Below are 284423 nucleotides of genomic sequence, written 5' to 3'. Positions count from 1 at the left end.
CAGAGTTCTGTATGAGTGCCAATTTCTTTAGATGTTTTTGGGAAGACCAGTGAAAAGTGCATTGCAGTAGTCTAACCTGCTAGTGATAAAGGCGTGAATTAGCTTTTCTGCATCTTGTTGAGTTAAAAGGGCACGACTTTGGCAATGTTTCTCAAGTGGAAATAGGCTGTCTGAGTAACTTTACTGATATGGGGCTTAAAACTTAACTCTGCATCTAAGATGACACCGAGGCTTGTTACTTTTGGTTTGACCTGGTGTGCCAAGTTCCCCAGATTACTAAGAATAATATCTCGCTTTAGTTTTGGTCCAACCAGAAGTACCTCTGTTTTGTCATCATTTAGTTTCAAAAAGTTTTTGCTCATCCACTGATTAATGGAGGTTAGGCATGCAGTGAGGGAGCAAAGGCCATCTGGGTTAGTTGGCTCCACAGAAAGATACAATTGGGTATCATCTGCGTAGCTGTGGAAGTTTACATTATGCTGACTTATGACGTTTCCCAATGGGAGCATATATAGAGAAAATAGCAGGGGACCAAGGCAGCTCCCCTGGCCACACCAAAAGGCAAGTCATGTTTTTCAGATACATGATCTCCTAGACTGATATAAAAATCTCTGCCAGTAATGTAGGTTTGAAACCAGTTTAGAGCATTATCAGAGAGACCACCCACTTTGCAAGGCGCGGAATTAGGATGCTATGATCAATGGTGTCAAATGCCGCACTCAAATCCAGAAGAATAAGGATTGAGACTTTGTTTGAGTCGGTAGCTAGTCTGAGATCATTGACTATCTTTACTAGAGCCGTTTCTGTGCTGTGATTTGATCTAAAACCTGATTGGAATTTTTCAAGGATACTGTTTTTTCGTTGAGGAAGGTATTTAACTGATTGCAAACAACTTTTCAAGTACTTTGCTCAAAAAGCGATAGATTTGATATAGGCCTGTAGTTGCTCAGATTGGTATGGTCAAGTTTTGACTTTTTTAAGTAAAGGTTTCACAACAAGCGGTTTTAAAAGCAGTTGGAAATATACCTGTTTCTAATGAGGTATTTATTACCTTGAGAAAAAGGGAGCTAAGCCTTCATATACTTTTTTGAGGAATGTAGTAGGGATTGGATCTAAAACACATGTTGAAGAGCCGGTTTGAGTTATAATTTTACCAAGCTCAGATTGAGTAATAGTGCTAAAGGACCTTAATTTTGGGGGCTGTTTTGGGTGTACTATCAAACATATTACTTGTGTTACCAATAGCCTCCCTTATAGAAATGACTTTGTTTTTTTTGAAGAAGTCTGCAAATTCTTCTGATCTTAGAGAGGATGCCTGACTGAGTGTGTCAAAAGGTGTTTGATGCAATAGCCTATCAATGGTAGAGAACAACACCCTAGAGTTTCTACTGTTTTCAGCAATTACCTTAGAGAAGTGGTTCCTCCTCTCATTCGAATAGCTCTATTATAATTTGCAATTTTTTTTTTTTAGAATGGCACGTGAACCTGTAACTTAGTTTTTCTCCATGTTCTCTCAGCTTTCCTACATGATCTTTTAGATCATGGATATTTTCGCTCATCCAAGGTGTCAGTTTGCTACAGGGCCTTTTTTTAGTCTTTAAGGGTGCCACTCTGTCAAGCAGAGCCTAATTCACGATTAAGAGCCTCTACCATTTGATCAATGGGATGATGTAAAATATCTATTTTTATGGAGTCTATAAGAGCTATGAACTGCTGTTCTGCTCTAATGTCCAAGAGTCGATTTGATTGCAATTTCGGGATGAATTTTTTGGAGTATGTAGTACAATATTAAAAGATACACAATGATGATCAGACATATTTATATCATTTACTGATAAGTCTGTGACTTCTATCCCTCTGGAAATGACTAGATCGAGGGTGTTGCCAAGGTTGTGGGTGGGTCCTGTAACATGCTGCTTTAGCTCTAAACTGTCCAACACATTAAGGAACTTACTGGCTTTAGCATCAGTTGTCTTATTGACATGAATATTGAAGTCGCCATTTACAATTATCCCATCATAGCTAGTGATGATGAGCTTACATAAGTTCAGAAAACTGGTCGAGAAAGCCAGTCCATAGTTTAGGAGGGCGTATAAGGTTAATAGAAGTACAACTGGGTCAGCCTTCAGAGTGAGGGCAATATACTCAAAGGAAGCCCAATTACCAAAGTTGACTCGTGTGCAACTATATTTGTTTGAGAGAATGGAGGCAATTCCACCACCTCGTTTGCCTTGTCTAATTGAGTGGAAGAAATTATAATTTGGGGGACAAGTCTCAACAAGAACAGCTTCACTGTCTGAAGTCAGCCAGGTTTCAACAAGAAACAGAAAATCCAATTTTTTTCACTAATAAAATCATTGATTGCAAAGGTTTTGGTAGTAAGTGCACCTATATTTAGTAAACCCATGTTAGCTGAAAATGCCTCTGGCTTTTTGAGGAATATGCTGAGGTATGGAAAGAATATTTGTTAGGTTTCTAGTTTTAAATTTGTCTTTTCTTTTACTATACGTTGGGTAGAAATCAACGTTGAATAGAACTATAAGCATAAGTCATGCTATTGCATGACACAGCTTGATCTATGGTAGTAGTATTGTATGTTACCCTGCAGAAAACATTCTCAGACCCATCCACATGTATAATGCCATTCGAATCAATACCTGGGGGGCGTGAATCTGTAATATTTTCTACAGAATGTCAATGTCTCAGTGTGGACGCTATGTTGTCAGAGAGTAGCCTGGCTCCATGTTGGTTTGGGTGGAGACCATCACGCTTCAGCATACTGGGCCTCTCCCAGATACAGATTTTAGATACTTGGAATTGTCATTCAAGATATCTATAACGTAATTGTGACTAGTCGAAACGTCAGATAGAGATATCTGTAATTTAGTTTTGACTAAGCAAAACTGAATTACAGATATCTGTCATCACGTCATTGAAAACAACATTCAACTCGTCACACATCTTAAATGGCAATTGCAGATATCTTTAATTCAGTTTTGACTAGGCAGAATGAAAGGTGAAGATATCTCAAACGTCATTATGACTAGTGCACATTATTGTGCAAGACGTTGCTCTTTAGTTCCGTAGCAGAGCCCATCTACTTATTAGCCTAAACATTCTCTGTCCGTAGGCTAATTTCCCCTCCCCAACATAATCGAAGAAAAAGTGGGCTTATTTCCTTATTTCTATGAATGGAAGAAAAATAAGCAGCCATGGCTGTAATGTCTTGTTGACATCTAAAATAACTAAAACTCAGGGACAGCGTGTGGTTTATTAGACTCACGTTATCAACTGGCTTGATCTCTGTTTCGTAGCCTACATAAATTAGTAGGCCTAGGCTACTAAATGCACCAGCACCATCTACAGGAAACTCCATTCATAATGGTGTTGGCTGTAATCGAAAAAATCAAAGCAACATTGACTCATCAATTCTTGCTGCCAGCTCCTGTCTTGCATAGGCTGCAGCATTAAAAAGACGATTAAAAACTCCTTTGCCCTCTGGCTGCTCTGACATGGTGCTAATTACAAAGTGAACAGTTATAGTCCATGAGCCACAGGCCCAAAAAGGGGCGTGTCACTACCACTTGGGGGGGAGGGGGGGAATTCTCACTATATTTTTCTGAAAGCTACATATCTCTGGAGTATAAAATGGTATGATAGCAAGTTGGATCTTGTAGCTTTGTGGCTGTACAGGCCTTCAAAGTTGACCTCTGATTTGAAAAAAGTAAATTCCATGTGTGGAATGTTAAACCACTCATAAGAGCCCAGAAAATAATCCAAACCTCATTATTACTGATGTGGTGTTTGATGTTGGCATACAAATTTTGAATCATTATGTGATTTTGCCCTTCATTTTGGTTGATAAAATTCAAGATTTATGTATAATAATGATCAAATCTACGTTTTCAGAGACACAGCGTGTTGCAGCACTAATTGAAATGGCCACTACCTCACTAATCAATGTATTTATACCTTCCTACCTCCCAGCAGAGACTTGAAATACACTGATTACATAGGTCTGCATTGCTATGCTATTTACTATTTGTAAATGTACTATTCAGAAACACCCCAAAATTCAGTAAATTAGTATTTCATTGAAACTACCCATAAGAGATATTCCAAGAGATCAAAACATCATGATCACCAATCACATATTACCTTTACATTCAAGGAATACCATATGAAAATTGTTCACATCACCACATGTACCCAGCTTAACATAAATATTATAATTTTATAATGTCCAGAGCACATGAAATACATACAGTAATTTCCTGTGTATTAGCCGTATTGTGTATAAGCCACAGGACAGTGTTTTATGCAAGTTAAAAGAAACAAAACCATATACCATATTAATTGCCCTCGTGTATTAACCTCATAGCTGAAGAAATTTCGCAAAATCAATGTATAAGCTGCAGCTAATAGTTGGGAAATTATGGTAATTGCATCACAGGTGCTAAAATGATCTACATTATACATTTCAGTTGTACTTTTGATTAGTAAGAATGTGGGAATGAGATGTAGATGAACTGGTTGGTGAAAATATTCATACTTTACACATTATCATTATGTACAATTATTATTATTATTATTATCATACTTAAAACTGTCTTTCATCTGATGTTAAAATAATTTACATTGAAAAGAAATAATAACTATTTTCCAAGACTTGATCTACAAGTACATACATTTACAACAGTTTTAAAAATTCTACACAGTTAGATCTGATGAGACAGCAACTGAAATTGGATCAATCCATTTTCAGAGCAACATGAGTTAATTTGCATATCTACAGCAGGCAAAGCAACACAAGAGGTTAGGGATGATCTGATTCAGGCTCATACTACAGGCAAAGATCATGACATAGAGGCTGGAGTCAGATACACCTAAGCACAAATTCCATGATACATTGACAAAGCAAAAATTAAAGACATTTACAAGCATGAGTCAAAAAAGAAAACATAGGCACATGGCAAGACCATCATGTTAAAGACTGGACATGAGAGAAGTCTTTTGTCACTCTCTTGGACCTTAACCATGGTCATTGGCGGCACCTGAGGGGACCCCAAGGAAAACCTCTAAAGCAGCACTTGCAAAGCATTTGCAGAAACTTGCATAACTATCAGATAATCTTCCAGATGAATATAATACAGCAACAATCATTGATGGAATGTCTCTGGTCCAGAAGGTCAATAACAATGTCTCAACTTATGCAGCTGCTATTCATAGCATGATCCGTAAAGAGGCAAAGCAGAGGCAGATCATTTTTTAGATTAAATTAGATTAGATTTAACTTTATTGTCATTGTGCAGAGAACAAGTACAGAGACAACGAAATGCAGTTTGCGTCTAACCAGAAGTGCAAAAAAGCAGAAAAGTGCAATGTGATATACACAGTATAGGCAGGTGGTGCATAGACAGGACAAGAAATGTAGTGCAGTGTAGACAGTAATATACAGTTGTTTTGCAGAAGGTGGTTTAGAGTAGCATAAATTAAATATAAATATGTGCAGTGTATTAGCAGTTACCTTATAAGAGCAGAATATATATGGCTATGTACTGTAATATGAACAATGTATGAACAACATGTACAGGTATGTGCAATGTAGTGGCGGTACCATTATAGTAGTAGTAAGAACAATATAGATATATGCAGTGTATTAACAGAATATATTACAGAAAAACTGAATAAATATGGATATTTAGTATGAACCATATAGACAGATATGTACAGTATGTACAACTATGTGCAGTGTGGTAACCGTACCATTGTAGTGCAGAAACAGTAACATTACAGTGGTATTAATAATAAGTGTATGTGCAGGATGAAAAGCAGTAGAATATGGCTATGCACAGTGTAAGTGTAATTACAGTATGTACATTTGTAAATAAATAGATGGGTGGGATAGGGTAGTGCAGTTGTGGGGGCTAGGGGATGTCCGCCTCCTTGTTGTCCCTGTCAAGGTTGCCATGGTTGAGGACACCTCAACAGGCACAGGCAAGGAGGCATCAGGCGGGGGCAGGGCGGGGGGTGATGGGGGGGGCTTAGTTTGTTGGATGTCACCGGGATGCAGAGCTAGAGTTTAGTAGGGTGACAGCCGCAGGAAAGAAGCTTCCTCTGAACCTGCTGGTTTGGATGCGGAGAGACCTGTAACGCCTCCCGGAGGGGAGTGGGGTGAACAGTCTGTGGTTGGGGTGAGAACAGTCTTTGATGATGCGCGCCTTACGCAAGCATCGCTTGCCCTGGATGGCCTCGATGGAGGGGAGTGAGGAACTGGTGATGTGTTGGGCAGTTTTCACCACCCTCTGCAGTGCTATCCGGTCGTGCAGAGCAGGTGTTGGTGTTGAGAGCCAGGTTGTTATCAGTGCACCACAATGTTAGGTGCTGGACCTCCTCCCTGTAGGCCGTCTCATCGTTATTCCTGATGAGCCCAATCACCGTAGTGTCATCTGCAAACTTGACAATGGTGTTAGAGCCATGTACAGGTGTGCAGTCGTAGGTGAAGAGGGAGTAAAGGAGAGGGCTCAGCACACATCCCTGTGGTACACTGGTGTTGAGATGTTGTTACGGAGGTGTGATCGACCTGTCAGTTTTTTGACAGGTGGACCACACCTCCTGCATGCCAGAGTCATTAACCCGTTTAATCCCAAATTTTTCCCAGACTTGAATATATCAAAATCATGTGTCTTGAGTAACCCTTTGAAGTAATCAATTACTATGTTTTCAAATTTCCCTGAAAAAGTGGGTGAAAAGGAGTGTTTGTGCTTGGTCACAATTGTGACCGTTGGGAAACAACATAGTCCGATTTTAGGGATTTTCACACATTTCATTATGCAATCATCTAATTTTCAATAAATTCCAGTCAGAGATGATAAGGGGACATTGTCCCAGGTCTGTTCTTTACTTTTAATTTTGTATCACAATACAATACTCAACATTGCCTCTGCAATTCTCTATTATATTATAAGTGTGCCGATTTTTACATAGAAAAGGCATTATATCACACTATTATGACTATAGTGTAAACAACAGCAACCACAAATGTTTCAGAAAGTGATGTTGTTTGTCTGTTTGTTTGTTTGTTTATTATTGTATTATTTAATTGTATAATTAAATCATATTCTTAATATTCTTAATTTATAATTAAGAAACACAGGACACCTGTCCATGATCCCATCACATATAAACCTGAGCAGCATAGGAGCCTGCTCTGACCTCAGTTATTGGCCTAATCTAGTGTCAGAGGGGTGTGATATCCACTATATTGCTAAACTTGATTCATTTTACCACTGAAGGTTCCAAATGCATAATAGGAAACATTCTGTAATTTGGACATACAATAGTGTGAGAGCAGATTCTTGAGACACTTGATCTTTATTTTTGATCACATGAAGCTTTGCTCATGGTTCGTCTGACTGGTCCCTGTGGCAGAGGCCCTTTACTGTACATAAGTGGAGGGGTATTGTTGGGAAAAGGGGTGGGGAATACATTTTCTGGTAAGGCTGTTCATATCTACTGCAAGTCTTTGCATAAATTCAGTCAATATGCCTTCAACAGGCTGACTGGCAAGTTGATTATACCCCCCACCACCTTGTTTATATGTGACATTATGTAATATAATAGTCAATAAGTATAATGATTTACTGTTTTTGAGGTGTGATTGTAAAATCTGGGCAGTCAGTTAGATCTGATATGTGCAGGAAGTGACTGAAAGTGAAATTAAAATAAAGAACAGCATAGAAAATCAGCTATTACAATAACTATGTATAATGGTGTGGTATAATGGATTTTCTATGTAAAAATTGGCACACTTAGAATATAATAGAGAATTTCAGAGGCCATGTTGAGAAATGCCATGTGATACAAATTTAAAAGTAAAGAACAGACCTGGGACAATGTCCCCATATCATCTCTGAATTGAATTTAGTGGAAATTAGATGATTGTACAATGAAATGTGTGTATATCCCTAAAATCGGACTATGTTGTTTCCCAACGGTCACAATTGTGACCGTCATCATGTTCACTCATGCTATGAGAACACTGAACAAAGTTCATATATTTCAATTGCATCCCTTCAGTATAAGTTTAAGTATAAGTATATATACTCTTTTGATCCCGTGAGGGAAATTTGGTGTCTGCATTTATCCCAATCCGTGAATTAGTGAAACACACGGTTACTAGTCCGAAGCGCTAACCAGTAGGCCACGGCTGCCCCCCTTCATACTAGACACCTTAAAGATGATGTGTACCAAAAATCTTTGTCCTATGTTTACATAAACATACTTTTCTAAGCTTTAGTTTGGGAGCTTTTGGGTGGACATTTTCTGGTCAGGGTGCAACCAAAACATAAGCAGCTCTGGCCATGTGACAAATTACACTACACATTTGGCACTGTACATATTTAACTGAGACCCTTTCAGGTTTCTATTTTTGGGAGAAATGTATTGATAATTCATCCAGTAACAGTTTTAAAGGCACAAGAGCAAGATTTTTTTGTACGGTCACAATTGTGACCGTTGGGATTAAACGGGTTAAGCAGGAAAACAACCGATACCACCGCTGGATAAAGGAGGCGATTGAAATAAGAAAGTGGAGCCCAAAGACGATGAACAGAGATGAGGGAGCATATATGCTCTCCCATACCTGGAGTGCCGTCCTGGGGGGCGGCTGACTGACAGCAGGAGGTGTGGTCCACCTGTCAGTTTTTTTCATCACACCTCTGTAACAACATCAGCTGATAAAAACGTGTCACACTACTCCACCGTGTGACCTTCTGATGAAGATGGAAGTATACGTCGAAACATGTCAAGGTCAAGAAAAAACATCCACCAATATATGTGTATGTGATAAAAAAAAAAAAAACTTATTTATTTCAAGTGTAGACACAATGAATGCAATACAAGTAGTCCAGAATCCAGTTACAGAAGGAGGTATTGATGCCCAGTTCACTGAGTTTGGTGATCAGTTTGGAGGGGATGATGGTGTTGAACGCTGAGCTGAAGTCAATGAACAGCATTCTTACATTTGTGTTATTGCTATTGTCAAGGTGGGACAGGGCAGAGTGAAGTGCCATAGAGATGGCATCCTCTGTGCTCCTGCTGACGATGATGAATTCAATGAATACATTAAAGATCCTTTGTACTCGTTTCAGCTACAATTTAAAAAACATTTGTACTGCAGACCTATGTATGTCATCATTTAACATTAATTTCAACTCGCAATTGAAAGTAAGGAAGGTAGAATAGTAATGATCAATAAGGTCTGCATTCAGGCATTGCCATAACATGTTGCTGAAAACTCAAATTAGCTTTTTTTTGCACATAAATCTTTAATTTTATCAACCAAAATGAAGAGCAAAATCACGAGTCAAAATATGTATGCCAACATCAATCACCACATATGCATCAGTAATAATAAGATTTGGATTATTTTCTGGGCTCTTATGATTGGTTTAACCCCCCAAGTGGTAGTGACGACCCCCTGTGGCTCATGGACTATTACGTGCTATGTGATTTGATGATTTGAACAACAACACGCTCTGCTCCCGCCTAAAGTGGGATGCGGGCCTAATTTGCATAGCAATATCTCTAACGTCATTTCGCCTAGTCAAAACTCTAATTCAAGATATCTATAATTACATTTTGACTAGGCAGAATGAAAGTTGTAGATATCTCCAATTTCAGATATCTCTAATCAAAACTCATTCAAGATATCTATAACTTGATAATAGATATCTACAATCAAATTATGACTATCCCTAACTCCAGTTTGAGATATCTACAACGTCATTTTGACTAGTCAAAATTCTATTTACAGATATCTACTTCGCCTAGTCAAAACTTAATTCAAGATATCTGAAAAGGAACATGTAGATATCTTGAATTGAGGTGAATTAAAGATATCTTCAACTGGAGTTATGACTAGTCAGAATCCAATTGTAGATATCTCTAACTGGAATTACAGATATCTTCAATTCAGGATATCTGCAATTGAATTATATCCATAATGATAAACCCCATAGAAATGAATGGCAAATGTGGCGTCATTTGTCCTAGGAAGAATGTCTTTGTGGATGTCTGAAATGACAATTATGGATAGGAAGAATTCAATTGCGGATATCTAAAATGTTCGTTTTGACTAGGCAAAACTGAATTACAGATATCTGCAATACATATCCAGTCTAGCAGGTAAATGTTAAAATCGCTTGCCATATACTAGCTTCTTGAAATAGGCCCGTTGAACTGGCCTAAAGCCATACGTATATCATCCAATTGCTATACACAGCGGCAGTGACGTAGTCAGCCAAACGAGGAAGTAAACAATCATGGCTACTTTTGAATACTCGGAGAAGTCGACAGTAAAACTCATAATATCAGTTTCTTGTGTGTATGTGTTAGCTATTTTCTTGGGTACAGTCGATGCCTTTCCATCGAGTTACCACAGTCTTCAGGATACTTCAAATAGTCGACACCAAAGAGACATTAGCCCGACTGCAACAACTCAACAGGTTGGTACGGTCACATGATATCAAACATGAAAGTGAACTGTACTAACTAGTAACTTTCCTTTCCGCCCAGTTAACGTTACCGTTAAGTCAGTAGTTTTAGGAGCGTGAAAATGGAAGTGATTTGTTCGTTGTGGTCAGTTAGTATAAGGTTTTGTATAACGTCGTGGGTTACAACCATAGACAGTAAAAGGTCAGGCTACAACAACATGAATTTTTGCAAATGTTTACTATGATTCAATGCAGTTGCCGCCGGGTACTGTGGAAAAATAACTAATTTTTACCAACCAGGTCAGGCTTCATCCGGGGGTTGTCGCAGCTGTGGTTATCGTTTCATTGGCTGCATTGGTGGCTGCAATATATATCATTCGGAAATACTGCTTCCCTCAAAAGTAAGACATGCCAGTCATCAAACTTGTGTGTACCACGTCTCTGAACTAATCCGTGACATTATGACTACCCAATTGTTGAGAGGTATGAAAAGTTATGGTTGGTTTTCAGTGATGCCGTATACAGGTATTCAGTCCTGAGACAGATGGAGGAACAACGCACAAGTGCTACCGAGGAGAGCCGACTATCAGAGGAGTCTGACGAGGTAAACTTGTTTTTGGATATTATGGATTCTGAATCTTGATGAACTTGGAGATTAACTTGCAGATGAGTTTACACAGGCTTTCTTATGTCTTGTCTCTCAGGACCTCTTGGAGTAGCCACCACCTATGCCTTCACTCCAAATGGTCTCCACTCCACTACTATTGGCCTTGTTGAATGTGTTCCATTTGATCTGTTCCATTTGACATGATGTAGGCCTACGGTTGACAGGAAACACATGCTCTTGTTACCCCTTATTTTTAGCAGCTGGCATTTTGAAAGAATCACACAGCACTGGTGCTAAATAATGCAAGGCCCACACTTAGACGTAGCCTACACTGAATTGAGGATAACTTTCTGAACGTTTCTGATAACTTCAGGCGCAAAACTTTTCCTCACTTCAATGGAAAAGGTCGCTTTAATAGAAGAAATGAGTATAAGAACAAACCGAGCAGCTCCTGACTATACAAATAGATGATTATTACGTGTGATGGTGTGAGGATTTGTAGAGTCTTATATAGTGGAGATACAAACTCAGGTGGAATGTACAGTGTCGACGAGTATTAACTGCTGTAGGTGTGTGTGTGTGTGTGTGTGTGTGTGTGTGTGTGTGTGTGTGTGTGTACATGACTCAGAATTAAGGTATGTCACCAAGTAAGATATCTCAGGTGTAGGTCACTTGTGCTATATGGTACCCTGTTCACACTTAAAAGTGTGTGACAACCATTTTAAGAGCTTATTGTTGATGCTGGATGATGATTACTTTGGTTTTTGCTACCCACACTCCTGCTTTGCATGAAAGGAATATTACCATTGTCAGTGTGACAAAATCAGTCAATATAAATGGGATGGTGAGGGGCACTTGTTTGTGTTTTGTTTTGTTTGGATTTCATCTAAAAGGACTTGGCTGCACTTTTGTTCGGTTTTGTGGTTTATATCTGTGACTCTTAAGAAAAGAAGTCCAATGTGTTTTTTTTTTTTCCGCTGATGGAAAACAGTAATCAGATCATTGAAAGCATAAGCTTTGGCTTATGGTTTTAGTCAGTGTCATAATTATTACATATTAAATTATACATAATATGTTACATATTAAATGAGAACATTAGTTTTCATACCAAACACAGTTTTGTAAGGGGGCAAAACTTTGTTTTTATTGTATACCTCAGTCCACACACACCATTAAACCGCTCAGGGTAATTGTTAGGTTATCAAGTAAACCAAACTAAATATTTTACCTTGTGATACATTCAAATTAAATATGGATTGACTACTAGATGAAAATTACCTTGTTAAAGAATATAAACCATTAAAGGGAAACTGTACATCAATAGGCCTTTGTAAAAATACTGAATTTTCCTCAACAGTTTATAACGAAAAGAATGTGAAATTTTACCTGCTGTGCAATACTTTTGTAATTTCTCATTATAACACTGCATTGTTGTGACATGGATATACATGATCAATAATGACTATTCACTTCACTGCATTTGCGGTTGATTTTGTTGTTGTTGATTGTTTCTAATATGTGCCTTTGTTGATATTGTCTGATGGGTGCCTAATTGTTACTTATTTTCTCATTTTAACTTTTTAATGTCTCCAATATGTCAATACAAATGCTCCCACTTAATGAATGTTCTTTTTAACCCAAGAACCTTGTTGTCAGATTACTGCCTATGGGGGAGATAGATCAAGGCTAGTAATTGGATCTGTCTGTGTGTGCTCACATAACACTAATTAGGTCTAATTTGGTAATGGTAGAGAGTCACCATATATTGGTCCTCTGGACCATCAGGATCCAAATACTGGATTTTTTATTTTTTTTATTTTTTTCAGTTCACATTGTTCTCATTTTCACTGTCTTTAACGTTATGAGATTGAAGCCTTCAAAACATTAGTTGCACATCTCAGCCACCAGGAGGCGTAGCATCACTAGGAAATCACAGGTTCACCGCTCTTTCTCGTTTTTTTTTTTTTCTTTAGAGAAATTCGATTGGGGAAGGCATTTAACACACATGTGACTGGTTTGTTTTATGGGAGGTGACTGTTTTGTATCCTTATTGAGCACTATACCCTGGCTTTGAGATCTTTGGAACACCTAACCAACCCATGGCAATTAGTTGCCTAATAAGTTACTTAAGCTAATTTAAGTAAAACAATGAAATATATATATAAGAGTATGAAAGGTAAGAGCACATTTTAAACATTATCCTCTGTTTATAATTTTTATATTTGTGTGTTTAATCATGCAGGAACCTTGTCAATGACAGTTCATATGTCTTTACATGTGTCATTCTCAGGGTTGTACTTAATCACTGGAATATGTTTGGTCCTTTTCATTGCCTGTTGCATGATTTATGTGCAGAAACCTGACTTACAGCCCGCACACCTGCAAGGTATCTGTCTCCATTTGATTACTGCACACTAAAGAAAGATATGACTGTTTTAAATGGCATAGAATAATTGTTTTAGTTTTGTGAACTACTGAAATATTTTAAAGTTATTGTACTTGAATTTCAGTGTTATTAGTCCAGGCAAACTAACTAATTTTGGAGCCAAAAATAGAAGTAATTGTAAAAGATTTTTTTTCAGCATAGATCATTTCTATGAGGTGTCCAGAACAACATACTAAAAGTCCTAAGAAATCCTAGTTGAGGAAATATGTTTAATTCTCATTAATCCCCCAATGGGGCTATTTTATTCCCTTTACTCCTATCAAAATAAAACTTTATATAATGAACATATCCATGAAAAGTATTTTTTTTGTATTACAAGTTTCTTGTACATTAATCCAATATAGGCTACCCAAAATATACCCGCATAGGCTTAATTTTTTCCTTTACTCCTACCAAAATAAAACTTTACACAATGAAAGTCTACATGAAAAGTAAAACATTTTGTATTAGAAGTTTCTTTGAAAATGAATTTGAATATGTAAATGAGCAATATACTAATGGAATATGCCCAAAATACACCCTAATGGGCTTATTGTTTTCTTTACTCCTATCACAATCAATCCTCACACAGTGAAAGTATACATGAAAAGTAACATTTTTGTTGTACAAGTTTGTTGGAAAAATCCATTTTAAATATGCAAATGAGCTTAACACTAGGCTTAATTGACTTATGGCAAGTAGAAAAAAAGTTACAAAGATGAAAAATATATAGCAGCTGTCCTATAGAAGACCTACATTACAAAGTTGGAATAAAGTTTCTACGTGAAACGGTTCAAGCTGAATAGCAAAAACTAAGTCATCAGCAAAAGAAGAAGAAGCCTAGGAAGAACAGAACAGTGCATTTTAATGCACTGTAAAAACAGGGACCAAATAACTAACACATTCATGTCCATTCAAAGTTAATCTATGTATAAACACAATAAATCTGAAGTCTCTTGCCACACTTACCTGGGTCAGGTTGAAGGCCTTGCCACAAAAAGACTTATAGTGACCTTAAGAATTGATTGCACAATCTTACCTCCAGTTGCTTTCTAATTTTTTTTTTTTATTTGTCTTACCTAATGACATTCCCCCACAGATAACATCAGAAGAAAGTCAGAATAACCATCCCATCTTAAGTCATTAGTAACATGGTGAGATTACATTTTGGGCTGGTAGATTTACAAATGATTGGCACCACTTCTGGGCTGGATTCTCATACAATTCTATATATTATTTTTACATAGAGAAGGTTGGCCTCAGGCACTGGAAACAGATACAGTGTGTGTGTGTGTGTGAATGAGTGTATGTGTGTGTGTGTGTGTGTGTGTGTGAAACAAGTAATACTAGATGAAGTCCGCTGTAGTTGCAAGAAAGGGCCCTTTGTGCTGTAGTCTATCATGAGATGTACGGTATTTTGTTAGCCTAGAAATCTAGACGCGGCAAATTAATTTGCTCAGCCTGTACGTCTAGGATCAAACCATAGGGATTTCTATTGGCTGACACCGTGGACTTCATCTAATCACAGCACTCTATTTTGTTAGAGAGTCTTAAGGCGGGCTCAACAGGATAACGACAGTCCTGCGACGGTGAACAACAAGGAAGGTGGCTATGGCGAACGAAGAGCGGTTGTTTGAATCGGCGTCAACTTTGGAGGAGTTGGACTTTTCTTTGAAAGTTGAGCAACACAATGCACTTAAGTCATTCCTTTCGAAGAAGGATGTATTTGCCGTTTGCCGACCCGGATAATGGATATGGTCGTGGCGCTGGCCTATTGCATGCCTAGGCAGTTTGAAAGACAATTCTCTGCCCGCCCCTTGGATTAAGCGAGGTGAATGGTTCGATTCCAGACTATACATTTCAATGATATAGGATGGCCCGCCAGGCTAGTATTTTGTAATATCTTTATTCTAAAAATAGGGAGCCACAGAGAAGGGGTCGAGGATCCATGCTGGATTAAAAAAAAAAAAAAAAACATAAAAAAATGTTACAAATAAAAAATAAATAAAAAACACAAAAAAAACCTCCCCTATTGTTGCTACCTTGTCGTGGTGGGGAGGCGTGTATGCCTCTGTGACCCTGAAGACTATACCGGCGGGGGTTATATCCCTGGCAGGTACTACCAAGCCAGGCAGTTTTCAGTTTAGAGGCCAGTCTAGGCCAATGTGTTTGTCATACATATGAATGGTGTTTCTGCCTATGCAAATTGTTACATATTCAATAAGTGTGGAGCTCGTAATGTCTCGTTTTAAATGTCAGGGCCCTCGGAAGTCTACCAATGAAGTGTGGAGATACATTGAGCCTCGTAAATGGGTGTAAAACAGTGATTTATTTGCATGGCTAGCCCGATGCGAGAACCACTATTGATTGAAAAGCTGTTGGTAGCATCGGCTAACTAGCGCCAGATTTTGGAGTGCAGGGGACAAGCTGAGATGGGCTATGAGACATATGTTCACACTCGGTATCATGTTTCAATACACTTTAGGTCAATATCACACCGGAATTCTCCTTTAAGTTTCATGTATACTTTTACTATGTAAAGTTTTATTGTGGTAAGAGCAAAGGAAAAATTAAGTCTATTTGGGTGTATTTTGCATATTCGATTAGTGTATAGCTCATTTGCATATTACAATTTTTTTTTATTTTCATGGATATGTTCATTGTGTAAAGTTGCATTTTGATAGGAGTAAAGGAAAAAATAGCCCCATTGGTTAGCATTGTTGCCTGATCTTAATTGTCACACATCTCGGATTGATGAGAATTTAACATAATTTCCTCAACTAGGATATTTTAGGACTTTTAGTATTTTGTTATGGACACCTCATATGAGTCTGTCGTAAAACACTGCTTTACCTGGACTATATGGTTAGGTTAGTAGTGTAGTCTTAAATGCTAAATCAAATGCAAAACCCATGTTTATCCTGCCCATGCTGGATACATAGTAGCCATTAAGCTAAACATGTCCATTTATTCATTTGGCAGAGGAGTTTATCGATATACTTACAGCAATAGAATAATATTGAAACATTTTAACATTTCATCTACACAAATACAGCAATAGAATAACATTTAACAGAGCAGAGGAGACTGGCTGGGAATTACCACTGCATCTGTCAATACTAGTACTAGGATTAGAGTGCGGTTCGGTCCGACAGAGTTGCGTCCGAACCCGACCCGAGCCCGACGCAGATGAGGCCTCAGTTATTCCCATGCTAGTGATTAAACGTTCACGTTTGTGGATAGCCTGTCTTTTAGCCCATTAAACGGAACAAATTGTCTACAGAATCAGATAAGCGTGCACGCACGCAGGTCACACACAACGCACTAACACAAGAGGCCCAAGCAAGCATAGCCTATTGAAATAGAATTCTAGTCTTACCATTGACGAAAAGTCTTGAAATGAACTCCGACAGTGAAACTACAGTGCCTCTGTCACTGATCCATATGCAGCATCAACGTTAATTGGGGCAACTCGAGAAAATCCTCATCCAGTTGAACGAGACGACCTTATAGCCTACCGGTATGTCTACCACAGTATGCAACGCAAATAATCTTAAAATCTCCTGATAGGCTAACAACTTTTTTTTAACGTCACCCAAGACATGCCGCCTGAAATGCACATGCGTTGTTGTCACGGCTAGCCTACATAAACAAATCTTGCACACAAGAAGGAAGATGTTAGGTCTTTTTTACATTTTACTTTATTCTCAAAAAACAAACGTTTGGATCATGTAAAGCAGACCTGTTGGTTAGGCCTACCCAACATAATAAGAAATTTTAAATGTAAAGCTTCCAATGCATATCGCCCCCATGTGTCCGAACCGAACCCGACTATAATTTCTAAATATTTGTCCGAACTCGGACACGTCGGGCTCGGGTCGGGTAGCCACACTCTAGGATAGGACAGCCGAGGAGGGAAGTAGAGAAGAGGGAGGTGGGAACAGCGCCCCTGCTCCGATGGGACTTGGCAGAGAGCAGAGCCATAGAGTGGCTCTGGCAGAGAGCTAAACTCTCAAGGTGGAATTTGCATACGCAGGATGACTATGGCTGCTGTCGGGGGGGAAACCTTGTAACACCATATTTATTTATTTATTTTTTGTTTGAAATATTTTCACAATACAAGACCCCCATGTTTTATCAATGTATTTGGAGCTACACTCAACACAAAATGTTGGGTTAAAAATAACCCAAATATAACCCAGCCGCTGGTTAACTATTGGACCAACACCACATTGAGTTATCCTAACCCAATGGTCTGGGTACATTATTAAACCCAGCAGATTGGGTATGATTCTAACCCAAAACACTGGGTTATATCAACACAACGTTAGTTAAATTGGCACAATAGACTGGGTAAAGGTAACCAATGTGCTGGGTTATAACTATATAAATGTTGAGTAAAATTCACACAGTATATTGGGTATAGATTCAACCCAAACCACTGGGTTATATCAACAGAACTGCTTGTTAAAATAACCAGTTGTCGGGTTTTCTAAACCCAGTATTTGGGTTGCATTGAGAGAAAATGGGCAACAAATAGCCATGCAATGAAATAAAACAGTTCGACATAATTATTTATTTGACAGTTTACTTTATTTTTGAATGGATAGCCTACTCTAAAAGCAGCATCAGCATGTGATAAGTTACTTCCATGAAGACAGCTAGATTCCACGGTCCATTTGGGGGTCAGCCCTGTCAATCAAAGAAAGAAAGAGTAAATTAATCACTGCTATTGACAGAACTTTAGATCAAGACTTTCACGAACCATGATCAGTGAATGATGTTGACAAACATTAAAAATTGAGACAAAATATTAGCGCCAACACACTTTCGAAACCATGACCACCTCATGGAGTTGTTTAACAGCAGACTGACAAACATAATGCTCAGTAATATTAACATTAGTGGCAGTGATAGTTCTACCGTTAGCTAGCTCATGTTAACACATTCAGTTAGTTAAATTCAAGTTGTCTGTAACGTTAATGTCACCACCAAAAACCACCCAGTAAGTTACATGGCTATAATATGAAGCTACCCTGAATGAATTAATATGTTGTTTGGCATGATGATTACCGTACGTAAAGAGACTACTTCGACTGTATACATTAGCTGACACACATGCTGCACTAACACGAAGCATTTGTTAGAGCTAGAAGCTAGCATACCAACCGTCTGCTAACGTTAACCTAGCCAGCTGTTGGTATGCTAATTTTAGTTCTTTGTAAAAGTTTGTTTTGTTTCTGTTCAGCAGTTCATACCCAGTCAACATAGAACTATGTTTTTAAGAGCCTGTCTTTGTGTAGATTTAACATTAACATGAGCAGTAATTGTAAGACTGTAAATTAATGTTAGCTAACGTTAGCTGGCTTGAATGTCACAATTCTTAACCTGCTTAGGCTGAACGAAATTGGCAGGCAGAATATCCATTCATATCACGAAGGTATCTCTGGGTGTAGGCTACTTTTAAAATACGTCTGAATAATAATAATAAAAAAGTTAAAAGCAGATACATACCTTCCAAAATCGCCTGATTTCCACTGCATGTTGAAAGCTGCTGGACTGCATGGATGGTTGAAAGAATAACGATTTCCCCCGAACTCTCAAATAACTATGCAGCTGTGTTAAAGTTACCCTGGTGCTGAGTAGTGTGCTCACGTCAGGTGGGGGAGAGGAGGGGCGCTGTCCTAAACTATCAACCCAACAAGCTGGGTTACAGAAAATAACCCAACATGAGTAAAAACAACCCCACACAATGACCCAACAGTTTTAACTCCGCGTTTGGGTTGAGAAAATAACCCAGCATTTTTTAGAGTGTAAGAGCTTTCCACCCGACACCAGCGCTATACCGAAAAGAGCCCCTTGATTAATGCAAAAGTAAGGGAAGTTCTATTATTATTATACTATTAGCCTACTGGGTCTGTTTTTATTCCATCATGACACTTAAAATCAAAAGCCGTCTCTGCCAATAGCCTACAATTAAAGTGGATCATGATCGGATCATCTGTTAGGCTAAGTCAAAACAGATGTCCAGATCAACACAAATGGTTTAAAGAACACAAAGTCAAGCCTTCACTAAGTATAAATACTCTTTTGATCCCGTGAGGGAAATTTGGTCTCTGCATTTATCCCAATTCATGAAACACACTCAGCACACAGTGGATACACAGTAAGTGAAGACTAATCCCGGCGCAGTGAGCTGTCTGCAACAACAGTGGCGCTCGGGGAGCAGTGAGTTAGGTGCCTTGCTCAAGGCCGTTCTTACAGGTCGGGGTTCGAACCGGCAACCCTCCGGTTACAAGTCCGAAGCGCTAACCAGTAGGCCACGGCTGCCCTACCACTACTGCCATCTCAGTCCCCTAATCTGAACTCTCAGAAAACTTGTGGGGTGATCTGAAGTGAAGAATGCAGTAGCAAGGAATCTGGACTGGAGAATGCTTAATGTAGCCTATAGGGATCCCTTGCGGTAGGCTATGGCCTATATGTCACAGGTGAAAACTACAGGATCTGTTTATTGGCCTCTTGATGGCCACTTAATTTCACTGCTGGTTACAATGTTTTACAAATGGGGAACAAATAATTTAGTAATAGTTTACGAATGCTTACGAAATGCTTAATAGTGTGTAGTTATAATAACATGTTACCAAAGTATTATAGGCTAGTATGTTAGGACATAGAAGTAGCCTAGCCGAGTTTCCAGAGCGCTAGATCTGTTATTTGGTCTGCAGCAGTCAATTCTTACAATGTTTCAAACTTTGGTCCAGTTCGTTTTCACACACACATTATTTCTAGGCGGACGTGGGAATTGAGCAGACAGCTCCCTCAGGTCTTTCTTCCCACTATTTCGTTGTAGGCTACCCCTCAAAAAATACTTGTAGCCTAGGCTACTTCTGAATAGGCCTAGCCTACTTCTGTATTTTTAAAAGCAAGTACTTCAGTACTTCAACTTAAGTAAAAATCTGACTCAGCGACTTTCATTTGTATTGGAGTAATATTTGACATGGTGTATATATAGCCTACTTCCAATAAGTAAAGGTGTAGTAGGCTACTTCGTCCACCTCTGCACATGATAGGAATGTGGTAGGGTTATGTCCTCCACTCCACTCTGAGTTCATTAGAACTGCTGTCATGGTAACAGGTGTATAGGTTGGGAAACACATAGTTGGAAGTTATATGTATGTAATATGATGCTGTTGTTTCGTCCTGATTTTCATTTTTGTATTTTCATTTGACTTGTTCTTCCAGGCAATGTAAATCCAATCTTGAAATGCCCCTCACATAAAGGCTGCACCTTCGACCAGTTTGCATTTTACATCAGGAGTGGGGTGGCTAATGTGGTGCCACCAAAGATCTGCTTTCAAGGCAAAGTGTAGGCTAACATATTGCACTACTACTAGTGACATTTCTATTATCATATGGGTTCCTAGGGTGACTTTTTGTAAAGACATTAACACAACTTTTTGTTTCTCTTAGCATCATAAGTGCAGCAAATATGAACACAGGCCCAGGTTTAAACATTGCGCTGTTGGATAGTGAGTGCCTTAGATTCCCTTCTCTATAAATTATGTGAATTCTATTTGCCGTGCATTCAATTGTCCGAAGATGTGTTTCCACTGTAATGGTCATCACCCGTTACTGTGTGTTGTTAATTAAATATAATCTAGTAAATAAAATAGTAATCCAGATTTCAGTTGATAATCACAATATATATATTATCTGCCCTTCATCTCTGTTTTTATGATTATCCTAGTTGAGGCACACAAAACTTCTGCAACTTGCTGTAATTCAGTAGTTTCTGTTTTCCTTAGATAAAACTGGCAACGTTGTGAGCAGTGAGTTCCACTTCCAAGGTACTAATGCTTTCTCTATCTGCTTTCTTTATCATCAATATACGTAAAGGGAATGCAATTGTCCCATACAAATTGATGAACAGATGTTCATGTTTTCTTTTTTGAAATAGTGCTTAATAGTCTTACATAGCCCTGTTATTCCCCTTTTTGTATTATTCTATCTAATTTAACGTAGTCATGTAAACACAGTGCATTTCCCACCCGCGTTAAACTCAAAATATAACAACAAAAAACAACCATGAGCATTTATCTGTATCTCATCTAGTTATCTACTTACTATTGACTTCTAACATGGTTTCAAGCCCCTTACCTGTAAACATATATGAAAATGGCAACAGGTGAATAAATCGTGCTCACTCCAATCTCCATCGGCTATGCATCTGAATAGCGCAGGAATGAAGCACAGTTGACGTTCCCATAGAGGTCATAGGCCAGAAAGTACTTTTCAAAAATAAATAGTTTACCCTTGTTCTATTATTTATACAGGTTAGCAATCTGTCTTTTCCTAATCCATTCTACTATTTGTAATTTTACCATTTCTACTGTCATGAACAAACAATCAACATGTTTAACAAAAACAATATTTGCGGTTGCTACATGTGACCTACAAACTGTACAAAAATGTTAAATATTTATTTCTATGAGATTTTCCTTTTTCTCAAAATAAATGTACTTCCCTTCAATGTTGGATTTTTCCTCATTTGTTTCATTATAAATCACCAACAGATTATTTTTCATACCAGTTTTTAGTCAACTTTAGCAGAGGTGCCAATAATTCTGGAGGGTACTGTACATGAAGCAACTTCTTGGAGCAACCACATAACTGGTTCCACTAAAGTTCAATGGGAAATTGCCAAAACGGCAATACTCAAAACAGCAGTATTGCCCAGCATTGTTCAAAAAAGTAGCTTGTGTATCATTAGCTTTAGAATTAACATTTAGCAATATCAATTAGTATTGGTAATCACATTTGTTCCTAAAGGATCAGATTTGCTGGACTTTCTGAGAGGAATTATGCCGGGACATATCATACTCATCGCTTCATATGACAATCCAGCATCCATGCAAGTTCTATACTCTTATTTCTTTTTTCTAATTCTCTCTAACTTACAACCATGCAATTATTCTGTGTTAAAATAATCAATTTCTTGTCGTTTCTAAGGCTGACAGGTGAAATCCGTGAGATCTTTATGGGACTTGGAAGCTCCATTATTCAAAGAGTAGGAACTCGTGATAGTTGGGTCTTTGCGGTTCAGAAGGGTTCGAAAGAAAGACCATTTGAAAAGGTACATTTCTCATTTTTCAATTATTTCATATCAAGCCTTCTAAAGCCGTTGTATTCATTGATCTCTGTAATCACATCAGTTTTTTTCTGAGATGTTTTTGTTGCCCGTTTAATAGGCTGCCAGTTAGTTCATTATTTCATTATCATGATCATCTTCACTGCATTGCAGTACATTCCTAATGATGAGAAGACCAACACATACAAGGAGTGGACCTACTATATAGAACTGTCAGGATGCCTTTCCAAGAGGATCTGAGAGAACTTCCCTTTGGTGACACCAACATCTATTATAGCTTCCAGGCATCCACCAAAATAAACTGAAATGGACATTGTTTACAAACTTGCAAAATGATGAGTGCAAAAGAAATGTGCTTAAATGTGAATGTTTCATGTAGGGCTGTCAAAATAACTGATTAATTTCGATTAATTAATTTGAGAACTTGAGCAAGGCACCTAACCCCTCACTGCTCCCCGAGCATCGCTGTTGTTGCAGGCAGCTCACTGCGCCGGGATTAGTGTGTGTGCGCTTCACCTCACTGTGTGTTCACTAATTCACGGATGAATGAATAATGAATGGAATAAGTTTCATTCAGTATATTCAGATAGTGATCTTACCTATTTGCTTAGTTAAATCCAGGTAGTGACCTTTTTTTTGGCCAGTGTATGACAATTATGTTACAAGGGTTTCAGTCCAATTAAGTAATATAAATTATTTTAGTAATCCTTTTTTCATCCTTTTGTCAGTGGAATACTAACTCTTGTTGTTCTGCACATGAAGGATGTGAAACCATTTTAGACCCAAACATGATTTGATTTCTTCATGAGCCATGACCAGTACAGAGTGAGTGTCAAGTTGTGCCTAGTGTTCTGTGCAAAATCCTCAACTTGATAAATGGAAGGACATCTATGGAGATTAAGAATGCTGGATTCCACTCAATGACTTGAGAAATAAACTGTGCTTTGTTTCCTCTTTTTGTTTCTTTTATTTTCTTTGAATTTAGAGGCAGGCATATGCAGTTACTTCACATTCAGCAGTTATGAACAGTCATTTTTCACCAGGTGAAAAACCTTTAAAAAGAGACAAAAAATTAGAGAACAGACAGCATGTAAGATGAGGCTATACACCCAACAGTAGACATTTAAATAAGTGCAATATCCCACTAGACATGCAGAAAAGTTACATCTCTTTCAGCAGCATTTGATGTCTAAATATAATGAATACTACTTCATATTTCCCACGTGTAACATACGGAAATCACTCAATGGAGAAAATAGATTCAAATGGCAGTTTAAACATGACAGTAAGGAGCATGGGTAACCAGACATTTAGACAGGCGAAGAATGTTTAAATATAAAACTAATTTAATAGAAAAATATCTCTGAGTAGACAAAATATATCTAAGTAGAAAAATAAACATTACGAGTAAAAACACATGTAGCCCATATTAAATTACGTAGAACCCAACAGACATCCCACAACTGTAGCTTAAAATTTCACAGGCCCATTTGCGCACACTATACAATACAGTACAATCAATCCAGTTTTAGCAACGTTGCTTAAATCGCTAGGCATATGCAATAACATTTCAGGCATTTACACGGGCAAAAGCACGGGCAGCAGGTGGAACCGCAACTCCACGGACGTTCGTGTTCCAAGCCAGTTAAGGCATGCATTTGGTTCGAGCACCAACATTGTTAAAAAGTGGTATAAATCCCTTACCGTCAGTCTCTCCAGCTTTTAAACGTCCCAGATAGCACAGAACTTTGTGAACATACGCAGGTAACTCTTCAGCATTTGTTAGCGTCTGCTCTAGCGTTTACTGTCGTGCCTCCATTACTCACTCCCGCTTTGCACTTAATTAGCCACCTGTCTTGGAGATGCGTCGCCCGCGTGACGTTGCAGTGTGAAGGCGATGGAAAGAGGCTTGATTGACTTCAGCTGATTCCTCTGCTAACCCGTCAGAAAGTGAAATCGCCACCACTGTTTGTTTTTTGTCAGCTTTCTCCCATTAATCTCAAACTGTGTCCTAAAATCCAGTTTGACGTAACAGTGAGACATTTGGATTATTATTTAGTCTATTTTGAGAACTACCTCTATATATCACTGCCACTGACCCACTGAATTGAGCTCTATTCCTCTGTCATCTTTGTAATATCCTGATCATCACTGTTAATCATCAGGTTTGCATGCCCGCATTGGGCAGCCGTGGCCTACTGGTTAGCGCTTCGGACTTGTAACCGGAGGGTTGCCGGTTCGAACCCTGACCAGTAGGCCATGGCTGAAGTGCCCTTGAGCAAGGCACCTAACCCCTCACTGCTCCCCGAGCACCGCTGTTGGTGCAGGCAGCTCACTGCGCCGGGATTAGTGTGTGCTTCACCTCACTCTGTGTACACTGTGTGCAGTGTTTCACTAATTCACGGATTGGGATAAATGCAGAGACCAAATTTCCCTCACGGGATCAAAAGAGTATAGACCCTTTCAACAAGGTAAACAAAAACAATGCTTGAACGTTCTATTTGGGCCCCAATCTACTTCCTCTGCATTAAGATAACATATGAAATGTTAAAACGGAAGTCTTGTGGGGCCAACTATGATGCTGATAATGGAACTCTCTTGAAAGGGTCCATATATACTTATACTTATACTTACTGTACTATGTGTTGCATAATGTCCTTTGTCCCTCGGAATATTGAAGGAAGCATACAGCCACTTTTAAGTGTTCGGTTGTCAAAAATGTCTGGGGTCTCTCAGGCTACCTCTCTCCCCTCTTCTCTCACCCCCTCCTCCCTCACTCTTTCTCCCCTTCTGTGTTTCTCTCTTTACCCTTCTCTTGCCCTTCCCTCCTCTCCCCCCTTCTCTGTCAGTCTGTGTCTATGTCTCTCCCCTTCTCCCTCTTTCTCTCTTCCCCTTTACTGTCCCTCTCTGCTTCTCTCTCTTTTTCTCTCTCCCCCGTCTCTCTCTTTCTCTCTCTGTCTCTCTCTTCTCTATCTCTCTCCCCTTTTCTCTCTCTCCCTTCCCCCTGTCTCTCTCTCTCTTTCTCCCCCTTCTCTACCCCCCATTTTCTCTCTGTGTCCCTGAGGGGCAGAGGGGTTGCCTTTCATCTCTGGGGCTCTCATCAGATCCCACCCTGGCAGCAGCCAGTCTAGAGTGGCCTGGGGAGATATGGGAGTCACCCATGGGAAAAAAGTAAGAGCCTTTCCTTACTTGTGTGACGGTTCTGTGTGTTGTGGTAGTGGCCACCGTAGCTGAGCCCCTGGAGGGTCCCACTAGGGAGATGTATGCAGGGCAGAGAGGGGGTCAAACGGGTGTCTGTGAGGTACGCTGAGTTGCTGTACATCAAAGTGTTTGTGGTCTGGTTAGCCAGCTGGTCAACCCAAAGTGTGGCATGTGCATTTTTGATTTTGGATTTCATTTTTCATAATGATGTATCCAGAGATTAGTATAGCATTCACTTGTCATGAAAACAAAAGAAAATATGAATGCTCATAAATCACTAAGTTGTGTTTAAGTTGTACATTTTAGTTGTGTCAACACCGGCTAATGAAACCGAATAAAATGATGGGACAGCACAGTCAAATTCCGATTGCTCCTACTGCTGCACAACGGAGGAGATGAGATTGAAGTTCAGAGGCTGGTTAGCTTCAGTTTGTTTGAAAACTATGTAAGGTACTTTCATTTAGCAATTAAATTGAAGTGTTGAATATGTATTGTTATACGTATGGAAGGTTTTGCAATGTTTTGTTGTTTATGTAGATTTTGCTATATATTACATTAAATTGTTTTATTAAACCCAGACACTATGTTGCATATTTGTTTCTCCTTTAAGCTAAACTTTAAACATTGCTAGAGTCTATTTTGGCTTTACCTTAGTCATTTGCATGTTTGTGTTTCTTGATATGATGCTATATTTCCAGTGCCGTGTCACGTTGTATTAACTCATCTGCCTTGCATATGACCCCCTAGAAAGCTTAAACCAGTCAAACAGCATCCTATCAGCAATTATCTCATAGAGAACTATCTACATGTGAGCAGAAAAAAAGGGGGGGGTGGGGGGCAGAATCACAGGCGTATAAAAGTGCAAAAAAAATATCTTCTAGTAATGATGTGGCAAAACTCCAGTTGGTCCTAGAAGCTTTTTCATCCGGCTTTGTTTGACCCAACATATCGCTCAGGAACACAATGGCTCCCTTGTGTTGCCATAGCATTGCCTCCCACACACTGGCCCATTGTCCACTTAATCACTGGCCCGGAGAATTATAATACTCGTTGAGAGGCCAGTAGAGTGATAAGGGAAATATTTGGTGAGGTGAGGCTGTACACACTGTTTATTCCTCTCATCATTCTGCATGAAAACAACTTGCAAAAGCGTAGTACTTTTGTCACACAAAACCATTTTGAACAAAAGTAAAATTCAGGAATGCTGTCAAGAATGTTGCGACATTGTTACACAGGTCAGCTGAAGCTGTTGAAATGTTCAGTTCATAGATGGACGAAGGCTGTTTTGATATTGGTGATTTTTTTTTAAACGTTTTGTCTTTTTACACTCTCATGTTGGATTTCTCTCCAAAACACTGAACCCTGATGCTCCTCAAGTTTAAGAATCAGTAAGACTTTTAATAGAGCCAAAGATAGTATTTTTTCTTCCCTCATAGGTATTATTTGCGAGTAAACATGTAATGTGTTATAGACTTGTTTTTCCTTGTGTGTAACTGTGCAAATCTTTTGGGCTTTGGCATAACTTTGTCCATATCTTCTAGACAGATCATGACCTTCCATATTCATGCTCAAGTTATGGAAAGCCTCTGAGCAGGCCTGGTAGGTACAGCTCAAAGCAATATAATTCTACTACTCCCTAAAGGGCAGTGCTGCATGTTGATTTAGTAATTCAACCCCTGTAAGCTAACAATGTCAGTATCAGTTAGTCATTCTGTCTGTCACAGCTTGCCCATTTGTTTATTCCAATGTAAATATGCTGAGAATAGATGACCTATTATTACTACTCCCCATGTTTACCATATGAAATGTAAATATTGAAACATTGCACATTCAACAATACTGTTTTCATTACACCATGCCTTAAGGATATTTTTTGTCCCTTTAGCTGCAGGCCACTAATGTAAATTCACGTCCGTGTCCATGTAAATTCTTTAATGGGTCACAGTGCCAAGGCCTGGGCCAGACTCGGGGCGCGAGTCGTCGCGGATCCAGAGGGACAGGGCACTTGAGCTGCCCGGCAGGGCCTCCCCATCCCTCTTAACCCACTCGCACTCCTCGGAGCCGGGTCAGGAGGCGCTGATCCAGCCCAAGAAGCTGGTCAATCCTGTCAAGGTATCCAGGAGCCACCAGGCCCTGCACAGGGAGCTGCTGCTGAGCCACAGGTGAGTAGGCTATATGTTTGGGGCAGTCTAGAGCAGATTTAGTGAGGGATGAGAAGAGTGAGTTGCAGTAGTTTATGAGGAGTTTCTACTCTCTTCTGGTCTTCATTGGCTTACGTTTCTTAGATGGAAAAAGCATGATTTGGTTAGCTGCCAGGCAGCTAGTCACTGGTCAAATACTGTATAACCTCTAAATTACATAGGTTTGGATGGGCAAAAGAGGATAGAAGAGTTTTATTGTGATCTTGCAGCATTTAACTGTAAAAAAGGTTATCCATCGCCCAGTACCTGATGGCAGAGACATTTTAGGAGGATAGCTTTCATAAAACACAGAGTTGGATATCATCAGTAACCAAATGATCAGCAAGCAATGTTAAAATGATAATCTGTAATCTGTGTAATCCCCCTGGCATTGTGCTGTGTGTGTCTGTGTGTGTGTGTGTGTGTCTGTGTGTGTGTCTGTGTGTTTGTGTGTGTGTGTGTGTGTGTGTGTGTGTGTGTGTGTGTGTCTGTGTGTGTGTGTGTGTGGCAGGCGGCCAGTGGCAGAGGAGAAGCCAGAGCTGCAGCGGGTCCTGGAGCACCGGCGGCGGCAGCTACAGATCAGGCAGCGCAGGGAGGAGGAGCAGAAGAGGAGGACCTCACCACTGGAGCAGGAGCTGCACAAGAGGCAACAGAAGCTGGACATGGTACACACACACACGCACACGCACACGCACACACTACACATACACTACACACCACACACACATACACACACACACACACACACACACACACACACACATACACTACACACCACACACACACACACACCGCCGTATGCCTACTGGTTGGTGCAGCCGTGGCCTACTGGTTAGCGCTTCGGACTTGTAACTGGAGGGCTGCCAGTTCGAACTCAGACCAGTAGGAAGCGGCTGAAGTGCCCTTGAGCAAGGCACCTAACCCCTCACTGCTCCCCAAACGCCACTGTTGTAGCAGGCAGCTCACTGTGTCGGGATTAGTGTGTGCTTCACTTCACTGTGTGTTCACTGTGTGTTGAGTGTGTTTCACTAATTCACGGATTGGGATAAATGCAGAGACCAAATTTCCCTCACAGGATCAAGAGTATATATACTTATACTATGCAGTCGTATTTTCGTCATAAAGTAACCTATTATCTAACCTCAGTTTGATAGTTTGTTGTTATTTCCAGTGAGAGATGTACAAGGCCATAGAGTACATATTGAGATGCCACTTAAGCCTTCATCATCTACTGAATATTAACCTCCTGATTTCTTCATTACTTGCATGCTACCTACTGTAACTCAGTGTGTTTCCCTGCTGTTTCAGTTGGAGAGAGAGCTGGACCAGCAGGTTCTGGCTGCGAGCGAGCCCGAGTTCATCAGAGTCAAGGACAGCCTGCGGAGGAGCACCAGCCTGGTATAGAGACACAAAAAGGGAGACGTGGAGAACCGACTGCACGGATGGACGCTGTGTATTGGGTGGGCCAAGAGCTCTGTGAACTGTGATACTGTAGGAGATTTAAGGGTTACACTTTCCTTTACAGTGTCGACATAAGAGTGACATGACACTGTCATGAACGTGTCAAACAAGTCATAAACGTTTATGACATAACACTTCTGTTATTAAGTGACATTCGGTTTTGTCATAACAAGTTAGGGTTAGGTTTAGGGTTGGTGTTAGGATTAGGGTTAGGGTTAGGTTTCATGTGTCATGACAGTGTCATGTGTTCATGACAATGTCATGTCACTCTTATGTTAATACTGTCAAGTAAAGTGTTACCGATATAAGTTGTGCTGGGAAAGCTGGCCTATGGCGTGACACTTGAGAGAAGAGTAGCGAATCAAGAAGCTGTGCGAGAGAGAGCAGTAGTTTGGTCTTTCAGAACATGTGTTCATCCCCTTTGGCTTGAGCCAGTAGTACTGACACACGCACATGTAAGTTGTGTTAACATAGCATCTGTCCACAGGGTCTGTGTATGTGTAGCCAAGCAGTTTTGTTTGTAGAGTGTGGAGTGCTTTTTCTATTCAGTCTTGACATGTAACTACACAGAACACGTACGTAGACAACAAACCAAGGTTGGCATGTGATATATGTGGAATAATTGGATCAGTGCATATAATAAACACGGAACTGAAAATTGAATGGGTGGGAATGAGCGGGTATTGTTTGGTGTTGTTGTATGATGTTTGTTAAAGGGAGGGGAATTCATCTCTTTAAATCACCGTCATCTCTCAACTAACTTCCTGTATTTGACGTGATGCATCCTCTTCTTGGAATACTCAAGCAAATACTGCAATGTTTTGAAATAGATTTTGTATTATGAAAGAGGGAATAGGTGTTGTAGAAAGTGAACAACAATAGAATGTAATATCTACATATGCAATACTGTATCTGTAGATGATGCTTAGCTCATTCACATATTAAGTATTCAGTCATCAACAGTGCCTGTAACAGCACACTGTGCATGTTTTTCTCAGAATCACTGAGATTAAATCGATACACAAATTATGATAAATCATCTATTTTAGAGGACATGTTGGTTATTTCCATGCAATACTGTTCATGTAGGCTACAAAAATAAAGGAACCTTGAACTACAGCTGTGCATCGAGGCTTACAAAAACTTTTTTGGTCAATCTAGTACATATTTCATTGTCAAAGGAGTTGAAAGGAGGCTACCGCTCTGCAATGGCAAAATATTCAGGCAGCCAAAAACACAGGGTTTTTTTTGTTTTGTTTTTTGCCTCGGCTGCAAGTCACTCAGGCTAGGAAACTCAAAATAGCCACAATGTTGTGTGTGTGTGTGTGTGTGTGTGCGTGTGCGTGTGTGTGTGTGTGTGTGTGTGTGTGTACAACACCATCTGTTCATTAAATAAGCCTGTTTACAGATGCAACAGAACACGCAATGCATAGACAAGGGATTTTTATTTCAGATCCTGCTACTATATCTCTAAGCTTACAAGTCAGTGGCCTCTTGAGTGTTGATGCGTAACCCATGATGCATTGCATCCATACATTAGTAGCTCAAAACAGCTTTTACAAAAAAGGATATACAATATATATATATATATATATATATATATATATATATATATATATATATATATATATATATATAAAAAAATACACACTTGTGTATTGGAATAACCAGTGCTTCTGTGCTGACTCATCACAGTCAATTGAATAATTTACTCAGCAAAACAAACAAACAAACAAACCAAACATGTATAAAAAGATAGACACTGTACTTCACCCAATGAAACATAACAGCCTGGTTTAGCTGAAATGGACACCTAAGATAGGGACTAAGATAGATGGAGCCCTTCACACATCATTTGCATAACCGGCCAGCTCAAAACATTCATGAACAAAAATAATAAATGTTACTTAAAAATGTTGAACGCCCCATGACCTTACTACATTGCCATGTAGCAATTCTACTTGCTGCAATATCTGAAGCTTCATTGATAAAACCATTTAACACATTTCTTCATGCCAGGGCTCAGTAATGAATGACTTTTTGGTGGACGCATCACTGAAGATATTCCACATCCTTGTTTTGCCATTATTACTGTGCTGACTGGTCCTGAATCTATTATGATACCAGTTTTTTATCTATTTTGAGGGACATAAACTCTTTCCTGCAGTGTCCTCAGCGGTTAAGCCATTATGACTTGGGAAGTCAGACCCAGCAAGGATAGTCTGGTTGTGCAAGACCCCAGTGCTCCAGTGTGCCCCCACTGGCCTGAATGACCAAGCAGCCTTCCCCCTGCCCCCCTCACCTCCCACTGAGCCGTGAAGGGAAACCAAGCCTATCGATACAAATCAGTAATTAGGCCAATCGGCTGTTGAATGACCGCCGAAAGAGGCCGAGGGCACCAAGACCGTATTCCAGAACCAAAAATTTGCCACTGCAACTAAACAAGGCAGGACCAAGCAAAAAAACTAGGCGAGAATTAAGACAGCAAATGACGGCCCCAGCCAGACGGGCACCTGCACCGTACACCGGCGACCCGGGTTCGATTCCCGCCCCATGGTCCTTTCCAGATCCCACCCCGACTCTCTCTCCCAATCACTTCCTGCATAAAAGGCCAAAAAAATATACTTAAAAAAAAAAAAGACAGCAAATGACTCATCACTGTTTAGAGGCTTTTCCACCTTAGCCTGAAGGATTTGCACACTGTTCAGCTCGTTTCTCCTGGAAGTGGAATTGTGTCAGTGTAGGACTGTTTGTGACTTCTGACTTCTGTGACTGACTGAACGATATCCTTCTCTTGCTAACTGAATTCGGTGTCAATCTGGTGGGGAGGCATGCAGATGTCATGCCTGGTGGTGCTGGATTAGCGTGGAGGTGGGTACCGACTTAGACATCCGTAATTCCAATTGGCTAGCCTGCCGAGTTCCACAGAATGTGCCTGTTGTTCTTTTTCTAACAGGGTATGTAACTGGAGCATTCTGCTGCAACAATTAGCTTCGACTATAATCAATGGAACTGGCTACACCAGGCTTGATAGCAGTCCGTACATTCAAACAAATTAGTCTTCTAAAACTATTTTTACGCTCTGCAAATGGAGCACTTCATTTGCAGACCCAGTGTAGCCCTGACCTACGATTTTAGACTTGCAGGGACCTGGGCTGGGACCCTCCAGTGAAGAACTTGCCGTCTCCAGTGAACTGAGTGAACAGAGCTCCTCAGCTCCTTAGCATCACGGCACTAGGGAAGAGGCAGCACAGCTGAGTTAGAGGTCACGTTAACTACTATGCGTAGGTCACCTTTGGCAGTGAAAAAAAAAAAAAAAAACCTTGTGTTGCCCACTTTATACTTGGTTTTAACAGCAAAAGTGTGTACTGTCTTGGGGGAATAATAATAATAATGATAATAATAGTAGTAATATAATGTAATAATGACATATTTATATGTACACATGTGTATATTTAAATGTTTTATAAGTTGTTCATCGCTCATCGCTTACATGTAAACATATTAACCAGATCATGCAAACATTGGACTTCCTCTACGGAGGTGCACAGTACAGTAGACAGAGAGCACAAACGTGAGATCCCTTCCCTCTGTCTAGAGAGCGAGCGAGCGAGCCAGTGAGCCAATGAGAGAGAGGGGTAAACAGGACAACAACGATTCCACTTGCTCATCCTGTGCCAAAGCAAAACTGTGGAAATTCAGAAGGGAGAGTGCCTGACAGAAGTGTTTTCCTAACCTACCATTGCTGTAGACACGTTCTCTCTGGGCATGCTTTTGCCTTCCTGCTTGCCACTTGCGCTTACTCCTCACGTCAGAGGAGTAAGGGACCACGTCAGGGATGCTGGAGCTCCTTCGGTAGGATGGAAGGGTCTATGCATCACATATGTATGAGCTGTTGTCACGTCATGTGGCTGCTGTGTCATTTGGGCCTCTGCGAGTGCGATGTGTGAGAGACAGTGAGGGAACCACAGACGACAGTTCTTTCTCTCGCACTCAGGGCCGTGGGGCCCCAAGGCTGGTGCTCATGGGATCTCAGTTTGTGCCTCAGAGAACAGAACAGCCATTAGGCCCCCATCTCCACTTCCATAACATTTTCTATTATAATCCCACTGATGCATGCAAACCCTCCTCACCAGTACTGTTACACAAATCCAGTCTGACATGGAATACAGAGTTCAAGTGTTGCAATTATCCCTAGTCCCAGGCAGGGGCCAACCCAGAGTGCATTGTTCCAAGGGTGGAGATCCAAACAGATGGGGAAGAAATAATGTCTTAAAAATGAAAACAAAAAATGCCAAGTCATTAGCATAGTGTTTTAGGATTACTTGGGAGTGCACAATTTTGTACAGTTTGCTGCGTAAAATCTAACGTATGTATGTGAGTGCAAATGGAATTTAATGATTTCAGAGCTGAATCTAAATTGGAATCTTGAAGTTAGAAGGTTCATACACACTACTTTCCTTCCCTTTTCTAATGCTATGAAAGCCAATGAGTTGGATGAAGACTTTGAGCCACTGGTGATCATAAACTATCTAAGGATGTGGCACTGAGGGCCATCCACCCTGATGTTACAGCTGACCTCCTGTGAGTAAACGTCTGGCACATATACAGTACGTCAACTTCATACTTTCAATCGAGAAAATAAATACAACAGCTGTCTTTGGTTGGGACATTAAAAAAAATCAAGTCAAGACAAATGAAAAATGAACACAAAATGACCAATTCACAAATTTGTTGCTGTACGTTTTCCTACAATATGCCTGAATCCCTTCCTGTGCTATATTGGTCCTCCCGCACTTCTTTCTCTGGTCTCTTGGGGCCAGACTTGATTGTGGCGATTACATTACACATCAGATGGCAGCTTTACATTTAGCCTGTGAAATGTGTCTCTGTGAACAACTGACTAGCTGGCTTCTAAAGCCTGCTTCAGCTCCAATCTCCGCTGGACTTTTCTGTGGCTGTTTCTGTCCCAGCTCTATAACTTCTTCACTGGCTCCGTTCCAACCCACATTCAGGGCCCATAGCTGTGTCTAGGCATGTTTAATAAAGCTACATGTGGCCCCAGGAGACCACTTTCTCCCACTCTCACTTATGTCGACAAAGGTCCTTCTAGTGGACGCTGGTGGGATAACTCTGTATTCCAAGCCAAACTGGTGGTGGTTTTAAAGGGGGGGAGGGGGTGCTTGGGTGATGGGTCAGATTCTGTGTTGTAGGTTCTAGGTTGTTGTACTCAGACCCGACTGGACGGTCGACAGCAGTAGGTGCAGCTCCTCAAGCTGTCACGGTCTGCGCTGCCCCTGCGTTCCTCTCCACACTGAGAACCTGTCCAGAGAGAGAGAGACAACCACAGTTATATCCACAGTTTATCTTTAGGCCGAGACGGAAAGCTCCAGCTTCTTAAAGTAAAAGTCCTACCACATAATGTGTTCCAATCATTCACATAATCATCTAATTCTAATTAGCGCAACAAAAACGCCTTAAAATAAGTCAAATAATTTTATGAGAAAGTGCTCGGTCTCTTTATACTAAAAACAATACCAACTAGATTTTTTGATAATAATAATAACAGAAGCGTTATGTCATAAACATTTATGACTTGTTTATGACATGTTCATGACAGTGTCATGTCACTCTTATGTCGGCACTGTCAAGTAAAGTGTAACCGAGATTTTTTAGTTGAAAACATTCAAAGCCCTAGAAATAGCAATAGCAAACGGAACAGAAATAGTAGCAGAAGAAACAACCGCTTTGGTTTAATGTCAAAAACAATGCTCTGGGGCAGCTGTGGTGCAAGTGGCAGCACCATTCCACATTTGAGTTCTCAGTGCCCATGGGGCCCCAGGTTCGATCCCGACCTGTGGTCATGTCCCAGTCCCAATCCCAATCCATCTTTATCCCACTCGCTTCCTGTCTCTCTCCACTGTCCTATCAATATAAGGGCAAAACATATGAAATATTATGTAATATAATATATATTAAAAAAACAGAATCCACTGAAGTTAGCATGCAACCGGCTAACACAGGACCAGCTCTCCTGTGACGGCACTTTGTGTACCAGCTAGTAGCCTAATCACGCACCACATTTTGCATTTAATAGTCCAACGTTGTTGACTGAGCAGCGACTTCATCATATTGGACAGTTACTGAGTGAGAAGACTGAGTAAATGCTGAATGTTCAGATTAGCATGTAATGGGAGGACACACAAGTACACAAATGATTGTGCACATACATCTTCGCTCAACTTGGGGGTTATCTGCCAATGGATTAAGAAAATGTACCTTAATTTGAGATTACAAGAAAGCTCAAAGTAAGTATCTTTATACTAAAAACAATACTAACTAGATTTTTTATCTTAATATAAGATTATAACACTTAGTAAGATATCACTTTTTGTAGTATGGGGGCTCACGGACATGCCCCGGCCCAGAGTGTAGTGCTGTAGCTGCCTGGTTGCTTTAGTTGCTGGAGCTAGCAACTCGAGCTAGGTAAGACCTGATTGTTTTTGTTTGTTTTTTCGTACCGACAGTATTCGTGACCTTGAGAAACGGAGATCTATGTGAAAAATCACCGGATTTCTCCTTTAAGACTGTTTGAAACTATTTTGGAAGGCAAAGGATAAACAAACCAAAATGAACGATAGAAAACACAATTTGATGTTTTTAAACTTGATAAGTTGTAAGTGTAACTGTTGTTTAAAAGCAATATGGTACCCGTGATCGTGGCGTTTGTAAAATATATACTAGTGTCCACACGGCACTATGTCATATACTGTGTACACTGCACTATCTGTCTACACTGTTCACATTGCACTTTTCTCCTTTTTTAGACTTCTGGTTAGACACTAACTGCACTTCGTTGTCTCAGTACTTGTACTCTGCACAATGACAATAAAGTTAAATCTAATCTAATCTAATATACCCACAGCTGTGACTTACTTATTCAATGTCTTTCTAGATGACCAAGCTGGTTATACTGTTCATACACACAATGATGCTGGTCATCCCAGTTTAAATTCTAGAAGAAAACAAGATCTCCGGAAGGAGGCCACCTCCACATCACCATTCCCTCACCAAAAGCACCAAAACCCTAACCTGACCCTAGCCAGATGAATGTCGTTCCGCTTAGCTCCGCCTAGCTTCACTCACATCCATCTGGGACCTCTTCCATTGAGAGTGATTTCTCCAACCAACTTTATGGTTTAGCCAATCAGGACGCAGGGCGGGAGTTTCATAGATGTGACATAAGCGTGAAGCGACTGTGAGTCTGTTATTAGCGTCACAGGTTGGCTTCGATGTGAGTGGTTGAAGTAGCACGTCAATAGATGACGGACAAGTGGCTTATTCAATCATATGCAAGCATTTTTTGATTAGGCCCAGCCTTCTGAAGCAACACTTCAATGGATCGGTTCCAGATGGATGAGTGGAGCTAGGCGGAGCGAAATTCATCTGGCTATTGCCAGGTTACCAAAACCCACCATCTTCATCGTCTTCTTCCTCCTCCTCTGCCTCCTCGCCGACATCCTCGGTGGGCAGGAGTAGGTGTCCGTGGCAGGGGCTGGTGGGGGTGATGTGACTGGTGCCCTCCAGGCTGGTGCCGAGCTGCAGCCGCCTCATGTGCCGCACCACAGCTGTGGCATTGAACGCTTGCTGTGAGAGAGGACAAAGAGGAAAGGTGGGCACAAGATGATGGGGAGGTCTAAATGTTGCACACTAATGCACTGAGAGTGTCAAGCAGGATGGGCATTTGAGCATGCAAAACATCCATACCTGTATTATGACTGATATAAAAAAAGTATTAATGCTTATCTCTGTTTTTCTTTATGATATCAGCATATGTAATTTTGGTGTACAAAAAGTAATGAATATACTGTATCTGTGCTATGATACTATATCTATGCTATGATACTGTATTTATGTTATGATACTGTATTTATATGGAGACCATACTGTACCACTCACCTTCCATTTGCTTTTTGCAAAGTTCTTCTTGATCTGAGCACTGACAGATTCGTGGATGTTCTTATCGAGAGCGGTATCGCCAGAAATCCTTCGGGAAAAAAAATAAATAAAAAATAAAAGGTAGAATCAGAACAGGGATTACAGTGGCAATTTGTTTGAAATGACTGAAGGATTTGTACATGGAGAGGAACGTGTTGAGGAACAAGAGCAGTGATTTTGAAGGTCGTACCAGGGGTGCTGTAAAGCCTGCTCACATGTGAACCTCTCCACAGAGTCCTTCTCCATAAGGTGGCAGATGAAATCTTTGGCTGCAGAAGATTACAGTCAAGGATTATTGAGAGAGGCTAGATGAACACATTTATTCTCAGCAGAGAGAGAGAGAGAGAGTTGTGCGTGTGTGTGAGAGACTGCAAGGGGGTGAATGAGTGTGAGTGAATCTCTGTGAGAGAGGAAAGGGAAAATGAGGCAGAAACATTGAGATTGAGAGACAAGAAGAGAGCCAGTGAAATTGGAGTAAGAGCAGGAAAAACAAGGTACCTGAGTCTGATATATCATCCCAGTATGGAGAATCAAACTCATACTCTGCCTTGAGGATCTGCTCAAACAGCTTAGAGTCATTTTCATCATAAAATGGTGGATATCCGCATAAACTGAAAGACAAAAAATGCCATTGCACATGACATTTACAACACACAACTGGCCTTCACTAAATACAGCTTGCTGTCCAAGACAATATCCATGGCCTGCAGTTGTTTCACAGGAGCTGTTAAGCTCTAAACAAATTAACATCATTGCCTGCAAAAGGTATTAGGGTGCCAGTTCTAGTAGTCCATGGGCCAGAGCAGAAGTTGGTATCACCAAAGGTGGCAAAATCTAGCAATGATTTTCGTAATCCTCTATGCCTGAGAGATATGTTTTGGTATGATAACCTTTTCTAAGTGGTAGCTTAGTTGTATTTTTACTGGATTTTATACCCATACCCAGTACAATTCACAATACATGCCTATGTGTAGGTATAGGTGTATGCAAGTGTGTGGGATGATGCAATATGTCTTAATCTATGTTATATCATATGTAGGTGGCATAGGCTTTTAGAAAATATAATGTTTAGATGGATAATTTAGCTTTCTGTGGATTACATAGGCTAAAATGTATCCGTCATACACTTTTTCACCTATATAATATAGGATTAGATAGAGGCAAAAGACTAAAAGTGGGTGGGTCAAATTCAAACTCTTGCTATATCACATCTAGAGAGTATGGGCTTTTAGAAAATATGTGGGTTAGATAGATGAATACACTTTACACAGCTATTTTAGACCCATAACTAATAGCTGTCTATTGAAAATCAATGCATTTTAATGTAATGCAAAATACATTACAGAACTAAGGTATAGTGGTATGGAGGAAGTTGGGAGATGCCTCAATGCACATTATATCACATCTAGAATATATAGACTTCTCAGAAAAATATATTTTAGGGTAATTAATCTGTTTTCCTTAATGATACCAGAACTATAATGATCGGACATGCCATGATAATTCAATTCTAAAGAGAATGCATGTAGATCCTGCATAACTATTAGGCCTAAATTCAGTTTTTTCAATTTGTCTGGAACTAGATTTCTTTTCTGAACATTCTACAGTACAAATATAAACTGCCAACTTTAGAGTGTGTTGGTCAGTGTTGCCAGATTGGGCAATTGGGCTTCTTTTGACTTCGTCGGGCGGGGGGAATAAGCTTTAGGCGGGCAAATAAATTTTTGAGTTGAATGGTTCTCAATGACAAAATCGTTGTTGGGGCGTTTTTTTTTAGCGTGAATGGGCGGAAATCACTCAACCCAATCTGGCAACCCTGGTGTTGGTGTTTGCTGGGCCACAGGGCCAGTATGTTGATGGAAGCAGTTTAGTTAGGCTACAGAACAACAATGGCTGTTGTAGTGTCAAAAACAGATTACAAGGTGAGTCCTGTTTATCTTTATTTGTGTTATGATTCAGATGTGTGAGAATGAGTAAGGATATGACCAATGACTAGGCTACTTGTGAAAGACTAGATATAATAACCCAACCGGCCCAAGTAAGGTACTAACATCATTATCAAGCAATGATGTCTGCTGTAAACTGTAGAGTCCTGCAGTCCTGTAGTCTGCAGGACTCTACAGTTTGACCAATGACTAGGCTACTTGTGAAAGACTAGATATAATAACCCAACCGGCCCAAGTAAGGTACTAACATCATTATCAAGCAATGATGTCTGCTGTAGTCCTGTAGAGTCCTGCAACGGGTCGGGTATCCGCGGGTACCCGATGGGTACCCGCAGAAAAGTTGCTAAAACGGGTAAATTATGACGTCCCTAAAATGTAGGCTACGGGCGGGTATGCGGGCGGGAAAAGAACTCCTTGGATACGATGAGAACCAAAACAGTATAGAAATAAAACATCATTGAAAAATATGTGAAATATTTGTATATCTAAATTACCATTACCACATCGCAAATATGTGTTTTAGTCAATGATACGACACTTGACCTATCACATCAGTACTGCGACTTTTGAATTATTTGTTTGATGCATCTAGGCTATGTGTGAAAACATTAAACAATATAACCGTCTCGTAGTTGGAGCGCAAGAGAGTAGGCTAATGGATGAAGTCAAGGTAAAGTTGGTTAGTGGCAGGCTCAGGTTGTTTTTTTCTTGTTCTCTTTGTTTCATTAACAGGTCCATTTTATGTAGAATAATGTTCTGATGCAGCAAGGTTTGGGCTATGTGTCGTTGTTGTAAGGTTTATTCCTGACGCAAAATGTAAAAAAAAAAAGGTCGCCCTTTAGGCCTACGTGCTTCAATTGTGCGAGAAAAGAAATAAAGCACATTCATTTGAATGATTTTAGCTTGTGTGTGATTGATCGCGGGCACGGGTCGGGTAACGGGCAAAATATTAATGGGTCCGGGCGGGTGCGGATTTAATTTTAATATCACCACAGATGACGGGTCGGATCTGGTGCTGAACTTCTCGGGTGCGGGCGGGGCGGGTCTAAAAAAATGGACCCGTGCAGGACTCTGCTGTAGACTTCCCCAATTTGTGTGTGAACAAAAGAAAGGACAAAAATTAGGGGCAGCCGTGGCCTACTGGTTAGGTTATAGTGCGGCAGGTTAAGTCCATATTCCAGGACAATCGTTCACTTTGTGATACAAGCACCAAAATTGGCATGAATAATCACTAGAACCTACTTTTTGAGGAAAGCACATTAGCCACCTGAAAATCCAACATGCCACATCAAATGTAAGAAAAACGTTTTTTGCTGTAGAACTTTAATGGCTGGGCGTATTTACATGATCTAGGCATCAATTTGTATGTTTTTTAACATGGCAAAATAAATGGTGCAAAGAAAGAAATCTATTTCAAGGCTAGTTTCCAAGATGGCGGCCAGAAATAGTTGGACTGCACTCGAAAATCGTTTATTGAAGCTCACTCTCGAATATCGTTGATCCTCTTTCTCACTCGAATATCATTTATTCTCTCTCTCGAATATCGATCAAGGCCATACTTCTTGTTGGGATCATACTTAAGTTGGGAAGACTGGTGTGAGAAAAGGCAGATGAAGAGTCCACAGTTTCAATTCTGGGAGCTTGTGATGTCAATGCAATTGGTGATGTTCTCTTTGATCAGGTCTTTCAGAGAAGCAAACTTCACTTTGTATTGTCAATCATTGTCTGCACTCATCCCCTTCTTCTTTGCAAACAATAATGTCAACTATGCTAGATGGCTTTCCATACACCTTAGAGACCTGGGGGGTATTCCAAGTACATGGTTTAGTGAAAAACCTGGGTAAGTGGAGTAGAAACCTCAGAGTAAGTGGTAAACCTCCTACAACAGAGCCCTATGGCATTGTTTAGTCAGGAGAATGAAGCCATACAGCTCTTCTATTAGGAGGTTTACCACTTACTCTGAGTTAACTTACTCAGGTTTGTCACTAAACCAAGGTCTCTTAACAAACGCATCCTCAGTTGGCCACTGAATTTCAGCAAGGGAACTTTGTGGTCCACAAGACCCACAGAGTTTTCCGGATTGGCTTTTGATCAAGCCCATGAACAGGCCAATGCAATTGTCAAAGGTGATGGTGGTGCCATTGGAATAACTGAGAACCCATCAGCCCTAATGTGTGTCTGACAAAACCAAAGTACCACCTAACTGGAAAAGCTTCCTGCGAGACAATGACAACAAGACTGAACGTTTTGGGTTTCTAGCTTACCTAATTGTGACTTGGTGTCCAGAGAATGTGTTGATTGTGACCAAAGAAGAAAATGTTCTTTGCATAAACCTGACAGCCTGGAAGGCCTAAGTCCTTGCAACCATGAAGAGGCTGACACTAGAATCTTTCTGCATGCCCTTCATGCAGTTGCGTGTAACCTGCATTGTGTTGAACCTGTGCAATTCAGACCTGCACACGCCCGGACTCGAACCCGCAAACAGCAGCACCTTGGATTGGGAGTTGAGCGTGCTGACAATCGAGCTAAAAGCCCAGGCTACTAGCTTGCATGCCAGCAGCACTCTTGAGGCGTCGGGGAGTGAGGTTTACCAACATTCCACACACAGAGCTAAGCTACATGCGCAACAGAAGAAATCTGTGTTGATTAAGGCCTGTGACACGGATATTCTTGCTATTGCACTCTGTGTTTTTGGGACTCTATGGGATGCAGGCTTAGAGGAGCTGTGGATTGAATTTGGTCATGGTAAGTCTGTCAGATGGCATGCTTTTTGTCCATGCTCTCACTGGTTGTGATGTTTTAGCCTTTCGTGGTAGAGGGAAGTGGACTGCCTGGCAATCCTGAGAAGTGTGTCCTGAAGTGTCTAATGTCTTTGAGAAGCTCAGTCAATACCCACCAGTAATGGATGATGTGGATCTTAGCACACTTGAAGTTTGTCATGGCAATGTACAACAAGAACAGCACTGCTGATGGAGTTGATGAAACAAGACTTGACCTGTTTGCACGGAAGCAGAGGTCCTATGATGCCATTCCACCAACAAGGGCATCTCTTGCTAAGCATGTGAAGTGTGCAACCTATCAAGCTGTCTGTATCTGGGGCCAGGCAAGTATATATCAAATGAATATGTCCTGAGTTGGAGGAAAGAAGGTGACATTTGGCAAGTAGTGTGGATGACACTCCCACCAATTGCTGAGAGCTGTCAACAATTGACTTAATGTGTCAAGACTGAATGTCTGGGAAGATGTAAATGCTGCAGCATTAGTCTTGAGTGTACTCCTTTGTGTGCCTGCAAATGCAATGATTCCATTCATTTGTAATGCAGACATTCTGATATGGCTAGCTAGAGCAGAGGTGTCACTAGATGTTACTGGGGCCCTGTCTCTTTCCCACACTTTTCCTGTTAGTCTTTGTTGTTCTATTGAGGTAATACATGGTACACACACACACATATATATATATATATGTGTCATATATTTGTTTGTTTGTAAATACTGTGTGTGTGTGTGTGTGTGTGTGTGTGTGTGTGTGTGTGTGTGTGTGTGTGTGTGTGTGTGTATGTATGTATGTATGTATGTATGTATGTATGTATGTATATATATATATATATATATATATATATATATATATGTATATATATATATATATATATATATATACACAGTATATACAAACAAACAAACACATGCATTTATGCATTTACTTAGTCCCCCTGCCCCCTCTGAAGTTCAGTTTAAACTAGTGATCATTTCCCGATCAAGCCCTGTCTCTCTTTCCTGCTAATTTCTTGTCAATCTGCACTATTATATTGAAATTATATATATTAAACTGAAAAAAGAACATGCACATGCCCCTGCTGAAGTAACCGAACCAACATATGTTTTATTAACAAAAAACAATTTTAATTATGCTAAAATTAGTACTAAAATGTGCTATTTTCCCCATTAATTGCACCTATCTTCATAATTTAATACATTCTTTGACATTTTATCGTAGAATTGGAAAGTCTAGACCCTTTTACCTATATTTAAATATCAAGATCATCAAAATGTGATTATCCAATCCCAATCCAAGTCAAAAACCAAGTATAATGGCTTTCAATGGTGGCCATCTTGGAAAATGGCGGGCATATTAGATTTTTTGCGTGGCTAATGTGCTTTTTGGATAAAGTGGGTCCCAAAGAATATTTGTGCCAAGTTTGATGCTTGTATCACAAAGTGAACGATGGTTTCACTAATCTGCCGCACTATTAGTGCTTCGGACTTGTAACCGGAGGGTTGCCGGTTCGAACCCCGACCAGTAGGCACGGCTGAAGTGCCCTTGAGCAAGGCACCTAACCCCTCACTGCTCCCCTAGCGCCGCTGTTGTTGCAGGCAGCTCACTGCGCTGGGATTAGTGTGTGCTTCAATTCACTGTGGAGAGTATATATACTTATATTTACTTAAACTAGATGTACCGCATAGCGGTACAAAATATGACCGCCGCTCAGTCCTGTACATCCGTTCCGCGAAAATAAATCACACTTCAATTTGTCTCCATATTTTACTCCATCCCCCACTCTTGAAACTTTTGTGTATGCTTGTTTGGCATGCCTGAGTGTGTGTGTGCGGCTGCACAGAAAGTAGCCTACTGGTGCTGAAAAGGTGAATAGATTGTAGAATAGCCAAAGAAGATGTAGCATTGTTATAAAACCTTTAAAATCTCTAAACAATCACAAGTAGGGCAGTTCATCACAGTTCATCCATTGCAACTGGATTGATGAAAGGTCACTTACATCTGTAGGCTACATTGTATTTGGGAAAAGCAAAAGGTATCAGCATAATGTTATTTATTTATTTATTTATTTATTTTTTATGTATTTTTAAACAAAAACATCTCTGTCAGTTCCATGCCGTTTTCAACAACTATCAAAAACAAAGGTCATTTTTGGATGGATGGATTTTTTGTGAATGTTTCTTCTTCTACATAAGATTTTAGTCACCTTTAGTTCATGTAATACTTTATTGTCAATGCACAAATTAAGTAACAGTAGTCTGAAACGTTATTGTTAATGCACAAATTAAGTAACAGTAGCCTAGTCTGAAACAAAATGCTGTTTTACATCTAACCAGTGTTGCAAATAACTGACATGTCCAAATGGGCCTTGATGAAATGCGTCGCTAGACTGTTCATACACATTTTAACGGGCCAAAGTTGAAGAGCTTTTGTCCGTTATTGTTAGTGCAAATATAGGCTGATTCATGTTCCCTTGCATTGTTTAACTGAGGTCCATGGCTAGTCTGGCTTTCATCAGACCAAGCTCAATCTTTTAAGAAATCAAAAAATAAATAGCGGGCAGATCAGGCTGGGTTCACCCAGCCTAGTCCATAAGCACCCGATATTGTTTAATTTTCTGATTGAGATATACACGCTCTGGCTATTCTAAATGCAAAAATGCATCAGGGAGTTATGACAAAACGGTAACTAACAAACTAGATCCTAATAGAAAGCTGTTAGCTTCCCTAAGCTACAGGTAGGAATATAAGGTAGGCCTATTTACAACATAAATTGTCAATAGGCTATGCTGGCTTACACACAAATAAAATCTCCTTTGAAAACCAATGGCTTACGCCTTACAGTATCAAGCGGACTTAAACTGTCATATTGTGGCGAAAAGTTGTAATAACATTCACGCAGCTCCATGAGTCAAGGACATGACCCCTGGAGGCAAACATATGGAAAAAATTGGTCATCCTAGGCCCTACAGTTCTCAAGATATTCACAGAGAACTGTGTCGCCCTACCCTCCTTTCGGGGTCCAGTCCAGCTGGGGGCTATAGATCAAAACGAAGAATGACGGTTCCATGCTATCCATGTGGGGGTACATGCCCACCAAGTTTTGTGTACCCCGGTCTTTCAGTGTTCCGGGAATCCTTGTTGGTGTACGTCAGTAAATGTACACATAAATTATTTTATTGTAAGGCCCCCCATGAACGAAAGTACACAAAACTTGGCATGCATTCGGAGGGTGTCATAATGATCCTACACTTTAATTTCGTGCAGTTCTGACCTTGTCAGCCAGAGATATTGTGATGAAAACACCTAATTTTTTGCTTTTTAATTTTTAACTAGGTGGCGCTATACATGAAATAAGTGGTAATGGGATGGGTTGACATGCCCCCTTAAGACCAACATACATAAAAAAGGTGGACCTCCTAGGCCCTACGGTTCTCGAGATATTCACAGAAAACTGTCTCCGGCCACCTACAGGCCAGTTGGTGTATAGTAACATAAATTAATTTATTGTGTGGCCCCCCATGAACGGAATTCCACAAAACTTGGCGTGCATACAGAGGGTGTCATAATGATCCTACACTTCCAATTTCGTGCAGTTTTGACTATGTTTGGTCACAGATGCCTTCAATTACAACACCTCATTTTTACTTTTTTGTGTTTAACTAGGTGGCGCTATACATGAAATGAGTGGTTATGGAATGGGTTGACATGGCCCCTTGAGATCAACATACAAAAAAAAATGGTCCTCCTAAACCCTACGGTTTTCGAGATATTCACAGAAAACTGTGTCTGCCCTACCCCTCCTTTCAGGGGGTCCAGTCCAGCTGGGGGCTACAGATCAAAACGAAAAACGATGGTTCCATGCTATCCATGTGGGGTTACATGCCCACCAAGTTTCGTGTACCCCGGTCTTTCAGTGTCCCGGGAATCATTGACGGAAATTTGGGCATGCGAAAAAAAATAATATACAGAGATGTAGCCTATGTGTGAGAGAGCAGTTTCAGTTGGTAGGCTAGAATACTGATGAGAGTGGCAGAATACTGATGATGCACAGTCAAGCCACAGCTCAAGCCACTGCACTCTCTTTCTCTTCCTCACATACACACACACATACTTCACATACACAAACATGTTCTCTCCCTCACATACACACACACTCTCTCACACACACGCACACAAAACACACTTCATATATTCCCTCTGTCTCTCTCTCTCACACACACACACACAGTCACACAGAGTAGGAAAAGGCCTCATTTTAGCACATCATTCCTGATATATCTCTGTTGCTTTCAAATTGTTGTACATCCCAGAATAGAGAAGCATGGCATAAGGAAGTAGTGGTAGTCAGGGGGAGTGTTTAATACATTGTTCAGATGATAAACCTTGTGGCACCTACTGTATGAATATAAAGTCATGGAACACACTACTGAGAGCAGCTGAAATAAGAGCCTATCACCCCATTCTTGATCTTGCTAAAGGTCTCCCTGAGGGTAGAATACCATCCATATTGTATCACAGAAAATGCCGTAGCATCTTTACTAGGAAGAAACTGCTTGACAAGATCCTTGCAAAAGACATATCTGCAGAACCATGTCACAGAGGACCTAAGAAAATCCGCAAGGGAAGGTCCAACGACTAAGAGTTTATGAGGCCAAATGTATACAGGTGCTGGTCATATAATTAGAATATCATCAAAAAGTTCAATCATGTCAGTATTCCATTCAAAAGTGAAACTTGTATGTTATGTTCATTCATTATACACAGACTGATATTTCAAATGTTTAATTCTTTTCATTTTGATAATTATAACTGACAACTAATGAAAATCCCAAATTCAGTATCTCAGAAAATTAGATTAGATTACTTAAGATCAATACAAAAAAAGTTTTTTTAGAAATGTTGGCCAACTGAAAAAATGAACATAAAAAGTAGGAGCATACAGCACTCAATACTTAGTTGGGGCTCATTTTGCCTGAATTACAATGCGGCATGGCATGGAGTCGATCAGTCTGTGGCACTTCCCAGGTGTTATGAGAGCCCAGGTTGCTCTGATAGTGGCCTTCAGCTCTTCTGCATTGTTGGGTCTGGCGTATCGCATCTTCCTCTTCACAATACCCCATAGATTTTCTTTGGGGTTAAGATCAGATGAGTTTGCTGGCCAATTAAGAACAGGGATACCATGGTCCTTAAACCAGGTACTGGTAGCTTTGGCACTGTGTGCATGTGCCAAGTCCTGTTGGAAAATGAAATCTGCATCTCCAAAAAGTTGATCAGCAGCAGGAAGCATGAAGTGCTCTAAAACTCCTGGTAGACGGCTGCGTTGACCTTGGACCTCAGAAAACACAATGGACCAACACCACCAGATAACATGGCACCCCAAACCATCACTGACTGTGGAAACTTTACACTGGACTTCAAGCAACGTGGATTCTGTGCCTCTCCTCTCTTCCTCCAGACTCTGGGACCTTGATTTCCAAAAGGAAATGCAAAATTTACTTTCATCAGAGAACATAACTTTAGACCACTCAGCAGCAGTCCAGTCCTTTTTGTCTTTAGCCCAGGCGAGACGCTTCTGATGCCGTCTCTTGTTCAAGAGTGGCTTGACACAAGGAATGCGACAGCTGAAACCCATGTCTTGCATACGTCTGTGCGTGGTGATTCTTAAAGCACTGACTCCAGCTGCAGTCCACTCTTTGAATCTCCCCCACATTTTTGAATGGGTGTCTATTAATGTGCTTGGAGCTCTGTGAACAGCCATCCTCTTTAGCAATGACATTTTGTGTCTTGCCCTCCTTGTGCAAGGTGTCAATGGCCGTCTTTTGGACAGCTGTCAAGTCAGCAGTCTTCCCCATGATTGTGTAGCCTACAGAACTAGACTGAGAGAACATTTAAATGCTTTTGCAGGTGTTTTGAGTTAATTAGCTGATTAGAGTGTGGCACCAGGTGTCTTCAATATTGAACCTTTTCACAATATTCTAATTTTCTGAGATACTGAATTTGGGGTTTTCATTAGTTGTCAGTTATAATCATCAAAATTAAAAGAAATAAAAGAAAAAATATCAGTATGTGTGGAAAAAATGTATACATTATACAAGTTTCACTTTTTGAATGGAATTACTGAAACAAATCAACTTTTTCATGATATTCTAATTATATGACCAGCACCTGTATTTTGTGACAAATGTAGCAAGTATTTGAAAGGTCAAAGGACAAAAGAGAGTCTAACAAAATGCTCAGAGTTAAGACATGATGACAAAATCAGAAGAGCAGCCGTCAGGAAAGGTGACAAAAGAGTACTATCCATAGCCAGTCGTGACTTAGTAGCAGCAGAAGTCCATTACCATAGATCCTGCTACAGGGCGTACACAAAGGAAGATTCAGACATAGACAAAGATGAAACTAACTTGGCCTGCAAATGTGTACGGACCTGCAAACTTCCTGACTGCTCCTGCCTTTCAAACAAATTAAGTGCACAGAATTGTGTAGGTTACAAACTTGTAGCAATCAGATGGAGGAAGAGGAGGATGAGGAGAACATAAATGCCAGTCTGGATGAATATGATGATAGTGATGAAGATTAAAAATATATTTTTGAGTGCTCATTAATCTTGTCTTCAAACGTTTGAGCACATCCACCTATAAATTCCACTGTAGCCTAAAGTTGAGCCATTTTTGCAGCCAAGACATTATAGTCTCTATCAAAGCCAAACATGCCTATTCAGCCATTTAATCCATATATTTTCTAAAAGCCCATACTCTCTAGATGTCACAAAACATGAGTTTGGACTTGATCCACTCTTTTCCATCCTTTTGCATGTATATATTAATGTATTATATAGGCGAAAATGTGTACATTTTATTTAATTTAGCCTGCATCATTAATGAAAAACTAAATCATCCATCTAAATTTTATATTTTCTACAAGCCTATGTCATCTAGATGTGATATAACATGGATTAAGACATGTCCCACCTTCTTCCAGACTTTGAGGCACCCATATCTGTACATAGGCTTGTATTGTATAATTCACTGTGTGCAGGTATAAAAGCTATGAAAAATACAACTAAGCTACCACTTAGAGAGGGTTATCATACCAAATAATGTCCCTCAGGCATGGAGGATTACAAAAATCATTGGTAGATTTTGCCACCTCAGGTGATACCGATATGTGATTTTTTAGGTCCTGGCCCATGGACTATAGTAGGCAGAGGGGAGATTTGCCAGGAAATTTGGACCCTTTCAACTATAGACTGTTCTATATATACAGTCTATGCTTTCAACTGCATAAACAAACATGTGTGTTCGTAAGTCATTCCCAGTGGCACAGAAAACAATACTGAGCTAATGGTAACTTGGGACAAACAAACAAACATTTGCATTGGCATAATGTATAAGGCTTGTCACATAATGACAAGCCTTATACAAACATTCACACACACAGACACACACACACACACACACACACACACACTCACATGACTTACAGAATGTAAGAGATGACGCCAATAGACCAACAGTCAACTGCTTTGCTGTAGGGCTTCTGCGCCAACACTTCAGGGGCTGTCAGGCACATAGCAGACAAGCCACGGTTTATGGCAGAGAAACAGATAAAGGGTGTGTGTGTGTGTGTGTTGTGTGTGTGTGTGTGTGTGTGTGTGTGTGTGTGTGTGTGTGTGTGTGTGTGTGTGTGTGGGAGAGAGAGAGGTGGAATACCTCTCTGGTCTCTATTTAAGCTCTCATTTAATTCTCTTTGATTAATTTATTGGCTTTGCGGGGCCTTGGGTAATGTCACAGAGAGAGGGAAAGAGAGAGCACTTCTGAAGTGCTAACTGTTGACACACGGAGCACTTGAACAGATAGGCCAGCTCTCCAAGCACCTGAGGGACCAGTATGCACTGGACTGAATATAAACAACAAGATTAATTACCAGTAGCAGAGAGAGAGAGAGAGAGAGAGGACAAAAGAGTGTATGGAAATTCCCTTACAGAATAAAAAAACAGATTGAAATTGAAACTGAGAGAAAGAATGCATGAAAGAAAGGATGGCAAAAAAGTACATGCTAAACGGGGTGCCATTGCACCGCGGTGGTGTCAACGTCTCATACCATGAACAGACCCCCATGCCTACAGGACCCATATCGGACCCTGATCTGAGGTCATTTCCCGAAGCCATCCCACCCATCTCTTGTCGTCTCTTCACTGCCTGGTAGTCTGGAAAATCCAGACCCTGATAATCTAGAAAGATTAAGGGTCTGGCAAAGAACAATGTAATGGCCCAACTCGAGGGGCGGCAACAAGCATGCATTTAAAAATCTCACTGCACGCAATTGGATAACACTAGACCATGTTTACTCTGAATGATTTCGGACTTCGACACAATCGGATAACACTACGACCAATGTGTACTGTCCTCCAAGGTTGCAGTGCTGTCTTCATCAGTTTAGCTGATTCCCCGGAATGTTGGGGTAAAAGTAACGTGCATCATTGCTCTTTGCCAGAGTATCTCGCAGAGACAATTCCATTGTGCTCTCGCGAGAACTCTGGATTTCCAGGGTAACTGCCTGGGCTAATACAGACTCAAAGTCCCCAAATACAACTTTTAAATGTATATGATCTCTATGTGATTACCATGTCATATGACCTATGACTAACTGCTACTAGATTACTTACATTAAATTGATAGATACAAGATGCTAAAAGAAAGAAAGAAAGAAAGAAAGAAAGAAACACAGAAAGACAGAGAGTAGTTCTTGTTCATGTGTAAAACACTGTACTGACCCACATATCCAGGGGTACCGCAGGCTGTAGACATCACACTCCCAGAGTCTTCAATCTTGGACAAGCCAAAGTCACTGATCATGATTTTGGAGTCCTCCTCCATGCTGTAGTATAGCAGGTTCTCTGGCTGGAGATGAAGAATGGATGAGTGAGCACATCCCATAGAGATTACTGTGAACAGTTCAAACAGGAGCCTAACTCTTCGCAAATGATTACAAGGTTTAGAATGAAATTAGGTCCTGAAAAGTGAGACTACTAAACAACTGAAGCACAACTAATATTGAAACATGCCAGCCCTGGATATTTTTTATGATTCTACAGTATGCATTACTGTGACAGCAACACAAACACTTTCACTTGAGCAGTTAATAACTGAACTGTAAGAAATATATGAGTCATGACAGTCACATGACTCATACACTATTTATGTATCTCAGAAAAGAAAAAAAAAAACACTAGGCAAAGACGAGACAAATGCAGACACAACTTCCAGTACCTTCAAGTCCCTGTGCACAATGCCCATATCGTGGAGATACTTGACCGCATCCAGGATCTGACAGATGAGTTTACTGGCATCTCTTTCTGTGTAGAAGCCCTTTTCCACTATCCTGTCGAAGAGCTCCCCCCCTGACACCCTAAGAGGCAAGCACAGAAGTCATCTAACACTCAGTCATCATGGCTTTGAAATAAACACACACGTAGACACAGACACAGACACACACACACACACACACACACACACACACACACACACACACACACACACACACACATATATAGAGAGAGAGACCAAGGTATTTGAAGAGAACTTACAGTTCCATCACCAGGTACAGGTGGGATTGACTCTCAAAGATATCTTCCAGGGTCACAATGTTAGTGTGCTTTATTCTGCAAAAAAAGTCCAACATTATACATGTATCTATGATATGCAGCACAAGACTTGCTTAGCTGTGAGGCTTCCACAGTTGACTTTATGATTAAAATGTTGGTTCTCTCTTAATTGTGTGCCAAATCTCTGTCATTTTACAGTGATGGAGCAATTTTAGATTTCACTGATATGTCTCACAAATGCCATATGGACTTTATTGGGTGTGAAGGCCAACTGTAAATGTACATATTAAATTGTGTCATTAGATGGCGATGATGATGCAGAGATCCAACAAGGGTAACGAATTCAAGTCCCAGAGAGAGAGAGAGAGAGAGAGAGAGAGAGAGAGATGTATCTTACATTATTTTACAGTTTCTCGATTATGCTGGGTGGTATAAACAACCTTGACAAACTGCATCATAAAAACTTCATCATTATTAGCATGGCTGACTATGCGGTGAACCTAGTGGAAAAAACCACATAACCACAGTGGATGAAACCGCATCTCTATCTTTATTTTATTACCATGTCATATGACCTGACCACGAGTACATTAATTAAATTACAATAGACACCGGACTGCACAAAGTCTCAAAGTAGCCTACGCCATGCTTTTCCTTTATGCTGCATCAACAGTAAAATGTAATTTATGGCGTTAGCAGTTGAGATTTGATTCGGTTATCTCTACCACTGATGGATGCAGCCCGCACAGAAAAGGAATTCTACACAGTAATCCATTTAACATCCATCGACTCCATCGAGTGACAGCACAGCTCTATGACTGACAGAAGTGTGCTTAAACTGAGACGTGCATGGTGAATAACAATAAAAAATGACATTCTCCTGTGCACTATAGAGCGGGAACCCTGGGCGCGTGCCGTGGCGCGTGTCATGGCGCATGCAGGAAGGCACCTGCCTGACTGACTGATGGTTAGGGGTTGTTCGGGATCATTTGTATTCATTACTGGTCCAGATCTCTCCAGGCACGGACAAGACTGAGAGACCGAACCTGCACAATTAGCATGTCATGGAAATTAATATCTGTCAGGTTGGAGGGGTTGCTGTGGTGGTCTCCATAGAGAGGCATCTGGTTGAATGTGCACACAGTTGCATGTGCATCCTCCCTCTCTCTCTCTCTCTCTCTCCAATCCTTTCCCACTACCAGCCCTTGTAATAATAGGAGTATTACAGTAGACTTAAGTGATCTTCTCAGCTCCCCTCTGTCTCTTTACATCTCTCAGTCATCAGTGCCTCTCTGTCTCTCTCTCTCTGTCTCTGTCTCTGTCTCTGTCTCTGTCTCTGTCTCTCTCTCTCTCTCTCCAATCCTTTCCCACTACCAGCCCTTGTAATAATAGGAGTATTACAGTAGACTTAAGTGATCTTCTCAGCTCCCCTCTGTCTCTTTACATCTCTCAGTCATCAGTGCCTCGCTTCCCCTTCATTCTCTCTCTGTCTCTGTCTCTGTCTCTGTCTCTGTCTCTGTCTCTGTCTCTGTCTCTGTCTCTCTCTCTGTCTCTCTCTCTCTCTCTCTGTCTCTCTCTCTCTCTCTCTCTCTCTCTCTCTCTCTCTCTCTCCCCCCTCCCTCCATCTCTTTAGCTCTCCCTTCTTACACCCTCTCTTCCCTGTCTCTTCCTTTCCTTCACAACACTGCTGTAGGGAACCTCCATAACATCTCCACCTCTGTGTGTGCTGTTGCCCTGGCAACAGGGACACTAAAAATAGGTCTATCTTCTGTAGTCCTGACATTTCCGGCGCACAATTTCTAGCATTTTAGCACACTGATGCCATGCTTTTATCAGCCTAATTGCACACATTCGTTGCATTTCCGCAACCCCACACAGTGAAAAGGGAGGAAATGTTCTCCTGACTTCCTGATCGGCGTCCCGTGGAGGGGGGGAGGCATTGCATTGTGCGGCAGCAACATGCACCATTGACAGCACTGCATGAGCGTGTATGCAGAACGCATCTACCATTCATAAAAGATGGAGAGTGCTCCTGACTTGCTTTCATAGCTGCGGGTGAATTGGGCATACTTCTATTTCATGAATTCATGAGCTGGATTGTTCGCTAAATAATTCACACACCAAGGCACCATAACGTACCCCCAGCATACACTGAAATGATAAAACATGAGATGCCCCCCCATCTTCATCCCCATACTTTTTTATTTTTTTTGTCTGTAGATTCAGAGAGAACCTCGCTTTTCACAGCCAAACAGGGCATTGCAGGGCCACAGTCTTTCCTCGGAAAAGGAGGAGAAAAGGCTGGTTCATGTCACCTGTGCAGGACTGCAATCTCATTTTCAATGCTGTTCTCCTTGCCCTCCAGGGCCTTCTTTGGGATGCACTTGATGGCCACCAGCCTCTGGGTCCTCTTCTCCTCTGCCAGGACTACCTCTGAGAACGCCCCCCTGAAAAGACACAGACACAGCCATGAGAACAGCACCTCGCAGAACCAGGCAGGGGCCCCATTCACAAGCAAACATAGCGCAAATGTGTTCTGAATTTGTCACAAAATTTGAAAAAGGTGTCATTAACCACCCGGACATTTCTGAATGAATAAAAATATTGCCAAGTATAATAAATCAAGTTTGAAAATCAAACATGAAAAAATGGACGATATACTCTGGCCGCAAATGCTATGGGCACTGGGCAGGTCTGTGCTAAAGTTACGCCCTGAAGCCTGAATTGCGAAACATTACCTTGTTAGTAGATATAGGTCTTTGGAGATAGTTTTGCCTGTTGTTAAACCTCCACAACAAAAGCATTTTCATTGTGTACAGGGGGGATAAGTCACGAGAAGTTTGCTATTTACAACAGCAAAGTAAAATATAAATATATCACGACTCTAGAGGGAGCTCTACAAAATCGGCAAAAATACCTAAACCTGCATATTATACCTTTAATATACTGTATACTCCTTCACTGGTCATTGGTACATAGCCATCTTCTAGAGACTACACCTGGGGCCGAATTCACAAAACCATCCAAAGAAAAAAAATACTTTCTAAGTGCTGCTTTCATCTTTCATCTAGTCTTACTGTATGTACAGTACACACCGCCCCCGACTTGATCTTCCAAAGAAGCTCTGGTCGCCCTGTCAAGGACCCTTGTCAAAAAAGTAAAAAAAGCTCTGACGTGACAGCATTTTACGTTCGATCATTTTCTATCTTAATACTTTATTCTTTTCGATTGGTTGCTGGTCGTTGGTCGCTGAACCGCGTCATAGCTCATTACCATAAAGTTGACTGACTTTCAACGTTCTGCTTGACGCTCAAGTCACTCAAGACGCCCAAAACGCGACGCCGATAGATTTGCCGCGTCTGGCAGCTGAGAGAAGCCGGCTTCCATTGAAAATGAATGACTTCCTGAATCTTTGGAAGTCGGCGGCGGTGTGTACGTACAGTTAGGGTGGGATCACAGGAGAGTTGTGAGTACAGGCAAATGTGGTCTTAGAGGAAGGCATGTTCTTGTGATCAATGCTCTTCTAGTCCACAATGTTAAAACACACACACACACACACACACACACACACACACACACACACACACACACACACACACACACACACACACACACACGCATATAAGAAATGACCTGCATAAACCCATTTCTGACTAGATATTCTGCAGTCTTACTCAAGTCCAGTGCTGTATTCATGATGATGAATGTTTATTGTAGCATTTGTTTTATTCCTATCAAGAGTGCATCAGCATTGTATTACTTCCTGTGAGACCATTCGGAGGAACAAAATTGGAATTTAATTAAGCAAACGGATGCTTGAGTGAGTATCACTTTACTTTAATTACCTCGTAGACGTTTAATTTTAGAGCTCTCCATCTACTTCATCTAGTTTGGTTTTCACTAATCAGTCTAGGTCACATAATCACATAGCTCTAAATCATGATGCAAACTTGACATTTGCCTCAGGAAGAGTTTTACAGAAAAAATGCCTTTCATGACATGCAAGGTCGCTTTACAAATATAGACAAACAAATATGATTTATAAAACATTAAAATGACAGTAATATCACAACAAATGCAGTAACAATTTATACAACATTAGAATGACAGTAATGTAATATTTACAACTAATGTAGAATGAATATGTTAGTCTAAAGAGATACGGTTTTAGATGGCTTAAAAATAAAAGGCCTAAAAGGTTGGTCTTTCTGAAATGAACACCAAGGTTTGTGCATTACCAGCTGCCTGGGGCTAAAATGGGCCTGTTATTGCGTTGGGCTAACAATAGGGCTAAGGGTCATCCTAATAGAATTGGAACAGTAACAGTAGAGACAGGTGGTGTAAATTACATGCAGCAGACAACGACAAAAAGTTCAACTACACACACAAAAGCTACATTGAGGATCAGTCATTTTGCTTTTCAATGAGCTCGAGTAGCGAGAAGAGGAGCAATCTGTCACAGTGGAGAGAGTGTGAGGAGGCGGAGGTAATCGCCAGTGGGTGGCGGGAATCTCGGGTATCGGGGAAGATTTAAGACTCCAAGGGTGACTTCAGACGCAAACCAGTCTCACGGCATAATCAAATGCAATTAAAACCAAGACCTCAAAGAACCCCCAAAAAAAAAAAAAAAAAAAAAAACACCTCAGGCCACAGTAGACAAGCACAGGAAAGTGGAGATGTGCATCATAGTAAAGAAGAATCAAGAGAGAAGTGGAATTAAATTGGAGGTTGGTTTAGCCAAATACTGTATGTATATTACCAAATCTCCTTCTAAATCTGCAAGGAGAAGGATAGAGAAACAAAAAGCTGTAAAGAGATCTACATCTACAAAGAGATTGGGAGAAAGGAAGAGAGACATATGAGGAGGAAGAGAAGCAGTAGAGAAGAAGAGTCAAAGAGTCTCTCCTTCTCTCTCTCGTAGGAAGGAGGAGGTGGAAAGGAACCTCTCCTGTTGCCGGGAGACATGCGGTAATTAAGGAATCCTCCCGTAGCTCAGCTTCCCAGAGCGACACGGTGGAGGGGTGAGAGACGAGATGGGCCTCTGCGCTATGCTGCGCTGCACTGCGCTCTGTTTGGTTAAGGGAACCGAGGATAACATCTGTGTTGATAGAAGCTAAAGTGTGTATTTGTGCATGTGTGAACAGATTGACTCCCAAGCTGAGAGTGTATCCAGTCGCACCCGGTCGTTCGCACATGCGTGACCAGACGACCAAAACGGTTGGCCTTGTTTTCTCACTCTGTCTAATGCATCATTCTAATTAACCCAAACATCCCGTTCACAAGTGAATGCATATCTCTTTCGCTTGCTTGGATATGTATTTGAATATGTATGTCTTACTGTTTTGCAAAAATGAAACAGCTGATGAAAAAAACTCCCATGTGTAACAGGGGTGACATTGCAGAAGTAGCTGAATACAGCTGTTGAAATTAATCAATCTGCTGCTTTTCACATATTGAGCATTACTCAGTAAGATACTAGACATATGACGTTACTCATACAATACTAAATATGAAGCATTACTTTAAGGACTAGAAGCATTATGACTTCACATTATTAATACACACTTTTACACACACATTAATTTTACATTATTACACATTAATACCACACATAATAAACACTCATTAATAATACACACATCACATATTACACATTACACACATTATTAATTTTCACATTAAGATACTAGAAGCACTATGAAGCATTACTCATTAAGATACTAGAAGCACTATGAAGCATTACTCATTAAGATACTAGAAGCACTATGAAGCATTACTCATTAAGATACTAGAAGCACTATGAAGCATTACTCATTAAGATACTAGAAGCACTATGAAGCATTACTCATTAAGATACTAGAAGCACTATGAAGCATTACTCATTAAGATACTAGAAGCACTATGAAGCATTACTCATTAAGATACTAGAAGCACTATGAAGCATTACTCATTAAGATACTAGAAGCACTATGAAGCATTACTCATTAAGATACTAGAAGCACTATGAAGCATTACTCATTAAGATACTAGAAGCACTATGAAGCATTACTCATTAAGATACTAGAAGCACTATGAAGCATTACTCATTAAGATACTAGAAGCACTATGAAGCATTACTCATTAAGATACTAGAAGCACTATGAAGCATTACTCATTAAGATACTAGAAGCACTATGAAGCATTACTCATTAAGATACTAGAAGCACTATGAAGCATTACTCATTAAGATACTAGAAGCACTATGAAGCATTACTCATTAAGATACTAGAAGCACTATGAAGCATTACTCATTAAGATACTAGAAGCACTATGAAGCATTACTCATTAAGATACTAGAAGCACTATGAAGCATTACTCATTAAGATACTAGAAGCACTATGAAGCATTACTCATTAAGATACTAGAAGCACTATGAAGCATTACTCATTAAGATACTAGAAGCACTATGAAGCATTACTCATTAAGATACTAGAAGCACTATGAAGCATTACTCATTAAGATACTAGAAGCACTATGAAGCATTACTCATTAAGATACTAGAAGCACTATGAAGCATTACTCATTAAGATACTAGAAGCACTATGAAGCATTACTCATTAAGATACTAGAAGCACTATGAAGCATTACTCATTAAGATACTAGAAGCACTATGAAGCATTACTCATTAAGATACTAGAAGCACTATGAAGCATTACTCATTAAGATACTAGAAGCACTATGAGCGTTACTCAGTAAGATACTAGAAGCACTATGAAGCATTACTCATTAAGATACTAGAAGCACTATGAAGCATTACTCATTAAGATACTAGAAGCACTATGAAGCATTACTCATTAAGATACTAGAAGCACTATGAAGCATTACTCATTAAGATACTAGAAGCACTATGAAGCATTACTCATTAAGATACTAGACACACACACAAACACCACCACACACCACACACACACACAGACACCAAATACACACACACACAAACACCACACACCACTACCCTACCAGCACACACACACACACACACACACACACACACTCACGCACACACACACACACACACACACACAAACACCACACACACACACACCGCACACAAACACACACACACACACACACACACACACACCACACACATACACACACATACACACACACCTCACACACACAAGCCATCCATCAGTCACTTTCAAAGGGACAAGTACTGGGATGCAGTGCAGCAAGCGGAGCGGCAGCACGCCATCACTCTCCCCCTGATTAAAACAGTAATTCTAATCCGGAAAACTCCTTCTCGCCACGGAGTGCCGTCTGTGGTGGAGAGATCGAGGCCACTTTGATGTATATGTTGTAGGGGCGGCCAGTGATGAAGGTGGCCAATTTAGCATTTGCCCCTTTGCTATACAGTGATGATGTCCAGTGTCCTTGGGATTCCGTCTGGCCTTAAGAGACTTATATGGAGAAGGGCTTAACTGAAACTGCAGCTGGGTTTATCCCAGTTTTGATTCAACACATATAATTACATTCTCTATTTCTGGACTTGCTAGAGGGCTAAATCAAATGTGCACCTGTCATTGATGTTTAAATTAAAATGCACACATACAGCCTGAGAAGTATAAGCACACACTGTCTCCCCCTCTCTCTCGCTCAGTCAGCTGTTGAATGTTAATCAATCTGCTGCTTTTCACACTAGAAGCGTTATGAAGCGTTACTCAGTAAGATACTAGAAGCACTATGAAGCATTGCCACCACCTGCACCACCTGCCATGCAGTGAGAGGCAGTGCTAGTGGGGGAATAAAAGAGCACCCCCTGCAGCACTGCTGCATCATTTCTGCTGCCTAGCTGGTGAGGCGAGGCCCTCGCAAATGCAAAGGTCAATGACTTGATTCAGTGGAAATCCAGGCCTTGATTAATCTGTCCAGTTACTATGCAGTCTCATATTTCACATCTGTTAAAAGCTCCTTCTGTAAATGCATACTTAACCTGCACATAAGCCTCACACAAATTACACGGTACATGTATTTACACATATTTGCATTTATGTTAATGAATTGGTCTGCAACTTAATTCTGGGCTTAAGAAATTTCAGCAGCCTTTGAAATAATATCTCTGAATATTCATGAAGAAAAGAAAGGAATGCGCTGCAATCATTATTACAGTAATTCCCCCTGTATTTGCAACATTGTGTATAAACCACAAGACAGTGTTTTAAGCAAATAAAAAAATAAAACCATGTATTAACCGCAACAGTGTCCAATGACCCAATGAATCAGAATCAGATTGTGATTTAATCATAAAGAAGAATGAAGAAACTAAATATATTCCCATGTATAGATGTATATTAACTTCAAAGCTAGAAAAAAATGCGCAAATCAATGTATAAACCTTGGTTAATAGTCAATAAATTACAGTATCTTCTTCCAATCGTCATTATCTTCTTCTGTTTTTGGCCAAGTGCACCAGTAAATGCCTTGCATGTTTAGTCTGAGGGGTTTGACACACTGTTCAGTAAAAGGCCCTAAATAAAGGGGTTTTATTTAGGCTAAGTGGTTGACACTGCAGGGCTTTGTTACTCTATTAGGTCATAGTAAACACAGATGCATTGTGTTTGTAAAACACCAAATGACTCACTTTGAGTAAGCACAACAACAGTAAATAAACCATCAGACTAAATGTTTGTCTGTAAATTAATTGAGGAGTTTATAAGGCTCTGAACCAATATCAATTATGATTCTTCAAACAGTGCCTGCATAGCGTGCCTGTTCAGTAAAACAGGATTCAGTCACAGAGGAAGAGGAAGAATTCTGGAGTGCAATGACTCTCTGTCTCTCTCTCTCTCTCTCTCTCTCTCTTTCTCTCTCTCTCTCTCTCTCTCTCTCTCTCTCTCTCTCTCTCTCTCTCTTCACTCTCCGTCCCTCTATATCTAAATCCATGAGGATAACAATTAGACACACATCTCCCAAATCTCCTGACAGACTCTGTTGGGAAAGTAAAACAGAAGGGAGGCCAAGGCATCACATCCAGCAGGGAGGCCCCTAAAATATAACCTTTCATAGTCGCCATAGTGACAGTGCCACACATTTTCCATCTCTGTGCATGTAGCTGTGGTAACCAGCAGCCTTTCATCACCCTATCTGAAGCAATATCTTAAAAAGTGAAAACACCGCCTTTACAGTTATGTGTCCAATCACTCTCTGATGGCTACTCTGATCTACTCTTCTGCACTTAAGCTCCGTGGCTGAAAAATATCCCAGATAAAAGGTCTTCTAGGTCTCCTAAATGTTTACAATAAAACCACATGTCAAGAGACATGCTTCCAGTTATGTTCCACAAACATACTGTCCTTGTACTTGCACTACCTCTGATAATAAAATATGGTAATAATAATAATAATAATAATAATAATAATAATATTATTATTATTATTATTATTATTATAATAATAATAATAATAATAAACAGCATTACAAAAATGATGGAATACATGCATTCACACTCACAAGTGACATTCATATCCTAGCGCAATAGCTTACATTTTATAACATCTGCAGTGGAGCTGAACAAATATCATGTGCCAAGCTGTGCCTACTGGAGGTGTTAGCCCATTACAGTAGCATACCATATATACACAGGAGAGATGTTAAATTCCTAGTGCTATAGGTAGGGGATTTCACACAGTGGCCAATCAACAACCAAGCCTATTATATATGTAACTGTCATAAACAAAATCACTAACAAAGCAACCTTTATGGACAAAAAACTTCAGCAACAGAAAAGCCTTGGGGAGCATTTCACTGGAGTTATCAATGGCTTTCATTTCCATACCCCACAAGGCTCTATTTTTAGATTTACTCATAAACGTTCCATTAACATCAATGATAGGCATGGACCAAAAACAATTCCAAGTCATTCCAAATGCCACATTAATTGTATTAGTCCACAGTGGTCTGTTATGTTTGTATGACCAGACTCATTCATACGCTCGTGATCTCACTGTGCTGCCAAGCAAACTGCATATCTAGACTGCTGCTGCATTGCTAATAACAAAAGTGTGCAAAGAAGCATAGTAAGCTGACCAGCCATCTCTGAAAAAAAAAAAAAAAAACACTCCACTCTTTACTTCAAATCTAAAACTAAACTATCTATATGGCTTTTCCTTCTCACCAGTTACAGTCTCAATAGCAGGTACCAGGACGGAGGACTCCAAACATAATCCCAACACACACACACACACCTCTGTTCACCTGAGCTCCAGGCTTTAGGCCTGAACCTCCTTCCCCTGAGGGCACCTCCACTGTCCTGTACAGACGTCTCTCTAAACAGATGAAGTAATTGTGTGAGATTAGCTGGGTTGGGGGGGGGGGGAAATGCAATCTTTTGAAAAAGAATAAATCAATTGACTCAACTCACTGAATTCACGGCTAAACCAATTCCGTAATCTCCTTTGGGAAAGTAAGGAGCTTTTCGTCAACACATGCAGCCGGATTAAGCCTTCAGGATGCCTGGGCTTGGGATGCTGCGAGGCCAGCATGATGCGCGTGATTAAAGAGAAAATGTGCAGGTATCCCTCGGCACTTTATGTAATGTTAGATATCTGATGTAGAAATAAAAATACTTATGGTTCATTTTTACCCACAAAGTACAATTTCTGTTGAAATTAGTTGGCATAAGATTACAATATGATGCTAATGAGCCTGAGCAATGTGGTAGATTACATGATTGCCTTTAAACATGAAAACCAACAACTACCTTGTCCATGGCTGCACACAGACTAACAGAAGAATGCAGAATAAAACAATGCCACATGCCTACGTTTGTCCCTCCTGCCCCATTCAAGGTTGAGTGTGATTTATTTCTGTAGTGGACTTCATCCCCTTCCAAGTCCAAGGCCAAGTCCAAGTCTCTCTCTCTCTCCCGGAGCTTTTGCTGAGGGAGCAGATGCTGAAGCATAAACAGTGTGTGTGTGTGTGTGTGTGTGTGTGTGTGTTGTACTAAAATTGACAGTTGCTGTGGGGCAGACCTGCTGTGGCGTGATCTTGACATTTTGTCTGGTTGGTACAACACTGTAACACTGTAAACTCGGGAGAGTGTGAATGAACTGAGTCGGAAATAAATCCTGGGCCGTGGTGGACGGATGGTGATAGGTTGCAGCTGGGCACAACACACACACACACACACACACACACACACACGTGCACTTGCACACACACACACACACACACACACACACACACACACACTCTGTGTGTTTTTCTCTCTTTTTTCAACTGGAAATATTTTTTCTGTAAACAAACAAGAAGCACCTGCATAAACAAACATGACGTTTTACTAATGTGGCAATAGATAACTTCCAGACGTATCAAAATTGTAACACGTGTAACACATACGGCACATGTCCAATCACTCTCTGATGACTGGGGTGGATTAAACACCAAAGTCTACTAGTCTGAAGCTTGATGGCTGAAAAGTATCCCACACAAAAGTTTTTTTCCCCTCTCAGGACTCTCTCAGATGTGTTTTGGAGTGATAAGCCACACGTGAAGATGAAGTCTGGACAAGTGCTTGATGTTCCACCACTGTACGTATTTACACTGTCTCTGATAATACAATATAGGTCTCTGAACCCCACTGGAAGTACTAGCATTGGATTCATATTGATTTAAATACAAAATAGCAAATACTACCCTAAGATGTCAATACTGAAACATGTTAAAATTGAATATAAATAAAATTGAATCAGGGGCATTGAGAAAACAACAAACAAAAAGCAACAATTATACAACTACCTTAAAAAAGTAAAAATAGATATGTGTATGCATACAAAACAACAACAAGCATCAAAGGTGTGCCTTGGTGTGCAGAGACATGGCTCCACTACAAGGCACTGAAGCTACTGCAAGGCTGTCCATGTGAACTCAGCCTTGGCCAAATCCAGTTTATTCTCTCATAATGCCTGGGTGAGCAGCTACGCAACACGAGCCCTGGAAGGAGGCGGTTATTGTAGCCTCTTAATGACCACAGAATGGCAGGATTGGCAGGGGTCAGTCACAAGTGCCTCATACCAGTGAGGATCCGCATCCCCAGAGCTATAGCCCCAGGCAGCGACTTTGCAATGCCCCCAAAGCCCTGTCACATAGCACGGACAGGATTGTATCTGATATAACATGCAGTGCATCTGTGAATATATTATCACGCGAAAGGCAAAGACAAATGCAACATGAATAGCACCAGAGGAGGTGCACATGCACTCACACAGACACAAACACACACACACACACACACACACACACACGCACACACACACAGACACACATGCACACACACTCACAGACACACACATGCACACACACGGACACAAACTCACAGACACACACTCACGGACACAGACACACACACATTCTCTGTGTCAGAGAGTGAATGTGACATAAAACATGCACACACCCCTCCCACACGTTAAACAGTATAAATATAACTCCAGGACTCCAGGGGGATAGGGATGGGTATGGGGGGCACAGCTCTTAGGAGGGGAGGCAGTGGCTTCTTCAACAGTGAACATCACAACGCAGGCTTCATTGATCAAAACTGCCACATACGCGTCGTTCCTGGCACTAAGGGGAGAATTGGGAAGTGCCTTAAGATGGTGAGATGTTATAAAACATTCCACAGAGGTAAAAATAGAAGCTTGCCAGCTAAAGTCGTCATACACAAACAGACACACACAGAGAAAGACAAATAGAAAGAGATAAAATCATTTGGATTCCCTGAGTAGGTATTCACTTTAAATTATTTGTAACAGCCTCTGATTGTACAGACAGTGGACAACTGGCTTTCAGGTTTGGACAGTTTTAGATCTCTGTCAATTTTACTTTCTCACCTCATTTCTGTTGTGCCTGTAGCTGAGCAATAACGACTACATTATACATAATATGCAATACAATTACACGGATTATATGTTGCATAATATTACCTTAGCAATCAAGCTATCAAAAGAAAGTGACACTTAAAGTCTAAGCCTTTTAGCAAAGAGACTCTCTTCCTTTTTCAACAGCCAACCACTATTCTTTTCAACCCCAGCCAAACCTGGCACTTTGTCAAGACACTTGAGGGCTTTTCATCTAACTTTAAAAAAATGTCTGTGGCTTAAACTTCTACAAAGGCAGTGGAAATCTACTTCAGCCTCTTCACAAGCCAAGATGATTAGCCACCATCTCCTTCATTATCTTCACAATGAACCGATGGGAGTCCTGTGCTAATGAGGTTACGGCTCAAAGCGAAAACTCTTTAACCGTTTTCATTGACGTCATTTATTAACAGTCCCTCACAATGCAGCAGTCACTCTTAGAGGGGCATTATAGCCTTTAACCCTCCTAATATACATATATATACTTGAGCTGAGCAGCAACTAGCTAGCCTTTATGACATAACAAACATTTTTGGGTTGACATTTGATGATTTGATGGCATGATACTGCATTTTCAGTTCCTCTGTCAACAGCCGAGGCTTTTTGTGTTTTTATGATACCTTTGTTGAGTGTATTAATGTTGTTGACATCTAGTACAAAGTCTCAAGTATTAGGCCTACTCTTTAGTTGCCAGTTCAACTGATACATGTAATATGAAGCCTAATGGATGAATTATGAAAAATATCCTACAACAAGAAAAGAAAAAACTGAATAAAGTTTAGATCAGGTGCCTCCTTGAAAACAGAGAAACAACTAAGGGTCATTCCCTGTCGAATCATACAAATATCCAGGAAACTGATTGCATCATCTTAGATTTTGCTCAAAGTTTGTCTACGTACTGTTTTAGGTCCCAAAACGATATCTTAAATATATCTTAAATATCTTTAAAATAATTATTCCTAGCCTGCCCATACTTTGTAGGATGGAAGACACACATATTCTCACTATGACTGGACCATTAAAAGTTTGTACTGCATGTCCATTGATTTTATAAAAGGCCTTGGATATCACAGACCACTGGCTATCGCAGAGTGATATTGGGAGTGATGGGAACTATAACGTGTTTTTTGTACCCACATAACATCAATCAGTATTTTGTCTGCAAATACAATACTTTATTAATGCTGTGTCAATATTTGAGGTATTCACACCATATGAAAACAGAGAAATGAAGGCTAAAACAAGGTTGTTTTTTTTGCATTTGCATTTTTTGGTAATTTTCATAGGACAAAAATGGCATGTGTGGGGTAGCTAGCAGGAATCTAAAAATCTATATGGGAATCGCTCAGTATTTATTCATTTAGATTTCAAAGTCTAAATGTTGCGCCATCTTTCCTTCATAGATAAATACACTTAGTTAATTATATTGTTATACCTCTGCTTTTTCAGTCTTGCTCCTGAGGAATCTAACTTCCTGACAATCTATATCTAAGGTAAAACACTGATACTTTGTCCACACATTGAGCTAGTTACACATAGTTTTTTTTTTTTGTAAAAACAAAAATGTTTCACATGCCTTAGTTTTGGGACTCATTCATGATATAGACGAGGTTAGAACAACATCTGAGACAGTGCAGCAACAACCTTATCTGATTTGACACAGAATGACTCAGAAGTAGGCAAGAGAGCCTAGCCTGACTAATTTCTCGTAGCCTGTCTACTTTCATCACAAGGTCCTGAATTTGAAGACTGGGCTATGGGAACACACAGTAAATATATGGACACACCTTCTTCATAAGTCCCTCTAAAGTGCCAGTACAGAAGTATCACTGAGAAAAAAACATGAATAGTCCTCATGGGCACTCACAGGCTTTTACATTTCATCCTATCACTGCAATATCTAAGGAGCTCCCAAGGAGAGAGACAGAGAGAGAGAGAGAGAGATGCCATATCAGGCAGATATCTGCCACGCGCGCATTGCCTGTCAAAAACGTGATCACAGAATATTAAGGATCACTGGTATCCAGAGTGAATGCTCATGACTGAGATTATGAGATTATTTTTAGAGGAGGGAAGAAGATAGGAGAGTTGCACACACCTACACACCTACACACACACACACACGTACACACACTTACGTTCCCAGCACCTCTTTGAAGTCATAAAATTCCTTGATGTCCGATGTCTTCTTTTTCCATGCATTTTCTTGCTCTCCCAAAGGCATCTTGCTGCTGCTCTTATCTACCACAGGACAATGGCAAAGGTGAAAAGGACATCAGAGCAGCAATATCAATCTTTGATTTCCTCTGGGGAATACAAGGTGCAGGGAACAAAAATCCTGCAGCACTGTTAAGCACGCAGCATAGACAAAATTAAGATGCTATCCAGAACTGCAGTATTTGGCTTTAAACACATCTGTACACAGCAAAGGTTTATCAAGTGAGCATCTATACTGTAGAGTGAAGCTAACGTGCCATACATCAAAATGAAATTAAGTCTAACTTAACTCACTTAACTTTTTTTTCTGACAAGCACTTAAGATGATTAGCACAGGAAAAACAGAAGCGAGCGCACCTCATGAAATGACAAACTAATTCTTGAGGTGAACTTCCGACTATTAAGGTGACATCAAGGAAAAGCACCACACAATGAGGTTGAAAGTTGTAGATATTAACAGTAGAGGGAACAAATGAAAAACTCTTTGAGCAAATAAAATGAGTCATGGTGGATAGTGAGGATTGCTTAACATACACTGTATTGTGTGGCGGAAGTTGGCTGGCAACCATATGTTATCTTTGCATTAACATCACATTCCCTGGCCCTATCCCACTCAAAAACAACACTCAACTTCCCAAACATTCCCAAATATGTAGGCATGTCTGTGGGTGGTGCAGAAACATTGTTTGAGCCATAGCTGTTCCCTGTAAAAAAAGACTCTTTGTGTGTCTACACATTATGGGTAAACTCTCCATTGACACTCTCCCGTGACCTTCAAACACTTTTAAGCGATGCGTCCACAAGTGCCTCCCGCAGTCAGTCGGCTCTGTGCCACCACGGTCATCGAAAAGTAGCCTACGGACTTTGCAGGACGCAGTAAAACACTTTTAGACTCACTCTGTCCACAATCAATTTGGGAGTACAAGTACCAAGGGCATGGCTATATTGGATATATTGTGTATGTGTAAGATGAACACGCAGCATATCCTCTTGGTCCTCTGCAGCAGCAAAGTCTTCACTCAACACCACAACTAAGGACTGCCAGGTTTTCGTATACATCAATCCCCAGATTGAACTATTTTCTGTTACTTTTGCTCTTATTTGCCCACTGGTATTCTGGTATACCCAGACCCAAACTGAGATGCATATAAGAACAGGCGGGTGGAGCCAGGTCTTTCTGTATTTCACTTGGAACATCTGAAACCCACAACGCCTCTCTACTTGACGACTGGTGTGACTGATGTAGCCTATAGATCAAATAAATGCATCAGTTCTAACTCTGTGTGATCATTGTATAGTGATGTGACCTATTATCAAAAGAAAACTACTACTTTTATGTGTAACCATAGAGGGTACGACTAGAGACTTAATGTTGGCCTTCACTGCATGATATGACCTTCTGAACACCATTACATTTGATTAATGTCCCAATTAGTTCAATTCATTAGGGCTGCCAAGTAAATTTAGGCTTTACAGGAGGATATATTTTCTGGTTTCTGGTTATATATTTCTGTTTATGGGAAGAGGAACTACTTGCAATATAAAACATCAAATAAAACTGTGTTGCAGATGCCATTGAACTATTATGTGTCTATTATGTGTATGTATCATTTTTCAATCTTAAGTGTGTGTATAGGACAAATACACAGTATAAAGGTGTGCCTAGGCCCACACACGTGCAACATGCAACATTATGCAGAGTGATTTATTTATCTTCTTTTAACTTATTTTTCATTTCACTTTTGAAACAGTGGGCTTGAACATACAGAGAACATTTTTTCTTCATCCCAGCCTAAAGTGATTCTCTACAAAATGACAGTACATCTGTCTTATGGGCCACTTCTACAAGTCAGGACACAAGAGCCCTGATCGCTCTACTAACGCACTCTACATTTCATTCGTTTGGTCACATAAAACGTGATTTTCAGCACATGCGATGATATAGTTACTCTGAAGTTCTAGTCAGGCAGAACATTCTGGTCTAGAAGGCATGCATTTCACCGCAATAAGGCAACACAATGCGATTGAGCGTAATTCATTTCTCAAGCAAGATTCGCATTAAAGCGCATTATGCGTGCGTGCGTGTGTGTGTGTGTGTGTGACAAGGCAATCCACCCCAGAATAAGAATATCTGAAAATGTTCTGAAAATGCATCTGTATCTGTCCTTGGTACAGTTTTATGAAATAGGCTACATCTCGACACGTTTCGGGGGGGGGGGGGGAACGTGGACAAACATGTATTATGCGTCCACAATCTGCAAGGGTATGGTCAAAGCGCAACCTCAGAAAAACATTTCCAGAAACCTAAGAACATCTATGTGAATGACAGGGTGAATAGGCAAGATTTCAGCGACTTGGAGGCTACCGACCATATAAAATATCGGAATATATTTCAAGTATTGCAGTCTTGATCAAATGACAAATGAGTTGGTTACGCACAGCGTGTTATATTCTGTCCCAGCTTTAACGCAACGTTCAGAATCATTTCATTGTTCTAATGTATACCACTGCACGAGGAAATAAATACTTTTTACCTGTGTTGTTGGGAAAATACCTCCTGTCTTCGTTTATGTTTCCGCAATAATCCACTGCTCACCGGTCCGAACTGATATTCTGTGGCTAGACCTATCCTGACGTCAAGAAGCCACCGGAGGAGGTGGCTCTGTTCTGGTGGGCTTCAGTGCGCCTTCTTACATTCAGAAATGTGATAATTCTGCAATTAAAGCCTACCAAAACAACAAGATATCGTTGCATTTTAACTACACACCTCTTCAAAAACTGTTTCATGCAGTCGTTTGAGGCTAATATTGTGCCAAAGATGGTTTAAGTCTGTAATTGCTGTGACGGTGCTATTCTTTTCTACAAGTAATACTGAGGGCGTCCTGATGCATTCCTTCTAATGCATAGATAGCAACCTATAGAACAAAAAAAAACATATAACTGTGGCCTATGAGACTGGGATCAACTATCCCAGAGGTAGCCCATTGATAGGCTATTCCATGGATTTTCTGCATTGTCCAGTGACTGTCCATCCAAACAAGATCTGTCAATTTAATACAAAGTGACAGTTAACTATTTTCTTTTATAAGCTACCTAATAGGCACAGCAATAATCACCATTTTGGCAATTACATGTTTTATATACATTTGCCAGCGAGTAAATAATATGGCATTTTTAACAGTGGATGAAAATACAAGATCAGTTGGGTAGCAAGTGGAAATGGGTAAGAGAAGGAGAGGAAGGACAGGAAGGAGAGGAAGAGGAAGATAGGTGGAAGAGGAAGAATTGTGTGAAGAGTCTGACATGCTCCATAATGATCGGCTCTATGCCTGAAATGACCCACATCTTTACCCATGTCTGTACGCAGTTACACTGCATTAGTGCCGAGGACAAAGGCCTCCTCCTTGCAGTGTTTACAAGGTTTCTCAATAACATGCTTCAGGTAACCAAAAACCTCAGAAACCTGGGAATGGTTTTGTCCTTTAGAGATTTCCATGTTCTTCCTATGTCACACTTGATTTTTCTGTGCCAGGGAGGAAAGATCAAAACCTCAGCCTCAAGAAGCCACTGATGTACTGGAAAGACCAAATATGCACAAATAAACCAGGATAGGATCACAACATAAACTGGCATTAGTGATGATTCTTGGTATTATCTGCTGCTAGATCGTATAGATAGTGAGTATAGATAGATAGATAGATAGATAGATAGATAGATAGATAGATAGATAGTGTAGGCTACAGCAGACAAAGTGATATAATAGTAGGGGCGGAGAGAGACAGGCGCATGCTGAAAAGTCAATTTCTCCCCTCCCCTTTTGTGTGGTTTTGAAAAGTTGGATGGCCCAGGGGACAAAGGACCTCCTCAACCTGTCTTGACCATGACAGTTACAGACGTCTGCCACTGAACATTCTCCTATTGAATGTGCTGTGTAGTGGGGGTGGTGGTCATTGTGAATGATTGACAGCCTCCTACTCATGGCCCGTTTCTCTGCAGTTGTTGTGAGTGACTCCAGCTCAATGCCAACAACAGAGCCAGTTTTCCTTACCAGCCTGTTCAGTCGCCCAGCGTCCCTCTTCTTCTGAATCCCCAGCACACCACAGCATAAAAGAGGACACTAGCAAGGACTGACTGGTCAAACATGCAGAGGAGCTTACTGCAGACAACGAATGGCCACAGCCTCCTCAGGAAGTAAAGCCGACTCTGCCCTTTCCGACACAGCGCATCTGTGTTGACCAGTCCAGTCCAGCGCACGACCAGTCCAGTTTATTGTCCATATGTATCCCCAGTCTTAAAGGCCTATGTGCTGACCACTTCCACATTGACCCCTTCAATGGAGACCGGCAGCATAGGCCTATGTGGCTTAGATCTCCTGAAATCCACCACCATCTCCTGAAGTGGAAGAATTTGAAAGATAGCCCATAGCCTATAATTTATCACAGCGCACTGCACGGAATGAGGCAAGAATATAGAAAATCCCTGGAGATTAAGTCGACTGTAAAGCCGCTGTTTTAACCAAACCAGAGCCTTCATAACTGGATTTCAAACATCAAAGTGGTGATACAGTCAACCACAGGGGGGCGGTAATGCGCCGCTGTAGGCTAACGACGGATCTTCAAGCAAATAGGGTTCTAGCTCTCATGAAGCTAGTTGTTGCCATCGCTGTGTGTTAGCCACGGGTTTTATACGGGTAAATATATCTTCTAATATTAGTTTTGTGGATGTATGACTTCAGGTGATGAATCGTGTAATTGTGCTTCAATTCAAAAATCCGTCTTATTTTAGATTGTAATAGCTAACGTCAACTATGTTGTATTTCTACTTAGCTAGCAGTTACAATGTTGCAATGCCCGTGGAACGTTAGTCATTGTTGTATGGTTGTAATAGCTTGCTAGCATAATACAACACAAACTTGAATGGTTAGAGCAAAGTTGTGCATTGCTGGCTTCCGTCTTACACACCAGCTAAAAAGTCGATGTTAAACGTTGGCACAGAACACTGAGAATCGTCTTGAAAATTAATTATCCGGTTATTAGCTTTCTGCGAAGTTATGACATTTGATAGTATTGTTGTGCTAAAACTGTGCTAGCATCATCATGAGTTAGCAGTTAGGACTTTGGAGAGTCAGAGTGAATGTTACCCTGCTGTCTGAATAGAATGCTAACGAGACCATTTCTTCCATGTTTATAATTATTTTTTCAACATGTATTTGCTTGTGTCTTGGTTTGTTGATGTATGCTGCGAATTAAGAATAGGTTGCTGGTTAGCTTTTGTTCTAAAATATAGGTCAGTAGCGCATAAGCGGCCTTTCTATAGCATCGGTTATTGATCTGTATTTTAAGCACCTCACATGATGCCACAACGTATTTATTAGATAAATAAAATTGACTTTTTTCTTATGCAATAGGTTACAAACGCGAATCGCCAGTGTAGGCTATGACACTAACAAAGCAGAGACTCTGAGTTGTAACCTGATGTCTGCAGTCGGCTTGTGTGTTTGTTTTGACACTACAGCGATTGCACGTGTGCAGGCTGTACGCGCAATCTTTTGCTGTTATTGTTGAATAGGCACTTGCAATAAAGTTCATCAAGTGATGTATCACCTCGCATACCTGGCAGGTATTGTTACAATGGGATCCAAAAGACGACGAGCCACCTCTCCCTCCAGCAGCATAAGTGGAGGAGACTTTGATGAGTCCACTTCCTCCACCCCAGGCAGTGCATATAAGAGGAGAAGAGCCTCCAGTGGCCCGGGTATTGATCAGGTTGGTTGCTTACAGACTAACAGCATGATATTGTAAGCTCTTGAAAGTTGGCCTAGAGTTTTAAAAGAAGATACCTCGATTCGAAACAGTAAGTTGCTAAGTGTCTAATTTGTGTTTGTCTGTCCTAGATGTCAGTGTGCCAGGAGTTGTACAGCACTGTTAGAGATCATAAGGATGAGCAGGGCCGATTGCTGTGTGAACCTTTCATTCGTGCCCCAAAGAGAAGGTATGATGGTCTTGCTTAGTCATACTCCATTCAATACTTGACAAAGTCTTTTGCTCTGATTGTAAACTAAAAATATTGTCTGTGATCCACTCCAGGAACCAGCCTGACTATTACGAGGTGGTGTCCCAGCCCATAGATCTGACTAAGATCCAGCAGAAGATCAGGACTGAAGAGTACCAGGATGTGGACCAGCTCACGGCAGACTTCCAGCTCATGATTAGCAATGCAAAGACCTACTACACGGTAGTGACGACTAAACCTTTTTGTAACAGTTTGTTGTGAGGGTCAGTTGTGATGAGGGTCAGGGTGCTCTTTATATGGGCTAGTAATAGTAGCAACTGCATCCCTTTTGATGGGTCAGCTAGTAAGTATACCCATGAACAAACGTTTGTAACTATCTGCTGTATACAGTTAGTTAGATAGATAGATAGATAGATAGATAGATAGATAGATAGATAGATAGAACTTTATTGATCCCCAAGGGGAAATTCAAGGTCTCAGTAGCATACAGACATCACACACAACATGCACTTACAGCAGAAATGGTAAATATAAGTATAAACCTATAACAAAACTCCACTGTACAATAGAGACAGTAGAAGATAAGAAAACTAACATTACATTAATACACAGGATTAGATGTTAAAATCCCTTGTGCCAAAATCCAAGGTAAAAACACATTCAGAAGCCCCTGCTCAAGTTTAACTTTAAAAAGCACACTACCCTCAAATCCGCCAACAAATGGTCACAAACACAATACAAATGGCCCATCCAACAGCAGTATATAGTATGCGGCATGTCATTGAGGTTATCAAGTGGGCACCCTCATTCACCGATGTTTCGTTAAGTTAGGCCCAGAGACAGTAGAAGATAAGAAAACGAACAAAACTAAATACTAAATATACTATATAAATTAAATTAAAAGAATCCACAGTGTGCTTGAGGTTGATCAAGCATTAGACACTTGCAGTGACAGGGCCGGGACTGGCCTGTAGTTCTGTGTGCATGGAAAGGTGCTCAAGAGAGTGAGTGTCATGGTGAAGGTGCAAAAAGTAGTCCAACAGTGCAAGAGTAAGGTCTAGAGACCAGCATAAATAATATAGACAAAAAAGAGAGTAAAGTATAATGTAGACAAGGTAATATAAAAAACTATGTCAGTGCAAGAATAAGTTGAGGTAATAGGGTTACAGCCAGTCAGTATTGTAGCAGAAACCATGGGTCGTGTGTGCTAATATAGCATGAAAAACAGTGTAGCAGTAAACATTAGTAAAAACATTAGGCTGTGGACAGTAGTAAAACAGTAGTGGGCAGTCAGTACTCAAACGTGGAGAGGCAGACAGACTATGCAGAGAAGTCTATCTTTCCTCTTCCCTTTAGTGAAGCATTGAACAGTTCAATGGCCCTGGGGACAAATGACTTCCTCAGCCTTTCAGTTGTGCATGGCAGTGAGCGAAGTCTCCAGCTGATCAAGCTCTTTTGCTTTTTAATAGTGCTGTGGAGTGGATGACATTCATTGTCCAAGATGTTGATCAGTTTGCTCAGGGTCCTTTTATCTGATACTGAAGTGATGCACTCCAGTTCGGCTCCCACGACAGAGCCAGCTTTCCTTACTAGCCTGTCAAGTCGCCCAGCATCCTTCTTCTTCTTCTTGATGTGATAATTCATAGTATGACTAAACTTTTGTAACAGTTGTGGTGGTTTACCAACTAACTAGCAACTGCATGCTTTTGAATTTCTGCCTGTAAGCAAACCATGACTAAACTTTTGTAACAGTTGTGGTGGTTTACCAACTAAGTTAGCAGTTGCATCCCATTCCCTTGTGACATTCAGCGCGAGAGTACAGAGTACAGTGCAGCCTGCAGGCTCTGGGAGCTCTACCTGAGCACGAGGAGCGATCTGCTGGGCGAGCAGGACGATGGTGACGGTGACGAGGACGAGGACGCGGACGACACACCAGAGAACCCAGGGACCTCTGCAGAGGATGAGGTAAGCAAGTATAGATTCAGACATTGTTTTTAGACAAAATGTCTTGATAAACTTTGGATAATATTCCCTTCATTAGTAAAGATATGGGTGCAAATCAGTTTTCTTGTAAGTCAAGTGGGGAGACAAAAAGAGGTTTGAACTCCTCTTTTGCTGCATGTTTGAGAAATGGTTAAAGGAGAGTTTTTGGGTGTGATGATTCTGTGATACTGGTAGGAAGTGGTAAGTTGTTCTATGGCCAAAAAAGGGGGCTTTTGTTTATGTTATCAACTTGGCTATCCCTCAAAGAAACCACAGGGTGTTTTTGAGATGTGTCTGTGGTTAGGTTTGTTCTATTTAGTGTGTTGTGATGTGGTGTGCTTTACTATGTGTGGGCGATTATTCATAAGCTTTCTGTGTAATCAGCATGTCCTTTTGACCTGTTGCTAGACTCCAGCTGGCAGTCTGAAGGAGGTTCTGGAGCAGCTGCTGGAAGCCATCGTCTCATACACCGACCCCTCAGGACGCGTCATCAGTGAACTCTTCCAGAAACTGCCTTCCAAATTGGTGGGGCCTCTCACAGTCTGCAATGGGAGCATTTATTCATTAACGTTAATGAGCTGGTCCCAGACAGAAATATAGTCCTAAAATATTTGTTCAAACAGCTTTGCTCTCCTCTTAAACCTTTGAAGATTTGTTAATATAAGACAGGGTTTTTTTGTTTTATGTTTTACTTTCTTAATTAAATTCTCACACAACCATAACATAGAACTAGTTGGATTAACAATGTATGAGGTGGGTTGATTTGACATTTAGTACTTGTGCCATATTGTCATGCCAACACATTTTTTCCCCCAGCAATATCCAGACTACTATGCCGTAATCAAGGAACCAATCGACTTGCGTTCCATTGCTCAGAAGATACAGGTAGGTAAAGATATACTATGATAAGGTTGTAACATATTGGATATATCAGATAACTTCCTCATTATCTTATTATTTCAACACATCTAAAATTTGATATTGGCCAAAATGATCAAGATTGAATGGTTAAGATTGTTTTTATCTTATCCTGATAACTGTGCCTAGTCACCCTGGTAGTTATGCATGTTATATCTGTTTTCTAGCTGGGATACTACAAAAGTGTCAACGCCATGTCAAAGGACATTGATCTTTTGACAAAAAATGCCAAAACTTACAATGAACCAGGGTCCCAAGTTTTCAAGGTAAGTGTTTCTCTCAAGCCAAAACTGGTGAAAATGGACACCATACCATTTCTTTTGAAGTTGACTAAAAATTATGTATCAATCTTTTTGCACAAGGATGCAAATGCCATCAAGAAAATCTTCATTCAAAGAAAGACTGAACTTGAGCAAGCAGAGCCCACAAAAACCAGTCTTCGCATAAGGTAACTCTTCATAGCATTCAGCTGTTCATAGCATTCATAAAGTAACTCCACATACTAGCATTCAGCTGTTCATAGCATTCATAAAGTAACTCTTCATAGCATTCAGTTGTTCAAAGCATTCATAAAGTAACTACATACTAGCATTCAGCTGTTCATAGCATTCATAAGGTAACTCTTCATAGCATTCAGCTGTTCATAGCATTCATAAAGTAAACATTTCGTAGCATTCAGCTGTTTGCTGGAGAAGCATTTTTCTGTAGTGGCTGCTCTCTTGTCTGTGTGCATTAAATGTGAAAGACTGGACTGTCACAGAACAAAAATAGAATACAAATACTATCCTCAAGAATTAGCATGTTAATTTCCATGCTCATGTAAATTATGTATAATTTAAGCCCTCAAATGGCTTCTCTGAATGTAATAAAAGAAAGAGCTGATTACAGGTATTTACAGTACGTTTTAATACTGTGATTTAAGTTGTGTGTGCGTGTGTGCTCTCTCAGGAACCGCAGATCAGCTCAGGGAGATCGTCTGTCGGCCATCACACTCAGTCTGCAGGGCGGCTCAGAGAGCGACGAGGACTCCATGCTTGCAGGTATCATTACAGAGAAGCTCATAATGATGTCTTTCTATGATGTCATAGAATATCTCTATGTCCATATCTACCTTGTTGAAGAAATTGTGTATATTGTGTAGATCTTAGTGTGGTTTGTGCAGTTGAGCTTCCTTTTCTAATGCTGTCTGCTCTGCGCTTTGCTGCACTGCAGGATCTGTGCGCTACGATGCCAGCGAGGCGGAGGCTGAGAGCGGGCACTCGCGCATGTCCTCAGGTGACCCAGTCTTCCTGCTGTACCAGGTGATCCGTGGTGCCCGCAACACTCAGGGGCAGCTCCTGGCCGAGCCCTTCCTACAGCTGCCCTCCCGAAGGGAGTACCCTGACTACTACCAGCAGATCAAGCAGCCCATCTCCCTGCAGCAGATCAGGTGGGCACCTCAGAGACCCCAGATGTTAGGGCTGTAACGGTACGGTAACGGTAAACTAAAGTCACGATTCAGTATGTACCTTGGTGCAGAAGTCACGGTTCGGTTCATTTTGAGTACACATCAGTGTTATCAGTCCCATACATTGACTTATTTGTGGTGGCGCACCACAATATCAACACTGACCACCACACAATGATTTTCCATGTTGTACTATTTAAATTGGATGGAATTAGTTTATAGTAGAGCTATGTGCACCTTTGCACAGCCTCTCCTTGTTTCTCAACAACCTACATGCACGTTTAAAGAAAACATTAACAATCTTACAGTTGTTGGCATAAAAGTCGACTGGCTAAATTGTGCCTAAATCTGCATCATAACCACACTGCTCTAATTTGTTAAAAACTGTTGCATTCAAGTTAATTCTGCAAACCTACCACCACAAATAGAATTCAGTTCTGTGGGAAACACTGCATCTGTACTGAGCCTAACATCCTGTGCCTAAACAGTTTGGTACGAATATGTACCTTTACACCCCTGCTAGAAGTTGTGTTCAACAAGCATTTTAGTTTTATATGAGATCAGACAATGTAGAAGTAGGGGAGAGTTGTTTTGGATCCCATTGTTTTTTGTTCCAATTTCAACTAAATATTCTGTTTTGTTTTATTTCAACTAAATATTCTGATACTTTACTTTTGTTTAGAAAGATTCCTGCTAGTAGTATATGTAGTAGTATAAAAGCTAAGTATGCATCTTGTGTCGGACCACAGGGAGAAGATGAAGAATGGGGAATATGAGGGTGTGGACCAGATGGACTTGGACCTCAACCTGATGTTTGAAAACGCCAAGCGCTACAACGTGCCCAACTCTAACATCTACAAACGTGCCCACAGGCTACAGCAGATCCTCCAGGTGAGCCGTCCTTTCATCTCCATCTCTATCTCCGCACAAGTGACTGTTCTGATGTTATCTTCCTCTATCTGCATCTTTCATCTTGTGGAAATGGGGTCAGTACAAAACTGTGTGTGTAGGGGTAAAAGGAAAAGTGTCTCATGTTTGTTGTTTTTCTGCTGCGCGTGTCTCGTAGATGAAGAAGAGAGAAGTGCGTGATGAGGATGGAGACAGCATGCTCTCCACCCCACCGGACACTGGCAGTGCCAAGAGGAAAAGGTAGATCAGACATTAAGGCATTCCTCAGTCTGTATGAATATAGCCAACTAAGACTATGATTAGTGCAAACCATTAAACTATTGTTCACACAAGTTCCCTGAAGTAGAGTGTTTTGGACTTAAATTAAGAGTTACCACAGTAAACACACATTGCATTATAAACACATTCCGACGCTGTGGATCTGTAACAGTCATAAGAAGAACACCAAGAAGAACCGCCTGAAGGTTCTGTATGCAGCAGTGACTGAGGCTCGGGAGGCTGCCACCGGCCGGCGACTTTGTGACCTCTTCATGGTCAAGCCCTCCAAGAAGGACTACCCCGACTACTACAAGGTCATCCTGCAGCCCATGGACCTGCGCACCATCGAGCACAACATCCGTACCGAGCGCTACACCAGCGAAGACGCACTGATCGATGACATTAAGCTCATGTGCCGCAACGCCCGTCACTACAATGAAGAGGGCTCTCAGGTGGGTTGCAAGGTTATTTATTGGCCAAAAAGGATAGGAATGTGATGGAAACACATTCTTAGCCGTGTGTGTGTGTGTGTCTCTCTCTCTGTTGCTCTCTAATATTTTTCTATGTTACACAGATACATATGTGAATAAACACTGTTAACCAAAGCCCATAAGGGCTTATTTAGCAGTGCACACTAAAAGTGAGGAATGTGTTGACTTGAAGCAGTGATGACTTATTAGTTCTGTTTGTTTGTTTGTTTACAGGTGTATAATGATGCGGACGTTCTGGAGAAGATTGTGAAGGACAAGAAGAAGGAGCTGGGCCCAGTGCCAGAAGAGGATGACATGGGTTCTCCTAAACTGAAATTACGTAAGTGTGCACTAGCAAATATATGAGGGTTCTTGGGCTTATGTGGGTCTTCATGCGTGCCATTAGCAGAGCTTCAAGTTCTCGGGCACTATGCCAGACATTAGGCGTGGGCCATATTATTACATGTAACAGTTTTGAATATTTCTGATAACTTAAAGTCACAGAATTGTTGTTGATTTAAGCTTTGCATTAATCTGTTAGCAAATACATCAGTATTTGTAGGTTTTCATGGGCTTTTTGTGTCATTGGCCTAAGACATATCTCAGTGTTTAATAGGTTTATATTGCCTTTCTGTCATCAGCCTATTAAGAATGACCTGTTTATTAGGTTTACATTGGCCTTTGTGTCAATAGCCTACTAAGATACACTTCAGTGTTTAATAGATACTACAGTGTTTAATAGGTTTATATTGTCTTTGTGTCATTAGCCTACTAGGATACACTTCAGTGGTTAAGAGGTTTATATTGTCTTTGTGTCAATAGCCTACTAAGATGCACTTCAGCGTTTATAATAGTTTATATGGGCCTTTGTGTCATTGTGCCTGTACTTAGCCGGTAGCTGCTGCTCCCCTAACCTTCTGCACCTCATGTCTTTCCAGGCCGGAGTGCAGGAGGAGTGTCTCCTAAGAAGGCGCGCTCCCACACCACCCCCCTGCAGCACCGCCTGTCCGAGTTGTACGAGGCCGTACGTGGCTACACGGACGCCCGTGGCCGGCGCCTCAGCACAGTCTTCCTGCGTTTGCCGTCGCGTGCCGAGCTGCCCGACTACTACGCTGCCATCAAGCGTCCCGTGGACATGGAGCGCATCCGCTCGCACATCGCCGCTGGCCGCTACCAGGACGTGGACGCCCTGGCCGAGGACTTTGCCCTCATGTTCCACAACGCCTGCACCTACAACGAGCCCGAGTCTCTCATCTACCGCGACGCGCTCCTGCTACACCGCGAGCTGCTGGAGACCCGCCGGCGCCTGGAGGAGGAGGACGAGGCAGACGACGAAGGCCAAGGGAGAGGCACCGGCTCTGCGGGAGCTGGCGCGGCCCCTCTGGTGCGCGAGCTCCTCCGGAACCTGTTTGTGTCTGTCATGGGTCACCAGGACGACGAGGGGCGTTGCTACAGCGACTCACTGGCAGAGGTGCCCGCCGTGGACCCGTCAAGGCCAGAGGAGCCGCCCCTCAGCTTGGAGTTGGTGCGTGCCAACGTGGAGTGCGGGCGCTACCGCCGTCTGGACGTCTTCCAGGAACACGTGTTTGAGGTGCTGGAGAGGGCTCGTCGCCTCAACAGGTTAGTCCCAGCTTCTCTAAGGTTGTCATGTTTGCCTTCCCTTGCAGTGGTTATTTTTTTAACCTTGAAGCTATTTTCCCTTTTTAAGGTCCAAATTTGTACTAGGGACAAAAATAATCAAAATGGGCCTGTTATTGTGTTATAATGTATAATAGATCGATTTCAGTGATTTGAAGATTATGGCGTGCTCTTAATCCACAGGAAAAATTCTTGGTTCTTGGTTCAAGGTAACAAACTGTCAATAAAGAGAGAAAAGGCACTCCTTTTCTCCAAGGCACTCCTTAATTAAAATGTCTTTAATCACAATGACGTGTCCTAAATGGACCAGTTAAAAAAGCCCACGCGTAGCGGCATAAGGCCTTCTTCAGGGCATAGTTGATAGATTGATAGATAGATTTCAATCTTTTTCCCCCATTGAGTCACTTAGTCATCTATAACTGTGACTTGCTGTGGAGAGCACACTATGCCTGAGCACTGATGTCCAGTGTCTGATGTCCTTCAGAACCGACTCGGAGATCTTTGAGGACTCTGTGGAGCTGCAGCACTTCTTTGTGAAGATCCGTGATGAGCTGTGCAAGAATGGAGAGATCCTGATGTCTCCGGCCCTCAGTTACACCTCCAAACACCTAAACGCCGACGTGGACCAGGAGAAGAGGGAGAAACTGCCCAAAGAGATCGAGGAGGATCGACTCAAGAAGGAGGAGGAGAGTAAAGGTGAGGATGTCCAAGCATATCATTAGTATTGGTGCACTGAAGCAATTGCGACAGAGAGCCTTGAAGCAGAGTCAGGCTAATTGTGATTGTCTTTCATCGGTTCATTGTCTGGCTCTTGTTTAAAAGCTGATTCACTAATGAACAGAATTTGTTTTTGTCAGTTTCCGATACACCTTGTCACTAAATGGGCACCCAGTGCATTGAAAATGAACGACAAGGGGAATAAGTACCAATTCCTCCGTGTCTTGCTTTACGTTGGCAGAAGCAGAGAAGGTGGAAGACCCCGCTGGCCCCCGGAGCTCCTACAGCCAGGACTGCAGCTTTGACAACAGCACGTACAGCGTGGGCGACTACGTCTACGTGCAGCCGGCCGAGGCCAACCTGCAGCCCCACATCGTCTGCATCGAGAAGCTGTGGCAGGATGAATCAGGTGAGCGTTCTTTTTTTTTTCCCTCCCCCTTCCATTTCTTCTGCCCTATCTTAAGGCCCGTACACCAAGTCCGATTTTCCGGACGAAATAGTTGCACGAAATTACGCAGCCTATTAAACACATGCATTCGTATTTGTCTGTACACACCGAGGACGACATTCGTTGCAATTAAAAAAAAATTTGCAACGGTCTCATTTCATGCGAAATTTCTCATGCGAAAAGGAGCTGTTGACCAATCAAATAATGATTTTGCAGGGTTCCATTGATGTCACAATAGAATGACGAGCAGAAAAAAAAGCTGATAGATTGGGTGATCCTGCTGCTCACGATGACTAGTCTCCTTAATAGACCTATATGCCAAAGTTACCATTACAGTAGACTCTCTCAGGTGTTCAAGAGTACTCCTGACGAACTCCTTACGTAGTGCGAACTCCTTACAGACAGCTTTCCCCACTTCTTACCACCGTCCCATTTTATACTCAACCAAAAAGAATGAAATCTCACTACAGCAGTGAACAGAGAGCTTCTCACTGCACATATTTGCATGAAAAACTACAACATGCATTCATGGAAATGGAAGTTTTAAGAATAGGTCATGATAGGCTATGCTGCTGACAACAGCATTATGTCCAGGGTTACCACTATCGTAATTTTGCCTCACATTTCCTGGTGCGTTAACTTTGCTTTAGCTTCATAACTGAAGTCATACAAGCTGATCAATTTTAACCACTTGTTGCAGCAGTGTGATTTTATCCCATGCTCATTTCTACAGGCTGTCTCTGTGCCTCCGCTCCTTAGCAGATACATTTTGAGCTTATGCATGCGTGTGAAATGGTTTCGTGAGATGTAGCCTACATGATATAGGCTATGGCCGTACCCTACAACTTGTTAGGCTACACCAGTCCGCCCAAATGGCATACCTCGAGTCCAATATGCGGGCAAGTACCCCTGGCTGCAGCTTGCAGATCGGGGCTGGGCTCAATGTGGGGCAGAGCGCAACGTTGAGCTCAGCCCAAAATCAGCTTGTCATTCCCTGCTGACCTCTCTGTGTCCGTCTATTTACCCGGACTCGGGAGTTCAAATTTTTCTCAAGGAAGAAGGCTTAACTCTATAAAAGCGTATCCTCCTTGAACTAGGCTACTGCCCACGTTAATCATGTCCCTTCCCGCCTAGCGTTATAGAATCTGGTTGCGTGTGTGTTGTGTAGTGGGGTGGGTGTATGGGTGCACTAATGAGCCCAACCAACTTATATGTGTTCCGTCAGTGGTTCGACTGCACAATTATCACAATAGCACAAGTAGAATAGACAAGGGATAAGAAAGGATGGTCGTATAAGGTTCAATTTCCCCAGCACCTCTCAAGCCAATGCACGGTTCCATGAATGATCAAGGCTATAATCTGTTTCAAATCTTGATGATTTTATGAGTTCTACTGAAAGTCGCTGTGTGAACCTGTGTGACGTGAGCGTGAAATAGAATGCGAAATATTAAAATAATCGCATCAGACTTGGTGTGTACACTTTGAGTGCGAAAATTTCGCACACAAATTTTTCACATTTTCGCTGTTATCCCCTTGTATCCCCTAAACCAGTCCAGTCCCATTGGTCAGACACATCCATTCCTTTAAACTCTCTCCTCTGTTCTCCTCTCTGCTCTTCACCTCTCCTCCCCTCTTCTCCTGTTTTTACTTTTGTCAAGAACACCACAGTGACTCTCAGCTCCTTGGACTCAACCTTTCGAACTTCTCTCTGCCATTCTACGTCTCTGCCATTCTACTGCGTTGTGTTTGTTTATTTTCCCCATTTCATCCTAATGTTCCATCTCTCACTACGTGCCATAGGAGAGAAGTGGCTGTATGGCTGCTGGTTTTACAGGCCTGGCGAGACGTTCCACCTGGCCACGCGCAAGTTCGTGGAGAAGGAGGTGTTCAAGAGTGACTACTACAACCGCCTCCCTGTCAGCAAAATCATGGGCAAGTGCATGGTGATGTTTGTGAAGGTAAAGTAGCTCTCTCTCGGGGACTGCCTAGCTCGAGTTGCTGCAACCAACAGCTAGAGTTGCCCGGCAGCTACAGTGCTACACTCAGTGCATGTTCATGAGCCCTCATGTTCCCCCCAGATTGCTGGAATTCTCCTTTAACAGAGTGACGGAAGGGATGACTAACAGTGGTTTAGAGGCAGTGAATTAACCCGTGTGTTCTTTCTGTTCAGGATTATTTCAAGCTTCAGCCCGAAGGCTTCAGGCCGGAAGATGTCTTTGTCTGTGAGTCGCGCTACACCACCAAGACCAAATCCTTCAAGAAGATAAAGATGTGGACCATGCCGGCTAGCTCGGTGAGGATGGTGCCACGTGACGTGCCATTGCCTGTGGTCCGTGTGGCCTCCATGTTCGTAAGCGCTTCAAAGCGGGACCAGGAGAAGCTGATGGAAACAGTAGAGAATGGCGTCGGTGGTTTCATTGAGAAGGTCAGTGTGATGTCCACATCAATGAATCGACATCATTGTTCTATTATAAAGCAACTTCACCATGGGGGGCACTGTGGCGCAAATGGTTACAGCTTCTGTTCCACCTTGGGTCTGAGTCCGAGCCAGGTCATTTCCTGGTCCTACTCACTTCCTGTCATTCTTCACTGCCCTGTATCAGTAAAAAAGGCTAACAGCCCTAAAAAGTATACTTTTAAAAACAAGTTTATAACCATACTCATCTCTGCAGGAAAGAGAGGATGTTCCAGTGGAGATGCCCAATGGGGACCCAGGCTGCCAGTATTATGATCAGCTACATATCAACAACTTGTGGCTCAAGGTTGGAGATTGTGTCTTTGTTCGGTCTCATGGGTTGGTGCGACCCAAGGTCGGAAGGTTAGTTGGATGTTTTATTGGACCATGTGTTATCAGTATTCCAATTCCAGTTTCAATATACCAGTTATGTTACCACTAAATGTATTTTATGTTGAACAGTTAAGATATGATAAGCCTTATAGCCGCCAGTTTTATGCTGTGGTAAAGATTTTGTTTTGTCTGTTGGGTTGTCTGCTGACAGGATTGAGAAGATGTGGGTGCAAAATGGTGCAGCTTTCTTCTTTGGGCCAATCTTTATTTACCCTGAGGAGACAGAACATGAGCCCACCAAGATGTTCTACAAGAGGGAGGTGTTCCTGAGCCAGCTGGAAGAAACTTGCCCAATGGCCTGTATCTTGGGTAATGTTGAACATATTCCATGAGCATTTCAGCCATTCAACTTTGTTAGTTTCTTCTCTTGCTCTTTGTCACAGTCTAAAATGTTACCTTTAGACAAAGCCCCATTAGTTACCAGTAGTCTTGAACAATGTTAAACATCATTCTGTATTCTCGACAGGCAAGTGTGTGGTTTCGTCCTTCAAGGACTTCCTGTCGTGCCGGCCGACGGAGTACGCTGAGGAAGAGGTGCTGGTCTGTGAGAGCCGCTACATTGAGAGTGAGAAGCAGATGAAGAAGTTTAAGGGACTTAAGCGCTTTTCCCTCTCAGCCAAAGTAGTGGAGGACGAGGTCTACTACTTCAGGTACTTAGTACTTATATCTTTTCAAAACTATTGTGAAGCAACTTTCTACTCATTTTCTACTTCTAATTGTTTTTATGTTGCACTTCTAAACTTATTTTTAGTTAGTTTTAAGTGTGTTCTCCCTTTTTAACCTTCATCCCAACTCATAGTAGACATTTCATAATCTCCTGTCTTTGCTGACTATCTAGAAAGCCTATTGTTCCACAAAAAGAGCCGTCTCCACTTCTGAACAAAAAGATTGAGGAGTTGGAGGCAAAGTTTGCAGACATGGATGATGCTGATGAAGATTTGGATGACCTGGACGATGAGGAGGATGAGGAGGCCCCGGCGACCCCCTCCATGCCCCAGATGCACACATCCATGGCCAGCGACATAGACATGCCCTACACGCCACCACAGGTGCCCAGCTCCTCCAGTCTTTGAGGGACTCTGCACCACATGTAGAATAGATACACCATAGAGTTCACCCCTCTACTTAGTCGAGATGCACCATAGAGTTTACCCCTCTACTTAGACGAGATGCACCATAGAATTTACCCCTCTACTTGGAAGAGATACACCATAGAGTTTACCCCTCTACTTAGAAGAGATACACCATAGTGTTTTCTTTCACCAAAAACTCAAGGCAAACAGAAACCTGTTTTGCAAACGTTCGCCTATGTTTGTGAATTTGAACGCACCTCTGGTTTTAACCCTCTTTCAGGGCTTTCCCTTGGTTTTCACAGGGCTTAAATGCTCTCAACTATATTTTTATAACAGTGCATATGTATATGTACATGTATATAAATATATAATACCAGAGAAAGAGTGTGTCTGCCACTTTGACGGTTGATGTTGACCCTCTATCCTGAATCTGTCTCTTCTAGAGCACACAGATGTGTTCACAAAAGGATTGTACTCATGGTATGTCTCTGTCTGTTTCTCTCTCTCTGTGTATCTCTCTGTCTCTCCCTCTGTCTTGTTTTCAGTCTACTCCAAAGATAAAGGGTCTGTCCAAAAAGGAGGGCGCTAAGAGGAAGATCAACATGAGCGGATACATTCTGTTCAGCAGCGAGATGCGTGCCGTTATCAAGGCCCGCCACCCGGACTTCTCCTTCGGCGAGCTTAGTCGCCTGGTCGGCACGGAGTGGAGGAACCTGGAGGCACCGAAGAAAGCCGAGTATGAAGGTGAGGCTGGTGCACAGTGTTCCCACAGGGCCTTGAATTGTCAGAACCATATGAAACTAATTCAGAACAATCGATAAGGTGAATAATTTTATATACATACACATAAATAGACACAGGTGTTTAAAAGTTCTTGAATTTATGTATATTGTGTTAGGAAATGCAAGAGATTACATTGTCTCTACACTTATTCAAATTTTTCTCTGTGAGCAGGGTTCCCACCAGTCCTTTAAGTCCTTGAAAGTTTATACATTTGAGAAATATGAATCAAAGCCTTTGAACATTTTCTAAAATAGACATGGGTCATTGAAAGCGCTTGAATTTTTATACTATTGTGTTTGAAAAGGCAGGAGTCTGTTTTGTCTGTTGTCCGTGAGCCTGATAGATTTTCATAATGAGAACTATTTTAACCTTTATCTTGGTCTGAAACCTGTCGGGTCCTTGAATTAGAGGGAAGTGGGCCTATAAAGTCCTTCAAAAGATCCTTGAATTTGGTATTTAAGAAAGTGTGGGAACCCTGTGTGAGCTTAGGTGAAGTCTGCTAGTTCTCGTTAGAAAAAGTATCAAGTGTTACAGTAATTAACCATGATCAGAGTCTGAAACTGAGATGATGGGTCCTTGAATTTTGGCCAATTGAAAGGTCCTTGAAAAAAAGGTGTGGATAAGGTTTTTCATAGGTAGAGTCTACTGCTGCTATGATAGTTTGAATCCTGTCCAGCTGTTTTCTTTTGCGTCCCATCAGGCAAGGTGTTGAGGGAGCCAAACATCATCCACTAGTAGTTGCACTGTGGTAATATGACATAAAGTAATTGTGTGTGTCTCTTACAGAGCGGGCAGCCAAATTGGTGGAGCAGCAGGAGCGGGAGAGGGCAGCTCAGCAGCAGGCTTCCCCGAGAGAAGGTACCCCAGTGGGGCCTATGGGCATTGCGCCTTCCCCCACAGCTATGGGGATGCTAAACCAGGCCATGCCACCCATGTCAGGTAACTCCCTGTACCCTCAGAGACAGCGCCAGCGTTTTGGGCACCCTCCAACACCTCCCTGCAACCCCACCCCACCCCTTCATTCACTCTGTCTGACCTTTTGAGAAGTGTTCTTCTTAGGGAATGAATCTTAATAAGGAGTTTGCAAAGTATTATTAGAATATATTTTTTTGTCATTCCAAAACGCTGCATCTGCCTGCGTTATAGGACAGATTGCATGACTGCATCGCTATATTAACTCAAAAGTGTAAAAATATACATTTTGGTTTGTCTTCCTCTCCATGTTCAGTCTTCTTATCTTATCCATATACTCTGTTTAACGCATAATATGGCTCTTAGAAGGTAGCTACTGATAATGCTATGTTTCATAGTGCATGTCCTTCATAGTCATCTGCATGACCCTCAGTGCATGGATCTCTTGTCTTGTCTCTTCTTCCTCACCCAAGGCATGATGGGACCTTATGGCCCGCCCTTCATGCCAATGCAGGGCCCTCCTCATGAGGGCATGATGGGTATGGGTAGTGTGCCACCTCATCCCATGGGGGTGCCCATGTCGCTGTCCCACCAGCACCAGCTGCCACTGGGCATGCCTGGCTACCCTGGCATGCCACATCCGGGTAAGCAGCAAAGCTACCAGCCAGGTTCTCACAAATCACCCTCCACTCTGATGGCTTGTGCTCACCCTGGTCGCGTGGTCCAAACAGCTTGGCCTTGCCTCAGGGGACCAGCTGCTGCTTGGTGAGCTGCTTGGTGGTCTCTTGACCTGGTTAGGAGGAGTCTACTTGCCCAAATTAAAGATCTCTGCTGAAAAAAAGAGCTGATTTCTTCCTCACAAAACACCACATCCTTACTTAAAGGGAAGCACACTGCATGAATTTACTAATAATTATTACATATAATGTAAATGGGTCTATATATATGAACTACTAACTCACGTCCCCACATATAATCTGCAGAGTTCATCAACAGTTCTCTTGGACTGATGTCTTTGTGAAGCCAAAAACAGCAATTTCGAAATGTTATTGGTTTTCAATTTTCAATTGTGCCGTGTCCTCCTGGTTTGATCTGATTTGGTGTGGTTGGTTCAGGCATGATGGGACCAGGAGTAAACGGTATGGCCGCCAGTCCAGGCCCGGGTAGCCATTACGCCGTTCAGGTAAACCCAAACTTCTTTTTTGCACATTTTTGCATTCTCATATTGATTCACGTGGTTTATAAAATACCAACTCCGCCTCAGAGGGATATATTAAATTAGTGGTGTTTGAAGCTGAAAGGTGCATTCATATTCGGCAAATGGAGGTGAACATTTTTCGCAATGGCCTTGTTGCTTGCCATCTTTGCTTACAGTTTAAAGCAAACAATTTGAAATGTTTTATTCACAACAAATGTTTACCTCTGTTTGCCAAATTGTATTAAACATAGCTTGTGTGTGTGTGTGTGTGTGTGTGTGTGTGTGTGTGTGTGTGTGTGTGTGTGTGTGTGTTGAACATGACTGACATGCGGATGGTACTTTGATTATTGCTCAGATGGGTGGCTACCCAGCGGGTCAGCAGCCTCCCCCTCCATACCCAGGCCAGGGCCAGATGGGGGTCCCTGCCCACCAGCAGCCCAGCACCCCCATGTTTGTGGCCCCGCCACCAAAGCCCCAGCGGCTCCTGCACTCCGAGGCCTACCTCAAGTACATCGAGGGCCTGCGGGCCGACTCATCCACCATCAGCAAATGGGACCAGACGCTCAAAAGTAAGTTGGTTCTCTGTTCTTCTCTTTTCTTTAACAGTGCAGAGCTGTGCCAAAGTGGCGGCATCCCAAACATATGTGGAACTAAGTGTCCAAGGGGACATTTCCAGATGCTACCCCCACTTCACTTCTCTCTCCTACTTGTTATCTGTCACTTTCAACTGTCCTATCTTCTTAAAGCACAAAAAGCTCTAAAATATACAAATAAAATAATCACACAGCCTGTGACAAGACGGTAACATCTGTGCGTTGTGCATAACAGGTGAAAGAAGAGATGCTCGCATGACCAAAGAACAGGAGAGCCGTCTGCCGTCCCATTGGCTGAAAAGCAAGGGAGCGCACACCACCATGGCTGATGCGCTGTGGCGACTCCGGGACCTGATGCTACGGGACACATTGAACATTCGACAAGCTTATAACCTGTAGTGCTATTGGAGTTAATGTGGCACACATGGGCTGGCCTCTTTCAAGCCAAAATATCTGACAAGTTTTGGTCCTATTTGTGAGTGGTAGTATGTTACTATTTGACAGGACAACAAGATATGTTGCAGCAATTGTGGTATTTGTAATGAAATGCATTTCTCCTCCCAAACCTTTGAGGAACTGTAGTTAGAGATATGACAAACGTATTTAAGTATGTACACAAGAATACACTGGAATAATGTTTACTGAGCACCTCTCTACACATTGCACAACTGTGCTGATCAAGCGGAGATCTACAGAGTGGATCATTCTGCCTCCGTAAAATCACAGAACATGCACACCTGTTGCTACTGATGAGAGGTTAGTAGTCGTAAGCGTCACAGTGTTTGTTTCTCAGCTCAGGTTATGGCATATTTAGTGATTAGAATCATGGTATTTATACACAGGAACTTTAGGAACAATAATATGGCTTTAAAACCACTCCACCTTAAGGGCCCACTGATGGAACTCACTAGTAGGGAATAATGGAAATGACCCCCCCAGGTATATTTTTTATTCTATGATTTTATATAAAAAATAAGCCTAGTTTTTTTTCTTCTCTGTTATATATTTTTGCATTATGTATGGTTGAAGCAAAACTGTGTGAAAATGTGCATTCAATTCTTGGCATTAAAAATTTTTGTTTCCTGTGCTGCTTGTCTTGTAAGAACTTTTTTGCAGAATGTCAAGAAATGAATGTAAACATAAATAACATCACTGGAATTTAATTACATCTTTTACATCTCACACCACAATTTGCATTATGTGGTGCATGCAAAACACTGTACCACAACTACCCAAGTCAAAGTTGCCTCAGGCTAGTCGAGAAGCAACAATGTAAAATTCATGTATGTAGCCTGAACATTATGCCTTGAGAAAAATTCGCTCACAAACGAGTTTCTTTGAATGTCCCATTACGCCTCATTGAAAACATCCTGTTTGGCTGGCTGAGAATGACAAGCGCACTAACTTTTCTTGGAGAAGCCACAGAGACCACTAGCTTGAATATTGCCTGCCAAAAGCTGAGCCACTAAAGGGACACATTAGTTTAACAGAACCACTACTAGTTAGTACTGTTATTATAATAGCAGTTTTAACAGCGCCATTACATTAAAGGCTTCTAACCAAAGTGCTGTAGAACTGGCAAAATGTATTTCTGAATCGGTACGGTCGTCATACGCGGTGAATTCTCATTGGATGGCACGCTAACCTGTGTACCGGAAGTGGTTCTGATGCGGGAACTGGTGTGACGGTTCTTGCGGTCGGTGTGAGATGGATGCAATTAATAAACTGAAACAATTTGATGCGTATCCGAAAACTCTTGAGGATTTTAGGGTGAAGACATGTGGTGGGGCCACAGGTAAGTCTTAAACGTCACGTGTTGTTTTATCCCAAATTAAACCTATGTCTTAGTGAGCATGCAAGCACAGTAACGTTAGCCTAAGTCGGTTTGTATTGGTCTGGGATAGGCAGCCAGGTTAGCGATTCCTACATTACTGGCTATAAATGTATTGTGGACTTTAGCTATTGGTGTTTCTAACGTATGTCAGTGTGTGTTTTGGAAGGGGCTTTAGCGTTTCATTCATCACCCCCATTTTTCCGTTCCACAGTGACCATTGTGAGCGGTCTGATCATGCTGATCCTGTTCTTTTCCGAGTTGCAGTACTACCTAACTAAAGAGGTTAGTAACGGTTCAACTAATCACAATAATGAAACGCATAACTGCACTGGGACTAAGATTGTCTTGTTTGTTGGGAATTTAAGGTGCATCCAGAATTGTTCGTGGACACATCACGGGGCGACAAGCTACAAATTAATATAGATGTAGTCTTTCCTCATATGCCATGCGTCTGTAAGTTTGCCCGGTCTCGTCACACAACACCGTTTTGATAAAATTACAAAAGGTTTTGTTCAACTTTGGGTCAATACCTGTTTTGTTTCATAGATCTGAGTATTGATGCTATGGATGTCGCTGGAGAGCAGCAGTTGGATGTTGAGCATAACCTATTTAAACAGAGGCTTGACAAGGACGGCAACCCTGTCACTTCTGAGGCAGACAAACATGGTAAACGCTAAATTACAACCCTAACATGTCATTATCTAACTGTTACTATGTTTTCACCATATTTACATCGACATACTTTGCGTCCTTAGATTTAGGTAAAGAAGAGGGTGAAGGGGAGGTGTTTGACCCAAGCAAATTGGACCCAGACCGCTGTGAGAGTTGCTATGGTGCTGAGACTGAAGACCTAAAGTGAGTCTCCTTGCTCCTCTAAGATCTTTTAGGACACAATTCCATACTCCTCCACCCTGATACACACAGCCATGATGGACACAGTGTGTCTGAAGCTTGTGCATCCGTTTGTGTATGCTTTTCATTTATAAGTATAAGTATTTATACTCTTTTGATCCTGTGAGGGAAATTTGGTCTCTTTAGTTATCCCAATCTGTGAATTAGTGAAACACTCTCAGCACACAGTGAACACACAGTGAGGTGAAGCACACACTTATCCCGGTGCAGTGAGCTGCCTGCAACAACAGCGGCACTCGGGGAGCAGTGAGGGGTTAGGTGCCTTGCTCAAGGGCACTTCAACCGTGCCTATTGGTCGGGGTTCGAACAGGCAACCCTCCGGTTACAAGTCCGAAGCGCCCCAATGTCCAAATGTACATTTATGTCCTATAAAGGGATTTGATGTTATGATATTTTCCCTGTATGATAATTGTCTCAGGAAATGTAATGGTTTCACAGTTTATGGTATTTGTCAATAGTGTGTCTATCAAGGTTACCACCAAACAGACCGACTATACAAATTTAGCTGGGAGCCAGGATGTGGGGGGGAAAAAAATAATAGTGTAAACAGTTTTTATTTATTTATTTTTTTGCTTGTTGTAGATGTTGTAACTCCTGCGATGATGTACGAGAGGCTTACCGACGGAGAGGCTGGGCGTTCAAGACACCGGACACCATTGTGCAGTGCAAGAGAGAGGGCTTCAGTCAGAGAATGCAGGAACAGAAGAATGAAGGCTGCCAGGTTTTTGGATTCCTGGAGGTGAACAAGGTAAGCTCATTACCATGCCTCAACCAACCAACCAAACTATTACAGGCAGTTGCAGCAAACAGTGTTTTTTTTATTTATTTTTTTATTTATTTTTTAAGATTGGGTTTTTGTCTCATTTTATGAGACTGAGAGTAGTTAGAGGTATAGCACACATTTCTGGTGAAATGTTGAGCTCAACAACCACTCAAATTACACTCCCTCGTTTGGTGCTCCTGAAGTAATGTCTTGACTGTCTGGAATGATGGCTCCATTTTGAACTACTTTGTGTACAGAGCCAGGACTGCATGCTACTAACATCTGGACTAGATAGATAGATAGATAGATACTTTACATTACATTACATTACATTACATTACATTACATTTAGCAGACACTTCTTGACCAAAGACTTTATTGATCCTCAAAGGGAAATTCAAGGTCTCAGTAGGGTACAGACATCACACCCAACATGCACTTACAGAAGAAAAAGTATATACATATAAAAAAAACTCCACTGTACAATAGAGACTATATAGAGCTGTTCACTGAATTCGGCTAAATAAATAAATATTATTAGCATTGCTGACTATACCTATAAGAGACACAAACACAGCAATTACTTTCAATATGTTTCTGTTAATGTGTTTCGAAATGACCATGTTCTGTTTACCAAGCGTTTCATCTTGTTCTTACAAAGGTGGCAGGAAATTTCCATTTTGCGCCTGGCAAAAGCTTTCAGCAGTCTCATGTCCACGGTAAGAGGAGCCATGTTATGATGATCACTAAACATCAAGAGCTAGTTTCCATAAATGGATTATGGAAATGGATAATGGATCCTAAACTAAAAGATAATTTTAATTAGAAAAACTCTTTTGAAAAAAGCTTTTATCCTAGGACTAGGCTTAATACGTGTATGGGAAACTGGCCGTAAATGAACGCTCTGGCTGATGCATCCCTACATCATTCTGTGCACACAATTGTAAACATCACCCGTTATGCAGTGATGAATGTTGTTATACAATTATCAGGAAAAGTGACATGTCAATTAGCCATTCGATAATACTAGAGGCTACAGTCAAGGTCTCCTGCCTTAATTGAATGCTTTATTGCAGACAGGCAATATCATTTGGTGCATTTAGATTTGCCCTTAGCAATCAGACAATAGTTGAATGTGTTGAACACGTGGGAATTGGGGATAAAGTGGCTAAAAGCTTGTAAGTTATTGGGCATACTATATAGTATGCTTGTATGAGAAGAATGCACTAGAATTTGTGAATTAGTTCCCGTGTTCTTACATCTGGTGGTTGTGAAGCTGTAAATTCCTGTCCTGTCACTTTCGATGCATGTTTCTATCCCTCTGTCTCTGCCTCGCTGTGGTTTCTGTTTTGTGGTGTGTCCACTAACCTGCAACCCTGTGTCATATTCAAAACAGTAAAGGTTACTAAAGGCTAAATTCTATAAAGTTGGATGATGCTGGGCATATGTGGGTTAATGAATGACCATCTCTATTCACTCACTAAAATTCACAATCTATGTAACTCTCTTGGAGTTTGATTTATAGGAACTGTCTAATGCACCTCAACAAAATGGGACTCTTTGAACTTAATTTAATGTGTCAGGAATAAGAATTATGTATCTGAAAATAGCTTATCATAAGCATTTTTTCTTCAGTTAAGTGGATGATCAGGCATCTTCAATTGCTCTGTATCTCTTTCTGAATGTGCAAAGCTACTTGGCACTATTGAGGGGAATGCTGCTAACATCCTCTGTCTCTGTCAGCATAAGTAACATGGTTGAGAATGAGTGTTATCTGTAACGGTTATCTTGCTAACCTTGTGAGCAGCATATCTAAAAAAGCAACATACTTGTAGCAAGATGCTTGCATAGGCTTGGTGATGCGCACGGGCTAAGGACTTAAGTATTTAGAGACGACTACAGAAAAAAGAGACAATGAGCCGCTTTTAACGTGAAATTGGCGTAAACGATTGAGTTCATTCTAGTCTTTATACTGTCCATAAATGCACAGCACACTGGAAGGTGCAGTGACCACAAACTGTCCTGTTGGACCAGACGCTTCCCTTCATCCTCTCTTCCTTCCTACCTCTGTTCCAATCATGTGGTGACTCTTTTTCTCTTCTTTCTGCAGTGCACGCTGTGGAAAGTAAGTTAATCCTTTTTGTAGTTTTTATGTTACTATTTGACAAACCTCCCCCCAAAAATTCAGAAAGAGCACTATAAACGATGAGCTGTAGTCACAGGACTTTAGAGAAATAGTGACCATTTAAAATTACCCTGTTATTGAACTATTTTTAATTTCTCTTTGACTCTTGCTTCTCTATGGTACGGGTGTTGCTAATGCTGTGACTTTAAGCTTACTTTTCTAATAAGGCATAAAAAAAAAAAAAAAAGGTTTGGTTCCTGTTTTTTTTCCCCCCCAGTGGCAGTAAGGGATAGGTAGAAAATCAGTCCCTCCAGGATTTCACAAGGTTTTTTGAGACTGTTGCGACCTAAAATGCGTGGATGGAAGTTGCTGTTTTTAGCTGTTTCTTGTGGAGAAATTGCGGGAGGAAGTGAAAATTGCAAAAATAGTTGCGATTTTTTTATTTTAAATTTAGGCTTTTAATTAAGGTTAGTAAGACCAAAATCACACTGATAATCTTGATGCTTATTAAAAAAGGATAATCAAAGGTAAACAGTAAGGATTACAGAAAATCAAAGTAGGCCTACTTTATATGTGAAAATGCTTTGACTGAGGTAATTCACAAAGCAGTGAACCATCCAAAAAAGACAGTCACCTAAAGAGATGGCATCATGTCATATGTTTCAATACATTCATATATTTTGTAATTCATATTAAGTTCATATCTTTTTAATAATTCATAGTCTGTGGCCTGCATCATTAATAAAAGTAAGTATCTAGTAATTTCATATTGATTTAAACTATTTGACTACACTTCTGTTTAATGTCATTACATTGGTGGTGTACGTCTAATTGACTGCATGCCCCTTTAAGGACGTGAGAGTAGCCTAATTACATTTCTGAGTGGATTGGAAGGCTTGCATCTCACTGTGTTCGGCTACGAGTGTAAATCACTTTTTGCATAGTGCATTATGTGGATGCAATTGGGAATGTCTATTTCATTAGTTAAAATAAATGTTAAAAAAAAAAACTCGAATGAAATCATTCTTGGATCATAGAAGAGGTAAATGTCTTGCAATTTTATTAATTTCTATGATTTTGGTAGCACTACTTAAACTAAGCCCACAAGCTAGCAAACATGACATAAGCTAAAAGGACATATCCAGGTAAACGTTTGCCAATGGGTTGCATAGCCTACTCAAATGTCAGTAAACCAAGTAGGCCTTAATTAACTTACTTTCATAGCCTAGGTAGGTTAGCAACACCAGGTTGAGAGATGCAAGTAAGCAGATCATTAACGTTAGCCTTCTATTTATTGTCATCAAAACTGCAGAGGAACGAACACGTTAGGGCAGTCTTTTGGGTCATGCAGAAGTGTGCCATCTGGCTCAATATTGTGCGCGAGGGACTGTTGTGGTAGGTGAAATTTCACGGTGAAACTACGATGATTGGTCAAATTTGCGAAAAAGTTGCGGTGTTTGGACAAAATTGCGCGTGCCTTGGTAAGTGACGAAAACAATCGTCTTCCTGAACAGCTGTGCATAGGCTACTTTGTAAGAGAGAATACGCTCATCCCTATACATAACGCAAGGGGTAATTCATGTAATTATATTTCGCCTTTTACTTGTGGATGTATTTAATGTAGCCTAGACTATTTAGTGTTATTTCTCCCCCAAGCTCATAAAATAAATTTGGGTCGGACATAAATTGACAGGGTCGGTCAAACCGGAACCCAAGATTTTTTTTTTTTATGCCTAATCTTCTTGCTATGCTTTAGGGTCTTGTCAAAACGACTAATTCTGCTTCAAATCTCAATTTGTGATTGACACGGCTCTCATCAAATCTCAAACAGCAACACAATAACTCCCACCAACTAACCACTAAGAATACATGTCAAGGCAGTTGTACTAATTTTTTATCTTTATTTTCAGTTCATGATCTGCAGAGTTTTGGATTAGATAATGTGAGTATACAGGTTTGGTTTATTCTGTAATGCGTTTGTTTGGCCATGTTGAATCACTTGACCGATTGACTTGATTTTGGTTGCCACCTCTGGTTCACAGATAAATATGACACACATAATTAAACACCTGTCTTTTGGCAAAGACTACCCTGGTATTGTCAACCCACTGGACGGAACTTTCGTCACAGCACCACAAGGTGAGTTATTGCCATCCAATACACACTCTCTACTTTATGCATGTCTCACAGTCTAAGCTACCACCTATGTTGTCTCAGTGCAGCTCCAATCAGGAAGCGCTTAAGGCGATAGATAAGATACTTTCTTCATCCAGAGGGACATTTTGTGGCATGCAGCGTATACTCTGAGACAGACAATGCCCAGCCTTCTCATCTTGTGATAAGGGGACCAAGCCCAAGTCATTCCTACTTGAAGCCATTAGTGTTTTAAATCACAGTCTTTATTCAGTGTGTATTCCTCCAGCATCTTTGTATTTACTATCAGGGTGGCATCGGGAAAAAGGTAAAAAATTATTTTGAAGAGTCCTGCATGATGTGACCGTGTCGGAGGGGTTTCCTCTAGCAGCGGATTCCCATTCCAATTGCCATGAATGTGCCGAATGTGCCCCCACTCTGCATCATGGTCTTCCCAACGCCCCCCATCAGTTCTCTTCCTCTCATTCCAATCCTGGAAATGAACAGGGGGGAAAAAAAACATTTCAGTCATCATTCAGACATTGATGCCCCGATTATGTTCACTGTACTTGATCCTAGTTAGCCTGGTTTTAAGTAGTGCATTGCTTCCCCAGTGACAGCGAGTACTTTAACTTCATTAAAGCCGTGAAATGGAAATTAAATATTTGCATTCCCAAGTGAATTGTCCATTGATAATGACTGTCCAATGTCAATTCAACAAACGTAGTCCACTCACACCAAAGCTGCATGATTTGGGGTAAATATCTTAACTGCTATTTTCCTGACAGATTGCTACTTGGAATATTAACTGCAGCCTTTGCTATTGGCTAATTGCAATGTCAATTAAATTGATTAACTGTGCAGCCTTAATTCACACCCACCTTAAGCAGGAGAAGGTTCCGAACATGGCCCCCGCTGCCATTCCAACAGCGAAGCCCATCATAAACCCCATTTTCACTCTGTCAACGCAGCTTGGCTGCGCTTGTCCGTAAGGTCCGACGGCCACCGGCATCTAGAAACAGTGTCCGAAATGGTCATCAAAACTAATTGCATAACATCGGTGTTTGACTGGGCACGTTTGCTAGCATGTGGCTAGTAGTTTTAAAGCGCGTGCAGGCATAGCAAGCGATATTTCATTACAATATTGGATAGCATGATGGTTAAATGCTGCCAAATGTGTTTCAATAAATTCAAAATCCAATTATGTTAATAAATGACATCCTGCGTAGACAGTGTCTTGCTAAGCGAACAGGCTAGCAAGCTTTGCTACATGTCACCTATCTCTGGCCTTGAAAACAAGTTTGGTAGCTAACTAGTGTAGACATACAGTTTTGCGTATTCTCCTCACACGCAACTGATAACTTTGTCAGTACATTCGGGTAATATTACCTTGTTTCAGAGGTTGTTCAGATCCTTCTATGAACCAGGAGGAAATTAACCTGATGTATTTCTCAAGCACTGTCAGAAGTAGCGTCGATTTGTCGAGACTCCATTACTTGAGAGGAAATGTCGTGTGAGAGGAAGAAAAAATAAGTGGCATAAAATTTGAGTAGCGCCCCCTGTCGTCTATTTCACAACACTTCTTTGTACATATCCTTGATCAAAATGCAACTATACAATGAGTGTATTTTGCATCGATTCTAACCTCTATTTAATTATTATTCCAGCGTCCATGATGTACCAGTATTTTGTGAAAATAGTGCCAACGATCTATGTTAAAGGAGATGGAGAGGTAATTGAAGACTACTTGTTCAAAATAAAGTATTGTGGTGTTTTAAATTGCTTTTCAATGTCCTGCTTGTTTATACATATATTAAACACGTTTAAATGTTGGTGTGTTTATTTGTGTTGATCAGATGGTGAAAACAAATCAATTTTCTGTGACTCGTCATGAGAAAGTGGCCAACGGTCTGATAGGGGACCAGGGACTCCCAGGAGTTTTTGTGCTATATGAACTTTCTCCTATGATGGTGAAATTCACCGAAAAGCAGCGGTATGCAGCAAATACATTACTTTTGTTGTATGAGTGTGTGGACATTTTCATTTTACTATATTTTGTGTATTATATATATTCTTTATGTGCCTCTTCCCAGGTCTTTCACCCATTTTCTGACGGGAGTTTGTGCAATCATTGGCGGTGTGTTCACAGGTGGGTCTATTGCCATTTTTCCTGGTGTATTTTCCGGTGTGCTTTACCAGAAAATGGTCCAGTGTTTTTGTATACCTAGAGTTAAGCCCCATGTTTTTTATTTATAGTGAATCTTAATTTGACCAAAAGTTTAGATGGAAATTACATTAACACGTAACAAGACAGTCATTTTGCAAACACATGTCAATCATTAACTGCCAAAAGAAAACTTTCAGTCAAATTCAGATGAAGTATAAATCTAAATTTGGCAAGGGTATGGACATTTTGGGGCTTTACTGTATCTGTGAAGGATAAGAACTAGTTTAAAAACTCTTGAGGTACATGGTAATATTAACAATGTACATGTATATAAACATCTACCCAACTTCGTGGACCTTGTTGATTTGGGTACCATATTAGTATTATTAACGCAGGATGTCAGGAATAATGAATTACTGCTTTCCAGAGCTGGAAATGCGTGGAAAATTGGGGGAAAGTTATGATCAAAAAATGATTAAGAACCTGAAAGAAAAATAACCTGAAGGGGGAAAAAAGAGCAGGAACCTGAAACATTACATAATATATTTGTTTATTAATTCAGTGATCATTTTGTTTTTCCTTCTTGCACTCTAGTGGCTGGACTCATCGATTCATTAATATACCACTCAGCAAGAGCCATCCAAAAGAAGATTGAGCTGGGGAAGGCATCGTAGCCATTACTATTTTTTTAACAACTGTAATTAAAATTGATGCAGCTCTGGTTCCAACAAGTTCTGTCTGTAAAGGGAAGGGCCACAGACTGATTCTCAGCTCATGGTAAATGGAGCTCTTATTTTCAACACTCAGACAATGCAGTTCTACTTTTGTGAATTGCCCTCCCAGATGAGACTTGCGGAGTCTAGGACTATTCATCTCTGGCTTTATCAAATACAGTACTTCCCACATATCAATTGGAATCTAAGTTTTTTTTTTTTATTTCTTTAAGCAATCACTTTTGGCATTGTTTTTTCTTTTTCATTCTCAAGAAGGTGTCTGAATTTCTTTGAGGATCACAAAAACAGTAATACAATTAAGCACCAGTTTTTTTCGCTATTATGTGGAGACGTTGCCCGTCTACAGAATCAAAACATGCTGGCACTCCAGACCTTGATAGTAGACACATCTCATTTTACAGCCAAACTTCTATGAAGGTTTAATTCCAGTGGTGCCGAATGCATTTAACACTCGACTACCGTGTAAACTGGAGAAGAAGTCACTAAAACAGGAGGAAGTTGGGTCGTCCGTCGGGTTATATACACTCACACAGAAGCACAGAAGGTGCAAGATGTGGATACTTTTATTGTGTTAGCACCTTCACAAAAAAAAATCAGGAGCTGGGGTTTGTGTGCGTGTGCGTGTGCGCGTGTGTGTGTGTGCGCGTGTGTGTGCGCGCGTGTGTGTGCGCGCGTGTACTTGTGTGTGTGCGCATGTATGATTGGGCAGATGTTTACGTTGGTGTGTGATCTATGTGTGTAGGGATGTTCCTGTCTGCTTGATCTCTCTGTATGTGTGTTGGTGTCTGGTGCTTTGGACAGCCTGTGTTGTGTCTGGGAGAAATGTATTTATATTTTGATTGTCCTCTACAGTTTTTAAAATGACAAATAAATAATTGAAAACTTGCACTTGTTTTGCATTTTCTTCTGAGTGGCTCTTCCTTCTGATATACTACTCACACAAAGTTAGGGATATCTGGCTTTCGGGTGAAATTTTATGTTTCAGTACTGAAACATTGAACTGTTGGACATGCTCATTCAAAAGTTTAGAGAAGGTCACATTAAGTTCACCTGTAAAAGTTATAGTGGACTTTAGGTTCATCCTGAAATTTCACCCGAAAGCCGAATATCCCTGACTTTTTGTGAGTAGTGTATATGAAGAGTAGACATCCTTTCAGTAGTCTATACTTTGCTGTGTGCCAAAAACTGGTGTTCTTTTGGTGTCACATCTGCAGCTAAAACAGATGCAGTACTGCTGAGTGAGCATTCAGAGACTGCGATTGGGTAACGCAAGACTGAATCAACACTGGCTTGCGCAAAAAAATGTCATAAGACATTTAGCTAAATTTACACAATTAAAGACATAAAAAATGTACAAAAGTGCATTTGTGCCCGGCCTGTGCATGACCTTTCCATGTAGCCAAAGGAAGGGACTGATTTGTTTGGAATGCATATAGCATCAGATGATGGCTACAAGGCAAAGGATCTCCATCAGCTTCATGAAGTGTTATTTGTATGCCATTAAATGTGACTGATCTAATGACCTATGTTTAAAGCACCCCTTACACAATAGCACAATGACCGCCTTGTAATAGTGGAACATGTTCTAATTTATAAAAATGGAGGGGTAAAACAATAATTAATTTATTCCACCAGGGGGAGCTCCGTTTATGCTCAGGAGAAGGGTAGACTTAGGATGACTGTTACTGTGGTCAGTACTGGTGGTTGGGGGTGGGGGTATGACAAATCAAGCTGTGAGTCATTTCCGGGTAGTGTCACAGTAACACATCTATGAAATAAACTAAAAGTATTTGGAGGAGGGGGTATGTGACTGCTTTGTTACAACATTACTGTGTGGATGCTAAAACTTTAGTTGCAGACAGTCTCTCCTGGGAGTCTTTTGAGCTGGAATTCCTCTTCCGCTGATCTTTTTATGGAAAATTTTCCTTGACCTCCCACATCCGACTGAAAGGTTGTGACGTATTCCACATGAATATGTGAGTGCAAGGAAAATCACTATGACTGTTTGCGGATGTTTTCAGGCTTAATAAAAGCAGATTGAATTTCCTATTCCTCCAGCGCCATGATTAATTGTGACGGAAAATACTCACTCTGAATCAGAACCCAGACTAGCCTTTTTAATCCCATCTGGAATGGAACACAGAGTCTAAATCCAAGAAACAGATACTACTGTACAAATTAAATCATATTCAAATGTTGTGCTGAAAGTGGGAAATAAACTAAAGAAATGTATTACCATGTAGTAGAACACTATAACTTACCCAACAGAAACTCTAACATATAATAATAATATAATTCTAATGAAACACTTTTCCTCTTTCTCAACCACAAGACCTCAAACGATAAAGTCACTTTCCTTCATCCCTGCACTTTCAACGACACTCATGACTAAGTCAGCTATTTCACTTTTCACCACAACATTTGTCCACCCTGAGTAATCCAGCAGGATGTCAAGGAGCTCCAATTTAAAGCACACGCGGGGACTACGCTACTATTTGTACTTGAGGGCACACAGTAGCACAGGACCATTAAAAATCATGTAGCACACATTAGAGAGAATGGGGAGGTGACAATCCCTTTTGGACAAGTGCTGAATACCGTGGCCTTACATCATTGGAAATCCATGACCCAGCTTTAAATCCATGGCATGCATTTATTTCCGATAGATTTTTTGAGGCTGTTGTGGCAGACAATCAGATGGAATTTAAAGTGGTAATTGACTTTTGGCATCCCTGTAAGCCATGCAGGTAATTCCTTACTCACAGCTTCATTAACCCTTGGGGGGTGAGGTATCATCGCCACCTCCACTGGGCTGCAATCCCACCCCACCCCCATCACTGCTGAGTCATTGGTGGGGGGGTAAATATTTAAAAATAGCCTACTTATTCCTAATGCTTAATGCATTCCTCATTGATGGTGCTAAAGCCCTGGGTGTCCCTTGGGGTTCCATGGGGGCAGTCAGCTCTGTTGCTGAACAAGGGCACACAATGGTGCATTGATCCTCCGACAGACTCGGATATGCGCATGTGTGAGTGAGGAGAGGACTACAGAGACAATCAGCCTGATGGCCCACTATGCGGCACGGTGAGAGAGACAAGAGAGGCACTGACACAATGCTTGTGTGCAACATGTCCTGAGCTGCAGAAAGGACTCTCTTTCCTTATTATGTTTAGCACTTAATTCTGTCTCCTCTTGTCCACCCACTCCTCCTGGCTCTGCTCTCCCAAGTAGGCCTGTTCTATGAAGACAGACCCTTTTTGTATAATGTCAACGTGAGTTACATCTAAACTCCAGGAACTGTGCCCTGGGAGATATGGTTTAAAAAGGAAACCATGCAGGACCAATGTCGCAGGTCATGCCATTACTGCAGGTTACATGAAAAACATACAGTACATGAATGCGAATGCAACAGATAGTACAGAGGCTCTCTGGTTGCTTTCTCAAGACACTGGCATCCTCCATCCCCTATAGATGCAGACCCTTCATGGAGTGGAGTCAACAGAAGTGATCTATGTAGGGCACACAGTGTACCGTTTTGACCAGTGACACCATATGCATCTGCGCTATGCGCAGGCTATCTATTAAGTTCAGTGGGTCATCTGAATTCAAGACATCCAGCAGATCCATTACAGGTTATGGACGCTAGTGAACTTTTCTCAGCACTGGCCCGCTCCGCATGTGTGGTAAGGGCACAATGACCTCATGGGCCACCCTGCTGCTTTGCATAATCCTTTGTGCTTCACAGGGAAGCATATATTGTTTTTTTCAAGATGAGGATGTGATTATGACAGTGCATCTCTCTGCACAAGTGGGGCTGAAGCATGAAATTTGGACGGCAGCTAGAGTTGACCATATAAGACTGCAGCCAGTGTTTCTGGGAAGCTGCCACTGGCTCAGTGAATGAATGGGGTTGTGAATGTCGCTGGCACGCGTGGCGTCAGGTTGCGGGTCAAGTGTGGGCAACAACTGACTGGCGCCCTTGCCAATACTCTGCCCTACATGGTAATGCATTGCATATGCCTGTGTTGCACGCTGAAGTGCAAGGCTTTAGGTGCCTCTGGTGCAGTCTTGCTCTTTCACTCCCTTCACTTGTTCCTCACTATTCCTCTCTCTCTCTCTCTCTTCTTTCACTCTCTCCTCTGCTCTCTTTCTCTCTTTCAGTACACGACTAAAAATAGTCTTACTTTGGTAATGCCCTCGCTGAACCTCTCTCCCCGCGCACTTCTCGACTGCTCTAGTCGCGCTCCCGCGCCGTTTCGTGGAAAAGCCGACTGCCCAAGAATGTTTGCTCTTGACATGACACATGTGGAACCCATGTGACAACTTTTGCAGATGTGTCTGTCTATAGGCCCGGCTCCCTGCTCCATTCAACTCCTTTAACTCTCCTCACCTCTCTCCCCTCCTTTTGACCAGAACCCACTTTGGCCGCAAGACCAGTAAACCATACAGGCCCATCAACACTGCCAACGATAACTGTCACTGTACAACTACTGTCTGTTACCATGAAGATATGAATGTGTGCATTTGCCAATGATAAGGAGGAGAGTCTCTCCAAAATATCATTCATGTTTTGATATGATGCCATTAAAAGTTGATGGATTCTGTGTTCATGTCATTCAGATAATTGCTCTGACTGATGCTCAGCAATATAGTTTTTCATGCCATTATCTTGTGAGTTGTGGAGTTCGCTGTTCAAATGAGTGAGACATTAGAAATCAGTTTGTACAGCTATCCTTAGTTGCTGTCGACACTGAACGGGCCTTTAGTGTTATAAAGTTCATCAATATGATCAACAAAAAAGTTTTCATAGACCTGCACAGTGTAGGACAAATGAGACAGAATGCCCAGTGAATGGCCCATGGATAGCCACTTCATTTGCCTTAATGCCTTTAACTGTAAATGCACGCTGAAATGATACAAAAGAGATTCATGAAAAATCAGTCACTCATATTTCAAAGATGTCAAAATCATATGAAAACAGTGCCTAAAACAACCTTTCCTTAAGAGTACTGGCTACGTGTCTTCTTGGAAGTGACCTCAACTTGGATTCTTGGAAAATCCAAACTCCCCAACTATCCACGCCTCCATTCCATGGAAGCAGGAGTACATACATTAGAATACACAGTCTGCTGGAGCACTCGCTACTTGTAACAGATGTTGCAAAAGCAGACAGGGGAGACCTCTGCACGTGTGTGTGTGTGTTTGGGTGAGTGAGTGTGTGTGTGTGTGTGCGAGCTTGTGTGTGTGTGTGTGTGTGTGCGTGCTTGTGTGTGTGTGTGTGTGTGTGTGTGTGTGTGTTCGCAGGCATGGGCTGAGTGAAAGAGAGAGGGTCTGTTTCCCGTTCCAGTACTGAGCCCCCTCTGTTCCACTCGGTGGCCCTCAGTAGTGGACAGATGGGGCATAAGGAGAGTGGCGTGGGTGGGGGTAGCCATGTGGGTCACCGTTAATGCCCCCAGACCCCTTTAAGCACAACTGACCACCCCTAACCACCACGTGCAAACAGTTTTAGCCGCATTACACTAAGAAGTCTGTTGTAGGGGAAGCGACACAAAGAGAGTAAAGCACCCTCCAGAGTGGGATTTCACAGAAAGATGCTATAAAGGCTTTAAATGCTTTTCATATTCCTGCATCACCTACTTAACCGCTTATTCTGAAGCACTTCTATTAAAGTCACATGGCAGCTGTGATAATGAACAGCATGTATATGCATCAAGCAAATTATATTTAACAACAAGGGGTATAATTAGATAGATCAAAGTGAGGTGAATATTAAACATTTTGTTTTTTGACATTTAGGCAAAATTTGGTAGTTTTAGGCTATGCTGCGCTTTGCCTTTGTATTATACTTACACGGCCATGTAAAAAAAAACTCAGTTTTTATATTAATTGAGGAGGTACTTACTACATTTTTAGTGAAGATATATGCTGCTTGATGCCTTAACAATGGCACAACTCTGTCATTTATAAACATTTATGCAAAAAGGGAACAAAATCAATTGGGTATTCTTGTAGACTTTCATGTCAAGCAATATTGCATTGCTGCACACCAAAACCTAACCTTTGACACCTGTGCACACTGCTGCTTATATTTGTCAAAGTATATGTTAATTACTTTTTGTAAAATCTGACTGACTATTTTGAATATGATACTTTCACTGGCATTTAATATTGTGAGACTGATCATGATAGACACCTAATGTGTGTGTGAGTGCTAATGGTATGTGCCTTTTTAGAAGAAAGTCCAGGGCCTTTTTTTAATGTGTCCCTGCGCGCGCACACACACACACACACACACACACACACACACACACACACTGCCTATTAGAGTAAGGGCAAGTGAAACCAAGGCAGAATGCAGTAATGGCAAGTGAAATCAAGGCAGTAAGGGCAGATACTGCATTCTGCCTTGGTTTCACTCTACTTTTCTATACATACTAAAAATTTAAATTTAGCTAAGAATTGTATTAGGTAGCCATATGAAATTTTAACAGATTGAAGAGCAGATCATGTACTTCTTATTTGTGCAAAAATGTTGCTCTTAACCTTTGCAGGGCAGAAGTGTTTGAGTGATGTGTAGGCCTATAGCATTCTTTTAGAATAAAATATGTTATGTTATTTAACAGCAAGTATAACGAAAGTTAGCCCTAATTAGCATACTGTACATTATTCCATTATAAATGAATAACGTTTGCCGTTGATTTCATTCATGTTCATTACTCAAGTTTTCCATTGAAGTATCTTTCCGTTTTTTTTTTTTTAAAAAGACTTGAAACAGTTAATGGGATGTGGTGTTGAGAAAAGGGAAGTGAGATTCTCAATGTACACTTTGGACTAAAAAGTGACAAAAAATGACCCCTTCCTTAAAGTCAGATCAAGATAACGATCAACCATGTGACCTTTCTTTCAGACCCTGTGAAGACATTTATGCCTGGCAGTTGTGAATACTCCATTCATGCTTCATAATCTGGGGCATGTCGAGCTAATTTTGTTCTAATTTTGGCACTTATAGTGTCCGTATTTAGCATTCCACGCTAAGAAAGCCCGAAACATGTTTTTGATGTGTGTATAGTACATCACATGTGCTTCTGAACATCATCAACCTGCACAGCTCAATCTTATGAGAGTCTGTTGAGGTACTAGTTTAATTTTGGACAGACATGTTAACTATTAGTAAAGTTTACCTTTGCGCTCCTTTTTGTTCTAATGGCAAATAAAATGTAGGCAACATTTAATCTAATCATAGGCTTCCAGTGAGACTAGGAGCCTGTGACCGTATTGTAATTTCCACTTAAGAATCAGTTGAGCTCTGCAGACAATGAGATAAGTGAAATCTAACGAGGATGTTGGTCTTCACCAGAAAAGCCTAGATTACTGTGTGGAGCATGAGACATGAGTCTGTACCCCACTGACAATCCCCCCTATCACACCCCACCAGACACTTCCTGTGACACAAATTTCTTAATGAACGTTAAGAAACGTGGTGTTGAAATGGGAGATTTCTTCAAGAGAAATCTTTATTTTTTTTTGTGTTGTTTTGTTTCATCTTCACCCCCTTCCTTATTCCCCCCAAAAAGTAGGCCTACACTCTTTCAAAATAGTAATGTAAGCGCAGAAGTGATGTTGAAAAGAAACAAGGGGGGACCCTGTGTTACAAAATCTCCCCACCACGGAAGCTGTTGTCCCCACCACGGAAGCAGTTGTCCCCAACCTTACGAACACTGACTTGGCAGGTACATTCAGTCTTGCAAGACTGGACTAGACAAAGACAGACACCAGACAAACATACATTTAGCTGCTCCTACCTTGTGATGATGACCCAATACCTGACATAAAATCCAATCAAGATAAATGTCCTTTGTAATATGCGTCTGAATGACCATGTCACTCATTGCTTCTAAATCACATTTTTAAAGGTAAAAGTCATAAACAATAACCTTTGTGTGCCTTGTCTAGTCAACTTGTAGACCTGATACTCCACCCTACACAGACCGTCCATCATACCTTTCACCATAACATACAACTGAAGCTGCAGGTCAGGATATTGGATATAGGTATGAGCTTGCTATATGTTAAGCATTTGTAAACACACTGCCTGGTTTGGTATGCAGCTATTTACTCAGTAGGCCTACTTGAGTGGCTCATAAATCCATAAATGTCTGAGAGATTGATTCTGACTCTGACAGATTTGAACAGTCATTATAGCTATTGACATTCTCTCTGCTGCATGCACTGTTTGGATGAACCCCCTTCAACTCTTTCTCTGCAACTCTCATTTTTTCCAAAGACTTTTTTTTTTGCTCTGGTGTTGATGCAAGTGGGAACTATTCTTAAGATATCTGTGTGAGCAATAGGAACCACTAGGAGGGGACATTAAGTATATTCCTTCTGGAAACTGTTCTCTGAAGTGTTCCGCAAGGCATGACAACCACACAGTGCCTTCACCACATTAGAGGCATAGAAATGTGCAGCCAGAAATTTAAATTCCCCTCTCAACCCTCTATGCTGAGTAGCTCTAAAAAAGATGGTCTAATCCAAAATAACAAATCTGACAAGCATCTTCCACCACACACTAGTTCAAAAAAGCAACAAATAAGAAGAGCAATGTAGGCTATATATCACCAAAATCTCTCACAGTAGCCTACATGCCTATAGGCTACATGTGTAGGTTGTGAAACAATTAATTGTCTTTGCCGGTTTATAAAAGCTATAGTTCACATTAGGGTGTGAATTCATCGCTGAGCTTCAGCGTCCAAATTTGTGAATTAAAGCTCTGCTCTACCACCCCTCTTCGGTGTCCCCTAGATGGCACATTCACCCAAGATAAGCTTTTGTTGTGAATGACTGCTCAAGTAGGCTAGCAACTATGGGCTTTCAAATGGGGAAACTTGGCTACTTTCACAAACATAAATGTATTGACTAGTTTAGAAGAAGTGTTAAAACTGTCCCAAATATTCACCAAATCTACCCCAAAATAAAGATATAATCTGAGCAGCATTAAACTGATGTATTTTTAAGCAGCAAACTGGCCACCCAATGATATGGACAATAGGCAGAGGACAAATCCAATTGCCTACTCGGGGCGTTCTTATGTTCACGTGCACTGAGATTGACTGAAACACCCCCCTACTTGTGATTGGGGGATGCCCCTGCACGTGTCCTGCCGGATGCGCATACAAGCACTTGCGCTCCACTTATGTAACCGTTGCACGAGCACAAAGGCTACCTGCCTACCGGTGTATATTCTCTACAAAAGTAGCCACTTAACATATTAAACTGAATGTAGGACCCATGCATTGCACATTTAACACACTAATTCATAATATTGCGCCACAGTCTCATCAGAGAAACAGAAAAGAAATAACCCATTTTAGGCTACGATGTCAAGACGCCCTCGGTTGTAAGTTACGGTAGCCTACAACGTGACCTGAACTAATACACATACCGGCTCCAGTTCTGCTGCATTGCTTAGCTGCAAGCAAGGCACACCCGGAGCAAACCCGCCTCTCATTTCTTGGAATTCCAGCCTTACCAAATGTTCATCCGCTAGGGACTATATAATCATTTGAACGCGTTTATATCGTGATTTCTGGTGACTTCTATTTTGCGTACAAGTAATTTCAAGGTGATCACAGACGATCGGAAATTGGGCATAGTTGTTTTAGCATTTACTTAACGGTGTATTAAAATATGTTTTGGCGCGATTTTGCGGTGTGGAAGGAGACTTCGCAATGTGGTAGTATATAGTTAAATGCCCTCCCTACTTGCCACACCTACTGTAGAGCCGTATTGCACATGGTAGGTTGCCATGCGTCGTAGAATATCAACGATAGAAACCATTTTTCTCCTTTTTTCGACCATAGCATTTGTTAACTTTTGTTCACTAGTATCGTAGCAAACGATATCTATCTAAGATTTCTCCTGTCGTCGTCATTAAGGTAAGCATTTTTATTCATTTCTACTTTATAGTTAACGTTATGCCTTTACTGCTCGCGCATGCATGGTCGGCATAATGAGCCGGTTCTTTTTAATCCGCGGTTGACACATTTAGTAGAATCTTACAACAGGTTGTTTCGGTAACCTTATGTTATTAATACAGGTCTAATATGATGCTATTTGGTGCATGTGAAATATTTGCAGTTACATATTGAACTTATCTCACTTGCACCTTCGTGCCCTGTTAACGCCTATTCTAGCCTACTAGTGATTTACTGGCTAGCCTACCTAGCAGAACGTTAGCTCATTGTAGCAGATCGGCCATGAGATCTACCAAGTCTAGATAATCGTACTTCTATATAAACTCTATAAATAATTAGTCGCCTCAAGAAAACGGTTTTGGTCTATTGCATTATAAACCATTCTGTCATGAGAAAAAGTCTAACTAGTTTTTTTCATGATTGAATGCGACATGCCACAATCTTTTAAATTAAATCGTGGCGTTTTTGTGCAAGTTAGCCCGTTGTTTTTTCACTTTTTACGTTAATGCACGTTGAGAGCAAGCTCGCGATCTAATATCCCAGTATGTTTGAAAGCCCATGAAATGTAAGAATTTGTCCTGGTGAATCAACGGGTGGTTGACATTGCTAACTTCAATTGTAACTAGATGAAGTTGCTCAATATACCGCTTCTACCAGTGACATTAATTTCTAAATTCATTTTGTACAGGGATATGTGTAATTATCTTTTAATTGATGTTTATCAGTCAGTGATCAGTATTTTCAAGTTGGCTGTTTGCACGTGAAAGATTGAAATTTAGTGTGATGGGGGTAAATAAATTAATTAATTAATTCAGGTAATTCGGGGGACGGATGCAAATGTACCTCTTTGCTGAGGATTCCAGCTGTTAACATGATGTCATTAACATTAGAAGAAAGACCGGCTTTTAGAGCCAGCCCACAGGGCGGAGTTTGGGTTGTAAACACGAATAAAAAGGTGCTTGCCGGCACATTTTCTGAGTGTAGTACTCTTCGGAACACGTAGTATTTAGACACGTGTGTAGTTCTTTCCTAACTCTTTGTGACTTCTGCACAGAGCAAAGGTTTTTTATTATTGTATATTAATCGAACTGCACTGTCTGCTTGTCCTGTAGATACTGCCAACATGCTGCAGAGTTTCTCGCCCTCTCACGATTGGTTTTCCGACTCGGAACCGCTGCTCTTTGACGAGGAGTTCTGCCAGAGTTTCATGCAGTCGATCCCCACGCCGCCACAGTCCCCGCCACTGAAGACGGATTTAAGTAAAGCCTTGTCAAAGGAGGACCAGTTGGAGCTCGTGTCTGAACTTTTGCTTGAAGATCAGGACTTTCAACTGAATTGGAACTGTGATTTTATGCACGAGAATGCGGTCGCTATAAACAAAGACCATCATACTGATGTGTCGGATGACTGTTTGTGGCATATTGGAGAGAAGTCACTGGACAAGTTATCTGTGCTCTCTACCAGCCCGCTGCTTTCCGACATCGATACCTCCATTTTCGAAGAGATTGCTGGCTCTACACTGGTATGCCACGACGCGGCGCTGGAGAACAAGTGTTCCGAGAAAGAGGATTTTTTATTAGACAGCCAGGAACAAAACGAGTCGTCCTCGGATTATGGCTCTCTCTCTGCTGGAGGCGAATCATCAACCAGCGATTCCGGTAAGTTCATGTAAATGTAATTTTTAATCAAATATAGTACTGGAAATATTCCGATATTGAAATGAAGCAAAATAAATTAACTCAAGAGATTTTGTGATGTAGAGTAGTAGGGATTATAGCCATGTGCACGTAGATAATATCACTCATCACCAATTGTTCAGTAATATTTAGCATGTGATGGAAACACTGTAATTGTGTTGTTGTAAAGGCCATGCATGGGAAGTCTTAGGGAAAACGAAGGCAGGGTTAAACAGCTTTTCTGGGAATGAATGACTTGAGTTTGGGATTGAATTGTGATCTCATGGGCCCCCCCTCCCATCTGTTGTTTCTACAGAGGAGGAGATTGATGTGGTGACGGTGAGGAGGTCCAGCACGCGTTCTCATCACCGCGAGCAGCAGGAGGAAAGCCGGCGAGAGCAGCTGAGGGCCCTCAAGCGTTGCCACTTGGAGATCCAGCAGCAGCACAACTACGCTGCCCCTCGCCCCTCCTCCCCCATTCGGACGGAGCCCCACGTTTCCGCCCACAAGCGGCCGCGCACGTCGGACTCCTCCCAGCGGCTGACCCTGTCTGGCCGTGGTGCTCGTGGACTCTCCTCGAGGCACAGCGCTGACATAGAAGACGAGGAGGAGAGGCGGCGGACACACAACGTGATGGAAAGGCAGCGGCGGAACGAGCTGAAGAATTGCTTCCTGCGTCTGCGAGACCATGTGCCTGAATTGTCCAATAACGACAAGGCCTCCAAAGTGGTCATCTTGAAACGGGCCAGAGACAGTATCAGGAACCTGGAGGTGGAGAACAAGAAACTATACTCTAAGATGGACAAACTGAGAGACCGGCAAGATTGGCTCAAATCCAGACTGGAGCAGTTAAGGGGAATATGAGTCTTGCTGTGGTCATTTCTGTCGGACTTGTCATGGACCAGTTTGCGTCGATGCTACGCACAAATAAAGCAAAGTATCCCTGCTGACTGTTCAACAACTAAATATTTCTTAAGAGACATTGAATTTGTTGAATTTGAAGTGTATGTGCATGTTGAGCACAGGAATATTTCTCATTTATTTTGCTTTTGCCAAATTCTTGTACAGTCTTAAATTTGTTTTTACTGTGCATAACCCTAATCAGTTGCCAGTTTAACAGCGATTCCTTCAAGTGCTTGAAATATGGTGACCTTTTGGTGGTCTTTAACATTCCCCCAGTTATTACAGTAACATTTTAAAATGTATATTTCCTTTGGGCTGGCTCCAATGCTTCTATGATCATGAAGGGGGTTAATGTAACTTTTACCAATTCAGTAACTTGATAGACATGACCTGGTTTGTGTTAACTGATATTGATTTGTATGTATATAGAAACTCAAGTATGCTATTTTTTCATCTTGTGTTAATATGATAATGGTTTATCTACCTCTACTAGGACAGACCTGGGAAGCCTTTTTTGGCAACTGTAAATATTTGTTTCATTTTTGTAAATGTATGTTTTTGTTTATGTGTAAATTATTTAGTGTTTTTTTCTTTGTTCATTTGAAGTAAAAGTTCTGTTCTTTTACAGCACTTTGTTTTATTTTATAGTATAATAAAGAATGAACAAGAAGCTTTTGTTGTCTGGGCCTAATGATTTTCGCCAATACCACCCCCATCCCCCACCCCCCTCCTCCACAGAAGCCTCAGTCCTGAACACATGCTTGAAAAGTAAGCTCAGGTTTCCTTTGTTTACCACCTCTTTGGACCAGATAAAAGTGGCACTCCCACTTCTTTTGTAGAATGTGACTGGTGAAAGGGAGAGGAAGAGGTGCTCCTCCGCAGTCTCCTAGGGCCAGAGTAGGCTGTTTGGTTGTTTCAAACTGTATACACCAGTCAAGGAAACGATCAGACAGGACGCGGGTTTTTGCAGTGAGGTTTGTTTTTTATGTTTTGTATTGGCAGTAAGTGTTTTGTGCGCTGCTACTGCGCCCAGAGCGCCTCGCGTGTTTTGCGCCTGCTGCGCTACACATTTTTGCGGAGGAGCTCTGAGTGCCTCAAACTGAAAAAAGTTCAACTCCAAGCGCCTGCCTTTTTCTGAAAACATAGTGCACCTTGCGTTTTATTATAAGTGGCAAAGCGTGTCCTGTCTTATCATTGCCCAAGATGGTAAAGAGTCAAGAGGCTTAAGCGTTAAGGTATTTAGGTCAAGGTGAGTGGGTGGCTGACTTTGACATGTTCACTATTCAGAAAACTTGAACCCAGTGAGGCCATAAACCGCCGTGCAGATAAGAGATGTGATGAGTCTTGTATATGTGATAACAGGAGTTGTTTCAGTTATGCTAATTGCCAATTAACCACACAGATTGCCTAGCTTTGAAAAAATACCACTGCTTGTTGGTATGTGCACTCACATACATGTTCTTTCACAAGCCATGGTGAATTGCTTCTAGCATATCTAGCTAATGCACCAATGATAAATGCAGACTAAAGTTGACCGAGGTCAAGGCTTGAACAAGTAGTGTTGAGCCCATATTATTGACACTTTGACGTAACATTGATGAGCTCCTCAGCCAGCATCCAAGCATTTCACATGTGTGAATCATTTATCATGTGTGAACCATTACCCAGAACTGTGAGTGTCTAGGCAAGAGTTTTGGCAGGACCAATTCTGATCCCCCTTTTGAATGAACTCATTTGGTATAAATTATGAGTGTAAACCACCATCTGACACAGGAGAAAATATGGCATCTTTTTCAATGATGTAGTTGCCAACTTGAATCACTATACATAAGAGGCAGCCTGCCTACTAATTTGTGCAGGCATTTAAGTATTTAAAGCTGGCAGTTTTGAGGTACTATTTCGGAGTCATTTTGATGTCCGCTAGTTCCGAAGTGCAGTCACCTTTGTCACAAAACAAAGCATTGTGGAGCATCCACAACAGGGTGGCACTTTGGCAACAGTCACATCTCACCCACAAAGCAAAAACAAGCATGCTGCCCCTTTCATCTTTTGTGTTCAGATTCACACTCGGTTGTAGATTGACTGTGGTCGAGTAGTCTGGAATGAGAAGTTTCCTCAGGCCCTCTACATTCTTCAAGGGGCATTCCTTGTTCAAAGTGTGCTCATCAGAATACAGGATATTGTGGGGTGTATCAGAGCCCAAAGACAGGTCACCTTTTGATATGCTAATGCCCATGTGGCTCCATCAAGACTTCGAACTGAGGTGTTGAAAGGTGAGTGCTTAAGAAGCCGTTAGCCAGAGTACCAGTCATTCATTAATGCATTGGCCGAGTCGCCACTACATAGCAGTAATCTGATAAGCTATCTTAATAGTGCTACTAGGTGTATGTATATATACTCTTTTGATCCCGTGAGGGAAATTTGGTCTCTGCATTTATCCCAATCTGTGAATTAGTGAAACACACTCAACCCACAGTGAAGTGAAGCACACACTAATCCCGGTGCAGTGAGCTGCCTGCAACAACAGCGGCGCTCAGGGAGCAGTGAGGGGTTAGGTGCCTTGCTCAAGGGCACTTCAGCAATGGCCTACTGGTCGGGGTTCGAACCGGCAACCCTCCGGTTACAAGTCCGAAGCGCTAACCAGTAGGCCACGGCTGTGAGACTAGATTGTTTAGAGAGTTAGAGTTGTGATGGCTCCAAACTATTGACTTGGGAGACAAACCCCAATCTCAGCATATGCCTCAGTGAGCAGATAGTCAAGATTGCTTACTGGGACAAAAGAATAACAAAGAGGAGAGAGAGACATGTTTTGTTCTTTGTCTAAGAGGAAAAAAAGAGCAAAAACGTGTAGAGCAACTATTTCCTGGCAACACTTAAGGAACCACAATACTGGCCATATTCTAGGAAGGGCCCCAATCAAAGACACTATTTTTAATTTGTTTGAAAATAGTTAGGCCTTCAGAGAAGACCTTGAAGGCCCTGACGGTCCGCTACTGCCCAAATTTGAGAATCATGTACAGTAAACCTGAAACAAAGAACGCTGGGTGGTTTTCATGTCTCATGAGGTGACCCATGAGGTGGTAGGGTACATAGTGGAAAAACAGTCCTCTTGTAGTTTTAAAGCCTGTCATCATATTAAGTCTCTCATCATACCAAGGAGATGACTGTGTGAAAGGATCACTACTAACCCTGTTAATATTTTATTTTATGACTGTGTCACCTGGAATATTCACCACCTGAATAGTTTCTATGTTTTGTTGTATTTGTCTCCAGTGAGAGGTGTTTTAGTTGGTATGTGTTTTTAACAGAGAAAACCTCGGTGAAAGGCAGATGTCTCTGTCAGATGAATGACCCAGCAACATTTTTCAAAGTGACAAATGATTTGAAGCTATGAGGAACAGCATAATTACTGTTGCAGTGTTAAAGTGTTACTGGAAGTCATTCTGTGCCAACAGGTACTGAATTGCATAGCTAACACACTCGGTAAGTATGTATAGATGTTGTAAACTCTTCATCACTGAATAAGTATTCATTAGAAATCTTTTTTGTCATGCAAGCAGTTCCCCCGAGACTTTCTCCCCTGTTCTTGGGAGTCCAACTATTGAAAAGGGGGAAGGAACAGCTAACAGACACAGGTTGGTGTTAACAGGCTTAACAGTCTCCTGTTTGTCTATGGTGGAGTGTGACCTAGGAGTTTAAGAGGGGGCCATATGTTGATGGGGGACTCCCTTAGGCGTGCATGGTTCTTATATTGGTACCCCCCCCACACCCACCCCCTCTCTCCTCACAGCCAGTAAAACATGAAAGATGTGTGGGTGAATCTCAGACAGGCCCTGATAAACACCTCTCTGGAAGCCTTCAAAAGTAACTAAATCCAATGTGCAAAAATCTCCAGTGTAGAGGAAAATTGCAGTGTGTCTATATGCTTATTGGGGAATTTGAATGGCAGACACTAAATCATGGTTATGGTGTGTGTGAGAAAGAGAGAGAGAGATCCAGATCCAGCCTTATCACTTCACCAGTTAATTCTTTCAGTCCCACTGAAAACGCTGTTAAGTGGATCGGGCAGATGAGAACATCTCTGCTGGTTGTGTAGTAGGGGTATTGTGTCAACATTTGGGATGGACACAATTAGAAAAAAAAGATATTTATCTTAAACTGGGCATATTCAAATTCTTTGGAAGAATTATTTAAAAACTCCATGATCCAGATATTAGTGTGGAGTGTGGGCACGTTTCCTCTTAGCTTCAGCCAGCACAACGGCACTGAATAGAGAGGTTGTAAATCACTTCATATACTGTACATTCCACAACATACAGCGACATACACATTGGTCTTGGTTGTGAGGCACAAACACGTTAAGTACGATAGGTTAAGGAAAGGCATTTTGAAAGGAAGTAGGGCACTGCAATCGTAGCCACAACAAAAAAGACTAAACAGACAGGAAAATAATGCTTAAACTCCATAACGTCAGAGCTTGCTCAGAACTTTTCACCTTAGAAATAGATAGCCATAGGTGTTTACCATGGTTAGGTACCTGAAAAGTCACTTTGCATACTTAAAACAACCAATGACTCATATGATGGTAACCAGATACAGAGGTACCATAGCAGTGAGTACAGGGCGTTTGCCGTGGCTAGGCATTTGAAGGGGTGCAGCACTTAACACTTCATATACACTGACCTACATTTTTACTTATCAAGCCTTCTCTTAAATAAAATATGTATTTAATATCTCTGAAATCAAGACATTTGATTTGGTTTAGAGAAACACAATGTAAAAATTGGTCCCAGTTGGTATCAATATACGGGATACCCCTTTAGCATCATTTTTAAAACACACGTCAGAAAAAGCACATTAATGGGGTATTCAGTGCATGGAAAAGTAGCGAAAAGGGTCACGTTTCGTACACAGTGCATCAAAGTTTTATAGTTCGTAGTAACGTTTTATATACCAGATGTTTCAGGCATGCAGTGGCAATGACAGGCCGTTTACATGGTCAATGACAATAACAGAGATGCCATTCTCCCTTTTATAATAATTCAGTGTACCATCAAAATGGGGTTGGAGCTGTTATTTTAAGGTTTACTAGATGACGTGGTGTCATGTCAGAAGCAAATGATGAAGGTAACTGATCATCATTATTCCGTTACCTAACATTCAACCTGTTTAGGACTATATGCAACATTCAACACAGACAGATCTCATCAAAACATTCAAAAACAAGCTACAACAATGACACAGAAGCAAGCCACGAGACCAGTCAAAGCACACACTGGACCTAACCCAAGGAGAAGTTTAACAACAATGCTGGGAAAGGTTCAGAAAAAGCTGAGCTTGATCGTATAACTTTTATTCTGTATAGTTTAAAGCCACACACACACACACACACACACACACACTTTTTGTCTTTCTTTCTCGTTCTCTCTCTCTCCCCCTCTCTCTCACATCACACACACACACACACACAGGGAACACCTACCGAGGATGCCTAGGTATTTAATGACCCTTTGACCCTTGAGGTCACAGAGCACTAAACCAGTAGAGATTATCTTAGATGCTGGAGGGGGAGGGCTGCGGGTCAAAGGTCAGACTGTATCCACTTTCCCCAAAAAGTCTTCAGATGGTCATTAAGGACTTTTTATTCAAGTCCTCACTTCACAGGGAGTTTTTAAGCACTGAGAGAAGAGACAGGGTCCTTAAGAGTATTGAGAGGACAAAACCCTATTTACATACACATATTTACATTGATTGAAAATATAATTGCATCATATACATATTCATTTATTAGTTTTTATCTAAGGTAGTCCTTATTATTGTTATTATTACTATTATTAGAGATAGTAGTAGTAATAGTAGTTGTAGCAGTATTCTATCGTGTTAAGATTTGGACCAGGGTATCGAATTGACATTGGATTGTATAGTGTCTCTGTTTTGAGAATGGAACTTTTTTTCTGACTCTTGAGTCACAAAACCACTCAAAAACTGTTAATACCATAGTTATGGGAAGTGAGACACACACACACACACACACACACACACACACACACACACACACACACATACATACATACACACACACACACACCTTTATGAGGACCAATGGATGTTAAAGAAAGATAGCGCTTTAACACATCAAAGCATGGCAGTCAGCCGGTAGTGTGTATTGTTTGTGTGTGTGTGTGTGTGTGTGTGTGTGTGTGTGTGTGTGTGTGTGTGTGTGTGTGTGTGTGTGTGTGTGTGTGTGTGTGTGTCTCACCAGAGCTTCCTTCCCCAAGTAAAGATACCAGCAGTGACCTTTGAAACGTTTTTTTTTAACCGAGATGTCTGTGGCAAATGCTTTTGCATGGTGTTTATGGACCTTGCCACCTCCTATCATGGTCTTTTGTTGACATGCTTTATGACCTTGACTTCAGGTTGTTGTGGCTCAGAGCAACATCTGATCATTATGCTCCCAGCATGCAGTGATTTCTGCTACTAAAGGAATTTCCCCACCCAAGGACCTACTAGGAGAATGGAGAGAATAGAGATGAAGAGAGGAGAGAGCAAGACAGAGAAAAAGACAGACAGACAGAAAGACAGACAGACAGTGAGAGCACAAGAGAGGGAAAGGTGTTGAGGGGTTAAGTTATACAGCAGTTAAAAATACACCAAATGTACATCACATGCTTCCTGTGATTCATTGGGGGATTTTGTATCGGCCCAACCCAAATATGGCTGGTCGCTTTATTATTTTGATAGGTTGAGATCCATTGTGAAGACAGTTGGAAAGAGTGGTTGGCAAGTTCTACATTAACAGTAACTGCAGACCATTTGAAGAATGGGCAGTTAACATTAAATGAAAAGATTATACTGTTGCATGCAGAGTGAAGTCACATTTTCACCACAATGACAACTACAAAAGGACTAGAGACGATGGTGAAATATAAAAGGGAAGTGAAAACTGTTCAAATGTGTGTGAGGGTGTGTGTGTGTGTGTGTGTGCGTGCTTGTGTGTGTGTGTGTGTGTGTGTGTGTGTGTGTGTGTGTGTGTGTGTGTGTGTGCGTGCTTGCTTGTGTGTGTGCTCGTGTGTGTGCTCGTGTGTGTGTGTGTGTGTGTGTGTTTAATGCGGAGTCACCTAGCTAATGGACTCTGACAGCATCAGGCCGTGCTCTGTCAGATTTACCTGCAGGGGGGAAGGATTGCCACAGTGGGAAGATGTGGGGTGTTACTGCAGCCCCCCTCCTTCTGGGTAATTGTTCTGACCCAAAGACCCCCAAATCCAAATCCTTTTCTGGTAATAAGACTTGGCTATAAGGTGGGTCCAAGCAGACTGGCCACTGTTCTGCAGTTTATTTAAATTAATTCAGTAATTGGTTGTCACATGTTATAATCATCCGAAAGATTATTTGGCCATTCAGAGCCATGGCTGCATATCCTCTTACTTTGAGAACCAGCGATGAAAAGACTGACCATGAATAGGGACATGCCATCAAGTTTCACATGGGTGATTAAACGAGGCCTGATTTTTTATAGGATTTCATTCAGAAAACTTGAATCCTGTAGTATAGGGTCATAGCGTCTAATCAAGGCAACACTGTCAATGCTGTTTTTGACGTTTTCTATGTTATTGTGCAAAGTTTAAACAGAAGAATCAGGATCCGAATCTATCTAAATACTGTATAGCAGTTGCAATAATTATTGAAAGAGTTATTTTTACATTCTGAATGACATTCAGCAGTGAAAATAGTAAGATGAAGATGACATATTTTAAGTGAACAGAAGGGCGTTTGCCATTACAATCAGTACATGTTCATCAAGTTCCCCAAGGACTACTGCTTGACCCTATTCATTTATTTTTCTTACCCTCCCTCTGAAAATATTTAATTCCTGGAACTCCTTAAAATGTTCCAGGATTATTTTGAATAAAGCATATACAAACCTGTGAACTTCTCTTTATGTCAGGTGGGTCCTAAATCTGAAATGGTTTGTAAATGTGCAGTTGTTCCACCTGTGTCAACCCCATTCATCACACATTCACCAGCTCTTCTCTGGATCTGAATAGCGGTCATCTGAGCTCATCGCTATGAAAAACTCCACCTGTATCCAATTCCATCAAAATTCATTATGGACTGTGTTCCCAGCTATCCCCACAGTCATCACAGAAATCATTAACTTTCCCCCTGTCTCTGTCAAAGACTTGATTCCTATGACATGAGTAATTTCCTCTCCATCTTAAAAATCCAATTTTCGTCAAAAACACTGGAACATGCCACCCTTCTTCCAATTCTTTTGACTTCCATTCCACTCTGGTTTCTGCCCTCAGCATAGACCTCCTTACAATGACCTCGTCCTCTCAACAGATACACCCACCTCAGCCTTCTCACCCTCATTGACCTCACAGCAGCAACTGCACCTTCTCCTGTGCTCCTCTGTCCCAAGGAAGGTGTCCCACAGGGTTTGCCACTTGGTCCTGTTCATCCTTTACATGCTGCCCCCCTTGGTAACATCATACACCACCACGGACTCTCTACTATGCCGATGACGTCCAGCTTTACATCTTCACCAAATCCATCACCACGCTACCCACTCCACTTTGACCTAGTGCATCATTGAAATCAAATCAGGCAAACCCACTTCCTCAAACTCAACTACTCAACTTCTGCCTCACCATATGCACTCTGTCTCCCTCCCTGCACATGCGGAACCTCAGTCACCTTTGACAGCAACCTCACTGTGGAACACCATGTTAATCAAACTACCTTTACTCTGCTTCTCCGCTGGCGAAACTTTGATCCACCCCTTCATCTCATCCAGACCGGACTACTCCAACAGCATCCTCTATGGTGCATTATTCAAAATCCTCCAATACATTATTTGCATTGCTCATGTTTTAGGGACATTGGAAATGGGCTTCAATGGCCTCTTGGCCATACGGACCTGCAGACCAAATTCCAAATTTGCTTAAAGTTCCTATGGGTATTCCTAGGTTACCACTCGCCTGCTCACTCACTCCCGCTTGCTGTGACCACATCACACCCTGTCCTCCAAAAAACTCCCCTGGCTGCTTGCATCACAGTGGATCCAACTCAAGATTCTCTACACCCACAATACCCTCCATAGGCAGGCCCACTCCTACCTGCTCTACCATCACACTCCCTCCCACAGCCTCTGCTCCTCTGCAGACAAACTCCTATCCATGCCCCTCAGGACCACGTTGGACTTGGGTAACAGGGCCTTCTCCGTTGCTGCCCCTTCCCTCAGGAACTAACTACCTCCCCAAACACATTCAAGACTGTATCCACCATCCATCTTCAAACTATCTCTAAAACTAATCTCTTCAGGACTGCATTCAGTCTATAATATGATGTTAAGTAGCCTAATGCTGTTTTTATGTATTATTTTTATGTATTATTACTACTATTATACGTTATTTTTTTATTATGGTGTTTAAACTTGACAATGTAAAGAACAAAGACAAAGAAGAAGTGGGATAGTTGGAAATGGCTTACTGCAGTGTGCCAGTGGGTTTGTCACAGTAGCACACATATTCTGATGTCAGCCCGGGCACCTGTTAAACATTGGCCAGGGAATAGCTGGGGCAGGGAGGAGAGCTTCCTAGAAACTCCCCCTTGTGCCGCCTGTTTAGAAGAAATGAGATGTGTTTATGTGGTCGGGGTGTGTGTGTGTGTGGTTGGGTGGGGGTGAACTCTTCCAGCCAATCCAATTGAAGGGAGGGGATGCAGACAGGTGGAGCGAGCAACATTCATGCTTGACGTTGAACACATTCCTTTCTCTCTCCCACACACACGCATACACACACACACACACTCATTCATATCACAACTTCTGCAATAACCCACAAAGAGGTGATTCCAGTGTACTATGACCACCTCTGCAAGCAAGTATTTGCAAACTGCTTTTTCAGGACAGTGATCACACTCTCACACTGTACAGTTTGTGGTGCATTTTCTGCACATGCAGCCATTCTTTCAGCCTGTGTTATGAGGATATTTACACACAACATTCTCACTTACAGCACAGGGCTTGTATGACATCCCAAGGAGCTTACAAGATACAAGTCAACTCTCAACTCTCAGCAAAATCACTGACATAGCACCCTGCTGTTGCTAATGTTAACGACATCCAATACCTGCCACTCATTAGGAAATGCCTTGGTTAGTCAAGCCTTGAATACATTTAATTAATTGAGGATTGGAGTATATTTCCCTCTCGCTTTCTCCCTCCCTCAACTCTCTCTTTCTCTCTCTCTCTGTGTTTGTGTTGAGTCCTTGTCTCTGTGTGTGTGTGTGTGTGTGTGTGTGTGTGTGTGTGGGTCTACGAGTTTTCTCCAACCTCGGTGCTTTCTCAGAAGTACCTCACAGAGTGCATACTTAGAAAGGCGAATGTGCGACAGCAGCGCCAGGTTTGACCTCCACAGCCATACAGAACTGTAATTTACTCTCTGCTTCTGTAGTTTCACACACACACACACACACACACACACACAAAAACAGCCTCACTTCAGCAGGCTCTCAAATAAACAAGCAAACACAGAGCATGTCTCCCCCTAACTTGATAGTGTGAGGAGTCAAGAATAACTGCTTTCGTTACCCAGAACATTAAAGACGCAGCAACAATGACTCGCTTGCGTTTCGCCAAGTGTGTCACAGCAGAGAATTTCCTCAACCCACTCAAGGTGCTATCTTTATTGGTTTGCATACATCGCGGAAGGTCCCTGGCTCTAGATGTGACTGAGAGCACATCACCCCCTTGGGCAATTAACTGCTAAACCTGCCCCCAGGGCATTTACGGTACTCAGGTATCACAATGAATTATCATGAAGATGCTGCATGCAGCCACATGGAAAAGTAGCATGAAAGAGTAGCAGCAGTAATCCAACCCTCATTATCACTCATCCCTTTCAGTCTTACTCTCAGGAAGAAGAAAGCAGCGGGGTGGAGATCATCGGTCGTTAGTGGTCAGCCATGAAGAAGAAAATCAAATAAAACTACTGAGAAATCCATGGGCTGCAACAAAGTGGTAATTTGAGGCTGGTGATGCAGTAAGAGTGGGCCAACACCACCTGTGTGCGTCCAAACAGCCCTGCAGTTTAAGGATGCCACTGGCTTGCGTGCATTTATGTCCACGTCTAGCTAATAACATCAACTTACCATGTTATGTAATGCACTGTGTTTCATTTACCAGAGTTCAAGCCTTTCTTTTGCTATCATGCAGTCTGGCGATGTCATCCTCTACAACACATATGATATATATGAAGTTTTTTTCTCAATTTGGCAAATTGCCATATGATACGTCGGGTAATGTTTTGTTTTGTCTGCCAGTTATCATTTATCAGACCTCCAAACATTGCTGCAACATCTGAGATTGTCCAGTCGTATTTGTGTGGTAAATTATTTATTTTTAGGTGGAGGCCATGAAACGTTAACAAAATAAGTAGAAAAAGAGACAATAATAATCTACTGTATCACTCTTAATGTATGGGCTTAGACTCTGCTCACACAGTGTGAATCATAACAGTCCTGATGACAGTGTTCCCCTTTAAACAGGTCTGGGGAATTTCTGAGTAAATACTTTTCATATCTGCTGTGCAGATGTGAGCACTTGAATAGCACAAATGGTTCGACTAGTCTTCATTCAATAGTATATTTGACATTAGTGTTGGACATAATAGTGATATTCTGCTAGACAAAATGTTTTTGAGCAAATGCCCAAAGAGCTTAACCTTATCATTCATTTTTTTCTTTGGCCCCTGGGCCTTAAAATAGGTATTTCTGCCACAAGGCAATCTTGTCTGGAACATGGGCACATGCTATGCTGCACACTGACAAATGCGTTCAGGGTTTATTTTGCAACATTTAATAATGTGGCTACCTCAGTAGATATAATTAAAGGCTTTAATGTCCTTCCATAGATCATTGTGCAGTCCTGATGATGAGAGAGCTTTGTAATATCTTTGAAGCACTTTAAAATGAGGTCATACTTCTCTTCTGTAATTACTTTCAATACTCTGCTAGGAAATCATGCTCTTAAATTGTTAACATTTTGGTAGGGACTTCCACTGAACACTCTCAAATACATGTATGCCCTCTGACATGTTAAATATAGACTAAAACTCGCACAAATATACTCCCACACTGCTCCTGCGAAAAAGCAGATATCCTTCCAAGCAGCAACAGCACATCCTTGGGTTACCCTATGAGAGTGTGGCACAGAGTATACAGCTACTTGTTGTTGTTTTTTTTTCTAGCACTCTTCTGGTAAATCAAGCAGGATGTGGTGTACACTCACTTCTAAATGCTGTTCTCATGTTGCGGTCTTATTTTACGACTCTTTGAACCAGCATCTCACACCATTGCTGCTGTCCACCACCCAGTGCACTCATTCACAAACTTTCTGCACTGGCAGGTACTGAACAACAACTTTAAGACTATTGAAATAAGAATTCAATTCATGGCTAATTATTTTATATTCATTCAGTTGTTTCTTATCTCTGTTTCTTACTGTTAGAAATATAGTTGGATAGAAGAATTAAGCTGTTATGTGTTCTTCCACATATGACATGACTGTTATTATTACTGTTCATATATGACATGACTGTTATTGTATACCGTTCCTGAGGATATACTGTTTATGTGACTGTCTTCAGAGATATGGGGGAATGTTTTTGATATTATGTTTTTGCCAGGTGTCACATTTCTGCATGCAGTTCTGTTCTATTTATCTGCACTGGATTGCCAGATTGGCCCTTATCAGGGTCTGATTTTGAGTGGTCCACTGGGATGACCAATGTCATCCCTCAGGCAACCTGGAACAATACGTAAACCCTAACTATTTACTTGTTTAGTTAGAGCAGCTGGTGGATCTTTACGTGAAGGCTCGCTGTTTCTTCCTTGATGTGCATTATTGTAAATAAAACTCTGCTCCTGAATTTTCATGCTATTGCCTGACTGACTCTTCTTTCATCTGTGGTATCAAAATTACTATCAACCTCTGCTAAGCAGTGCACCTAGCAATACTGCACCCACACACCGAGAAAGAAGAAAGACCGTCTCTTAATCTCTCTCTCTCTCTCTCTCTCTGACCTTCTTTCTTTTTTCTTCCTATCTTTAACTCTCGCTTTTCTTCTCAAGATCCCTTTCTTCAAACCACATTCGTATTGAGCTCGTAGGTGTGAGTTGGTTTGTGAGGCCATGTCTTGGGGTGTGTAAAAATAGACTGGGCCCCAAGTGGGGTAAGTGTGTGGTGGAAACAGCACCCGACGTGCTGTACGTGTGACGTCGGGAAAGACTTTGTGCTGTACACAAACGCAGGAGCTCGTCATTCTCTGACTTGACTACTGAATGGGACGGCCCCTGAGAAGCTTTCTGTCCATAGCATGCAAAGGCGTCTTCTAGAAATCTCCAAAGAGCCCATCTTTGCTTACTCTGGAAACTATTCATCACTCAATTGTTTAAATAAAAACAGACAATTATCACAGGACTCATGCCCAGGCAGGGAATCCCTCTCTTACACAATACTATACCATCTGCCCAAGACACACTCTCAATGAAAGATGCAGTGGTGGGGTATTTTGGAATGACTCACACACAATAGAATAAAACTGTATTGTTGTTTGGACAGTGCATTTAAAGGCACACCAGGCAAGCCTGATGCTTTTTCTCTACGAAACTCCCCCTTGCTCGGTCTGAAGCTCTTTTCCTTTTCTTTGCGTCTTCCGATCAATTGGTTTTAAGCTGCTTCTTCGCCGGCTCTGCCATTATACACCGCGTTTGCAAATATCTCTAGCGTTTTAGTTAGCCTACGGCTGTGCTGTAAACTGATCCTGCTTCGGTTGGTGGGTAGGATACACCCGAACTTGCAAGTGGGATATTCTTCCTACAGGCAGTAGGGGCGAGAGCCTTCATTAAGCCCGTAATGAGTCATTTAACCATATACCGACTTACGAAGATGATTAATTAACATGAAAACGTTGCCTGGTGTCCCTTTAACAATTGAAAATATGCCAGATTTATGAATGGATTTGAAGATGTCCCCCTGATACCTATTCTAACTTGTTTAGTAGTAGTATTTAAACTCCTAAATAGATAGATGAACAATCTCCAAAACAAATATCACAATCAAGCTGTGTATTACATTACATTTAGCAGACACTTTTTGACCAAAGTGACTTACATATGTCAGCTATATTACAAGGTATTACATTGTCCCCAAAGCAACTTGGGGTTAAGTGCCTTGCTCAAGGGCACAATGGTGGAAGCTGGGATTTGAACCAACAACTTTCAGGCCACTACATGCTAACCCAGCTCCTTAACCACTACACTACCACCATAATTAGATATTATCATGCATTGTACATAGTGGGATAACTAAGGCTGTGAGAGGCATGCACAATGCTAATATTGCCACAGTGTTCAATCGAGACATTGCTTTATCTATTACTGACAAAACCACAAAGAAAAAAAAAACAGGATGGCTACATTTCAGAGAAACGAACCTCAGATAATGAGCTGCTGGGTGGGCTATGTGTAGGTTCTGCTAGAAGTGAGTGTGGTGAGCTTCTTCCTGTTCCCTCTTGGTGTGGGCGGAGTCTGAGCGCAGTGCAGCGTTGCTCTGCTCTGCTCCACGGCCTTTCCACTCCACGCATGGCGATGCGAGGACTTCCCCATCTGACTGTTAGCCACGCAGTGACTCACTGAGTGCTTAGTGGAGTGTGTGGTGCAGTGTCTGCACCCGTGACCGAAAAATACTTTTGCCACTACGCCTGGGGCTTTCTTTTTTACGGTGGTCCTCAGAACTCAGGGGTATTTAGGTGGGTGGGTGGGTAGGTTTGGGGTTTCGGGACAGAGATGACTATGTGCGTTGCGTCTTTGCAAAAACGCCCTGCAAAAAAAAAGCTCCATTCAGTCTTCTTTTGCTCTATTTCACTATGTGTTGATAACAGCTTCCTGTTTATCTGGGTGTGGTATATTCACCATCTTCATGTACAGAAAGCAGACAGATTTTATAATAGATTTTTATCAAATGAACATGCCAACAACAAGTAGTTCAGTATAGCAGTATTAATGACTAACAGAGCCTTTATGACTGTGAGGCGTTGGGAGAGAATGACACATATAAAGACCAAATACTGTGGGATGTTCAGTTAGGACTAAACCGAGCAATCACACAGAGAAAGGCACTGACAGGCCTGAGACAGCTTAACGTTGATTGATAATGCCAGAGGGAGTTGGGTGGGATGGCTGGTTTTGCAATGCAAATTTTTCTCAAAGATTAAAGCTGTAAGCCTAGATGCAAAAGGGGTATAAAACTGAAAGGGAGACACATGTGGACAGACTTGTGAAATCTCCTTCTCAACCCCAAACCCCCTCCACCCCACCACCTCCTCACTACCTAAGACAGATCACAGGTAAGTAGCTGATGAGCACAGGTGAGTACGGCGTGGGCCTTGGGCGGCCCGTGTGTACCTGCAGGCAGATACTCACCACAGCCAGGCAAACCTCGCATAGCTTTTCTCACCCGCTTCGGTGCCTTTCTCAAATACATCTTGAATTTCCCCTTGGGCTTGAATTTCCCCTTGGGGATCTATAAAATATATCTATATCTATCTACAGTACATGTGATCTACTCTCTGATCTCCTACATACAGTAAGATGTAACTTTTTACAGTTGAAATTGATATGCCAAACACAAAAAGTATTTTAAATGTATATTTTCACAATAAAATGCTTGCAGAGTAAACAGTTATATTGACAACATGGCTAAGCAATTTGACTATCTTGTCCACAGTAGTGACACAGGAACTTGTCATGCTGATGCCACTGACATGTTGATTGGCATAAACTGAGGAACTGAGAAAAACTATAATTGTCACTGTGCTCACACACACACACACACACACACACACACACACACACACACATACACACACATGCACACAACATGAGCAGAAAGCACATCTGTCTGTTTGAGGAGGCTCTTGCACAACACGGACAGCAAACACTAAAAGCTCTCACCAAACGCTGCCCTCTGGGGTGTTCTGGGAAGCCCCTGTTTGCGCAGCCAGCCCATGAACATGTCTGATATGTGTTGTGTGTATGTGTGTGTGTATGGTGTGTGTGTGTGTGTGTATGTATGTGTGTGTGTGTGTTGTGTATGTGTGTGTGTGTGTGTGTATGTGTGTGTGTGTGTGTGTCCAACAGGCCAAAAGTAGCTCTGGTAGGCCAGCTGAGTGCAGCCACGAGGTTTGGCTTCAATACTGCTGACTGAAAACATGGGGCAGTGCACAGGGTCAGTGCAGAGACGGTCACTGGAGACGGTTAACGTAGCATTCCAGGTAACCGTGTTCCCCCTTGTGTACCGTCTTCCGTTAACATACCAGTCAACAACAGCAACAGCGTCAACAACAGCAACAGCGTCAACAACAACAACCCTTCCACATCACCATGGCAATAAAGAGTAACCCTCTCTGCCTGCCCACCGGACAGAACCACAGCTTTTGGCCAAGTATCAGTCAGGGAAGTATTCAGCAAATCCATCCACACATCCCAGAATGTGATGTACGTACACTGTATATACGTACATCACACTGTGTGTGTGTGTGTGGGGGGGGTTATTCAGTTCAGCCTGCTCTGTGACTCACGTGCGGTTCAGATTTAGATTTGGAGATGGTGTATTGTGTTGCAGCGTGAAACAACGTGTGTGTTATGTGTGCTGCTGGTCGGTGGGGACAGGAGGAGGGCATGTGGGCCTGGGGGCCGCAGGAAGGCGCATGCACACAGAGCACCGTGAAATGTGCCCTGGAGTGACAGCAGGCAGCTGATGAGAAGGCCACACCCCAAAACCCCCAACAAAAGGCCACTAACAGTGTGTGTGTGTGTGTGCGTGTGTGTGTGTGTGTCTGTGAGAGAGAGTACAGACTAAAGAGAGTGTTTGAGAGTGAGCATGTGATTCATGGTGCCATGTGCACATGAATGCACATTTTTAGAAGATGTTTTTGTGAAATTCCTGTTTTTCTGAAGAGGGGTAGAGCAGGTGTTTATGTATGTCTCTCTCTCTCTCTCTCTCTCTCTCTCTCTCTGTGTGTGTGTGTGTGTATGTGTGTGTGTGTGTTTATGTCTCTCTCTCTCTCTGTGTGTGTGTGTGTGTGTGTTTATGTATGTCTCTCTCTGTGTGTGTTGTGTGTGTGTGGCACATGTTTGTGTGAGGGTAAATACTGCTTAGAAAGAGCACGTTTGCTTGTGGTTTATAGACAGCGAGATTTGATGGGAGTGAGAGAAAGAGGAAGATGGAATATTCTGGATCCACTTTCCCATATGCAAATTGTCAACAGAACGACTGAGCTTGCATGCATGCAAACCACTTAACAACTAGTTTCCAGAGAAATCCCAGATTTGCATAACATTTCACTGTAAGATGATCGCTCAGTAAACCCCCCATTACAGATGAAAAGACATGATGAGAGTCCAGACGTTCACCAATAGAACTCCACCAATGGAAGGATCTTCATTAGTCTGATCTTATTCATAGCAGCTCCATTCATCCATGCTTCCACCCATTCATGGAACACAATGGACATCCATAATGACCCCGAGGTTAGCTTTCCTGTACTTCTTTTAGGGATGCCACTCTGCCACACATAGAGTCTGTAATAATAAGCCTGTCTTATGTTAGCCTGTAATCCAAAATCACGATCCAAGGATGTCATTAACCATGGAAAACAGGAAGTTAGTCATGTACCCGGCAGCTGGGCTGAGCCACGCTGATAGAAATGTAACGACCGGTTCAAAACCCCTGGGTTTGTCATTGCTGGTCATCTGGACGAGAGATTACACATGGTCCAGAATAGAGAAGAGGAATCATCGAGAGAAGGGGCAAACGTTGTAGCAGTGTATAGCCTATTCTGAGGAGAGGTTAGCATTTGTCAGTGTCCTTGGGATGAAAGGAACCCACTCTCTCAGTATCAGTGGGTGTGGAATGAATGTGACTGGTAACAAGATAAAGGAAAGACTGCAGAGTGAGAGAAAGAGAGAGAAAAAAAGTTTTGTTTCTCTAGAAATGAAACGCTTCCGTTGAGTTATGGCAATCTGTTTTTCAAAGACTGCAACATACTTTTTACTTTTTTACTGAGGTGTGCGGCTCATATGGGGACAAACAAAAATAAATGCATATCGATAGATAGATAGATAGATAGATAGATAGATAGATAGATAGATAGATAGATAGTTTTAATAGACAGATGATTCAGTGAAAGTCTACGAATTACTTGTTTTACAGGAACGTGAGTGAACCTGTGCGTTTGCGAGCAGTGTTCTGTCTCAGTGAAGCTGCAGATATGCGGTCAGATGAACGATTTCGGGCCGGATTAGCTGTCCCCTCGGCCCCCCGGCCTCGGGTGAGGACAGACAACAATGGGACAGTGGCCCTTAGGAACCCGGGATTAAGGGCTGAAAGGGCCAGCCTGCAGCATCGGTTCCGAGGGAGGGAGCAGGACCCGTGAGTCGCACGCCAGCTGCTCACGCTAACGTGTGCTAAAAAGTCAAACTGATCAAACTCTCTCTCCAGCGTGCGTACTCACGTAGTTCTGTGTTCTACACGAGTGCCAGCCCCAGTGCCAGAGTTACAGAGTTATTACAGGCGATCAAGTATTACACAAAAGGTGCTGGTTTTGGTATGATCTTATTGTGTTGTTAAGCAACCTCTACGCATCACTGAGAGTTCAATTTGTCAAGAATGTAGACCTCATACCGTCAAACACGTTCCTTTGTAACTGCATCTCTGAGTTAACTGTGAAACTAATAAAATATACCTCCATGGCAAATGTCAGAGAAAGTGCAATAACGTAAGACACCATAACCTGACCTCCAGACACCCGTCTCCAGGGTTGTACACTGGTGTTGGGTGCTGCATAAGCATGGATCCTGCGTGGATGCTCAGATGACAAGCCTGTGGGAACAACGGAGCCCCAGGACTGAGCCCCAGGCTGAGGCGAACCAGACTCCTGAGTCCTGAGTGCCCCTCTCAGCCTGGACCTGGACCTGGCTCAGCAGCTGGAATTCCTCAGGTCAACCCGTCGTTTCCCATTACACACACACACACACACACACACACACTCTCTCTCTCACACACACACACACACACACACACACACACACACACACACACACACTCTCTCTGTCTCTGTCTCACACACACACACTCACCTCTCTCTCTCTCTCTCTCTCACACACACACACACACACACACACACACACACACACACACACACTCTCTGGTCAGCCAGGCGTTTCCCTTTTCTATGCGGGGGAGCAAAAGAGTGCGTTGACCCCCGCAACCTCCCCCTTTGGTTCTGAGGCATTTGCAGGGGGGTAGTCCCACAGCCGACCAGAGACACAAGGTAAGGTCATCCCTAAGAAGAGGGCTATCAAAGAGCCCAAAAACCAACAGCTTTGCGTTCCTCATCCGTTTTAACCAGCAGTGGGCAGTCCAGAAAGCATGGTCATTTGTCGGTCCCTTTGGTCCCTTTTTCTCCTCTCTCCCATGGCCTGCCTTGGTGCTCTCATTCATGGTCTGCTGAAAGGGATTTCTCTTGATGAACACAGTGGATTGACAAGAGATGCACCCATCCAAGCCACAGGGTGTTGATAGGGTGCCAGTCACATTTCCATGAACCTGCTTCATGTGTTGTTGGAGGGCAGCGGACAATTGAGACTGGTTCCTCTACATTGTTTAAAAGCCATGTTTATGAAGACAACGCGCAAAGTTGGCTGCCCTTTGAAGGGGGCATTGGTGAAGGATATCAGCAGAATCACAATACACACCATGACACACATGCACGGCCACACACATACATACACACACAAACACAAACACAAACACACAAATACACATACACATGCACACACACATACACATAAACTATATACACTCGGTATATATCTCCATATATCATCTCCACATACATAATCAGGGTTAAACTGGATCAAATATTCGTCCTTCTCAGAGTTTGTGTGTCTAATTAATTGCATAATTGATCTTGTGCAGACTGTGCGGAGTCATTGCAAAGTAATTATCAATGCATCAGTGTCACTGCCATTCATCATCTTGCGGCAGCTCAGGGTTCTCCAAATGGAAGGTCAGGCTTGAGGTTGACCCCCCTGTGTCCTCCCAATGGGCGTGGTTGGCCACTGAAGACCCCAGCAAATCCATCAAAGCCCTCAGTGTGTGTGTGTGTGTGGGGGTGTTCTGATCCCACCACATCTGTCTCTCTGTTACTTACTTGCTGGTCACTCTTTACTGTTTATCTGATTAAAGGCAAAAAGCCCAGAAATATACTTAAAAACCCTTCTTAGTCGTGGACGTGTGGAGGCCACTGCCTGACATAAAGCAGGGGGCACGAGTATACACATGTCTTTAGCAAGACTGGGAGCACAATTACACAGAACAGGATAGAATAGACAAAAGCCACAATACTGTAGATAAAACAGTAACAGAGTGTTATTGTGTTGTCTACAACCTCATAAACAGAATAACAACATGCCAATATGTCATTAAACATGTCAATTAACAACTAAATGTCTGCCCCACAATATGTGGACATAGCATAATTGTATAATTGTAAAAAAAAGAAACTGCAATGATCACACTGATTTACTTATCATAAGTTGTTTTATGCATTTATCATGTATACAGACCTTACTGTTCTGTAACTGACCCTAGGCAGATGGGTCAGGCTCTTAAGTCATGGATCTGCTCAAAGTTTCTTCCTATATGTATCTCCAATTCTAGGGAGTTTTCCCTCCCCCCTGTTACCCATGGGCCTTCTCTTCTCTTCTTTTCTTTTCTCTGATTGTCTAACACTCTGTAAAGCGCCATGAGACATGTGTAATGTTTTAGTGCTCTGTAAGTGAAATTAAAGGTGCCATCTGTAAGAATTGAGGTAAAAATATCCAAAAAAAGAGCTACACGCATTAAAAGAATGAGAAGAAATAAGGGCGATGATGTCATTAAAAAGAGATACAGAGATATCAACCTGAATTAGAATGCTAAATTACTAGCCACAACCTAACAGGTGTCATAATACCAGTTTCGGCCATGAAAGGCGGCATGCGGGGCAACATAACCGCTAGCCAAACTGCAATACACGTGTCTCGGTTGTTACTCTAGGGTAGACCGACTTACTTTCTGGAGGTATACTGCCCCCATCTTTTATGGAATGTGGAGTATGAATTGAATTGTTGGGGGACATTACACATGGCACCTTTAAATTGAAATTGTTTGGTGCTTGATTCATGTTGTTATGACGGTTGTCATAACATTCAGATAACAGACTGACATCTGAAACTTAAAACACCCTTATCCAGCTATTCACTAAGAGTATATCCAGCTATATTCACTGAGAGTATATCCATCTATTCACTGAGAGTATATCCAGCTATTCACTGAGAGTATATCCAGAGTATATCTAGCTATATTCACTGAGAATATATCTAGAATATATACAGCTATTCACTGAGAGTACATCCAGAGTATATCTAGCTATATTCACTGAGAGTATATCTAGAGTATATCCAGCTATATTCACTGAGAGTGCTCCTGTCCAGTGCATGTCATATCTCTCTTCCCTCTGCCCACTGCTGCTGCTGCTGGTAGGGCTACTGTACCCCAGGTCAGAGTCATAATCCCCTGCCCCCGCTGCTGGGGTCACTTCTGGTAGCATGCGTCCCTGTGGGTGACGCGTCAAACTGGACAAGTGTCACTCTGGCCAGTGAAGTGTGCAGCTCCTGAAATAACAAGCCCTGTTAGGCCCATGTTTACATAGTGTGCTCTCTCTCCACCTCTCTCTCTCTCTCTCTCTCTCTTCACACACTCTCTCTGTTCTCACATTTCTCTTTTCACTCTCTCCCTGACACCCCTCTGATGTTGGCTTTTGTTTTCTTGTGCCTGCTGCTGTAAATGAAAGGTGTGCTTCGTAAACAGGGATGAGAGTGACAGTGACAGAAGTGCTGACCCCCCCCCCCCCACACACCCCTGTGTCTGACTGATTAATCAAGCAATGGTTGATGATGAGGCCCTTGTTGAAACGGCGGGCGGCAGGTATGCACAAAAGGGCCCCGGGGGCCAGCCAAGGACCCCACGTAGACTTATCATCACACATTGCATAAAATCTATTGGCCATTGGAGCTTTGGGATGGGGGTGAGGGGTTGTGACAGTTGAGTGTGAATTCCGAAGTGATTTTGGCGGGAGCGCGAGAGAGAGTCCTCATGAGAAGTGGCATGGAGATGAAAGAGGGGAAATGTGAATGGGGGCAGTCACTCGCTTTCTCTCTCTCCTTCTCTATCCATGTGCAAGAGGGGGGAAAAGAAGAAGCAGGAAGAAAAGGAAAGAGAAAAAAATGTGAGCGAGAGAGAGGGGGACTGCTTGTGGAATTCCATTGACTTGTTTTGTGAAGCCATATGAATTCTTTATGGAATTTTGAGAAAATCCGCTTGAGCTTTAGAGACCTCGCTGCTTGGGGGCCCCCTCTTTCCTCCACACATGGTGGGGGGGTCGAGGGGAAGGAAGGGGTACCCAAAAGAAGGCAAAAGGTCTCATAAACGAATGGCTTACGTTCAGAGGAGGGCAATTTATTGTGCGTAAACCTTTTAACACCAGGAGCTCACTCAGAATTAACATGGACTAGATTGCAGCTAAGGCCCTGATTGAAAAGAGAGATTTGCTTTTGCAAACTTTGCATGAGCCCCACACACACACACACACACACCACACCAAAACAAGTCTGTTACTTTTTTTTTCAGTATTATAAGTGACTAAAATAACAAGTCTTTACTGTTTTACTGGATATTACTGTCAACATAAAGTCTTCCCACAAACATTTAGTAGAAAAAGGTTCCTAGTTTTATGTCAAAATCAAGTATGTAAAACAATCCATTTAGTTTCTATTGCAAGTACCGCAACAACCACAGGAAGTGCAGCAGGAAACTAGCGAACTCATGCCTCAACACACAGTATCTCTTTAAATTTCTGTCCACCAGGTTTCATACTGGCATCAAGTTATCGTTATGACCTGCTAGTGTGACTGCATGTGTACGTATGTACAAGTCCGTAAGGAGGGCACTGAATTTTCCCCAGTGCAAGATAAGAATCTATAAGTGGGTCTGTACTTGCCTTGGGCCCACTGTCAGACAAACGCCAAAGCCAACCTACAGGATGTTTACAGTAAACGCCTGGATGCGAGAACAGGGCCTACACACTGACATGATGTAGTGGTGGAAATGTCACGGCTAGAAGGTGGTGGTTATGTGTGTGTGTGTGTGTGTGTGTGTGTGTGTGCTTTGTTGTTGGGTCACGCTACGCACCCACCCGAGACCTTCACAGCGCCGTGGAGTGGACCTCAGCAAGCCGCGGGGAACTTTCCAGTGATGTCGGCATGACGACAGCAGCATCAGCGTCAGGAATATTTTTGGAGATTCTGTCAAAAGTGAGAAATGCAAAAAGGACTAGTAAACTTCCAGAATCTAGAAATGCATGACTGAGCTCAAAATTGAATGCTACGTCTTATGCAAACCCTTGGCTATGCTTGTGAAATCTTATGCAAATCTTATGCAAATGAGACAGGTTTTAGTGGAGGTGGTTCAAATACTCTGGTTTGAGGGATGAAATGCCAAAGCATAAATCATGAAAGTTCTACATTCTGGCAGTGAAGGCAGTTTTTTCTTATGCAAACCCTTCACTGGTTTGAGGGATGAAATGCCAAAGCAAAATCATGAAAAGTTCTACATTCTGGCAGAATTTTTTCTCTTCAATTGCTCACCTGAGACTGACTGGGTGAGAGGCCTAACCGGTCGCTGAGTGTGTGTGTGTGTGTGTGTGTGATAACTTCACACCTGAAGGCCACTCCTATGGCAAACACACACACGCATTCCACTTGAGTCCTTTATCAGGGATGTGGAGCTGTACAAAGCGGATGTGCTCTTTTATTCAGCGTGTGTGTTGGCAAACAGAGTCTGTTGACCTCCTTCTCTGTTCCTGGAAAAGGGCAGAGCTCCAGACCAGCTCAGGGCTCCCTGCCCGTCTGGACTGCCGGTGGTTATCTGACCTTGTGTGTGTATGTGTGTGTGTGTGAGTGTATGTACAATTCACAGAGCTCACCTCAGGGCATGGAAGTGTGTGCATATTGTTTTCGCTCTTTAAGTGTGGTTCAGGCGGAGGCTAGTCTGACGAAAGGCCGCTCCCACTGCCCGGGCCCCATCTGTCGCTGGTCTCTTGGGACGTGGGCCGAGGCGTATGACTCGTGATTGAGCTGCGGCCCCGCATCATGTGGTCAGTGTTGTGCTGGCCATTGTTTACCTGCTCAGGTGAGTGTGCTGCACTGCTTGTGCCATTGTCCCTGGGGCTGAAAGCAGTGCAGTGTATAGTGTGCATGCGGCTGGCGAGAGGAGAGGTAAGCCTATCTCTAGACAGGAGTGAATGACTTGGTTGGTGTCACTTTTCTAACACACACACACACAAACACACACACACACACACACACACACACACACACACACAGCAACTACACCAGATGGTCAATGCATTAATACAGAGTTCTTATCACTATCGTCCTGGCTCACGCTTACACTGCAGGGACTATGGGTATCACACACACACACACACACACACACACACACACACACACACACACACACACAGACAGATAAACAGATGGAATAGACATACACACCCAGACACACAAACACCTCAACATCTCATTGACCTGTGAGGGACCGAACGTGTGATAAGGGACAGAGTGACGTGTGTTTGCTGGTCATCCAGAAAGGTGTAATCAAATACAGGGGTGGGACTGACCGTAGCTCATGGGAACCTCGTGACCAAACGTAGGAAGTGAGCCCTGCTGGGTGTCCCAATGGATGTGTCGGGATTTAAGCCTCTTGGCACACACTACACACACCACACACACTACACACATTCTTGAATTTCCCCTGAGGATCAATAAAGTATCTATCTATCTATGTTTGTGTTTGTGCGCAGTGACAGACTGGGATCAAAAAACAGCCCTGGCATTTGCAACAGCACACGGCCCTAGACTGTGTGTGTGTGTGTTTATATTGGTCAGGTTTCTGGGACTACCAACAGTGGACTGACCTAGGAGCATGTCTCCTCAACAGCTTTAAAAAGAACATGTCTTTTCAACAATTCCATGAAAAATATATCCTGCATATCCAGTAATGTTACTCCTCCATGTGAAAAATCATATAAAGAAAGAAAGTATAACTCATGCCCAACCCAGATTATTAACGATATAAAACAAGTCACTTCCTGAAACTAATGTAAAAAAAATGAAGCATGAAAAATTTTCAAGCTTTTCCAAAACCACAAAAGTCCTCAATAGCGCATGGATTCTAGCCAAGAGATGTTCCATATCCTTGTCTACACATGCTCAGAACAGCCCTGGTTGCCTCACAGTGCATTTTTGTTCTTCATAGAAGATAGGTACGCCAATGATTCACGGTTCCAATAAACACATCCTTGACCCGGTCAAAGCTTTTGGGGGTGTAAGGATCTGGTTATGGATCCTCAAGAGTTTCTCAAGGAGGTTCATATAATTCACCTGCAGGCACAAAGCAATAGTGTGGCTATTTGCTTAATATACTGTATGCTGCTATAAGGGTAAACTGTCAGAACATCACAAACTATCACTCAACCGTTTCCACCAGACAGCATGTTACTTTAAACCATGATGCGTGGATGCCCCCTTTGACCCAATAATAAGATGTCATTGCAACCTTACAATATGCCATCTTCATAAGTCCATTATTGTATGGGTAGGTGCAAAGTGAGATTGGATCCGTAATTTGGCCCCTGAGGAGTTAACGAGTTGCTGTAACGGTCCTGTGACGAGGTGGAATCTTCGTGGCACCTGGGTCGACGTGTCCCACAGTTCTCTGGGAAGTGGTCACCCCTGACGATCATGTACAACTTGTTTCTCACTACTCAGGTTGCCGGGAGTGACCCCCGCACGATCACATTTCATCCGCTCTGCCACACAACCTCAGAAATATGGCCTCGCCCGAGACAAGCATGGGCCCCTGCCTGAAGACAACCATGATTTGCAGGTAATCATTTGTGCTCCATCGCAGGACATATAGTTCTAAGTATACACTGAGACAAAATGCTGCATCGCAGGATGTACATTTCAAAGTATACACTGTAAGACAAAATCACTAACATGGAGTTTTGACTTGACATAACTGGATATAGCCATAACATTTAGACATAAAGACTTTCTCTTGTAATACAAGCAATTTGTTTGCCTTCTGCGTTCTCTCTCTTTTTTTTAGGTTTCTGTAATTCTGCAATGCCCAAATTTGGCAGTTCCTGTGCATGCTTGAACGTGAGTGCCATTTCTGGGGGTAGGGTGTGTGTGTGTGTGTGTGTGTGGGGCTGCTCACATGGTGGGCCCCCCATCTCCCACCCAACCCCTGTCCCCAGCTCCACACAGAATGATTTGAGATCAGTAGAAAGGACCTTCGAAGAACTGCCTTGGCCTCTTGGAAGGAGTGAATGAAGTGCTTGAGAGCGTAACGTCACACTGGGTAAAAGACACGACAGGTGGTGCTCCCGGGGCATGAGATATGGCCGTGCCTGGGGGCGTGTGTGTGTGTGTGTGTGTGTGTGTGTGTGTGTGTGTGTGTGTGTGTGTGTGTGGGGGGGGCTGAAATGACTTGTGGTGGATTGAGAAGAAGCAAGTGACAGAAAAGGCAAGTGAAAGTGAGTTTGCAAAAGAGATTAAACAGAGACAAAAAAGGAAAAGACACAGAGAGAGGGGGAGAGATGGAGAGATCAACAGATAGAGAGAAAGAGAGAGAGAGAGAGAGAGCAATTCACATCTGCAAAGTGCAAGAAAAAAATCAAAAGGGGTCAATGTTTACAGAATTAGAGAGATAGAGAGGGATAGAGATTACAAGATAGAGAGCATGAGAGAGAGAGAGAGAGAGAGAGAGAGAGAGAGAGAGAGAGAGAGAGAGAGAGAGAGAGAGCAACTAACACACTAAACGTGCAACTAACACAAGCAAAGCGGTTTCAACATTTGCAGTGAATGCAGGTGCAAATGCAACACAGTGTAGTTTGTGAGAGCACACAACAAAGGCTGGCTCACTGGAGAGGAGGCCCTGAGGCCTGTGTGTGTGTGTGTGTGTGTGGACCCGGTGTAAGTTACAGCTGAGGAGCCAGCAGGCCCACTTCCTGCTGGGCACATCGCTTTCCTTTACACACTCGACCTACAGCAGCCACCAGCTGATCTGCCTTTCCCATTACACACACATACACACACACACACACACACACACACACACACACTTCCTCTTTTAGTCACGTCTTAATGAATGAACACACGCTCACACACACTGAAACTCACTGCCCACACACACACACACACTGTGCCAAATGAGTTTACTCATTAATAATTAACTCATCAGGAAAGTATGCCCTAATGAGATCATACCTGCGGTGTTCTGCCACCACAGGCCCGAACAAAGGGCCACTCTAATGGCCGCAGGAATCACATCTGCAACCTTACCCAACACCACACCATGGAATGCAGCACTCAAGTCGTCATGGCAAAAGGGTAATCGTTCTACTTCTAATCTAAACTCAGGTTTGCTCTGTTCTCCCCACAATCCTACGGCATTTGAGCTGTCCACCAAGCACTTAGCAGTAAACTGTATGCCGCTACCTCCTTTTGTGCAAAAGGAGAAAATATTGCGCGTGAAGTCAGTGTCCTCTCTGTCTGTCCCAGAGACAAAAGAAAGAGGCTTTGCATCGCATGGATCATCCAGTGCCCGAGTGCCTTCTTCTCATGGCAGCCTGCGTAGCTGAGCTTTCTGGCAGAGCAGAGCCCGCCCGTCCCCAGGCAGTGACAACATGCTGACGTGAGCACAACCGTCTCCAAACTCAAAGCCCGAGGACAAGACCATCGCCACAGAGACAAGAGAAATGATGGAAAGAGAAAGTGCAACAATTAATTACACTCACGCTTCAGGGAGACGTTTTGTGGAAAGGTAGTAAAACAAGTAGGTTGAAAGCAGATAAAACGGCTTCAGTTGAAAACACAAGGCGAGCTATGCATTACAAGCAAGACTGAATAATAACTATAACTTATTGTTCTACTGTTTTTTTTTTTTTTGTGAGTGCCTGTGGTATGGTTGGGTGGACTGGAACCATAACTATGAAAGGCTTTATCAGTCAACACCTCTCACTATGAGTGTTTCACAGCCCTCCTCACACACACTGCCAGGAGTGACTCAGGTGTTACAGATCTGTCACACTCTCGCTCAAGAACACCCACTTAGCTTCATTTATCCTCTCTCTCTGTGTGTGTGTGTGTGTGTGTGTGTGTGTGGTTCTACTTCCAAAATTCAGCAGTCTGGCTCTACCTCCTATGTTAACTTCCCCTTCTCCTCGATTGCTATATCTCTCCACAATGCAAATATGAACAAAGAACACAGAAGCAGTTATATTCCCTTCCAGTCATAATGGCTAGTGACTGATGTGATATTGAAATGATAATGGCACCTGTGAGAAAAAAGAGCAAGACAGGAAATCCTGCCTCCTCCTGAAACTGTCCGGGAATGAACTTTCAAAGAAAGCCACACTGGTTACTTTAAGTGTGAAGAAAAGTTGTGACTGATGGCACTCACTTTCTACCTCTGCCACTGTCTACCACACACACACACACACACACACACACACTGATACAGAAAGAGTGGAAATACACCATGCATGTTCCATTAAAGGGTTAAGGAGAAGAGGAAACTTTAATTGTGATACATATCTTTTTTTCCCACAAGGAGAAGAAAAGAGTTGCGAAACAACCAACCCTGAAACTGCCATTTCACAATCACTGTGAGAAAGCCTCTGGGATATGGGCTTGAGTACACTGTGGATCAGATGTGTTCAGGCGTGTGTGTGTGTGTGTGTGTGTGTGTGTGTGTGTGTGTGCTTCATAAACTCTTAATACTTCTCTCCCACCTCTTCCCTCTGCATTCCTAGGTAAAATGCCTCTGTTATTTCCTCATACACAACAGTCACAATGGTTTGCACTTTGCCCAGACCTTCCTTGGCACAGTGGATCCAACACACACACACACACACACACACACACACACACACACACACACACACACACACACACACACACACGGTGTTCAGGCATCCAAAAGATGATGAGGCTTTATTGATCCGGGTGTGTATTTCTGTGTCAAGGGAGCAGAATGAGGACAGAGCGGAGCCGAGGTAGCTGAAGTGGTCCGCTGTCTTAAGTGGAACACCGTTTATGTGAAAACTGGGGGGTGTGGGGCTGGGGGTGGTGAGATGGGGACACGACCTCGTCTTTTTTGAGTGTTAACCTGTAGGCCAAAGGATTGGTACAGACTGGATGTTGTGTTAAGGGCGTGCTGCATAGTGTCCAGGCTGTGAGCTAAGAAGGTCATCAGTCATCAGCATACTGAAGCTCACAGATTTGGGCGGGTCTTTGTCTTGTGTGGCCCTGGAGCAGACGGACGTTGAAAAGGCTCTCGTCAGGTTGCTATTCCACCTGGACACCGCGTTCATGTCCCATGACACGGTGGAAGAGGCAGGTGATGGCAGAGAGGAAGATGTTAAAGAGCACCGGAGCCGTTTACCTCGAAAAACTGGACTGGACTGGAGACTGGAGTTGACCCGTGAGCACCTCTGGCTTGCATCCCGTTGTGCAGCTGCTTTTGGCTGCTGGGGAACTTGGGTGGTACCAGCAAGTTTGGCGAGATGTTTCCAGAGCAGCTCTCACGGTTGATGGCGTCAAAAGCTTTGCTGAGGTCGATGACGGCTACGTAAAGGTCGTTGTGATGTTCTCGGCTCTTCTTCAGCACCTGCCTCAAGACAAAAACCATATGTCTGTGGTGGATCTGGTCTTCTGGAAGCCACACACACACACACACACACACACACACACACACAATCCCTGTGTCAACTGCTCGTGTCAGTGTGTGGAGTCACCTCTGGGGACACATCTGCAAGGGGTCTGGCGAGCCTTTTTCCAGCCCATGGAAGGCTGGCGTCCGGTAACCAATATCAGGTGGAATTTGATATCCCGAAAAATGTATTCGCCACTGCCACCATCAGATTCCAAAAATAATTCCGTGGAAATGCATGGATTCCAGTTGCTGCTACTGGAAGAAACTGGAAACCATGCATTTCCACAGAATTATTTTTGGAATCTCATCCCTTATCATACCTGTTCATTCGTACTCGTCGCTCGACTTATTGTGACTAAATTCAAGATGGCGGAGAACGGTAAACTTCCTGAAGGTACTGTCAGGGCCCTCGGAAGTCTACCAGTGTGGAGCTACTTTGAGCCTCGTAAATGGTGTAAAATAGTGATTTATTTGCATGGCTAGGCCGATGCCTGAGGCAACCCCTTTAAAAAACCTGTTGGTAGCATCGGAGTGCAGGGGACGAGCCAAGATGAGTTATGAGACAAAAGTTCACACTCCATCATGTTTCAACACACTTTAAATATAATATTCACAATATCACACCGAACTTCTCCTTTAACATTTTTTGTTGATTTGCCATGTATCATGTTAGTGGCGTTCCTGTTTGAGTCAGTAGGGGTTAAGTCATTGAGAGACCTCAGACCGAGAGGGAGTTAAGTAATTTAGAGACGAGTGACCGTTGCAGGAAGTGCATCATAAAAAAGGGACGCCAAACCCTCTTGTAACGCCTGTTTTACTCGGTGATACTGCAGACTCGTAAAAGATATAGCAGCACGTTCCGCTGGTTTAAATTGGCCACATCCATTTCACGTCTTTGCCATGGGGGAAGGAGGAGCCTTTTGTGTTTATTGTTTGGAGCTTTCTTATGTTTTGTTTATTCCCAAATGTCTTTTTGTGTAGTTTATTTATTACTAGCAAATGTGTGGTTATCTTTTTGAATGTTTTAGTAATGTCTGAAAGTTAATTGATTTTGTCGTGTTCCCCTTTTAGTTATTCATGGTCTGGCCAGTCTGTATTTACTGTAAGTTCCCCTTTGTCTCCTTTTGTCAGTTCTTGTTGTGTGTTCATGTCAGAGGTTCACATCGGAGGTTAATGTTTATTCTGTTTAGATATCCTTATTTTGGGCACAGAACTTTATTTAAACAAGCAATTTATTGATTTTTGGTATAATACATTTTTTTTGTGGAATTTGCAATCCTGTATCCCTGTGTCGACTGCTTGATCCCTCACAGTGAGCAAGAGGGTATGTGTGTGTGTCAGGGAGAGAAAGAAAGACTGTGTGAGAGAGAGAGAAAGAGAGAAAGTGAGAAAGAGAGAGAGAGAGAGAGAGAGAGAGAGAGAGAGAGAGAGAAAGAGAGAGTGTGGAGTGTGTGGGTATGGGTGTGGTGGTGGGGTACTGCTGAGTCAGTTCTAAAGGAATGGGCAGCGAGGTTAGGCTGATGGGAAGTGGCTTTGTGTGTCTCGTCTGGTGGTCAGCCCAAAAAAAGACGTATCTCCAGGAATGACTGCAGCTCAAAGGCCTGGAGAGCTTTGTGTCTCTTTTAGAGCACTGCAGCACAGGCTGGCAGGAACACTTTACTCAATGTGAAAGTGTTCTTATTCACACAGTACATCCCCCAGTCGTCAGATAACGAACAAAAGCTTTGTGGCTTGACCCTATTGCCTAGTTGGACAAGAGATCATACACTCAGATCATAATCAGAATGATCAGTTGTGTTAGTACTCACTGAATGTTATCATGATTATGATTACGATTATGATGCTATTACTAAAATATTCTGTAACATGTTGTAAATATTGACTAAACTGTATCAAACATTACATAAATTAAAATGTATCAATGAATCCTGACTGACGTCGTTGGGGTTTTTTTACAACTGAAGTTCACAAGTTTATGGTTGGCTTGGGCGTGTATGTGTGCAGTTTACAGGGGTGAGTCACAATCTTATGGTTTTTGTCGTTTACCTGCAGCTATGCAATCTTGCAGCTGCCAGTGTTTACACAGTGAGATAATGACTGCTCTGATATACACCAGTGAACAGCTACAGTCTATAGTCAGCCTACACATCTAAACCTTTCAGAAAAAATCAAAGCACACACTGGTGAGCTGGGCTCTTGTGCCAGTATGTGTTTCTAATGGCCTACATTATGTAGTGTGACATTTAGACATTTATGTCTAAATTGCCATTTCCATTTCCACTGAAGGACTTTTGTTGTGAACACAATGCCTATGTAGAGGCAAACATAGAGTCACTATTGGGGTCATCAGAGCTGTAACAGATCGCTTATTCATAAAGTAGGGTGTGATGCAGGTTTAGAAGTACATTGTAAACACTGTTTATAGGTCATCGCAAGTGAGGAGTTATTACTAATGTAAATAAGTCATTAATCATGTCGATTCCCCTTACACTAGCATAATCAAATAATTCGTTATTTTATGAAATACTAGGCGCACATGAGGGTCAATCTGGTCAGCTCAAGAGAACTTTCACTGCTTCCCCGCACTGCATTCACATAGATGAATGACAAATGACATACTGCGTACAGGTGCTCTGTATATGCTCTCAGCACTAAAGAGACATACCACAGTCCCCTATGCGCCTCTCCACAACCCCCACCCCCCCAAGCCCAAGAGGTCAGGTTTCCTGATGTGTGTGTCCTGATTGGCCGCCGCCGGTGTTGATGGACAGTTGCACATGTGTGTTACAGAAGAGCGGTGCTGGTAAGGAGCCATCACTTACTCACTTAGAACCCTACTTATACTTCTCCACGACAACAGCACTGGCACATGCTTCTGGATGACTCCAGGAGCCAACTGTGAAGTGGAGTGGAGAGAGAGAGCGAGAGAGATAGAGAAAGGGGGGAGAGAGGGGGGGATAGCAGGAGAGCGAGAGAGAGAGGGAGAGAGAGGGAGGGGGAGAGAAAGAGGGAGAGGGAGAGAGAAAGAGAGAGAGAGAGGGAAAGCAGGAAAGTGAGAGAAAGAGAGAGAGAGGGAGATGGAAGGAGGGATGGTTTTCTAAGACCACACAGGTCAGCCTTTCCCTGGCCCAGAATAAAAAACTACGCTGGGAAACTCTGAGCTGATATGCAGATGTGGGAGGGGTTATCATAACTCAAACACACACCCCCTACACCACTATTCCACTGGGACGTGCATCTGACCCCCGACACGGCTCTGACCACTTCATAGCCTCATGCAAGCAGGGCTGACTGACTGACTGACTGAATGAATGAATAAGTAAAATGAATGAATGAATGAACAGATGAACGAGTGAATAGAAAATGCATTCATCACAAGTCATAAAGAATGGCAATGCTCTAGTCTAAGTATTCTTAGTTTGAACACGTACAGTATGAGTGTATATGGCAAAGGAACTCAACGGACTGGATTTCCTGCACATCACTGGAATGTCCAGCATGGCCAGTGGTTTATGGGTGAGGACAGAGCCAGGAAGCCGGAGAGTTGTTCACTGCCCCCCCCCCCCCCCACCCCCACTTCACTGTTATTTGATCTGTGCGTTGACCTGGGGATGAAAAGTAATGTCACTTCATCCTTCAGAGAACAGCTCACACGTGCAGGACTCTCACACTAACACACACACACACACACACACACACACACACAAACACACACACACTCCACGGTGGCTCGGTGCCCAAACAGAACAAACCCAGTGGCCCCGGCGTGAACAGGCCCACTAGAGAATACTACACTCCCAGCGCTGAGGGGACGCACGCGAATACTACACTTAGCGGCCAGCGCACTTCAGAGGCCGACCAAAATTAGCTTAATTAGCATGCGCGGACATCTGCGACCAGCCCACCAGCCACCGCCATATGTGAGCAAACACAGCGCCACTCCAGCCAATGGAAACAACAAAGAAAAAAATGTTTGTTCTTATCTGGCAATTTGGTCGGGTCAGGCAACGCTGCAATTTTGTACTTTGATTAAAAGTCTGATATCAGGCCTTGTTGCTTTTTCCTTTTCCACTGGCTGGTTCCGTTAGGTAATTAACATGTTCGGGGAAGATAAAGGAAAAAATGCCTCTGGTCCAAATGTGAACTTACAGGCAGTGTTGCTGTGGTTGCTCTGTATTAGTTGGTCATCGTAACGTCATGAGTTATGATTTCCAGGATGTCTATTCTTCTCTTTGGTCTTCAGCGCTCTCCACCTAGTCTCTGAGGACGCAGAGGGATCCAGGAAAATCAGCAGACGATAAGCTAACCATCTGAACATTCTTAGGAACAAACTGGTGGGGGGCATCAAGTGGGGGTGGGGGGCTGAAACTCTATTGAAAGTTTATCACAGGCAAAAGCCAGAGAGATAGATAGAAAGAGAGAGAGAGATAGAGAGAGAGAGAGAGAGAGAGAAAACACTGTAGTTCGCGGTTCCGCTCCAAGGTTGTTGAGGCCTGCAGTAATGGCGGGCAGGGTGGCCCTTTGCTCTCCTGTGTGTTCTTGTCGGGGGGGGGCACTGGTTAATGTTCAACAGTGTTATCACACTTCAAACAGCGGCCCGGCTTCACCCAAACAGCTCTGCCGTGGGAGTTCGACAGGCCGGCATGAAGCTAGCATCGCACAACCCTCCTGCCCCTACTAGCACCCCCCCAATCCCCCATCCCCCATCCCAACAGCATCTGGTCACTTTTCCACTATTCCGAGAGCACCCAGGGGTCACAACCTGTCTACTGGCATCATACCTGGCAGGTGATGTCCACTGTAATGGTCACACTGACATCAAAAGTGTAGTGCCCAAGAAGCTCAACGAGGCTCTGCTAACAGTGTGCTCCAGCGTTCACCTCTGACGCTGACACACACACACAAACACAAACTGTTGCACATCTCCCTGTGTGTGTGTGTGTGTGTGTGTGTGTGTGTGTGTGTGTGTGTGTGTGTGTGTGTGTGAGCAGTGCACTCCAGCATTCACCTCTAACGCTGGCAAGCAGCAGACTGACTAATCAATTACCCATCAAATCTAATCTGGCTCCCTCATCTGGTTGTGATATCTGTGTGTGTGTGTGTGTGTGTGTGTGTGTGTGTGTGTTTCTGAGAGAAAATGGTTCTTGGACGCAAGCAGTCGGTAGATGATCTCAGAATGAGAAATACACAGAGACCTGCTGACAAGAAACACAAAGGAGTCTGAGACCTGAGTCATACAGACACACACACACACACACACACACACACACACGCACGCACACACGCACGCACGCACGCACGCACGCACGCACGCACACAGGCATGCACGCACACACACACACACGCACACACACACACACACACAAACCAAGTGTGTGAAAGGGGAGTTTTCTCAAACCAAAAAAAACCTCTGACACAGTTTTCAAAGCTCAGTTATGATACAGGAACTGTGAAGAATATGTGTGTGTGTGTGTGTGGGCCACAATTACCAATGTACTCTCTGTCTGGCCTGGACGCTTCTGACTGCCACATGGGCGGAAAGAGAGCGCTGACAGGGCCTTCCTCTCCTTTCCTCTCTCTTTTTTACAGTCTTACATTTCACAGAAGAATGCAAGCCGGAGAATGCACATCATGTGACTCAGTCCCATTTAGTGTAATGAACCCGCAGCTAAAAGGACACAGAGAGAGAGAGAGAGGGAAGAGAGAGGGAAGAGAGAGAGAGGAGAGAGAGGGAAAGAGAGAGAGAGAAAGGAGAGAGAGAGATTTCTTTTTTCCGGAAAAGGCAGAGGATATCAGGCCACACAAAGGGCTTTTAGTGTGCTGTAAAGTTTTCACTGGCTGAGGTTGAATTCCTGAGTGTGTGTGTGTGTGTGTGTGTGTGTGTGTGTGTGTGTGTGTGTGTGTGTGTGTGTGTGAGGGAGAGATATTCAGTGTGTGTGTGTATGTGGTGTACAAGTATGTGTGTGTGCGTGTGTTTGCGTGCATGCGTGTGTTTGTGTGTGTGTGTGTATACACACAGTGTACAGTGAAGGAAGTACTGTTTTATAATAACAGACTGGAGACATTACCTGCCCACACTCCCCCAGACACACATGTCTGACACTTTCAGCCTATTAACTGTGATTTGTCTATTCCATCCTAGATGCGCCCATACAATGTCTAGATTTTGTAATGTTTAACTGTATCACAGATTGAATTACTAAGGAAAAAACACAATGTTGAATGAAGAATATAGATTAGCAAGCTATAATACAAATGGCTTAGCAGAATAGAAAAAACGACACCAAATATTTGCATGGCTTAAAGGAAAGCATTATTCTATAATTTGTTTACAAGAGACACATTCTATACCAGCTGATGAAGATCTTTGGGGGGAAGAATGGGGTGGCCCAATTATATTTTCTCATGGTTCCAAAAATAAAAGAGGGGTAATGATATTTGAAAAAAATTCTGCAATTAAAATACATGAATCTGAATCCCACCCCCAAGGAAGATCGTTAATTTTGAAAATGACTATTGAAGAGAAATCTATTTGTCTGTAGGCCAATTACAGATGATGCACTTTTTTTTGAAGAAATACATGGTAAAACTATGTATTTCTTCAAAACTACTATAAATATGACCGCCGCTCAGTCCTGTACATCTGTTCCACGAAAATAAATCACACTTCAATTTGTCTCCATATTTTACTCCATCCCCCACTCTTAAAACTTTTGTGTATGCTTGTTTGGCATGCCTAAGTGTGTGTGTGTGGCTGCACAGAAAGTAGCCTACTGGTGCTGAAAAGGTGAATAGATTGTAGAAGAATAAAGAAGATGTAGCATTGTTATAAAACCTTTAAAATCTCAATCACAAGTAGGGCAGTTCATCACAGTTCATCCATTGCAACTGGATTGATGAAAGGTCACTTACACCTGTAGGCTACATTGCATTTGGGAAAAGCAAAAGGGAAAAGCTGATTCATGTTCCCTTGCATTGTGTAACTGAGGTCCATGGCTAGTCTGGCTTTCACCAGACCAAGCTCAATATTTTAAGAAATCAAAAATAAATAGCGGGCAGGTGATCAGGCTGGGTTCACCCCAGCCTAGTCTAGGGCACCGATATTGTTACATTTTCCCATTGAGATATCCACGCTCTGGCTATTCTAAATGCAAAAATGCATCAGGGAGTTATGACAAAACGGTAACTAACAAACTAGATCCTAATTCCCTAAGCTACAAACTAGATCCTAATTCCCTAAGCTACAGGTAGGCTTATAAGGTAGGCCTATTTACAAAATAAATTGTCAATAGGCTATGCCGGCGACACAAATAAAATCTCCTTTGGAAACCAATGGCTTACGCCTTACAATATCAAGCGGACTTAAACTGCCATATCGTGGCTTAAAAGTTGTAATAAAATTCACGCAGCTCCATGAGTCAAGGAAAGCGCCGAATGAAGTAGCCACTTCTAAATGGGCCCCTCTACACAGTAGCTTACGTGTGTTGCTAAAGCAGCCATAATGAAATGAAGGTGTCATTGTTCGATACTTCACACATAAGCTTGTTAATTTCACAGACTACAACTACCAAGCTGGAATCAAAGCACATCGATTCCCCTCTCACACCCTGCACAAATAAACAGGCGTCTCAGTCTCACGCATGTAGCCTATAGGCAAAACTGTATCAGACTGGTGTAAGGTTGGTAAATCTTCCATTGCACAGAATGATTTTTGTAGCACGTGCAACAAATGACAGTCGAAATATACAATTACAGTACTGCTATCAATTTGCTTGGTATAACCGCATTTATAGTTTTCTACAAATGCAATCAATCAAATTGGCCTCCATAGCTCAACCAAAGCTAATGGTAACATTACCTAGGTCCTTATTGATATTACAAGATTAACGTACCTGCAGTAAAAACCAAGCATGTCCGATAAACATCCTCAGATTTATTTCGGCTTCAAGAAGAAATGGGAATTACATTTCATGTGAACATTGTCCTATCCTTATTAGACGTTCTCTGCTGTAAACTACAGTCCTTGTAGGAAATGTCCATTGTTTTTCCAACCCACTTTTAACTTCCAACCAAATTATGTCTCACTGCAATGATGCGCCATCTAGTGGACAAACGACTACTTATCGCCAATACTGGAAATGCAGCCATGATGATGATGATGATTAATATTAATTTTGGCTTTCTTTTAATCCTACTGAATTTGTAATTATGTATCAGCCGTTCTAATACCGATAGTATGTGGGTGCCTGTGTGTGTGTGCATATGTATATGTGTGCACCGCCATCTACAGGCCAATGAGTGTACAGTCACTAAATGTACACAAAACTTAATTTTTTTAGACCCCCCCATGGATGAAATTCTACGAAACTTGGCATACCCCCAGAGAATGCCAGGTCAATCATACACATAAAATTTGGTGCAGTTCTAAACATCTTAACTGAAGATAGGGGCGATTAAAGCAGAATAATATTGCATTTTCATTTTTTACCGGGGGGGGGTGCAAATCACACATGAGTGATTATGGGCCAGGTTGATGTGGGCCCTTGAGACCAACATACCATAAAAAGATTCTTCATCCTCAGTGCCACGGGTTCAGGTAGTTATTTAGGAAAAAACTGCTTTTTTGCGGTTCGGGGCCCAGCACAGGGTGTGTGTGGGGGGGGGGGTGTGTGGCCCCCGGGGACGAAACGAAAATTTTCCGTAAAAGTCTAGTGGGGCTACATACCCACCAAATTTCATGTGCCCCAGTGGTTCGGTGTCCCGGGTATCGTTGACCAAAAATTCAGGGAAGTAGATGACGGGAAAAAAAAAAAAAACTTTGACAATCCCTATATGACCGCTGACCCTATAATGAATGGAGATACATTTGAAAGTGATTATTATATTATGGTAGGAGATTTCAATGTGATTCAAAACGGGGAGATTGATCGAAAAAGAGATATCAAATTTGATTATCATCCCCAAAGTCATAGAGAAATTAAAGCAATAATGAATGGAAAGGACATGGTGGACATTTGGAGGTTAAAAAATCCCAAACTACGAAATTATACATGGAGAAGACAAAATCAAGCGAGTCATATTGATTATTTTCTTATCTCTTTCTCCATACTATCAAAAGTTAAAAAAGTAATGATCGAAGATAAGAGCAGGTCAGACCATCAGTTGATATCTTTACACTTAGATATGGCAGAACATCCAAGGGGTAGGTCATATTGGAAATTTAATCAGAAACGTCTGGATGATCCGATATTTGTAGAGAAAACAAAAAAATTTATAATAGACTTTTTCTTGAATAATGAAGGATCAGCAAACCCACAAATGGTTTGGGAAGCTTTCAAATGTGCTTTAAGAGGGCACGCAATACAAATGGCCTCCTTTAGACAAAAACTAAATAAATCAAAAGAAGAAAGCTGGTTTATTATTCATTGCTGATTTCGAGAAAGCTTTTGATAAAATATATTGGGGATTTATTACTAGAAGTTTTTCAATTTTGGGGACTCTTTAATACAGTGGGTCAAAACAATGTACAGAGATTCCATTTGTAAAGTTTTAAATAATGGTTATCTATCAAAACCAATACCCTTGGGAAGAGGAGTCAAACAAAGCTGCCCTCTATATTCTTATCTTTTTGAGTGAAAGGGACAGTCGTTCCGCGATTCTGGTACATAAAATCGCGGCGATTTCGCCAGTGTGAAAGGGCCTATCATTGCAATTGAGATCTTGGCAATGAGAATACAATCTAATGTGAAGATAAGAGGTTTGGAATTAAATGATATTAACATTAAAGTTTCTATGTATGCGAATGATTCTAGCTTTATGCTTGAACCAGACTATATATCCCTGGAAAACCTTATTATAAATTTAAATAGCTTTTCAAAAATATCAGGACTGAAGCCCAATTATGACAAATGTAAATAACTTTAATCTTCCTTGTGATCTACCAGTGGAATGGGTGGATGGAGCCATAAATGTACTTGGTATCCATATACCACAGAACACTGGAGAAACATCTACAATCAATTATAGAATTAAACTAAATAAGATTTGTGCCATTTTACAACCTTGGCAAGGAAAGAATCTGACTCTTTATGGTAAAGTAACACTAATAAATTCTTTAATAGTGTCCCAATTTACATATTTAACTTTAGCACTTCCTTCACCAACTGAAGCTTTCTTTAAAGAATATGAACGACAAATATTTAAGTTTATTTGGAATGGCAAAAAAGATCAAATTAAGCGAGCATACCTTTACTGTATAATGATTATGAGTTAGGTGGTATAAAACTCTTGAATTTGAAATCTATGAATAAATCATTGAAAGCCGCCTCATACAAAAATTCTATCTAAATCCAGATTGGTTTTCAAGTAAGCTGCTAGAAAAGGATTCATCCAATATTTGGAAAAAAAAAAACTATACCCATTTTTTAAGATACACCCAACACACTTCGTTAAAATAGAAAGCATTATTAATATTTCTGCTTTCTTACTGGAAGCAGTCTGAAGTTGGCTACAGTACATTTTCAGTATTACCCACCAGAAAATAATGAAGAGATATTACAACAAATTGTATGGTTTAATTCAAATATACAAATGGGAGGGAATGTAATCTTTTTTAAGCAGATGTTTAGAAAATGAATTATTTTTTACACATAACTTACTTGTTTTAGACCCCCCCATGGATGAAATTCTACGAAACTTGGCATACCCCCAGAGAATGCCAGGTCAATCATACACATAAAATTTGGTGCAGTTCTAAACATCTTAACTGAAGATAGGGGCGATTAAAGCAGAATAATATTGCATTTTCATTTTTTACCGGGGGGGTGCAAATCACACATGAGTGATTATGGGACAGGTTGATGTGGGCCCTTGAGACCAACATACCATAAAAGATTCTTCATCCTCAGTGCCACGGTTCAGGTAGTTATTTAGGAAAAACTGCTTTTTTTGCGGTATGGGGGGCCCAGCACGGGGTGTGTGTGTGTGTGTGTGGGGGGGGGGCCCGGGGACAAAACGAAAATTTTCCGTAAAAGTCTAGTGGGGCTACATACGCACCAAATTTCATGTGCCCCGGTGGTTCGGTGTCCCGGGTATCGTTGACCAAAAATTCAGGAAGTAGATGACGGAAAAAAAAAAAAAAAAAAACTTTGACAATCCCTATATGACCGCTGACCCTATAATGAATGGAGATACATTTGAAAGTGATTATTATATTATGGTAGGAGATTTCAATGTGATTCAAAACGGGGAGATTGATCGAAAAAGAGATATCAAATTTGATTATCATCCCCAAAGTCATAGAGAAATTAAAGCAATAATGAATGGAAAGGACATGGTGGACATTTGGAGGTTAAAAAATCCCAAACTACGAAATTATACATGGAGAAGACAAAATCAAGCTTTGAGTCATATTGATTATTTTCTTATCTCTTTCTCCATACTATCAAAAGTTAAAAAAGTAATGATCGAAGATAAGAGCAGGTCAGACCATCAGTTGATATCTTTACACTTAGATATGGCAGAACATCCAAGGGGTAGGTCATATTGAAATTTAATCAGAAACGCCTGGATGATCCGATATTTGTAGAAAAACAAAAAAATTTATAATAGACTTTTTCTTGAATAATGAAGGATCAGCAAACCCACAAATGGTTTGGGAAGCTTTCAAATGTGCTTTAAGAGGGCACGCAAATACAAATGGCCTCCTTTTAGACAAAAACTAAATAAATCAAAAGAAGAAAGCTGGTTTATTATTCATTGCTGATTTCGAGAAAGCTTTTGATAAAATATATTGGGGATTTATTACTAGAAGTTTTTCAATTTTGGGGACTCTTTAATACAGTGGGTCAAAACAATGTACAGAGATTCCATTTGTAAAGTTTTAAATAATGGTTATCTATCAAAACCAATACCCTTGGGAAGAGGAGTCAAACAAAGCTGCCCTCTATATTCTTATCTTTTTGAGTGAAAGGGACAGTCGTTCCGCGATTCTGGTACATAAAATCGCGGCGATTTCGCCAGTGTGAAAGGGCCTATCATTGCAATTGAGATCTTGGCAATGAGAATACAATCTAATGTGAAGATAAGAGGTTTGGAATTAAATGATATTAACATTAAAGTTTCTATGTATGCGAATGATTCTAGCTTTATGCTTGAACCAGACTATATATCCCTGGAAAACCTTATTATAAATTTAAATAGCTTTTCAAAAATATCAGGACTGAAGCCCAATTATGACAAATGTAAATAACTTTAATCTTCCTTGTGATCTACCAGTGGAATGGGTGGATGGAGCCATAAATGTACTTGGTATCCATATACCACAGAACACTGGAGAAACATCTACAATCAATTATAGAATTAAACTAAATAAGATTTGTGCCATTTTACAACCTTGGCAAGGAAAGAATCTGACTCATTATGGTAAAGTAACACTAATAAATTCTTTAATAGTGTCCCAATTTACATATTTAACTTTAGCACTTCCTTCACCAACTGAAGCTTTCTTTAAAGAATATGAACGACAAATATTTAAGTTTATTTGGAATGGCAAAAAAGATCAAATTAAGCGAGCATACCTTTACTGTATAATGATTATGAGTTAGGTGGTATAAAACTCTTGAATTTGAAATCTATGAATAAATCATTGAAAGCGTCTCTCATACAAAAATTCTATCTAAATCCAGATTGGTTTTCAAGTAAGCTGCTAGAAAAGGATTCATCCAATATTTGGAAAAAAAACTATACCCATTTTTACAGATACACCCAACACACTTCGTTAAAATAGAAAGCATTATTAATATTTCTGCTTTCTTACTGGAAGCAGTATGAAGCTGGCTACAGTACATTTTCAGTATTACCCACCAGAAAATAATGAAGAGATATTACAACAAATTGTATGGTTTAATTCAAATATACAAATGGGAGGGAATGTAATCTTTTTTAAGCAGATGTTTAGAAAATGAATTATTTTTATTAAAGATATAGAAATCCTGTCATATAAACAAATAACACTTAGATATGGAAATATAGGTACCATACAACAGATTAATTAATTACATCAGTGCCTTTAGATTGGAAAAAAGATCAAACCCCAACTGTAAAAGTAATTTAGTATGTAGACCAAACATAAAGCAGTATAAATGGCTTAAAGGAATAAAAATTAATAAAGATATATATATATAGATTTTACTTACAAACAGATAAACTGGTGGAAATTCCATACAAAATTTTGGATAGCTGGGAAAAAATGATAGATTGTCCAATTCCATGGAAATGTATCTTTAACATTTTGTATGATTCCTCATTAGACATAAAAGTATAGTTTTTTCATAAAAGAAAGTTTTTTTCAGTATAAGCTAATTTAGAAATATCTAAATATTAAAAAGATGTTACATATTTGGGGTATAGAGACAAATCCATATTGTCGTTTTTTTGTTTATAAGAAGAGGAAACAACTGATCATTTGTTTTGGTATTGTTCTCCAACTGCTTTATTTTGGCTTGAAGTTCAAAGCTGGCTACGGCAATGTGATGTAAACTTGAACACCTAGATCTGTCCACAGTACTTCTGGGTGACTTGACAAGTGGCAGTCAATCAGATCAAAATATCTGCTAGGTAAAATGTTAATCAAGAAAATGACAGATACAAAAAAAAACTGAACGTAAGAAGATTTAAAAATTATATTAGATATTACTGTGAAACAGAATGTATAATGGCACATGAGATGGGTAAAACATTATATGCAGATAGATGGATTAAAGTAAAAGAAAGAGAAGGGTGGACTTAGGAATATTATACATAAGCAAAAAAGAAAATAATAATATTTACAAAATATACTTTCTTCCTTGGGAGGGGGGCGATTTGGTAGGGGTTAATATATAATTTAAATGTGTGTGTGGGGGCAAACTAAATGAAATAGGTTTTTTTTTTAAATATATGTCTTTTGTGTTGAGTTTTGAACTGAAGCAATACAAAACAAAACGTTAAGTCCCCCAATGAGGGGGGGCGGTAAAAAAATAAATAAATAAAAAAATCTCGCCCAGAAAAAAAAAATCTAAAATCTCTCTCTCACTCTCTCTCTCTCTCTCTCTCTCTCTCTCTCTTAAATCAAATCAAATCAAATGGTGCTTTATTGGTAATGCTACTAAAATGACAGCATAATAGCTTCATAATAGTGCTATACTGTAGAAAAGAAAATAGAAAAAATAAACAGACACACACACACACAAACAGGAAGGAGAGTAGTGAAGCAGCCAGCTGGAGCGCAGTGTTCACAATGTTCACTCACTTCCAGCTCTCTTCCTTTTTTGTGTGTGTGTGTGTGTGTGTGTGTGTGCTACCTCTCTGGCCTCACACAGCACATCATAAACATGACTGGCCTCATGCTTGTAGTAGTCGCACACACACACACACACACACACACACACACACAAAACACACACACACACACACACACACACACACTCTCTCTCTCTCTCTCCCTCTCTGTAATACTTTCCTTTGTCACTCTTTGTTCTACAATCATTCACATCTCACTGTTCAAGCTTACATACACACACAGAAAAGAACACATCCACGCCCAAAATAAACTTGGACTAGCCACGTCTGACACACTCACACACACAGTCCACCACATTTGCTCTCTTCCAACCATAACTGCCACAGTGACTTTTTAAACAGATCTCTGTCCACCATGCTCTACAATTACACACTGCGTCCTGACATTACAGCTGCACTGGGATGCCATAACTGGCAATTTGATCTAAACACACTCCATATATACAGTATATACTGTGAATCAAACTGCAGGTCAAATATCTGCTCGCATACACACAGACCCCGTTCAGACTGCAGGCAAAAGTGGCCCAAATCTGATTTTTTTGGGGGTTAAGTGACCAGGTCAGACTTCTCCAAAAGCAGTGTGAGCATGCATGTCTTGCCCAGATCTGATTTTTTCAAATCAGATTTAGACCACTGCAATATGTGGTCCTGAATCAGACCCAGGCCTGATTAGTTCAATGCGGCCGCAGTGTGATCAACCAAGGCGGATTTGATGCAACCTTTATGTCAATCTACAGTTCACACTGGAATCTGATATAGGCCACATTTTGAAAGGTAATGTGAACAGCCAAAAAAAAAACGGATCTGAGCAAAAAATCTGAATTGAGCATTAAGACTTGTGAACAGGGTCACAGTCTCTGTCTCTGCAGGCATTGATGGGACCGCTCTGCTGCATTTCTATGGCTGCTAATAAGAGATTTACTGTCGTGTCGTACTGTATGTCATCTCCATCATACTGTACTGTATGTCATCTCCATCATACTGTACTGTATGTCATCTCCATCGTGCTGTACTGTATGTCATCTCCATCGTGCTGTACTGTATGTCATCTCCATCGTGCTGTACTGTATGTCATCTCTGCATCGTACTGTATGTCATCTCCATCATGCCGTACTGTATGTCATCTCCATCGTGCTGTACTGTATGTCATCTCTGTGTCGTCCGGTATGTCATCTCTGCATCGTACTGTATGTCATCTCTGTCGTGCTGTACTGTATGCCATCTTCATTGTGCCGAGGTGGAGGAGGAGGGAGGGAGGTGAGGCATTTTTCATGATGATACATTTTCAGAATGGTCATAACATTCAATTTTTCGATCTCCTGACTAAAGGGTACAACGGTATAGACAGGCATTTTTTCAAAAAGTGACCCTTTAACAGAGAGAACGAGAGACAAAAGCCATTTTTAAAAAGTAGCGCTTTTAACAGGGAAGAGGAGGAAGAGGAGGATGAAGAAGATGTGGTGTTGAGGCAGGGGGTGTGGGGGCCAAGCTAAGCTGAGCTGAGGCTCCTCCCAGGGCCCGTGGAGCCCTGAAGGCTGAAGCATGACGGAGGACCTCTGAGAGGCCCCGTGGGACTGTCACACCTGGGACTGTTCACGTGCTCCGCAGTGGTGAGAAAGTTGTGGGAGTGTTGACAGGCAGGCAAATGATAAAAGGCATGATGGCAACAGGAGGTGTCCATTATGTGTGTGTGTGTGTGTGTGTGTGTGTGAGTGTGCGCTTAAATATGCATGTATGTATGTACAGTATGTGTGTAGGTGGGTGAAAGGCAGCTTACAACTTGTAAGGAATTTGACAGGAAATGGAGATAAAGATCGCTTCATGCCATAGGTTCTTCTGAAGGAGGGTTCAGGGAAACCGTGCTACAGGTCTCCCCACATCTCAACCCAGAAACATGATACCTGAAACTCCTCTCACGTTCAAAGGCTCCACCATTCACTCCATAGGGAGATACAGGACTACCCATTTATCCCCCTGGATCCAGCGCGGAAGGGAGGGAGGGAGAGAGAGAGGGGGGGTAGATAGATAGATGGATAGATAGATACTTTATTCATACCGAGGGAAATTTTAGGCATCCAGTAGCTTATATAACCATAACACAACAAACACACGTATAACTCTAGATAAAAATGTAAAGACCATGTGAAGTGATTACAAAGGTCTGGTATGGACTGACCATGATAAGGAGGGAGGGATAGAGGGAGGGAGAAAGAGAGAAGGAGGGAGAGAGGGAGGGAGAGAGAGAGGGAGAGAGGGGCCCATGTACAATAATTAAGCTAGTGTGTTTTTAATCAGAATCAGGAAAGGCAACTAACATGTATTATAACGTGGCAGAGAGACTGAATGGAGTTCCACAAAGCAGGAGAGAGAGAGAAAGAAAGCGAGAGAGAGAGAACACACACGTCAGCTTTATCCCCAACAAACAAAAAGCTTGGCTGGCCTCACACTCAGACAGTTAAAGGCAGGTGGAGAGAGAGAGGGACAGAGAGAGAGAGAGTGAAGAGGAGAAAGTGAGGGATAGAGAGAGATATGCAGAGAAAAGACCAGTTGAGAAGGGAGGTTAGCACACTGCTGGTCAAACAGGAATTAAAGTCCTCCTCCATGTCCTCAGCTTTGCTTCCTGCTCCCACTTTTCCTTCTTCTTCCTTTCTTCTTTACTCTCTCTCTCTCTCTCTCTCTCTCTCTCTCTCTCTCTCTCGCCTGCTTGCTCTCAGAAGAATGTGAGCATGGCACGGCTCCAGAGATTTGCATAGCACTGGCGGGAAACAGAGCCTCCCTTTGTGAGAACTGTACACCATGCAGGCATTCTCGCCCAGCTGCCTGCTGCCTTGCCGCTGCGCTCATTGGCTGTCCGTTCGCGCGCTTTCGCGCTAAATCCCTCCCTCCCTCGCTCGCTCTAACTCCATCCCCTCCTCCCCTAGCCTGCTGGCTCACTCCCTCTCCGGTTTCACACAGCCGCCACTGTAAAGAACAAAAGGTCAATGAGGCCGACTCTGTCACGGGGCGGGGGGAACCAGAGACGCGCGCTCCTCCAAAAAACTCGCGCACACAGCCTGAGAAAGAAAGAAAGAAAGAAGGAGCGGAAGAGAAAGGGGGGAGAGAAAAAGGAAGAGAAAAGAAGAAGAAGAAGAAGAAGAAGGAAAGGGCCTCTTGATAGATAAGGGAGAACGACAAGCAGCCCAAAAACAAAGTGGAAAAGAGGCCAAAAGTTTGTTAAAACTCAAAGGAGACCACACGCGTTTGCGTGGAGGTTCCCATTAACAAACCTCTGGGAGCTGTAATGGGCAGTGCTGGACCGCGGGGTACTAGCGGAGCTCTCGCACTCAGGGGAACCGTTGGGGGGGCAGGGGAAGAAAGTCCAGATGAGATGAGAGTCACAGATATCCCTGCTCCTTTTCACCTGGCAGGGACCAACACAGCTGTGATCTGCTTAGGCCATTTGCGGTATCCAGCCCGGAGCTGATCTGAGACCAGGCAGGTCGGTCCAGAAACAGCTGAAGCACTTGAGTGGATGTGGTTGGTTGGCTGGTACCTCAAGTCCTGGGTCACCTCTTCCTGAATTCAGTGCAACACCTGAATGCTGGTGTCAGTGCAAGGACACTTCTGTAAAAGTCTTTCCAAGCTGACAAAACGAGGGCATCTACTGGCAACAAAGTGACACGACATGAAACGACACGACAAGTACTCCTCCTCAAACCCTGCGTGCACACACACACGCACACACACACACACACACACACACACACACACACACCCTCTGGGCCACACTTTAAGGACTGCCGTCATCCATTAAGAAGTCTTTACATCTTAAGGGAGCATTGTGTGTAGACCTTTCTGAAGTCTCCAAAGAAATTCAATTTTGGGGGGTGTCGAACAATGGCCGCCTCCTCTGCTGGGAACATGCCAGGTCTAATTATCTCAGAGCAAACCTGGTGTACTCTAGTCTGCTTCAAATAGACCCTGCACTCCCCCAACCCACACACACACACACACACCCCTCCCTTAATTCTTCCTCCTCACGTGGACCTGTGGACAACAGGCTGCAGTTACCATAGGAACGCGGTCGCTGAGGACCGGGTCAGGCTGCGTTTTTGGCGGGAAAGCTCCCTCGCTGAGAGGTGCTTTTGTTTACCTTCTGCCTCTTTCCTCGTGAGAGAGCTGAAAGCTGCAACTGGCACGGGGCTATGCCCAGTGTGTGTGTGAGTGTGTGTGTGTGTGTGTGTGTGTGCCCAGTGTGTGTGTGGCACACTGTGTGCCCCGCTGACCAGATGATCATCACTTGAGCCAAAGCTTTTTTTTTGTGTATGTCACAAAGGCACTCGTTAAAAAATTACTTTTATTGCCATTGTCATTTCCTGTCATAAATGGAAGCGCTTTAATGGTGCGCTTATCTCATAATACAACACAGGCAGGAGAGGACGGAAAAAAAAACTTCTAAAGAACTGCCTTAACCGCCAACCTTTGTCAAACTAGGACAAAAGACCAGTGGCTGTGAGCGTTTGTGTTATGAAATCGCTGTGGCTTCAGTTGACTCATGCCATGTCTTTGAGGTGAGAGGGAGCACAGTACAGATTCCGTGAAAATCCAAATCCACCGAACGTCCACCCCGTGCACTGTGCGCTTGGCAGAGGGACAAAGCACCAGCTCAAATCCACACTATCAGGTAGGAAGGAAAGTCATAAAAATGAACAATTCAAAGAGCCACACGATGTGCTCCACATTTGGGGGCCAATGACCCAGAAAAGGGTGAGTCAGAATCCAGGAGCAGTGGGCCAAGTAGGCTAATGCCCACTGCCCCTTCAGGAGAAAAAGGCGCAAACCCAACACAAATAATTTGTCAGAAGTGTCTTACTCAAAAGTGTCAATAACCACTCCCACGAAAGATCGATGTTAACAAATCCATAAAAGTAAATATGAGCGATTTTTCTTTAAAGGAAACTCTCTGGCTCTTATCACTGACACATGCTCTGACTGACTCATTTTGGATTAGTAAGTAAAGAGGTGACAAACAGCAGTACAATAATACTGAAGTGGTGATCTGAGTGGCGGCCGTGGAAAACACACACACACACACACACACAGCGAGCATCAGGCACACACTGAATGCGTCTTTGTTGTGAAGCTCACAGCACAGAGACACAGAGGAGCCAGACAGCCATGGGGCTCTGCCATGGCTGCGCTGTGTGCCTGGCGGTGGGCAGCGAAGAGGCCAGGCGATCTGGGTGGGCCTGAAAATGCCCTCTGCAGCGTTTCCAGGGGGAGTGTGGGGGATGTGCAGGGCAGCACACCTCGTTGACATCAACCGGCTGCTCGCCCCTCCCCCCCCCCCCAGCTGCTCCACTACTCCCTCAAAGCCAACGGAACGGAGTTCACTTTTGGCAGGAATGTCTTTAAATGTAGCATTAGCAGAGCCTCTGAACAGCTTCTGTCCATTCATTGGGTTTAGTTTTTTTTAAACTGCTCACTTTACCTTATTCTTAAAGTTATTTACCACTGGCTTTACTCTACTACCTTACTCTTGAAATTAGACTCTTATCAAGGGTAAAACATTACATTGTGTACAGAGTGTGTTTGTTTCATGGCACTAAGTGTGTGATTAGTCACATTGCTTGCTAAAGGTATTATCAACTGAATTGAACTGAATCCAGCATCTTAATGACTGTGCCAGGTTCTCCTGAGCCCATCCCTCTCTCTGTACACATTTGCATTTATTTATTTAGCAGACTCTGTTGATCAAAGAGTCACATTGTCCCCGGAACAACTTGGGGTTAACAAAGGCACAATGTAATGGTGGAAACCAGGAAATGAACCCACAACTTTCAGGCTACTGCATGCTAGCCCAACTCCTTAACCACTACACTACCACACATCTCTGAGAGTGTCTGCAGCAGGAGACAAAGACACAGAGATCTTACTTAAGTTTTGTAACTCCAGCGAGGCTGTAAATTAGGTTTGGAGGCTGTTAATGACAACAAAGACGGTTCAGAATAACAGCCGTGCCGCGCCCTGCCCTCCCCTTCCTGACCTCATATGATCAGACACACATGACAACATGAGAAGCAGGAGTCATGGGAATAAGACAGAACATCCGTGAGGAGAACAGAGATACGAGCGGGACATCTACTACAGATCTATGATGTGTAAAGTAGCTTGTTTGTTCCTCTAAGGTCTCCTATCGCACTGCAACGTAAAAGTCAGTCCTCATTTATGAGCGATTTGGATAAAAGTGCCAGCCCATTGAATAAATCTACACAAAGAGATGAGACACAAGTCAATGCAACTTGAAACAGAATAATGAATGGATGACTCAACAAGATAGGCTTTATTTTGTTGTGATGAAATGGCAATTATAAATGATTCAGTCAGGATATGATAGAGTTTTTCAAACGTAGTCTGGGTCTGGTCATTTTTGTGGCCTGCGTCCGCTCCTCCTCCGGAGGCTTCACATCTCCAGGAAAGGTGGTCGCTAATTGAGGCCCAGGGGCCATTTGATGAACTGTGAATCAGGGGTGTGAAATTGGTGGGAGGGTCACAAACAATGAACATTCCTAACTCCAAGCCCCAGGCAAGGCTTACCTCATTTACAAAGCCATCCTTGTCCATCCACTTAGGAACAAACACACACAAAAAAGATATTATCTCTCTTCAGACTTTTATAACGCACAGTTTTTATGCATAAAGACCAGAGGACGTTCTGGCAACATTGTTATTTTGGGGGAATACTCCTCTCTCCTTCCTCAGCTGGGCTACAGACTTGTTTATCTCCTTCGTCACTCCGTAATAAGATTATAGTCACCCAATAAATGTGTAATGTTTACTTCAAAGCACTCATCAGTGCTAAAATGAAATCGGCCCGTGTGGCACTGTAGGTGAAATAAAAATTCTCTTTGCTCTAAATCATATCTGCAGCATGGGCGGAAAGGGCAGAAAGTCCATGTCAGAAGGGCTTGGGCAAGCGGTGATAAGCGCCGTGTTTACAGTCGATCTGGCATGGCTTCACAGGTCCACCCACGCGGGCTGATTAGGGATTGATGACGACGAGTTAGCTCCCTTTGAACCGAGCGTTATGGAGGGAGGGCTGCTTACTGACAACCCCCTCAGGGAATGGCAATGACAGGCACTGCCAAGATGCTCTCTCTCCTTTTTCTCTCTCTCTCTCACACACACACACACACACACACACACACACACTCACTGGGAGAAATCATGATGCATCAGGTCACGTAAGCTTGCTCATATTTCTCCCTTTTTGAAAATGTTGAGAGTCATCAGTGACTGATCAAATGTATAGCCTGCCGCAGACCAAAACAATTGGCTACAGCACAGAGAGGAACTGTGGGGTCTCTTGTTCTTAAACAAATATTGTTGGAACTGCTTCAAGTGAATATAGCTAGTTTTATGTGTATATTCCTGTCTATGTGTGGAACTGTATTTTTCTCTTTCCGTGAGCACAGGAATGATCATGTTTTCCTGAGCCTGACACTAAATACGGGCGTGGATAGAATGAGGAAGTCACTTTCTCTCCCAGTTATTGCCACAATGCACTATTCTGTGTCCACATGTAACTAATATTGGCAATTCCATCCAACTGCCTTAAGTTTAGTTTCATCTGTACATGCCAGGGAGAGGCTTTCGGTGCAAAATTCCCTCAAAGCTTGGTCACACAATGACAGTGTGCTATTTAATATGACTAAACCGTCCTGCAGCCAGGAGAACTAGATCCCAAGAGGCAGCTGTCCTTAGGAGCCCCACGCCGGATCACGGCTCTCAGGAGCGGACATGACAAGAGGGAGTGGGCGCTGGGCCTCACACAATCACCTGAAACAACAAACGAGTGGGACTTCGGCCACTAGACACATGCGGAGCCACTGACACGCGCACCAGACACCATCTCCAACTGCAACCAAGACGTCCAGGGCAAGGGATCACAATACGGCCCATTGACCGCAGGGGGTTGAGGAGGAATCGAGGGCTATTGAGTTCAGTCTTTCACTGACCTCCCTTCTTTTGAAGGATGGTGTTGTTTTCTAACTTACACAAGCTCCCCGTGTCTCAATGTCATGTGCAAGCAAACACACACATACACACACACTCTCTCTCTCTCTCTCTCTCTCTAAGGATTTGCAGTAGGCTGTGGTAACTGGAGCAAAGTTGAGGGCTCCAGTGTTCAGTGTGTCTGTGGTCAGCATGGCAGCGAGGCTGAGGGCTGTCTCAGTTGGATAAACTTAACGTTCTGGAAGTGACTCAACAGCAGGCAGCAGGGCTGCAATGATAAAGCAGTGAATCACATCCACAACCCCCACACACCCCGCCACCACCACCGGCGGCGGCTGCGACACCACCCGGACAACTCTCACTCCAGCGAAAGCCAACAGCCTACAGAAATGAGAGCATCAACCTCTTGTCTAGATAGGCATGGCCTCCTCACCTTGGTTGTGCTTAGTCAAGCATGGCCTGCTCATAACAGAAGTGAGAGTGAGTGTGTGAAAGGTGCTGAAGGTGACTCCAGATGGGCTTTCTAACTGATTGTACAGTTAGTCATATGATTCACATGTGGAATCCCCCTTTGCTGCTTAGTTGAGTGTAGATCAGACCCTCACAGAGCAGTCTTCTCAAACAGTAAGATGTTTTGGAAAATATGTCACATGGCAAAAAATGTGTTTTCGAAATCTTCTACTGCTTTTTGAAGAAAAAAAAGAATGGCAAATCGGATCATTTCAAACATGAAACTAGCCACTGAAGTACATCTTCGTCCAATGCCTTACTCAGCTTCGATCACCAGACAGCCAGCAAACGGCGTAAGAATTCCTCATATGTCTGCTGACCGGAATGGCCTGCCGCTGACTGGAAATGACTCTCTCTCTTTGTGTTCCTCCGAGTCTGGTTCCCCCTAGTGTCCGACAGAGAGAAGGACAGGTGAAACAGGCTCACGTAAGAGGCGTGTAATAGCGAATGAAATCCAGGACAGATGAGATCACAGGCAGGATCACACTCCATCTTTGAGTGCTTAGTCATGCTGACTTTTGTTTACGGGATGTCAGATAAGGTTTGTTTACCCTTGATGCTTAGAAAAGACGACTCATCTATATCAATAACAACACAACATTGTAGGTCCTTGATCTACTGTAAGTGTTAACTTTTACAAATCATCCTGATTAACTCCTCTAAACACCTGAAATACTGTACTTACTGTTCTTAGGAGGTTGTTACTGTTATTTACCAGTAACCGAAAAGGAGTCCGGTATCTGAGGCCTACTGCAACTGGCCCGTTTGAGATAAAAATCTTTTCAGTAGGGTAGCCCAACTACAAAAAGTAAAGTGAATGGTGATAAATTCCACACACAGAAAATATGATAGATGTAACGATTATTTGGTTCATTCAAGGTCTCGGCTTTGCTGCTCTCCACCCACCGGCACATAAATGTCATTATTCATTTAGCAGTAGAAATAAATACATATCCCATGCATGTGCTAGTGTGAGAGAGAGTGCAGCACAAAGACATGTGTGATGAGAGATCAACTGCCTTCAGAAAATGGCATCAGATGTCAGCCCAACAGTCTTAAATGTCAATACTTCCTTATTCCCTTCAATTAAAATCAAACCCTCAAATGTCCATCAAATATCAAACGCAACCTCAAAGACCACTGTACTAATTTATAGAGGATTGTACGATGGTTGGCGTGCTATGAGGGTTATTGAGACTTCTGCGGGAAGATTATTGAGACTGAGCAAATGAAGGTCAGCTGTGTGGTGACCTGTGTGTGTGTGGTGACTTGAGTGGACAGGTCGATGACAGCGCAGAGGAGATTCTTCGGGAGCAAGTCATGACAGCCCTCTCCTAAACATCTCAACGAACCACAACCCTGGCAATTCATTCATTCACACAGGAGAGCGGAAGGGTGTGTGTGTGTTTGTAGAGACGGGCACCATGATTCCTCTGAACTCTGCTTTCACTCTCACTTCTTCTTTCTACACACACACACACACACACACACACACACAGCTATGTGTGAGGGAGAGGAAGTATGTGTGTGTGTAGGCCTTTATATACAGAGATCCCACTGTTAACAAGAAGATTAGTTTGAGTTTCGTAAGTTAGTCAGTTTTAACCATCATGTCAGCTAGTTTCCTAGAAACTTCTCATGTCATGTCACTGACAACTGAGTTAAGCTCAGCGAGTGATCACAACTCCCCACTCCACAGTGAATAATACAGCATGTCATGAAAGATTTCGGTGTTCTTCTAACACAGGAGCAGGTTTAGGAGCAGTTCAGTTTCTAGGTCACGTCTCTCACTGGTAATATTCCAGCTGCCCCATTTACGCCGACATGAAGTCAGCTTTAACAGTACCTTCTCTCCCAGAAGATATGGGGTTGACGCTGTGCTTCATTTTTTAAATGTGAACAAAACGGACAGGCAGGGAAAGGCACAATTAATCCGCAATAAAATCTCAGCATAACAGGGACTTGTGTGTGACAGGATTGTAGATGCAGGGTAACTCCTCTGAAACCTCTTAAAGGTACAGTCAGCGCCGGTGTATGACATCACGTTTGTTTATATTTAAATTTCTTAGCAGTACCTTTTGTCAAAAACAATGCACATTATATTTTAATCAAGGACCCAACGGCTCACAGATCCTTTCAATATTCCTAGAGAAACTTTTGTTTGTTTCCAGTTTTCTGAGTCTGGGTTGCTTACAAAAAGCACTTTTCCCCCCCTGTACTCGCAGGATGGGCACCTAGGATTATGAGATGTTCCCTGAAAGGGACAAAAAAATGTCACGGGCTTGAAATCGCGTTAAATTGTTGACTGTGCCTTTAAGTTAAAAGAGCTGTTTCACACAGACGAGCTGACCGTGATTACATCAGTTTAAGCGTTTACAGGAGCCGAAGCCAAGATCACTCACACAGGACCCAAGTGAGGGGTCATTACCCTGCAGCAGCCGGGCCCCCTAAGCCCATCAAACAGGCCCAGCGGCCCGCCGATAAGCTCTGTAATTACGCTCGCCGTGCCGCTGCAGCGGAGAAAGAGCCATCACCTGCGCAGAGAGGGAGGCCTCTTAAGTCCTCGCGTCCCCTCCACAGAGACAAGCTCCCAGGTAAGGTGATCACCTGTATACAAACCACAACGATGCCAGCGACATGGAAGGATGAAGGGCAGATGAGGGAAGGAGAGAAAGAGGGAGAGGAGAGAAAGAAAGGACGCAGCACAACAATGGAGCTGGGCCATACAGAGGATTGCAGCGGTGAAGGTAACCGGATCGGTGGCGACAGGTGTGAGGGTGAGGTGTCAGGTGAGGGGGACGAGGAGGAGAATGGAGGAGAGTCTCACGAAGGGAACACGAGACGGCAGAGAGAAAGAGGGAGCAAGAGATAGGGAGGTGAAGAGAGAGGGAGAGAGAGGGAGAGCAAGAGGTTAATGCAGTGTGTGTGCCAGCATGATCTCTCGTTTCAGCCCAATTCTCTGATGACTGGCCAGCCAGTTTTGTTGTCCTTTTGAAAAGAGCTGTTCTAATGGACGGACCTGTCAGAAGGAGGAGCGAGAGTCATGGGCAGGTCCAGATTAGCCCCGTAGCTGACTGACTGTGGGCGGCTCATTTCTCACTCCTTTAATCTAGTCTAATATCAGAATTAAAATAAAATCAGCAATGATGTGTGCACTGAATCATCAAAGCAATGCTTTGTATTCAATACATTTGATCTTTCCCCCCCAGGCAGCTACTGTGGTCTTATGACTATGTACACATCGCCACTGACTTGAGCTTCGAAGTTACAGGAAGTCATTCATTTTCAATGGAAGCCAGCTTCTCTCGGCCGCAAGAAGCGGCAAATCCGTCAGCGTCGCGTTTTGGGCATGTTGAGCAACCAGAGCGTCAAGCAGAAAGTTGGTCAACTTTATGGTAATGGTTCAGCAGCAAACGACCAGCAACATAGAATGCTGCCACGTCAGAGCGGCCAAAGCACCAAAAGCTTCCCCGTACTTTTTGACAAGCGTCCTTGACAGGGCGGCCAGAGCTTCTTTTGCAGCTCAAGTCGGCGGCGGTGTGTACGTACAGTTATGAGCATGTTCAGATCTAGCACTGAATATTCCAAAGAATTTGGAATGAATCAAAAATGTGTATAACATGCACTGGAAACTAAACAATACTTTTAAATAATAATAATAATAATAATAATAATAAAAAAATCTGTACAATCTTTGGTCTCAGTCTCAGACTGTTGATCAACAGTCAAGAATGCTTAGCCTTACTCTGTGTGTGGAACACAAACATGTGCAGACAGAAACACATAGAGGCAAGCAGGAAGAGGGAAAGACACAGTGAAGGTTAATGGTCAACATCAGTTTCACCCACATTCAAATGAGCACGCCACACCCATACTTAGGCATCGTCATCCTTTCCAAAACATACAGCAACCACATACACACACTCAGACAGACAGACAGACAGACAGACAGAGAGACACACACACTGATGAATGTTGTGTAGAAGAAAACAACGCCTTGTCAACACAGAAATCGCTTGATACCGGTGAGGATCTCCGATCAAATGGAATTTATTTACTGAAGAAGAGAGGGCCCTCAGTAGCTGGGCTTCATCTCAAATGCAATAAACAAGTAAACAGCAAAGAGCAAAAGACTAAAAACAAACAAAATTAAAAGAGCAAAGGCAGTATAAAATAAAATAACATTGATGCAACTAAGAGTCATGATAAAAACAAAAAGAACTAAGAAGGTTGTGAACAACGCGCCTGACCCTCCGCCACAGCGCTCGATGTGTGTGTGTGTGTGTTTGAGCACCTCTGACTGTGTGTCCGCGGGGATGAGATGCCAGGTTGGGAGAAGGAGCCTGTGTGTGTACAGGTCAGAGGGGTTTCTCATTGGCCAGTGGGAGTGTGTCAGAGGAAGGCCACTTCCTTAGTCAGCGCAGCCTCAACGTGGCCTCACGGCTGCTGGAGGAGCAGTGCATAGGCCTCCAACACAGACCCCGCTTTCAAGAACCAGCTTAGAACGTGAGAACCGTTTACTTCAAAGAGGGGCCAAGGGGCAGACATAGGGAGTTTTTTTTTTTTTTTTTTTTTAATAAAAAAAAAAATGTGTCCCAACAGCCTCCAGAAAATACATACACAGAAAAAAAAGGACATGTATGGAACTTCATGAAATTGATTTGGCTATTTGACAGCTCGGCCTGAAAACAGAACAAAACTCAAAATAGCACCACATTCAATTAAGAGAACAGGACGTTGACACCCCTGGAATAAAGCACTTAGAGAACAACATAAGAAAACTCTTTACCTGAAACGATTTGTCAGGGAGGATGCCACGAAGCCAATAAAATAAAATTAGAACTAAAAATGAACAGAACACATTCAAAAGAACAGGCTTGCCCCTGGTCCGAGTTGAAATAAGCCCTCCTAACCACAGGGGGCAGTGTGCTGAGTGCAGACCACTGGCTTTGTCTCTGTCCAAACACACAAAACTGCCTCTTTTAATCACTTTAAAAACTCTCACTCTCATTGTCCAACTAAATCGCATCTTTTGACCGTCAGGCTTTCTCTCCTTCTTGCTCAGCGCCTTCAGCACCTCATGTGCTCGCCTGTACGGTCAGCAACATGACCCCAGCTGAGCGAAGTTGGGCTTCAAAGGCAGAGCTCCAGTCGTTTTGATACCCAGTCCAGCTTCTGTACAAAAATAGATAACTGGGAAAAGACGCCAGTGCTATATTACCAACCAAAAATAAAATAAAAACATCAAAACAAACAAAAAATACAATACACGCTTTCTCCAATAGAACACTAATATATACAGTTTCTGACCAGAGGCAAGGGTAAGACTAAATAAGCAAGGCCATTTTTCATCATTTTTTCTCAATGACAATATAAACATATAACTTCTATATTTATATTTATATACTGTATATATATCTTAAGCTCTGGTGGTCTATATATATATAGCCAACAAGTTTTAAATTATTGATCAATAAGAGGCAACATTCACACGGACGACTGTCTATGCTTGACACCTACGATATTTGTTTAGCACAGTGCAGTTTCAGAGAGAAACTAAAAATCCCAAACAAACATCTTTGTTTTTTTTCTCCCTCTCTCGATTTCTATTAGACCTTTTGGGACTTTAATTATGAGGACACTACTGAAACAGACCTCCTCCTTCAAAGGCTCAATGTTTCTGTCCAGGAACATGAAGGATGAAGGATGAGGAGGAGGAGGAGAGCGATGAGAGGGGTTGCGTAGAGGTACCACGCTGCTCCGCACTAACGCGTGTGCCAGCGGGCGCCGGCTCTAGTTGAGATGGTTTGGGGCGATGGCAGGCGCCGAGCGGTCGTTGGTGATTGTCCGCCTCAGCCTGACCCCGCGGCGGATCATGGTCAGCATGTCGCCGCCTCCTCCGCAGGCCTCCGTTGGGCTCGTGCCCTCGTCGAGGGGACTCGGGGCCTCCGACGCCAACCTGCTGCTGCTGAAGCGGTAACGGCAGGGCTGGGGCGCCGTGCCCGCTCTCTACCGACAGGCCCACGGCGTTGACTTTGGCGCTGAGCAGGGTGTGGTCAGCCTGGTGGGGGTAGCCTGGCGGCAGGGGCATCTGCTGCTGCTGGTAGTGCATCTGCTGCTGCTGCTGCTGCTGCTGCTGTTGATACTGGTGATGTTGCGGATGCTGTTGCTGTGGATGCTGCTGCTGCTGATATTGTTGTTGTTGATGTTGCTGCTGGATGTGTTGTTGTTGCTGATGTTGCTGCTGAATGTGCTGTTGATGCTGCTGCTGCTGCTGTTGTTGGTAGTGCTGCTGCTGCTGCTGCTGGTACTGCCTCTGCTGCTGCTGGTGCAGGGCGAACTGCTGCTGCTTGTTGAGCTGGTACAGCTGCTCCGTGCTGTTGCCCAGTGGCTGCTGCCCGGGGTACAGCGAGTAGTAGGGCGACGCCGCCGCCGTGTTCAGGCTCTGTGTCGACTGGCACAGGCTGTGGCGCGAGTGGGTCGTCAGATCAGGGTGGCCTCCTCCGCCGCCGCCCCAACCGTCCACGGGCCCAGCGGTGCCGTCGTCGTCCGGGCCGAGGCCCACGGTGGAGGCGGACGGGCGCAGGGGCACCTGGGGGGTGCTGATGGGGATGGGCACGCCGCCGCTGATGGTGCCGCGGCGGAAGCTGGGCTTGGACGAGGGCTTGCGGCGGATGGTGGCCACGTGCGGGCCGGCCCGCTGCTGGTGCTGCTGCAAGGCATGCTGGGAAGGCGGCTGAGCCGACTGCAGGGGCTCGGGGTCGGCCAGGAGGCTGACGGTGGACGCCGGCCGCTTGCTCTGGAACAGCTTGCGGTACTGCAGACTCAGGTCACTGTTGCGCGGCACCGTGCAGGACTTATCGAAGTCCGTCGGGCTGCGGCCGTCTTCGCCGCCGTGCAGGGAGATGTAGTCGTAGTCTGAGAGGTCAGGAGGATAAAAAAAAAAAGAGGAAGGAGAAAAAGGGAGAGAAGAAAAAAGAAAAGGGGGAAAAGAGGATAAGATTTATACTTCCCAACACTAAGCCTTTGTTATAAGTCTTACTCGTGTGGGATGACACGGTTGTTCCATGAGATTTGAACACACACAGAAACAATAGAAACAATGAGAGCATTTATGAAAAACTAGGGGGGAAAAAACAATAAACCACAATATACGGCGCCTTCGCCCTTAAGTGGAAAATATTACTTGATGCAGGCCTATAAAAGGCCGAGGCGCTAAGGCTGATAAGTGCACTGTAACTGGCTCGCACCAAGCGGGAGTTTGCTTTGGCACGGACGGGCAGTGGGGAGGCCCTGGCGCGAATGTGGCTGGCTTGAGCTGGAAACTCGGGCTTCGAAGGGGTCTTAGGGGGGGGGGGGGGTCTTAGTCAGAACATCTGACTGCGTCGACACCAGCGCAGACAAAAGCAGTGTTTGAGAGCAGGCCACTGCCATCAGACTTGAGACGTCACTGTCCCCTCACCCTTGACTAATTGCCACACAGCCCACACATACAGCCTCTAACACACACACAGACACACACACACACACACACAGCTCTATTCCTGGAACAGGAAGCGGACACACACTGGATCGGTGAAACACTGAGCTTATCAGTTGATGAGGAAAAAAGTCAAGAACACCACCCACCCATAGACGTATGTGTGTACATGTACACACACACACACACAATTTCTAGGCAATGGTGTGACATGCAGACCCTTACAAGAACATTGATGCCTTTAGGGGGCAATTTATCTGTCGACCAACGACCAACACACACACACACACACGCACGGACGGACACGCACACACGGACTCGCACACACACAGACGCACACACACACACAGACACAAATCCGCATCTCATCTCCATCCTCTCTGCACTCTAACCACTCAGTAGAAACTGCTCTGCCCACATAAAGCCCAGTGTGGATCATTCCCCCAATCGCTCTCTGAGCAGTCGAAGGGCATGGCATGACGTGACTTCACAGCACAGATGTCCCGCTGACGGACATTAGGTGGAAGGACGGCTCACCAAGCCCACTGGTGAAAAGTGCTGGGTCAGTATGGAGTGGTGGACGAGGGAATGGATATGAATCAGTACAGGAAGATTAATATATATATATATATATATATATATATATATATATATATATATATATATATATATATATATATATATATATATATATATATATATAATCCAACCTACCATAGAGTGGAGGTTCTTTCTTTTCGGCTGAAAGAGAATATAAAGGCGTGTTTTAAACTGTGGTCCAGAAACAAAGATCACGGGTGTTGATGTAGATGTTGTATTTCTCAGAGTGGGATGTAAATGCAGGAGTGGACGCAGGCGGGCGGGGGGTGTGGCAGACGCCAGGTGGGGTGGGGGGACGCATCCACACACAGGTCACACAATAAGCTAGCAAAAGGAGGGTGGTGGGGTGGGGCGGGGCTGATGTTGATTGACAGGTGGTCATCAGCATCATCATTATTTGCCAACAGGCTTCATGCAGCATTGCTTGGGTGATGCAACACAAACTGCGTCATTGCACAGCCTGCACAATACTGAAAACACTCATTTATGTGTGCATATGTGCTCTTTCATACGGGTTGTTTAGAGTCATAAATATAAACAGGCTGTGTGTGTGTGAGCAGTAGAGCAGTAGGGCAGAGCGTTAGCGTCTTAGCGTTGAACTCTGCTGCAGAGAGACTGTGAAGTCTCTAACGAGTTGGGCTTTCTCAGGGTGACTCAGGCTGAGAGGAGTCAAAACACAAACTGCCTCCACAGATGGTGTTATGAGATCCAAACTCAATGCTAATGAATCTGGCAGCGAGGGGACTGTTTGACTTCTACAGTAAACAATGACTGGTGTGGGAAATGCAGGCAGAAAAGTCCCTTGTGGACTTTGTGGACAAATACTTCTGGTTATTTGTATCAAACTGTAGACATGAAAGGGGGACTGTGTTTCCGTGTGTGTTGGGGAAAAAACAGTGGGGTACGTGTAGGGCTACGTGTGTGTGTGTGTGTGTGTGTGTGTGTGTGTAAGTAAATAGACCTCTGACATTACTAAATGACACAGCAATTTTAACCAAAGCTTTTGTTCTGAGGAAATGATCAGTCACAAAAACCTTGGTGTGAAAACACTCCTGTATGTGTGAATTTGTGTGTGTGCATGTGAAATTGAGTATGTGCATGTGTGTGTGTCTGTGCGTGTGAACATGTGCGTGAGTGTGTGTGTGCTACAGAAGGCTATGAGTTGAGCAGATGGAGAGATGAGAAGAGTTTCGCAGGATTCCATACACAAACATGCTGCGATCATGGCCATGAGAAACACAAATAGGAAAAGAAAAAGTCCAGGTTGAATGAGAGAAAGAGAGAGAGAGAGAGAGAGAGATAGAGGACAAGAATGAGAGAGATAGAGAACAATAGTGAAAGAAAGAGAGGAAGGAGAGAGAGAGAGACGTGGTCTGTGACTAAAAAACAGACTGACTAAGAAAGAAAGAGAGAAAGAAAAAGAAAGGAGAAATAGAGAGAGAGAGAGAGAGAGAGAGAGAGAGAGAGAGAGAGAGAGAGAGAGAGAGAGAGAGAGAGAGAGAGAGAGACAGAGACACACATGCGGCTGGGTCCAGCGGTTCAGGCATACGTGGAGGGTGGAGGTGCAGTAGCACGGTTGGGGTGGGGCTGAGGTGCAGGAGGTACTGACCGTGGGAGGGGATGGTGTCCTCGGAGCAGGAGGGCGTGGTGGTCTGGGTGCTGTAACCACTGGAGCAGTGCAGAGAGTCGCGGCTGGTGCGCGGAGCGTCCGAGTTCAGGCCCCCACCACCCAGCGTCAGGGCCAGATGCTCACGAGCCGACTGTGGCTGACGAGAGAGAGAGAGAGAGAGAGAGAGAGAGAGAGAGAGAGAGAGAGAGAGAGAGAGAGAGAGAGAGAGAGAGAGAGAGAAATCAATATTTAGGTGGTTATGGATCAATGTTGTCTTAATAAATGGTGGAGCATGTGCCAAACCACATGGCAAGAGCCTCCAATAAACCATCACCACTTAACAAAGAGAGCAGAAAGGCATACTTTACAGAAGACCGCAAGTGAAACTGACCAACTCTTAACACACATGGAGTGTTCGAACAGCACTAGCATAACACTCATGGAGTGTTCGAACAGCACCAGGCAACACACATGGAGTGTTTTTTTCTAACAGCACCAGCATAACACAGAGGCAGAAAAGAAGCAGGTCAGGCTGAGCTGAGCCGAGCTGTGAGTGTGAATATGACTGAGAGCTGTTGGTCCTGTGCTGCCACCACAAGCTGAGTCTCAGGCATTACATGATGCTCTGACCTGACTCATTTTCCCCTCATTTACATGGCAGAGGGCACACTGGCATCACACACACAGGCATCACACACACACAGGCAACATGCACACACACACACACACACACACCTCATTAAAATGGCAGAGGGCAACCTGGCATCACTGCACCTCCAACCCAAAACCCTGCTGAGTCATCTTGTGCTTTGGTGACACAGCAGCATGCTGAGACTGCGGTGACAGCATTTACAAGTCAAATATTGCGCAACAGAACCTGTCTAACATGTTGTGCTTCCTCAGACATTAAACACTCTTGTTTAAAACTCAGAACTCAACGTCCAGTCTAGAGCCAAGTGGTCCCAAAGAAAGGTCTGCATGCATTCCATTATGAACTAACTACCTAAAAGCAACTATCTAAAGCTACCAAGAAAGACACCATTCCATTATGAATTAACTACCTAAAAGCAACTATCTAAAACTACCAAGAAAGACACCATTCCATTATGAACTAACTAACTATAAGCAACTGGTAAAATACGGATTGAGTAAAGATCACCACCACACACTGGTATAATATGGATTGCTTATTTAGAGCGAATGACTTGCTTCACCTTCAGCTTCTTCAGGTTCACTCGAGGAGGAGGAGGAGGAGGAGGAGGAGGAGGAGGAGGAGGAGGAGGAGGAGGAGGAGGAGGAGGAGGAGGAGGAGGAGGAGGAGGAGGAGGAGGAGGAGGAGGAGGAGGAGGAGGAGGAGGAGGAGGAGGAGGAGGAGGAGGAGGAGGAGGAGGAGGAGGAGGAGGAGGAGGAGGAGGAGGAGGAGGAGGAGGAGGAGGAGGAGGAGGAGGAGGAGGAGGAGGAGGAGGAGGAGGAGGAGGAGGAGGAGGAGGAGGAGGAGGAGGAGGAGGAGGAGGAGGAGGAGGAGGAGGAGGAGGAGGAGGAGGAGGAGGAGGAGGAGGAGGAGGAGGAGGAGGAGGAGGAGGAGGAGGAGGAGGAGGAGGAGGAGGAGGAGGAGGAGGAGGAGGAGGAGGAGGAGGAGGAGGAGGAGGAGGAGGAGGAGGAGGAGGAGGAGGAGGAGGAGGAGGAGGAGGAGGAGGAGGAGGAGGAGGAGGAGGAGGAGGAGGAGGAGGAGGAGGAAGGAGCAAGAGGATAGGGAGGGGACAGACAGGTAGTCAGAGAAGTGGACGAGGACGAGGACGAGGAGGAGGAGGAGGAGAAGGAGGAAGATGAGGATGATAAAGAAGAGGAAGATGATGAAGAGGAGAAGGAGGAAGAGGAGGAGCACGAGGAGGGAGAAGAGGTGGAAAAGGAGGAAGATGCCAGAGGGGAGGAGAGTGCTACCTTGGTGGAGGAGGTGGACAGTGCACGGCCCCTCTCTCCGTGCCCGCTGTAGGCGTTGTGTGGTGGGGGCATGGCTGTGCCGTTCTCTGGTCCGCCCCACTGCGGCTGGCTGTTCATCCCACCTCCTGGCTCCTATGATTGGCCGGAAACACATCAATCAAACATGTGTCAGCCAATGCCTACTTTTATGACTGAAAGAATGAATGAACCAGCCCGAACGAACGAAACGTCAGCAATGGACATGAGGTCACCACAACAGATGCACAGATGGAGAATGGCCCACACACGGTTAAACATACACGACACATGCAGGGAGACTCATGCCAACACGTCAGCATCAGCATCAGCATCAGCATCATCATCATCACCACCACGGTTACGACAGCTACTCAAACGGAACTGGACACAGCAGCACGGCAGTACCACAGAGTTGACCACAGAATTACAGAGTACGGCTTGTGCACAGGAACAGAGCACAAAACAACATCGAGCCGCACATACCAATGTGGCTTTGACTAGAAGAAAGAGACAGACATAGAGATAGAGAGAGAGTAAGTATGCGCGCGTGCGCGCGTGTGTGTGTGTGTGTGTAATTATGTGTGAGATTGTGTGTGTGTGTAATTATGTGTGAGTGTTTGTGTGTGTGTGTGTATATGAGTGAGTGAGGAGTGAGTGTGTGTGTGTGTGTGTGTGTGTGTGTGTGTGTGTGTGTGTGTGTGTGTGTGGAGTGAGAGAGTGTGTGTGTGAGTGTGTGTGTGTGCGTGTGTGTGTGCATGAGAGAGAGTGTGTGTGAGTATGAGTGTGTAATTATGTGTGTGTGTGTGTACACGTGTAGTGGAGAAATACAGAGGGCACTGAGTCCAGAGAAGGGGGGTAGTAGGTCATATTGACTTTTCTAACCGGTAGAACTTCAAACACACACAAAACACACAACAAAAGCTCGCCGACTGGAATCTTCTGCCACTAATGGCCCTTCCATGATACTGAGTTCAAAGGTGAAGTGTGTGTGTGTGTATGTGTGTCTGTGTGTGTGTAGAGTGCTGAGGTGTTTTAAAAAAGAGAGTTAAGCAACACACACAGCAACAGTCGAATCACACAGCCACACAGCAAAAGCAGCACGGACCATACACAGAGACACAACACTAAGACGACACAAACACAAATTAGTACATCATAGAAGCAGATGGACCGTTTGACAGGACAAGAAAACAGCCAAACACAAATATCTACCAATTACACACACACACACACACACACACACACACCCCCATCAACATGTGCAGTACACCAACCAAAGCACAACAGAAAGAGGTCAGAAAAGGCCCCGCAAATGTCCTACACTACAACTGACCTACTTCCGTCTTGTGTGGAGGGTAATTGGTCAGAAAAAGGTTACAAATAAAGAGATAAGAAATATTCAGAACCTTCACCTCCTGCTGCCGGGAGAATGACAGCAGCACGACCTGCAAACCTGGGTCAAGAAGACTATGAATAAAGTCAGGCTACCCTGAGGACTTCTGCTTGAATCCTGGTTGGCACAATTTGAATGGATTATGTATAGTATTAACTATAATTTGGTAAAAGTCCTGATGCATGAGCTATACAGAAACTTACAGCTCAACTGTTGACCATTGAATCTATGACAAAGATAATAACATAGTAATATGCATTCCATTTACTTTGATAAGATAAGACTCATATCTGTGATAAGATTCTCCTCCAAGAGAGAGCATGATGAGCAATCTCCCGGGGTGTTAATGTGGAACCCATGCTGGCAGCCTGCCAAACTTCTCCACTTATAAAAGTGCTGTCATAAGAGCATTGCATAAGCCACTCTGACACATAAGTCGCTGGGCTAACAAGACGGCAAGACAAAGTGGCACATGAACACTAGAGTCAAACAAACACTACTGTGCAGCTGCAGATAATATGCCCATTGTATGATTGATGATCATATGTTCCTTTGAGTATGCAGATAACATGGTTTGTCAACAGAATCAATGTGAATTCTTCCCACTGACTAAGGAGTTTAAAAGTAGCAAATTAACTACCTGAAAGGCGTGCATAAGTCCTGCATAGCCTGGGTGGATTCACATGACCATATAATATCTCGGTGGCTTCAGATGGCCATATAATAATAAAATAGCATCTGGATGGCGGTGGCTTCAGATGGCCATATAATATCATCTGGGTGGCTTGGGGGATAAACACACAAAACAAACAACAGACACAGACACACAAAACAGATCTCAAGCACACATTCTCCAAAACACAAGCAGACATACACAACAGCACACCTACCCTACATACTCCCATAAAGCCAAAAATCTGACACAAAGACACACATACACAGAGACACATACACAGAGACACACACACACACACACACACACACACACACACACAAAGAAGTGGTGTACTGTATGCGCTCACAGTCGTGGCTGCAGCAGCAGCAGCAGCAGCAGCGGTGCCGGTGTGTATGGGTAGGCTGCGGGGCCCGGACGCAGAGCCGGAGCGGAGCGCGATGGTGGGCGAGTTGCCCTCGCTGAGCGAGCGTGTGCCCTCCCAACCCTCACAGCGCAGCATGGGGCTCAGAGAGCGCTGGACACGCCGGGGGGGTGTCACACAGACCACAGGAGGAGCGAGGAGTGGACGCAGACGAAGAGAGGGAGAGGAGGTGGGAGAGACAGTGGAAAGGCAGAGGAGGAGGGAGACAGAGAAAGACAAGGAGAGACAGATAAAAGAGTGATAGACAACCAGAAGAGGAGGGGAGAGAGCAATAGATTGCAATAGAAAGAAAATCACAAGGAAGGAGTGGGGAAAGTGAATAAAAAAGGAGAAAGAGGGGTAAAGAGGAGGAAGTGGAAAAAAGGCAGAAATCAGATGAGGGAGGCTGACACACACCTGATGTTCCACACACTCTACAGCCCCAAGGGGCTTCTCCATCACACACCTGATGTTCCACACACTCTACAGCCCCAAGGGGCTTCTCCATCACACACCTGATGTTCCACACACTCTACAGCCCCAAGGGGCTTCTCCATCCTTACCAGATACACCACCACACCACAAACCCACCCCACCTCACAACTCACAAAAGAGGAAGAGACACACGTTCCCCATCTCACATCAGCATTACAAATGTTCCAGGGCAGATAACGGAGGGCCAGAAAAAAGGACAAAGTGAGTTTAGTGAGCTTATCTGCCCCAACTCCTATCTTTATCTACACCCCGGTGAAACGACCTTTGGCAGGGCCAGGGGGGGCCTGACCTGCGATCCGAGTCAAAGTCACAGCCAGCTGACCTGTGGTCACAGAGCTGTCCGTCAGCTATGACTTGTCAACAAGACGGAGCAGTAAGACCACGGTTATGATGGTGACAGATTAACCTTTTACCTCCGGCAGGGAGAATCACATGACTGTCACACGGGTCCAGCCGGACGACCCCTGTCCAGTGAGCATGTTGACTGGAGTGAACGGACTGAGAATGTGCACGTGAAACTAGAGCACCAGCCACTGACCTACAAGCCCACAAATTGCAACCTGCAGCAAGAGCTGACTACGGAATATGTGACCAGGGGGGGATTTCCAAGTAGGTGGTTTAGTAACTTACCTGGATTAGTTGCCTCAGCATAAGAGTAACCTCCTTATAGGAGAAGTCTATAGGCGGGTTTATATGGACACTTTTTATCTGATTAAAATAGGAACAGTGGCTCAGTGGGAATAAAAATGACACATATAAACACCACCTTAATCGGAAACAACTGTCTATGTAAACGGGACTTATGTCTTTCTCATGTCATTCCTTTGACAAAGCCATTAGGTTCTTACTACTACTATCGGAACGTCACATATTACCAACTATCCCGTATGTCCAACCTCTTACGTGTATGTGTCTCTTAATATTCATTTCTATACAAACCAAGACGGTGGATTCCTAAAGAAACGCAAGCACCCACACTATAAGTGTATCTAAATTAGCTATGCACCAAAAATTACATTTTACCGTGACTCAAAGAGCTGTAAACAGTCTTATAAGGCTGCGTGTACAAATCCGCTTGGAGCTCCAGTGGAAATTTGAATTGCGATGAGAAATCTCGGGCTAACCGTTGATGTGCCATGAGAAGGTTGTGAATATGCACCCAACATATAATATGTACACAAATATGTACACAAAATCAGATATTTCATGCAGTAAAAGCCCCGGTAAGAACCAAACTAGATTTTGTTCAAATCTACATACCTATGGCTACTGAAAAATGTAAGGTTCATTTATCAAACGTTATTTTGAAGTATTAAAAAAACATCGTTGTTTTAGAATTTTCGAACGAAATGGTTGGTAATTAGTACGGTTACGATATTAACGGTTTACGGTTGATGAAGTCATAGGTCTGTCTTTTTTTAAGCTGGAGTTTACCTGTCTGGGTTAGTCACTAAACCAGGTGCTTGGAATAATCCTCCGACAAACTGTGTCAATGAGTTCCTAACTCATTACCTACGATGTTACTCCAGTCAATTGACATCTGAATTCCAACAGCCGTATGTGACATGTATGCACATAAGTTGACGTGCCTAGATCTAGTTTATGTGTGTGCTGTGTAGGACTGAATACTTCATCTTTTGAGTTATTTGTATGTGTTTGTGTCAAAAGCCACGTTGTATGAACATGTGTTTCTTTTGGGGTAAACAAAGTGTGTGTGTGTGTGTTTTCCATACCTGTACAGAGTCAGGGGGCCTCAGGTGAATCCCATCCACTGCGCTGGAGATGGAGTCCAGTGAGGGGACATGCCTCACAGAGTTCGACTGGTAGTTACTGGGAGAGGGACCAAGATAGACAGACACAGAGAGACGGAGACATAGAAAGAGATACATGTACGTTAAAAACTCCTCTATCACATCAGTCTCACATTCAAAGAACTTTATTTTTCCATTAGGAACTTCACATGTGAAAAGCATCAGTGCTTATCCAACCTAACCTAATATTAGTCAATGAACAAGGCTTACATCATCACATTCAAAGAAAAACAAAAACAACACCTCCTCCCCGCATCATTCCATTACACTCCAAGAAGGAGAGAACAAAAGCACAGGTTACCATATTTATTCCACTTTAATGTGCATATGAATGTGGCTTTGGTGATGATGTCTGCTGTAGCACTCATAGCAATAACACTTTCTTGAGACGACTGTAACTGAAGTGAGTTGAGCTGAGAGAAGGGTGAATCCCCAGTAGTAGTCAGAATAAAGGTGTAATTAGTTTCCATGGAACAGCGTGTGCTTGGGCTCAGACAGCAGTGCAGTAGGCTGGGAGGCGGCCCAGTGGCAAACCCAGTGGGATACGTGGAAACTCAGAGAGTGCTCCGCACCGCACCACACAGCCTGCTGTGTCCCGGACAAACTGTTCCGGAATAATCTTAATGACAATCCCAGTAGTGGAGGGAGGGAGAGAGAGAGAGAGAGAGAGAGAAAAGAGAGAAAGAGAGAGAGGAAAGACAGAGAGAGAGAAAGAGAGCCCGAGAAAGAGAGAGGAAAAAGATAAAGAGAGAGAGCGAAAAAGAGCGAGAGAGAGAGAGAGAGAGAGAGAGAGAGAGAGAGAGAGAGAGAGAGAGAGAGAGAGAGAGAGAGAGAGAGAGAGAGAGAAAGCAGAGAGAGGGAGGGAAAAAGTGAGTAACGGAGACAGTGATCTAGAGAACCTTCTGGAAGAGCATCATGGCTATCTGCTCCAGTGCCAGGTCCTGAGCTGCGGTCCCGCAGGAAAGAATGCATGAAACATTAGTCTAATCCCCCCCCCACCCCTCCTGCCCGCTGGACACACAGCTCATTCACCAGCTGATCCACTCCAGCAGCTCAGCTGAAATCAGGGAAATCCCACCGGAGACACACACACTCTTATGAAATATACACACAAAAAAACACATCCCTTAGAAAACTGAGACATACACAAGTAATAAGGAGTCCCTTGAGATACCGGATAAAAACCACACACACACACACTACAGTAGCCAGAGGCCCTCCTTTTCTGCAGTTCACAAGAGACTCTTCTTGTGCGTTACCAGACCCCTACTTGTGCTCTTGCTGTCCAAACCATGTGTCTGCTCCCTCCATGAGCCTCCTCTCCTCTCTGACAATCACTCCCTCTTTTCTCCTCTCTCCTCTCTGACAATCACTCCCTCTTTTCTCCTCTCTGGTCTCTCTATCTCTCCTATCTGACCATCACTCTCTCTTCTATCTGTCTGTCTGTCTATCTGCTCGCTCTCTCTTTTTTCTCTCTCCTCTCTGACAATCACTCCCTCTTTTCTCCTCTCTAGTCTCTCTCTTTCCGGCAATCACTCTGCTCTGCTGTTCCTCTTCTCTATGACCATCACTCTCTCTTCTGTCTCTCTCTGTCTGTCTGTCTGTCTATCTATCTGCTCTCTCTCCCACCCTCTCCTCTCTGACCTTTGCTCTGCTCTTCCCCTCACTTCCTATGCAGGCTGGGTGATGAGAGAGTCTGCCTGCCCCCCCATACCCTCATTGTCCTGCCATTCGCAGCCTGCCCCTGCCTGTACAGTGAAGCAGCTCGGTACGCTACTCTGCTCTTGAAAGGGACACCAAACAGAGTCGGCTCTGACAGGAGGAGAGAGGGAGGGAGGGAGCCATGGAAACAAGGCTGAGCAAAAACAAACAAGATTCATCAGTGTGGATTCTCCGCCGTGTGCCAGAGCCCGAGGTGTAGCAGACATGTTTCAGAGAAGCAATGAGGACACCAGACTCTCTCCCTTTCGCCCCCTCTCTGTGTGTGTGTGTGTGTGTGTGTGTATGAGTATATATGTGTGTGTGTGTGTGGTTGGCGTCATTGAGGTGTTGAGTGAGTGGGTGTGGCATGCATTAGTACCTGCTAATGCTGCTCTTGCGTGACAGCGTGTTGCTAGGCGATGCAGGCGGCGTCTGGTAAGTGTAATTGTAGTCGGATCCTTTGAGGTCAAGAATCACCTACAAGAGAACAGGGACAAGTATGAGTTAGTCTGCATTCGTTCATCAATAGTGAGCAACACATTATCTCTCTGTGTGTGTGTGTGTGTGTGTGTGTGTGTGTGTGTGTGTGTGTAAGAAATGATTCAGATTAAGAACAATCCTTTCATTTTTTGGAGACTTTAAGTGTGTGTGTACCTGCTCGCTGGCAGGAGGGAGTTTGTGTGGCTCTGCGGTAAGGTGGGTCAGGTCCTCCAGGATGGTCTGCAGGTGGGTCACCTCTCCCAGCATACTGATCTCCTCGTCCTACAGAAGCAACACACAACACAATACCTGAGTATATTGACCATACACACACACACCTGAATAGGCTGACCACACACACAAGTACAAATACCCGTCTGCATACACAGACACAGACAAGCACATCTGAGTATATTGACCACACACACAAACACAGGAGATGAAGACTTAGTTCGGTCTCACAGCGTACCTCAGCTGACTAACTTGTTGTGCCAGAGGTCAGAAAAGGCCCATTGTTAGAAAACCTTCACACACACACACACACACAAAACCACACCCAAGCATTAAGTCCACTAAACATCCATCATTTTCTAATAATGCTAAGATAAATATGCCAACAGCAAACACTCGCTTTTGCCTCTTCACTGTATTGTGTGTATATATATATATATATATATATATATATATATATATATATATATATATATATATATATATATATATATATGAGAGTGCTTGTGTGTGAGTATGTGTGTGTGTGATAGATATATATATACTCTCATATATATATGAGTGTGAGAGTGCTTGTGTGTGAGTATGAGAATTAATGAGTATGCATGTGAGTGTAGTGTGTGTGTGTATATGATGGCGATGGAAAGAGAGTGTGTGTGTGATGTACTGTATATATGAGAGAGAGTGAGAGTGCTTGTGTGTGAGTATGAGAATGAATGCGTATGCGTGTGAGTGCGTGTGTGTGTGTGTGTGTGTGTGTGTGTGTGTGTGTGTAGCCTCACCAGTACGGGTTTGAGCATGTTGACGAAAGAGCAGAAGCGTCCGCGCTCCTCGATGAGTGCTCTGCACACGGCCCTCTTCTCAGTCTCCTCCAGCACGGCGTAGCGCGTGTTCACGTCCTGCAGGGCGCTGTCCAGCTGACCGCGCACCTCGTCCTTACCTGCCGAGGGGAGGGGCAGGGGTTTCACTTGTTAAATGTCAATCAAACAGACCACACACACATACACGTACACACACATGCGTACACATTCTTACACACAAACCAATATATTATAAGATACACTAAGTATACATAACTAAGTATATACAACTTAATAAGTATATATATTTTGTTATAGATGACTTAGTAAGTACACAAAATAATTTTGATATACTAAGTCATCAATCCCCATGTGGATGTAGGCCACACACACGCATGTACACACACACACTCACTGGCTAAGACTATAGGGACTAATTCCAAATGTCAGCAGGCATAAAAGGCTTCTAACTACAAATTCACCCGCTGCTGCGCTGATTAAAACTCATTAAAGCCTTTGAATGACTTAAATGGTGTGATTACAGACAGTTACATTTCATGGTATTTTAAGACCTCTCTGTAGAATAATCATGACTTTGTAATTACAGTCAGCAACAAAAAGTTTTTTTTAATGTCTAATATGTCTACAATGGTGGACCTTCACTTATACAACCCTGCAGATACATCTTAATATACATGAGAAATGATTGGGAAAGGGATATTGTTGGGCCTAAGTGTAATGGTCACTTATTGCTATTACAGTTCACTTCCTGCCAAAGCCCCAAGGGTGTACTGAGATTAGCCACTAGGTGGCAGCACAAGCCTATTTGTGAGTGAATGGTGACGCGGCTTACGCACATCAGGAGCAGTTGCTGGGTGTTCTTTCCATCTGCCTCTACAGAGACCGACTCGACTGACAGGGGGCATGCGCACTCGCACTCTGCTGTGCACACACACACACACACACTGTCCTGGAGTAGAGGATTGCATTCTGTGTAAGAGAGCCAAAGAAGTCTGTGGCGCGTGGCAGAGCTGAACAGGGCTCAGTGTGTGTGTGGAGTGGGTGTAGGCACATGTGTGTGTGTGTGTGTGCGTGTGTGTGTGGTATGCGGGGGGTTATTTTGGATGCTGTACATCTGCATCCAGCTGTTGCTGCATACCACAAGCACTGAGGCTCCCTGGCAACCTGTTGGAGTCTCCCTCCCACACTCAATCTTCCTCCTCCCTCCATCTCTCCCTCTCTCCCTCCCTCCCTCTCCCTCTTTCCGACAGTCTCTTTGACAAGCTAACGCTTCTTTCATTTTCTGTATCTTCTCTTCTTGTTTTTTTCTGTAGCCTCCCACTAGAACAAAAAAACAGTGCACTCTTTACACACACACACACACACACACACACTAATCTCCAGCCTTAATAATGTGATCAGCATGTGGTGGTGGTGGCGAAGAGGCTAAAATGGCCTCCTGTCCTCGCTGGTGTTATGCAAGTCTTTAGGTAAGAGCGCATCTGTCCCGACCGCCCTGCCTGCTGATCCGTCCCTCCTCCAGCACTATTATTAGCTTGGGAAGTGACCCCTCCTGCTGGGCTATCTATGCCGAGCGTCTCACCCCAAGGCTCTCCCCCACCGACTCACCCAGTCTTCACAGCCGGGAGTCCTGTCACAGCGAACCGGCCTCTCCCACCACCCACCCACACTTCACTGGGGTTAGGAGCACTTCATTTGGGGTCCTTCAAGTTAGCAGCGTTCGACCCCCCCCCCGGCCAAAACACTCCCCCACACCCTCGGTAAGAGGTGGCTGACTAGGAGCCCAGTGGCTGGCTGACTGGACGTGAGGACGTGTGGACAGACGGGCTTGTGTTGTGTGTGTGTGTGTGTGTACTGGCCAGCCGGCCTTCACAGCAGCCACACTGATTAGGTAAACCAGAGGAAACGCTGCACTTAATCTGATTTAAGGTCAGAGTTCGCCTGCAGAGGAGGAGAGAAGGAGAAAGTGAAGAAAAAAAAAAAAAAAAAAAAAAAAAAAAACCCCAAACCGAGCCAAGAGGCTCAGCCCACGTGAGAGTTTTAACCGTCACATGATGATGGAGGGATTGTTTTCTTCTCCTTCTCCTCTGGATTCTTCCTCCTTTTCTTTACTCCTCCTCTTCCTCGTGCTACCCTCTCTTTGCGGCGACGGCACCGTAACCACAGAGATGGCAGCCAACGCTCTGCTGCTGGTGCCGTTGCCCGGTGGACGTGGAGCTGGATCAGGACCATGAGTGGACCGTGTGGGCCCCCGAGAGCGCTGGAGCCGGCCTGTTCGTAATAAAAATACACCCAGCGCAGCGGCACTGCCAACATTCCACCCGAGATCTGTGGCCCAGACCTAGCAGCTGGGGGCAGGGGATGGGGGTATCGGAGAATCCCCTCTTAAAACACACACACAGGCACGCACACGCACACGCACACACACACACACAAAGACGCACGCACGCACACAGGTGTTGCATACCACACCATTCAGGTTAAGTCAGACAAGCACCTCGTCTTTCCTTCTAGCAGCCTCTCTTATTACTCATTCATCAATAAACACATTCATACACACGCAACACCTACTCTCTCTCTCTCTCAAATATATACACAGGATTCCAGTCTCCAGATTCCACTTTCAAACATACAATCTCCCTTTCAGTCTTCCTCCCTCTCCAACACACACAGACACAGACCCACACACACAGACACACACGGGTTCTGCTGACACACTGCCCAGCGCTTGTGTTTGGGGTCACAGGAAGGATTGAAGGGGCCGTGAAGTTTACAGTAGATCAGCTCGGCTTAGCCCTATGTACAGTGGGTCCTCACAGCCAAAGCACCGGGAGGACCGGGCTCAGCATGCCCAAGAACACAAGCAAGTTGGAACATTCTAAAAGGCTCTGGAAGCTTCTTTTGGAACCTTCCTTAATTTCGGACGAATACTACCACATTCAAAATAGTGTCCAGTCACTCAAAATACACCGGGCCTACTGATGACAAAAGTACAGCCAGGCATTCAAAAAACTTGTATTGCCACCTAAAGAAACTGATGTCGTGAGGCAACCAACCTCATTCACCTCCCGGCAACACTGTAGAAGATGTGACCGCCTGGCCTGACGTCGGCAGACAGTTATATCAGAGTGAACGCTAGTCTGCTAGTCAGATGGTGAACCGGTTGTTAGGGCTCCGCTCTTGTCGTGATACAGGCCTGGCAGAGGGAGATGTGTGGCAGTGGAGGTGGGAGGCTGTGAGGGATGAAATGTGTCCTCCAGCAACTGGGCCAGCTGTGGGGACACCCAGCTCTGCCGGGCCAGGTCGGGTGATGTGTCAGCCTCCCGCCTACCTCTCTCCCCATCACCACCAGCACCACACCAGACTAACTCACAGGGCTAGACAAGGCTTATGTAAGGGGGTGAAACCATTATCATCATTCATTTAGTGAAAGGTTTTCATTTAGTTCCAATCTCTCGTCTCTCATCCGATTCAATTACATTCCTCTACCGACAAACACAACGCTATGCAGCTAACAGATACAGTTCTTGCCTCCTTGCCTCCCACATAATGCAAATCTAAAACAAATCATGGTATATATGTGGTTTGTGTGTTAATGTATGTTTGAACGTGTATGTGTGTGCATACACACACACACACAGACACATCCATGTGCACGTCTTTGCATTTATGTATGCATGTGTGTTTATGTACGTGCATGTGTGCATGCATGTATGTAATCCATCCAGACATGCGTGAACGTGAACGTGTGTGTGTGTGTAGGACGCTAGCCTGCAGAAGGTTCTGAGCGAGTGCTCCGGCACACAAACTAACTCTGCTCCATCTCTCTCTCGGCCTCTAATCACTCCGACCGGACTGGTTGCCTGGCGACAGACACTTCGGGCTGGCACTCGCACGGGTTGCTTAGCGATTGGCTCTCCGGGAGGATGAAGGCGAGCGGAGTGGGCAGATTGGGTGCCAGGGAGAAGCCAGTCGGCATGGCAGCGGGGTGCCAACCGCCAACCCCCCCCTGCGCTCCCGCGCAAGCAGCTGATGCCCCCCCCGAGCCAAACGAACGCGGGCCCAGTGGCGCTTCACTTCAGCACTCCATGCGTGGAGTAAATAACGGCAGTCTGAAGAGAGATTTACAACTCTGTGCAAAGGGGGATCGGGGGCTCCCCCACTAATGCACTGAGATGTATTCCTCATGGCCACCTCTACTGCTCCTCCAGCTCCTCCTTTCAGGGGGTCTGGAGCAGGACTCAGCACGAGGAGTGAGAGAAGGAGGAATGAGGAGGAGGAGGAATGAAGAGGAGAGAAGGAAGAATGAAGAGGAGAGGAGGAGGAATGAAGAGGAGAGAAGGAGGAATGAAGAGGAGAGAAGGAGGAATGAAGAGGAGACGAGTGGAGAGGAGGAGAGGAGGAAAGAAGGAGGAATGAAGAGGAGAGGAGGAGGAATGAAGGAAGAATGAAGAGGAGAGGAGGAGGAATGAAGAGGAGAGGAGGAGGAATGAAGAGGAGAGACGAGTGGAGAGGAGGAGAGGAGGAAAGAAGGAGGAATGAAGAGGAGAGGAGGAGGAATGAAGAGGAGAGAAGGAGGAATGAAGAGGAGAGGAGGAGGAATGAAGAGGAGAGAAGGAGGAATGAAGAGGAGAGACGAGTGGAGAGGAGGAGAGGAGGAGGAATGAAGAGGAGAGACGAGTGGAGAGGAGGAGAGGAGGAGGAAAGAAGGAGGAATGAAGAGGAGGAGTAGAAGTACAATGAGGAGAGAAAAGTGGAGAAGAGGAGAGAGTTGGAGGAGGAGAAGTACAATAAGGAGACGAAAGATGAGGAAGAACAAGAGGAAGATAGGATGAGAGAGTAAGAGGGACTTTAATGACACTTTAATTCGCCTATACTATATACTACAAACAAAAACTGAGGCAACAAAATTCTTCATTCCAAACTGTTTTCATCACAGCATGGAATGATGCAAGTCATTTTGGAGTCTGTGATTGGAGAGGTGACAAGAGAGAAGAAATACAAGAGAAGATGGAAAAAATAACATTGAGAGAGACAGAGAGAGAGAGAGAGAGAGAGAGAGAGAGAGAGAGAGAGAGAGAGAGAGAGAGAGAGAGAAAGGAGAAAGAGAGTGAGAGAGCAGTGTGGATAACTGTTGTTGGAATGGTGGCTAAAGGCTCTTGGCCATGGAAGAATACTACACCATCTGCTCAAGCTGCCATCACTCACTACACACAGCTGCAAAACAGACGGCTCTGAACTCAACACAACGCCGGACAGGGCATGTGTGTGTAGAGGGAGTAGATGTGGGTTGGGGAGGAGATGAAAACTAGTCTGGGTCTGAAAACGGGTTGGATTGAACAGAAGGGTGATGGGCAGCAGGGATCTCTGTGTATGGAGGTGAGCCGTGACAGAGCAGCCCGCAGGGTGGAGGCTTCTTCCATCAGCAAGCACTCGCATACATTAGCACTCAGCATACATTAGCACTCAGCATACATTAGCACTCAGCACGTCTTGCTCCCGCACCATCCATCCAGAGAACTCAATTACCCACAATGCACCGCACACATCTTCAGATACAGTCAGAATAGCAATCACAATGGCGAAGAGTACTTTATATGCTGTATCTACATGCAAGAAGATCCTTGTTCTGCTGATGCTGCTGTGTTCCACTATTCTCCAGTCTAATACAAACTCAATTACCCACAATGCACCATCCTCCTCACAGCTTCAGATGCAGAGTGGCCTCACGGTATGGTACTTCATATGCTATGTACATGGACGAGGATCCATGCTCTGCTGAGGAGTTCCACTCTTCTCTCGTCTAGACCAGTGGTTTTCAAAGTGGGGGCCGGGGCCCCCTGGGGGGCCGCGAGGGGGTGCCAGGGGCGCCTCAGCAAGTTGGAAGGAAAAATAAAAGGAACAAATAAACACATTTGAAAATGTAAAATATACCTATTACTATGAGGGTTGTTATACAATGCCATTATAATATTGTGTCGCATATCTGGACATTATATTTTCCATGATAATGACTGTGTATAATAGTAGAGTGATTGCTCTCATATAGCAGAAAGCCCCAAATACAATTTTTAAACACTGTATGCTCTATCGCAAAGTGCTTTTTTAATGTATTTTTACATTTGCCGTAGTATTGTCGATGGGTTTAATAACACATCAAGGGGGTCCTTGGCCAGAACCTAGTGGTATTTAGGGGGCCTTGTCGTGGAAAAGTTTGGGAACCCCTGGTCTAGACCACACTTACATTGCCAGAGCCACTCAACACAGAACACTTATAGACACAGCTGAACAGTGACTGAACGGAAAAAAACATACGTGCTGTGTGTGTGAGAGTGTGTGAGTGTGTATGTGTGTGAGTAAGTGAGCATGACTATAACACTAACACGTCTAAAAAGAAACTGCTCCGCCACGCAGCAAACGTCGCGCCCAGCCAGGCAAGCGCGGGTCATCTCCAGGCAACCCAAACACACGGGGTGGCAGGGCGAGGCCGTCCAAACAAACAGAGCCTTGACAGCGCAACGCAATCCCCTAAAATAGCGCCGCTGGCCATATTAAGAGTCCTGCGGATTAGAGCAGCGCCCCCATAAACAGAGCAGTAAGCCTGCCGCGGCAGCGGCCCGGGGCCCACCAGCTCTCCACTCGGCTCGGCTGGTGAATCAGAGAGAGGAGAAACAGCCAAGGCTTTTCATCTTATCAAAAGGTCCACATGCCTCACTCGTTTACGGGCGAGTGGTGGTGGTGGTGGTGGTGGTGGGGGGGTTGCCTATTTTTCCCCCCTTCTTAAGAGGCAACTGTTGGCCGTAGAGTAGACTCAAATAAAGAGATGGATAAAAAAAGTTGTTTAGAGCAGTTCAAAGGGGCGAGCCGTTGTTAAGTGGACTGGACTGGACTGGGGTGGGATGAGGGCATTAGCTTTTGTGTGCCGTCAGAAAACAACCGAAGCCCTAATGAAGAGATGAAGTAAAACTTAAATGGGAGCGAACAGTCACACAGCGTCTCAGCAGCTTTGTGTTGTCGTTTACAATGTTTTCTCCGTCCTTCGGTCAACTCTCCCTCTTCTGCACTCACTCCGCACTTCGTCTGAAGCACGCTGTGTCTTCTGCCAACGGGTGGTGTGTGAGGGAGGAAGGTTCGTCCACTATAAACACACACGGTAGAAATGTTCTGAAACGAGACCTGGTTTTTGGCTGAACCCGAGTAGTACTGTGATTGGCAGAGAGTGGAGCACAGCTTCTTAAGGAAACTCCCTGCTTCTGGGAGGGGGAGCTGTCTGTTTGGGATTTGTGGAGGCATCGAGCTCCTGCAAATACAACACACACTCACGCATTCTGGCTAATGAGCACCAGGGGCCCGGCCGGTCCCAGCGATGACCTCTTGACCTCTAGGGGTCAAATGCCGGACAATGCCATCAGCTGCTCCTGCTGAGGCGTTTAACGCTGGCACGTCATGCGAGATATGTCTTAGCTTAACGTCTTTACTGTACTCAATTTAAATAAACATTGGCACCAACATGACTAATAACATCAACAAGCCACACACACACACTAGTGTGTACACTCATCTTTGCATACCAGAGAAGCTACTGTCAGTGGGTTAGGGTGTGACTGGGAGCGCTGCAGAGTGGGTGGGCTGGGGCCGAGGTGTGAAACCGTACGTGTGAGTGTGTGTTTTGGCGATGAAGAAAAGACTTCCAGGAATCTGAATCTGTAGTGGGGGAGCCGGCTGCTGCTTTTAGCCCACAATGGAGGAGAGTGAGCAGCCTCCCACATAGGAGCCAAGACATGTGAGAGAGAAAGACAGAGAGAGAGAGAGAGAGAGAGAGAGAGAGAGAGAGAGAGAGAGAGAGAGAGAGAGAGAGAGAGAGAGAAAGAAAGAAAGAAAGAAAGAAAGAAAGAAAGAGAGAGAGAGAGAGAAGAGAGAGAGAGAAAGAAAGAAAGAGAGAGAGAGAGAGAGATGGATATAGATAAGGAGAGAGGATAGGACAGAAGAAAAAGGAAAAAGGCAAAAAAAGAAAAAGATTTCTAATGTACATCACACAACTCCTTCCCGCTTTTAGATAAGTGTCCTCCCATCTACCAATCACAGCACAGGTCAGAGGTCAGAGCCAAGCCCTGAGGGGAAGGAATGCTTCTCTAACCCGCTCACATGACGAGCTCCTCACATTTCCCTCTTCCCCAAAGCAGACTTCTCCTGCATGTTCACATAGAACATTCCTCAAACTACACTATGAAGTTACCTAGAATAGGTCTTCCTATTGCTTTAGCTATAGCATATTGCTTGGACTTTCACTGGAGGTTCAGGACCTGTGACTACTCTCCACCCAAGTTTCTATCAGTTAGCTTCTTCTGGGTCTTCCGAGGAAGGGTCAAAGCTGTGCATGCTTATTTAGAGGGGCCAAAGAGAGGCTAGGTCGAGAAGAGGCATGCTGACACTGCAACAAGACAACTTTCCCTGTCCTCTTCTTTCACGCACGCACACACACACACACACAGACACACACAGACACACAATCCTCTCACAAGATGAGAAAAACAAAAACACAAAAGTGTGCATGAGTGCAAGGGTATAACCACACAAGTTCAAAGGTCAACATTGCTCCGATTCATCCTGCAGCTGTCCGTCAGATGCAGAGATGTTTTATCAGATGGTGTGCTGTGCGCGCCTGTCCAGGCCTCTACCACATTCCTTCTCTCCCTCTTTCAGGATCTCTCTCTCTCAAAGCCCCTTGTCATAATCAACCAGCTGATTTCTCCTGCACCTGCACCTCGTACAATAAAGCTGCTACAGGTTAATCGCCAGCATGGAGCCAACATTCCACTCTGTTGGCCAGGCAGGCGGCTCTTTCCAGGGCTGCAGCGCTGCTAATAAGGCCCTGGTCACGGTGGGGTCCTATTCAACTTTTTAATGCCCATTTCAACCATTCAGATCAGACATGCTGACTGGGGGGAAAAAAAAAACAAGTGGAAAACCACACTCTCAAGCGTTACCTCTCGACACGTAACGCGTGCCTTTGTTGAAGACATGGTCGAATAAAGACTTATCAAAAGCTAATGCTTCAGGGTGCGGTATTCTACTGTGTCATCATGTCTGTGCATGAGCCAGTGTAATCCTGATGGAAAATGAACGTCTCTGGGTTAAAGGGGGCATCCTGGCAGAGGTGAAGTTCATGTCCAGGATGCTGCCTTCACGAATAAACACAAACGCAAACACGCACACACACAGGGGAATGACCACAAGAGGTTCAATGCCTGCTCTAATTTGATGAACCTCGTTGGACGACAGACAGTCTTATCAGATGGGACACTCATGGCTCTTCTGTACAAACATGCAAGTCCACACACACACAAACACACACACACACACACACACACGACTGAACGCCGTGTCCAGGCCCTGTTGGAGTGTGTGAGAGCAGGTCTGCTGAGCGGCTCTTTCCAGAGGCGCTGGAAGGCCGTGACACTTCCAAAGGGCTCCTTTGTGGGGCCAGGCACTGAGCAACTGCACTCAGCTGCCAAGAATAACCCTGAGCCCAGCAGAGGAGAGGGAGAGGAGAGAGGGAGACACAGAGAGAGAGAGAGGGAGAGGGGGAGACACAGAGAGAGAGGGAGACACAGAGAGAGGGAAAGAGAGGGAGGGAGAGAGAGGGAGACACAGAGAGAGGGAGACACAGAGAGAGAGAGGGGAGAGGGGAGACACAGAAAGAGAGAGAGAGGGAGAGGGGGAGACACAGAGAGAGAGGGAGACACAGAGAGAGAGGAGGGGAGGGAGAGAGGGGAGACACAGAGAGAGGGAGACACAGAGAGAGAGAGAGAGAGGGAGAGGGGAGACACAGAAAGAGAGAGAGAGGGAGAGGGGGAGACACAGAGAGAGAGAGAGGGAGAGGGGGCAGAGGAGGAGAGGAAGACAGACAGAGGGAGGGATAGACAGTCACAGAGAAAGGTTAGGAGGAGAGAAAGGCAAAAGAAGAGGAATATAGAGAGAAAAGGACAGAAGAATAGAGTGTGAAAGAGAGAAAAAGAGAGAGAGAAAAAGAGAAAAAAAGTGAGAAAGGGAGACAGACAGAGAGAGAGAGAGAGAGACAAAAGGACAAGAATCAATGAGGCACTGATTCTGGCAGGACCTGAAGGCATAAGCAACCTGGTCTACGTGACCTTGAAAGCCTCAGCGCGCCAAAGATAGAACGGGAGGGTATGGGAGTTTTTCCGAACCTCTCTTTTAAAGGCCCTTTCAGGCTTTTCGGAAACACACACACCGCACTGATTTAAACAAAGCAGCTGAATGTGTTTGGACAGGGGTAAGAGCAGTTTGGACGAGTCCTTTTCTACTTTATATGGGCATCAACCTTTAAGTTTTATGGTGTAAGCATAGTGTGTGTGTGCATGTGTGTATCTGTGCGCGTGCCTGTACAAAAGTGTATTCATCACCGTGAGCGATTGGAGGCTGGGCCGCTGGAGCTCCTGCTCCGCTCTGGGCTGGAGTGAGGAATCTGTGCCGTCTGTTGAAACACACACCGGCTCGAGGGTCAGCGTGCGGTAGGGACAGGTGTGCAGGGGGCCACTCCTGCCCGTCCCAGCTGACTCTCCCACCGGGGATGTGTGTGTGTGTACAGTGTATGTGAGAGTCTCTTTGTGTGTGTGTGTGAAAGTGTGTGTGTAGGTTTGTGCATGTGTGTATGTGAGAGTCTCTGTCTGTCTGTGTGTGAGAGAGAGAGAGAGAGAGAGAGAGAGAGTGTGGTGCTTGCCTGGTATCAGCCTGCAGCTAGAGGGGGATCTGTACTGCAAAGGCATGCTGCCCTCTGGCCTGAGTAATGGGCAGGGCCAAAGAGTGCCTCTAATGTGCCTGACACACAGTCATAATGTACTCACACACACACAGCCTGCCCTACCCTACCCTCTGACCTTGAGCTGTCTGGGGCTGCCAGTGACCCACTAGTCTCCCATTGGGTCAGCCCATGGAGCATTACTTTTACCATTCTGGGCTGACATACTTCCTTTGCTTGCTGGACCCACTCAAATCTGACCACACAGCAACCGCATTTTTGACCCTTGGGGGAGTAGCTTACGCATCACTTTAGGCTGTAGTTTAAACACTGGTAACAGGATCAAATAGCTTTCTGGTCAGAAGTGTGGCAGAGACAAGTGTACGTACACGCGAGACGCGCATGCACGCACGCACACACACACAGTAACTGTATTTTTGTGTGCACGTACACTTGATGTATCTGTGGATGCGTGAGTGTGTGCGTGTGTGTGTGTACAAACATGCTGCGGTAGAGTTTCTTCCTATCGGACACACACAGACGGCTCTTTTCCACCCAGCCAGCAATTAGGAGCTCATGGAGAAATCAGCAGGCATGTCCCTATGCACTGTACAGTCTCCTGTGTGAGTGTGTACATCAGTGTGTGTACATCAGTGTGTGTGAGTGGGAGAGTGTGTGTGTCTGTGTGGACTGTGGATGTAAATATATGCGTCTCTCCTTCTGTCTCTGTGTGTGTGTGTGTGTGTGTGTGTGGTTCTAGGACCCTGTTTATGGGTGTAAAATCAGGCCAGAAATGCAAGCATGTGAACACCATGCTGACCTAGTTCTGTTACTGTTGCGGAGATGGAGGAGGAGAGTTGGAGGGGGGAGATGGAGGAGGAGAGAGAGAGAAATGGAGGGAGAAAACACACAAATCTAAAAATTCTCTTCTTTCTGCTTATACTGCCGCCATCAGAGAAAGAGCTGTGATAGCATTAGCATACTAATGTCGAGCCTGTTTAAATAATTCAAATCTTGCGCGCACACACACACACACACACACACACACACACAACTGAGGCCTCCTTAGCACTCTCCCTAACCCACTGCTTTAGTAAACACACTCCATACAGAGTATACACACACTCCACACCCAAACACACAGTGTGTTAGTCCTCTAAATAAGCTTCAGTAGACAAGATGTGGGGAGAGATTTAGGGGTGATGGAGAGATGGAGAGAGTGGAGAGAGATGGAGATTTAGGGGTGATGGAGAGATGGAGAGAGTGGAGAGAGATGGAGATTTAGGGTGATGGAGAGATGGAGAGAGTGGAGAGAGATGGAGAGATTTAGGAGAGGGTGGGAGTGCATGCATGAGCAAGGGTGAGAGAGGGGGCCTGAGAATAACCATTTACAACAGGAGAGAGGGAAAGTCAGAAAATAGTGCACGCACAAAAAAGAAACCAATCTGAGGAGATGTCCCTTCCTGAACAGCAGGATGACGTCTTAGTGCCCTTGAACAGCGACGCCTACATGTCCTAAGGAGGAGAGGTAGAGATAGGAAAGACAGAGGGAGGGGAAAAGAAGAGAGAAACTAAGGAGGAGAGGTAGAGAAACAGAGAGAGAGAGAGAGACAGAGGCAGGGGAGAGAAGAGAGAGAAACTAAGGAGGAGAGGTAGAGAAACGGAGAGAGAGAGACAGAGGAAGGGGAAAGAAGAGAGAGAAACTAAGGAGGAGAGGTAGAGAAACAGAGAGAGAGAGAGACAGAGGCAGGGGAGAGACAGACAGTCACAGAGAAAGGTTGGGGGGAGAAAAAGGAGGCAGCAGGCTGACGTCTACACGTCCTTGAACAACGAAGCCTAAATATCCTTGAGAGGCACCTGTACCGTCAATTCATTTGACCTTCATAGCTTCATACCACTCATAGTGAACTGAGCGAGTCAGAAATGGAACGCACCCCTGGGCTGAAGCCAGTCTGCCTCCCTCAACAGCAACTGGCAGCCACATTAGCATCAATATTGCGTGTGTGTGTGTGTGTGTGTGTGTGTGTGTGTGTGAGACGGAGTGTTTCCAAACACTTCAGCTCTGTGAGACAGACGGACTATCCCAGGGGCACTTACAGCGAGCAGACCCAGTGGAAGTTCTAATGAAGGCCAAATGTGGCAGATTGTGTTCAACAGCTGGAGGAATTGTAATGAACTCATCCGTCTGTGTGTGTGTGTGTGTGTGTGTGTGTGTGTGTGTGTGTGTGTGTGTGTGTAAGTATATATGTGTGTGCGTGTGTGTGAAGACGTATGAGGGTGATTTTCTGAGAAAAGCCGACACACACTTTTCCAGAGTGATGACAAGTGTGTGAATCACACATAGAAGTAGCCCATGGCACCCTTTACTGCACTAAACTACACATGCACTACTGCACATATCTCACATGCATTTACACAAGCCCGGTGAGGTAGGGTGTGTGTGTGTGTGTGTGTGTGTGTGTGTGTGTGTGTGTGTGTGTGTGTGTGTGTGTCAAACCAACTCATCCCATACCACACTCCCAACTCCACCTACCCATATTTCCAACTGCTTTATGAGATTATTAAAACATTCAAATAGGACTAGGAAATCCTGAGTGGAAATTGAAACGTACGTAAACTCTGTCAAGTCAAATAAAAACATTTAATCACTGAAAAGAGGGGTGGATTAAGTTCTGTTTCGCATAGGGTAAAATGCAACTAAGGTTTATTTATATTAAAACGACACAGTTTTACTCGGTGCTTATACTAAGGCTCGCTAGAGAACCTGAAGTGTTGAACACCCATTTTCTTTTGCAAGGTTCATTTCCATGAGTGCACTTTAATATAAGAGCTGAATAGAAAGCCAGCTACTACATTTTGTGTTCCGCAATCCCTGCTTTGAAGTACACCTGATTGAAATCAATTCACATAATGCTTCTGATGAGCTTCACCAGACGAGTTCTCCTAATCAAGAGTGGTTTCTGATGTGTTCTAGTACACAGAGCGCAGAGAGAAGAAATGCACACTCAAGCAAATACTCTTTCTGGTTGAATTATTGGGAGCATATCAAAAAGATGGATGCGTTTCGGCACTAGGCCATTTTCTGTCTTAGACCCATCACCTTCAGTACGTAGTTCAACTGGAGTTGAGTGTGCCTGCTCCCCTGTTACGGGGGACTACACCAGGTGCGTAACTGAAGCGTTCCGTTCGCGACGCGTACGCTGCACCACCTTCCACGTAGGCTGCTTCCACTATAATGGAAGCAGCTACACTACACGTGATGGGTGCGTATGTTTAAAAACTAAATAAAGACCTAAAAAGGTCTTCTAAAATATTTTTGCGCATCGCGAACGGATCACTTCAGTTACGCGCCCGATGCAGCTCCCCTGTTAGACCCCAGAGGGATCGGAGGCTAACACTTAGGTGTAGTACAGTGGCAGGAGTGAGTATTACATTCACATTTACTCATTTACCAGACGCTTCTATCCAACGTAACTTACATATGTCAATTATATTACAAGGGCCATTGCCCCCAGAGCAACTTGGGGTTAAGTGCCTTGCTCAAGGGCACAAGGCTGGAAGCCGGGAATTGAACCCACAGCTTTTCAGGCTACTGCACCCTAGCCCAGCTCCCACCGCCTAGTACGCGTGGTCTGTATAGCTGTGTTTATGTGTGGAGGGGACGCAGAGGAAGGATTCACATGTCTTTTTTTTTTTTTCCACCTTTGCACACGTGTGTCCTTGGGCAGTGTTAAGCTGCAGTGGACGCCCCATTTCCTGCCGGGAGAGCAGCACTTCCTCCTCCTCTCTTCTCCTCCCCCGTGCTGCGTTGTCCTCTACCCATAAAACCTGGATGAGACCAGCTTCCTCATTCAGCACTGGGTCACACGTGCTACTGTCTGTGGTGATCCAACATGCTCCACAGTGTGGGAGCTAAAGACGGATGCCTTCCTGGTACAAAGTCTCACCACGCTTTCCTAACCGGTGTGTGGGGAGAAGGGAGGTGTTTATTTTTAACTGTTTTTGACTGTCAAATGTCCAGTGGAAGGGGGGGGAGGGGTGTTGGTGTAGTCTCAAATGAGGGAGGGCAGGCAAATCAAACTAAATGAAGCAGCACATATAAACTGAGGGGGTGTGAGAACAACGCTGGGGGGGTGGGGTGGGTTGTGTTCTTGGAGAGGACGGGAGGCACGAGAGAGAGGGCAGTGCGGGCCAAGGGGGCCTTCTGTGAAGTGGTCCAGTCGCCTCTAATGACAGAGCCCGGGGCTGGCAAGGCCAGCTTCACACACAGCTGGCTCTTACCTCAGAGAAAAAGTCCCTGCTTTACATCTCTCCACACCCTCACCATCCACTCCTCTCTCTCTCTCTCTCTCATATATATATTTATATATATATATATGCTCTCTCTATGCACCCTCTTTCTCTATGCTCCCTCTCTTTCTCTCTATGCTCCCTCTCTTTCTCTCTATGCTCGCTCTGCTCTTATCCTCTCCATGCACTCCACTATGTTTCTCTCCGAAGCCAATCCAAGTTTGTCTTTCCCCTCCTTTAGTGACGTTGCAGTTTCTGTGTCCTCTGTTGGCCTGTTCTCATACCGCAGCTCTGAGCACAGAGACCATATGACTCCTAACCCCTGCGGGCACGCAGAAAGAACTTCAGGCCTCGAGGAGGTTACTTACCAGGAATCAGCACTGACAGGCCTAACCGCAACTCCCAAGCCTCCCCCCAAACAAACCTCCAAATGAACTGATGTTATACTAAACTGCAGAGCAGGCTAATGATGAAAGGCAGAGACATTTAAACGAAAAGAAAACGTGTCTCAGGTATGATAGTGGTTTCTTTTTTATATAAAGGCCTTCAAAGCAGTGGTTGCACAGCAGTGGGCTCTTTAATTGATGGAACAAAGACCTGCACTGTGTAACCTCCTGAGATCACGGGGGAGGGGCACACCGTAAACCACAATGCCCACGCTGGACAGACAGACCAGGGTGTGGCGCTCCGAGAAGACGAGTGGAGATGGCATGACGACAGCGGGGTGTGTATAGGTGTGCTATTGTCTGCCCTTGACAACGGGAGTGGCGGGGTGGTAACCGGACACCTGCCGACGGCTGTTGTTTGCCATGGGTTGGTTGCTATGCATCATCATCATCATCATCATCATCATGCCGACTTCTTATTCACACGGTGTGCGATTGCTTTGCTCATGGTGTGCCCAAGGTGTTGTATTTGTATGTCAGCAAAACAGAACACACAAAAACAAACACACAAATACACACCTAGTCAAATACTTTAAGTTCTTACCTTTCTTAACCTTCTTCTGCAATTTGATTGTGTCCGAAGATTTCTTCTTGATATCTGCACGGGCTTTCTTGTACTCTGCAACAGATGAATACATTTGGTCACTGCTCAATTGATTAAACCTTTTAAGTAATTTGCCTCCACTCTGTGGGAAGAGGCCCAGAATGGATTCCTCTCCTCTTAAACAACAATGAATAATTAATAGAGGAATATTTCACCAAGGTCAATAGCTTAACCGGCTAGGGCACAACATTTAAAAAATAGATGACACTAGTGCTCTTCTCTTTACTTTGGGGCTAATTATTTTGGACAGCTTAGTTTATGAAAGAAATTTATCTTGAGGAGGCTGTATGGTTTTCATTGTTTAGAAAAGGGGGCATTAATATTTTTAACTTGGCTAAGAAATGTCCGCTTCCTTGGAAAACCACGCATATTCCCATGATAACAGTGGGAGAAACATGGGGGCATAATTTCCTTGATGGGTAAGGAGCAAAGCAACAAGCAGCCTCATGTGGAGACACTGTGTAACATGTGGAGACACTGTGCTGACCCACTCATCCTTTGGGCTTAGGATCTAGCCCGTGGTATTAAATTAATTGCATTTATTGTTTTTAAGTTATTCAATTAGTTCTACAGTAATTTATGTGTGACAGACTTGGCTGCTCGATGCCAGTTGCGCGTCAATGCCATCAGAAATCAGGGAGTGTGCAGCACTGTACCGGACTGCACTGTACCGGACTGCACTGCACCGGACTGCACTGCACCGGACTGCACTGCACCGGACTGCACTGCACCGGACTGCACTGCACCAGACTGCACTGTACCGGACTGCACTGTACCGGACTGCACTGTACCTTTGGCGTGATCTTTGTCCAGCTGACTGGCCACCTTCTTCCACTCCTCGATCTTCAGCTCCAGGGGGTTGATCAGGTTATCCATGAGGGCCCTGCCAAGCACAAACCCCATGACCCGACCAGTCGGTCAGTCAGTCGACCAGTCTTTCAATCAGCAGTCACAGACAGTCAATCAGACAAGCCATCAGAGAGAGCAAAGGAGAGGAGAGCGTCCCCTGAACACCCCTCCACCTACTCTGACCGACTCGGTCACCAGGAACCACTCATGCCGCAGTCACATGACACACACACACACACACATACATACACTTATTAGGCTCAATCGGCAGAAAACATCACAGGGTGACATCTGTGTGTTGCGTTTCTGAAATGTTTTATGTTTTCATGCCACCGATAATGTCAATCATACCAATGGTGATGTTTGCCATCAGGTATGGCAAACTCTACTGGAAATGTAGAATTGTTTTCCTATGGCAAGACTGTAAACCTTAATATTTATTCATGGGCTGTTTTCGACTAGTCTAGTATGGCGTGCAATCACAACAGATCAGGGCCCTGTGCACCTCTAATGTTATTATATCCATCTTATTATGCCGTCGGAGAGAGAGCGAGAACATGGATGGGGCGGTCAGCGCAGACAAAGCGTGGGTTTGTGTCCTGTTGGGAGACGAAGCCAAGGCCTTTCACATCAGTCAGACAGGACCTGCCCCTTAGGAGATTCAGTCCTGTAATGCAGCATCTTATCTGGAGAGACCAGTGGTTAGACATGCTACACCTCAATGTTGAACCCACAAACCCCATTACCCCCCCTCCCGCCCCGCCCGCCTCTATAGGTCTAGCCAATCACGGCCGTAATTCCTCATTCCCAATCCACCATAGCGCCGTCCCCCTGAACAGCACCGAGATCCCAATCACCCCTGCTGTCCGTAGCCCAGCGTCCTGCAGGCTCGGCAGGGAATAGGGAATCATGGGTCTGGGGTCAGAGGGGAGATTGGATGTGGTAAGGGGGGGGGGACTGGGCCTGCCGGAGGGCATCATGAAAAATGTCTGCCGTCGCTCCAGTAAGGAGAGCACCCCTAAACAAGGACTCAGCTCTGTGTGATAGGATAGGGAATCTCACACTCCCTCCCCCTTTCTCCCTCTGTGTGTGTGTGTGTGTGTCAGTGGTGGTACCAATCTATCTATGTGCCGCAAATTATCAGACGTGTGACAGACGCATGGGCATAGCCTGTAACTTCGCTGCTCCGCAGACTCGCAATCTCATCGAAGAGGAGGCCCTAACGCTGCAGATAATGGACAGAGAAAGGCAAGCATATGCTCAGGGCACAGAAAACAGTTGCATTTCCAGTATAGCCATGGGTCTGGTGAATATAGCCTACCGAATGCAGATGGCTACAAGCTGGTCTGTCTGGTCTAGACTAGTTTCAAAGATTTAGAAGCGGGACACGTAGCAATGATTCTATGTGAAATCCATAGAGTCTAATACGTGTCCCATCCATACGCGTCTCCTACATGATGCAATGCAAAGCAACACGCCCTTGCATGGTGAGTGGCTGTGCAATAATAACGAATGGTATTGAGTGGAGTGAGCTGCGTTTAGATGTGCTCTAGCCCAACATGGATGTGTGCATGCGAAGGCAAGGTAGAGGTGGGGGTGGAGGAAAATCAATCCCAAACTCATCCAAAATGCCAGTACAAGTCAATACCTCTGTTCCCCAGGCCGTGACAGCATGGAGAGCAATTATAATCGCCTCAGCAGGGTGAGACTCAGCACCAAAGGCCACTGCACACATCTGTCTGTCGGACGGTCTGATGGTCCCCCCCCCACCACCACCACACACGGTCGCAATGTAATGACCAATGGCGCTCTGCACCCTCCTGATTCTCTAAGCGGTGACTTGTGTTCCCAGTGTGGTGCGAGCAACGAGGGCGGTTTTGAAATGAGGAGACAAGAGATCAGCCATCACCATGGCAATAAGCACCAGGGCCGACCGAGGCTTGTTCCATTTGACACTGCAGAACATGGAGTGGCATTTGGGTCATGCCAGTTTTTGGCGGTTCTATCCCTAAGGCGGAACACGGAGCAAGGACAGGCATGCATTACAATTATGAGAAGAACTGGAACTAAAGAGGGGGACCGATCAATCTCTCTCTCTTCCAAGCAATTCACCCACATAGCCTATTTGTATTCAAACACACACACTTTCCTTCTCTCGCACTCTCTGTTTTTACGGAGAAACATTTCAACCGAAACATGTCATGCTCCATTCTCATGCTGGCTACTTTTATATACTCGGCCCAATCTCATTGTTCTGCTTTTCCCTTAAGGCACATTAAGGGGAAACCATGTGGCATGTGTAGTGGTACAGTGCTGGGCCTAGCACTGAGGAGAGAGAGAGAGAGAGAGAGAGAGAGAGAGAGAGAGAGAGAGAGAGAGAGAGAGAGAGAGAGAGAGAGAGAGAGAGAGAGAGAGAGAGAGAGAGAGAGAGAGAGAGAGAGAGAGAGAGAGAGAGAGAGAGAGAGAGAGAGAATATGGAGGTTGAATGCCATGAGGAGACGTACGTGGTGAAGAGCTTCATCTTGGTCTCAATGCTCCGGTGCCTCATGCACATCCGGGTCAGCGCCGAGCCGATTTCTTTTGTGGCCCCTGGACGACAACAAACAAACAAACAAATATAAAACACAGTTAGTTAAAAAGAAACCCAAACGAATCGAGGTCGACAAAATGCACAGCATCTTAATTAAACGAGACCTCTTTGCGATAACAGGCCTTGAGGCTAATCTGGACAAAGCAGCCTTAAGCACAACACGTCCTAATCCGCTTGGCCCGGACAGGGTTGCCACACTTCTGCTCCAGCTGCCCTCCCTGGCGCTCCGTTCCCCCTGCCTGCCCAGTGCCCTACTGGGGATCGGATCACTTTGTTTGTTTCGAAACACGGCGCTGTTGCTGGACGAGGCTTGGAACACGCATCCAAGGCACAGAGATTTAGACAAGGGGTGGACCGTGGAGGTCAATTGCACATACCCATGCATGCAGTTCTGTATGCAGATATACATGTGCGCACACACACACACACACACGTATATATTTTAATGCTTTTATTTGGATCTTAACACAGGGGGAAAATGTACAAGTATGTTGCAGGTTTCAGACAGGTCTGATCAAACACAAAATGCATTGTGCTATTTTAATTCATTATGCACTAGTCATTACGGGTAAACATGTCATTGTCATCTCCAGAAGGATATACTACCTATTATTGCAGAAGTGGAACAGTGTACACACACACACTATTTTCTTGAGTCTCCACTTCTATCTGGTCTCTTAATACCTTTCTCAGGAGGCCAAAACATTAGTTTCCCCTCCTCCTCTGCCTCCTGCCAACACCGAGCCTCTTTGCTTCCTATTTCACTCTTCATTCCGTCGTCCAGCATCCTCTTTTCCACATTCTCTCTCTCTCTCTCTCTCTCTCTCTCTCTCTCTCTCTCTCTCTCTCTCTCTCTCTCTCTCTCTCTCTCTCTCTTTCTCTCTCTCTCTCTCTCTCTCTCTCTCTCTCTCTCTCTCTCTCTCACACACACACACACACACACACACACACACACACACACACACAACCCCTGTTTCTTTGCAGTTCCTCTCCCTCGCTCTCTCTCTCTCAACAGCTGTTTCTGCAGGCTGTGGCAGCAGTCGTCAAGGGACGGAGGGCCAGACCGCTGAAATGACCTTGTCAGAAGACGCCGACATCTGCTTCTGATCTGCGGCCATTTATCAGTTTAACATCAGCCTGACCATCTGAGACAAGGAGGGGGTCTGCCGGTATATGTGCATGTGTGTGTGTCAGTGTGTAAGAAAGAGAAAGGGAGGGGGGGAGAAAAAGAGAAAGAGAGAGAGAGAGAGAGAGAGAGAGAGAGAGAGAGAGAGAGAGAAAATGGATGTCATGTGCTAAAAATAATCTGGTCATTACAAACCGTAAACCGAACCAGATGAGGCAGACTGGGATCACAGAGTACAACAATCTGACTCACTTGCTCAAGTACAGGCAACTACAGGCTCTTTCAAACAAAACACACGGGCTTGTTTGTGAGGTTAACGTGCATCTGCTGGCTTAAAAACATAACCGTGCCTTATGAAGTGTGTGGTGCGCACGTGCGAGCGTGTGACTGCGAGCGAGTGAAGTGTTGCCAGGCTGAGTGAGCACGAGGGTTTGGGCAGCTCTCTTCCTCGTTTTTCCCCCAATCACTGCACAGGGTCTGGCCACATTCTGTTACCACACCAGGCTACACCACCACCACCACACCCATGCCAACGTTTTCCCAGCCAGTCACCTGCCCCATCCTATTGTGCCGTGGGACTGAGCCTCGCCCGCCTCCATACCTCTCTCCTCAAGCATGTAATTGAGTCGAAACAGAGTTCGGAACACTGCACTTCACACGTCGCTATTAAAAGGTCAAGTCCTTCACTGATGCTGGGCGGTGATTACGAGACCAGGAGAGCGGATGAAGTAGCCGGGAATCACAACATCTACCTCACCTGTCCCAGCAGAGGAAGAGAGGACAGAGGCGCCAGAGGGGGAGTGGAGGGCACTAGAATGGCCGATCTCCAATCGGGTCTCGGAAATGCACAAAGGCCAGTAGAGCGGAGCGCTGGCTGGGCTAAAGCTCATTTGCTATCCAAATCCAGCAGGTCCCTCCCTCACAGAGCAGGGGTAGGGTTAGAGCAGAGCAGAGTGCAGCAGAGAGGCTTCAAAGCCCTGGACAGAGAAGCCGCTCCGCTCTGGCCCTCCGCTACCCTCCCCCTCCCCTCTCGTCCCCTCTACCCCGCCCTCACTCACACGAGCTGCCCCGAGACCTCAATAAATGGGCCTTTTGTAGCATCCCTGCCACTGAACATAGAGCACTTCCTATGAGACGGCACAGCGAAAGTAGATAATATGCCTTTCACAGAGACATGGAGAGAGAGAGAGAGAACGAGAGAGAGAGAGGAGAGACTGAAAAAGAGAGATGAAGAGAGACCATAAAGGGATAGAGGAAAAGTAAAGAAGGGAGGGAGGTGAAATGGTAGCTGGAACAGAAGAATGGCAGACACACACACAGAGAGAGAGAGAGAGAGAGAGAGAGAGAGAGAGAGAGAGAGAAACAGAAAGAGAAAGAGAAGAGAGAGAGAGAGATCCCCTGCTACGCTATGAGGTGGCACTGCACTGCATGCATGAAGAGCCTCCTCCCTTGTTCTTGAAAAGGATGAAAAGGGAGCTCTGTTTAGCCTCTCCATCAGAGGGACACCTCATAGTCCACTGGGCCTGTTCCCATTCCCTCAAACCCAACCTCCTCAGCGCCAGCCCCAGTAACCCAAACCACTCTACTCACAGGCATGGATTAGAACCAAACACTACTTATTTAGTGTGCCACTGTGTGTGTGTGTGTGTGTGTGTTGGACTGGCCAAGAGAAGGAGTACCCAAGTGCCCTTATGAATAGAGGCCTACAGAGAATGTAAGCATACTACTCAGTGCTAAGGCAATAATGACGCATTATTCTGCCCGAACAATGTTTACGTAAAAACTCACAATGTCCTGCATTTTGCAAAGCAGCTGTACTAAACAGGATAAACTTAACATGAATTAACTATATTTTCTATGAGAAATGTCACATCAAAGTGAGAGTGTCTACAAAAAACATGGCAAAAAGTAGACGACAAGATCGTCCATAACATTAAGCCCATCACCAAGAACAGAGAGGAAAGAAAAAGAGCTTCAGTTCATTTGGAGAAAGGGGGTTTGCAAGCCAGAAGGCTGCTGATCTTGCCTCCTTGTTCACGTTGTTGACTCTGCTGTCTACTCTCTGTTTAAATCACCCCGCCTGCACCAGATGAACTCTGAGCCCATCGACCCAGACACTTGTGTCGGACTGGCAGAGTCGAGACAAGCCCGATCTCTCTCTCTCTCTCTCTCTCTCTCTCTCTGTGTGTGTGTGTCGCAGTCTGTCTGACCATGTGTCGGAGGGTGGAGCAGACTGGGAAGGCACAGGCACCACTAACAGGCAGAATTGCTAAATTGGTGAGGAAAACAGTTTGCCTTTTCAAAATCACATCAACCGGCTTCCCTGCTCCTCCGACCAACGGCGGCAGCGGTCACCGTGACAAAGACAAGTCTTGTTTTTTGGAAGAGGGAGACTCTTATTTTCCCCTTCCATTTTTTTTTTTTTTTTATATCAAACCCCCCAAGCAATAACTCATTCTCGCCGCTCACAGAGTCTGGCCTCTGTCTCATGTTTATGTTGTTTTGACTACCGGTACTTTCTAGAAGTAGAGCTTGAGTCAAGGCTGTTGAAGAGGGAGAAAGCGCTTCAAACTGTGAGACTTCCGCAACATTCGTACGCAAGCCTGACCCCCACGGCCCCACGCACCACTCTGCCATGCAATTGTCCTCATGACGACTCACCGCCTCAATACTCCTGGTGGAGAAAAGTCAAATAAAGACGAGTAAATTCAATGTATAAAATGGATTAGATAAACAGCGATTTTTCAACAGCTTAATAACCACGACATACTGCCGTTATCTCATGCTGAATAAAGTAAAACCTTCTCTGGAGATTGATGAGCAATAGGGGTTAGGTAGGCGTGAGGCAGTGAGTCATGCAGACAGAATAAAAATAAAACCTCTCCGTCTCCGACCGCTATGCAGCAGGACATCGGCAGGCCTGCAGCAGTCCAAGCAGTGCTCAGCAGAAAGGAAGTGCCATAAGTTAATCGATGCACAAGACACAAGAATGTGTTTAATGTGATCACTGTTTTAGGGGGAAATGATGGCACGTTTGAAAAAGTCTTCCCCTGGCTAAGCAGCAGAACTTGGTATGACACACACACACACACACAGCTCCTTTTCTGTTCGGGGTACTTTGTGTGTTTGAGAGTTTAGAATCACAAGATGTCTTATGAAAAGGCCTCAGATATGTCACTTGCTAGCGGGCTAACATTGAATGAACTAAATTCCTTTCATGCTTCAATTTAATGTGAATGATTTAACCTTTTTAAAAACAACACCACACATAAGTCACTGGAGCTGAACTGGCCATCAGTCTTCCCCGTCTTGGGAAAGTTCAAGTCTGTGCTAATTGGTTAACGCTAGGCTAGTTTGCAGGGAGGAGGATTAACCCGAGGGAATCTGCTGGCTGGTTGGCCCTCCCACGCAGCCTCCCCACGGCACGGGCTCGCTCGCTCGTTTCGAGGCGGGAACGATAACCTTGTGCCAGAAAGGCTCACGTGGTTGAGAAACTCCATGTAAACACACCAGGCAGAAACACCCCTCCGTCAAAGCCTTAGGTCTGTACCTGTGCAGCTTATGGCCGCCTACACTAGAGAAGTGCACAATAACGCGCTACCATGCAGACGTTCCGTTTTGGGTGTACAGTATGCATCATTTCACAACATAACCACATGCTGTCCCAGGTGTGCTCCACACACACACACACACACACACACACACACACACACAAAGCAGGATGGGGCAGGTTTGATAATGAAACCTGTTTCCACATAGCCACCCACTAACACACCGCACAAGCACGCACACAGGCGGACGGGCGCACACACACACACACACACGTAGGTTCAAGTAAGATTCTACACACACCAAGCACCACTAAAGAGCAGCCCACGCCCTGTTATTCTGGAGCTGATCCACCCTCCCTGTATTCCCCTGGGCCCATCTGCACGTCCTTTCTTCCCCTCGCTCCATCCACGGCCAGGCCTGCCCCAACACCTCTCTACCGGCTACCCTGGGGGCAGGTGGGATGGGTGGTCCGCCACACATGGGTGTGGTATGCGGTGCTCGGAAAGATAGGATCCACCCCTTCTTGCGCCTTTTCCCCCCTCCATCTCTTCTCTCTCCCACCACCCCTTCTTGCCCTCTCTCCCCCTCCACCCCTTCTCTCCCCCTCCACCCCTTCTCTCTCTCTCCCACCACCCCTTCTTGCCCTCTCTCTCCCCCTCCACCCCTTCTCTCTCTCTCCCACCACCCCTTCTTGCCCTCTCTCTCCCCCTCCACCCCTTCTCTCCCCCTCCACCCCTTCTCTCTCTCTCCCACCACCCCTTCTTGCCCTCTCTCCCCCTCCACCCCTTCTCTCCCTCTCCCACCACCCCTTCTTGCCCTCTCTCTCCCCCTCCACCCCTTCTTGCCCTCTCTCTCCCCCTCCACCCCTTCTCTCCCCCTCCACCCCTTCTCTCTCTCTCTCCCTGTCTGGTGGCTCTCATTCCCCTCTCTCTGCACTCTCTCTTGCTCTCCCCAGCTGCAACCAGCATCACGCCTCAGACAGGCCTGGTCCTGCTCTCCCCCACACCAGCGCTGACAGCACACAACACCCCCACCCACACACACCCCTAAACAAGACTGGGAGGAAGGAAGGAAGACAACAGCAGTGAAGGAAGCCGGAGGTGTTGAGAAGCTCTGACCCTACCTATCCCCTTCCCTTCCCATGCCACCCCGCTTCTTATTCAGGGGGTTACTGTTTTGTGCTGAGCAGAGAGACTAATCCTCCACCTGTTTCCACCCACCATAATTGTAGCCCCATTGAGCAACAACACCGCCCCCCCTTAACTATTTTCTGTTTACTGTCAGTCAGTTAGTGACTCAGTGAGTGGCTCTGCCTCCCTGCATACCTCAGGGTTCGCTAAGGGGAGGGAAAGTGATCTTACCGGTCAGGGCTGACATTTATACATATAGCGCCACAGCAGGCTATTGCCTTCTCTTCCCTCCAAAGCCATTTCAGCTTCAAGGACTAACTGCTATGAACTGGGCCCTCTGCACTCGTCCTGTGCATACAGTACAGCTGGAATAGCAATCCATTCCACAGGTCATTGTTATGAGTAAATTGAAGTGGAGCTTATTAGTGTTACAAAGTAAGTGTGTGTGTGTGTGTGTGTGTGTGTGTGTGTGTGTGTGTGTGTGTGTGTTCTTAGCTGAAGAGCCTAAGTCAGAGTGAAGCTGGCAAAATGAGCTGGAATGTTGTCCACTTGTACGCTTGACATGTCTCATCAAATGCTCCATTTCTGACTCAGCTCAATAGGCCTGCCTGGGCTATTAATAGCCACAAGGGTTGGATGGAGAGGGCTGAGCCAGAAAAAAAGAGCAGAATAGCCTCACCGTACCTACTGAGCTAAAAATCTAAAAGCTAACCACCTGAGAGAAAGAGGGAGTACCGTCAGACAACTAACAACATTTTTCTACATAAAGATGGACAGTATGCATAGATAGATTGATACTTTATCAATTCCAAAGGAAATTTAAGAATATAGCATTAGGCTATGTATTACTTCCGTGAAAATAATGGCCTCTACAAGATCCTTTTGATACATTATCCTCCTTTTTAACGGCAGAACATGGGAAACAATAGCAGCTGTTGTTTAGCTGGAGAGTGTGCAAAACGTTGGGCCTACATCGGATACTTGAGGATTGGCGGTTGCATTTTAAGGCGCTTTCCATTGAAAAGGTTGTTTAAAAAAAAAGCAGTGTTGTGGCTCCTAGCATAAAGGCCTGATTGAGGGAAATGTGTCCAGTCAGTTCACGCGGGCGGCCAAGGTGAACTGGTCAGATTCCAAAACTCACACTATGACCCCCAAAAACCCAGCATATCCCCTGCGCGATGGCAAACCTGACCGGTCTATTCCAAGTCTTGTATGTTGTACTGTGCTGTGTAGTCTCGTTTGTGTGTGCTATATGACCATGTGTCTGGGGCCAAATCTGAATTTCCACAGGAGTGGACGATAAAGAACTCTATTCTTTTCCAACTCCGTTTCAATCCAGTCACATACGCTATTGGGGGAGGGAAACTGACACGTCTATCCCCCTTCATAGCATTTCTTCCCCTTCTTTGCGACCCAAAAGGAAGCCAGTCAGGAGGGCTGAAGGGGATGAGTGTGTGTGTGTGTGTGTGTGTGTGTGTGTGTGTGTGTGTCTTAAATGCACCATTTCAGGAGGCGTTGTGAGGTCCACAACCTCACAACACAACCACAAGACACATTTTCCTACACTGGGGCCATTAGCTCATAATGTGACCATTGACTGGCCAGTGACAGGGCAGACAGGACAGTGCACACACATACACTCACACGCACACACACAGGAGACGCTAGGGTACCTTTCATCAGACCCTGTGGCTTCCCTCTTAAAAATAGCAAAAAGCAAAACACACACACACACAAAAAAAAAAAAAAAAACTCGCTCTTACAAAAGATCCCTATATTGTGAGAACTCCACCAAATGAAGGGGTCCTTGTAACACTTTTCCGTCTCCCTCCCAAGAGGTGCGACATGAAACTGTCCCCAGCTGAGGGTCTGCTCCAGGTGTGTAGGCCGAGACTATTCTGGGCTACTCCAGAAAGATAAGCCCGCTCTTGCTCCTCTGGTTACTGGCCTCCAGCGATCTCCGTGTTAATTTGTCTCTGGCTGTTGAGGGGAGCCTCCCAGGCAATGAGTGGAACATCGCCAGCCAAAACAGCCAGTGACCTGGTTTACATTTCACAGCCAAACACAGCTCTGTTTCTTTTCTAGCATGTCTGGCTTTCCTGATCAATACCAGGCAAATTAAACCCATTATGACCCCTAATGCTTCATCTTTAGTGGTCGCTGATGAAAAATGTAAAAAAAAAAAAATAGAGAATGCAGTGATCGCATAATAAACTAAAGAGCATTTTGTAAATGAGTTATGAGACAGGTTCGACTATCTGCCTAGTAGCTTAAGCGATTGTATTGATGTCTTATTCTCTGCGTGAGAAAAGATGAGAAAAATGTCAGCGTGATCATTTAGAGGGGGAGAAAACTGAGTCTCTCCCCTTTTACGTGGGCAAGAGGAAATTGCTGTCTCCCTAGTTAGAGTGTTTAATACCTGATGTCAGAACATGACTCTGGAGGCAGAAAAACAGAAAGAGATGGTTTAGAAGACCCTGTTTCCTTGTACATGTTCTAAGCTACTGCAGAGTATAAATAACCATTAAAATGCTCAAATACAGTATGAAACAGATTTATCTATACTATAATACTATATTATAATGACTAGCCAACATATTGGCAGGAGTTTTGAGACGATTGCTCGGTCTGTTTTTCCAGAGCACTGACGCAGGAAGATCAAGAGCATTATTCTTGAGCAGACCTTTATAGCCGTGCGCCAGCGGAGCAACCCCCAGCCGAGAGGCCTGTGGAGACCTAGTGCACCTGTCGGGCTCCAGCACAGCTGTTTGAAACCTCTTGGGATCGGTGCCTGACACCCACACACACACGCGCACACACACACAGCAATCATGGAACTGCACTCCGCCATCATGAAAAAGAGCCTGACAGACTACGAATACGGAATCTACCAGCACATCATAACAATGCCAATGTACTGTACCGCAATATCAGAACTAAACTAAATTGGGACACCCAACCCAAACATAGAAGTGCACAGAAAAGCCACAAAAAAAATGAAACATTCACACAAAGACTGCAACACAAAAAGGACACGATGCAGTCAGTAGCCAGATTAGCAAGCTCTAGCTGCAGCCCAGCCTCCCGCTGTGTCCAAATCTAGATCAGCACGGGCTTGTGCTGCCAATACAAAGCAGCTCCTCCCAGGCCCACCATCTCATCTCCCCTAGGCCCTCCACACTGCGCCTCAGCCCATGCCAACCCCCCAACTGGCACCCCGAGCAGAGCCTCAGACAGCATGGACACAGCATAGAGACGGGCACACTTTAAGGTGGCATCACAACCCTATGCAATGTGAAATGGCATTGCCTTTCAATTCAATTTAATTAAATTTCAATTCAATTCGCTTTATTGGCATGGCTGCAAGAGTTACAATGTTGCCAAAGCAGTAGTTACATCAAAAGAATTAGCAATTAATAATAAGAATAATAATAATAATAATAATAATAATAATAAACAACAACAACAACAACAATTGACATGGACTATAGAGAACAATAAAAATAAAAGAACTGGCATAAACTCTGGGCATAGAATGGATAAGGAGTGGACAGCCTTTTTAAAAGACAAGGGCGTCTTGCTGGACGTGCTAGTGTTGATGACACCCTTGGGGGAGGCACGTTACATACTGTCTGGAAGGGAGCGATTCCCTCGGCATGTGGTGCCAACATCGCGTCCTCAGTGTCGGATGAGATTGAGCTCACGGGACAGGTGAGATGTGGGAGTGGCAACAACAGGGAAAAGCACTTTACTTAAACCTGGGGGTTCAGCTGGTGTGTGTGTGTGTGTGTGTGTGTGTGTGTGTGTGTGTGTTCTGGGGGGAGAGGAATTCATTAGGCACTGTGTTGTGCTGAGTCAGCAGTCAGGGGTCTGCCGTATGGAGAGGACCTGATGGACAGCAGCCAGGTGACCGCTGCATGAAGCACGAGGCCAAACCAGTTACCCTACCCCCACATGAACACACACACACAAACACACACACACACTCTCTCGCTCTCTTACATCTCACGTGTGACCTTCAGTAGAGGTGGAATTGCGCATCTAAAGTAGAAGCTACATGCAGCATTAACCACTGTGAAACCCAGATGAAGGCAGTCACACACACACACCCAGTAGAAGGCAGTCTCAAACACACACACACACACACACACACACACACACACACACACACACACACACACACACAGTAGAAGGCAGTCACGCGCACGCTACAATAGCTAGAATAGCGACAGTCATAATTAGTTACATGGACACAAGGTAGGATGGTGTGAGTTCACACTTTTGCTACATATATCACACACACACATACGCACGCGGCTCCCATGTTGACCGTCAGGACCAATGTCATTTACGCTTTAAGTTAGCCTTGAGACATGTGAGTTATGTATGTCTCGCCCGGGCTGAGGAGGAAGGATACTGGTCTGTAGTCAGGAAGCCCACCAAAGCTCCTCTCCTGGAGCTCCTCTCCTGTCCAGTGCTTTTAACAGCCATCTGACAGACAACACCACAGAGACAGAGAACCTCCCGAGCCTTCCGGCAACGTCTAGAGGCCTCCCAAACATAAAAACAAACACACGATAAATCATTGTACACATGACACACACACACACACACACACACAGCATGCACTCCCACACATGACAAATCATTGTACACATCACACAAACACACACACACAGATCAAAGCCATCCCAATTTGGTGGTAGTGGTGGTGCTGATGGTGGGGGAGGGGGCGGGGTATAGAAGGGACGTTAAGTGGTGGTGTGGTGGTCAAATCTGGTCCTTAAACTTCTTGTCTGCGCATGAGAGTCTTTCAAAAGAATAGTGTGTCATGGTGCCTTCCCACAGACCATCCTCCTTCATCCTGATTCCCCAGGATGATTGTTCCACTCTGCCCCCCCCACACACACACACACGCAGGCGGGCGGGCTTGAAGGCAGAGTGGAACAATCTTCCGTAAACTGGCTCCACATGGCCTGGCTCGGGGGAACTCCGACGGGGAGGACTCCAGTGGAAGACCACACCACTCTGACCGCATTCCTCTCGGCTTTGGAAAACGTGCTGCATCACTCCCAACACAGCCCCTTTCTCAGGCCTTCCTCTGGGACACACTCATCCACACACACACAAACACACATAAACAAACCAGGGGTTCCAAAAAAACTGAATGCTTTCAGATCAGGAGCATGCTGCACTTCACAAAGCAGGGACTAGCCCATTGGGCACATGGGCATCTCTCGACGCTGCCTTCACTAAGCTGGGAAATTAAGAGGGACTTCTTTTAATAGTTAGTTCACAGAACTGGGACTCTCCACACAATCTCTCTTAATGATGACCACAGTTCTTTTAGCTGAACCACACAAATCACACCTCCCCAAAAATGGCCCACACGATAAACAAAGGAGACGGACATATCCAACATGGCTATGGGCTGAAACATAATGGAGACTGTAATTTAATGACTAACATTTAAAGAGCACAAATTGAATGACATTTCTATTTCTAATTGCGGCTCAACTGCTTCCACACAGAAGAGATCACTGAGCATTTCTTCAGCCATACACTAACATCACTCAGAAACACGCCCGCCGATTGTGCCATACACAGTTTACTATCTGGGATTGTCCTGTAATCTCTTTGGTAAGTGCTGGGAGTATTCTGTATGGAACACTCTCTTGCACAACTTGTAAACACGTTCACAAGCTGCCCAGTCATGTGTGTCAGGCGAACATCACTGGCGATAGACTTGTGGATAAGAGAAAAGCTGTTGTAGGCTTATATTCTTGGCTCCAGGGGTAGTAGGGCCTGAATAAAATATGACGGTGCCCATTCACTGGACTGGTTGTTTAAAAGCTGTTGCACTGCTATCTCAAAGGCATGTTTTCACTGCTAGCCACAGGCATTCTTCCCCTGCTTATCAACAAAGCAAGGTAATGGTGTACGGTTGTTGCTGTCAATATTAAAGCAGCCCTTCAGACATCTGAGCCTGTATCAGTTGAAGGGGGATTCTATCAGAAAATAGAATAGTTCATACGCCATTTCAGTGATCCTGTGTGGACACCTTGAATGTCTTAAGCATGGCAGGAGAGCTCAGGTTAGAAGACGAGACCTGAAGGCATGGTTCATTGCATAATTATTCAAGCTAATGCAAAACATTACCATACAAGCATTGAGTAGCAATGAATCATCATGGTTGCCTGTTAGCACAGGAATCTATCATACCCGCCGGGTGGACAAAAATGGACATAATGAAACTACTCTCCATCATCACCTTCTGCAAATCATTTTCAAAATGTTCATTGGTCTAGTTCTATCTGTATTATTTAATTGGCCTCAGTAGCTCTGTAAGCCCATTAAACTGGCTGATGAAAGCGCACAGTAACTTTCGGAGCTGTGAAGTCCACATAATGGTACCGCTGGAGGTTTGTAGGGCTGGTGTTGAGTGTTGGAGTGGGTCGCTGGCGCGAACGGCACCCTCGCCCAAAGATTAAACAAACGCACAGAGCTCGCCACGGCTGTGCCCACATAGCTCCCTTTGGCACAAAGGCTGCCACTGTTCACCCTCCACCTCCTGGGCACAAGGGTCCTGTTCATATACTCCCATGCAGGCGCACACACACACTAGCTACCCTCCATTTACTCAGATGAGGGATGGAGAAGCAGTCTGGAATCCGTGGCCTGACGTCACACATGTTTGCAGACTGTGCTTTTTCCTTTCTCCTTTTAAAATACCACAACATTCCAGACTTTAAGGACACAGCTTTCACCAACATTCAACAAGATCACCTTTTCCTAGCGTCTCCTTTTCCAAGTATCCTTGGAAATTATACATGTCTATCCTTTGTGGGGATATGCTTAGAGTCAATGAGTAGGCCTAATTGTGTTTAATAATGGTGAGTTCAAAATAACTGTGATTATAATTTCTGTCACAATTGAGTCGCCCTAGCTGTTCTCCTATAGTGCTGAAGAGCACAGGCATGAGTCAGCCTTCATTCCAGTAGCTCCACCACCCTCCAGAAGAATTTGTTAGGCTCATTAGAAGGCCTATGAGACTAGCGGGTCATGGCACGATCATCCATTTATCTCAACCTCCTTATGGCCATCAAAATGATTTTATGTGTGTGTGTGTGTGTGTGTGTGTGTTCATTCAGAACCATTATATACTGCTCTTCCCTCGTGCTGCCTACATCTCATGAAAGTGCAACAGGAGCCGTGTTTACGGTCTCCAGATCCCGTGTGCCAGACAGTGGCACCCTTCTCACCCCTATGTCCTTGAGGCTTGTTTGTGACGGTGCAGGGCTGCTGGTGTGGAATAAGGAGCGGAGGTGAGGCGGGAGCGGGAGAGGGAGGGGGAGGAGGAAGAGGGTGTGTCCATGGGGTTAGATTATATAACCACACACCTCCTGCTCCGAGGCAACCAGTCATAAGGAGTCCCCGCACGTCTCTCCGCACATAATACCGCTGTATAGTCGGGAGCAGATACAAACATGTGAAACGGCGAGATCAAACCCAGACGAGCTCTAGCCCGGGGGCTCGCGATGATCAAAACAGAGCAGCTTGCACGTCTTGCGTGCAATTAACCAACGGTGCCAGGCAGGCAGGTCTGCTCATTGTAAATGGGGGGGGGGCGATGAGGATAAGGCGATGATTGGTGGAGCATATTTGTGATTCTTCTTCTTAACCATTAGTAACAGTTTCCAAAACATGTTCTAGTCTCACTGCAATAAGCAACATGCCACGAGTCTATAAGCAGTTTATCCTGTCACCACTGTAGACAGCTACCTTTTAACAGCCAGCCAGCGATGGACTCGAGAGCGCAAACACCAAGGACAACACATCAAGGAGAAGCTGTTGAGAGCCGTGGAGCCGCAGACCCAGACTCTAGCTCTGAAATGCAGCCAACGAGCGGGAGCGACACACAATTGCTCCGTTTGGACACGTGCCGTCACCACCACTTTAGAGAGAGACAGATAGGCAAAGCTGATGTGGAGGGGTGAACAGAGTCTGTCCGTCTCTCTCGTGTCTCTCTCTCTCTGCCATCCTATTCCTTGTTTACATCGAGCAGGAACATACCACTCCCCTGACCACCCTCCTTTAAATGTTTACATTTCCACATCTTTAAATGTATACGTATGTATATGTATATTTCCACACGTGCTATCTAAAGAAGGTGTGAACTTCTAGCGTCCGGCTTGTTAATACAGGCTGAGCCCTTGTCAACGGCATGTGCCAAATACACAAGTCATTATGAGCACGCGGAGTCCAAACAAAACGTAATCAGACGGTGGAAGACGTAAACACTCTGGGATTGCTGCTTACATTCACATTTATATTTAGCCATTTAACACAAGCTTTTGATCTACGCCAGCTAACAGCATAGCAAACACGCACATCCATCACCGTGTGAGCTTGCTTGGAAATAAGTGTCTATCTGGCCTTGAGAGAGAGCAACAACGGCTTCCAGCCGCATGTTTTTTTTTTTTTTTAGCCCCGAGAAGTCAAGATTCATTGGCGTGCTGTTGGCTACAGCAAGAGCAGGCAGGCGGCTCGGCACATGATGCGGAAAAAAAAAAAATCCGCTTTTCAGTTATGACAACTGCTGGATTGGGACAGATCAAAAATAACTAGCGGGAGTGGAAACAGAAGGAGAACACAAGCGCAGTCACAAGATTGGGGGGGGAAGTGGACCCGCAGGGCGGCAGAGAGCGGGGCATGTGGACGGTGTCATCCCAACATGAGTCACCCTCAAACACAATCGTGGTGAACATACAATACCGTAGGAGGACAATGAGGAAGTGTGAGTGAAGACACACACACGCACACACACAAAGAGGAACATGTAGTGCAGACGGAAAGGGTGCCATCCCATCCAGTGCAGTTTGGGTAGTGTACATGGGCCAGCTGTCCAGTAGGGCACGAAATCTCACAGGGGGAGGCGGGGGTGTTCTAAGTGGCAAGGTAGCAGTGGAGGCTGAGGGGGGGGGGGGGTGAGCACACACAGTTTGGAGTAGAGAGAACACAAACACACACACTGGAAGTCACAATGGTCCACAGTGCCCTGTGAGAATGACAGAGACCACAAACACTTTCCTCGACTCTAATCCGGCTCTGTCTGGAATGTGTGCATGGGTGTCTGCAGCACAGGGGTCCCTAGTTCAGGGGAGGGGGCTTTGCAGAAAGAGACAGACAGAGACAGAGACAGAGACAGAGAGAGAGAGAGAGAGAGAGAGAGAGAGAGAGAGAGAGAGAGAGAGAGAGAGAGAGAGAGAGAGAGAGAGAGAGAGAGAGAGAGAGAGAGAGAAAGAAAGAAAGAAAGAAAGAAAGAAAGAAAGAAAGAAAGAAAGAAAGAAAGAAAGAAAGAACTCAGCTGTTCAGGCAAGCCATTCCCCCAAAACAGGTGCGGTACCAAAATGACCATCTCTCTGAAGCTCACACCACACAAGCGCTTTGGCATCTGCTCTGCCACACAACGCTGCTCCTTAACTAGGTGCTGCTGTCACTATGTCAACTGCTGTGGCTTAGGTTTCTACTGGCCTGCTGGTGTCCCTTACACACAAGGACACTCAAGTCTGTTACGACCCTGTGCCTCTTCAGGCCTTCTCCTGTCAGTGCACGGGCAGGGCTGGGCCTGGTTGGGCTAATGCCCTCATTGATTACACCTATGGTTAGGGTGGGGCTATATAAGGGGTTTCCTATCTCTCTCATTAGGCACTTTTCTTCCTTCTTGCAGGCACTCACTTTGATTCTCTCACACTTGCACTTTGCTCTCTCCCCTCATTTCTAACTCTACCTCTCTGTCTCTGTCTTTAGGCCTACTTCATCTAGCTTCTCACATACTGACCCTCTTGGCATCCATACACGCACGCCACCACTCCCATTCATTTCCCCATAGACATTTTGCTATTAGTAACCTTGCGCTTTACTTTAATAAATTAATATATTTGGTTTGAACCTTGTCCCTCTTTATATTTCGGTCTGGGAACGAGCCGGCCGTAACAAGTCTGATTTATGCCCCTTTTTCACATGAAAATTGATCCGTCCATTTCAGACGTTGATCCATTTTGTCCATGGCCATAAGCTTCCAGTCAACGTGCAGAAGAGTGACTAAATGAACAGAGAGCACGTTCAAAAGGCCCTGTAGTGCAGATCTGCACAACACTGAGCGTAGTTGAGCTTTTAGCTTTTAAAGAGCGAATGTTTTCTGCACTAAAAAGTCCTGTCACAACATGCCATGTGCGCTGCTTTGTGTCTACAGCGGTCTCCATACAAGTCTAAAAAAACTGAACAAAAGGCATTACTGCACATAATAAAAACTCTTTGACACGCCACTTCTTCATAACGGTCTTACGAGTGTCTGGCCGGCTGGCACTGGGATGCAACGGGGCGGGTAGCGGAGGTAATGGCCCTGGCATCGGCTGGCACCGTGCCCGGCCGAAAGACTTAATAAGGACAGGAAAAATATCACTTATCCAAGAGGTTTCACATAAATAAGAAGCATTAGGTTTATCAGACTGGAAACAGAGAGGGCTGGTTCCTTTTCATTATGCGGCGCAGTAACAAATGAGTCCATCCAGCCGCCCGTATTTCTTTTATTTGTCCCATCAAAGTGGAGATGAATCTTGTCCGCCGCTGAGGGAGTAACTCTTTTAGATGGCTGAGCAGGCTGGGAGTGTTGGAGGCTGGACTGTAAATCCACAGTGACGAGTGGAGGAGGAGGAGGAGGAGGAGGCCTGACCAGCACTGACTGTGACTACAGAATACAGGCCAAGCCATCATCCAGCGTGCCACCATCAGTCTTCTCCTCCAGACAGCAGAAGAATGCTGAGAAACCGTGAGGAGCAGACACTAGGAGGATGCTGGCCAGCTGCGGTCACTAACAAAAAAGAAATGGCTCGTCAATAATGAGAGCGCAAAACAGGAGAGAAGTTAGGGAGAGACAAAGAAGAAAAAATGATGCTCTACAGTCCAGCTGTTCCTACTGAATCATACGCTACATCCAAGGGGGCTAGGGGGGCTAGACCAACTGGGGCAAAAAGAGAGTGGACGAAGTGGATCAGAGGATTTTCAGGCGGAGGCTGAAGTGGAGAGGAGACCTCTTAGACCATTGAAAGGAGACCTCTTCACCAGGGGAAAAACAAAAAGGGATGAGGAGGGAGAAGGAGGAACGTGACAAGAGATGCTTAAGATGAAGAAGCCCCCCCCCCCATCCCCCACCACGTGAACCAGTGGTGTGATGACTTCCAAGCAACCCAGCATGCACGTGTGGTCAACACTCTCAGCCAGGCATTTGCTGTTGCACAATCAGCTTCTCAAGCTGACCGCTGCTCTCCTGGTAGATGGCCATTTCAACACGCTGAGTGCTGACAGACCCAAAAAACCATAATCACCCTCTACTCCTCCACCCCACCCCCGCCCCTGGACAAGACGTGTTCAGCCCCCCCTGCCAGAAGTGCCTCTGGATGGGCGGGTGGATCAATGGCTCTGACTGATAGGCTGATACGGCTGAGGAGGCTCGACTTGCTGAGTCAGCAGGGAGATGGGGGGAAGGGGGGGGGTCTGTAGTTGATCTGATCTGATTTCAAATTCACAAGGTTAATAACAGCCAAGTGAATGACGAAGGGCAAAGCCTGCTGATCCCACCTCTCTACCCCTCAGACCTTGTGATCCGATCCCCTCTCGTCGTGAGCTCTTTGAAGACACAGACCTTGAGGGTGGGCCAGAGCGAGTGCAAGCATAAAGCCCAGTGAGTGCCGCTGCTGAAAGGACGTTGGCCGATCCATCCACTTCAACATCATGTGGGAGGCTAGCTACACAAGAACACGCTGGCAGCCCTCACATCTTTGTCAGCCAAGCTGGGCCCCAAGGTGAAATATGACTATAACAAAGTACTTCTCAACCCTAGGAGGCATTCTCTAGCCTGGAGCCTGTGCAACTCTGCTCTAGTGCCTGACTGTACTGCTTGTGGATGGAGCAGGTTGATCATGAGACCCACAAGACTTTAAACGGAGGATTCTATAGGTTTTTTTTACAGGATCAAAGACACCCTGTAGTGCAATGTGGTACTTTGGTTCATTCTGTCTTGGGAAGACAGAATGAAAACACACACACACACACACACACACACAGGTTACCATGGGAAACCTTTCCTTTCCCCAGGCTGCCATCCGTTAGGAGGAGCTCTGCAGCGGGCAAGGCTGAGCAGGCAGCCATGTTGGGACAGGGATGGGCGGTGGGAGCCTGGATCTGAAGAGAGGTGCATAGGGAGAGAGAGAGAGAGTGTGTGTGTGTGTGTGTGTGTGTGTGTGTGTGTGTGTGTGGGGCAGGTATTCTCATTAGAGGATTACCGAACCCTGTGTTCCCAGCCACAGGGTTACACAAAAACAACACTCATATATGCAGGAGTATTGCTGGCTCGGTGTTCAAGGGGACTTGTTTTTCCCCCCTTTTCTCCAGAATCCCCTGTGCGACAAAAGTCAGCCATGGCCAAGATTCACACAGAGATGAAGTGAGAGTTTGCAGTGTTTAAATAGTGATGTGCACACAGAGATGAAGTGAGAGTTTGCAGTGTTTAAATAGTGATGTGTTCTCTTGGTGCCACAGTGCGGGACCCAGGGCTTCTCCAGGTCCGTCCTGAAGCCCACCCACACACACACACACACACACACACACACACACACCCCCACACACACACTATGTCCAACCTGTTCGGAATGGACACAAGGAGCCAGTTGTGGGGGTGTGTGTGTGTGTGTGTGTGTGTGTGTGTGTGTGTGTGTGTGTGTGTGTAAACAAAACCCCCCAGGAAGCACTCAGATTTGCAGAGCAGTCTGTTGTAAGGGCACACAAACCCCTCACCAGCGTGAAAGCCAGAGCTTGGCAGCGTTTACACAGAGAGACAGGGAGAGCAGGATTGGTAAAAAAAAACACCACCAAGATGTGTGTGTGTGTGTGTGTGTGTACACAAAACTACACAGCTACAACAATGAGCCCTGTCTGAGGTGAGGGGAAGGTAACAGTGTTGAGGTAATAGGGGTCATTTGGATTTAAACACCAGAAATGTTGTTAAAAGTGACGATTAGGGGGACGCTGTGGCGCAACAGGCTACTGTGTCCATACCATTTACGGGTCCAAGTGCCCACCGGGACCCAGGTTTGAGTCCGACCTGCGGTCATATCCCGACCCCACCCATCTCCCTCCCACTTACGTCACTATTCACTCTCCTATCTGAATAAAGGCAAAAAGCCCAACAAATATACTCAAAGAGAGTGTCTATTAAACAGATTTTGTGTTGGTTTTCAAATCTTTGTCTAAATTAACATCACACCGCGCTGTTCAAATCCCTCTCATGCTGTTGTTATCTGGCTGACATTAGACAGAAACACAAAAAAACAAAACGTGAAATAAAACCTGTCGGACTCCTCAGAGAGAGTAACTGAAAGTACAACAGATTTAGATATCTCTGCTACGTCAGTGTCTGACTGAAGAACAGACAAAAATCGCTATCAATAATAGAGCAGTGCAACTAGAGCCTAACTGATAGAGAGAGAGACAGACAGAGAGACAGAGACAGAGACAGAGAGAGAGGAGAAATGGAACAGACAGAGAGAGAGGTGGGTTGTGGGGGATTGATAGTGACTGAACCTTGCTGGTGAACTCCACTGTTGGTTCATGCTGGTTTTTAACTGGAAGCACATGAGACAGTCTGCACCAGAGTTGAAAAACAAGCTCAACCTCCTCTCCGCCAACCCAAAGGCACCACCCCTCATCCATAACCCCCCTTTCCCACCCCCTCCATGAGGACCTCCAAACACACCCGTGTCCTAACTCCCCTCGCCGCGGGCCCAGGCTGCTTCGTGCCTGTGTGTGCCAGTCTCCCCAACAGCCCCTCCGCCCACTCTGCCTTCTGCCTTTCCCTGTCTGCCCACAACTCTCTCTCTCTCTCCCCCCCCATCTCCCTACTAGCACACTACCCAGAGGGGTGGAAGCTGCACAGGCTGCTGTGCTTGTGTGTGTGCTATGGTGTGTCAATCCCAGCTCCACTGCACTCACAGATGTTGCACTGAAACTATTGGATGGTTCATCATAAATTAACTGAAACTTGTTGAGTGTGTGAGTGTGTGTGCGTGTGTGTTTGGTTATGTGTTTGTGTGTGCTATGGCATTTCATTTCCGAGCTCCACTGCACTCAAAAATGTTGCACTGAAGCTATTGGTTGGTTCATCATAAACAAAATGAAACTTGTTGAGTGAGTGTGTGTGTGTGTGTTTGTGGTTATGTGTTTGTGTGTGATATGGCATTTCATTCCCTGGCTTTACTGCACTCTATAAAAAGCTGAACTTGATTGGTTGCTTGGTTCGGCGTTAAATTCTCCAGGTGAGGGAGACAACCGAGGAGTTCTCACTAAGCTCCGTGCCTCCCTCCCACTCGCTCTACTGTACTTAGCGGGAAAAGGCAACACAAACTAAAAATTCACAAGAAATGCTTTGAGGACGACAATGCTGCTCTACTGGAAAGACTGAGGTGGTGAAACTGGGATGGGAACCAACACACACACACACACAAACAAACAAACAAACAAACAAACAAACAATCACTGTGTTTCACTAATTCACGGATTGGAATAAACGCAGAGACCAAATTTCTCCTCACAGGATCAAAAGAGTATATACTTACACACACACACACACACACACACACACACACACACACACAATTAAGCAAACGCCTAACCGTACAGGTGTCCAGCCCATAATTTCTTACCTCTGGTGCTGGTTGCCATGTCAGCCACCTTCTGGAAGGCATCTAGGAAAGAGCTTGTGACAATGATGGTTGTCCTAGAGGAGGGGGAGCGAGAAGGAGAGACAGACAGACATTGTGAAACATTCAACCATGAGAGCTTAAGTAAACAGTTGTCTTTTTCAAATGGTGTCCTCCCCAAGGCTTTCATGTCAAGCACTACACTGACATGTCATGAACTCCTCGTCTACCACACGCTCTAGGAAAACAGACAGGAACTCTATTTGGAAACAGCCTATTGGTGCCCTGCACAGAGACCATTATGAGAACACTGATGCAGTTTAGACAAGGGTTCCATGCCATGTGTGTGAATAGCCAAGAGAGAGAGACAGAGAGAGAGAGAGAGAGCGCGTGTGTGTGTACATTGTAGAGAGTTAGGAACACAGCCTCGTTTAAGCCCCGAGTACAGGTCTTCCTTGCTCTAGATCTTGTGTCTAGACTTCACACACCCTACAGTCCCCATCTTGGGAGTCTGGAGGTCATGACCCCTCTCCTTTTTTTCCACTCCAAACACCAGCACACTTAATTTAACATGTGATGTGATTTTCCACCACCTTCTTTTTTAAAGAGGTGTGCATGTGTGGGTGTGTTTATGGAGAAAAATGTAACCTCTAAAGTCCCCAACGACAAGTGAGGGGAGGGAGAGGGAGCGCTGTGTGTGTGTGGTGGGGGTGGGGGGGGGTTGGTAGAGGGAGGGTGAATAGTCTAAGAGGGTGCCACCAAGTTTTCATTTAAAAACCCTTTACAAATTCCCCTGTGTAATGTCTACATACTCCCTGGTAATAAAAAAACATTTTCTCCCAAGGACAGGGCCATCCTACCTGAAAAGGCATTATGAACATCAACAACCACTAAGACATGCTAGACGTCATAAGCCACAAATGACACAGCCTTTCTCCCTTCATACAAGTCTGCATGTGCTTTCTCTGGTAGCTGGAATCTTAAGGACACCATTTTAATTGTATTCATAGAAATAGTTGATGATTTTTAGACTAGTTTCATTAGGCCACTCATAGTCCACATTAACTCAGTCAGAGTAAAACAAAGGAACACTTCTCGGGGGGGGGGCGGAGGGGTTATATGAAAGGAAGAGTCAGAAAGGCTGGTTTGTGAACTTGTGAAACATGAGTCAACACTGATGTGGGGAGATGAGGGGAAGTGTAGTGCAGCACACACACACACTTCATCACACACACACACAAAGCTGGCAGGGTCAATGGGGCCATTGTGAGGAGCTGAGCTGGAGCGGGGATGAGGATGGAGATGGGGATAGCAGGGCAAGTCTACCTGAGAAGTGTGCAGGTATTAGGTGAGCTCCAGCACAAAGCCCAAGGGCTCTCTCCACTCCAGTGACCCATATTAGAGGGGCCCAGACCAGGTGCACACTCGGGGCTGGGGGTTTAGGCTGTGGGCTCTGGGGCATAACTATGCTCAGGTTTAAGGCTATGCTGCTGGAATGGTCCTAGGACTAGTGTTCACCTTCTCTAAAAAACACTTTATGTGAAACCATACTGAGGCCGTCCTAGGACTAGTGTTCCTTTTTTTGTGAGTTTTTAGTTTTTTTTTTGTTGTTTATAGTTATGAAACCCTACGGAGTTTGTTTCAGGGCCTGTGCTCACCTTCTTAGAGAATGTTGTTGATGGTTCACACTATGGGTTCTATTAGAAGGCTAGATGTGGGCGTCAATGTATTTACTTTCGTTTTCTAAAACAGGTATGTGTGTGTGTGTGTGTGTGTGTGTGTGTGTGTGTGTGTCACATGTTGACGTTAGGCCTAGGTTGGGAGTTTTGTTTCAGTACTTCTCAGCAAGTGGCGTTGGCAGTGCCCGTCATTCCAGCTCTCTCTCCCTGACAGGATGGCTCGACAGTCGGCACTAATTGGGCGTAAGCGCAGCGGGCACTCTGATGTTTATCAGCTGAAGTGGTCCGCGGGGAGGGTCATTAACCTCACGCTCTCTCTCCGCTCCCCCGGGAACAGTAGACGGGACAGTGGCCAAGAGGACTGCTGCAAAGCCAGTGGTCTGAAGCCAACTCTCGCTCTCTCACTTTCTCTTCGCCTCTTTTATAATATGTTCTTCTTTGCTCTTGGCTACGCTGACAGTCTTTCAATCTCAACTTTAGCCAAGTCAAGAGCTGACATTCCTGACTGAAAAACCCATTTAGGCTACGTTGAGGAAAACACTGTTTTTACAATTATGAGTCAGTAAACCTTCATCTAGTGTCTATGAAAAGAGTCCCTTTAAAAAGAATACTTTACAAAAAAACTTTAAAACCCTCTAAATGCAGTCACTACAAGTTAGGCCTCAAGCCGTTCTTCTAAAACCCAGGTTCCCTGTGAAAATTCGAGTCTTGAGGAAATAACAAGGTGTAAGTCCAGCCTGAGGAACTCAATAAATCTGCTTACTTCCTCTCAACTCCAGGTCAGGAAAAAAAGGGCATTACTTCCAGTGGCGTGGCCACTAGCGCTCTTACCTCAGCTGGGACTGTAACTTGGCTCCTTTAGAGACAAAGTCCTCCCAGGCAGGGTAACTGGCCTGCAGAACAAACACAGAGAGGAGCAGGGTCACTTCAGGGGAAACACAATAAATCATTATGCACAGTCCATAGCATACATGTTTGTGGTTAGCATAGATTGTTGTAATGTCAGACAAAATTGCATTGTCTTTTTTTTTAACAACAGTTTATATTTGAATGATTCACTTTGTAACCCAATAACGAGTATGGAGGAAGACAGTTGGCTTGGGGAACTGAACATGGGCTGAGAGATTCTGTGGTAGAATTGTAGGACTGGAGCAACCTCTGGGGGGGATGGGGGGAGGTATTCCAAGTGGGTGGTTTGTGGTTTAGGGACAAACTTGGGTTCTTAACTCAGAGTAAGTCATAAACCTCCAAATAGAGGAGCTCTGTGTCTTCATTCTAGCAAAACAAAGTGTCATACCCCCCAGGTCTGAAGACTGATGGCAAACTTAAACCAGCAGACATCCATACCCTTGGCATATACTGCCTTTAGAATGTCCAGTGGTGTTTAAAATGCAGGAGATTTTTACAAAATGAAGAGAACATGTATTACATAATACCACAATGCTCGCATTCAGTACACAATGGGCACAACTTATGCTACATGGCAAATCAACTGAACCCTGTAATCAAAATAACTGTATGTGCCACTCTCAGAGCGACAGAGACTCATACGGGTGTGTGCATTAACATTAATGTTTACTAGTATCCATTTCTGCTCACACAGCACAAGTGGGACAACTCCAGCCTCCTAAGGCTAGACTGGGCGAGAAGACTGGGAGAGGATTAATGCCTCTTAAAACAAGCCAGGGCTAAATCCCAACTCATCAGCACTCCCAAGCTGTTGGCCCCCGCTGAGCACAGGCCCACACAACGCCTGAATTAAACACATTAGCCACTAGTGGATGCTAAACAAAATGTCCCATACAGGTTACCAGTCGCCATCCTTTAAAACTGACCAACAGTAGAATCAACTTGCATTCTTTGAAGTGTCTTTTAAGTGAGTTTATGCGCCAAGAAGTTGATAAGTGTTATGATAATAAAGACCATGAAACACTTATGTGATGGCATAGTGCTGGGCGGTATGACCAAAAATGTATATCACGGTATTTTTCAAAATTCTTACGGTTTCAAGGTATAGGACGGTATTTTTTTCCCCCATGCATAATCAAATGTTCACAGCATTTTCTACAGGTTGAGAGAGGAATGGCTGCAGTACACTGACTAAGGATGGTCTATTTTACTGTCATGATGTAGAATAACTCCACACTAGTGGTAATGCAGTTTTGCATGGCCCCAGAAAATGATACTGTTTACAAAGAGCCAATCATGATTCTAATCTCTGCTAATATGCTTACTCTGTCAAATAGGCCTATCAGAAACATGCCTTATTGTTATTGTGTGGTTTACATGACGTTAGTGGTAGGCTAACTTCATGTGGATGTGTCTTGTTAGCCTGCCATGAGCTGGTCATTAACAAAAAAGTTCGTTTTGGTGCACTGATGAGTCAGGATCATTTCTAACTAGCCAGCTAGTATTGCTCAGTGCATGTCTATAACATGCTTTACTTGCTACCTGGATAATTTCAGCGAATATTCTTCAAAGAATTCTTATTCTAAAGGCGAGTTAGAGTAACTAACAACATCACCTACTAGCCAGCTAGTTACAGCTGTTTTCTTAATAGAATTTTCGTGACTGTAAATCCAGAAAGGGTTAAAGCGGAGCTAGTAATCAAGGATCTTTGGTAAATCCCTTTCAATGCAGTATCCCTTAACGTTTTTCCTTAACTAAAGAAACAATTTAAGGTATTCTGTGCAACACCCTTAAATAAACCCCTTACCTAAGGAGAAATTAAGCCTTAAGGGTCATACTTCAGGGGAAAAACTTATGGTGTTTTGTGTTTACCCTAACTATGCCTCGCAGTGGCACCATGCGTGCGTATGGGGGGGGAAGTCCCGTCTGCAACACTGTCGCGCGGCGCAGCGTTCCAAACGTTGTGTAATCAAGTACACCGGTATGGCGGTATATTAAAAATTCATTTCATAACGAAAATATACACCGGTATACGGTGTGAACCGGTATACCGCCCAGCACTATGATGGCAGAAGTCAAAAGCCGTGTCCTAGGCTTGGAACAAACAAGGGCAAAGTAATGGAAGGGCATTGCATACAGGAGCCAATCTCAAGGCATTTGTAGACTTCCTCATACAGACTTCAGACTGAGAATGAGTTTGAGGTGTGTGTCCTACGGCCAGCCCTGTGTGTTGCTCGGTCTGCTGCTAAGCAGAAAGGGTGTGTTACTGTACGTGTATAGTGGTGGTGGCGGTGGGTCGGGAGGTGGGCAGGGGTCCACAGGGACTCCTGGGACTTTGTAGAAAGTCACCCGCTTTCACTCGCCCTAATCCCCTCCACCCACCAAACCCCTGCCCACCCAACCAACGGGGCTAATCCCAGACTGGGAAGACGGCGCCAGAAAACAGGTCAGTGGAGCGCCAGGCCCAAAACGGCCATTAAAGTCACAGAGGGGAGGAAGGAAAGCAAGAAAGAGGCAATTAGAATAAGTGACAGGGAGAGAGGAAATTAACAGTAGGAGATAGACAGCAACATCGAGGCCTTCACCATTCCAGGCGTGCCAGCCAGGCCATGGGGATGGGGGTGGGGTGGAGACGCCAACACAAGGCTGGTCTTGTGTGACAAACCAGCCGGCCTGAGATGACCCTGCCTAGTTCCCAGGTGTGAGTTACTCACGGGGACGGCAAAGCTGCAACTCGGACTTCCAAGGGAGTGCTGTAAAGTCCTGATTTTTTTTCCGGTTTATGCATGGGGCGGATAATTAACATTTTGGCAACAGCCTCTGTGCTGCATCAAAATTTTGTAACTGTATGGACTTTTCCGTATCGACTGCACATGTGCATGCGAGTTTTTTGAAGCACCACCTCATAGGTCAAGAGAAAACATGATCTATCTACGCCAATTATACTTTTTAGCAGACATTTCATGCAAAGGGACTAGAGCACAGATGTACATATTCATTTGAGTGTTTGCTACCTGGAATAAATGATGGAAGGCCCCCTCATAAAAAAAAAAAAAAGTTATTTTATTTCATGCTTCAGACAATTAGATTACCAGCAACAGTATTTTAACTAGGTAGCATGCTTGTTTAAGATGGAGAAGAAAACCAGTTACGAAGTGGCAAAATCATTTAGCAGGCACTTCTATCCAAAACGACTGACATTTGATATTACAAGGGCCACTGTCCCCGGAGCAACTCGGGGTTAAGAGCCTTGCTCAAGGCCACACAAGCAGGGCACAAGGCCACAACTTCACAGGCTACTGCATGCTAGCCCAGCTCCTTAGCCACTACGTTACCACTGCCCCAATGACTTTTCTGCAGTGCAAAGACTGTTTGAATGACACAGCTTGTGCTGCTGAGAGACGTATCCGCAACAGCAAAAGGAGTATACTTTGGAGACACCTATGCGCAAGACCATATGACTAGGAAGCATACCGGGCCTTGACCAAAGGCTGGTTGTGGGAAAGGATCTGGTTAATTCAGACATCTTTCTTTCAAGTGAGTATTCATCCGCCCAGCTTGAAATCTCTCAGACATGGAAGGAGCGATGGTCGGGTGGCAGAGAAGTGTTGAACTGGCAGAGGCAGCTGTGATTTTCCATCTCCACTCCGGTACACAGCAAGGACTTCAGTCTGCTGGTAGCTGCTGGAAAGCTAACAGTTTTTTACCTCCTCCTCCTCCACACAAAAAGTGTTCTGTGTGGATGTTAACAAGATGAGGCAAGCAGAGGTACAAAGGGGATGATCAGTCGGGGTCGTTCTAGTAGACTTTGTTCTTTTGTGGACAACTCCAGACACTTGCAGGCCTCAAGACAAAAACATTTGACTTGTTTGTAGGGTTTTTCCCTTTACAGCTTAAAACACGCTTCTCCTGAGCTCCAGGAAAAACAGTTTTCCTCTCGTCCATGCAAGAGCAGCTGAATAATAAATCTGAGGAAACTGTTCCAAAAGCTGCTGTCGGTGTTTGCTTGCTCCTCTACACTGTTTTCCTGTAGATGGGAGAAACAGAAACCGGTTTGTTTAAAAAGGTTTGGTTCACGATTTCAGCAAAGTGAAAGTGCGTAAGCGCAGGAGATTGATTTCTCAACAAACTGTGGTCATCGAGAATGATTAGAAAAACACAGGCTGAAGACTCTGGCACTGGATCTGATTGGCACTGACATCATTATGACTGGGTGTTCTAAGCTCCAGCACCAGTTCTACTTTTCTGCTGTTTAATGGTCCAGTTCAAATAGCTTTTCTCTTAAGCATGTTTAAGTGGAAAATATGGCCTCTAGTTATTCTTGAGGGGAATGAAACGAAATGAGTAGAGTTGCAGACAGATAAGGATCGATTTTAGTGAGCTGCCATCACTGGATTCTTCCTTGAGTGCGATGGCAGCTGTAAACACAAGTCCTGTCTTCAAACAGTCGATGCATTGTTCAGCGTGTTGTGAACGTCAAGACCTTATTTAAAGGTAAGGGAAAGAGACCAATCAAACCAACATCCTTTCTTTTGGCTCCTTCTTCCTCTACTTTGAGGGGGGGGGGGAACTGACCCACAAGTTTGGTCAGTAAATGACAAAAGGCAACTTTGGGGACCCTTGGTAGTTTAGCAATAGCCTGTGAAACATGGGGCCCCGTAGACACATTCCCCAACCTTTAGCCAAATGTCTGCTAGCCAAGCTGATAATGCTCCCGAGTACGAGGGTTAGGTTCCCACCGTCAGCCAGCTCAGACTCCTGCTATGTGCAAATGCCTGAAGTCCTTTGTTAGAGAAAGGGATATTGAGTTTCCTGGTGCTCAAGTAGAAATTGTGACCACTGGCAAGAGTACCTTGCAAAACCTGACCTGGATGATGAGTCAGATAGTAGGCTAATTGTATTGAAATCATCTTCACCCCACACCCACTCATTTTCACACACCTGTTTTGATAGGAAAGTTGGATATGTAAATGTGAAATTAAATATTGCACTGAGCTGTCCGTATGTTTACATTCTTCCCTCCTAGAAATCTGGGTGGGAAAGGAAAGTAAGATGAACATGAACGAAGGGGTCTTCCGCTCCTGAGTTAGTCTTCCAGGCGTCGGGCCACCGGGGCTGGGAACGTGGGGTCATCTCCAGCCTTGGTATGGTGTTATCGCAGAGGAAGCCCGTCACTGTGATTTGTACAAAAGGGGGCTGCCTTCCTGTGTCTGTGGGGAGTTCTCTGAGTCACGCCCATCAGAGAGTCTACACATCCATGTTTCTTTCATGCCTCCCCCCACCCCTCCATGCAGTCTCTCTAAAGCAGGACGACTCCTGTGAAGAGTCTCCCCTGAGCGTTGCTTTCAACTGCATGAGAGCCTGTGGATCACTCTCTGCCTCTTCAAGCCCAGCAAAAGAGAGGCAGGAAAAAAAAAACACAATAATCTCCTTCTGTTGCCATGGAGTAGGAGAAGAAAACAAAGAAGGGAGGGGGGAGATGGGGAAAAAACAGTAACCTGTTGGTCGGCTATATCAGATGACAAACAACAACAGCATGTGATGCCTACTGCCCACTGTGAAGAGTGAAGAGAGGTGGTACATTGAAACCTTCTATGGACTTGTGCCATACATTCTGGGCCGGCCTCCGCTTCACTCTCTGCGATTCCCAACGTTCTGGCCAACATCCCCGGGCTTTTTCATTTCTCTGGAGCAGAGGGACTCGAATATACCCATTCGCTGCGCACCATTTGTTTGATTAATAATTAAGGAATGCAACAAGACCATGGGGCCTCTTTTTCATCTCAAAGCATCAGTGGCTAATGATATATAATATGCAGAGATACGGCTGGCACCTAAAGGAGATAGAGACAACCTGGGTTCTCGAATAGAGCACATTGAATGTGTGTCTGTGTTTTTATGGGCAGTGATGACAGTGAGTTTCACTGATTGATATCCTTGTGTTTGTCAGCTGAATAGTAAAGGATATAAAACACTTAAACCAACACAGTAAAATGCCACGCTTCCACAAGTGGGCCACGGCCTCTGCGTGTGAGGCGGTGTAGTTCGTGGGCATGACTAAGTTGACACCTGACTGACGATAAACCCTACCCACTTCCATCTTGAGCTGGGCGTGAAAATGTTCTCTTTTATTACACAGGGCAGGGCTCCAGAGCCACTCCCAGAATTCCTGACTCCCACAGAGCCAACTACCTAGGAACCATTACACCATGCTTCAGGCCACAGGGCTTCCAACTCTTGCTTTTTTGTCTACTTGTCAAGGCAACAATATATTCTTGAGCTGAAACATCAGCCCACAACAGGGATCTGCTAGACCCATGTCTTTCCAAAAAAAAAAAAAAAGTGGACATATACTCATCTCAAAACAAAAAAACATGAAAAATGTCAACTCTATACCTTCTTCTTATATCCAGATTGTGCATGATTCAAGTAGAGGATAGCCTTTATGATCTCAGCATACCGGTCAGTGCCAGGCACAACAACAGTGACTCAGGCCTTACTCATTTCCATAAACCCTGTCTACTTTTTCCAGACGTTTCCTGCTGCTCATGGCAGTGCGTCTTATGAGGGGGGGTTCTGTGGCACAACGCCCATACCATATTGGTGTCCACGTGGACCCGGGTTTGAGTCTGACCTGGGACATTTCCCAAACTCACACTCGCTTTCTGTCACTGTCTTCACAGTGCTACCGGATTAAAGCCCCCCCCACACCCCACACCCCACACACACAATAAAAAAAACTAGTGCATCTGATGCATAACTCAGACTGGGCGAGCACTGTGAGGAGTGTGGGGAGGTGAGTGAGTGCAGACTGATGCTCTTTGTACTGGGCCCACCGGTCCCACAGCACAGAGTACTCACAAACATCCTCCTCGTCCAAAGATGCCAACTGTGTAAGCCTTTGCTTGCTTCCTGTGAAAACACCGGCAATGTTCACAGCAGGTCCAACACAAAAAAAACACCACACCACAGGTGGAAAGAAAAAAGGCTTCTTTTGCCTAAATGTTGAGAGAACTCGACAAACAGAACACATAATCACACCGGGACTGCAAAGCGAACTTCCCATGTTGTTAGTATTCCCTGCCATAACCTCTCCGAGGCGCGCTGGAGCCAAAACAACAAGATATCAGCAGATCCCTGGGACAAGGGAATGGCCAACCCCAAGATTGCCTTTCAGAAAAAGCATAACACGACCGAGGGCTAATTTAGCACCTGCACACCTGGGAAAACACAAGAGGAGTTTTTTATTACAGTGACAATATACAGAACATGTGGAGAGCTGGAGGAAGTTCTCAAACACTCCAAAGAGTTCTCATCCTCCAAAAAGAGGCAGTCTCAGGTGGACTGGGAAGGGTGGAGCTGAAGACCCAGAGCAACCAGAGGGCATCTTTCTAGGCTGACCACCAACTGCTGAATCCGAATTCCATGTGTGTGTGTATGTGTTTTTGTTTCTTTGTTTGTGTGTGATAATCATAGGCCTGCTTGACGATTCTGATCCTACGCAGCAAGGTTACAGTCTTACTCAGGGCAGCCGTGGCCTACTGGTTAGCGCTTCGGACTTGTAACCGGAGGGTTGCCGGTTCGAACCCCGACCAGTAGGGCTGAAGTGCCCTTGAGCAAGGCACCTAACCCCTCACTGCTCCCCGAGCGCCGCTGTTGTTGCAGGCAGCTCACTGCGCCGGGATTAGTGTGTGCTTCACCTCACTGTGTGTTCACTGTGTGCTGAGTGTGTTGGAGTTATATCTACAGTCCATAAAACGTATACCCTTCATGGGCTTTGAAGAGACCCAGATGAGAGGGATTGATCGATGAACAGGAAGCTTCTGTACCCTGAGGCATATAGCTGCAGCCCTTGAGAATGAAAGAGAGATCATCCCACTTGCCTTCATCAAAGAGAGTAGGGCCTACTGTAAACATCTGAGACTCAAACGGATGTGTGGTAAGCATGAAAAGCGACTTCAGAAGAACATGACGGAAGGTATGGTTGGTTGGGGGAGATTGAATGGAATTCTGCCAATTTTACCTCCTTATGAAGATTTTTCATATGAACCATGGCAATCCCCAGGACAGTCCAAACACTGTTAGGCTGCCAGTTGAGTTTGATTAAAAATTAATAGGACCAGATGGCAAGGGTGTGATTGTGCCATACGAGCAATTTTTTAAGATTAGGCTGTACATACATACATCCCCCTTCCCCGTGTCTTGAAAAAACATTAGGGACAATGGGTGCTTCAATATGAAACTTAGATAGAAACACACACTGTCCAGCATTTCCAAACATCCTACTGTTTTAATATGTGTTTGGTTCTAATTTCGGTGTTTGGGCCATAGCCTAGGACATCTTCCATGGTGAGTAGACCTAGTACATTTTTAGCTTGCCATCCACCCCCGTTGGGTTCTGAGGTGCACCCTAACCACTCAGCATGACACACTTTGAATACTCAAAAAAAAACTAGGAAGTCCCTTTTCCTGTGAGTCAGGCAGGCTGTTGGTTTCCACATGGACACACAAAAGGAGAACTCATGGACGCACAAAAAGAAAGGCATTACGCCACTGATCCCATTGCCACATTCTAACGCCACTAAAACCTGTTCAAATTTAGCCACACACACACACCTTGGTTTATGTACTGTAATTCTTAACAGGCTCAACTTTGCAACAGTTGGATGTTTTTTTTATTTTACACCACCGAGTGGCACATAATTGGCATTTTGCGAGATGGAAAAAATGGCAATATTACAGTCAGCAAACCAAACACACGATTCCTGTAGCCCCCACTATTTCAAAAAAGCAAAAAAAGGGAAATCAACAGAACCATAAAAGCCCTGGGACTGAATCTACCCTCACTGAAACAGAGGTCAGATAAACCAGGTGAGTAAATCATTGGAGGCCTATATACATTTCAATCCACCAAACACAAGGAAACTATACTAGCTCTGTTTACAAAACATATGCACACTGCATAAATTCACTCAAATCCTCCAGTCCCAACCTATCTCCTCAGTTTCCAAAATAATTGCCCAAAATGGCAACTTGGATCTAAGACCAAGTTGGCTTAACCTGTCCAGCCATTTACTGACTGTAACTGAAAGTGAAACATAGTGATACAAGTCACAGGCGTTACTTTTTTACATTCATACTCTGAGTGAACGTGAAATGCTTATGTTAACCATTTTAAAAGGACTAGACACCTAGAAAAAATAGACATGATGTGTCATCATGGTGGTGGCCAGCTGCACACTACGTCGACGTTAAATTGCATATAAAGTTGGGACATACTGGGTTCATCAGACATTTTATGAAGATAAGACGTGACAAACAGATATCCATACATAACCAAGAAAATTCATGTCATGGATTTCAATACCTATTACCGTGGGTCAAGGGAGAAAACATGACACATGCGATAACAAGCATTCCATGCCATCATAACGTTACTGGGAGAGATAGCCTACGTCTTGTTCATAACATTTCAGTAATAACCAAATAATGGGAGATCATGTGCATTGTCTGTAAAGAAAAAAACATCGTCCATGACTTGCAATGTTGCGCACTGCATAGCTTTGTAGATCCCTGTAAGGACATCAAAGCAAAGCTTGCTAACTGTTGCCAACGAGGCTCGTCCTTTAGGCTGTATCATGCGTGTGCTGAACAGCTGGTCTCTGCAATCGAGCTGATGTGACCTACAATTCTAACAACTGTGTTTCTGGATTATAGTGTTTCAATCAGTCAAGTTACTCACCTTCATATCGCTCATGATGATCTGAAAGAGCCCCCCAAGAGCGCTGCATTCCTTTTCTATACCAGCATCCATTTTCCAAGTCCGAAACCACAAAGAGTTTTGTGGAGTTAGATGTTTTAGTTTAAGTTATAAACTACGAATGCTGATGTGTGAAATATAACGACCGAATGTTGAGCCAAATGTGTAGCTCAAACGAACATAAGATTAAACAGTGGGAGAAAAGTCTCGGCTGAGATAACAACAAAAAAAGGCTCAAGGGAAAACAAAATCAATAGCTACGTAGACCTATACTATTCCTCAGTTAGCGTAGCTAGCAAGTTCATTGGCTGGCTAGCTAGCTAGCTCGCCAACTAACTAATGTTAGAAATAGCTAGCCAACTTATTTGACCACTGAAAAAAACATTGCATTCTTTGATGAGTATTGTAGAGACACGCCGTATCGAGTCGAAATTGCCTGTGCATCACAAAAAAAAAATCAACCGAACCTCAAATAAATTGCGTTATCGATGATGAAATCAAAGAAACCCTAAGATATCTGCAACTGTGGACTTAAGTCGCTTGCTAACTAGCTACCTGACAAACGTTAGTCGAGGTAGAAAGATGAGTTAACTTGTCACGTTAGCGAAACAGCCTGTTTTCCATAGTTCCATTCAATCCATTTGATGGGTGCTAAGTCCGTTGCCTTCGTGTGTCTTGCCGTCCAAAACGTGTTGGTACGCCTGCATTAAGAAGATGCTGAGATATCTACAGTTTTAATTGAAATTCTCTCAAGAACGCATATCGTCCTGGCAGTCGTGCCGTGCTGCCACTGTGTGTGCCGCGCTCCAAATTCCTTGCTTCCCTGTAGCCTACTTGATCAGCGGCCTCATCCCTGGGCGGAGCAAGCACATTTCGGGTGATTCCGTTCTTTTCCGTGATGGAACACCTTGCTACGTGAGAATTAAATAAATAAGCCCCTTAAGTAAAAACTTTACAGGAATGAATGCTTCATTGAATTACCAGTCAAACTCAATTTAACCCAACTTTGTTATCAAACTTCATAGCCAAGAATTTGAAAAGACGAGGCAGATATTCGCTTATATTTGCAGTAGCCTAGGCTACAACGTCTCAATTTAAGAGTAGCATACTCTCGCGGGCACTGATAACTTACTTGCAGTGGCCAAAGGGCACACTGCATTACAAGGAACACCCTTAAGTGGAGTCAAAAGTAACTTACAAATACACTGGTAGTGCAAAATAGGCACTTGAAATGCAGGCATGACAGCATGCCTTTCTCCACATTATACCTGGTGCCCTCCCCTCCCTTATGAACATACTGTATTTAGACTCCCTGTCAGATCAGCTGTGAGCTGTCTCATAGCAACCTGTAAGAGAGTATTCAAAGCACGTACTGACACAGTATTCATGTAGCCTACTGTACGTGAACAGGGTCCTCTAGTGGTTGTGCATGTCCCAATGATTTGGGAGGGTCACCTTGCTAGTATAACAACACCCTGAGCCAAGGCAAATAAGATGAGCTCCTGATTTCAGACCCTTCCAAAATGTAGGCCTACCTTCAAATCTGTAATTCACATTGATGTAGACTGATTCATAGTTAAGTCACCATTGGATTTATATAGTAGGTAGGGTATGGAAAATTGATCATTTCAAGATCAATCAATATCCCAACATGTCATATTTCATGTCCATTTACATTAGCTGAGGACTCCGGCTTTAATAGATGAAGGTATTCTTCGCAGACATTGCACTTCTCTGTTGAGAAGCACTATGTTTGAAAACTTCAGGGAACTTTGAATGCACTGCCACCTAGTGTTCATAAGAGAGATACTAGTCACAAAAAGAGCAGCAGAAACCAAAATTGTGTTGTGAAAACTTTGTATTTGATAAACAATGGATACAAATAAAATCTGAAAATATTCAATTTCACCAATTTCATGATTCCATAGAGTGTTTACAAAGATTTGGTTAGCTGCCATTATAGAACACAAATTAGAGCCATTCTAAGAAGATTAAGCAAATTTGTCAAACATTTCCTTCTATAAAATATTACACTGACATTCTTCTTAAAAGACAGTAGAATATCAAATGAAGATGTCTTAATAGAAAATCAAAGATACCCCAATTACTTAAACACTGCTTAAATAACAGTAGCAAAAGCCTATGCATCCACTAAAGTAATGCATCCAGGTAATGTCAAAAGTCTCTTTTTTATATACAGTTGGCATAAAGAGGAATCAGACAGACTAATGAAAGCCAAGGCAAATGTGAGTTCCAGTAGTGGACAGTGACCTAACTGACAGAGTGGTTTCAACAGATCCCAGGAACATCTGAGCTTACAGGCCAGAGTAGTGCAGTCCTGGAAACAGGGAAATATATTGCATAAAACCGGCAAACTCTCAGGCCTTTGGTTGTGAGACACAGGGTTATCACAACCATTACCACCTACACGTATATGAAATAATAAATGTTTACAAATAATAAAAGTACAAAAGTCACCCTGGTGTGGTCACAAGCATACAACATTGGGTCAAGTTACAAGACATAAAGATCACAAAAATAAAAGGCTGCAACCCAAATGAAGGAGTTAGGTTTCAGGAATGCGGGTGTTAAAACTGCATTTTTTAAAATGCGTTCACTTTGGGATTACCATGGTTGGCTCCTTCATGACAGTTTGCTGACTTGTTTGGCAGATGGAGAGGATAGAAAGAGCACCAACACTGACTGAAATGCAGCTAAAAGAAGGCTTTCTATAGTCCTTACACCAATAAAAAAAAACATACAAATCTCAAACTCCTACCAAAGGCAAGATAACCCATCTGTAACATCTGTGCAACAATACATTTTGTTTCCCAGGCAAAGACAACAATCAATAAGAAGATAAGCAGCAGAACACATCTTTTCATAGATCTTTTTTTTGGGTGCTTTCCTTAGACCATCATAAAAGAAAAGGTTCAAAGAAAGGTAGGAGTAACTATGTCAGTACCAGGAATGATCATTTCGTTTTTTGCTTGGCAAACACTCCCTTTGCATTTAAGGATTCTTTACAGGGTATACGGATTCATTTTTGTAAAATATGCACATGTACAGCCTACAAAAGATATGAAACAAATAATTCAAATATGTGTCATAATAATATTTAGTAGTAGTAGTGTTTTTACTGCTTTTATCCAGGAAACCCTGAAACCCTGTGAAAAAAAAAAGAATGACCCCGACCTGGTATAAAAAAGGGGTCGTACATTATTTGCCATCCTAAACATTAACTAAGTGCATCTGTGTCACAAGAATCTGAAATGATTACTCTTACAACAAATACAGTTGTCTGACTTCAACCTTTGGACTCCAAAGCCCAGTTGGATTTCTACAAATAAGCTTGATCTATCTCTCTTTCCTCCTGTGCATTGAATTGGGGGGCACGTTACAGCTTTTATTGCAGTTTCATAATTCACTGTTACCCATGACGACCAGACTTTTGGCACGAGACGCTCTCTGAGCTCTAGCTCTTTGTGACCTGAGGGGTCTCCTCGCTGCACGGTGCAGTCCGCACCATGCAAGCCCTGAGATGAGCTACAATATCAGAGCTCTGGGGAAAACCAAGAGGCGAGTGGCCAGGAGGGAAGTTGTGGCTAGCCTATTAGTGTTCAATACTCCTCCAGGCCACTAGGGGGTGCTGCGGAGAGCTCCCGTCTATGCTACCGTGGCCTCTGCACTCAACTTCTTCTCTCGCTGCTTGCGTGCCATGTTGCTAGCAATGGCCAATGCACCACCTTTGAGGAAGCGCACAAAGTTCTCCCCCACCAGCGGTCCCATGGCGTACAGTCCCTGCTCTTGGGCAGACTCGTGAGTGAACGGGTCCACGTCCAGTGGGTTGCGTCTGCAGCTGATGGGTTCTTGGGTGTCGAGCCCCAGATGGCGTCCTTCCTCGGCCAGGAAGGACAGATTGGGATGGGCGCCAATCAGCACCAAGACCATGGAGACCTGCATCACAGTCTGCCGTCCCCCCTCTCCCTCCAGGACACACTTGCGGTCAGGTCGGATGGCCAGAATGCGGTGCTTGGGGAAGCTGGTGTAGCCGGGGTAGGAGCAGCATTGGGAGTCAGGGCTGGTGTCGACCGAGGACATGAGCGGGGTCTCCGACGACCCTGTGCTTGATAGCACATCGCCCGGCCGGTGCTGCTGCTGGGTCATCATCTGGTGCACCTTGTGGTACTCTGGGTAGAGCATCTTGGGCAGCTGGTTGAAGATGAGCCCCGGGTCACTCACCGAGCGTCTGAAGGCGTGGTACACCGGTATGCTGAGATGGTGGGTGGCCAGCACGGCGTCTGCTGCCGTCAGCCCCGCGCCGACCACCAGCACCGGGTCTGACGTGTTGTCCAGTCGCCCGTCGGAGATGGCGGCCTCCAGCTCCCAGAAGCTGTGAGACACGAAGGGCAAGCTCTCGCCCTCCACGCCCAGGCGGGCCGGGATGTCGTGGGTGCCTGTGGCCAGCACCACGTTCTCCGCGAACACAGAGAAATGCTCCTCCTCGATGCCTTCCTCGCTTTCCTCCTCCACAAACGCCCTCTTCTGGACACCCTGGATCTTCCACACAGTGCTGCCCGTCTGCTCCACATCCACACGCTGGACAGATGTTACCGTGCCGCTCGCAAAGTTCCGCTCCAGGCCCATCTGGGTGACATAATGCTGGTAATAAGACGCTATCTCGGCAGGCGTGGCTCTGTCATTCCTCACATTCCTGGAATATAAAGGGGAGGAGGGGGATTACATAAATAGGCTATGTTCAGGCAACGCCCCTTCCCTTTTCAGTGTTTCCCCTACAGTGTATTTAACAGCGGCGCAGCGCCGCTGCAACATAAAATCACGAGATTCACTTAACACACTGTAAAAGCACAACGGCCAACGTCATCTCGAAATTGTTTTCTGAAAGTCTTGAGTAAGTTAAGTGCATCAAATCCGCACTTAACCTCTCATTATTCAGGACATATATGCGGCATGATGTGTCAGGTGATTACAAGACCAAAGACAAGTCTGCAGCCCATATGGCTAGCCTACATTCTGAACACGGTTACATTGTTTAGCTATCCGACTGATGGGGTCTTGCTCCGCCACAGTGTAGCCTATGGTGTCATCGTTCACTTGTAGGTTACACAATAAATAGCCTACTTATAGGCCTGGTGACAATAAAAATGATATTAGTTATGTTTCATCACCGAAGCTGTTTGTATGCCGTGAATTAAACTTGTAGCCTATGCCATATGTTAAGCTTGAGCAATTCCTCTGATCCAAAGCCTGCTTTGACACATTGACACTAATGTGAAACATGCATCCTCCTCTCCTAGCCTACATCAAATAAAAGAAACCAATTCATGATTACCGAAAATGAATTTAACATGGGGGGAAAGTTTGTTGCGATTTAGCCTACTGTTGTGATCACGGTTCTTTCTGCTGATTGGATTTAAGTCCGGTGTCGTCAACTCTGAGAACTCTTGCTCCGCTGACAATTTTATCCAGAGAGCTGATTTCCCAAAGATGAGCCTCCATCAACATTCAACGACAAATTATTAAAACGTAAGTAATGCAATAGAGTAAACCAATGTGCTACAAGGTGTATGGTCTTAACGTTAATTGTAGCCTAGACTTGTAACGTTAGCTGCGTTAAGGCTACATGTAATGTTTGCATGGGAAAGCTAGGCTAACACAGTCTAGGCCTGTTTAAACTTTCTGATAGTTAAAGGAAATATGAGCATATGTTGGCATATCATTATAGCCTAAATTCTGTCCACTTAGCTATAATAGGCTATCACAAACAGACCTTTTCTACGTTTATGCATTAGACATAGGAGCCTACATTCTCTTATCAGAAAGGCGTGTTCTCATAACTTCAGCGTTCTCTTGACGGTGAGATCGAACGGTCGCACTTCAATCAAGTAGCCTAGGTCCTTTTCGAGTTAATTGTGAGTGAGTTGTATGGTAACTGTGGGAGTGATGTAGAAGAAAGTGAGTATTTACTTTTTTATCGTGGGGTTTGTTGTTTTGGGACTGAGAAATAGACTACAAGGAGAGCATCTGGCTACGTGCATGCGTGTCAGCATTAATGGCCCCCCAACAATTCAATTCAATTACCAAAGAGCCTTAGAGATGTTCTTTGAAAAGGCCAGAAAAATTAAGTGCTCGCAGATTGGCTGTGGCCTTTGCCATTAAGACAAATTTAAATAAATTGTAAATAATCTTTTTCTGGGTTGTGCCATTTCATTTTTCTTCTATCATTTTTAACCAATAATGTAAAAGAAAGCTGAAAATGTCCACAAAAGAACCCCCCCAAGTAATAGCACCACTGCTGGAAAAATTTCTAGGGGAAACACTGCTTTTTTGTCAAATATGAATGAGGCTCATATCAGAATTGAGACATTTAGGTTCCATGTGACTTTATGCTGTTAAACAAAATGTTTTTTTAGAGCTTTGAACATTTTAGCATATCTAACTTGCCCTGTAAAGTTGAGCTAGTTCTAAATTAAAAAAAAAAAAAAACAGAAAATCATTACTATGGATAATGGATATGGCCTCTGATGATCGTGTGACAATCAACTTGAAAGTTGATATTGTGCATGCACACCTGCGTTTCTCCCTCATCCAGTCTTTCAACTTCAGCCCAGGTAGTTCCATCCAGTTGGCGAGACTGAGAGTGAGCATAGATCCCTCCATTGCCTGAAACCAAAACAATGCCTGTAAACGCTGAGTCATAGTCAACATGTAAAGTCACATCCACATCAGATGACCGTAGCCTAGGCACAACAAACCACACTGTTGCTTCTGTTCCTTCCTTTGCTATAAATGCAAATACACCAGGCTGACTGACCTCAATTATGCTGGACAAAGTTATCCTTATTTCAAATACACAAATGAGGCCTGCAATAACTACACAATATGTAAGTTTCATATTTAGATGCACAGAGATAAAATAGAGAAGATATCAACAATTAAGCTTATCTATATGGGTTTGCATTTGTAATGCAAAACCGGACGCTGGCTATTTTTCTGCTGACCACCAACATGACCTACATTCACACTCAGATTAGGCCGGTCAAGTCCACTACATGGCAACTCACATGCCAGGCACCTCCAGGCGGGCCTTTGCCGAGAACCAGGTGAGGGGTCGCCCGCTCTGGCTCGTAGCGCCACAGGAGAGGGGAAGCGTAGTCCAGCCCGAAGTCACTGTCCGGCAGAAGCAGAGAGTCAAAGAGCACCGCCACCGGGTTGGACGACCGACCTTCCAGCCCCTCACACAGGTACTCCAGATCCTGACACACACACACACACACACACACACACACACACACACACACACACAGTGATGATTTGCACAATATTTTCTGATGGGTAATTTTGTCTGGGCACTCTCCCATTTATACTGGCCAACCATTTTTTTCAACTGGAGAACGTCAATTATCAGTGGGCAACTTGTCACGATCATCCGATTAAAACATTACAAACTACGTCATGTGTTATCCTGACAACATCACTCAAAGAGTTGCCATGAGCATCATAACAGCAATCCTTAGTCTTCTCATACCACACATACTTGACTCCAACTCCTACTTTGATTATCTTGTCATAGGTGAGAATCCAGTGTGTCCAGATTCAGATTTTACTGTGTACACATGCAAGCAGTTCCTATCCTTTGGCATTTCATCTATGAATTCTCTCAGGTCCCTTTTCCTACAAATGTTATTACCTGCTCCAACAAGGAGAGATGAGAGTTCTCATCTAGCTTGTTCTGGAGCATGGAATTGGGATGGACACCCTCAGGGGACAGGTAGGGCGTGTAGCCTGACAGCAAGTAGGACAAGCAGATGCCAGATGGGCCATTACCTGTTGTGTTAGAAATATAGGTGTTAAGAGCAATGTGAGACCAGCTGCTGGAGTTACACTACTTAATTTAGTTTCAATTTTGAAACTCAGGCACATTTTTGTGATAGTTGACTCACCAATAACAACAACCGGCAGAATGTCTCCACACACATCTTTGTCATACAGATCCATGGCTTTACCTGTTGGTCTGAAATGAATCAAACTAGTCAGACCAAACGGGGGATCTCAATACTTTAAAATAAACATTATACTACTATTTACATCATGAACAGGAAAATCAAACCTAATGTCAGGTAGAGACTACAGTATGGCCCACGATTTCTTACACATGCACAGTCAGCAATCAGTGGAAAGACGAGAAGTTACCAAACTAAAAATGATAGGGCTAACCCCACATAGGCTTCCTTATTCAGAGAGCGAGAGAGGCTGCAGTGGGCTGACTGAGCGCACACCGACACACGGCTTCGATCCAAGCTCGCCCGCCAAGAGTAGCTGTTACATAAGATAACTATCCAAGTTAAGAGTGAGCGTGACGCTGCAGAAAGTTTAAAGTGACAGCTCTGGAACGGGGGGGCAAGTAGGCTGAAGCAAAAAGCCCTTGCCTCATACTGACTGTACAGTAGGCTACTGGAAACCACACTATAGGGTTAAAATCACAGCAAGAGAGAGGGGAAGTAACACGTTTTGAGTGTAAACCGATGACTTAAAACAGCGGTAACAATGCAATACATTTAATAACAGCGAGGAGGTGGAACTTTACTTTTACAGAGTTTTTTAAGATTGCGAACCCCAGTTACATTGTCCTAACCGAGGCCATAGCCATGAAGTCTGCTAACGGTACAGCACTTCTACGGAGACACTTCCCTTGCGTCCGATTGCCAGCCAGTGGCGGACAGTAGGAAGGTTAAAACAGATGGATAGGCTACCTAATTGGATTGCAATTACCGACAGACGGTGGACTATTGAATACGTTGGTTAGACGTCTGGTGTGTAACCTAGATCTAACTTAGCATGTGCTCAAACATCTGATCATCAGCCCAATTCGTCTTTTGTTGATGCAGCATTGTATTAAGAGAGGAACTAACGATATACACGCAGCGCACGTCAAAATGAAGAAAATGCGCGATTAGCTAACAGATCTAGCATTAAACCTGACCATACTCTTACGAGCCCATCTCTAGTCTAATGCAAAGTAAACCCACAATACAACGAAAGCTACCTTGTTGGTTAAATTTACATCAGACAACCACGAGGATACGTAACTCACCCATATCTCGATTATAACCTTGGCTAACGTTAGATGGCTAGATACTCACTAGTCGTTGAAGAATGGTTACGAGACGCTGATTTTGATATCGGATCCTTTATTCTCCAACGAGAAATTTCAGGGGTTACCCGACAGTTCAGCCAACATTAAAATCTCATTCAGTTTCCTGAGAGTGAAGTCTCTCTTGTCTTAACATCCGACTGACTAACGCGTCCTTTCCTTGTCTACTGTGTAGCCGGTAGACCAGACTATCGGCACTCGGCACGGCAGCCTCTTCCACTCAGACGATAAGCATGGAGTGGTTTTATAATACTGCACTGCCTGGGTCGTGACTGACCAATCGTGGACTGCAGGTAATGACGCCATTTAAGCGCAAATCCGGCTGCGTTGTGTTTGTTTTCGTCTGGTATTTTCATTGGCTAAGAAAGACATAGACTACGCCAAACCAATCAGAAACAAGTGCGCATTACTGCGTTACGTCTTTCCCCAGTTGCTGAATGGTTCATATCACGTTACAACAGAACTAATGCAAATGGCTGTAATCTTGGTTAATGTTCAATTTTTTTTTTATTTATCTCGCAGTTTGTATTTTTCCACTATACACTAACCAAATTGCTTCTTCATGCTATATAATAACATTTTGAAGTGCATCAAAGAACCCTCAAGGCGATATTCTTTGAAAAGGTGTAACAGTTGGTCTTTCTGAAGAACATTTCCCATGATGTAGGTTCAACACAAAAGCATGGTTCTTTATGGAACCATAGGGATGAAAATAAATAACTTTAAGCATATTTATTTATTAGAGTGTAGCCTTCAAGACTAGAAGTTTCCACACGTTTCCTTAGGCTATTTAACCTAGTTTTGTAGGCATACTTTACTATCTCATAGGTCTTTTTGTAGGCATAATTTACAAATCATAGGCCTGTTCTATTTTAGTTTTAGGCTTATCATGAATTCTTTTCACTATTTTCTTGCATTCATATGGTTTTAGCCCATGAAATTTCAGGGTTTTTTCCCCTATTGATAATTAACAGTCTCTATTGGCTGACTACATTTCTTTTTCTTTTTTTCTTTTCTTTTTTTTCTTCCTGTGATGAACTTTTTCATTTCATAATTTTTCATCAAGTCATCATGACATGACCAAATCTCGAACTATGTGTAGACCTACACATTGGTTGACTACTTTTCCATAAAACCCAGCAGGGGTCTTTCTGTTGATGAATGCCTTTATGTGAATATTGTTCAATTTGGGCCACAAATAGCTATGCCACTGATACATTAAATCTTACATCCATTCACTCACTCTTCTGCCGTGTCATGCCAGGTTATCAGAGCATGTGAACCTCATGGCACAATAAAGATTGTAATCTATGTGGGCGCAGCTTGGGATGCATTCTGACCCACATCGCCTAGTTGTGAGCGTAAAATCAAATATCTTTTGAAGTTCCCGAAAATGAGACATTTTTACTATAGGCCTACAAACACTTAGGGTGATTCAACGTCACGAGTGGTGGCAGCAGGCCTCATTGTTCAAAAAAACTATACATCAGCATTCCTTTTCACTCTTTCCAAGAGCTGTGGGGCGTAGGTTTAAAAGCGACCAAGTAACTATCCCAACACGATAGTCCTCATACGCACACTAAAAAAAAAACAAAGCAGCGCTGAAGTCTCTTTCATCAAGATCAATGTGGTTGTCATAAGGGTAAAGCAGTTAAATAAATATGCTTACATAACTCTGCAGACTTTGCAAAAGTGACTGAACTACCTGCTAATGGGAAGGTGCATAAATCAATTACTTGTTTGCTGATTGGCTGGGTGTGCAGAGTGGTTATACATCTATACGGTGAATCGCCTCATTAGTCCAGGCACAGTAAGATCTGACCCAAAACTAATTGCAACAGAATTTATTTTCACATTTTTATATTTCAATTGGTGATCTAAACACCATAGTAAAAGTCTATGAAAATCCAGTTGGTGGAAATATGTTAAAATGAGGGTTGTTTTATGCATTATCCTTCAGCAAATACTGACAAAACTGTAATTAGAATGTTATAAAATAAGCAGTCTAAAGAATATCTGACCCCATCTAACTTAACATGGAATTTTAGAATATTGCATTGTAGAGGAACATTCTTTTATTTTCAAAGAGTTAGTACATTTCTCAGGCTTATTTCAGACTGGTTTGTTGCTAATTGGTGTCTATTTTTACATTTTGGCCCTTTGAATCAATGGAAATGGTTGTTGAGTCTTTAAATAGAGCCAGTGTGTTTTTGCATGTAAGTGTTCCACAATGTTAAAGTTGTACAAACACATAGTTAAGCATTATTCATGCTTATATGAAATAATTTGACCTAATTTTCACATATCCCCTGTACTATAAAAGTTCAATAAAACTGCCAAAGGTGCAGCTTTTCGCCATTGACCTATGCACACATAATTCCAATTTTGACAATGTTCCACCACTTGGATTTTCATGGACTTTTGGTATGTGATTTGGGAAGGTTTCATGAACTGAATACAACAAAAATAATTTCTGTTGCAATTAGTTTTGGGTTGGGTGATTTTTTTCTCATAGATTGCCTGGACTACATCTATATTCCATTATTAATAATCAGGAGTAATAATAATAATAATAATAATAATAATAAGCTTTATTTGTATAGCACCTATACACAGAATGCAGCTCAATGTGCTTTACATTTGGAGTAGAACTTATAGACCATTATTCCACTGCTTGGTTGAATTTCCCATTGTCCTACGTAATTTAGAACGACCATTAACCGTATGTTATCTGCACACCTATGAAGTAGATCCATTTTTTTGGCCGTATCACACTTGTATATTAATTCGCCGAACTCGTTGTGAAGTTTAAATGAACTGTCACGTTGCATCCGAGCTGTAAATGCAGAAGTTCAGAACATTGCAACATTGTAGCATATGACGGAGGTGGCTTTTAGCTAGATGGATGACAGCAGGCTAAGTAAAAGCGATGTTTCAAAGCTAAAGTTCATCAGAATCTTGGGATACGCCCGCTTGACAACGGGAGAGATAGCACTAATGACTGGCCTTTGGCCGTAGCAACCATCCATTTAGAACTAGTAACGGCAGTTTGTCCTGTGAGTTGAGAAATTAGTTGATATGTGTCGGAAGAAATTAGTTCTACAAACAAGACAGTTTTAGCTATTAAAACGTTTAAATTGTAACAGGAAATGAACACAACGCAAGTGGCAACAGTGGAATAAGCGGGATAATGGACTCCACGGTGGTCTGTTCACAGAAGTTAATGCACTACGAGGTTTCGCGTCGGGGCCGTTTTACAACCTCGACCGTGCATTAACTGAAATAACATGTTACACTATAGAAACATGATATAATTGGGAACACATATTGATCTAACTGTAAAAAATAGCATATTGCATGATATTTCCATAACCGCGAGATACACGCTTCACGATAACGGCAAGAAGTTGTTAACAGACGTTCACCAAGATGTATAGCCCATCAGCAATCTATTTAAAATAACACCTTTTTGAAGTACCATTCGTGATATGTTGTCAAATATTGAAGTTGTGGGAAGTACATAGCTTAAATCAGTGTTTCTCAAACTTTTTTTTCTGGGGACCCACTTTTTAAAAATGACAGACTATCGCGACCCAACTTTTTCTTTCATTCCCCACTTTGATCAAGGGGGCATTCTCGAGCCCCACCTGTCCCTCATCACTCTAAGAAAGTGGTAGGTCAAGCTTAAAATTGTCAAATTTATTGAAATAATGACAAGTTCTATATCCTCTTCAACGGAGTTAAAATCAGCTGATGCTGCAGATATAATAATAAATAAATACATAACACACATATTTCTGTTTTCCAGCAACATTTTAGGAAGCATAGGCCATTTTACTAGCCTAGAAATCTAGACGCGCCCCTAGCGGCCGCAAATTACATTTGCTGCCAGGGCTAGTCTAGCAACTCTCCGTTGGCTTGTGAGCTCCAGAAATCGAAACTTAATCAGGCCAATGAAATCGTGTATAGAGTCGTTAGGTGGGCTTAACATAATTGTAACCGGCAGAGCCACTGCTGTATTAAGTTTGTCCTCCTGCTGTTACCGTAGCTCCTTTCCCCTTTGTCACGCCTTCCAGTTAGCTTCTAAGTGGCTAGGTTTCCTTAGCGGCAACACCACTTTCTATAAAATAACAGGCTCACCGGTAGGCCGACTAAGATCCCTGGTTTCTGTAAACACTGCCGATTCGGCTATCCTTGGTTCCCTGGGTGTTCGTCTGTGAAAGGTACGTGCTATTGCCTCATCTGCTACACGATCATATGATTGTATTTATTTGTTTATCTAATGTTAAACTGTGGGCAACAGGTGTCCTACTGTCGCTAGACGCTTCCGAGTAGTTGGTGGGTAGATCTACTACTGAAGGTAATAGTACACTATTTTAATCATTGTTGGTTTAACGTCAGGCTACCATGTTTGTGAGGTTGTACGTATATTTAATAGCCACATTGTAACGTAGGTCTCGGGTGAAAAGACGTTTCAACGAAGCCCTGCACTGTTTACCAAGGAACCTAGCCAACAAAGGTACATTTATTTGTAACTCTCGTTAGGGAGAGAAATATTTGTCTGTAAACCCTTTTTGCTCTTATCTATGTCTGTTTACTACCTATATGTGATTGTTGCCGCTTTAGTATGATGTAGCACATGTGAGCTAATCATGTCCTCAGTCTATGATGCAAATGCCTGTCTCGCTGTATCTGACATATGCTTGTGTACAGCAGTGTTCTCATGCCAGCTTGTGGTGACGAGCGCCAGGGGTCCCCTTGCCATGTTGTGTTTGCTTTTAGGATGCACTGAGGTAAAGTAGAATGATGCCTAGTGTGAAGGTGTAAATCCTGTCAATGGAAAACTGTTATTTGTTGATTGTGTATTGTTTATGGATGACTGATTCTGACTGTTTTGTGTCTCCAGAACCAGTTGCCACTGCTGTTTTGCCTACTGTAAAATTAATGTAAAGTAGCTTTCGCCCGTTTTGTTTGTTTTCTTTTCTGTTTAGTTGGTATTATTTGACTTGGCCGTTACCTTTTAGCTTCCTGTTACCTCTCTCCTTCACGGCATTAGGGCATGTGTGGTACTGGCTGCCCCAGTAGTTTGCTACCAGTAAAATCCTTCCTATTCAGCTTGCTCTACTGTTTTCCCAGTCACTGAGTGCTAACCATCCCCTCCCCCTTCTCTCTTCTCCAGAGTAATAGTGAAGCTGCTCACGGGGCAGGTCGCCGGATCTGAGTCCTCCTCTTACAAGACTGCTCACAGTATTTTGTAGTGGTAACGTGCACCTCACCATTTGCTGTGATCACATTGTTGCAGTAGTTGTGCCTATGCGTATGTGTGTCTGTGTGAATAGGCACCAGAGTCAAGAGCACGAGTGTTGTCGGCCTCACACTTCTCCCAGGACAGGTAACCGCTCCCCATCAGCTGACTAGCTATCTCTCCCCTACTACTGTCCCAAAGAGTAATATCCCTGGTGGCAGCCATTACCACTTCCCCTTGCCGTTCACCATAGTGGGTCTGCGCTCTAGTGCTTAACCGCATAAATGGCCTTTTAAGTGAATTCCATATTAATAAATCTTGTTTTTGTACTGGAATCACGTCTCTGTCTTTACTCATCTTATCTGTGTGTCTCATCAAATATACTTGGGTTTACAACATATCTTGGTGTGAAAGGCCCCAAGTGGCGTAGTCGTGCATTTATATGTACCCTATAGGTACAGTGGGTCACATAATGATTGAGTTGCAACGGTTTGGCTTGAATTCCCTGCTACTCAGATTCCAAAAATAATTCAGTGGAAATGCATGGATTACAGTGTCTTCCAGTAGCAGCAACTGGAATCCATGCATTTCCACTGAATTATTTTTGGGCCACAACTTCGTGAAGATACTGTCTGTATAAATCGTCTTGTAAGTAAACTACCAGTGCTTTTTCAAAGTTCTCAATGTCTCGTTTTAAATGTCAGGGCCCTCGGAAGTCTACCAATGAAGTGTGGAGATACATTGAGCCTCGTAAATGGGTGTAAAACAGTGATTTATTTGCATGGCTAGCCCGATGCGAGAAGCACCACTATTGAAAAAAGCTGTTGGTAGCATCGGCTAACTAGCGCCAGATTTTGGAGTGCAGGGGACAAGCCGAGATGGGCTATGAGACATACGTTCACACTCGGTATCATGTTTCAATACACTTTAGGTCAATATCACATTGGAATTCTCCTTTAATCCAAGGGGCGGGCAGAGAATTGTCTTTCAAACTGCCTAGGCATGCAATAGGCCAGCGCTACGACCATATCCGTATCTGGTCGGCAAAACGGCAAATACATCCGAAACTCGTTATCCTGTTAAGCCCGCCTTAAGACTCTCTAACAAAATAGAGCGCTGTGATTGGATGACGTCAACGGCGTCAGCCAATAGAAATCCCTATGGTTTGATACTAGACGTACAGGCTGAGCAAATTAATTTGCCGCCGCTAGGGTTTCAGCGATTTCGCTCAGAAATCTCAAAGCCACCTTGCCTTGCTGTGAAACAGTACAGCCTTTTGGTCAGCTACCATCTCTTCGCAAAGTGCGGAGAATAGACGTGCTTTTAAGGGCCGGGTTTTGATGAAATTCACCACTCTCACAACAACGTTCAAAATCTCATGTAGGTCGGGACTAACTAAGCTGCCTTGACACGAGCGCTTCCCTGTGAATACAGTGCGTCCATTGCGCATCGGGTGCTACCTGGGCCCAGGCTACAGATAAAAAAAATATATGAAAAAAAAACCTCCTGATCTGTTTCGACCTCACTCTGACCATCACTACGGTCTAAAAAAGGGAATGATCACCTTCGTTCTGCCTATCACCGAGACCATATGTCAACAAAGTCATGCCCATGACCTCCGGAAGCAGAACGACTCGAGCTTGTAAATAGCGGAAATTGCTCCCGGTTCAGTCTCTCACCTTGATCGCCTCATCTGAGACCTGTGATACGTGAGTACGTTCTTTCACTGCTTTCTTGCTTTGACTGTGTTTGTTAGTCTGCATGTGGCAGTAACCTGTGTTTTTTTCAGGAAACTTCGTTTAACTTTGTTTAACTTGTTGACGCCTTTCCTGAGTTCACCCCATACCGCACGGCGGAGGGGCTAGTGTGAGCCTGCTGCCTGTGTTCGCGTACTGCTGCAGGCCGCCGTTTCATTGTTATTTTCCTTTTGTGGGTGCCAGGTTTCCGGGTTGTTGTTTGTTAACTACTGTGTACCTTATCTGGCTGTTCGCGGCCTAGTTGGGCTTGGTGTGAGCCTGCTGGGTGGATTCACAGACCTGGCGTGGGCCACCGTTATTATTTCTGTTTACTGCTCTGGCAGCCGGAACCTGTGTGGGCCTGATCAGCGCGTATGTGCTCGGCCGCTTAGGCGCTAATGTTACTGTGTGCTTCTTGTTAGCTTTGTTGTTGTGTGCTAGGCTACTTGCAAAAGGTAAGTTTAGCTGTTTGTGTCTCTAGGTGCAGGTGCACGAGGTGCAGGCTGCTGTGTGTCTCTTCTCCAGTTGTCCACTGGTGTATGCGTCGGCCCGCCGTCGCGTTCACAAGACTGGTGGCCGCCTTCTTTGTGTATCTGTTGTGTGTACCCCGTCGCTGCTGTCCGCCGCTAGCTGGGCCAGTGTGAGCCTGCTAAAGCGTGTCCAAGCGGCTGCTTCAGGCCACCCGTTACTGTATTACACCACTGCTGTATCTCTTTATGGGCTGCTGCTTGCAGACCCAGTCGTTGTCTGCCAAGGTAAGGTGCCTTATTGTATTGTATTGTGTTGTATTGCATTGTGTTTTTCTGTGGTAGGCTATGGCGGCACACTACTGCAGAGTCTGTGGGGCCACGATGGCCCCAATGACGGACCATAGAGAGTGTCCCTTGCCTTGGGGCCGCCCACCTCCTGGAGGATGTCGACAGCCCCTGCAGCGCAACCTGTGACCTTCCTAGGGAGGAACGGCTCCGCCGGGCTGACCAGGCATGTGGCCACGTGCGTGGATGGGACAGGCGGCGCTCACCCGACCGACCATCCCACTCTCATAGGCATGGCCGTAGCATATCGCCCTGGCGTGAAACAACATGAGTCCCCTTCCAGGCATGATCAGGTGGAGGTCCCTGGACCTGCTAAGCACTCGGCTCCAGCTGCCATGACCGAGGGTAATGGCACATAGTCGCTTCAGATTCTCTCAGCTCTCCAGGCTCTGGCTAGGAGAATGGACAGGCTGAAGGGTCTCCAGGGCACGTCATCCCTTCTCTGCCCCCCTGGCCAGGAAGGTCTCTCGCCATCCAGGCCTGAGAGCCATGGTGCGGGATGTTGATCTGGGTGATGTGGATGTGCTGTCGCTCCATGCCCCTCGCTTCTATGATCGATGGCGTGGCCGGGATGGCCTCCTGGATGAGCTACATTCAGACATGGGTGGAGCCAACTGATGAATCCACGGTGCCAGGGGAGGTCCCCGCCGGCTCCCTTGATGTCACGGGTGTTGAGTGCCTCCAAGATCCTGGGTCTTCAGGCCCCTATGCCAGACATGGCTTCCCTTGGGGGCGCCTGGGAAGGCGTCTGCGACAGCAGCCCACCACCCTGTATACCCGTGGCAGTGGATTACACGGCTACGCCATGGACGGCATGGGGTAAGTCGCTACAAAGCCCAATTCAATCCAGGTTGCCGTCAGCTGGCAAAGGCTGCCTATCCGCCGACTCAGGGCTAGGGGATATGCCACCGCTGAGCAGTCCATGCGCCGCCTGGACTTCCCTGGGGCCTGCCAATGCATCTCCCAATCCACGCTGCCAGCGTGAGGAGTGAGCCAAGGCAAGACCGACTCTCATCAGTCACTGCTTTGACGCGATCAGCATCGGCAGCCCGGTATGGGCAACGCCTGGCTATAACTCTGGCGGCTCTGCGAAAAACGATGAGCCCCGAGACCATGATGCAAGGGCCCTGGTGGATGCCGCTGTCAGCCCACTCCCAGCTGATGCGTGATGTGGGGAGTGCTATGGCCTCTGGGCGGTGCTGTGCTGTAGACAGGTGTGGCTTGCCCAAACCTCTCTCCCTGATGCCATCAGGACAGACCTGTTAGGTCTCCCCGTGGTGCCTGGGCATGTGTTCCATCCAGACTTCCAGGGGTGCTGGACAGAGTGGAACAGGCTGGCGCTTCTAGAGAAACTGGTCAGCGGTGTACCACAGGCGGGCTCCGGTTCCCCACAGGGCAGCATCAGGTAAGGTATGGGCGGTGGCAGCCCGCCCGAACACCACAGGTGGCATCAACTATGCTGCCCCACAGGACCGGGCGCTGGGCACCAGACCAGAGCTCAGCCCAACTCCCCAGCCCAGAGGACAGCAAAGACCTCGGCCGGCGCGGGCAGAGGTGCAGGCAGCGGTGGCGGTCCTGCCCTAGGGATCCGGGGCTGCCCGTCGATTGCCCTTCCCAGCTGTCCAGGACCTCCTGGGAAGGGATTGTGGCAGACTCATGGGTTGTGGCTAAGGTGACTCACGGTTACCGCCTACAGTTTCGACGGCGGCCCCCTATGTTTTCAAGGGTCAAGATGACGTCTGTGAAAGACCCCCTTTTAAATTCTGTGCTTGTCAAGGAGGTCCAGGAGTTGCTTCTGAAAAGGGCCATCTCAGAAGTACTGCTGCACGCACGGCACACTGGGTTTTATTCCAAATATTTTATTGTGCCCAAAAAGATGGAGGTTACCAGCCGGTCCTCGACCTCAGGCCCTTGAACCAGTGCCTCAAGGTGCTGCCATTCAAAATGGTCCACGTTGGAATAGTGATTCATTCCATCCAGGAAGGGGAGTGGTTTACGCCTCTGGATCTAAAAAAGACGCGTGCTTCCACGTCCCCTATCTGCCCAGCACTCAGGTCCTTCCTCCCGCTTTCGCCTTCCAAGGCAGGGTGTTCCAGTTTCAGGTCCTCCCATTTGGCCTTTCACTGGCCCCCCAGAATTTGTACTGCTCAGGCGTGGTGGCAGCCTGCTTAGCCCCCCTGCAGGTCCAGGGCCTAAAGATCCCACCGCACCTGGACGACTGGCTAATTTGTGCCCCATCTCAGGTGCAGGTGGGGCACCCACACCAACACGGGGTTCTGACCCATATCCAGGCCCTGGGTTTCACGGTCAACTGGAAAAGAGCAACTTGCAGCCCCCGCCAGCAGGCGGATTTCCTTGGTGTCCTCCTCCTCACTCGGTCAGCATGACGGCGTCTCTCACCCACGGAGGGCAGACAGCTTGACCGAGGCTCTGACAGGCTTTCGGCTGGGCAGACTGGTCACCGCCCACAAAGTCCAGAGGCTGTTGGGCTTAATGGCCCAACAGCTGCAGCGGTACTGCCATTGGGCCTGCTGAAGGCACGCCCCTGCAGTGTTGGTTCAATGCCTTTCAGCTCCACCCGAGAGACGACAGGTATGTGAAGTTGCGGGTGTCTCCCTGCTTGCATCCGGAGCCCCAAGGCCCTTGGAGGGACAGGAGGTTCTTACTCCAGGGTGTTCCACTGGGTGGCCTTCCTCACAAGAGGCAAGTCATCTTGACAGACGCTTCTCTGAAAGGCTGGGGAGCTGTCTGGGAAGGGCTGTCAGCGAGGGGGGGTGTGTGGCCTCCTCCTGGACGCCAGAGCACATCAACGCCCTCGAGCTGAAGGCCATCCATCTCGCCCTGCAGAGGTTCCTGCCAGGGGTTGCGGGCCAACATGTTCTGGTGAGGTCAGACAGCACCTCGGGCGGTGTATCATGTCAATCACCAAGGCGGCACGAGGTCCTGGCGGTGCCTCCAGGTGGCGGAGGAGTTGCTGTCATGGGCATGGCCGCATCTGGCTTCAGTGAGGGCAGTACACGCCCAAGCGTGGAGAACAGGGCTGCCGACATTCTCTCCAGGACCGGGCCACTCCCGGGGAATGGAGATTGAACCCAGAGGTGGTCAGCCAGGTCTGGGCTCAGTATGGGACTGCACAAGTGGACCTGTTTGCGTCCGCAGAAACGACTCACTGCCCAGAGTGGTACTCTCTCGGGGACAGGGAGGCAGTTTGGGCCTGGATGCTCTGTCACAAGACTGGCCGACAGGCTTGTTGTTGTGCTTTTCCTCCATCCCCTCTTGTACCTCAGGTCCTGCGGGAGGATCAGGGAGGGCCAACACACAGTTCTGCTGGTTGTTCCCACGGTGGCCGGCGAGGCCTTGGTTCCCAGACCTTCTCCGGCTCCTGCGGGTCAGCCATGGCAGTTACCCTGCCGGGCGGATCTTCTGTCACAAGCAGACGGGCAGATCTGGCATCCGAACCCAGGTGCCCTGCACCTGTGGGTTTGGCCCCTGCAGAGTCCGGCCATTGAACAGCTAGCTGAGTCTGTGCAGGAGACTCTGAACAACGCCAGGGCTCCTTCTACTAGAGCTTGCTATGCACTCAGGTGGAGGATCTTTTCAGATTGGTGTGCCAGCTTGGGTCTTGAGCCAGCGGTTTGCCCTGTGCCACAAGTTTTATGCTTCTTGCAGTCCTATTTGGATCAAGGCAAAGTCAGTACTGTGAAGGTTTATGCCTCGGCCATTTCAGCCTTTCACCAGGGTGCGGATAACAGGCCCTTGGGTAGGCATCCACTGATTGGTCAGTTTTTAAAAGGGGCCCGCCGGTTGCGTCTAGTTCGCACTTTGCGGGCACCAATCAGTAGCGATTTGCCCACCGTTTTAATGTCTCTTACTGATGCAGATCTGCGATCTTTGTCTGAAAACTAGCTTTCTCCTGGCTCTTTGTTCGGCCAGGTGCGTCGGGGAGCTGTGCGCCCTCTCCGTCAGCGAAGACTGCCTGAGGTGGCAGACAGGGGGCACTGGCATGTCACTTTGGCCTAATCCAGCCTTCCTGCCTAAGGTTCTAAGTCAGCAGTCTATCAACCAGGTTCTGGAGCTGACCCAGTTCCAGCCGTCTGCTGCCTCACAGGCAGAGCGACAAGTTGCTCACTCTGTGCCCAGTCAGGGCTTTGAGAGCTTATCTGGCCCAGACAACGCAGTGGTTGAGGAGGGAACACACTCAACTTTTTGTCTGTTATGGGGCGGCGAAGCAGGGACTACTGCTTTCCAAACAGCGGCTGTCGCATTGGTTGGTTGAGGTTATTTCCCATGCCTACCAGGCTCTGGGAATGCCGGTCCCTTCGGGTACAAGGGCTCACTCCACCAGGAGTATGGCTGCGTCTTGGGCTGCCCTTAAGGGGGTACCAGCAAGCGATATCTGTGCAGCGGGCTTCATGGGCTTAATGCACTTTTACCAGGTTTTATAGGGTGGACGCCACTTTCGCCCAGCTCCGTTGGCGGCGCTGCCCTCATGTCCGTGACCGGCGAGGTTTTAATGGTTAGCTTAGAGCTCCTCGCGACTTTTTGGTATGTGTCATCCCTTTTTTAGACCGTGGTGACGGTCAGAGTGAGGTCGAAACAGATCGTAAAACGTATAACTATGGATCTGTGAGACCGAGGGATGACTGTCACTATCCTTGTCGCCGGACTATCCTGAGGCGCTCAAGGTAGGGAGACTGAACCGAGCAATCTCCGCTATTTACAAGCTCGAAGTCGTTCTGCTTCCGGAGGTCATGGGCATGACTTTGTTGACATATGGTCTCGGTGATGGGCAGAACGAAGGTGATCATTCCCTTTTTTAGACCGTAGTGACGGTCATCCCTCGGTCTCACAGATCCATAGTTACATGCGTAACTTACGTTTTTCACGTCAGTTCGCACCCCACCTGGCATGTCTCCGCGACCCAGTAGTGGGCGATCCACAGTTTGAGAAACGCTGGCTTAAATGGTATGTTTCTTTCGTCCCCCATGCCTGTTCCATTCATTCTGGCCAGGAGAGTTGAATGAAACAAAACGCACATTCGACTTTTGCTTAAATAACTCATGAACGGTTTAGTTCAGAGATGAAATTCCAACTGTATTTGACAGAGGACAGATGTAGGTTGCTAGTGACAAAATATTAGCTTTCAGTGTGGTACGATGTCTTTGTAAATTACATTTCATTGAAAAGTCCCGGTTCTCCCCCAATGTAATAGACGTGCAGGGTGCTAAAGCTTGTCAGACATAGCAACAGTAACTAAGGAGGGCGGGACTTAGCGAAGGGTGAATTGTTTTACTGGGTGTCATCAGCTTTGCTTGTTGTGGTCACAAAAACTCACCTCACACTATGGTTATGGATATGTAATTTAGCAGACGCCTTGATTCAAAGCGACTTACAGAATATGAATATTACAATAGTTAAAAGTAACAGTAAACAGTTTGAAAGAAAGAAAGGTTAAGCCTACATTAAGCAAATTAGTAATAACAATAATATCAATGCAATATCAAATATCAATAATGAAAATAAACAGAAACCATAATACACAAACCATGACTCTAAAACCAAACTCTAATAATGAACTAGAAAATGCAATTCCAGGGAATTACCATTGCATGTAAATGCAAAAAAGCTGCTGTGTATAACTTTATATTACTTACAGTATGATTATTCAGATTACACAGTCCACAGTATTCTTGAAAACCACTTACTTGGTTAGATGTTATCTTAGAGTATATGACGGTCAGTAAAAATAAATGGTCAATTCAATATTGATCAACATTCTTTGTTTTAATACAGCAGAATGATACTCAGAATACACTAATGAACACTTACCAATGTAAGCTTGAAGTAAAAAATCACAGTTGTGTTGTTATGTGTGTATATATATATATATTATATATATATATATATATTATATATATATATATATATATATAATATATATGTATATGTATATGCAAGTATACGTACGTGTATATATGTATATGTATTAAAAATTATTGCATATTATTATATATATATATTATATATATATAGAAAGAGTATGCTCTATTATTATTATTATTATTGAGTTGAAATAATATGAAGATACACATACATATTATTATTATTGGCATATACATGTTATTATTATTATTATTACAGTGTTGATGAATGATTATTATTGTTGCCAATAATTATATATTGTATATCGGCAATATATATATAATTATTAATAATATTATTGACATATACATATTGGCCAGCCATGCAATAATATCATATCAACTCATCTCGTAGATTATTATTATTATTATTATGTTGTTGTTATTACCAGTGACGGCCATATATTATGATATAATAATAACTATGATGTGCATATGGCGCCAGCCCAATATATAGCCAATAATATAGCAACAATATGTATGTGTTGATATACATATACATACATACGCATGTATTATTTTTGGCCAAGCATAAGTCAGCCAATAATAACTCATCTCTTCTTCGCTATAAATACTCGTCAATATTGACATTTACGGCAGCCATAAGCATATATAATATGCAATAACCAACCAACCAATATTGATATTTATGGATCCATTTATCAGTGGTAACCCATAACCAACCAACCAATAATGGCAGCAACAGCTAGAGGCCCCAGTTAATGGTATTAGGTCAAATTTGATGGTGATATATACACCAATAATAAATACGAAGAATAAAAGAGTCAGCCCTTCAGATGATCCGCTTTTAGACAGAACTTAGGTTAGAATCTTATTTTCACACAGCACAGCTCCTCAGGTCTAAAAAAGAGAGGTCTAACAGCACAGCTATGTTTCACAGATGTTACAGCACAGGAATGATTCAAAGGTATGAATGGTTGACAAATATGATTCACAGGTATACATGTTCCATATAGTTAGTGAGTATAGTCCTCACACAACAATATAGTTCTCAGAATGTCTAATGAATTGCAGTAGTCCAGTTTGAAAATAACCATGGCCTGTACAAGAAGTTCTGTGGAATCTCTTGTCAGGTAAGGTGTGATCTTCCTAATGTTGTAAAAGGGTAAACCGATATGATTTTGCACCTGAGGACATGCTCAGAGAGGTGTAGTCGGTCATCGATTACACCTGTGCAAGGCCGTAGTCATGATGTCAACATTGGGGGGGACCAAATCTGTGGTGGGGTCTGAGGGACCCCCAAACAGAATTTCAATACATTTCCTACCATGCAAAACTATTATTAAAAATCACAAACAAGTCGTTAGTTAGGTCAGTCAATTAGGTTATTCCAAACTTTTGACGGACATAGGCATGGCATGGATGGATTATGAACCCCTAGACTCAGATGCCCCCCCCCAGTGAGTTCTGTGAAAAGAGAAGGGTGGAGAAAAAGCAACTTCACTGGTCCATCCCTGGACCCGTGACTCCATTTGTGTTCAAAATATATACTTTAAAAGAAATTACAAACTAGAGTATCTTATGATAACCTCTATATTACACAGAATGTGGTTCTTTAACTTATTACTTACACCTGAAGATTTTTTTAAACTAAGGCTTAGCAGAGCCAGTCTACGTCCTATTAGACATTCTCTGGGCTTAGACTCATAGGTGTCACAGTCACACCAGGTTCTGTTCCAGCCACACCCACTGCTCACTCTCCTGAAGCTCCCCTCACTCGTTCACACTCCCCAGTTTACTAATGACCTGCACCTGTTTCCAATCAGCCTCACTCCCTACTTAAACCCCAGTCTCCCCTCAGTCTGGCCTCGTCAGAGATGACGCCACAGTGCTATCCACCAGCTATCCACCAGCCTTACCCAAGGATTACTCATCCTGGATTCTCCTCACCAGTTCCAGCGTCCTCCTGATCAGACCCCTCGAGTCACCCCCAGAGTTAGTTAAGTCGATCTTCTGTGTTTTCGGACATTTACTTAAAGTTTACTGTTCTTCTGTGTTTTGGACTCTTTGGAGCTTCTGTTTGTTACTGGCCTGGATTTGACAACCCACTTCTGATTTACCTGTGAAATAAAGACTATCTTGTTGGAACTCTACCTCCCTGTCCTGAGTCTGTGGGCCGTGACAATAGGTTTGGAGCCTAATAAGATTTTGTCTTTTAATTTAGATTTTATTATGCTGGCGGCTAATCACACAATCTTAAGGCTTGCAGAAATACGAGTCTTCAGTTAAGTATTATCCGCAGTGATGGGCGAATTCATGGGAGCGACTAATCTCACCCAAAGAAGTGGTGTAAAGAAAAGGGATCCTAATACTAATCCTGGAGCCACACCTGTGGTGAGGTCATGAGACTTTCAACGTGCTTTAAGGTACAATTCAAACCATTTAAGAGCTTTCAGACATGCACAACTCCGATAATGTAGAGAGGAGAATGTCATGGTTAACTGTGTCAAAGGCTGCAGATAAGTCAACTAGAATTAATATGACTAAGCAAAGGACTTAGCTACTCTCAACGCTTCAGTTACAGACAAAAGAGCAGTTCTTGAAACCAGACTGCTTAGATTCTAGTAGGTTGTTACTTTCTCCAGAATCTTTGACAAGAAAGGAAGGGAGACTGTCTGTAGTTCTTCACATTGACTGGATTAAGTTTACTTTTCTTGAGCAAAGGCCTGTTAGAAAGAAAAAGGAACTATTCCAGGACTGGGTGAAGAATTTAAGGGCTATTACTCTTATTTAAACAGAATTGAAAATAGTTTTTAGGAGTGACAAACATGAAGGCCCTGTTCTCTCGCAATTAAAATATTAACAAAGATGCAGACAAACATTATTGTTGCAAAAGTCATGGCAAGGCAAGTTAATGTAGCCTATATAACATTTTATTTGCAGATGCAATTCAATGTGCTTTAAAAGCAAATAATAGTAAACGATAGTAAATAAAAGCATAAAAGGTTAATAGTTTTTAAAAAGACTTAGTAAATAAAAAGTGAAGTCCATAAGTAAGACCTAAAACGCATTGTACATGATATAAAGTACTGTTAAGTGCATTTGATCAGTTAGCAGAAAGCATTTGACAACAGGTTTGGTCTATGTGTGGAAGAGCGGTATTTTAGGTAGCCTGACTATGCCACTCTGGGAATTTCACCCAGAGAAGTATTGATTCAATTGTAACAGGATTGAGTAATGGCACACAAGTTAGTCTACTCAAAATGCAAGAGACGTGGTTCCATCCATAAAAGTATGTTTATTAATAAATAGTTACTACAAAACGACTGACAGAAGGATACCAGGGCTGAGGCTTACTGGGGGAGGCAGGTCACCATAGGCCGGGGGGGAATCCCAGGAAGCCAATCACTTACATGTGCACACACACACTACACACTGCAAGAAAGATCCACTGCAACAAGCACACGTGAACACAGCACACAGGTATGGGACTCCACCACCTCAGGGGTACTTCTACCCTCCCCATGGGCTCTCAGCTCCTGGGAACAAAATAATAAATGGTAAACACACACACATCAAATCCATTCTCCCCCCCACCCTGGACCCCTTCCAGTTTGCATACCGAGCCACAGTCCACAGAGGATGCAATCTGCTCTGCCCTCCACCCAGCCCTCACCCACCTGGAAAAAAGAGACTCATATGTGAGATTGCTGTTTATAGACTTCAGTTCTGCATTCAACACCATAATACCACAACAACTCATCTGCAAACTTGACAAACTGGGACTCAGTACCTACCTCTGCAGCTGGCTACTGGACTTCCTCTGTCAGAGGCCTCAAGTAGTACGTGTTGGCAAATAATATCTCAAGCAGCATCACACTGAGCACGGGGCCCCCTGGCTGCGTGCTCAGTCCGCTGCTCTTCACCCTGCTGACGCATGACTGCACTGCAACCTACAGCAACAACCACATAGGGAAATTTGCTGACGACACAACTCTGGTGGGTCTCATCACCAAGGGCAACGAGACTCAATACAGGTTGGAGGTCGACCTTCTGACCACGTGGTGCAGGGACAACAACCTCCTGCTGAACGTCAGCAAGACCAAGGAGATTGTTGTTGACTTCCGTAGAGGTCACACCCAACATCTGCCACTGACCATTGACGGTGCTGTGGTGGAGAGAGTGAGCAGCACCAAATTCCTGGGGGTGCACATCAGTGAAGACCTTTCCTGGACCACCAACACTGCATCACTGGCGAAGAAAGCTCAGCGCCGCCTGTACTTCCTGCGGAAACTCAGGCGAGCAAGTGCTCCACCAGCCATCATGACCACATTCTACCGAGGCACCATTGAGAGCATCCTCTCCAGCTGTATCGCTGTGTGGGGCGGAAGCTGCACTGAATACAACAGGAAAGCCCTGCAGCGCATAGTGAACACAGCTGGAAGGATTATTGGTGCTTCTCTCCCCTCCCTGAAGGACATTTACACCTCCCACCTCACCCCTTAAGCATGACCAAAATTGTGAGTGATGCAAGTCACCCCGCTCACAATTTGTTTGATCTACTGCCCTCTGGGAAGAGGTACAGAAGCCTGCGCTCCCGCACCACCAGACTCACCAACAGCTTCATACACCAGGCTGTTAGGATCCTGAACTCTCCCCCCCCCTCTCCCCCCTCCACCCTCAGCTACATAACATCCTGGACTTTTTAGACCCAAAATGGCTGCCTTTGCACTACTCCACTTGCACTACCCACTTGTACACTTGCACACTTGCAACTTGTTGTTGTTGTCCTGTTGTCCTGAACACTTCTGAACACACTTCTGCTGCTCTTACATAACTTGCACCACTATGCCACTTGCATACTTAGGTCAAACAAAAACTACCTCAGCCATTTATTGGCCTGACTTTTTTGCACTATTATATTGACTGTCTACTGTATGCACAATTGCACAATTTCTACCAAATTTTGCTGCTCTTATTTCTTCATTGTATGTGCCTTCTTATTTTTACTTTTTATATTGTTTACTTGAATGTTATGTTTGTCTGTGGACCTAATTGGTAAAATATGTCTTGTCTCCACCATGGCATAGTAGGAAACGCAATTTCGATCTCTTTGTATGTCTTGACATGTGAAGAAATTGACAATAAAGCAGACTTTGACTTTGACTTTTGACTTTGCGTTGCCTACCACTGTTATCAATCACAGGTGATCTGCAGCAACAGAAATGGTCTCCTACCAGTGCCAAAATCATAAACCAAAAACAAACACCACAAGACACAAATAACAAATAATGAACTTACACATTAATCAAGGTTGGGTCAGATTACTATGAAATATAATCCATTACTGACTACAAATTACATGGCAATTTTTGTAATCAGTAACGTAATCAGTTGGATTACCAAAAACATCTAACTTTTAGATTACTTCAATAAATATGTCCCTTAAGTAAAAGACACCACCACTGAATTGATGAAAGAATTCTCATTCTATTTTTCTCTTTATTATTTCATAACATCTAAGAAATCTCTTTGCTCTGAGTAAAGCATTCATGTGTGAATTAACTGATCTTTTCCTCCAAAAATCTTTAATGTAGCCCCTTGTTTTAGTGTTACCATTTACTTTTAGGTCACCAGGTCCCATTGAAAAACACCCAAAACTAATACATTTCTATAGCTATTCTCCACTTTGGGGGTGGGGTTTTGGTGGTGGAAATTTTCACCCCATCCCAAAATTGATCACTTAGTCATCATGGATGTGATCATGGATCACTATTCTCCAAACATGCACAACACAGCTTAACCTTTATAAGGGCACACCTGGACAATGAATTTAGCTTTCGCTGGATTTTTTTGACCCAGGGACATGGCCTGAGATTGAATGACACCATGTCCATTTCAATTGTGGGGGTGAGAAAATTATTCCTTTGGGATGTTTTTCAACCAGGGGGACCTGGTGACTTTCTCAAAGTAAACGGTAACACTAAAACAATAGGCTACATTAAGATTAGGAGGAAAAGATCAGGCAGTGTGCTGAGAGACCTTAACCAATAGTAAATAAGTTAGTAAGTAAGTATAGATACCCTTTGGATCCCGTGAGGGAAATTTGGTCCCAATCCGTGAATTAGGGAAGCACACAGAGCACACAGTGAACACACAGTTAGATGAAGTACACAATGAGCACACAGTAAGGTGAAGCACACACCAACCCGGAGCAGTGAGCTGTCTGCTACAGCAGCAGTGAGGGGTTAGGTGCCTTACTCAAGGGCACTTCAGCCGTGGATGTGGGCATGGGAGAGCAGTGCTCAACCACTTCCCCCGCCCACATTTTTTCTACTAGTCGGGGATCGAACCGGCAAGCCCGAAGCTTGTCAAATTAAAAGATAGCTAGGCTATCATAAAAAACTTGCATTGTTTGCATGATAAAATGTAATCGGGTAATCCCCAACAATGTAACTGTAATCTGATTACACAATTTTTTTTATTGTAATCTGGGCTGATTATAGTTACTTGATTTTTGTAATCTGATTACGTAATCCAGATTACATGTAATCCGTTACTACCCAACCCTGACATTAATACATGGTTACAGTCATTCACAATCACGCCAGACCAACACTAAAAGCAGGTGTTTGCGTTCGCCACTGCCGCTAGCTTCGGTGCACAGCCACGCGAACGGTGAAGCAGGAAACAATGTTTTGATGACGGATAATGCACGGACCCAAACTCAGCAAAGCAGCAGTGAGCACAATGCACGTCCACATGACTTAGGCCCACAACACCTATAATGCACGACAAAAATAAGATTAAAACCGGACAAACATGAGAAACAAGTTAAATACCTGAATAGGCTACATACCGGTGTAGCAGCGACTCATCACTTGAGGCAGGGTGTATGTTACTGAGAGTGCACCGTGGTGGAACAAGCCATGCACCATGACAGCATGGAGGCCCGATGTCCTCTGGAGGCCAGTGAGGCAAGAAGTATTTCTCCTGTGATCTGAGAGGTCTGGCAGATTGTGGATTGTGTATTGCAGAAACGTGTCTGATAGTTTGGTCCCGTTCCATTAAGAGATTTATAAACAAGAGGAATTGCATCAACGTCAATTTTGTATTTTACTGGAAGCCAATGCAATCCAAGCCAATACCTACTGTAATGTGGTCAGTTGTTTTTATTATTGTAAGAGCTGCTGCATTTTTCATCACTTGAAGCTGTTTGATACTTACTTTGATGCTTAGGAGGGCCTGAGAAAAGCCCATTGCAGTAATCAACCTCTTGGCAATGTTTTGGCATAACGGTTTGCTGGATTATTCAAGCTCTGAGATCCCCTGATGTTATGAGACAGACAAACTCTATAGGTCTACAAATGACAGTAGTTATCCTAACTCTTCAAGGAACTGAATGTTTCAGAGGCCTTTAAATAACAATAACATTTGACAAGAACACTTAATGAATGCACATAGGTATTCAAATGAGGCAAACTCACCAAATGACGGTTAGTCTAGTACCGGATCTGGTCTCTTGTCTGTCACTTCTGTAGCAATTCAGTCTGTCAAAACAACTCCTACTGCGAGAAACACATTTCTGACTAAAATGATATCTTTTCTACACTGTCAATAATTACAGAGGGTATGGTGAAACAAGGTGTAGTGTGTTTGGTGTTATTGAAGTCTAGTTCCCAAAAATGATTTTTACCCAATGACAAATTAGCAGGAAAACACCTGCGACATTGCCGGAACAAAGAGAGGACAACATTTATTATCTATTCATCTATTTTCATCACTGAACCGTTAATTATTTAACTATGTGTTCCAATTTACCATACCATAAGCTGGTGACTTTGAAACTTGTGCTTTGTGAAAAGGATTTAATCGCATATAGGGAGAGGCACACATTTTATGAGACTGTTAGTCATTATAAAGCATTTTACTGGATTCATGGAAAGACCTTTAAAGTCCAAGGAAGAAGACAGGTGATTGTGAGTAATTAATAAAATATTTAATTTAATGTTGTTTGCCTTAGAAAAGGCAGCCCTTGTAAGTGTGTTGCACTTAAGAACACCCACTAACGTATCAATGTATGTGCATTCAAAAATTATTGTAGTTATCTATTTAGTACCACAAACTTAATCAGGTCATAATACAAGGTAAATTAGGGCATAAATAAAAAGGCCATTTAATGATGATGTCAAAGTCCAGTCTGTGAGTTTGTTTTGAACAGGTTAGAGAAACTGCTTAACCCAATCCCTTTGTTGTTGTGCAAAAGAAGAAAAAAAATAACAACACTCTCAGTAATAACACATACACACACACAAATACAAAAATAAACAAAGAAGCAAACAAAAAAACCTTAAACAAACATACCTCCAACGGTCAAAATTAACCCTCAAGCACCATCATCAATCTAGTGTCCTACCATACAGTCCTTTATAGTAGTCTGTACTTACATATGGATCATGGCACAGCAAAGTAACAGGAAAGGGTTTGGTGTTGTTTCCACACTTCACATCCTAGAACTTTTGGCAAAGGGTTGATAATAGGGGGTGGGAGGGGGGTTGGGTGGCAAGAAGATTTAACAGCGGCTTTGTTTTTTTCCATGCTGTGACAGCCCTATTTGCATACAACAGTGTGTCAAACATCTAGGATCTGGCCACACGTTCCTCATGTTTACAAACAGAGGCCTTTGGCTTTTTTATGACTTGTGAACTGCACTTTGGAAGAATGACCAACCTTGTAATACAACATTTTGTGACATATAAATAGACCCTACCCACCCCCTTCTCTCTCTTACACACACACACACACACAAAAAAGACAGACAGCGGAAGATGGAAAATTCCAACACCAAGCCAGTGGAGGTCTTGTGCGAGCCGGATGGGGGCAGACTCATCTCTTCATTGACAACATAAGGTCACATAGCTAAAGAGGGCTGCAACACCTGGTGCTCCAGATTCATGTCCACTTTCAGCTGCCTAGAGGCTCGAGTCCCTCAGCAATCATCATTCCCATCATGCATGCTAACTAACAGTGTGCAGAGATGTCAACAATTTCACTTAGTTACAAAAAAACAAAGTCAGTGCATATGACATATAGATCACAAATAAAACATATTAACCAATGCTAGCCAATGTTATAGAATAAAAATTAACATTCAGCAACACTACATGGCAGCAGAGGATATCGCCCACATTCAGATAAGCAGAGTACAATGGTTATGATCTATACATATAAGCTAATGTGAAACGAAACATCTGAATATAGACCTAGTGATCTCTAACATTTTCCCATTCAACCTCATAGCTATGATAACATTCACAAACAGTGCATGCATGAATCAAAGTCGCTTATCAAAAGCCCCACAAAATATGGGCCATGATCACCATGGCAGGGTCTGATGTCTGTAACCATGGTAAGCACATTAGGGAGGGAGTATGCAGTGTCATTCAAGTATGTGGCACACATATCTTGTTTGCACCGCCAAGTGTCATTTCAGTGTTCACATAGCTCCCTCCACAGGACAATATGGGAACTGCAGCTCTGCATCACTATGAGAGGACTTCAGTTTTTATCATAAGAAAGCAGGACGAACACAACAAAAAGGAAGCAAACAACCAGCAATCGACCACACAGTTTAGAGGCATCTCAAACATTCCAGACTTTTTATCTTTTCTTTTTTTGAAGCACGGACCAAGGCACAATGGCATCAATCCGCAGCTTCCAGTCCTTCACACGATAATCCTGCAGAGAATATCTTCACAGCAGCTTTGGTCCATGTGAGGATACTTCATCATGAGAAAAAAAAAACACTACAGAGAAAACACAAAAAGGAGTGAGAAAAAAAAACCTGTCTGAAAAAAGGCCTGTTTGAGTCCAACTGTTTCCCCCGCAGTCCTAAAGCCAGGGCTACTTAAGCACCAGTGTGGCCTCGCTGCCATCTTTCCTCTTCAGGTACAGGCCGTGGCTCAGGTGATGCTCCCGTCGCAGGTAAGCGTAGAAGTAATCGGACACCAGCAGAATCTGAGACAATGACACACACACACACACACACACACACACACACACACACACACACACACACACACAGATTGCAGAAACACATTGGTCTCAACAGCCCAGCAAACACAATGCTGCAACCTTTACAATACAGTCCACTGTGCTTGTCCAATACAGAGAGGTTGCAACATGAGGAAGCTACTAAAGATTTAATCTCCTGAAGCCAGGCTAGACAAGACTGAAATTGTGTGAACTTAATGAGGAAGTGTTTGTCTGAAACTCAAACTGGCTAATTAATAATGAATGCCAACCATCACGTCAGCCTTTTTTCCACCCTGTTAAGAAAACGGCAAGACATGGTTCTGAGTCTCTCTCTCTTTAGCAACCTCCAACCTCAGAATGTGTGTTTTGTGTTGTCTAGCAACCTCCAACCTCAGAATGTGTGTTGTGTCTTCAAGTGGAAGTATCAGCAAACATGAATAACTGAGGAAGGCCAGCTCAGACCTCTGTCATGCCCTGGCCTATCACAACTGCTATAGGCAAAGGACAAAAACTTAACACCCATTTCTCACCTTGCAAACACACACACACACACACACGGAGAAAGGCAGTACCTTGTTGACCAAAAATTAAAGGGGTAGTGTCTGAATCATGAATGAGAGCGCCACACCACTGTACCTGTGCCAAGTTAAAGAGCAGAGTGATGGCATAGTAGAAGTTGGAGTTGGCACTGCCAGCGTAAATCCATAGATGCCACAGAACCGGGAAGAGGGCCGAACAGGCAAGCAGCACGCAGCACACCAGGAAAATGTTCCTAAGGACTGAAGACACAAACAGATCACTTCTAACATTTGCAGAACATAAACATAATACATAGAGAGTTAGAGACAGAACACTTCAAAACACTATCAGCAGTACTGGACACTAAGGCGGGGATCACATTAGCCAGCGGCAAGCGGCAAACGTAACGCAACGCTCAAACCATAAGGTTTGTCCCGTTCCTAGGAAACACAAACGGTTTGTCAAAGTCAAAGTCAAAGTCAAAGTCAGCTTTATTGTCGATTTCTTCACATGTTCCAGACATACAAAGAGATCGAAATTACGTTTCTCACTATCCCACGGTGAAGACAAGACATATTTTACCATTTAAGTCCACAGACAAACATAACATTCAAGTAAACAAAAAAGTAAGTAAATAAGTAAATAAAAGGGCACATATAATAATAATGAAAAAAATAAGAGCAGCAAAATTTGGTTGAAATTGTGCATAGACAGTCAATAAAATACTAGTGCAAAGTCAGGCCAATAAAAGGCTTGGGTAGTTCTGTTTGACCTAAGTAAGAAAGAAAGAAAGTGGCATAGTGGTGCAAGTTATGTAAGAGCAGCAGAAGTGTTGTGTTTTCAGGACAACAACAACAAGTTGTAAATTGAATACGCTCACGTTGCACTTTGAAAGTTGAACCAAGTTCAACGCTCAGCTTGCTCAACGCTAGCGTTACGCCAGTGTTGTCACCGTTCTGCTGCCGAACCATAGAGAACAATAAGAAACCTGTGATCAAAACAATGTGATCCCCGCCTAATGTCTTCACACAGTTCAGGACACTTATGTGTTCATAGGTCATGCATGAACATATAAAGGAAATATGGGTACATTTCTGACATAATAATATGGTGCATTGCAAATGATGCAAATTCCCAATACTGCCTGAAAGACCATACTTACATCTGTACAGGTGGTTCCACACCGGCAGAAAGGCCATGTACAGCGCAATGTCCCCGACCGTGGGGTAGGACTTGAAAATGGAGATGACGGCTATTTGCATGAACATGAGAAACACTGGATGGTCCCTGCAGGGGAATAGACACACACACACACACAGTAGAAGTTCATAAAGGCTAGCCTGCATGCTACATGGCACGTGCATTTTGCCACTGGCTTTGGAGTTCACAATTTATTATCACAAAACAGTCTGCAGTAAATGTGTTTGTCCTAAAGGCTACTGTCAAGGTAGCCTAATGATTAACTTGCACACTGGTTGTGTTTAGATACGCTTAACCTGCTTATTGGAATATTGTGCAAAGATCACGGCCAACTTAGGTGGCTTTTGTTAAATACCAACATGGCCTTGTAATAAAATAAACTATGGTTTAGAATGGGAATGATCACTTAAAAACAGAAAAAGCTTTTCGGGGCATCACAAAAGTGTGCAGCAAAATCTCAGCCTCAACACTAAAAAGCTGTATTTACACAGGCAGGCCTTGATGCACTGTTAAGATTTTTTTGCCTATACTTTTTTGCCTAAAATATTTTGTTCTTGCATCTATTGATCAAAGTATCATCAGTGTCTCTACACATGAACTTGAGCATTGAGAACATTGTTTGTGATCCACAGAGTTTACTAAAAGAAAGGATTTGAACAATTCACTTGGTTTTTCTGCTCGCTGCCATCTTGCCAGTCAAGGAGTGAGTTGTCCAAAACCTTCTTTTTAGTAAACTATGTGTACATGAACAATGTTGTCAATGTTCGAGTTCATGTGTCGAGACACTGATGATACTTCAATCAAAGTTTCATGTTGTGTCAAGCCTTCTTAGTGTATTGCAATTTTGACGCGATCATGTATCAAAATAGTAGTGCCCCTACAACTCCCATTCAAATGGCTATTTGACCCAAAAAAGACAACACGGACAAGCTTAAAAGTGGCGCTTCGCATCATGTAATTATGCTTTTAAGCGAAAGTTTGACTCGCGTACATTCACAAAAACACCCTAGGATGCATTTTGGCGAAAGTTACACTTGAAGATAACAGAATTCATGTGCTTTTTTCCTGTTTACATGTTCTTGAAAAAAAATGAAAAATGGGTCACATTTAACTGACGGTGTAAACATAGCCTGAACGAGGGATTAATTTGTCCTAGCTGCCATTGGCTTTTTAAATTACTGACTGTGACTAATGTACTGAGAACCCTGCTTTTGATGTCATTTTACATCTTTATATTGTATTTACTGTCCATCTTTTGTGTTCAACTGAAGTTTATGTGGCCAAAACATTTTTTAATATGCACATTCCATTTCTTGAGGCACAAGGGAAAATATTTCATCACACAAGAAATATTTAAAGCACTTACTTTAGTTTGATGGACAGAGGAATAGAGTAAAAGAATATGTTGATCTGGAACACACAGATGAAGAAAAGGCGAAAGTGCTCGAACATCTCGGCAAAGAAATACCAAAAGAGACCGATGTTTGGGGTGAGGTCTGGCACGGATAGTCTGCAAAAGTACATCCGGAAATTCAGTCACACGTGCAGACACATGGTTCCCATTATCATTTAAAAAATGTCAGGGTTTTGCTCCATTAGCTAATTTTATAGCCCACAAATCCACTTACATGAAGCCATACACTGAGGGAATGAAATCCCAAGAGCTGAGCAAGAAGAACGAGAGACAGACAATGACCAACAGGCTCCCAAAGTACATGAACGCATACTGCGAGGCGAACAGCCAAAAACTGGGCCTGCGAAGGTTCACTGGGAGGCACAGCCTCTGGAGGAGAGAAAGGAGATTAGGGAAGGGGGAGTGTTAAGATTCAAAATGGTTGGAAAATGTCAGCAATATTTACCCTCTTCCTGTCAAAAATAAATAAATACAATAGAACACTTAACCACATTATAATGTACTTTACTTTTCTGTCCTCTAAAATCAGAGTATGTAAGACCACTTGGCTGTTGCTCCTTTGAGAGCGTATGGACTAAAGGATGAAGAGCTGAGGGGACACACCTGGAGCAGGTAAATTAGCGCAGGGGCAAACAGGGTGAGGGGGTAGATGGATTGGTATGTTGCCAGGGCTAAAAATATCGCACTCAACAAGGCACTTCCTGCGGAAACAAAGAAAACCACACATTAGTCCCGCAATGGTGCTCTTAAAAAGTCATGCTAGGAGCACCGGTTCACAAGAGCTCAAATCACACACTCGACGACACTCCTACCTTTTATGGTACTCAGTATAAAGAGTGCGATGACGGCATTGTTGAGTCCACACGTTGACTTTGCAACACAGGAGAGAATAGTGAAAGGGTTCCACAGATAGCTGTGAGGATAGGATGGAAAATATCATTATTAGGCATAAACAGATTGCATTCAGATGGGACAATACATAAAAACTTGTTTAATTATAGGCTACATTTCTTCTCGACTCCAGGCACTGAACACTGAATGAATGATGAATGATAACCATTGAACCAACAAAGTAGAAGAACACAACCAAACAAACAAACAAATGGCAATTTACAGAGTGTCTATGAGGAACATCATCAGAGAGACTATGAACAAGTAACAGCAGCAATGTCGCACATTCTGGACTACAGGAGACTGCCATTTAATCATCATAAAAAACACATTTTAATGATTTCAGATATACACAGGAGATGTGTTAAATTCTTTGTGCTATATGTAGGGGATTTCCCACTGTGGCTATTCAACCATTTTTACCAATATTTACCATCAAAAACAAAATCACCGACAAAGTGAAGTGATCATCAGAACAGCCTTTACAGCCAAGCAGATACATGGAAATTGAACTCACAACATTGCCACTTTTAGAGGGATGTAGAACATCTCTTTAGGGCTTCGCATGAGTTCCAGACAGTCGTGTGGGTATCTGTCATCTTTCAATGCATACTTCTGTTTTCTGAACTGTGGCGTTAAAAGAAGAATGCAAAATGCATTCAATTAATACTGTTTCAGACTGACTGTTATGTGAGAATATGTCTCCCTTCAACTCACCACATTCTTATTGTAGTGTTGTACTGCCAAGTAGAGTGCCACTGCAGTGATGCAATCTGCTAACTGTACATAAGGTAAAAAAATTTGTACTGCTCAACACAATCACACATTACACTTGACCCAATGACAATATACAATGATGTAGTGAAAACAAAATGGTGTGCACTCACCATATATACTATTTCTGCATAGTCGACGACAAAGTGAAAGAGGTATATGATGAGTGGCGTCTCGTGAAACACATCTCCTGAATAAGGTGACACACCCAGATCCAGCAAAGCAAGGCCTTCCACAACTGAAAAATATGCAACACACAAAGAGGCGGCGTTACTGCAGAAGTAGCCTACGTCCGACTTCCGGAATTATTGTGGGTCATTGTAAAACCAATGCAAAATCAACAGCAAGCGCTACACTGCAAGCGTAGTGGAATAAAGAGAAATATCAACATTTATCCGACACTTACACTGCCGTGATTTTACAAAGAAATGACAACAACAAAAACCTCCTCTTAACATATGTAACACCGTAATGGTGATCATGACCTATACCAGCATCTAGCTATACAGCATTCAAATTCGATTATGAAGAGAGTGAATGACTTCTCTGTTTGAAACCTCGCTAATGACTGGCTGGCTCTCCCATTGGTAGGTTGAGAGAAAAGTCAGAGTTCGAAAAAGCCGACATTAACCACATAACGGGAAATTATTAGAGAGTACCTTTTACAATAGGCTACTACAAACTCCACACAATTCTGTGCATAACCATAAACGCATCTGTGCATCGACGTTCATGCCTTTACTGTAGCATAGGTTACACGCTCGGCGTCTCAGAATGATGACAGTTCGGTTGAGAGCTGCATGACGGTTGTCCTTCTTAATATATTTAACACGCTTCCAATAAATGAATTTATCACAAACCTCGTTTCCAGGCATTTAACGGCGATACCACTTCTACCCTCTCAGAAATCAATTCAGCTAGACTCGATCTAAACAATGCTGCTCTGATTGTTACAGCCACAATCAGAACAAGTGTTAAGGGAGCCGCCATCTTCGTCTAGGAAGGAACTCTCTACATACGGAAGTGACGCATCATGGGAAATTGATTCTTTCCATCCAAATCTTAGAAATAGAGAAAGGGAAATAAAGCTCTTATATTTTATGGTTATGGTTATGGGATTTAGTAGGAGAATTGAAAACTTCTTGAAAACTACATGGTGTAACTGCTAAATATGGCATCGCCTTGTCCAGAGAAGGGGCAAGACAGGATTCTATGGTGAATTAATCCATTTTGAAGCTGCAATGGATAGCCATGTAGTTTCATCAGATGAGGTTGGTTCATGTGGTCTGGTTGTTTCCCAATGCACTTTCTAACGGGTTGACTACACCCTGCGTGCTACACTGTATGATGTTAGTTAGAGTTTTTATCTGTAGTAAAGTAGCCTATAATCACAATTCAGAATATTCTGAATAGGCTCACACCACGCAGGCTACACTTTGTGTTTAGCTGCTGCTGAAGAGCATCAGACAGTTCAAAGTAGCCTAACCTGCAATGAAATATATGGTAAACAACCAATTAAGTTCTTAAAGTTTAGTGGTTAAATATAGATAAACATGGCTAATCTACATGACATTAGCTGGAATGTTAATAGGCTGAATGGGCAGATTAAGAGAACTGCTTGCTTACTTCTCATGTAGGCAACTGGGATATTGCTTTCATACAAGAATCACATTTAACTCATTGAGTGCCAAAATGCGTTGAGTGCCAAAAACGTAATATTACGTTTTCAGCTTTTTTTTTTTTTAATTACGAAACTAGACACTCTAACACATCTTATATGTGATTTTGGAACTCTGAATTGGAAATGAAATATATGACGATCGTGAAACTCATGAAAACGCACAATCTGGACATTTTATCTGGACATTTTATAACTCGGTTGCCGCTTTGGGTCGAATCAGTGACGCATGCACGTCAGGTCAAAACCAGGCCATTTTCGTGGGTCTATCACAAGGTGGCAGTCTCGCCAGGTCTTGCTGATCTCTTCCAGGAAAGTTTACACAAGTAAGGAACAGGCAACACTTCATATTTCATGAAAGACGTTATATCTCCATTTCTAAAAAAACAAAAAAACAACGATTTTGATGAAAACTAGCCACTGTTTAGCTTGGGATTTCTCAGGAACAGAGGCGTGTAGAAATACACGGTTTGCACCCACCGAGAGCTTAAAGTCTCACCTTTTAATCGAGCTATTGTATGTGTTCATAGCTATAACACAGAGTATGCTGTGGCTGTACAAATATCATCAACAATGGTCTAGATTGCTGGCACTCTAGGACAAAGCTCCCGAAAACAGCCTGGCATTCAATGGGTTAAGAACTGCAGACACTCATCACTTTGCAAACAAATACTTTGTAGCTGCCTCTGCATCCCTGAATTACAAAACTAGGGGTTCATTAATAGCATTAAAATGCAATCTCTCATTAAATATTCTAGATACATTTGGCAGTGAGGATTGCAGGGTTGCATACATCAAAACTATTATGTCAGGACATAATATCTCCATCTATGCCCCATCTCAATAGCCTGATTTTTTCTCCATCTTACTACTAGTTAGGGAAAGTTAGGCTTTTTTTTCCCGCCAATCTGCAAAAATGTTTCTCACCAATAGCTTTTTTTACTATGTGTTCCTATAGGTGTCTAGTAACACCTCCCAATTTATCCACGGCCAAATCCTCGGGGAAACACCTGGAGAGCATCTAGTTTGGGGTGCCTAGGGCCTAGGTGAAAATTATGAAAACATTTTTTTTTACCAATATTAGCTTTTGAGATGTCTAACTAGGGGTTTGTAGGGATGCCGAATCTATCCCATTAGTTTTGAGTAAAAAAGACTCCCAAGTCCATAGAAAATCCATAACAAGTGGTTTTATTGAACAATTACAAAACAAAACTTCCTTAATCAGTTTAAAATTGAACAAACCTCATTCCTCAACTCCCCTGCACTCCCTCACTCCTGTTATAATCTGGCTGGTTGATGTTCTGGCAAGACTTAAGATGACAGTTCCAACAAGCAGAAATACACTTGACTGGTCTGGAGATAGTGCTGTGCTGCACCTCCTGTAGTCGGAGGTAGTTTCTAAGGCTTGATACTAGTTATGTTGTCCTCATGAGTTTTACATTTTGTTTTACATGTTGCTCACTGTCTACCCTCCACATTGGACACTCTTTTTTCTCTCTCTCTCTCTCTCTCTCTCTCTCTCTCTCTCTCTCTCTCTCACACACACAGACACATTTATGCACATTGACTCTCTCACAAACACATTCACAACCACCCACCCACCCACACACAAACACATATGCACACACTTACAAATAAAGTTCACACCTTTACTGACACTGTCTCTCTGTCGCTCTCTTTCTCTCACACACACATACACACACAAGACATTTGTCTTTGTACTCCTCACCTGGTTCCCGCCACACACACTTGACACCATCTGAAACAAATAAGTTTATCTTGGTCTCCAGGTCCTTAGTCTGCTTGTCTTCAGTAAACTGTTTGCGGGCTTTCTTGTTCATCATCTTTAGAAGAGGCTTCCTTCTGGGACGACAGCCATGCAGACCAATTTTATGCAATGTGCGGTGTATGATCTGAGCACTGACAGGCTGACCCCCACCCCTTCAACCTCTGCAGCAATGCTGGCAGCACTCATACGTCTATTTTCCAAAGACAACATCAGGATATGACGCTGAGCATGTGCACTCAACTTCTTTGGTCGGCCATGGCGAGGCCTGTTCTGAGTGGAACCTGTTCTGTTAAACCGCTGTATGGTCTTGGCCACCGTGCTGCAGCTCAGTTTCAGTGTGTTGGCAATCTTATTAGCCTAGCCATCTTTATGTAGAGCAACAATTATTTTTTTTCAGAACCTCAGAGAGTTCTTTGCCATGAGGTGCCATGTTGAATTTCCAGTGACCAGTATGAAAGTGTGAGAGCAATAACACGACATTAACACACCTGCTCCCCATTCACACCTGAGACCTTGTAACACTAACAAGTCACATGACACCAGGGAGGGAAAATTGGGCCCAATTTGGACATTTTCACTTTCACTTCAGGGGTGTACTCACAAGCGGTTTAGACATTAATGGCTGCTTGTTGTGTTATTTTGAGGGGACAGTAAATGTACACTGTTATACAAGCTGTACACTGACTACTTTACATTGTAGCAAAGTGTCATCTCTTCAGTGTTGTCCCATGAAAAGATATAATAAAATATTATACAAAAATGTGAGGGGTGTACTCAGTTTTGTGAAATTCTATAACTAGTGTCAAGCCTGAGAAACTACCTCCGACTACAGGAGCTGCAGCACAGCACTCTTTGCGGGCATATCTTCAGACCTACTGCTAAAGTCCATCACTGGATGTCCTTGAGTATGGATGGAAACAAGGACAACATGGTTGCACCAGTCCCTACAACAGATCCCGTACTACCTTCTGAAGTTTGTCAGCTGCAACTGTGCAGGGGACTGTGACACTCTCAGGTGCTGCTGTTAAAAGCAAGGAGTCAAGTGTATTTCGGCTAGTTGGAACTGTCATGGTAACTCTTGCCAGAACATCACCCAGCCAGAAGATAACAGGGGTGAGGGAGGGCAGGGGAGTTGGATGAGGTTTTTACATTTTAAACCGATTAAGGAAGTTTTGTTTTGTAATTGTTCAATAAAACCACTTGTTATGGATTTTTTATTGACTTGGATTCATTTTTAAAAAACTAAAAGGCTCAAAACTAATGGCTGGGATAGATTCAGCACCCCTAAAAACCCCTAGTTAGACATCTCAAAAGCTAATATTGGTAAACAAAATGTTTTCATTATTTTCGCCCAGTCCCTCTGGGCATCCCAAACTTGATGGGCTCTCCAGGTGTTTCCCTGAGGATTTGGGAGTGGATAAATTGGGAGGTGTTACTAGACACCTATAGGAACACATAGTAAAAAAAGCTATTGGTAAGAATTTTTTTTGCAGATTGGCGGAAAAAAAGCCTAACTTTCCCTGACTATACAGTGTTATCACACCTTCAAGATTACTCAGTAATTATAGGTGCAGATATGAACACTTGTGTAAATTTAAATCTGCTCAACACTCTACCTCCACACAATTATGTGCCTTGGGACTTTCAGGACTTTTTATAATCTCTTATCAGCAGGCTTGGAATTTCAACATTTTAGGGGCAAGGCCACTTGGCCTTCAGTTGGGCATATTTGGTTGGGGGCACAAAGGCCAAAGTTAAAGATGCCCTGCCACACGTATTTCATTACTTTGTGGTAATGTCTGAAGTTCTACCATGGACTCTGTAACATTTTTTTGTGGAAAACATGCCTTGGTTACCTTGTTTCAAGCTATTCTAGCATGGTATTGAAAGCCTGCATGAAGACTCAGCTCGATTTGCACCAGTTCTCATTAATATTCAACTGCTTAACTCTGATTGGCTAATAGCTAGTAGGTTTCGTCCATAACATGACAGACGTTATCAACTAATTTTAGCTTCATGGCATGAACTTAGCTTGGCTAGCGAGATTCGGACGCACTCAACTGCGTAAAAGACTAAATTAATTTGCGCTGTGAATTCTAAGATTATTTTGACAGGCCATAGACTAATAAAATATGCTATTAGTCGGACGCAAACCAGAATATTGAAAGAAGGGGGCACCAAGGCCACAGTGGCCTGTAAACCTCTGATTTTCAAAGGCGCATCACGGCCAACGCAAGAGGCAACAACACCATAGCCGTCGTGGGCACTGTGAAATTTCTACCCTGCTTATCAGACTTATACTGTACAATTAATCCCACTTTCAAACAGTACACCTTCTATTTAGCTAGACATCAGACTTTTTCCAGAATAGATTATTTATTAGCTTCACATGCCTCCTTTTCTGAAATACATAATGTTGTAATTAAATCCTGCTCATTATCAGATCACAGTATAGTCTCAGCTCATCTTATACTTTTGGCCATTAAATCACCCCATCTTGAACTTGAATCTTGAAATTAATTCTACATTAAAACATTGTATTATACCCTTTATCAATCTGAAGTAACACTATACCCAAACACTTGTGATTTTTTTTCATGATCTGGATTTCCCTTAACCTGACCCTAGCCAGATGAATTTCGCTCCGCCTAGCTCCACTCATCCATCTGGAACCGATCCATTGAAGTTTTGCTTCAGAAGGCTGGGCCTAATCAAAAAATGCTTGCATATGATTGAATAAGCCACTTGTCCGTCATCTATTGACGTGCTACTTCAACCATTCACATCGAAGCCAACCCGTGACGCTAATAACAGTTCAGCTCAGGTGCTATAATCACATTACTTCCCAAGCCAAACAAAGACCCTTCCCAATGCAGTAATTATAGACCCCTATTTCTCCTCAATGGGGATGTCAAGCTCTTTGCTGTTTGCTACACGCCTAGAAACTTATCTGACAAAATTGATACACAATGACCAAACTGGATTTATTAAGAACCGACTAGCATCTGATAATGTGCGCCGCCGTTTACATATTATCCATGCAGCAAATGATTTTCCCTGCTCAGTCCTGTCACTGGACGCTGAGAAAGCCTTTGACAGGTTGGAGTGTGATTATCTTTGGGCTGCTCTGGACACCTTTGGGCTTGGTTCTCAATTTATTAAGATGATCAAGGTCTTGTATGCCAATCCTTCAGCAATGGTTAACACACTATATTTGCTTCACCAGTTCAACCCAGTTTCTTATATCAAGGGGCACCCGTAAGGGTTGTCTCCTGTCCCCATTACTTTTCACCCTCTCTCTGGAACCACTGGCCCAGAAAATTAGACAGCATCCTTCTGTACTTCCTATTGCTATTTGCAATACAGAACACAGAATATCATTATATGCAGATGATATCTTACTTTATGTTGGGGACGCAGGGTCCTCCATAACACATGTACTATCCACCTTTGATTTATTCAACTCTTTATCAGGATGCAAGATCAATTAAACTAAGTCATCATTAATGCACTTAAATTCAGCCTTATCACTCACGTCCCTGCCCTCTAACATCCCAATAGTAAGGCAGTTTAGGTACCTTGGTGTTGACATATATTCTACATATCTCATAACATCACAGAAAAGGCATATATAATCAAATTGAGAAGCATCTTGAACACTGGTCTAAGCTTCCAAATTCCCTCCGAGCCAGCACATCGACAGTAAAAATGGACGTTTTTCCTTGTATAAACTTTTACTCCTCTATGGTTCCTCTTGCACCCCCCAAAAATTGGGGAAAATTGCATACCCTCATAAATTTGTATGGAATGGGACGAGACTGGGCTTGAAACTAAAAACCCTTCAACGAGATAGAGCTAATCCTCCCTGTGTCCTATCTAATTTTAAGATGTATTTTTGGTCTTTTGTTCTTTGCCCCTGTGTCTGTATGATTTAATCCCAATGCTTCAGTGTCCTGGAGACCAATAGAGGAGAACCTTTCACACCCTCATAGACTAGACCTGTATTCTCCAATGTACAACCTAAAGAGGCTAAAAAACGCCAACTGTAGGTCCTCTGATTTCTTTTTCGCTCATAACTTGCTATGAAACATGCTGGAGTAGATCTTAAATGGCATAAACATTCCGCTATATTCAATAACTTTTCTCTTCTTATTGGCAAAACACCATTTTCTTTTCAATAATGGATGGGTAAGGCCTACGAGCTGGTGAGAATGTACAGGATACATCCAAAAACCCTGATCACCAATTAATGAATACATTTAAATTTATACACAGCATGTATCTGTGTCATGCTATGAAAATCATCCCATCTCCTGATTGTCACCTATGTTTTGAGAATGTCCCAGTGTGTTTGCCTTTTGGAGACATTTATGTCTCACTTTTAGTGATATGCTTGGAGTAAATATTCCACCATCACCGAACTTACTTTTACTTAATGATGACTCTACCTGTATTGCCATGGGTTGGGGGAGGGTGGGGGTGTTTGTTCTGTTTCTGTGATAAGCTTTTGTGATGTTTTAAAACCTGTACTATTATTGGATTTCTACCTGTATATTATCAATAAAAAAAATCTAAAAAAGTTTAGTGGTTAAATATACCATTTTATTTTTATTTTTATTTTTTTGACCAATGACCAATTGTGCAGCAAAAATGCTGTTAATTGGGATCCAAACGGGCAATAGATGTATTACACAAGCACAACTGGCAAAAGCACAACACAGCTTTTTCTTTAGAGAAATTTGATATTGCACTTTTCAACCAGCAGATGGCAAGAGTGTAACTAAAGTTGAGCTTTCTGTTAAAAACACTGATGTGTGTAAAAAAATTCAAACATTTTTATAACTTTCTATCTGCCATACAGATTTCAGTTCAGTTCCAATGATATTTTTTTTCCGTTAGGAACCTGATATGTGAAAGGCATCAGTGTGTATCCAGTTCACCTGGAAGGTAAAGGTCAGTATTGGCTGTGTGTGTGTGTGTGTGTGTGTGTGTTTTACTCTCTTTTTCTCAATGCATCAGTCTGTTTTAATAATGTCATCATGCACTCAACTTTGTACATAATAGGCATATGATTCATTGACCTTTCGATTCATTAGACTTGATCAGACCTTTTTCTTTAATATGTGTCATGAAATAATTTCTTAGTCATTTTGTGTGTGTACTGTCACACCAGTATTGCATTGTGGGCAACCAAAACCTCAGACGTCCAACAGACTTTCACAGTGTTTTGGCAAGAGTCCATTTGGTTGGGGGTATGAATATTGGCATTGACCAAAATTCAATTAAAAGTTTGAAACAGCCTGACCAGTTTCACTAAAGCAAAGGGACATTATCATCTCGCTTGCGAATGGCCTTCCAACCCCCCTGGCTAGATGCTAGTGCTAGCATATTTATTGACTTAATCATGGTGTGACATTTCCTTTTGATGACACTGCTAGTATGTATAAGTATATATACTCTTTGATCCCGTGAGGGAAATTTGGTCTCTGCATTTATCCCAATCCGTGAATTAGTGAAACACACTCAGCACACAGTGAGGTGAAGCACACACTAATCCCGGCACAGTGAGCTGCCTGCATCAACAGCGGCACTCGGGGAGCAGTGAGGGGTTAGGTGCCTTGCTCAAGGGCACTTCAGCCGTGCCTACTGGTCGGGGTTCGAACCAGCAACCCTCCGGTTACAAGTCCGAAGTGCTAACCAGTAGGCCACGGCTGCCCAAAGCTGCTACAGTACAGCTGTGAAAAAATTCTCTCATTACACAATGCAGCACAGCTTACAGAACACCTTAACTGTCACCCTTTGAAACAACATGTTTTCTCATTGTCACTTACTGACTATGCTGAACTAAATCTAGTGTCTTGTTTCCCAAACTTAAGGAAGACATGGTCTTGATTAAAATTCAGCAGCATGTTCCCTCAAGCTTCTCCAAATACAGCACTCAAATACAGCATGGAACCTTGCTTGACGGACAAGTGTTGCAG

At 43.7% G+C, this 284423-nt stretch overlaps 10 protein-coding genes and 1 long non-coding RNA gene across 17 annotated transcripts; 6 read left to right on the top strand and 5 right to left on the bottom strand.

Annotated features, from left to right (window-relative positions):
• The first annotated feature begins 12857 nt into the window (after positions 1 to 12857).
• si:dkeyp-67f1.2 (uncharacterized protein LOC556106 homolog) lies at positions 12858 to 23104 on the top strand. 2 transcript variants are annotated; one of them, XM_048255163.1, is made up of 8 exons: positions 12858 to 13279; positions 13394 to 13489; positions 20771 to 20894; positions 20999 to 21057; positions 21334 to 21375; positions 22358 to 22439; positions 22538 to 22661; positions 22830 to 23104. In XM_048255163.1, the coding sequence occupies exons 1-8, from the start codon at positions 13252 to 13254 to the stop codon at positions 22914 to 22916; spliced, it is 642 nt and encodes a 213-aa protein (XP_048111120.1). In that variant the 5' UTR covers positions 12858 to 13251; the 3' UTR covers positions 22917 to 23104. The 2 variants fall into 2 exon arrangements, with proteins under 2 accessions (XP_048111120.1, XP_048111119.1); XM_048255162.1 differs by having other exon boundaries at positions 12858 to 13489.
• A 2579-nt stretch (positions 23105 to 25683) lies between these two features.
• LOC125302262 (actin-associated protein FAM107A) lies at positions 25684 to 29704 on the top strand. The gene is made up of 5 exons (XM_048255371.1): positions 25684 to 25847; positions 27419 to 27476; positions 27823 to 28039; positions 28569 to 28722; positions 29366 to 29704. The coding sequence occupies exons 1-5, from the start codon at positions 25824 to 25826 to the stop codon at positions 29459 to 29461; spliced, it is 549 nt and encodes a 182-aa protein (XP_048111328.1). The 5' UTR covers positions 25684 to 25823; the 3' UTR covers positions 29462 to 29704.
• Positions 29705 to 31177: 1473 nt separating this feature from the next.
• Positions 31178 to 69811, bottom strand: camk1a (calcium/calmodulin-dependent protein kinase Ia). The gene is made up of 12 exons (XM_048255365.1): positions 69489 to 69811; positions 66876 to 66978; positions 54160 to 54291; positions 51827 to 51901; positions 51510 to 51648; positions 51014 to 51140; positions 49721 to 49796; positions 38015 to 38127; positions 37707 to 37785; positions 37478 to 37565; positions 36994 to 37165; positions 31178 to 34840 (listed from the first exon to the last, which is right to left on the bottom strand). Exons 2-12 carry the CDS (start codon positions 66959 to 66961, stop codon positions 34749 to 34751), a joined length of 1179 nt encoding a protein of 392 aa, XP_048111322.1. The 5' UTR covers positions 66962 to 66978; positions 69489 to 69811; the 3' UTR covers positions 31178 to 34748.
• Positions 69812 to 71541: 1730 nt separating this feature from the next.
• pbrm1l (polybromo 1, like) lies at positions 71542 to 90248 on the top strand. Of its 4 annotated transcripts, none has more exons than XM_048254159.1 (30): positions 71542 to 71644; positions 72574 to 72719; positions 72848 to 72945; positions 73041 to 73188; positions 74776 to 74931; positions 75358 to 75474; positions 75766 to 75834; positions 76035 to 76133; positions 76230 to 76315; positions 76816 to 76907; positions 77080 to 77296; positions 78064 to 78205; positions 78381 to 78463; positions 78654 to 78933; positions 79186 to 79291; positions 79890 to 80571; positions 81074 to 81285; positions 81548 to 81715; positions 83555 to 83712; positions 83925 to 84179; positions 84427 to 84572; positions 84754 to 84911; positions 85069 to 85252; positions 85441 to 85651; positions 86221 to 86419; positions 87245 to 87316; positions 87844 to 88014; positions 88486 to 88553; positions 88924 to 89137; positions 89397 to 90248. In XM_048254159.1, the coding sequence occupies exons 2-30, from the start codon at positions 72585 to 72587 to the stop codon at positions 89558 to 89560; spliced, it is 4890 nt and encodes a 1629-aa protein (XP_048110116.1). In that variant the 5' UTR covers positions 71542 to 71644; positions 72574 to 72584; the 3' UTR covers positions 89561 to 90248. The 4 variants fall into 4 exon arrangements, with proteins under 4 accessions (XP_048110116.1, XP_048110115.1, XP_048110119.1 ...); XM_048254158.1 differs by having other exon boundaries at positions 87245 to 87397; XM_048254162.1 differs by lacking the exon at positions 87844 to 88014.
• Positions 90249 to 90783: 535 nt separating this feature from the next.
• Positions 90784 to 100717, top strand: ergic3 (ERGIC and golgi 3). 2 transcript variants are annotated; one of them, XM_048255422.1, is made up of 14 exons: positions 90784 to 90956; positions 91207 to 91277; positions 91361 to 91448; positions 91542 to 91661; positions 91751 to 91850; positions 92490 to 92655; positions 93332 to 93389; positions 94781 to 94795; positions 96706 to 96737; positions 96838 to 96934; positions 98596 to 98660; positions 98785 to 98921; positions 99022 to 99077; positions 99690 to 100717. In XM_048255422.1, the coding sequence occupies exons 1-14, from the start codon at positions 90869 to 90871 to the stop codon at positions 99767 to 99769; spliced, it is 1173 nt and encodes a 390-aa protein (XP_048111379.1). In that variant the 5' UTR covers positions 90784 to 90868; the 3' UTR covers positions 99770 to 100717. The 2 variants fall into 2 exon arrangements, with proteins under 2 accessions (XP_048111379.1, XP_048111380.1); XM_048255423.1 differs by lacking the exon at positions 94781 to 94795.
• romo1 (reactive oxygen species modulator 1) lies at positions 97177 to 98439 on the bottom strand. The gene is made up of 3 exons (XM_048255424.1): positions 98318 to 98439; positions 97810 to 97940; positions 97177 to 97421 (listed from the first exon to the last, which is right to left on the bottom strand). The coding sequence occupies exons 2-3, from the start codon at positions 97938 to 97940 to the stop codon at positions 97313 to 97315; spliced, it is 240 nt and encodes a 79-aa protein (XP_048111381.1). The 5' UTR covers positions 98318 to 98439; the 3' UTR covers positions 97177 to 97312.
• Positions 100718 to 109048: 8331 nt separating the features above from the next.
• On the top strand, positions 109049 to 113052 carry mych (myelocytomatosis oncogene homolog). 2 transcript variants are annotated; one of them, XM_048253764.1, is made up of 3 exons: positions 109049 to 109226; positions 110916 to 111461; positions 111796 to 113052. In XM_048253764.1, exons 1-3 carry the CDS (start codon positions 109118 to 109120, stop codon positions 112341 to 112343), a joined length of 1203 nt encoding a protein of 400 aa, XP_048109721.1. In that variant the 5' UTR covers positions 109049 to 109117; the 3' UTR covers positions 112344 to 113052. The 2 variants fall into 2 exon arrangements, with proteins under 2 accessions (XP_048109721.1, XP_048109722.1); XM_048253765.1 differs by lacking the exon at positions 109049 to 109226 and adding an exon at positions 109289 to 109764.
• A 56143-nt stretch (positions 113053 to 169195) lies between these two features.
• mtss1 (MTSS I-BAR domain containing 1) lies at positions 169196 to 238204 on the bottom strand. Its single transcript, XM_048254313.1, has 13 exons — positions 237272 to 238204; positions 227452 to 227513; positions 224945 to 225018; positions 204292 to 204376; positions 201730 to 201821; positions 200879 to 200953; positions 184801 to 184958; positions 183962 to 184069; positions 183687 to 183784; positions 181529 to 181625; positions 176814 to 176945; positions 174873 to 175029; positions 169196 to 172101 (listed from the first exon to the last, which is right to left on the bottom strand). The coding sequence occupies exons 1-13, from the start codon at positions 237341 to 237343 to the stop codon at positions 170855 to 170857; spliced, it is 2457 nt and encodes an 818-aa protein (XP_048110270.1). The 5' UTR covers positions 237344 to 238204; the 3' UTR covers positions 169196 to 170854.
• Positions 238205 to 239129: 925 nt separating this feature from the next.
• On the bottom strand, positions 239130 to 246709 carry osgn1 (oxidative stress induced growth inhibitor 1). The gene is made up of 6 exons (XM_048255781.1): positions 246454 to 246709; positions 245254 to 245324; positions 245001 to 245137; positions 244375 to 244566; positions 243882 to 243973; positions 239130 to 242003 (listed from the first exon to the last, which is right to left on the bottom strand). The coding sequence occupies exons 2-6, from the start codon at positions 245306 to 245308 to the stop codon at positions 240956 to 240958; spliced, it is 1524 nt and encodes a 507-aa protein (XP_048111738.1). The 5' UTR covers positions 245309 to 245324; positions 246454 to 246709; the 3' UTR covers positions 239130 to 240955.
• Positions 246710 to 250430: 3721 nt separating this feature from the next.
• On the top strand, positions 250431 to 251689 carry LOC125302163. Its single transcript, XR_007194861.1, has 3 exons — positions 250431 to 250687; positions 250768 to 250824; positions 250919 to 251689. It is a non-coding gene; the product is annotated as an uncharacterized LOC125302163 (long non-coding RNA).
• A 16601-nt stretch (positions 251690 to 268290) lies between these two features.
• On the bottom strand, positions 268291 to 275977 carry pigu (phosphatidylinositol glycan anchor biosynthesis, class U). Its single transcript, XM_048255967.1, has 11 exons — positions 275836 to 275977; positions 275089 to 275213; positions 274919 to 274981; positions 274719 to 274828; positions 274123 to 274223; positions 273914 to 274011; positions 273525 to 273679; positions 273263 to 273406; positions 271859 to 271983; positions 270814 to 270956; positions 268291 to 270159 (listed from the first exon to the last, which is right to left on the bottom strand). Exons 1-11 carry the CDS (start codon positions 275963 to 275965, stop codon positions 270046 to 270048), a joined length of 1308 nt encoding a protein of 435 aa, XP_048111924.1. The 5' UTR covers positions 275966 to 275977; the 3' UTR covers positions 268291 to 270045.
• Positions 275978 to 284423: the final 8446 nt, after the last annotated feature.

Source organism: Alosa alosa, chromosome 10 (assembly GCF_017589495.1).
Source record: "Alosa alosa isolate M-15738 ecotype Scorff River chromosome 10, AALO_Geno_1.1, whole genome shotgun sequence".
Lineage (NCBI taxonomy): Eukaryota > Metazoa > Chordata > Actinopteri > Clupeiformes > Clupeidae > Alosa > Alosa alosa.
The sequence above is the reverse complement of the archived record's forward strand: the minus strand, read 5'-3'. Positions and strand labels throughout refer to the sequence as shown.

Excerpts from the sequence above, each read along its gene's own strand:
- si:dkeyp-67f1.2 (XM_048255162.1), top strand. The coding sequence starts at position 13,357 with ATGACAGTTCATATGTCTTTACATGTGTCATTCTCAGGGTTGTACTTA. Across the intron at positions 20,895-20,998 it reads ATCTGCTTTCAAGGCAAAGT|CATCATAAGTGCAGCAAATA; the intron begins GTAGGCTAACAT and ends TGTTTCTCTTAG. Across the intron at positions 22,440-22,537 it reads TATGACAATCCAGCATCCAT|GCTGACAGGTGAAATCCGTG; the intron begins GCAAGTTCTATA and ends GTCGTTTCTAAG.
- LOC125302262 (XM_048255371.1), top strand. The coding sequence starts at position 25,824 with ATGGGAGTCACCCATGGGAAAAAA. Across the intron at positions 25,848-27,418 it reads GAGTCACCCATGGGAAAAAA|ACAGATCATGACCTTCCATA; the intron begins GTAAGAGCCTTT and ends CATATCTTCTAG. Across the intron at positions 28,723-29,365 it reads GGCAACAGAAGCTGGACATG|TTGGAGAGAGAGCTGGACCA; the intron begins GTACACACACAC and ends CTGCTGTTTCAG.
- camk1a (XM_048255365.1), bottom strand. The coding sequence starts at position 66,961 with ATGCCTTTGGGAGAGCAAGAAAATGCATGGAAAAAGAAGACATCGGAC. Across the intron at positions 51,141-51,509 it reads TTGTGCACAGGGACTTGAAG|CCAGAGAACCTGCTATACTA; the intron begins GTACTGGAAGTT and ends CTTCATCTCCAG. Across the intron at positions 37,566-37,706 it reads CAGGCTTTACAGCACCCCTG|GATTTCTGGCGATACCGCTC; the intron begins GTACGACCTTCA and ends TTTTTCCCGAAG.
- pbrm1l (XM_048254158.1), top strand. The coding sequence starts at position 72,585 with ATGGGATCCAAAAGACGACGAGCCACCTCTCCCTCCAGCAGCATAAGT. Across the intron at positions 81,716-83,554 it reads GCTGTGGCAGGATGAATCAG|GAGAGAAGTGGCTGTATGGC; the intron begins GTGAGCGTTCTT and ends TACGTGCCATAG. Across the intron at positions 83,713-83,924 it reads GCATGGTGATGTTTGTGAAG|GATTATTTCAAGCTTCAGCC; the intron begins GTAAAGTAGCTC and ends CTTTCTGTTCAG.
- ergic3 (XM_048255422.1), top strand. The coding sequence starts at position 90,869 with ATGGATGCAATTAATAAACTGAAACAATTTGATGCGTATCCGAAAACT. Across the intron at positions 91,662-91,750 it reads TTCTGAGGCAGACAAACATG|ATTTAGGTAAAGAAGAGGGT; the intron begins GTAAACGCTAAA and ends TTGCGTCCTTAG. Across the intron at positions 92,656-93,331 it reads GATTCCTGGAGGTGAACAAG|GTGGCAGGAAATTTCCATTT; the intron begins GTAAGCTCATTA and ends GTTCTTACAAAG.
- romo1 (XM_048255424.1), bottom strand. The coding sequence starts at position 97,940 with ATGCCGGTGGCCGTCGGACCTTACGGACAAGCGCAGCCAAGCTGCGTT. Across the intron at positions 97,422-97,809 it reads GGAACCTTCTCCTGCTTAAG|GATTGGAATGAGAGGAAGAG; the intron begins GTGGGTGTGAAT and ends GTTCATTTCCAG.
- mych (XM_048253764.1), top strand. The coding sequence starts at position 109,118 with ATGCATTGCACATTTAACACACTAATTCATAATATTGCGCCACAGTCT. Across the intron at positions 109,227-110,915 it reads ATGTCAAGACGCCCTCGGTT|ATACTGCCAACATGCTGCAG; the intron begins GTAAGTTACGGT and ends CTTGTCCTGTAG. Across the intron at positions 111,462-111,795 it reads ATCATCAACCAGCGATTCCG|AGGAGGAGATTGATGTGGTG; the intron begins GTAAGTTCATGT and ends TTGTTTCTACAG.
- mtss1 (XM_048254313.1), bottom strand. The coding sequence starts at position 237,343 with ATGGATGCTGGTATAGAAAAGGAATGCAGCGCTCTTGGGGGGCTCTTT. Across the intron at positions 183,785-183,961 it reads TCCCTCCTGCCAGCGAGCAG|GTGATTCTTGACCTCAAAGG; the intron begins GTACACACACAC and ends GTTCTCTTGTAG. Across the intron at positions 175,030-176,813 it reads TGTCCACCTCCTCCACCAAG|CCACAGTCGGCTCGTGAGCA; the intron begins GTAGCACTCTCC and ends CTCTCTCGTCAG.
- osgn1 (XM_048255781.1), bottom strand. The coding sequence starts at position 245,308 with ATGGATCTGTATGACAAAGATGTGTGTGGAGACATTCTGCCGGTTGTT. Across the intron at positions 244,567-245,000 it reads ATCTCTCCTTGTTGGAGCAG|GATCTGGAGTACCTGTGTGA; the intron begins GTAATAACATTT and ends TGTGTGTGTCAG. Across the intron at positions 242,004-243,881 it reads TGGATGAGGGAGAAACGCAG|GAATGTGAGGAATGACAGAG; the intron begins GTGTGCATGCAC and ends TTTATATTCCAG.
- pigu (XM_048255967.1), bottom strand. The coding sequence starts at position 275,965 with ATGGCGGCTCCCTTAACACTTGTTCTGATTGTGGCTGTAACAATCAGA. Across the intron at positions 275,214-275,835 it reads GTTAAATGCCTGGAAACGAG|TTGTGGAAGGCCTTGCTTTG; the intron begins GTTTGTGATAAA and ends CATATTTTTCAG. Across the intron at positions 274,012-274,122 it reads TATACTGAGTACCATAAAAG|GAAGTGCCTTGTTGAGTGCG; the intron begins GTAGGAGTGTCG and ends TTGTTTCCGCAG.